The sequence below is a fragment of the Pangasianodon hypophthalmus genome, chromosome 21, assembly GCF_027358585.1.
Source record: "Pangasianodon hypophthalmus isolate fPanHyp1 chromosome 21, fPanHyp1.pri, whole genome shotgun sequence".
NCBI classification, from domain to species: Eukaryota; Metazoa; Chordata; class Actinopteri; order Siluriformes; family Pangasiidae; genus Pangasianodon; species Pangasianodon hypophthalmus.
This window is the reverse complement of record NC_069730.1, coordinates 13,641,676-13,853,443: the sequence shown is the minus strand read 5'-3', so window position 1 is coordinate 13,853,443 and position 211,768 is coordinate 13,641,676. Positions and strand designations below refer to the sequence as shown.

The window sequence follows — 211,768 nt, the reverse complement described above, 5'->3', positions numbered from 1 at the left end:
TAATTGTGCAAAATAATAAAAAGAATTTTAAAAAAAGAATATCACAGACTGTTATAAAAAAGAAGGTGTAGCGTGAGTTTTTTTTTTTTGGTCATTTTTTCAGTATAAAATCTAATGTAAATCCAAAATTATTTTACATTTATATAACATTTTAGGAACCTTCTCTGTAATATCCTTCTAAATAGATATGAAAAGGTAAAAATTCATGAATGCGGGTCATTTAGAAACAGGAGTTTTTGGTTTCTACCTGTAGTGTCTTGCCTTAAGTCAATACATTATTACTGGTTATATTCTATTAGTCTCTCATTACAAAATTCCTGTATGCACCCGGGTGATAAGACTTTATTATCTATAATTAATGTGACATGATGTAGCAAGCTACTGATATAAGGTTTACTATTATTTTTTTAAATGCATAAAACACTTTAGAACACCAGAAGATCGTGGGCCTAGCTCTTTCAGACCCTGTGTTCATCTTATATTCATAAATCATTATAAGTGTGCTTATAATTCTTTCTACGTTGGTAATGATTCCTTGTAAGCATTTTTATAAACTCTATTATAAAATGTTTCATAAAGTTTCGGAATGTTGTAATGCAAATGTCACCCTTCATTATAATGCTATGTGCTGTACTGAACAGCCTTTATAACCGAGAATGACCTGTGCATAATTCCAAGGCTTCTGTAACACAGAGATTTTTGTTAAGAGTTAATGTCTAATTGTTGATTTTTAATGGCCAACTCCGAGAATCCAAATTGTGCAGTTCTGTGTATTAACATGTTATGATCTTTGGGTTCTTTTGAAACTTTTTTATTATTTCTGTAATGATGCCAAAGGATACACTGTAAAAATAATCTAATAAAAAAAATTTACGATATCTTACTGGCAATAGAGCTGATTGAGAGCCAGGCGGTTTACTCTAATTAGTATTTTCAGCCTTCCTACAGCAATGTTTGTTTACTGTTATGACACATTTTCAAATAATATATACATATTGATAACAGTATAGTACTGTAAAAGTCACTGCTGCAATTAGTTGTAATGTTGTCTTAATACTGTCATTGTCAAATATACATGTCAAAACTTACAAAAAAAATTCAACAAAAGAATATCATGATGTTTTGGGGGCACATAGGAGCCAGTTGTCCAGTGTCCTGATGCCGCTTGCCATCAGAGGTGCCATAGGGTTGCAATCCTTCATCTCGAGAACACCAGTGGCACTAGACAGAGAAACTGAAAGGTAGAGCGTCGAATTGGAGTGCCTGTCCTTGGACAGCAAACCTCAAAAGCATTTGTGTTCTGGGGCAATGGGAACATGGAAATTCGCATCACACAGAACCACTGATATGAACCAGTCCTGTGGCTGAGTTTATTAAATATAATTAAAAAACAATCCAAAAACATTGTCGTTAAAACACAGTAATCGCATCAAACATCAAAATAACTAGTAGAATCCAAAGAAGTAGTCAAACAGATCATAGCAATATAGTCAGAGCATAGTAAATGTTAACAGCAAAACACAGCTCAGGACTTCCCTCATTCGAGAGAATGGCAAGACTTCGTTTTAAACAACTCAAAGACAGGAAGTGAGGCAGGAAGTGAGCAATCGACTAGAGCTTTTCAGAACATGTCCCCCAGGGTGAATGGGGAGCAATGAGGCACCTACTAGGGCGTGACTATGCCTGCAATCATTTGGACGTGCTGCTTTCGAGACTCTGAAGCCTATACTTTTTTCTTATGGACCATGGCATACAAGTCATACAAGACAGATTATCAGGGATTAATCTGCGCACATTTGGAAATCCAGTGTTCCCAGGATCCACCACAAACATGACTAGTATAAAAGTGGTTAACGAGATGAATGAAAGAAAGAAAGAATGAATGAATAATCATATTAGCAGGATATTGTTATTTACTTGTGTTCAGTTGCGTAAATTAATTACGTTTTTATGCAGTACTTTAACTGCTTGATATTTGAAGAGATCCTTAAAGAAAACAGCCTCATAAATCATCATGAGGTATTTTGGCATTTCTGCATATGCACCAAATAATGAAAAGGGAAAACGGGAGAACGGGATTAAGTGTATGTGATAAGGATATGCCTCTTAGAGTTAACAGTGTATGTGCGGTACATTTGACATATCCCTCAGGCAAAACCCATGTACTCACATGTTCAGAGAAGTAACTTCACAAATCCATCGTAAATAAAAGAAAAAGTGTGCAGTGATGGGTGCAGAGGTCCTGACTCTTTGCTAATCAACTGTAGCTATCTAGCTGTGAAAGCTTTCGATCTACTTAGATGGAAAAGATAGATACAGACAGAAGCCTTTCTATAAATATTTATGTTTTACTTCATTTAATTTTTATAATAATTATTTATATCTAAAAAAAAAACATTAGGAATTTGCAAAGCCATTTTACTTTGTAATTATTGTGTTCGTAAACACTTTTTACACAATCATTTCAAAACACATTTGTTCCAAGCTCGCTGTGGACCAGGGTTATAGATAGTTAATCCTTTTAAAACTGCTGCATGTTGCTTCTCTCTTTTTCCTCTTCATGTAATAATATGAAAATATTTATAGAATGCTAAATAGTGAAGATAAGTGAAGTTCACAGATGTCCATGTGAGTTACAATGCCAAAAAAAACAAAAAAAAACCTGTTTCCGAACTCAAAACTACTGGAGGCTTTTCCCGGATGTTTTTTTACCTAGATGATCCATATACGAATTAGAAGCTTGCAATTATTATTTAACTCATCTGTTCATTTTTTTTTTCATTCTGTTTTTACATAATTTCCTAAAATCCTAGTTTCACACACTGGTTAATTCTAGAAAATGATCTATTAAGATGGCTATTAGAGAACCACTAAAAGAAACAAAAGCATGTACTTGATCAGCAACCCATTTCAAAACATGGGGGTTGTTTCACTTCTTATCAGTTCTGCTTGGCAAAATCTGTGCTGTTAGTTTTTCAACAGATGCAACACCTGAGTTCTACAGTTTTTGTGATTTTGCCTTTATACAGCACCACAATGGATTTGAAATAAAACAATCAAATACCTTTGAGCCCCTCCATTTTCAGGGGCTCAAAGGTATTTGGACAAAGTGACATAATTGTAAACATAACAATAATTTTAATACTTGGATGAAAATCCTTTGCAGTCAATGATTGTCTGAAGTCTGGAGCCCATGTTCTCAAAACTTCAGTTGAAGTGAAAGTCTTCAAAGTCTTCAGTAAGTGAAAGTCTTCAGTAAGTAAGCATGCTCTATTGGGTTGAGATCAGGCGACTGACTTGGCCATTGAAAAATATTCCATTTCTTTGCCTTCAAAAAGTCTTGAGTTGCTTTCGCAGTATGTTTAGGGTCATTATCCACCTGCACTGTGAAGCGGCGTCCTATCAGTTTTGTAGCATTTGGCTGAATGTGAGCAGAGAGTATAGCCCTATACACCTCAGAATTCATCTTGCTACTTCTGTCAGCTGTCACATCATCAATAAACACCAGTGAGCCCATTCCATTGGCAGCCATACATGCCCATGCCATAACACTGCCTCCACCATGTTTGACACATGATGTGGTATACTTTGGATCATGAGCTGTTCCTTTCTTTCACCATACTTTTCTCTTCCCATCATTCTGGTACAAGTTAATCTTGGTTTCATCAGTCTAAAGAATTTTATTCCAGAACATGGGAGGCTTTTTTAGATGTTTTCTGGCAAAGACTAATCTGACTTTCGTCTTCTTGAATGTTACCAGTGGTTTGCATCTTGTTGTAAACCCTCTGTATTTACATTCATGAAGGCGTCTATTGATTGTAGATTTTGACAATGATACGCCTACCTTCTCAAGAGTATTCTTGATTTCTGTTGATGTTGTGAAGGGGTTTTTCTTCACCAAGGAAAGGATTCTGTGATCATCCACTTTAGTTGTCTTCTGTGGTCTTCCAGGTCTTTCGATGTTGTTGAGCTCACCATTGCTTTCTTTCTTTTTAAGAATGTACCCAACTGTTAATTTGGCCACACCTAAGGTTTTTGCTATCTCTCTTATAGATTTATATTGTTTTTTCAGCCTAATGATGGCCTCCTTCACTTGCATTGAGATCTCCTTTGACTTCATATTGGTAGCTCCAGTCGAACAGCTGCCAAATGCCAACTCAATACCTGATATCAACTCCAGACCTTTCATCTGCTTCATTTGTCTTGAAGTAACGAGGGAATGGACTGCACCTGGTCAATTAACTTCTTGTCAGTCAATTGTCCAAATACCTTTGAGCCCCTGAAAATGGAAGTACTTTGCTTAAAATGGCTGTGATTCCTAAATGGTAAATGCCATATTTTTTGTGGAACTTCTTCGATCACATCTTGATTGTTTTATTTCAAATCCATTGTGGTGGTGTATAAACTCCGTCATTGTCCAAATATTTCAAGATCTGACTGTGTATATATATATATATATATATATATATATATATATATATATTACTTTATGACTTCTACATTATTGATTCAGTACAAAAACCTTTTTAGATTTCCAAACATTAGTTTTCCAGCACAAAATTAAATGTTACAGAAAAATGTTTGGTATGTCAGTAAAGAAAGGAGCATATTACATAAGAGATCACTTTTCAGAAAAAAAGACATAATGAAGGCTGCTGGGTTTTGCTGCAAAAATAAGAAGCGAGTGCGACAGTCAAAGTCTCCGGAAGAACTGTGTCTGCTTCTGCAAGATGCTCAGTAACACTTACAGCTCATTTCCTTATAAAAGTGCACTAATTGTACCTGAGACTACTATTTTTTTTAAAAGCAAAGGATCGTCACACCAAATATTGGCTTTGTTTCATTTATTACTGTTTACTGCTCTAGTATTTTTTTAATGAAGAAATATTTAATTTCATTATTTCTGAAGGCATCTTTTCTCTCCAGCATTTCTTTGCATGTGACTAAGACTTTTGCACAGTATATGTGCACAGTATATCTAATGAAGGGCCAAACAGGAAATAATTATATGAGATATGAATATATATTTATAAATACTGAATATATAATAATTATAACTCTGAATATATAAATGTGAATCGGAATATATAGATTATACATTTACATATTCAGAATTATAACTATATATATTCATGTTTCATATAATTATTTCCTGTTTGGCCCTTCATTTTATATGTGTGTATATATATATATATATATATATATATATATATATATATATATATATATATAGCATAAACATATAAATGTCTTAACTCCAACGTTGCATAAAGGTATTTTATGGAGTAGGGATGCAACAGAATATGAATATGAACAAATAATGGTTTCCAAATAGATATAAATACAGATATGTATAGGTGGTGAACTATTTGTTTCCTTTTAGAAAGCTGGCAGAAAGGTTCACAGGGCATTTGGTCCTGTGGGATGCAACAAACACTTTCATGTGGGTGTTTTACAGCATCCTTACACTGTACAAAATTGACTGTAACTTCTACAGGGTTGTCAATAAAATACTGCAAAATTTTTTACCATAAACATATTTACAGTAATGTACTGTAATAGCTTACATACTATAAAATAACACATAATCCAGTACATCTGCTCATTTAAAAAAAAAAAAAAAATGCCACAGGATACAACTGAGCTGAAGGTTAAGGATCTTGCTCAAGGACCTAACTATGACAGTTCGGCAGTGCTGGGATTTGAACACAACCTTCTTATCTGTAACTGTAGGGCCTTAACCACTGAGCCACCACAACTAGCTCAACTAGCTTTGGTTCTTCTGCTTGAAGGCTACTAGTTTGTTTATATTAATAAAGAAATAGACCCAACTAAATTCATTCGTTTTAAAAGTAAACAAAATAATAACTGCTCAAGCTTGATCTCTATTTGAGACCAGTAAAGACCTTGAATGATGTAGCTGAGTAGAGTTGAAGAACTGTCACATCCAGCATTCACACACCATGCTGACAGTGGTGCCATTCTTTTCTGGTGTTTTCCAGCCTTTGCACTGTGTTAGTGTTAATACTAAAAAAAAACAACAAAAAAAAAACCTGCCCGTTTAAGCCATGTTCAGTTCTGGGTTAAGGTTTAAGTTTCTGGTGTATTGTGTTGAAGTACTGTGCAGTGATTGCAAAGTACAAATTCAGAGGAGGTGCCAAGGAACAAGCATGTTTTCAACAAAGGGATTGTTAACAAATCTTTTAGTGTACTACAAGGTTTTTTTTGCCAAGATCAATACAGTATATAAGCACTATATCGTATTAAAGCTCACTAGGAAGGAGCGTGGTTTCATCAAATCTTCATCATGTCATCGAGCTGCCATTGTGCATGTCTCTCATCTATGGCCAAATCTTCTTTTCATTTTAGTTTAATGCTTTTGTTTGAGGAGCTAATCAATCATTTCACTGACATGCATTAAAGGGCACTTATTAAAAAGGTACAAAAATACACAGCTCTCACCACCACACAAGCTGTTGGATTTATACATATGCCAAATCGCTGAGTCATATGACAGGTAAATAGGCCTGGAATACCAAAAACCTTCTATTTCAGGGGTCCTTCATATTACATATCATATTACACCACAACAAGCATTATTTTATACATTGATATTGCCCAGGGAGCATCAGATATGTTTACGTGTGGGACGGTAGCATAAAACGATCTGACCTCAGACTGAAAAGTGCTCTATTGTGTTGTTAATCTACACTGTGACCTTCATCTCTGATCTAAATGTTTATTCGTAAGCATTTCATAATGGAGGTAAATAATTTGACATTATTTTTCTTGATTTAAATGAAATCGTTTGTTGTGGCTTTATTTTGTACAAACCTAGCTTCATTTGACGGCCCTGGTGCAATGGTATGACAAAATATCAGTTAAAAATCACACAAAATACATCTCCTGTATTATGATGTCATGCAGCATTATGATGTCATGCAATAGACTTTATTTTAAAAGCTGTGCAGGAGTAAATATCAGGGACACACAATCTCTTCAGAACCCTGACACAGACTTTTCCTGGGAGGCTGAGGAGTTTGATTCCCCTATAATCGGAACACACTCTCTATTTACCTTTTTTTTTTTAAAAAAAAATAGGTACTATCATTCCAGTTTGCCAGTCCAAAGGCATTGCACTATCTCCACTCAACACTGAAGAGGTGTGCTAGCCATTCAACCCCAACCTTGTGCAGTGCCTTCAACACCTCCTGCCAAATCTCATCAACCCCTGCAGCCTTGCCACTGAAGGTACCCCTACAGCCTTGCCACTGAATGTACCCCTGCAGCCTTGCCACTGAAGGTGCTGCTGAAGGTAGCCCTTCAGCCTTGCCACTGAAGGCACTTCTGCAGCCTTGCCACTGAAGGCACCCCTGCAGCCTTGCCACTGAAGGTACCCCTGCAGCCTTGCCACTGAAGGTGTCACTGAAGGTACCCCTGCAGCCTTGCAACTGAAGGTGTCACTGAAGGTACCCCTGCAGCCTTGCCACTGAAGGTGTCACTGAAGGTACCCCTGCAGCCTTGCCACTGAAGGTGTCACTGAAGGTACCCCTGCAGCCTTGCCACTGAAGGTACCCCTGCAGCCTTGCCACTGAAGGTGTCACTGAAGGTACCCCTGCAGCCTTGCCACTGAAGGTACCCCTACAGCCTTGCCACTGAAGGTGCCACTGAAGGCACCCCTGCAGCCTTGCCACTGAAGGTGCCACTGAAGGCACCCCTGCAGCCTTGCCACTGAAGGTGTCACTGAAGGTACCCCTGCAGCCTTGCCACTGAAGGTGTCACTGAAGGTACCCCTGCAGCCTTGCCACTGAAGGTACCCCTACAGCCTTGCCACTGAAGGTGCCACTGAAGGTAGCCCTGCAGCCTTGCCACTGAAGGTACCCCTACAGCCTTGCCACTGAAGGTGCCACTGAAGGTAGCCCTGCAGCCTTGCCACTGAAGGTGCCACTGAAGGTAGCCCTGCAGCCTTGCCACTGAAAATGCCACTGACCACTATAGTCACTTCAACCACACTGATTGACTCTGAAAGTTCAGAAATCTCTGGCACTGTTTCCTAAAGGGAGGACCACTGTGTTAAGACGTTCCTCTAAGTGCTCCTTCCATTGCTCAAGAATGTCTCCAGTAAAGTTCAAGACTCCCCCACACTTGCTTACCACGTACAATTCAAACACTGTAAACAATTACCGGCAGTGAAAAATGTTTTGAGTTTATTTCTTGATCTGGAATTTCCTAAACAGTTTACCTCACTGTTTGTGAATAACAAGTAACAAGTACTATATGCCCAAACCATTCCTTTCAATTTATAATAAAAGTAGTGGCATACTGGGGATTATGTGCTTTTATTTTAGACTGCACTATTGGTGCACTATATTTTTAGGGCAATGTTTACCTCATTCATTCATTCATTCATTCATTCATTCATTTATCAGATGTTTCGAATTGAAACAGGATCTAGTCCAAGTATATAGCTCTCAAATTTCGACAATGTTTACTGAAGATGAATTAATAAATGAATGAAGTATAAGCTAGTTGTAGGAAGAACACACATGCACAAACACACACACACACACACACACACACACACACACACAAAGAGCACATTAATCCATGTTATTTTTTCTCCTTAATCCTCTTGTCAACCTATCTGTCAATTGGATATTTTATATTTGGCCAGGATCTCTATTATTTTTGTCATTAAATCTTTTGTTCTCATCTATTTGTCAATATATTTTTTATTTGTTCAGACTTACCGTCAAACATGGCTCATTCACACATCCTATGGAGAAAAGCGAGATGTTCATGGGGAGGGGCATCATTTTGAGTCTGTCTCAAACCCCAAAGCAGACCTGTTCACTGGCTGATCACTGGTTTTCTGCAGAAATACGTAACATTTAACTGATGCAGTGTGGAGGACAATACTCATGCATTTGTTTTTTTAGGCACCATCAGGTGTGCTTAGCAATAGACCATCATTTTTCAGAGATCTTTTGTGAGCTTTCACTGTCATTAAGGGTTCGTTGCATTTAATCCATCAAGACAGATGACCTGAGTGGGAAACAGAGTAGATGATGCCAACTTCAGATTCTTTGTTTTTTTTTTCCTATCTCCTACTCTTGCCAAATAATATGCAGTGATTTGGTGAAAAAAATTCCATTATTGTGGGCCTCCAGTGTAGTTGAAAAAGATAAAATATCTAATACATAGGGCATGAGTTGCGCTTTACTTGAATTAGTTTAGCTTGAACTAGGTCAATGTAATTGCAAATACATGCCAGGAATTATTGTCCATATCCAAAGGACACATACAAGGATTTACCTGCAACATGATTTGTACTGGGCAGCATAACACCAGAGTCTCCGGTTCGATTCTGAGCTCGGGTTATTGTTTGTGTGGGTTTTCACATGTTCGCCTTGTGTCCATGTGGCTTTCCATTGGGTGCTCCAATTTCCTTCCATCTCCAAAAACATGTTGGTAGATGGATTGGCTACTCTAAGTCACTCCTAGGTGTGAATGAGAGTGAAAATGTGTCCAGAGTGCCCTGTAATGGACTGGTTTCCCACCCAGGGTGTATCCTGCATTATGCCATGCATTCTCCAGACAGGCACCAGATCCAGGACCCTGAGTAGAATAAAGCCGTCACTGATTGTGCAGTGGGAACTCTTGCCCTTTTTTATATTATGTACTTTTAAGACTTTGTAATTTTGTTAAATCAAGGTTGTTGTTTTTTTCCAAGACCAATGCAAAATGCACAAAATTATAAGTAAATGATATTGGAATTACATATTGGAAATAAGTGACAGTAATGTTAATAGTCAGTCAGGTAGACTTTGTTAAAAGCTCTCAGTGTGCATTTGCATGCATACAAAAAGGTATCCAGGTGATTCTCACCGCCCCTGGCAGTTAGAAGGGGTGACATAGAACTATACTGACATGTTTTAAAATGGATGTTTGAGTAACAGAGCTTTAATTGGGTCTTCATAGTATGATCATAATTTATACATGAATGAAAGATAAAAATAAAGAGTTCCAGCTGGTGGTTAAGATTATACAGACACTATATCTTATCTTATCTTATCTCATCTCATCTTATCTCATCTTATCTTATCTTATCTTGCTACTGACCATGCTGCTTTAACACAAGAATTTCCCTCATGGGATCAATAAAGTATATCTATCTATCTATCTATCTATCTATCTATCTATCTACAATGTCTAATTATTGCAACTTTGGTCTGTGAAGCATAGCCAAGTTTCTCTGGTCACATGACTTAAATGTGTTTAATCCAAACTCAAAAACAAGTCGTCCTATAAATAAAGTCTGCTTGAACCTAATATGTTCTGTTGGTGGAAAATGCATTAATAATAAGCATTATTTATTCCAATAAATAGCCAAATTATTATTTTTACACATATGTATAATGAGCCTAATATTTGAATAGTCGGATTATGTTCAGAAAATAAATTTATATAGAGGGTTCTGAGGAATTAATTTTACAGTTAAAGGGGTCTCTGGGTGAAAAAAAAATTCCTGAATTAGACCACTTAAACATACAACTTAATAATTAAAGTTGTAGGTTTAAAAAAAAAAAGTTTTAAATAATATACTGCAAGAATCTATGTATAATAATTTCTCAAAGTATCTACCTTGAGATTTGATTACTGCCTACCAAATATCATTATATGATATTCACTCACTCTCCACTTTATTAGGAACTATACATCTGCTCATTCATGCAATTAATTACCCAATCAACCAAACAATTGGCAGTATCACAACGCATAAAATCATGAAGATACAGGTCTAGAGCATCATATCAAACATCAGAATGAGGGAAAAAGACTATAACTGTGGCATGGCTGCTGGGGCCAGATGGGCTGGTTTGAGTATTTCAGGAACTGCTGATCTCCTGGGATTTTCACACACAACAGTCTCTGGAGTTTACACAGAATGGTGAGGGGGAAAAGAAAACATCCACTGAGTGGAAGTTCTGCGGGTGGAAACACCTGCTGACTGGTTTAAGCTGACAGAGAGGCTCGAATAACTACTCTTTACAACCGTGGTGAGCAGAAATGCATCTCAGAAACCACAAAATGTCAAAACTTGAGGCAGATGGGCAGAAGAGCACATCAGGTTCCGTTCCTGTCAGTCAAGAACAAGAATCTGAGGCTACAGTGATCACTGGCTCCCTAAAATGGACAGTTGCAGATTGAAAAAAACACTGCCTGGTCTTTTTTCCAGTTTCAGTGAAACACTAGGCATCAAAAGTTTATATGAACATTTTGAATTATGCCCAAAAACTGTCAAAAACCACTGGTGACATGTTTTGATAAAACAGACAATAAATTATATCCATGACAATCGTTGAAGCATGAGCAAGAATAAGTTAAATATGTTTTAACATGGCACTCAACATGTTCAGAGTATGCACGTTTTCAGGATCTGGATCAACGTTTAAGAGGAAAGCACAACTAAAGTGTCAACATTAAAATTCCTGAAAATAGTTCTGGCAGTTACTTCATGCATTTTGCTTCACCGGTCTGCTGAAAGAAAATGTGAGGGTTTAAACTTCAGCAGCACTATCATATAGCCACTTCTTCAAACCCTGTCCTGAAGATGAATTGTTAAGTGTCATTCACAGTGATCACAGGGACACTAGGGGCTACATGAGCAAAACATTAGGCCTCATTGCAAGAACTGATGATGGAGAGACCTTGAAATCTGAGAAATATTAGCGACTGTCAGAACATGACCCAACCTGAGAGAGAAAATAGCCTGCGAGCACGAGATGCTGTGACTCCCGCTTGAAGAAGCGTATTTGAGATTAAAATGTGAAGAGAAATCCTTAAAGAAACCCTAAAACACAGAAATGAACAATCTGTTAGGGTACAAATTTTTGAAAAACAAAATATACTATCTGAGGTCTTGCTGAAAGCAGAAAAATAACAAGCAAAGAAAGACGTTTAGAAATTTGACACAAGACAGCGAATGAAACTTTAGAAAGTTGGGTTAAAAACAACGATGCTCAGTAATTAATGTAGTAATGACAGATTATTACTTTAATGTGAAGAATTATCAGATCCTGCTCATGTGGCACAAATCCTTATTTGCTTTTTTGTGGTCTTTAACAATAACGTAGACCTCCATTCTCTTCTTGTAGATATCTAATTTATTTGTTGCAATAAAAAATATCCAGTCAGTTTTACTGTTATGAATTATGGATTATCAGATCTGACAGCACCATAGATAAGTGTAGGAGGACAAATTACACTTACCGTCCACTTTAATAGGAACACCTGTTTGAACTGACAGGAAGTCTATAGTAACTCAAATAAGCACACTTTACAACTGTGATGAGCAGAAAAGCATCTCAGAATGCACAACACATCAAACCTTGAGGTGGATGACCTACAACAGCAGAAGACCACATCAGCTTCCACTCATGTCAGCCAAATCTGTAAGCCAAAATCTGATCCTATCATGAGCACAGACTCACTGAAATTGGACAGTTGAAGAATGGAAAAAGACCAGGTGATTTTTTTTTCTAATCTTCAACTGCCCAATTTCTGTGAGTCTATGCCCAAGATAGCTTCAGATTCCTGTTCTTGGCTGACAGGAGTGGAACCCGATGTGATCTTCTGCTGTTGTAGCCCATCCACCTCAAGGTTCGATGTTTTGTGCATGCTGAGGTGCTTTTCTGCTCACCACAGTTGTAAAGAGTGAACTAATCTTGAACCAATCTGCCCATCAACAAGGCATTTCCACCCACAGAACTGTTGCTCACTCAATGTTTTTTGTTTTTCGCACCATTCTGTGTAAACTCTAGAGACTGCTGTGTGTGAAGATCCCAGGAGATCAACAGTTTCTGAAATACTCAAACCAGCCCATCTGGCACCAACAACCATGCCACAGTTAACGTCACAGAGATCATATTTGTTCCCCATTCTGATGTCTGATGTGAACATTAACTGAAGCTCTTGACGTGTATCCACATGATTTTATGTACTGCCACATGATTGAATGATTGGATAACTGAATAAATACACAGGTGTACAGATGTTCCTATTAAAGTGAACAGTGGGTGTATATTATCAGCTTGATCTGCTTTATGATTCAGGTTTCCTGCATTGGGTTACAAAAAGCACACTAAGAAGCAGCAGTTCCTAATTTTCTTTAGGACAAGGTTGTTCAAATTTGTCAACTTATGCAAAATGAAAGTCCATATAATATCATTATAGCTGCTCTATAGTTATATATATAAAAAAGAGATTTGGCAATTAAATCAACATGACACAAATATAATTCATCTAATTTATCAGGATTAACCATGAATAAGACTATCAGAGATGTGATATGAGGTTAGAGCTCGAGTGGCAGGTATTATGGCAAGATTTATTTCAGTGCCACCGTTATACCACCTATGTGGCCATGCCCATCATCCTGAAACTCAGTTAGGCCTACACATGTTTGAAGATTGGATGTATGATAAAGAGGACATAGAGGAATGTTTGCATAAGCTTAATAACTTGACGAGACAGAATGTGATGATTCAGTGGATATCTATAGTATACGACTGTGAAGGGAAATCATGACAAAGTAGGAATGTTCCTGTGTGTTCTGTTTTACTGTATATTGGCAAATATAACTCACAAAAGGATGAGTTATGTTGTATATCAGATGTGAAACATCTCTAAGATAGGTTACATTTAATCCAGCTTAGAGATGTTTCACATCTGATATACAATATAACTCATCCATTTGTACGCAGAATCCTTGCTAATTAATATTATTTGTCTCCTTTTAATTTAATAATTTGCATTTTATTCTGTTAAAAGAAATAGAATTGCTTGCTGTATTGATGAAATAATAGAATCACTCCAGTTGAAAAAATAAATAAATAAATAATAATAATAAAACCTGTCGACCAGCAAAACTACATTCTCACAATTGATGTGTGTGTATAAATTTTTAGTCAATAATAAAGATCATGCTATCAAATTATCCACCGTGTCTCATGTAAAAACTTTAAACTGTACACAGCTAATAAAAGAAAGGCTAAAAAGGTTGATCCTGTGCTCAGGTTAATGTCTAGAGATTTGCATGTATCCGTATGGGTTTCCTCTTGGTTTTCTGGTTTCCTCCCCTCCAGTAAGTGGATTGGCTATGTTAAATTGTCCGTGTGTGCATGGGATGAACTGGCATCCCTGCTTCACACAAAGTGCTCCCAGGATAGACTCCAGATCCAGCACAGCCCTAACTATTTTAAAGCAGTTACAAGACGGGAGAGATGAATTAGTTAATGTTTACACTAAATATGAGGGAAACTAATGGTAGACTCTCACTTGTCAAAATGAGGTCAGGGTCAAACATTTATTCACGTCTTTCTTTGCTGCAAAAACAAAACCATAGCTTCAGGGCATGCTGACATTCAACAAAGCCAAAAGAAGCTAACATTACAGCCTTGGGATATGAAAATAAAATGTTAGACCATTCTTGTTTGCCTCAAAGCATGAGAAACCTGGAGGGACCACTCCTCTACAAGAGAGTGCATGTTCGAAAATGTGAACATGTGAAATGCTGACCTGGCTCGTCACATAATGGTGACACTCCTCACTTATACTCAAAGAGAAATTACAAATGAAAGCACTTCTCTTTCTGACAAGTTGAAACAGCACTGTTTGCTGGGATTGAGTTTCATAAAAACTCTATAAAGCTTAATTTTTTTAAGGCTCCTTAATGCCTTATATTACAGAGATGTCTGTTCTTATGTAAGATCTGGCAAGAGGTGAATGACTCTTAAGAAACTCTGCATGAATCTGAGTGCATTTAGCAAATTCTTACATATTGGTAACATATTACTTCACACTGTCACACTAGATAGGACTATTTTCAATAACCTAAAACCTTACTGCTCTGATCTGATATAAAGCAACAATACATTCCATTTTTTGATATCTAGACACTGATTTCTTTCCTTGAAACAGCATTGTGTTTGAGGACAGTAGGCCCTGATTGATAATAACTGAGGGAGATTTTAGCAAAATTGCTATAAATGACATAACGGACCCACTGCTAACCCACTCAGCTGCTTCAACACTTCATTTTTGTACAAGCTTTTTCATGCCAGTCCTGGCAAATTCGCAGTCCTGTGAACCTTTTTGCCATGTTGTTTGTTGCGAAGGCGCTGAAAGATAATAGAAAGGTATTACAGCCTCTGTGACTGAAAGGCAGTGTTTATGTCACTGAAAACAAGGATATCTGAATCAATCATGACTTGGATTACAAGGGGAAAAAACAGAAAAAGCACAGCAACCAGCCTATAAGCCAATAAAAAAAACACACAAAATTATACAATTGAATTGCAAAGATTTTTCACTTTTTCAGTGAAAAAATGAAAAAACGTACAATATATTCTATAAAACAGAATTTCATTTAATTAATTTTTTTCTTGCCATGTCATACAGCTTAAACATTGCCTGCAGTTTTCCTCAAAGTTAGATTCCTGTTGATATGCTCTAGTTAATTTCTTTGCATGTGCCTCATTGAAGTGGCTAATGACTGTAAAGTCTCCAACTCTCTGTAAATTCTGAGTCAAAAGAATCAGATATTTTGAAACCTAAAACTGAATATATTGACCTTTCACAGAGGTGGAAGAGGATATAAAATATCTTTAGTGGATATAGGGAGTCTTTAGTGATATTCTTACCAACAATGCAAACCATCACTCAGAAATAAAAAAGATACAAAGACACAACCAAAGTGTATAGTGAACTAAGATAAATATAAAATGCTAAATAAAGAAGTAAAATAACTGAATACATGCTGGAGATCCAAAATAAACAGCTGGAGGCCCTGAAAAACTGACGAAGAAAAAACAATCACAATCAAAAATGTCACTTTGATTGTTTTAATATCATAATGTACACTTTTTAACAACTTCTGTTACTCAAGAATTGAGAATCGTGAATTGTGTGTCCAATTTATTACACAATATTTCTATCAAGCCTTTTCTTTCCGTTTTATGGTACCATTTGATCATTGGTTACTTGATCAAATGGTACAATAGACATGGAGAAAGACAAACATTATGAAAGGAAAATATAAAATGAAAACCATTTATAACATAGGAATAATATACTTTGAAGAATACTTCACCGAATACTTTGATACACTACTTTGTGACAGTGGCTTTTGTTAAAAGTGCTATACAAATAATAATTGAATAATTGAATTGATTATATATCGTAGTTATATTTTACATCATTGTTATTATATTGTACACATTCTTTTCTGTTTGGAAGAACGTGGATTATCATGACAAGCAGTTTCATATACAGTGGGGTCCAAAAGTCTTAGACCATATTAAAAAAACCTTTTCATTTAAAACTGCAAATAAACCGAAGGTTTTAGAATTTTTAAAAATTAAAAACTCAGAAAGAAAATATTCATTATTTTCAGTACTATTTCTGGCTCACTATTTAAATTTGAGCAAATTTGTTATATTGACCCCTTTGTTCAAACGGTTGGAGTTTTATCCCTTCCACTGGAGCATGTGTTCAGACGACACACTGATGGATTTGATCTAGCATGGCTCATCAGGATTTCCTAAAACGTGTACAGCTCAAGTGCACACTGTCACTAAAGCAAAAGAGGGACACAACAAATACTAAGAAATTTAAAAATTCAAATATATATATATAATTCTAAGATTCTACTTTTCACTCAAGTTATTACTGCTAATATCATATGTCATGAACAAAAATTACATTTGCAAAGAATGTTAAATCAAAGCATTTTCACTAGTACTCCCAGACTTTTGGACCCTACTGTATTTCACATGTATTATGGTTTATATGGCTAAATGATATATGTGGACAATAATATGTACAATACTGTATATAAAACTTATTATTAAGTATTATAAGTAGACTGCTGTATACTGCAATGCATATGATCATAACTCATAACGTAAATGTAGAAGTACCCAGCTAAAAAGTGTACTCAAGTAAAGTCAAAAAGTGACTACTTTTAAATGTACTGAAATTTTAATGACATTAAGTTAATGTTATGTTTTCATGTGAAAAGTAACTTTTATTACTGTAAAATTATTAGACGATTAATGCAAAACATCATTTAATCTCATTTAGTCTCATGAATAACGCTACATAGTTTGTTAATGAATTAATCAGAAGTAAAATATCATGTAAATAACCAACATTTTCCATTAGCTAGAATCTGACTTATGTTAGCTCCTGGAATTGATGCTAGTCTAACCTGGAATTAGCAAAGAAAACATGTTAACTTAGTTAAATATAGCCAGTTAATATTTACAAATTAGAGAAACATGATTTTTCAGATTAGCTGTTCATGCTTTCTAGGGAGGAAAAGGAGACGCCTCATTTTAGACGAGTCTTTGCTCACTCTAACTCTGAAAAATCATGTTATGTAGGGCAGTTACATTGAGACAAAAACTCTCAAGATGGCATCAGAATAATTACCACAAACAATATTCAGACAGAGAATATAAAAATGAATAACTTATATTAATAACTTTGCACTTATAACTTATAACTGCAAAACAATAAAAAAAAAACAGGAGCAATCACATTGGAAGTATTCCCTTATAAATAGCTTAATGTCTGATATTATATATATTATATATTGTGTTTTATGGGTATGGTAGAAACCCATAAAATATGAAACAAGTGTAACATCCAAAACAATTGGCATATAACACAAAAAGATGAAATGACCAGAAAAAAAAAGCGTTTACTTGCAACAGGAAAGTGAAAGTATCACTTTTATGACTCTGGGGGTGTGTTCTCTACGAATGGCCTCTTTATAAAAGAGCAGAAATTGAAGAGGTGAGCAGACTCCTGGAGACCAGCTGTAATCTCGGTTATTTCCCTACCTGACTCAGGTAAGTATATCATGGATTGCTGCATTACAATTATAGCAGAATAGAATAACTTCCCATCGATGGTTTTATAATAGTTCATTGTGTTTGTGTTTATTCTTTTATTTATTGCATGTGAGTTTTTAGTGCTATCAGTTTGAACTCATGCAATTGTTTCATTTGCTTAAATTGTAAAAACAAATATGACGAACCTATTGAACAGTTCGATTTTGTAAAGTTTGTATTTAGCTAAATGGTGCTTTGATAGGAAATGCAAAGAGGGTTTGTTACACACTTGTTACTAAGAGTGAACTTTGGACTTTGAAATCACAAAATCTGTGTACTATGTATATATGTTGCTGTTGTGTTATTATGTACAGTGCATAAGCAAACATGTTATCGAAACTTGCCTTTCTAACACCACTTGACATTATAGATGTTTGTCAGAATCATTTACTGTATGATCCAAGGTTCCAGATATAAATGATAATGCATGTGGGAATTGCGGGATATGTTAGGGTTTAAGGAAGCACATGTAACTTAAGGAAGCACATATAAATGTGACTTTTCCATGTGTTCTTGCAGAGAGACGTCACCTTGAGCCATGAGATTCAGCCTGCTTTTTTTCCTCCTGCTCCTCAGTGTCCTTTACCTCAGCCTGGCACAAGGTAATTGCCATGTGTGCCTGTTTATTACGTAAATCATTTATGGCATTAACAAAAGGCTCAACTCTTCTTTATATGACTTTCATATGCATTTAAAAAAATATCTCTTGTGCACCTGGTTTATGTTTCTTTCCTTTGGTAAATATCTGCAGGATTTACTTTTTGGAGTTTACAAACTCCTTCTTGAGTTTACTAGATCTCTTGTTCATTCAGTCAACACAGCTGGAGTTGCAGGAAGTACTCTGAGGACAGATGTTCGATTTCATAGCTACTCGAGCGTGTTTGTAAATCAAACATTCCTACCCAGTGATAAGCAGCACCTGCTACAAGCCATGATTGCATTTTCATTCATCCCACTTCATTTCAATCTTTTTTCCCAAAAGTAAAAGAGATGATAACATACCTGATGTTCAGTTGTGATCTTTTATATTAATTTCTAATGAGTGAATAGAGTGGGAGTGTATTGTTTGTTTCTGATCGCATTCGTTTCGCTGTGTAAATGATATTTGTACTGTTCTACCGGGGCAGATCAAGATACAGAATGAGTGTTTTTATCTGAAAAAAAAAATCTGAAACTTGATCCTTGACATCTTCACCTTAACAAATCAACAGAACCACTGTGCTGTTCTTAACGTACTAGTAATTCTACTCTCATAATCCTACTCAACACTTACGTAACATGCTGTATGTGTGTGTGTCTTGCTATAGGCTCGTATGAAGACTGCTGCCTAACCTATGTACAGGAGGTGAAATTGTACGCCAAGAAAAGAGTGGTGAGTTACAGACGACAGGAGCAGGATGGAGGATGTAATCTTCGTGCGATAGTGTGAGTTACAGGGACTAATGTCATATACAGTAATGGAAAGATACCCAGACATGAGCATGCACAATTTGGGATTCAGGGTTATTAAAGCAATGTGATTAATGGGAAAAAAAGGAATAAATATAAGTACCTAAAATGGAGCATTAACAATAACAATGGTCTTTACTTGCTCCTCAGGTTCAAGCTGAGGCGAGGTCGGCAGTTTTGCGCTAGACCAGAGGAGAAATGGGTGCAGGACCTGATTAAACAGATTGACAAAGCCCTTCACCTGACGAAACCAAATCCACCAAAAAGAGGGTAATAGAATGGGTTTAGTGGCTCATGATAGGATTTAGGCTTGATATGTGATAATAAATTAACCTACATTTCAAAAGATACATGAATATATTCAGTAAAGGGTTTAATTTCAAATTCATTGCAACTTTTTCTTTCATTCGCTACAGCAGTAAACATGGTAAACACCGGCACTGAGAACCTAAAAGCTCTAAGAAGATGCCTGTGTCCAGTTTGTGATCCAAGCATCGTGGTGCCTCCCACAGTCTTAGATGAGCTTTTGTGTGCTGGCTACCCCACGTCCATTTCAGCCAGGAGGCAATGGTCTTTTCAGTACTTCCTGTATGTTGCTGCTATTACCACCCTATACTTATCTTCCATAATGGTTTTTTCCATTGTCTATGGCTCGGTGCACAGGTCCGGCCATGCATGTGCAAGCAAGAAGGATATATGACCTAGTTACTGAATGATAAAAAGCATCTATAAATGCTATTTTTATGGCTAGTGCTTTCACAAGAGTTTTGCAATCTAAGCAAATATTCTGCCATTTCCTTATAAGATTATAGAGTGTGTCTCACTTAAAGTAGCCGCCGAACTTATGTGTATATTGCGTATTGTGTGATGTGTAAATAAACAATCTACTTTTATTCATTTCATACAGTTTAAATTACTTTAAAGGTATTTTTGCCCATGATCAGTTATGTAATGCTTTACAATTTGTTTAATTTTCAAAGATTATCTATGGAAACGAGCTACTTCACGGTAATAAAGTAAAAAGGAAATTACTTTTCACTGTTTTAACTTACCTTTTGGAGTTTCTAAAACAGTTTGATTGTCACATTTATTATTTTCTTTTACTTTCACTTTTAACAATCTTTTGAATCTCTTTGAACCTTTTGAAAACTTTTTTTATCGCAACAATAATGCTGTAAATGTTTGACTATTGCTCTGTCACCTTCAATTTGATATGAGATATTCTTTTGTGGCTATAACTGCTGCTCATCTGATAAAGCATTTTATTATTGCTAGTCAGTAATTGTAATCATATTACTATCAGAGTGTGACTACTTTTTGTTGACATATGTCGTGTGGTTGAAGAAATATATCTTAGACGTGTTAGCTCTTTACCAGCCTTTTTATGAATTCTTGAGAGAGGCTAAGAGTATAGATCCACTGCATGTATATAATATATTGCACTGTGCTATATCATCTCATTACTGAAAATGTGATGTTTAAAGTGATGATTAAATAAATAGCTAAATGTACAAGCTTAGGTGATTATGGTTCTGTCTGATTCTGAGATGTTACACTAATGAATTGATTATCACCAAGGCTTACAGTATGTGCGAGCGGAAAAGAAAGTGTATCTTAACTGCATGTGTGGTGTGACTCAACATGTTGACTTATATGTCCTAAACAGCAGTAAATAAAAATATATCTCAAAGTCCATCTTAGAAGAAATGTTTATTGCTACAACTTCAAAGACCTAACGAGAAATTTACTGCTAGTCCTAAAGCATCAACCCAGTATGATGGTCATAGGTGTTATTTATTTCTTTTCCTTCAATGAGATGAAATAATCATTTTTAAGAGTTAAAATCAAATTAACAAGACATACATTCAGGGGTTAGCTGTATATCCAAAACAGACTAAGCTGATAAACGTACACTTACAAATAATCTACCAGGAAATTAAAATATAACCAGAGAAATTTAACTCCCTGAGCAAATAAAAAAAAATAAGAAAGAATAAACAAAGCAGCAGTCCTGCCTATCTACATCTAGGTCAGTTATTCAGCATGCATATCACTAATTACATATAGTTGAGGTCAAAAGTTTACAAAAGTTTTACCTAGGCTAAAGACATTCAAACTCAATCTTTCATAACTCCTAATATTTCATATGTTAAGTCAATTAGGGTATCTACTTTATTTCATTAAGAGGTTGTTTCAAAGTAATAGCTAAGAGAGAGATTTATTTCAGTTTTTATTTACTAGATCAGATTTTCAGTGGGTCAAAAGTTTACATGCACTTTGTACCACTTGATGGCATTGCCTTTTAATTGCTTGAATCAAATGCATGGGGTAGCTTTCCACAAGCTTCTCATAATACTTTGCCATTCCGCCTGAAAGAGCTAGCATAACTCAGTCAAGAAGTGAGCCTCCTTGCTCAGACATGTTTTTTCGGTTCGGTCCACAAATTTTCTATGGGATTTCGGTCAGGGCTTTGTGATGGCCTCTCCAATACTTTCGCTTTTGTCTTTAAGCCTTTTGGAAGACCCAGTTGTGAAAGTTTTAACTTTCTGGCTGATGTCTTAAGGAGTTGCTTTAGTATTTCTAGATAATCCTACTTCCTAATGATGCAATCTAATTTCTGAAGTGCACCAGCCCTTTTTTCCACCGAAATACTGCACAGCATGATGCTACCACCCCCATGCCTCACCTTTTTTTCCTCCATAGTGCTGATCACTGTGGCCAGACAGTTCAATTTTTCTTTTTAAATGTTTTGAATAGAGGCTTCTTCCTTGCACAACAGCCTTTCAAGGCATGGCCATGTAGGACTTAATGGGAGATGTACATACTTTGGTACCTGATGCCTCCAACTCCTTTACCAGTTCCTTTGTTGTTGTCTCAGGGTTCAAAGTTGGTTCAATGCTGGGAGTTAATTTGTGCCTCTTTCCTGAATGATACACTGTCTGTGTGGTCCCAAGCTTTTTATATTTGCATACAATTGTTTGTATAGATACTTGTGGTACCTTCAGGTGTTTGGAAAGAGCGCCTAAGGAGGAACCAGACATGTTGAGGTCCACAATTTTCTTCTCAGGTCTTGGCTGAGTTGCTTGGATTTTCCCATGTTATCGAGGGCAAAAAACACTGTCTCTAAAAGTAGGCCCTTTACGAGGCACATGTGCACTCCTCATTAACTCCTAATTATGACAATTGGTCAATCAGAAGCTTCATTACATTAACTTCTGGAATCTTCCACACTGTTTATAGAGACAGTCAACATGCTATATGTAAATGTCTGACCCACTGGAATTGTGATGTAGTGAATTAAAGCTGAAATAAGTCTGTCTCTAATCGATTGTTTAAAAATTACCTCTGATGTGAACAAAGTAGATACCTTAATTAAACTGCCAAAAGAAAAGCATGGTAACATGAAATGTGCAGAATTTTAAAAAACTGAGATGAACTGTATATCTTTAGTCTAGGTGTATGTAAACTTTTGGCCTCAACTGTATGTAACTGTGGTTCTTTGAACCACAGATAATCGCCAGGGGCAGTGATAATTACCTGGATACCTTCTTTTGTTCATGTACATGCATGCTGAGACCATCCAACAAAGTCAATAAGTGACATATGACGCAGTAATTGCAATAAATACTGTTTTTATTCAGCCATCTTTCCCAGGGCATTTCTCTCCAGGTCAACAGTGGTTTTGAAAGACAAGGAAGCCTGGTTGTTATCTTGGGTTCATAGGACCATAGTTATATAAGTAATTATCATTCTGTTTTTCCCCTACTAAATACCAAGGATACCGAGACCCGGATAACTGGAAAGGTATTTGGAGATGACCACCACACTGGGAGGGCCGATGTTAACATCCGTTTTAAATAATACCATGGAAGGTACCAAACCAACAGGGTTGCTATATCTCTCCATTCATTTGGGACAGCAGATCTGCTCAGGGAGGATGCCATCGGGGTGTTTTGATCACAAGCAACAGCATTAGTGGATGCCAAGGTCTTGCTGGCCATAAGGCCATGAACAGTATTCTGTGGCTTTGTTGCTGAATTCTGCGTATGAGAAGAATCATGTAGTAGAGGAGGATAGGCATATAATAGATGTTAAGGACAGTCATCGTCCAACGCATCCTGTCCTAGTGGACTGTCCAGCTCCTCAGGGAGGGTCCACAATTGGCAATGTGTTGTCTTGGATGGAGGTCCACCTCTGCTTTGCCAACCCTTTGCCAAATTTAAGATACCAATTCTAATACCAAATCAAAGCATGGTGGGGACACATCCGCACACACCTCTGATATCCTCACACAAGTCAGGGAAAGTATGGCAAAAAACATGTCTTTTCCATTCGCTGAATTTATGTACACCCAGTCTGTATTGGTCTAGTTTGATCTCCATTCCAAAAGTATTCCAAAGTGCAATCATGTGTCTCATGAAGTGTATGAGGCTAACATTATTATTATATACAAGTAAGCTTGTCTTCACGTGTAATGCAGTACAAAAGACATGCAATATAGTTTGTTTTAGAGGACATGGGAAATCAATACGTTACACATACCCAAGATTATACTGTCATTGCATTTGGACTTGATTCAAGGTTCAAGATCAAGGAATTGTTTACAACCAATCCCATGCTGAACGGCTATGTGGTTCTCATTTTCATGTTCAATTGAGTGTGTATTTATACACAGCCGACTTGTATTGCAGTTTTCAGCAAATTGCACGTCTGAGCATGGAGTTCATAGTTTTGGGGAGTAGGTAATTTGACAAGGTTCCATCTCTTTTTCACTTCCCGAATGGAGAGTGGCAGCAGCCAAGGCATGTTAGCTCAGATAGTATTTCAGCACGGCACACTTTCAGACTTCGCTTCCTCAGTGAATAATGCCTTCCAGTTCCTACCAGTTGCTCACCAAAATATCTTGGGGGCAAACATGATGATTCAACTGTGAAAATTACAGTTACTGCACCTGAATTGTAACCTGGTAGTCAAGATGCATGGTGTTTTAGCATTTGACTGAGTTTGTAAGGGCCAAGTTGAGGACATGGCCCTTTCCTGACAGCCTAATCACATTTGTACATTTGAGTGTTTACTTTGGGCCAAATGTCTATATATATATGCAATCAGTCAGTCTAGACCAATCAATTCCTTTTGCATTTGATTCCTCTAATAAAGCTATTGAAAACCTTTTCCATGGGTGTGATAAATGTTTTTAGCATTTTACTGCTTATTCATTCATCATCTAAATGATCTACACATAACAAAAGACTGACTTCCAATGTAAATTATGATTTCACTGTCAGAGACTGTGCATTCATGGAAAGATTTACAACTTTTTACTGACAACTGAATGAAAAGCTTCTGTAGGAGCTGACAACTAGTGATTCATCTATTATTTACAATGCAAATATATACTCTCATAAAGGTACCACCTAGTGTTACGGTTTACATGAAACATCAACATTTCTTTAATTTGTTCCCTGTATCCTATCATAGTTTTGTCCTATTAAACTATAACCCCTTTTGCGATACATATGCTCAGTCCACATACAGTATATTCACATTTTCACATTGAGGTCTGTTTTGGGTAGTGACCAATGATTGATGATTTTATGTCTGACATTACATCAGTCTGAGCAAAAAGATGTGTGTCTGTGTGATTGAATATTTTAAATTTAAGAGTTTTTATATTAAATTTCATCACTTTAAGTGAAGTTGACTTTAACCGTGCTGGTGAGTTAACTGCCCATATTCAGCTAACTGAACTTGTAATGATATACGTGATAATCTTACCTTTAATTATGATGTCCAGATTTGTTTATCAGATTACATGTAAATGTGGCTAGCAATAGCCTTACCTTACATATGCAATAATCTTAAATTTAATTAAGTAATCATCATGTCCAAATAGGTTTATCAGATTACATTTAAATGTAGCAAGCGTGTTGTCTTGGTCATTAACTAGCTAATTGGTCCATAGTGTAATCTGATCAGTACCCCTCTCCCTGCTCACAATCATTTTTGTGATGAAATTGATTTCCCATTCCAAATACAATTAAGTGATAGGTAAGAAATTGAAAAAAAAATTCTACGTTTCATGAGGCACAAGTACTACAGGTTTGAAGAAATAAAAATAAATCACATGCGCACACAAGCTTTGGAAAACCGACCATAGCTTGTTTATGCAGTGTGGTTTTTTCAGCTTATAACTAGAAGTATTAATAGCATTTGTGAAAATTCTTTCAGCAATTCTAGTGCAGAATTTATTTTAAATTTAAACATGAACTAACATATAGGAGTATTCACACTATAGCAAACATTCACATTGCAACAAACTGCAAAATTAAAACATAAATCTTCTTAAACTTCCAATCATAGGCCATCTTATTACTTACCTTAAAGCATATTATCAAATAAGTGCTTTCCTTGATGTTAAGTAACAATATTAAATCAATGGAAAGTAGTTGAAACAAATGTAAGTCTTGGGGTTTATGGTGTTATTTATGTATAATATTTACAGTCAGGTCCATAAATATTGGGACAGTGACACAGTTTTGGTAATTTTGGCTCTGTACACCACCACAGTGGATTTGAAATGAAGCAGTCAAGATGTGACTGAAGCGTAGACTTTCAGCTTTAATTCAAGGGGTTTAACAAAAATATTGCATTAACCGCTAAGGAATTACAGCCATTTTTTACAGAGTTCCTCCATTTTCACAGGCTCAAAAGTAATGGGACAATTGACTGATAAGCAGTTTCATGGCCAGCTGTGGCCTGTTTCCTCCTTATATCATGATAAATCAAGGAGATAAAAGGTCTGGAGCTGATTCCAAGTGTTGAATTTGCATTTGGTAGCTGTTCATGGGAAGTCTCAATATGCCGTCCAAAGAGGTGTTGATGCAAGTGAAGGAGGCCATCATTAGGCTGAAAAACCAAAACAGACCTATCAGAGAGATAGCAGAAACTTTAGGAGGGCCAAATCAACAATTTGCTACATTCTTAAAAAGAAGGAATGCACTGGAGAGCTCAGCAATACCAAAAGGCCTGGGAGACCACAGAAAACAACTAAAGTGGATGATTGCAGAATTCTTTTCTTATTGAAGAACAACCCCTTCACAACATCTAGCCAAGTCAGGAACACTCTGGAGGAGGTAGGCCTATCATTGTCAAAGTCTACAATCAAGAGCCACCTTCATGAATGTACAGACGGTTTACCTCAAGATGCAAACTGCTGGTAACACTCAAGAACACAAAGGCCAGATTAGACTTTGCTAAAAAACCTCTAAAAAAAGCCTGACCAGTTCTGATGCAAGATTAACTTGTACCAGAATGATGGGAAGAGAAAAGTATGGAGAAGGAAAGGAAGGGCTCATGATCCAAAGCATACCACATCATCCGTCAAACATGTGGAGGAAGTGTTATGGCATGGGCATGTTTGGCTGCCAATGGAACTGGGTCACTGGGGTTTATTGATAATGTGACTGTTGATAGAAGTAGCAGGATGAATTCTGAAGTGTACAGAGCTATACTTTCTGCTCAGATTCAGTCAAATGCTGCAAAACTGATAGGACAGTGCTTCACAGTACAGATGGATAACAACCCAAAACATACTGTGAAAGCAGCCCAAGAGCTTGGAAATTAAATGTTCTTAAATGGCCGAGTCAGTCACCTGACCTCAACCCAACTGAGCTGTTTTTCACTTACTGAAGACAAATCTGAAGGCAGAATGACCCACAAACAAGCAGCAACTGAAGATGGCTGCAGTAAAGACCTGGCAAATCATCTCAAGGGAGGAAACTCAGCATTTGGTGATGTCCATGGGGTCCAGACTTCAGGTAGTCATTGACTGCAAAGGATTTACCTCCAAGTAATAAAAATAATCCTAATATTTATGATTATATTAGTTTGTCCCATTACTTTCGAGCCTGTGAAAATGGAGGAATTCCAAATGGCTGTAATTCCTAAACGGTTAATGCAATATTTTTGTTAAACCCCTTGAATTAAAGCTGAAAGTCTACGCTTCAGTCACATCTTGACTGCTTCATTTCAAATCCACTGTGGTGGTGTACAGAGGCAAAATTACAAAAACTGTGTCACTGTCCCAATATTTATGGACCTGACTGTAAGTATTATACTACATTACATTTACACATTTATGTATTATGTGAATTATCTGTCACTGCACTGAGGCTTGATCTGCTGTGAGCAAATGGAAAAGTGTATTATTGCACATGCTAACTGCCTCACACAATCGTTTTGTAAATCCATTTCACTCCCTTCTTAACAGCCTAATAAATGTATATCTACCTTGTACTTGATCCTTGACAACTGGCCCCTGATAGAGACAGCAGGTTCATGTTGTATTTAGATGCCATTTAGTGATGCCTGAATCATGTCTGTCATATATACATGCAGTACAATACACATAATTTTCCATGCAGTAATTAGTTCTACTGCATTTATTACGCAACACTGGTACTAGTGTTTAAAGGTTTTTTTAATGGTAGTTTGTGAATATTGCAAAAGCTTGAGAAGAAATAAACTCAGGTGAATTATGGGCTTCAGTTCAGGCCCTCAGGTTCCCACTGTATAAGCATAAATAAAAGTAATAGTGAATTATGGCACACGTCGTGCCTTGTCAAAGCCTTGTTCATTCCAGAACTTTCTGGATTATGTTCAGAAATACATTCTCACAAAACCCAACAAGTTTGATAAGAGGTGCATGCTTTCCTAATAGCTCTGTATTGAAAGCCTGTCCGGACAGTGAGAGATCATTCAGCATCAGTGTAAGCAGGGGCTTAGGGCTATGCCAGATATGCAACATGAGAGAACACAAATTCAAGGGAAGCCAGGGTCTCAGTACATGACCCTGCACTCAGATCCCAGGGAGAGCTGTAAATCATCATGGCAGGAAGAGTAAACGTCAAAGAAGGCAGGGGGAGTTAAGCACCGCTCCTGGGTGTACTGCAAAATCTAGCCAGGGTCTAGAGTAATTTAGGGTTTTTAAGGTTACTTGTGATGTGCAGATTTTGTAATATATGATTAATCTAATAAAAATGAAATGTTATAACTGACTGAAATAAGGATTATTATACAAACCTATAATAAAACAAAATCTCTATTTACCTTTGTGCCATTTTTCCCTTAACATGTGTATAACTTTAGCTAAATATTGCAACACTTCGGCTCTTTCAGTTCTTCCAATAAAAGCACCAGTTTTTGTGGGAAAAAAAGCAATTTCCTGTTGAAGATCAACCAAATGACCCTAAATGGTCAAAAGTGTCACATATTCCTAAATTTATGGGGACATCTGCTCCTTACGAAGAGATAAACTTCCACTTACTTCACTTCATACCTCTTGAATTAACTATGTTGCCATCTGCTGGTAAGCTATGCACATATGCATGTATGTTATTCCAGGTACCTTCCAGATATTTCCAATAAAAGTACATATGTAAAGAAAGACATAATATTAAAGAATATAAATAGTGGCAGTCTAATTGTTTGTTAATGCTCTCATTCTCTCAGATACGTCCTAATAGCCTTGTATGTACATAGCCATCATGGCGCATCACTACTTATTTAATACTTTATTATTATTAATACTATCTTTATTATATACTATATTTATTATAAATGGCATATACAGTATCCCCAGCACCACATTACTGTTAAAATATCTCACTAGAAGTCTAAATAACCTCTTAGAGCCCTGGATTATTATTCTGTTATTCATCTTAAAGCATATTATTTAGTAACTACTATAGATTTTTCAGGTATTACAGTGTAAGTAATAAGAAAGGTTTGCCGTTTTGAGAGGGAGGACTGTAAATCTGGAGCCACTGACAGCTCCTGGGACTTTACGGGGGTCAATAAATTATTTGCTAGTCTTGTCTTCTTGTAAGTGAAAGACATGGGTTATTACCTGTGGAACTATAGAATATTAATAACCTGGATGACTAATGTTCATTATTGACATTATTGAACAGGCATAATTGGATGGTCATTTATTGCACTGCACTGTGCCTTTTTCTGTTTTATCTAGTAAGAACAACAAAATTGCACCATGAAAGTGTGCCTTAGACATTGACTAGTTCTACACTAATCTATAGAAATGCAAAAGAGCATATGATTTTTGGACAATTCAAGAAAGGAACACGCTGAAGTGGAGTTTTGTTTCCAGGATACCCCTTCAGCTGACATCCTCCTCTGAATATGGTGCAGAATGATTCAATACACTCTAGTTAATGGGCTTCTGCAGTCCAGCTGTGCACTATTATTCAAATTAACCTCTGTAATGCCCTGAATCTCTTAAGAACTCACTCATCTGTGCTGAGTTCCCTTGCTGGATCTGCCAGATGTGCTGGTATATTTGGAACTGGTGGGAATGGCTGTGGGGATTCAATGCCTCTCGGCCAGATGCTGGAAATGAACTGGGTGAGGGAGGAGCATACAGCGATCACTTGCCTCAAACACACTCTTGCATGGGTCGGGCACATATGTAGAGATGGTGTAGGTGACATGGAGGATGTCCAGCTTCAGCTTGCTCAGGCTGGAGCCATTAAAGGGGAACGTGGCAGTGTTCATAAAGGAGTCTCTGAAGAACTCACCTTGACAGTGTAGCCAATGTTGCAGAACACATTCTCAGCTGTCAGGTCCCATTGGATGATGCTGTTGTCATGCTGATTATGGAGAACACAAAGACTGCTTTTCAAAAAGAAATCTCTAATTGAACACAAAGTTTTGATCACCAAGGAACCGGAAACAATTAAACAATTTGCCAACAACAATTAAACGATTATGTTTTTCTTTTTTTTTTTTGATAAATAGCAACACAATATTATTATTATTATTATTATTATTAATAATAATAATAATAATAATAATAACAATTAATAATAATAATAATAATAATATTGTCCTTAGATTATGGAGAGATTATGGAGTGTCTGCCAAACAAGTCCCTGTGAATGAGTTGTAACTGTAGAAATGATATATTAACAATAAAGAGCACATTAATATATTCCTGTGATCTGAATTACTGCAGGGAATACTGTCAGGGCTGCTGTTATAGAAAATTAATCAACAGCATTTGACCAATCTGATGAAAGAATTCAACAGTGCTGTGGTAGAATAGCAATTTAAAAAAGTAAATAAGCAAAAAAAAAAAAAAAAAAAAAAAAAAAAAAAAACACTGCTATAACAGCTTCCACTAATCTGGGAAATCTTTCCACTAGACTTTGCAATGTGGCTGTGGGAATTTCTGCCCATTCAGCCACAACTGCATTATTGAGGTTGGCGCGAGAAGGCTTGGTATACAGGCAGCGTTCCAATTCATTCCAAAGGTGTCCAAAGTCTCCTCCTGCTGGAGATCCTGGAGTAAAGTTCTCCTCCAGAAGCTCATTCAATTACCAGGTACAATGCATAATGTTGGGATGGGACAGTTTCTCCATGCAGCCAGTTTCAGAAGAAAACAGAGTCTGTAACAGAGCACAAGAAAGGAATAGAGAGAAAATATGATGAATGCAGTAGAACTATCTAGGGTAGGAAATAATTTAAATTTTTGATAGAAAGTCTTAAGTATTGAACAGTGTATTTATTGTATTATTGTATCTTATGTGATATTGTCCATGTACTGTATTAGCCTAGTTCTGCTTCCCAAGATGCACAATGTCAGGACAGAAACAAATGTGACTGAGGGAAGAACCAGATCCTTGTGCAATGTTGTTCATAAGATCAGCTTCTACAGTGCAAGATGCACTCTCATATACTTGTACACACATACACTGAACTGGAATCCAGCAGACTGACTTTCTGTTTGACCTACAGACAAGGGTATGGTTCACACATGTAGGGCATTCAATCATTATTAAGACAGTAATGGGATTACGGATTCACTGACTACTACTGGGCCTTTGCATTCAGATGGGAAATGAAGATTAGCACGCACACACACACACACACACACAAAAAAAAAAAGCACAAAGCACACATCTTTGATCTGATCAGAGGACAAACAAAGCTGCGTTCAACTAAAACTTGTAACTAGGAAAAACCTCAGACTAGGAAAAACGTCCCCTCAGCTACGAATTCCTACTCGGAAACTTGGGATGATCTCCTCAAATCCGAGTTCAGCATGTGACGTCAAACCAGCGTGGCTGCTCACAACAACAACAGTAAACGAAGCAGCACATCTTTACTTTTAAATGAATTATACTGTATATACTCGTATATACTTTGCTTTAGATCAATCAACATACAGATACAGACATGTTAAATCTAGAAAACTTATGATACAGTTCATAGGTGTCCATATTTATTCCCACTTTGTAGCTCAAACATGACATAGTTTAGAGTTCCCACTTCCAAGTTAAGTCAAAGCATAATCTTGTGGTAGTCTTACTCCACATCCCATTACACATTTAATTCAGCATCACTCTACTATAGATCTTAAACACTATACACACTAAACAGTTGTCTCTATAAGTATTTAAAAAGTGTCTGTAGTGATGATTAGCATACTGGCTGTGTGATTAGTCCTGTATCACAACTTTTATTAAAAAAAAAAAAAAATGCAGGGATTCACTCTACACAATATACATTATTATGGGTTTCTCAGTCTTCTAAAAAAAAATCTAAAATGTTCTTTGGTTTGTCTCTCTGGGAGTGAGATCCAAGTAGAACCCTTCAGGAAGAACCTGAAATTATGCAAAACCTTTGAAAACAATGTAAAAGTTTCTGCAGATACACCTGGCACCTATTTTGGACTTTATTGTAAGTAGTCATAGATTTTAAATAAATAAATAAATAAAAACGCCATCTTTCATCTCTGGCGGAACCCTTACAGATTCTATGTAAAACCGCAATGGATTTCGTTTTAGATTAGGTTCCATGCAGGACTAGTTTAGAAAGAAACTATTAACCATTCACAGAATTCACAGAAAACTCTTTTATAATTGATTATTCATGTAATACTGTGATAAGGTCATATTATTCATAAAATACAAAAAAAAAAAAAAAAAAAAAAAACATACCTGGTAATGCACAGTTGTGATGATTTGAGATCAGATGATTCAGAGAGCTTCCTTCTCCATCTTGTTTGAACTTCCCACAGTTCCCACAGTTCAAATGCATATGCAGCCTCTAACACTGCCCTTTGTCCTATTATCATGGAAAAGTTGTGGATTTGAGAAAGAGAATGCACTACAAATAGCATTTCCTGATAGGAAGGAAAACTTTTAAGCTTTGACGGTACTTTTGGTTCATCTACTTACCATTATTATAATTAATGGTTCATAATATTTATCTCTAAGAGATTATGTTTCTAATAATCCTATCACGATTTATGGAAGGAAACAATTAGCTACAGTAATTGAGGCGTGATTCTGGTGGATGAGTGATTAGGTGTCATTTAGGCCTCCTTTTAACTGGATCAGACGCAGAAACTGAGCTGGTGTCAGTGTGATTAATGTGTGGGATGTGGTGAAGGTGTAACTGAAGATCACTGATTATGAGTGAGGTGGAAATTGGTCAGACAACAGATCAAAGAACGGAAACGCTTTAATTCAGTACTGGCTGAATACACTTACAAAGAAACAAGACTGAGCTTGGATACAAGCAATCCTAGCAAAACCTTTCTTTTAAAAAACAGATATTTAAATGTAAATATCACTAATAAAGTTACAGAGTAATCAAATGGTAATAACTGACCATTTTGTCTACATGAAATTGTGGACAAAATCTGATCCTCATCATTAATAGAATGAGGATATGAGTCAAACACATATTACATACCACTGCTGCATTATTTAAGCTAAATAAATACATCAGTGCTTTTGGGCTGAGTTTCCAAAGATCTGCTACATTAAATGGTAAAGCAAACATCACACTGAACACTCACTCTCTACTAATTAAAATCTTAACTTCATTATGCTTTTGGGAAACCAGATCTGTTGTAGATCTTACTCTAGGTTTGTGTGAAGGCTTTTTTTTAAGCCTCATTTGGGTTGTTTAATGCCCTAAAATGAATACATATCAAACCATAAACTCCCATATTGTGCGCATTTATATTCACAATTTTTCTTTAGAGAGAAAGAAAGTGGACATGTTATGTGTTGCTTTGACCTCGCTCTCATTCTCTCTCTCTCGTGCCATTTGGCTCATCCTGAATAAACGTGAAGGTGCTGCTGTCCTCAGCAGGGGGTGCTTTGCTGCCATGCACAGCCAGTTTACTTGTTGTGAGCCTCGTTTTGGTTTAAGTGGAGGTGCTAAACACCTTCCTCTCGAGATAAAAGGTGAATAATGCCTTTCAATGAGAGGTGCTTAGAGCCTCAAAGCCCCTTAAGCAGTTCATTAGAGAAAGAGTGGGCCTGGGCAACGCAGCGACCCGCTGAGATCTCACGGCAAAAACAAGGGGGCTCTGCCTTAAGAGGTGAAAACCTCTACAGGTACTTCCCTTTGATGTGGCCCCCGCCTAGGAACAGGCATTAGAGTGATGGAAATTTGATTATTCGTCACCCCTTTCATTTAGCCAGTGACATTTGTGGCCACATATAAATATCCCAAAGAGCTAGAACAAGAGGGCCAGTCAGGCAAGACTGAGTACGTGTTTAGGTTGAGTGTGTGTGACACTGAGGAATACTGCTATGGATATGGTGCTGCTGCACGTGTTCCTGCTTCTCTCTTTGTGTCATCAGAGCTGTAAGTACTGTCCTTACTGTCCTCTTTTGCCTTGCTCACACGACACTGACATCATGTGGGTACCTCATCATGTCAACATCTGTTTTGAACTTGGCTGTGACTGAGCATTTGTAAAAAGTGAATTAGTCTGTTTACACGTAAAGGGCTTTTATTATTAGGCCCAACGTTGAACTAGCTTAGATCTTAATACAGTTATATGAAGGACTCATTATGATTTGACAAAGGGGGGAAAAAGTGTTTCAAGGCACAGGCCTCTTAAGTAAGTAAATGCTCACTTGTGAATTAAATATAGCTCATTTGCACAAATCTTTCGGAAAAGATTTGCAGCAATACTGGTCATTCATACTCTAAGTGCGTGTTTTTCCTTGTCTTCCGCAGTGACAGCTGTATTGAACATGCACACAGATCCAAGAAATCTGTTTGCAGAGAGAGCTTGTTGCAGACGCCAGAGTCACTTCATCTACATAGGACAAGGTGAGGAAAAGGGTGCATGTGTGCCATAGCTCCCCCTACCAGACCTTAACAGAACTAACAGCTGTGACACACAAAAAAAAGAGTCCTGTAAGTTAAGATCAGTGTTTCCCAGCCCTGGTCCTTTCCCCAGCTCTCATAAAGTTAAAACAAAATTAAACACAGTGCAGTGGGACTAAACCAGAACTGGGAAACACTAGTCTAATGTATAATATTCTGTAATGTTTTAATATAAACAGTTTGGGAATAATCTTTTTGTCCATCTGTTGTTAAACAGATATCTTAGGCAGTCCAGTGAACGTGGATGTAGGCATGTGCCGAACAAACTGCGGCCAAGCACGGCCCTCATCCTTTGAGGCTGGGATGCAAGGCTACGCCTCCATGCTGGACTTCCTGAGAGACAAAAAGGTATTAAACAACTATAAATGGCAAAAAGGAATGACCATGAAAAATGGGTGATACTGACCGCATGATTTTGCTACTTCACTAACATGCAACCTTAAAGCTTAAACAAACAGATAAATTATATTTTATATCCAATAATATGTTTTTAAATGTAATTTAAATTTGGTACAATCCACATTATCCAATCCAATTACTGTCCATAATTTGAGTGAATGTATTTTAATTATTAGCATAATCAAGGGAACTCTAGACTACCCTGGCTGGGTGATATAATGATATAATATTGATATCATGATATTTATGTCACAATACTCTTTTCTGAGATATCATGGGCATTGTGATATTTCTTATACATTTATAACATTTTTTAAATAACCATTACAAACTCTAGAAGCAGATTTTATAGTTTTCTACTCTCTGAATCTAGAATTGTAAAATGTAAATCTTTTTTTTTTTTTAACAAATTTGACATTTCTTCCCCCTTTTGGTGTTAATCTATTTTGTATACTTTAAATAAAAGTATCATCAAAAAATTTTTTAAGTTTATTTTGAAATGCAAAACTACTGTTTTGCTGGCAGTTAGGAACCCTATATATTGTGTATCATAGAAATGTCTTGAAATATTGTGCTATGATATTTTTGTCACATTGCCCACCCCTACTGGACTCGTACCAATAGTAATACATAGTCCCCTTTGTCTGCAGATGCGAACTCCAGCAGCGTCCTCTCACGAGCTCTCGGGCTTTGGAGGAAACCTTCCGTCATGTGGCATGAGCATGACCTGTGAACCCACTGGACTGCGTGTGGACAAAGTGATGCTCATGGACGGCCTGCGTGAGGTGGAAATCATTGAGGACTGCCACTGCGAGGCCAAAGTGACTCGCTGTGTCCGAGCACCCTCTCTCAGAACATACTTCTTTGAAACACCTTACGAGACTGTTATCGATGTGGGCAAGTGCGTAGGATCGAAAGGTGAACTGGGTAAGCAAAAAAACGTTTACTCCCATGGACATGCTCCAAATTTATAGTCCGCTTTCCCATCTCTTGAAAACGCAAAGACTTTAGTCCAGGCCTTTTGAGCACCCCATTAACCTAACAGTCCTTAGTAGGTCATTTCCTCTAGTCCTCCCTCAGAGATCCCCTCTGTACCTCGATTAAGCATTCACATTTAAAGGTCAGTTGTGCTGTCAAAACAGATCACATGTCAGTTCAGGTACAAATATTTTTATATGACAAACCACTGCCATATTATATAACCTTCCCTACATCTTAAATGATTACCTTATACCTTCAGCACATGTTGGCTTCATCATAAAGTGGACTAATGTACACACTGTGGGGTTTTTTCACAGAGGGCTTTTCCTGTGTGCCTACCAAGTTTGATTCTGCTCTCGTGGACACTCCGAATAAAGTGGAGCTGATTCAGACGGTGGCCGGCTGCGATATGAAAGAAGGCTGCTACAGAATTCCTTATGTGGAATATCATTACGAGATCACATACAATGAAGACGGGCTCAAGGAAGAAAAACTTAAGGTAGGTTTTAAAAGATGAGTAAAGACATCCTGTTGACAATCAGGAAATTCTTGATATAAACAGAACACACTGCTGTGACTATAGTCATTTTGTCTGCGTTTCTAATTAAGTTGATGTCTAAAGCACATACAGTTTAAGAACGTCTTATTTTTTTAAGGCTTAGGTTTTGGGTAACGGCTTTCACTTAAAGAGGAAATTAGTCGTTTCCATTTGGTGTTAGCCGAGACTAATAAGTGAGCCCCATTTGCCAGACACAAAGGTAAAACCAATGATCCATTTCCCCCAACTGCAATCCACATCTTACTTTTGACACCTAAATTATCCACGCTTTGAGCCTAATCCTTTTTACATTAATTTATTTGTAATATATCTCTATTTCTATTTATGTTTGGAGACACAATGACACAGAAGTTAAACTGTTATGTAAATTGTTAAACCTAAGCATATGGTGTAAATGTTGTCATTGTGTTGTTACTATATTGTAATAGTACTACAGAATCCCTAATGATAAAACTCTTTGGGTCATTCGGGTCAGTTACATTAACTCGCAACATTTAAAAGCACATTTCAGATTTTACAAGACCAAACCTTTTTTCTTTGACTTGTTTGAGAAAACCTTTGGCCATCTGCCACAGCTCCTTGGAGGTGTGAAGGCAGAGGATCACAAATGGCCCCAGCAGGTGCCAAATCAAAGTGTTTATCATGTTAAGAGAACAGAACCCATTCGCCCCCTCTTGGTTTAGAGTGCACCGGTGAATATTAGCGGCTTGTGGTGAGCTGATTGCTTCTCTCTCTTGTCTTGCTAATTGTCTTGCAGGAAATAGATGTGGGGAGATGTTTGGGAAGCTGCACCTCAGGAAACCGCTGTCTTCTCAGGTATGCTTTAAAACAGCTGATACAACACAGCTAAATAACAAACCCTCAGCACATGAAAGGCCTGATCGACTTCGTTTGCTCTTGAACAAACTTATAATGAGATAAAACGTATATTATCATAATTAACAGTGATTCAATAATACATACTAGAACACCAGATGAGACTGAATATTAAAGTAACTGCTTGTCAGTGATTGAAAGTTTGAAAGCAATAGTTTCTAGCCTGCAAAACAGTAGCAGCAATTAAACAGTATTAACATTTTTACTACATTTACCATTCTTAAAATATGTATTAATCATGTACAGCAGATTAATCTGAACTCTATTCGGAACTGCATCTGCCAGAGCTAATGATTTTTTTTTTTTTTTACTGTTATTATAAATAATAAAGTTTAGGCTGTGAGAAAATGTCTCAATATGGAGGGAAAAAAATTCTAAATAAAATTTTTTAAAATTGAAAAAATAATAAATGTTATAACATTTTATATGTATAGATTCAAACATTTACACATTTTATATACAGTATTGTGCAAAAGTCTTAGGCACCCTTTTTTTTTAATTACAATCTTTGTACTGCATTATCAAGTCAGTACAAACACATTTTAGATTTCCAAACATTAGTTTTCCAGCACAAAATTAAATGTTACAGCAGAATGAAAGCAGCATATTACATAAGAGACCACTTTTCAGACAAAAAATGCTGCTGATTTTTGATGCAAAAATAAGAAGCGAGTGTGACAGTCAAAGTGGCTGTGGCTGCTTCTGCAAGATGCTCAGTAACACTTACAGCTCATTTCCTTATAAAACTGCACTAACTATACCTGATACTACTATTTTTTTAAAGTGAAGGTTCGTCACAGCAAATATTGACTTTGTTTCATTTATTACTGTTTACTGTTCTTTATAGTATTTCTTTATGTAGAAACATTTAATTTCATTAGTTTTTGCTCTACAGCATTCCTTTGTATGTGCCTAAGACTTTTGTGCAGTACTGTACACCACACACCAGTTATAAAGTAATGTGTATCAATCATGAACACGTTATCCACTCTAATTCCCGACTCTTTCTCTCGAACCCTTTTGTACAGGAGTGCCTCTAATTCTGCTGAGTGTCTGCTGTGGGCAGAGGGACAGGGCAGTGCGTGTGTTCCACAAGGGTATGAGAGCCACACGTTTCTCAATCAGCATGGACAAACCCGAACTGTGCTGGCCATCACTTCGTGCCTCTGCCAGTCTTAAACACAGTGACCTCTACTGAAAGTGCACACACGCTGCACTAACCAAGTGGACTTGCATTTACAAAAGTGTCTTGAGTTGACTAAATGCAGAAGCACGTTAAAGGCTGGGATCTATAACATATAATTATTATGTTAAAATAGCACATGCTATTATGGTATTCTGACATACTATTTAGTATTATAGTATAATAATAACCTTTATTTAACCAGGTAAGTCAAGTGAGAACCAGTTCTCATTTACAACGACGACCTGGCCAGTATGTGGTTTAGGACATGGGTTTTGGAATCTGTGTTTTTATAATGTTACAACATATGTGTCAAGGACATCTACTTCTCTTATGCAAAATTACAGCTGACCTGTTTCAGCTGTCCCTGTAATATATGTAAAATATGTAAATATAATTTTGTAAATAAATTTGATGCCATTAATTAAAGCCATGTACAGTCATGCTTGTTATTGTCCGATTTGGACTAATGAAAAGAAAACACCTTGTAGAAGGAGAATATCATGGTTGTTACAGCACAGCAAAACAATTAAACTAAGTATATTTGCAATACATTTGTTATTAAAATTAATTTTAACTATCTAATCTCAAATTTTTCTCAGTTGTGCAAGAACATGAATCTTACACTGTGGACATTACTATGGCACAAACTGTATGCCATAGCTGTGAAAAGATAGGCTACGTTTTATTTTCCGCCACAATTCAAACTATAGAGCTAAAATTTGTATCAGCTGAGAAAATAAATTTTAAACATTTCCGCAAAAAGTTTCAAAACCTGTGCAAACTAACAAGAAAAGAAATACACAAGCATAAATAAATAAATAAAGGTTCACCTAACATCATGTAACTTTACATGATTTCAAAGCAAATGAATGTGATAAACTGTGATCAAACAATAATAAAGCAAAAATTATGGTTTGATCACAGATGCTTTTATTTTATTTTGGAAACATTTGTGAAAATGTAAGTTTTATTTTTGGCCATAATTAAATCTAAGTTGAAAGTTGATAAATTAGATGTAATTAAAAAAAAAAAAAAAAAAGCTCAAAACCTGTGCAAAAACAATAATAAAGTACACATATAAATAAATAAATAAATAAATAAATGTTAGTTCACCACACAACTTTATTTTTATTGCTTTTAAAGTAAGCCAATGTAATCAAAAATGTAATAAAGTAAAAATACTAACGTAAAAATAATTTTAAAAAACAAAAGTATGTTTACCTCATGGAATGTTACTACTTTTTGTTGGTTTTAAAACTTTTTTTTAAGTTATGGCATGTGGATTTTTAATTCTTCTCAATAATAATGTGAGCTAAGTGTTTCATCAGTATCAGATTATCTATGTCAAATATGGTACTTCTTCCTATTTCATAACATTTGTACTTTATATTTTTTTATAGCTTCTATGCAGACATCTCAGGTTTATGCTTAAAATAAAGGTGGTCACGTGATCAATTATATTGTGTTTACAGGTTAACTTTTGCAAAACCAAAATTCTGATCTGTGGGATTAAATTGGTTAAGTCTTGCAAGAGACCTTCATGCAAGAGAACATGCACCATATTTATTATCATTTCTTTTTCTAAAGCTGTTTTTTTAATAGAGGGATGAGATTGGTCCTTGTATTGCCTTTCATGTTGTTTTTCAATGGCTTGTGCTTACACGTGCGCGTGCAAATAAAGACATCACCTCCTCACAAGTGTGTGTGATTTACCAGAGTCTGGTGAGAAAACATCGCACATCTAAAGGATCGATTATATTTACACACCCTTTTTTCTGTTTTGTTTTAGCTTTGAAGCCAGGTAAACACACTTTCTGTAGCTGTGGTTCATCTGAATGAACCACTTTTGAGCTCTTTAATGCCTTCAGTAAGACCTACTGGCCTAAAAACTGCCAAAATTTTAACAAATTTAGCATCCAGAATAATATCCAAGGCCATTTTGAATAAATCCAATCAAATAATAAACTGATCGAAATCAAGGAGACTGAGGAGAAAATACTGTCTAAAAGCACTTCATGTTACAGGCTAATAATCCTTCAGTATAAAAACAAGCTGATATTTCTAACTTCAGCATTAAGAAATAATGTCCTCCAGTGCAAAGCACAAACGAATAGGACACACATACTGCATTTTAAATGATTTTAAATAAGTTATCCCACAGGATATGTTTTCATTAACAACCGATGACTGTGGTCTTTTCAAACCAAGGGATTTGCGACTATTTATGCTAATGCTAATTAATGGCCTGATTAGCATAATGCTAATCCCAAGATTCAAGCTCATTTGCTCTTTTACAAAATATGTCGCTTTTAACCAGACTTATTTGGCTGTATTTGTGCAGGTGTCGCAAGCGTTTTCCGTTTTGTTTGTCAATGTAATTGTTGTTCCTGTATTAAATTATCCTCGTTTTGTCTAAATTAATGGATCCATTTTAAGGACGTTAGCCGCCTGTGGAGAGCAAACTTCCTCGCCCTGCCTTTAGGCTAGCTATTAGCCTGCTTCTGCAGTACCTTCTTCACCTGTGAGAGGTGGTATTAAACAAAACAAAAACCCAAAAATTAACATTTACTCCTATAAACAAGTCTCTTTACAATATCTTTACTATATTTTATGAGCATTTAGTCTAAAGGTACACTCTTATAATAAGATATTGTAGTGTTGTCTCACAGAGGAGGAGAGCTGCAGTGAGCTAATCACCCAGTCAGGTTCACACCTTGTTAACACCACCATTTAGCTTTGCGCTACATTTCGCCGATTATTGACTTACATTTGCGATCAAATAGCGCCTCTTTATCGCTGTTTACCGATGAGCTGAACGGCTCTAACGCTTTTCATATAAAACGCCGGCGATGTGGAGGTGTTCACTCAGTCGCTTCAGTGAACACGAAGTTTTCCTCTTCGTCCCAGAGAACTCGGTCGTGAAAACATGGTTTCTGCTGTCTTCGTCTTCTTCTTCCTCCTTGTCTCTATAGCTAGTCTGGGTAACTCCAGGCCTTCTCCTGACTACTCAGAAAACCGCTTTCCTGTGGAGAACGAGTCGGTGGAAGTTCGTTCGGCTGCTATTAAACGTCTTTTGGAGGTTTTTGGGATGGAAGACCCTCCTGCTTCTCTGAGTCGAGGACACAAGCAGCCTCCTCAGTACATGCTCGACTTGTACAACACGGTGGCGGATGTGGACGGGGTCACCAAAGACCCTACTTTACTGGAGGGAAACACAGTCCGCAGTTTCTTTGACAAATGTAAGTTAAAATTTATTCAAAGAGTTGTTTGTTTGTTTATTTTTCCACAGAATGACTAGCTGAATAAATGAAACAGGAATAGCCTAATTAGCTAACTTTTTCTTCCACACACATCTAGTGCACGTGACGCATAAACATAGGCTTCTACTACTGTAAAACCCCATGTCCTAAATTGTACACAGTTGTTCTCTTTGTCTTAAAGTTTTTTTTTTTTTCATTTGTTTTTGTTGAACAGTACACAGTCATCAGGTCGAGTTCATGTTCAACTTGTCCACTGTAGCCAGAAATGAGAAGGTGCTTACAGCAGAGCTGCATCTGTTCAAACTGAGACCTCAAGCATCACTCACTTTCAACAGATATCACTTTTGTCAGGTAAGATCCCCTTTTTTCCCCCCTAAGAAACTGACTCAAATGACAAACGAAACAGGTGTAAACATAGGCCTGGTAGTGCCTGCTCAGCAAGGCATAAGGTCCCTTTCCAGAACCTTCGAACCGATTTCTTCAGTTGAGGGATGAACTTCCAACTTCAATCCGGACAGCAGAATCCGTCACTGTTTTCAAAAAAAAAAAAAAAGCCTACCTCTTGCGTGAACTCTAAACTAACCCCTAACTTGTCCCCATAAAAAAAAAAAAAAAATCTGCATTTACACTGGCTCTTACACCTCTACTCTGTGCCCTTTGCTCCTCTAGCACTCACTTAAAAATCTTGTATGGTAGCACTACTTATGTTGTTCTCAGCTTGATATATCTCGCTTTGCTTGTATTTCCTCATTTGTAAGTCGCTTTGGATGAAAGCGTCTGCTAAATGAATAAATGTAAATGTAAAAAAAAACAAACAAAAAAAACTTCGGTCTTTATCCGCAGGTCAATGTCTATCAGCTTCTTGATAACACCAAAATGAATGTCTCACAAGGAAGGAAGCTTGTGTCTTCAAGACTCATTCCCATTCATTCCAACGGCTGGGAAGTTTTCACCATCACACAAGCGGTGAGTTAAAACCGGGATTTTAAATTCCTCCTTGATAACGTTGGTGATAACTAATAATTTAGCACACCTCTCTGTAGGTCCGCACATGGATGATGGATGAGCACAGTAACCTGGGTCTCCTGGTGACCGTGCGGACTCTGGCAGGTGTTCAGCTGGACATGAGGACTGTGCGGTTTGCCTCAGGGCAGAGCCACCATCACAGCAAGCAGCCCATGCTGGTCCTCTTTACTGACGATGGCAGACGTGTCACCTCTCCAGAGGGTGCTCTGAAAGGTAGAGAACAAAATTATGGTTGTGTCAGTGTCCTCCTCTTCAGCAGGGGAAAGTATCTTGATGTTCAGACAGGTTCCTCTAATCTGAACTCTTTATCTTCTCCAGGTTCTGATGATTCACTAGCTGGCCCCAAGCTCCTTCTGCCCAGCCTGACTCTCCCAGGGCCTGGGCATCGTAGTGCTCGCTCCCTTGACTATGACGAAGACCCAGATAGGAAGCCGTGCCAAAGACTGCCACTGTACGTCGACTTTGAGGAGATTGGCTGGTCTGGGTGGATCGTATCTCCCCGTGGCTACAATGCATACCACTGTAAAGGGTCCTGTCCCTTTCCTCTGGGCCAAAACATGAGACCCACAAACCACGCCACTGTGCAGTCCATCATCAACGCACTCAAGCTTACCAAAGGCATAGAGACACCATGTTGTGTGCCCGACAAGCTCTTCTCCATCAACCTCCTGTACTTCGATGATGATGAGAATGTAGTTCTAAAGCAGTACGATGACATGGTGGCAGGAAGCTGTGGTTGCCACTGAGATCATAAATCTGTATATATTGTGTATTTAAAGAACTCCAATTCAGATGTAGGAAGTAGCTGAAAAACAGATATCTGCCAAAGAAAGAATGTGGCTTGCTGATTATGAAAACCTTTTAGGGTTGGTTTCATGAGGTTTTGCTACTTTACTGCAAAATCAATAGCACTAATGAATGGTGTGTGGTATCCTGTAAAATCTGGACTGGAACCCAGCTGAAATGACAGATTGCTTCTTACAGCTTTGTACAATATGTAAATAGATATAAATACTAATATATGGAGGAGCTTGAGTGGGTCACTGTAAATTTGTATATTGCATGTTGTGAACTATTATAAAGTTTAAATAAATTGTAAAACAAAAAATTTTGTGAAATTATTATTTATTGACATAAATGCCATTTGCCAATGCTTGACTGAATAAAAGAAAAAAAGGGATGAATTGAAGTGGTCTTAAAACTGTAATATCTGCTAAAAGGTATCAGTAAGTGTTAATTAGGAGTAAATTTCAGTCCATCAGCCCACTGAACCGAAGGGACTGGACTTGCACTTCAGGCTTGTTTATGCAAAAGTAATGAGGTGTTAAGATTAATGTCAGTCATGATAATTGTCAATTATATTTAATATAATAAAATATCAAAGTAGCCTATTAAAGAGTAACTAACTACTGATACACTAATATACACCAATCAGCCATTAAACATTAAAACCACTGACAGGTGAAGTAAATAACACTGATTATGTCGTTACAATGGCACCTGCAAGGGGTAGGGTCTATTAGGCAGCAATCGAACAATCAGTTCTCAGAGGTGATGTGTTGGAAGCAGGAAAAATGGGCAAGCGTAAAGTTCTGATCAACTCTGACAAGGGCCTAATTGTGATAGCTAGACGACTGGGTCAGAGCATCTCCAAAACAGCAGGTCTTATGGGGTGTTCCCGGTATACTGTGGTTAGTACCTACCAAAAGTAGTCCAAAGAAGGAGAACCGGTGAACCGGCGAAGGCTAGCCCGGCTGATCCGATCCCACAGAAGAGCTACTGTAGCACAAATTGCTGAAAAAGTTAATCCTGGCCATGATAGAAACGTGTCAGAACACACAGTACATCACAGCTCACTGTGTATGGGGCTGTGTAGCCACAGACCAGTCACAGTGCCCATGCTGACCCCTGTCCACTCCCGAAAGCACCTACAATGGGCACGTGAGCATCAGAACTGGACCACGGAGCAATGGAAGAAGGTGGCCTGGTCTGATAAATCATGTTTTCTTTTACATCATGTGGATGGCTAGGTGTGTGTGCGTCTTTTACCTGGGGAAGAAGCACTAAGGGGAGAAGGCAAGCCGGCAGAGGCAGTGTGATGCCCCGGGCAATGTTCTGCTGGGAAACCTTGGGTCCTGGCATTCATGTGGATGTTACTTTGACACGTACCACCTACCTAAACATTACTGAAGAACAAGTACATCCCTTCATGGCAACGGTATTCACTAATGGCAGTGGCCTCTTTTAGCAGGATAATGCACTCTGCCTCACTGCAAATATAACAGAGTTCAAGGTGTTACTTGGCCTCCAAATTCCCCAAATCTCAGTCTGAATGAGTATCTCTGGGACGTGCTAGACAAACAACTTTGAGGTCTTGTGGAGTCGACACTGATCAGCCATCTATCTATCTATCTATCTATCTATCTATCTATCTATCTAGACAGAAGTAAAGAAAAATCTGTGTCCCATGTATTAGCCCTTTCTTTGCATTACTTTTCAAAAATTCCAGAATGTATTTTACATTAATCACTAATGTAACAAACCAGTAGATGGAGACACTTACAAGTTGTAAATTAATAGAACCTGAATAGAAACCATCAATATACATTATCAAGTGTCTGTGAAACATAGCCAGGGGTCTGTGATGTAATTACAGCACAACCAATCATTATGAAAGGTATTATATTTATTATTGAGTTCTTATTAGCCTGTTTGACTGGTCACATCCTCACTAACTCAAAAACAAGTATCTGAATAATTTCAGCTTGGATTCAGTTATTTTACAATTATTTACTTTGTTCTGTCAGTGTAAAGTTCAGCAGCAGAAAGCTCTATGGCTCTAATAAACAGACAACATTTTATTTAAATAACGTTCATGAAATTAATCTATACTGAGGGAGTCTGTGGAATTTATTTTACAATTTTACAAGAATCCCTGTCTGCAAAATGTCTGTGAACTCCTGGTCTAAAAGATTACTTTTCATGTAAATTCTAGCTTTAGTGGCATTTCTTAAGACATCATTGATAAACTCTCATTTTAAAAAATATATATTTTTATTTAATAATTTCTTAACATAGTACTTCAAATATAATTCTGTGTAATTTAAAGATACATGTAGCTATAGGTAATAAATCATTAGGCTGGAAGAACAAAGCACAAACATTTAATGAAGAACAGAACACAAACATTTAAACTTACAATTAGGTGTCCACTGAGAATCGGTGTACAACATGTGAAAAACAGAACTGAATATCAGAAAAATTTTTTCAAACCACAGTAGACAAACAGAAAGAGAAGCTCATGAAAATAAAAACAGATAACAGTGCAAGTACATTACAGACAGAGAACTGATGAAGCAGAATAATTCTGTTTATACAACCAGGTTGTTGAGTGCAAAAGGGAAAAAAAAAAAACTATTTCTGGCTCAGTACTGGTGTAGTGAATTTTCACACCATTAATGATATTTAGCTTACAGGCCTAAACAAGCTAGGCCAAGGGAAGTTAGGTATCTATACGTAGCAAAAAAAAAAAAAAAAAAGAAAGAAAAAAAAAATCAGCATGTCCCACGCATTAATTCATTCATTAATAGTAGGTCTAAAATATAAAACAAACAATATTCAAATAAAAAAATTAAGATTCTGTTTCAAAAAATATGTAATATAATTAAGTGGTCTACAGTGTCCCTAGTTGGAAGTATAAATATTAATGTACTACTAACAGTAAATTAACATTGTACTTATTTTTATTGTATAGACCAGTGTAGTCTCACTATCAAGCCATTGATGAGCTTCAGGTGTGTTAGAGTAATTTTTATTCTAACTTAAATTACTTAAATTTACTACTACTTAAATTTAATTACTCACCTACTTAAATTTAATTACTACTTAAATTACTAAAGCTTAAAATGTTTTAATTTGAACAAAAAAAAAAGAGCAATTTTATCCAGGACATGTCCAAAAGACTGTTGCTGGATAATGTGCATGTCTGTGGACAGTTGGTTTCAAAATTTAAATAAAAATTCAAACTTCTATGGAGAAATATATTCGGTGTGCGGAATATCTCTGACAATCAGGCATTCTGGATTGAGAGATTGGGATATGTATCAGGATCAGGGTTGCCAGGTCTCATCGAAATTTCTAGCCCAGCTACATTTCAAAAACCATAAGTATGTCCTGAAATTAGCCCCAAAAGTTCAGATACTGGAAAAGGGAAATGCATTATCCTTGTTTTTCTTACTCTTTGTATGGGTGTAATGGTGTACACACATTTCTGACTTGCAATATCTACAATACACCTTTTTATCATTTGGTATGGACATTAACCACATTAAAACAGAAATGAAAGATACACTGTCTGCACTAACACTTTCCCTTTTTTCGTCATATCCTGTGTTTGAAATTGATTAGAATTAATTCAGATTATTTGCTTTAAAACAAGATCTAATTTTACCTACAGACATGCTTTCCAACTGCAACTTTGCTTCAGACGTAGCCAAATTTGGCATAAAAACATGACTCTGGCAACCCTGATCAGAATAATGGTTTGTGTTACAGAATAGTAATGATCTAATGTCTTTGCCACCAAGTGCTGTAGAGGCATATTACATATATTTGTATCTAATACTTTCCTAAAAAAAATCCAATTCAATCCACTTTTAATTCAGCTGTACCTGAGGGTGGATGCCATGCATTAAAGAGTTAATTCTCTATTTGGTTACACCACCACCAAATGCAGTGCACTACTTGGGACATGGCTGGAACCAGAGTCTGAGCAGACCTCCAGGGAAATAAAGTCTGCTGTTTTCAGATTCATTCTCGGTCAGTTCACTGTGCCAGTGAAGACTTGTGTTGTGCTGCACGTTAAGAGATGGAAAGTTCTTTGTTTTGACTCCTCCAGGATGTTTCAGGCTCTTCATGCAGGCAAGGTGTTATGTTTCCTTATACCTGAGAGGAGGAAGCAGGTTTAATTATAGGGGAGACTTGTTTCAACACACACACACACACACACACACACACACACACACACACTGAAAGCTTACAACAGATGTGTATTTGATTGGAATAATTGTGAAACCTGACTTCTGAAGATATTTTTTTAGTTCTGGTTCAGTTTGAAATGATCATATCGTGAAAAGTGTACCACAGTGCCACAGTAACTCTGCCTGCAAGTCCGATGCTATCACAGACAAGAGCAGATGTGTTTCATTATTCAGATGCTCCAGCCCTTTTAATGTCACCCAGTCTGTTACTGAATGCACTGTAACCTTTATTCAAGTGAACTCCCTCCCACTCTCTGATGTAAAATGGGGTATGTGTGTCTATGCCTATTATATGAGAGGTGTTGCATGCTGGGTGTGTGCATCATGTGAATTATGCGTGAGTGTGTGCCTGGGTGTGTAGTTACTCACGATCTCTGTAGGCCAAACTCAGTCGTTGCTCCAAGTGTGCTCAGCTGCTCTTCCAAAGCGGCAATACGCAGACCAATGTAGCCAGATGACAGGACCAGGAGCAGAACTCTGTATATATATATAAACACACACACACACACACACACTCATTAGTCTTAATACTATAATCCTATAATTATTAATGCAGCTAAGTAATACTATGCCTACACCTAAATCTAACAGTAACCATAACATCAGTAACCAAAAGTAAACCCTCTAAGTTAAATACATTAAATACACACATAACATGCAACAATCTACGATGACCTTACAACCAATGACTGATCAGATTTTCCTGAGCTACTGCACTTATGCTGAACAGTTGGAGACTCCCTGAAAGCAACCACATACTGTATATCTCCATGTCTCCAACCCAACATCCACCCAACATGCTTTTTTCTCATAATTTATTCTTTTATTTTATTTAGTTATAGTTGCATGTCATATATTCAATACTTCAGGCCTATTCCCACCAAAAACATTTCTTCACATTACAAAAGGGCGCAGTAATATGTTAAAAAACACTTCTGTGACTGGCTTCACGTCAAAAGTGACACTTGCATACTGTGATCTTGTTTCATTTGCATGTGTTATTTTGATGTCTGTGATTTTTCACATGCAGTGAAAACCTTCTCAGCCAAAAAATTAGAGAGTTTTATTGATGTAATAGACAGAGCACTTGGAGAGGTTTCACCAATCTAGTCAACACACACAGTCGCTGAGCAATTGATAACTGCTGTGTCAGAACACAAAGCTGTATTACAAACAGCATAGTAGCTACTAAAACATGGACTTAAAGGAAGCTACCGTTCCTTAAAAGAATTCAGCAAAAACTGATGCATTTTGAAAGTCTATATTCAAAAAATAATTTTAGGAAAGTAGGATGTAAATTCTACATTACAAATGCACTGCCTTGTGACATTGTACACCATTGCAAATGAATTCTTAAGAAAAAAACTAAAAGTACAAAATACAAAAAGTTTTTTTCTTAAGATTTGCTGCTGTTGTCCCACTTGCTCAACCCTTGACACAGACTCCCACATCTCAGAAGTCACAAGTCTATCTGTTAATCCACTATCAAACTAAACTGACCCGCCACATCAGATATGTTCAAGATATGTTTCAGAGTCTGGCATCTAAGCCAACCTGAATTTCCTGGAAATGTCTGTGCTCCAGTCATATAGCAAATTCCAACCCCAAACTCATACAAATTATCAGATGAAATACAGTCATGTTTGTCATGTTCTTTCAAGATGTCGCAAATAGGTTACAGCAACCTTCAAATCTGGACAGTATTCCTTCATATACCCACAGCTCTGTTGAATGCTAGATTCTGATTGGTCATAAGTTAATTTTTAAGCTTAATTTAAGCTCATAAGCTTAATTTTTTGTAATAGCAGCTCTGACAGTAGTGCTGGCTGTAAGGTTTATATAAATACACTTGTTTTAATATACTGGTGTATTAGTGAAAGCTCACACAAACAGTAACAAACGAGGTTAAAAAAACTCAAACAAACTAATGAAAAAAAATGAAATGTTGATATGGTGAGGTTTTCTATGAGGAGACGTTTATTTAGCATTTTTGGAAGGAGTCTCCAGTGTCAGCACTTTGTGCTTTCTCTGTAACATGACAAGCTGCTTTTTTTGTCTTATTAACTTCAAGAAAGACGAAGAAAGACATTGGTGTGGGAAAGAAAAGCTAGCTTAAGTGATAACATTAATGTTAACGTGTATATATATATAATTGGCAAATTGCTGTTGTATAAGAGGAATAAAACATTTCAGGAATTATAGGAAGTGACGACTGCATCCATTCAATGCCCTCACAATATGAATATTGCATCAATATGAATTAGTTTTTATTATATGTAAAGCCACATATTACTCTGAATTTAATATAAAGAGATTATATACATTAAAAAACTTGCAACCAGGACATACTGTGACTATGCTTCTTACAATATAGGATATTATTAAGAGCTTACAGTATGAGATAGACAGTGACGAGTTTGTTGACGCTGGTCGTGCCTCCCACGGAGAGGAAAGATCTGATCTTCTCCGTTACCATGGCCACCCAGGAGACAGCTAATTATAGAACACATGGTGAGAAAATTGTAATATTAATGTCTGACCTAAGCAGGCTGAACGAACTGAACTCGGTGTGTGTTGATAAAACAGTTCAATTTGTGTCCTGATCTTTAGTAGTCTTTATACAGAATTTCATATTGCATGTGCTCATCTTTGGAACACTAAGCAATATTGTGTGGGTATGTGTTCAGCTTTTTACCTGTGTTCTCCTCTGAAGAGTGGCCATCTCTGTTGGTGCTGTTGCATGATGTGGAGTTGTTTCTTGCTTCGACTAAAAAAGTAGTCGAAGATAGTCACCAATAATCAAAGTATCAACACAGTGTTTTTATTTAAGTCTTTATTTATTAATTCTTTGTTTCACTACACATGATTACAAGAAATCCTGTCAGATTAGCGCATACTAGCTGGCTAGCATTGGCAGTAAACATTATAAACACTTGTGAATATCAGACTTTTCCTGTCAAAAATTCTTTTAGGTTAGCTTATGTTAGCTAGTAGGCTAGAATTATCAGTGAAGATTATAAACATTTGTGAATATCAAACTTTTCCTGTCAGAAATTCTGTTAGGTTAGCTTATGTTAGCTAGTAGGCTAGAATTATCAGTGAAGATAATAAACATGTCAGGCTTTTCCTGTCAGAAATTGTTAGGTTAGCTGATGTTAGCTAGTAGGCTAGAATTATCAGTGAAGATTGTAAACGTTTCTTTACAATAATAATTTTTCTGTTAACAATTCTGTTAGGTTAGCTAGGGTTATTATGTTAGCAAGTAGGCAATTATCAGTGAAGATAATGAACATTTACTGTTTGAGTCAGAGAAGTAGAAATGGGGTTAGTTTTAGGGATTAAGTTCTGATGTTCCTATTTATAGTTAGCACAGACTGTTTGTGAATTGTCTTCTATTCTGTTTCGTGCTTACAGAAGCAGCAGCAAAAATTTTAGGACGCCAAATAAAGAAAAATTTTCCTGCTGCTTTTTTCAGAAAGAAACAGAATGAAACAAAACTTTCCCAGTCTTTTCTGGTGTGAAATATTCAAGGAACTTTATTTCATGACTGACACAGAATGAGTGAGAGCGAGCTAATGTCCAGGACTGGATTGTGGATTTATGGCGGCTCCTGGATTGGCAGTGGATTCGGATGTGCCAGCTACATTCCTGATTATTTGAAAGTAATCAATTCCCACATCAGTATTATCATAAAAGGCAATCTACTCCTTATTATTACAGTAAAACTAATAGGAAATATACAGTATATGTAGTTTTAAGAGTAAGTCAAGACCAACCAATGAATGCAGTGGTTAACGATTGAGCTAAAATTATCCATCCATCCATTTTCTATACTGTTTATTCTACACCTGGTCACAGGGGGAGCCTGGAGCCTATTCCAGGGAACTCAGGGAGTGCCAACTCATCACAGGGCACAATCACACACTATGGACAATTTGGAAATGTCAATCAGTTAATACAATCAAATGCCAATACAATGCCTGTCTTTGGATTGGGGAAGGAAACCCCCAATGCACACAGAGAACATGCAAACTCCACGCACTCGGGGCAGAGGTGGGATTTGAACCCCCAACCCCCGGAGGTGTGAGGCAAACATGCTAACCAGAACTAAAATTGTGAAACTGCTAAACAATAGATTGCTTCTCTTTCTTTTAAAATTGTATCAAGTGTAAATATGGTGTGTGTATGAATTAAGTGGAGATCACTAACCGTGGGAAATGTTAGAGACTGACGACAAGGGAGGAACATTGCTGCTCGTCTTCCTGTCCTGCCCTGAGACAGAGAACCTGTGAGGGTCTGTACTGTCCTCCTGACTGGAGTGACTGGAAATCTGTGAACAGAAATCTTCTGAGTACTGCAGTACAACAACCAAAACGGTTTTATGTGGAACCCTTAAGGGTTCTTTGGTTTGTCCCTCTAGGGTAACCCTTAAAGGTTCTATGCAAAACCCTACAACAGATTGTTTTCCTATTACAGAGGGTTCCAAATAGAACCCATTTACTATTTAAAGGACCTCTGAGAAACTCCTTTCTCTTATCTAAGTGCATAAAATGTAGTATCAGGCTTCTGATTTGGTTATACTGTGCATGTGCCTTTATTTAAAGTAAAAAGGATGCAGTTTAGATGCATGCAGTTTAGACAATGTGAAATATTACCATGCATACACAGTTAAGCAACAATTAAGAGACAAATTCCTGTTGTTATTATTATCGGTTAACCCTTGTGTAGTCTTAACATTATGTATACTCCCCTTGTCCTAAGGGTCAAAAATGACCTGCCTTCACTAAACCCCTAAAATAAAGCAGGTTAATTATATTTTAAACCCCAAATCTATTTTTCATGAAGAAACAACCTGTCTTTCATCACAACCTTTGTGAATTTCTGTGTTCCCCTCTTCACAGTGCAGAAACACTGCATTTAACGACTGGAAACAACTCGTTTTCTCTGCTGTTAAACATAGAGGTGGATCATTTTTGACCTTTAAGACAACACAAGGGTTAAGGAATGAAGCTTAGTGTCCAGTCTAAACATGATTTACAAACATGGCCTAAATAATGCTGCATTCAGAAAGCTCTTCTTGTTCAAATAACCGAAAAAGTGGCTGCCAACCTAACAGGCAGCAGAACCATTTTTTTTTTTGGCAGACTTTGTAAAAGGAAAAGAGCAACAGGCTGTAGTAATTTATGTGATATGGCACACATAAGTGGCAAAACAATTATGAACTAATTCCTTTTCATTTTCTTTTTTTTTTTCAGTAGTATTCTTACTGCGTCGACTTCCAGTTCATGGCCGTTTTCTACAGGAGACATTTGAAGACTTGCATTCTGTGGAAAACAGGAAAACCAGTAAAACTTATTTAAATTCGACTAGATAAACCAATACATTTATCTGAACCTATTTACATTCAGTGAAAAGCCCTAATACCATCATCATATTTTAAAAACCCTCTTCTTTCAGTAACTACAGAGACTCTGAATTGGTGCAATTTTCTAAACTTTGGATCACTGATTCCATAGCCATCAGTGGATGGGACCCTAAATGAGCACAGCTGGATGTCCCAATCCTTTAGGTGGTAAAGATTATTACTCTGTCCTCATTACTCTGTCCCGTTTATCTGTTAACTAATGTTAACAGAATATGTTCCGCTGCACATTAGTAAGTATGTTAGCCCTGACATTCCCAAATTGGTAGCTAGCATTAATAAGGGAGAATTAGTTTATAGGTGGAAAATTTTATAGTTGGAATATAGCACATTTCTCTGCCTCCAATTTGGCAAAGTCATGTGATAAACAGTTCTTGCATTCTTCATTTCTCTGGAGCAATGGGAATTTGTGCCATTTAGGCACTGTTTGTTGGAGATCTCTTCAGTACCACTTTGTCACCCGTACAATAAAATAATAAATGCCATGTCATGTGAGGATTGTTTTAAATAGATGAAAGTATTTTTAACCATAAAATTGTCTGCAAATATGAGACAATGGTGCAGGCCCAATCAGAACTTCTAATGAGAAAACAGTCCAAAGAGCCCATTGCCTCCAGTGCTCCAATATGCAAATGTCTAAAGACCAAGTTTATCACATAATATCTAGGATAACACCTCTTGCTCTTTCTCTATATGGGCATTTATTGTTTACGCTGCATCAGTATCTATTCTTTTAAGTTAGGAATTTACGGTTTCTCCAAATACTTGCATGCTCATCGTATGTTTGGCTGTTTGCACTATTTGAAAACCATGCTGGATAAGAGTGTTTGCCAAATAATTCAATCTAAATGTAAGTAAAATGCTGAAGATTTTTCCACTACCAGTAGGTCAACACATTTTTAACCTATCTCTATGGTTATTACATCTCTCTGAGTACTTTGTCAGTGTTTCATATTTTAACATTCTACAAAGCACACTGAGGTGTAAAAACAATAAAAATAAATAATAAAGTAATATTACCAACCTGTAGCTGTGGACATATAGACCTCAGGACATTGAAACACACGTCTCGATTCCGTAACGACCCAAACAGATACTGAAACACACAAAGAGAGGGAAAAATTATAAGTAAGCAAGCCTCAGAACAGTAACAAAATGTATTCATTCTTTATACATTCTACATTCTACATTCTTTGACATGCAAAGCTCATACTTTGTCTCCAGTTTTGGTGATGATGGAGATTGCATTGGGTACAACCCGTGCTGTGTTCTTCTTCTTTATAATCTGGATTGTGGACATATGTATCTGAACCTGGTTGAAAAAAAAATGGAATAAAATATTAACATTATGCAGGATTCTGAAATAGAGCTGCTTGAATGGGGTTCCAGGAATCAGATCCTGATACTTAATATTTAAACATAATAATTTATAGTTCATATGACATTTAAAAACTGTACTATTAATTATTTAATATGCTGTCTCTTGGTATGCTTCATCAGACCATCAAGTAAGAAATAAAACACTATAGGGTATGCCTTCATAGGAAAATAATAAACCAGGTCCTAAAGTGTTTTATTCCCTTTATACCACAGCAATTTGCCAATGACAACAATTTTTTTATTTATTAAGGAATGACAAATCATGCTTTTTATTCGTTTATAGTTACATTTAATATTGTAGAATGTCTACAAAATGTTAATTCCTGTTATTACATTGCAGATACTGGAGACTCATTCCTAAAATGCTAAATTTTATGTATCCTCATATTAAAACTTCAACATGTAAACAATAGCAGACATTTTTAAATCCATTTTTGTGAAATGTCTGCCATACAAGTCCCTGTGTAAGATGTTATTATGGAAAACTTAGCATATAAGAAAGAATGCATTAACATTAATAATAAAATTGTTATTTGAATTACAGCAGGAACTACTGTCAGAGCTACTGTTATAGAAAATTAACCAATACCTTCTATCCAATCAGAATTGAGAAATCATCTGCACTGTTATGTAATGTTGGGTAAAATTATGTGTAATATACTGTATATGATGTTTAATCATACATACTGTATATCATCAGCACAATGGTGACAAATAAACAATTCACAAATAAAAAATCTATGAATTACAGGATCTCTGTTATTACACTGCACACTGAGGTAAGATTTCCTGGTCTTACCTTGGTCTCTTTCAGGAGAACAGAGGAGTAGAAACACACATGCTGGTGTGACACGTACATCTTGCCATGGTAGAGCACTTCCTTTTGGAGGGCACAGGTGAAAGCTGGGACAGTGAAAAGAACACATATTGTCAGCGCCAGTGTACATTTCAGTTCCAATGATTGTCATCAGAGGAACGTACAGATGATTTCCTTGATTTGAAAAAATGCAGTGAAAGTTTGTACATGGGAGATTTGGCAGCGCACAAATATGTTGTGATATTCTGTGCATATGTTTAAACATATATGGTTTACCTGAGAAATACAGGGAGAAGGTGACACTGAACTGAAACAATACTCACCATAAATCAGATCCTCCATCTCAGAGATTTCTGGGAAATGTTTGTGGAATGTTTTGCTATGGTTCTTGAAACTCTGTAAAAACATATATACATAAACACATACATTAAATGTTTAATTCGGTTTAAAATGTCAAAAAGTCTTGTAATCTCATTGCAAAATCATTATAGGTATTTTATGAATGTGTGAGGTTCAAAATCCCACATCTTCAGATTTTTTTTATCTATTAAAGAATGAAACATCATACTTTTTTTATGCATTTATATGTAACATTGAGTGCTGTGAAGTATCCAAGAAACAATTTTGTTCTTGTTATCACTTACATTATAGCAACAGTAAACAGTTGTTCCCTCACCAGCCTCGATTTTTTTTCTGTATCGTGAAGTTAGTAAGACCAAAAATGCAGCTTGACACTGAAAAACTGCAAAGCCCTCCATTCTGAAGACTTTCCCATTTCGGAAAATATTTATCTCTGACTGATACAAAGCGACAACAATGGAGACTCCATCCAAAAATAAGAAATAAATGTCCGCTCACAGAAAACCTCACTATAACAGCAATTACACATGCTTTATTTATTTATTTATTTTTTATAAAAAACTGTTTATGTGGGTAGATATGATAACATATTAGAACGAGCGCATTAATATAAATGTTGCAGCTGGAACTACTGTCAGAACTGTTGTTATAGAAAATTAATTATCACTTTCTGACCAGTCAGGATTGAGAAGTCAGCAGCGCTGTGGTGTAATTATGATAATAATGATAATAATAATAATAATAATAATAATAATAATAATAATAATACTCACTTATGTTACAGTCTTAAAATCATTGAATGGTTTAACAGATACATACTTCAAAAAAGAAACAAGGAAACTCACACTGCGATTAAGAGGTCCGTCTGAACGATCAGCCCCCTCCTCATCTATTGTGCTGGTGGTTCTGTTGAATACATTGTAATTTCTATAAGATATATTGTGGTATAGAAATGGGTGTTTTCAGTCTTGGAAAGTCACAGTACCAACCTGTTTATTGTTTTCTCACTCTCGTAGCTCTTATTTCATTTATCTTCTAATTGTCAAGCAAATCATGAGGTATTATAATAAGTCACTAAAATCATTAGGCCTAAGTGCTGTATAATTGCTCATTCCACATTTACGGGAGGTGAAAATAACTGCAGATCCAATAAAATATTTTATGCAAAGATGTACACTGATGTTCTAGATATAATATGTGTACCTAATAAAACAGCAACTAAGTGTAAATGTCCTGTCACACTGCAATAATACTAAATTTATCACATTTCGATGATACTCAGTAGACTCACTATGTGCTATTAAACAACAGTGAATTGTATTGAGTTTATAATTAGAACAAAGTGAAAGTTGAAACGTCTGAACATCATGCTAGCTGGCAGCTTTAATGCATTAAAATGATGTTTCAGCTATTCCTGCTGGCTAGCAATAATTAAAATTAAAAATTAACATGAAAAATATGCATACTGCTGTTTAACAAGCAAAAATGCAGTGACTGTGGTATGGCTTGCATGTACACCGTGTGCTAACCGTATGGAGCTGCTTCTCTGGAGGTTCTTGTTAAGGAGTTCAAAGTGTGATTCATCCAGGACACGACTCTTCATGCTCTCAGAACTCCTCCTCATTTTATACTCTTTGGACTTCCCCGGGGATCCTCCACAATCCAGGGAATAGCTACAGCAGGGAATACATAACATCACTGACACAACAATAAACTGAACAAAATGGATAGTAATTAAATAATAAACAGTAAATTAATTAATCTTTTCATTTACATTTCCGTTTTAACCTTTTTCACAACATATTATTCAGGTAATTTAATTTCATCTAGTGGATGAGACACAATTCAGGACTTATTAGCACATTTCTACAGAAGTTTGTATGTTTCTACAGAAATTTGTATGCATAAACGTTGACGTGAGATGCTTTTCTGCTCACCACAGTTGTAAAGAATGATTGAGTTACTGTCGTGTGTGAAAATCCCAAGAGACCAGCAATTTCTGAAATACTCAAGCCAGTAGCCAGTCTGGCACCAACAATCACTAACAGTCAAAGCCACTGATATTTCCTCATTCTAATGTTTGATGTGAACAATAATTGAAGCTGTATGATTTTATGCATTGCATTGCTGCCACATGATTGGCTGATAGTATAGTCGCATGAATGAGCGGGTGTACAGTTGCTCTTATTAAAGTGTCCAGTGAATGCAAATGTGTGACTTACACTAAATATAGCTTAATACCCAATATTGTAAAATCGCAGCATTATAATCCCAAGGTCAATGTTCTGATAATTTGATGTAACTGTTTCAACTAACTGTTTCCTTCATATATTTATTTATTAACGTTTAATAGCTAAACGAGTGATACCAACATGAACATCAAGTTTTTATCTGTTTAAAAATAGAGCCAGTAGAAACCAGATGCCTTCTCGTAATTTGAATCTTTGTTTCAAGAGCCACCATTGCTAAGGGAGCTGGTTGGCAGGTCAGCAGTTTTCAACAGAAAACTGAACACTGAAGTGAAAATTGATATGTTGAAGAAATCTTTATCTCATAATAGCAGGTGCCCAGAGGCTAAGTGTCACAATCAATTTAACTGCTAGTTGCAGACAGTCACAGTACACAGTTTAGTGTATATCAAATGTACAGTTTAAATAAAGATTCACATGTCACAGCAAGGTGGCATAATGCTTTTTTTTTTTTTTTTTGTATAGACTGATACACAAGGCATTTTTAACAACTGCTTTATCTGATTTTTAAGCACATTCCTGATCTACAGAGGTAATGAATATAGTAGAGCCAAAATAACTTCAAGCTATTCACACATTGAAGACCTTTACACCATTTTAACCCTTATGGCATTAACATTAAGTGAGGTTAATATTAACAGAATATATATTTCATGACCTGACTTCCTAACAATGTCACATTCTCCACATTATCATTACATGGCAACTTTAACAGCTCCAATGTAGTTTATCATATCAATTCATTTCTAAATTAAAATGTTACCTATGTAGAGTGATCATTTCAGTTTACCATCCAGAATCTTCATGCTCCATTTACTACAACAGACAGCACTCCTCACACTGACCGTGAGCAGATAATAAAATGTGCTACTCAAGGCTAAAAGAGTGCAACACTTCAATGCTTAACTGAGAACAGTCACCTCCCAAACTGGTCTGTGGCCAAATTGCACTCAATATGACATAATGCATGCTTATTCGGCGAGGTTCTCTGAATGCACTTTTGCTTTTGCCCTAGATTGTATACCCGTGCTGTACAGCTTGAATGAAACTTATTTTCTAAAGCTCTTGAAAAGCTGAGAAACCTGTTTCCTTTCAGCATTTTTTTTTTCCTGGTGAAAACCAGACCACTGAGACACAACAAAAATGAAGGAAGCGCAACGTACATAATGTGCTGTCACTTTCAGTTTTAAAGCCTGTCATTATCAGACCTGGAAGTCTCTTGCATGATCTTTTTCATTCTTTTTTTTTTTTTTAATAGTTTTGAGTGCATTAATAGCAGTATTGTAGAGTATAAGTATTCTTATAAAGAATAAAAATGGATTTAAATGATATTTTAACATGGTTTATAAACCACTAGACGCATTTATATACATACATACCATATGTACTGTACATGCAGTTTGGTTACATTCAGACCTAACCAATTCACAAAGAGACCATTTAAATCTATTACCTAACTATATAAAAAGTCTCTTTCATAACATTACTAATCATTGTGGCTTAACCCCACATGTCACGTATTTTATATTAGAAACTACACCATACACCAGTCGCTTTAACAGGAGCACCTGTACACTTGCTCATTCATGCAATTATCCAATCAGCCAATCATGTGGCAGCAGCTCAACACATAAAGTCCTTCAGATACAGGATTAGAGTTTCATTTAATATTCATATCATACATTAGAATGGGGAAAAATGTGATTTCCATGACTTGGCATGATTGGTTTGGCATGATTGGTATTTCAGAAACTGCTGATCTCCTGGGATTTTCACACACAACAGTCTCCAGGGTTTACACAGAATGGTGTGAAAACTAAAACATCCAGCATGTTCTGCAGGTGGAAATGTCTTGCTGATGAGCGAGGTCAGAAAAGAATGGTTAGACTGGTACGAGTTGATAAGAAAGCTATGATAACTCAAATAACCATTTTTTTTTTTTACAACCGTGGTGAGCAGAAAAGCATCCCAGAATACACAATATGCTGAACCTTGAGGTGGATGGGATACAACAGCAGAAGACCACTGTGGTATAAGAGGAATAATGCACTTCAGAACATGCTGTTATAGAAAAATAATTCACTTTTGCTTGGTAATAATAACTGCTTTGCGGCTGGCCACATCATGTCACTCTGCCTTTGATTATGTACCTATAACAGCACATTTTCTCATGTTTTATTCCTTGCTTAACCCTCAGTGCATTTAGTTGTAGGAGTGTTAAAAAGGTCAGACAAATCAAGTAGTATCTAAAAGTATAAAAAACATGCAGCAAACATTTTAAAATATAACTAAACATAGACTATATAATTAACCTGTTACGGAAACATATTACTGTATAGGCCTGAACTTCTCAAATAATGTATCATATGATGGTTCATTTTGAAATCTTGAGCAGGTTAGTTGTTTACATTCAATATTTTAGTGTATGGTATGTTGCCTTCTGCTGTGTCAACACAGCATGGCTAATTCAGTCTATAGTAACCTGAACACAGAACATGAGGGTAAAATAACTACATTTTCCACAGGCGCTGTGGATGGTTAGTTATTTGAGAAAATAAGCCCTAACATTAAAAATAATGTTAAAATTAAGAGATTCAAGAATGTTACTACAAGTTATTCATGTGACCTTCTGGGAAGTGAAGATAGTACGATATCGTTGTTATTGTACTTAAGGCTAGTTTAAAATATCTGTACTTTACTTTTTTCTTTCATTTAATGCTTTTGAGCTTTACTTACTACTTATTTCAAAAGAAAAATCTCTACCTTCTATTGACTACATTTTAGCAGGAAGTTTCAAGAGGTCAGTGTTAGTTAGCCATAGATAATGCTGGATCTTTGGTGAAAGAGGCACTAATTTAGCATCATAACAAAAATCACTGTGTGATCTGAGGCAGGCATCTTTTCCTTTTGCGAATCTTTCTTGTATTTCAAAATTTTTAAATCTTGTACATAAAGTTAAGTGTTGATCTTTGACCAGAGTACTTAATATTCAGTATTTTGATGAGTAACTGCACATTTACTTGAGTAAAGACTTTGGATACTAAGTCATAAAAGACTAATCTATGAAAATGAATTACAAATATGTATATAATTTAAACACTTACTAATAATTTATACCAATTACCACATAACTATAAATATATAACTATGTATTTTTGCACATGGTTGACTGCTGGTTGAATTTTCATAGATATTTATCATGTCTCTCTGTGTAATGTAACATATGAATATGTTCTGTTTTGTGTCAGACACAGCACACATTCCTCTTGTGTGTTTGCGTCCAACTTGAACTGTGTATTGTGCCGGACATGATCGACATTTTCATTACAGACCGAAATAAACGAATGTCTCGGACGCCACATGATATTTTCTTATTCAGTGGGTCCAACAGCCCAAGATGAAATCCACCGAGATTCAGAAATAAACATAGTAACTAAACCGTAAAGTGTAGTCTATACAATATTTGACTTTTAAAATATCTACTAGTAGTCTCTTTTACAAACCTCACCATCATTACAATAGGATTATCACTCCATCCCAACCACCATATTTAAATATATGATGCAGCAGTGGGTGACTCACCCCAAACTGTCCAGTGAAAATTTCCTGTTAATTTCTTTATCTCCATCCATGTTGCAAGCACAAATCGGCTTGATCAGAGCTCAGCTTCACTTACACTTTCTCTCTACACACTGATTCCCTCTTAATCATAAAGCTTTGCTTTCTGCAGCACAGACTACACGGCTGATAGTAACTATAGCCAGGAGCCATGCAGGCTCCTCCTCTTCATGCTCTATTAACCCCACCCACTCTGACCAAAACCCACTCCCCCTTACAACAGTTGCCATAGATGCATGGGTTCCATTTGCTCCACCCACTGGAGTAAGTTTGAATGGGGTTTTCTTTCAGGAAGCATGGTTACTGCACCAAGACTCATGCACATTATGCAAAGTTATGAGGGAACAGGTGAAGAGCAGTCACGTGTGTCCAGAACACCCTCTGCTCTAACGCTCAGATACACATCACGCAGGTGATTGTAATCAGTAGTCTTACAGGTATTTTTTAGGTTGTTGTGAACATAGAGCATGTAGGTGAAAGTGTGCAGAGTGAGAGAATGAGAAAGAAACATTGATATACTACATTAATACACAAAGAACCCACTCTGTAGAATGCACTTAGAATGTAGTACTAGTAATGAAGCTTACCAGTAATGAACACAACTGCCAGTATGCATTGCGACAGATCATATTACTGAGATGGAATCTCTTATCTGTACTACAACAGTGTGATCCACGTGTAAATATGGAACATACTTACTAACTCTTACTAAGCACAAACTATGGCTAAAATGTTCAGAATGACACAACAATTTGGCACAGACTCAACTCACCTCAGATTATAGATCATGAATAGTGACTATAATGGAATACATTGTAGTAGGGAGCATTCACTCCCTCCCATACCCTTAGGAAGCCACTGTACTTTTTCTTGCTGCTTTTCCTTGTACTTTTCCTTCTTGCTGTGTACCATCAAGGACACATGCTTTGTACATTTAGTGTGTAACTTTTATATGGGAAGGTGCATGTGGTATACCTTTAATTAGCTTTTAGAGTGAGCCTTACGGTCCAATTATTTACTTTAAAGGTGGAAGATACCTAATATTAACCAGCATGGGGCAACTTTCAACTCTGTATTAGAATCGACATGTTCAAAACTGTGAGTCACAGTATTATCAAGCAGTGGGGCTCACTACTTTCTCTAATTCAGGCTTCTGATAACAACCTGAAAAGTAGCTCCAAACCTCAGTCAGTACAGAACTGCTCAGGTCTGACCCTTTTCCCCAAGGCTGTGTTAATACTTACTTTTAACTAAGTGTACTCATGCACAAGATAGAGGCAATGCATATAAGATACAGAGTTCATTGGGCACTTCTGAGAAAATGTGATGTTTATGTCTGCAACAGAGAAATTAATCACAGCTGTCTGTAATGGAACATTCTGTCAATTATCTTTTAGGAGTGGGATTAAAAAAATTGAGAAAAAAAGATGTGTCCGGTCAGCTCAATAAACTTCGAAATATCACTGAGAAAAGGCTAGAAAAACTGTTTCTATGAGCAAAGTGCAATGCACAGACTGACTGACAGTCCATAGTAAGTGTAGCAATGGTTTCAATGTAAAGAAGTATTGGAATATTATGTACTGAACACAGGCAAGTAGAGTGATACAAACAGTAAAATGTACCAAAATACCAGCACTCGTGGAACAATGCTTATCCAATCAAATTAGTGAAACGTAACTAACTGTTGTATAATGTGTCATATGTTGGATGTTTCTGCTCTAATTTGCTTAATTAAATTTCTGTGTACCCCATGTTGGAATACTAATATAAGTAAAAAATATGTAAAAATATTGTATAAAATAAACATTACACAAAATAATTCCAAAATTTTCCACTCGAACAGTTTGGGACATTTTTGCAGAACACTCTGTGGATTAAGCAGGAATCTTAGTCTTTGGATTTGCATTATATTAAAAGTCTGTGGAGTGAATTGAAGAGGGCAGTCCAAACATGCAAACCTAACAACATAGAGGAGCATGAAAGATTCCTCTACAAGTGTCATTCAGTCTTTGACAGTACAGTCCTGAAGATGTTATTTGCTGCAGGGGAGATTTCAACAAATATTAATAGTGGGGGTGCCAATAATTTTGGAGACAAAATTGCCAGGAAAATGTGCTCAACTTAAGAAGTTATATATGAAAGTAAAAAAAAATAAACATTATCCTCCATGTGTTTAAGCTTGAAATCTCACTCATTGCATGATTTTTGTTTTATAGAGGCATTTATGAACAGTTTAATGAAGGGTGCCAATAATTTTGGAGTTGCCTGTATATCAGGTGTAAGACAAAATGAGAAGGCTTGGCAAAGGTAAATTAGCACCACTGGTGCAATGGCTTATTCCTCTGGTGGCACGAACAGCATTAAGTATGTCTCACATCCCTGTACACACCTGCCACCTACACACACACCCACATACACACACGCACATACACACACACACACAGTAAGCAGCACTAAAGCACTTGGGGTTTACATGTGTAGCACTTCAGTGATTTTCAGTAAACAAGTTAAATGTCTGAGTTCTAGCACAGCAGTATTGATTGCTCCTTCCTGTCTTGTTATATACAAAAAGAAAGCACAAGTCAGTAAGTAAGAAAATGTTCCGATGTGATCAACAGTGAAAATGATGATGAAAGGGGGGAAAAAAAGAAAGTGAAACAAGCATAGAAGAAGAGTGTAAATGTTAACAGAAGTAGCAGAGCTTCCAGAAGCTTCCCGTACTGTTGTGTTACAGCTTGCATCCATAGTGCATGTGTTCTCATAAGGCCCTGGGGCTGTCTGGCACCATTTGTTACAGGAACCATTATTAGAGATCATGACCAGCTCTACAGTCAGCATGGAGTGGAAAAATCCTGATTAGCTCCGTTTTTGTAAAGATTAGTGTGATAACTAGTCACGTTAAATAAAGCATGATGTGATAGTTAAAGAAAGATGCTAAATGACAACCAAGAACTAAGGAATTAAACACGAGGGGCATGCTGTTATAGGAAAATAATCCACAACAGGGTAGATTATTACTATAACAGCACAAGGACACTGAAGTGTTTTATTCCACTTATACCACAGCACTTTTTGGTTTATAGTAACATTTAATGTTGTGTTAGTTCCTGTTATCACTTACGCTATAGCAGCTTTATACAGTTGATATTCTCTTGAAGAGAACAAACAATGCAGCTTGTCATGTTGCATTTGCATTTGTCAAAATGCAAAGTTCTCTGTCCTGAAGACTCTCTCATGATGGAAAATTATTGTTTCAAAGCACTTACACCAGAGACTCCTTCCATAAATGTTACATAAATATGTCCTCATATGATAATGATAAATGTTAATGATTGATAACACATTTTTAATGTTTTTTAATAATTATTAACCATACAATAATTTAGTCACAGTCCCTGTGACTGAGCTGTTACTACAGAAAAGAAATGTATTCGAACAAACGCAATAAAATAAACATCTGATTTGCCTTGCAACTGGAACCACTGTCAGAGCTGCTGTTATAGAAAATTATACAACAGTTAGTTCCAGTCCATTAATTTGATTGGACAGGCGGCATTCCAAGAGTGCTGATATTTAGTGTAACAGCACCGGGACATTTCACTGTTTGTATCACTCTGCTTGTCTGTGTTTGCTACATAAAATTTCAATTCTAGCAATAGTTTGTTACATTAAAACCGTTATTACAATTACTATGTCAGTCAGTCTGTGCTTTGGACGTCAACACACAACGCTCTGTCCAGCTGTGGCTTCTTTGGGAACTATATTTCGCTGACAGAGCAAAAATAAAAAAAAAAAATTTGGCCATACTGTGTCGGACATGTCAGTTGCTTGATATTAATTTCTTGTTTATAGAACGGTTTGTGTAACAGCAGTATCACACACACAGTCTGCTGTTGTACTGAATATCAGCACAGCTGTGATTACCTGCAGCCTACAGCTGAATCACAGCTGTGCTGATTCAGTACAACAACGCTCTTGCTCATGTGAAATTGTTTAATAAATCGGCAAATTCTGACCAGATCAGATGTGAGAATTCAGCAGCACTATGGTATAATGTCTAATACATCAAAGAACATGCTTTTGCGCTCATTTTGACTGTGACATTTTGCTTTCTTAGACATGAAACAGGGCATAAACGTATGTTTTTGGCAGGTCATCCCACATCAGCAATACTGCTATCACGTGAGCTGATGAGAGAATGCAGATAAATATGTGATATAGAAAGACGTGATAACATTAACACTTGAGGTAACAAAAGCAACCAGTATAATCCAGCACACTATAGACATTTCAGCCCTGTCTGGTCTGGAAGGCTAAACATAATAGATCACTCAAAGATTATGGGTGTATTGTTTTCCATAAACGTATTTTTTCATATTAACAAAGTGACAACAAGTTTTCTGAAATACGGTAAAAACTGTGCAATACCAGGACCAGTATTCAGTGATATGGAAGCACACTGAAAGGACTCGTGTGGTTTCTTTGCATTGCTCATACACAAAGGCATCAAAACCATTAACCTTTTAAGTCACAAAACAGTACTTAGAAAAATTTGGTTGTAAATCACTAGAACTTCCTGCAATTTGTGTTTTAAAATCAGATTTAAATAAATGTTAAAAAAAGTGCTTTAAATCCCTTATTCTGGCTACATTATAAATTTAATTAATCTGTTTTTCACCTGCACATTTTTCTAACAAGTAACCACCCCTTACCAGGGTTTTAAAAATGATTAACCAAACTTTTTAACATTTAACATGAACACACCTCAGGCCTCTGTCAGAAACCATGTTGTCCTCTGAATGCTGTCGCTTCCACTTGCTCCACTTCTTTTCCATCTCAGTGATCTCTAATGCAACGGCTGAAAGATTCAGACTCACAATGTTCTCAACACACAACACAAAGAAAACAGGTATTCTCTACAAACCACTGAATTTCTTTAAAAAGATATATGTATATGATAGGAGCGTTTACCTATAGCTAAGGGTGTGAGTAGGATAACCTAGCCCTTCTTTGGACATGAGAAGGATTAGATTACCTCTGGTTTCCTGGACACAGGCCCTGTAGACAGTAATAAGATACAGTACAAGCTGAATGAGACCTTTCAACAAAAGAAAAAAATACACAAAGCCCCTGAGGTTAAACATGTAGGATATTTGTGAATGGGGAATAAAGAAAATAGGGACTTCGTTTTCATTTTTTCAGAAAAAAAAAATAAAACAATGAACAGCATCCAGGTGGTTAAATTAGGCAGAGCATTATTTAATATTTATTAATAGTAATTAGCAAATGAAATGTTGAGCCTCAGGAATTTTGTGTTTAACAAACTATTAAATCATTCTCAGTTTCTGCCCAGTAGATCCAACACAGTTTTGTGATTTACCTGCTCTGACCATGAGTTCAGTCAGGTGTATTATGAAATAAAGGCTGAACACCACTGCTGGATTACTGTAAATATTTCCTGCTGAGTTGTATCGCCATCTAGTGGAGACTGTAGTAGCACTATATGAAGACTGTCAATGATGGGGTAGGAAAGCCACTATCTGCATCTGTATCTGATTAATGCCGCAAATAACTGTATCTTTGTAAGTATCAGTGTATACGTCTGGATCTATGTGTATATCCATGTGTGTGTGTGTGCTGGAACAAAAAGTCCGATCCAAGTCCGATCTTCAGCAGCTCCACCTTGCAACTTACAGGACTTAAAGGATCTGCTGCTAAAGTCTTCGTGCCTAATACATCAGGGCACCTTCAGAGGTCTTGTGGAGTCCATGCTTCAGGGGTCAGAGCTGTTCTGCTGGCAACGTGGAGGACCAACAACATATTAGGCAGGTGGTCATAATGTTTTTGCTCATCGGTGTATATTAGTGCTGTTCCTTCCATTTGAAAACTCTGACTAGAACTGACCAGTATAAGAAACAACACAAAGATGAAGAACTTTCTTCACACTGACCCTTCTTTGCTTGTACATGTTTACACCAGCTGCTACTTACACCAAAAGGGTCTACAGCTCAAATTTGTTTTAGTAGTTATGTTAGTTAGTATTAGTTAGTAGCTAGCTTAGTTGGTGCTGTTACTAACAACTTTCCCTAGCTTAGGTTTTTCTTTTTCCCTAACATCCAACCTTCATTTTATACACAGAAGGACAGCAAGATGAAAGTGAAGAAAGAGGGCAGATGTGGAACTGCATCTCTGTCTACCTGCATTTAAAAAAACAAGCGATAGGTGTAGAGATGATGCTGTGAACAGCTTGCATTGAAAACGCGAAGGGAGAAAGAACAGAAACGGTGATATAGGAAAGAATTGAGGCACAGGGAGAGAAGTGAGAAACAAATCAGATGGGAAAAATTGAGAAAGACAGAAAAGCAAACAGAATTTTACAAGCTATTGTGATTTATGGCTTTGGACAGAAATTTAATATTAAATGTGAAGCACAGAAATGTTGAGATATTGACTCACTCATAGCTTTTAATTTGTTGGCTATGTGCTTGAAATTGTGAACAGAAATAATACACGGTACTGAGATGTGAGCTGATCACCTGCCTCTGACAAAATCTCTGTGCGTCCCTGGAAAAGAAAGTAGACTCATTGTAGATAAGTGTGTATCCAGTCTTTCTGTTTTTATTACAAAGTCAACATATCTACATATATGATTTCAAATAAATCAGCAGAGAGAAGTAAGAGGTTGAAAGTGTGAACACTTGTTAGCACTTGGCCTGAATATCTTGCAATGTATTAAAATCTTGGGGTCCATTTTTTATCCAAATTCTGTGAGTTATCCTGCTTTATTTTCCCTCTTTTACAGTGCCTTCAGGAAGTATTCACCCGCTAGTGATTAGTTCTCTTTTTGCTGTATTGCAACATCAAATATATCAGAATGCTTTTTTTTTCTGGTTCTTTTGAAGTAACTCTCTAAATAAATAACATTAAATAAATTATTTGGATGTTCTCAGAATAATTTTAAAAAAATTAATTGATAAGTATCCCCCCCCCCTTCTTTTAACAGTCTAAAGTATTTAATTTTCTTGAGCACTCACACTAAAAATGTTAAATAAGGTACACCTGCATTCATTTCAAATCCACCTGTGTCCAATTGTATGCTTGCACAGTAAACATCACTGACTTTGGGAGGTCTCACAGATAAAATGTCAGATCAGATCAGTCGTGCTCTCACAAGGACCAAAGAACTGCCCATGAAGCTTCAAGATATAGTAGTTAGTAGGAAAAAAAAAACTGGAGAGGGTTAGAAAAAGATCATCAAAGCTTTGAAACTCCCTAGGACTACTAAGAAATCCATTATAACAAAGTGGGAAAAATATGGCACAACCCAGACACTACCAAAATCAGGCCATTCTTCCAAACTGAGCACACGGGCATGCAGGGCATTTGTCAGAGAAGTGTCAAGAGGTTGACAACACTGAAGGAATTACACAGCTCACTGGCTTAAATAGAAGAACCTGTGCAGACCTCAACGATATCATCAGCTCTTCACAGATCTGGGATTTAGGACAATGGCCAGAAGGAAGCCACTTCTGAGAAAGGCTAACATTTTTTTAAAAAAAAACAATTCCTGGAGTTGTCTAGATGCCATGGGACAAAATCTGAGAGCTTTTGGAAAATGATTTTGAGACATTTGGTCTATAAGTATTATGTTTGGCACAGATCAAACACAGCCCAACACTCAAGTAACACCATTCCTATCACCAAGGATGGTGGTAGCAGCATCATGCTCTGGGGTTGCTTTCCAGCAGGAGGACCTGAAAATCTTGTTGCCATCAAGGGCAACATGGATGGACCTCAATATAGGCAGATTCTTGAGGAGAACCTGTTCCAGTCAGCCAGAAATCTGTGTCTAAGAGCAAAAACTACAAAAGAATGGCTTGAAAACAGAAGCTCTGTGTTTTAGAATGGCCGAGTCAAAGACTATACTTAAATCTAATTGAAAATCTGTGGCATGACCTGAAAATTGTTGTTAACTCCATCTAATTTGGGAGAGTTGGAGAAAAATTGCATTGAGGAATGGGAGAAAATGCCAAAATCAAAATGTGCAAAGCTCACAGAGGCATATCCGAGACGACTCAAAGCTGTACTTTCTGCAAAAGGACAACGCACTAAGTATTGTCTCTTAACTTTACACTTTTCAATTAAGCAGTGTTTAGATTTTTTATTTGTAAATATTTCTGAGGACATCTATATAATTCATTTAATTTTATTTCTGTAGAGAGTCACTTCTAAAGGAGCAAGGGAAAAATCCTATTCTAATATACTTAAATTTGATGTTACAACACAGCAAAAAGAGAAAGAATCACTAGGGGTGAATACTATCTGGGGCACTGTATGTGCTGTGACATTTGTAAGATATGTCAAAAGCTGGCTATATATACTGTATGTACTTTTAAGGTTGTTACATATTCAGTTGTAAGTCTTTCATATGTGCTTTACCTTGAGGGATGAGGAGAAAAGTTCATCTCCTCTATCACTTCAGCCCATGTTAAACTGCATTTGAACATATGCTCCATTGTTACAGAGCTATTTTGATCATAATGCTGTATATTGTGCAATTTCACCATAACCATTTCCATATATATCAACAAACATCAGCCGTAATCTAATATAAATAAGTAGATTGGATAATAAAGGGTAATAAATATAAGTTAAAATAACATCATCATCAACTCCATCAGTATGTGCTTTAAAGAATAGGCTCTAAAAGTCGCTGTGGTCATTTTAATGTTCCTTAATCTCTCTCGAATACTTTTAAGTAGTCGTCATTTGTTTTGGTGTAATTATTATTATCAGCAGGAGAATTATATTTATAGTACTGACACTCTGGAGAGCTGATCTTTCTGACGAGAAACAGGGTACATGGTCATTTTCACAAAAGTACGGAGGGTTGTTTGGCCCTTCTGGGAGATAATTCAATTTTTTTTTTTTTAGGAACAAGCTCATTCCAGGCCTTGTGCTGTTCTGTTCCTACAGGACACTCTAAGAGAGAATTGTACAGGAAATATCAAAAAACGTACAGAGGGACCATGTACAGTCACGTTAGCTTGCCAACTACACAACATCTCGTCGATTATATTCCAGCAAGTACTCCAAAATAATATAAATATTATTAAAAATACAAGCATAATATCAGCAAAACGAAATAAAAAATCATGTTGGTTAAATATTTGACGACGACAATAAGGCTCACTTTTAGTCTCTTGACGAGAAGAGTATCAGACCTACGAAAACTGTCCTCCATCCTCCTCCGTTTCAGACAGCTTGTGCTAAATCCTCTGTAACTATTCATATGAAACTCATTTGTGCTATGCCTACACACGACTCCTCCACTAAACAAAAACATAACATTTTCTTCTAGCTCAGTTTAATTAAGCGAGAGAACAACTGGAATAACTGACTTTTACTGGCTTCTGCAGTCAGTCTTCGCTTTTGGCAAGGGTTTTATTCAACTTTACGAAGCTTTTTAGTTTTTAGTAAGAACACTAGAATGCTTTGAAATTTACTTGTGAAAGGAGTCTTCTTGAGACCTTTAGAGTTGGCAGGACCATTAGAATTAGAAATACTTCAGCTTTATATTTTCTGCCAAGATATATACATGGTCATGTTATGGTCATTACTGCCCCTAGTGTTTATCTCAGAACAGAATAAGGGCGTATTGTATGTGTATGGTCTTTATACGGGCTCAAAAAAACCAGCTTCTTGATCTGCAGTCTTGGATCTTATAATAAAAAAAAAAGCTCCACTTTTCGACATTTTCAGGAGATGACTAAATTTAAGCCATTGCTAACTCATATTTTCTTCTCACACACAGGGTATAAGCAGCATATTTGTGGAGAGAGAAAGAGACAGAGAGAAAGAGAAAGAAAGAGAAAGAGTGACACACATCAGAATAACAGTATTCACAGGCGCTCTGTCGAAATCCGACAAAATCTATAGACGTATCTGACAGCTCTTCAAAGGCAAGGTTCAATCACAATAGCGCTCCAACTGACCAGGAGTAAAAGAGACACTGAAGCTGATTATATCACATTACTAATGTAGTGTAAGAAGAGTCAGTGATACAGCCGTTCGCCTCCGAAACCAAGAGAATCCATAACCTTTGACCCTCTGCTGTTGTTGCTCCGTTAGGCACAGAAGGTACGAGTTCTGCTTCCTTTACGGCACCGAAAACCTTCGTCATTCAGGAGCTGACTGGAGTTCACATCTGATCTTTTCATTGGCAAATACAGTTCGGGTTAAACTCCCAGTGAAGAGTGCAGCAATTTTCCAGGCGTTTGATTTCATTGTTTGTTTTTTTTTTTACATATCATATTTTTTTTTTGTTTTGAAAGAGGTTTCATTTATTTATCCACATTGTAATATTTCTAAAAAGGCGACCACGACATTAATATCAATAACTGAACACTGAGGTAATAAGCTTGCTGTGATACAGAACTTCCCTGGGAAGCTCTTGAGAGAAAACCTTTTCATTTGTCATTTTGTCGTATTTTTTCCTCCTCCAAATTTCTTTTCGATGTCATCGTACTTCAAAACGTTCCCCTTCGCAATGGCATCATGGAACAAGAGAATTTCTGTAGCGTTGTAAAACATCGAGACAGGTTGTTGGTGAGATGAGTGTGTTCTTCCTCCTTTTATGTTGCATAGTGATCGAAGCTTCCCAAGTACTCGAGGGCGGCCTGGTAACAGAACTGGTATTCATCCTGCAGAGACAAAGACCAAGACACACAGGGTTATATCCACCATTGCAGAAAATCTGGCAACATAAGAGGCTTCTTTGGGTTGGGAGAACTTAAGAGTTCTATGGAGAATCTCACAACAGAAGGTTTCCCTTTGGGAAAGATACCAAATAGAACTCATTTAGAAAGCTGGAATCATTAAAGATCCAAAGAACCCTTGAGAAACTTGCTTTGTTAGGTTTGTTTTTTCCTTATTGTAACACACTTAATCCAAATGAACAGCTAATCATTAAGCCCTTAACCAGCTGGGCTAGATGTGTTGAAGAAAGCACTGCAATTAGCGTAGATATGATTGAAATGATCAGAAAGTAACTGAGGGCTGTATTCAGAATTGTGTGCGTAATGAGGATTTAATACTGAAATTGTGCACATCAGTATTTACACAGCTGTAGTAAAGACTGCCACTGTCAAATCTAAGACCAGGACTAGTCAGAGTCAAAACCATCTCTAAAGGGGTCAACACCTAATCAATTTTAAATCAAAAAGAAACTGAGTCAGAGTCAAGATCAAGACTAAAACCCTCAAATCCTTTTCATGGCCATGGCATTACATCTACTAGGCTTTATTCATGTATTACCTGAATTCTTGTTTGTGCATGCAAAATGAAAGGACAAACAAAAACATTATTTTTTACCTTTACCATATTTATCGAGACCAATGCCCAAAACAGAGACAAGTCTAAGTCATTACAGAAAACGTCTCGAGACAGGACAGCCCTAGGTATACAGACCTCATATAGATAGAAGTTATGTGAGAATTGCGCACACCGGATAGAGTTTGTCTAAACCAGAGATGTGTCTTAGTTATGAAGGATTCTGAACTTAACCTTAAGGGCATTTTTCATGAGAGATATGAGCTCTCCCGAGGAGCAGTATTAAGTCCACTACCACTGTCTGACTGTTTCCCACAATATACAGTACAATGCTGAAATTTGTGTTCTGGGCTGTAAAAATACTCTGGAATGTCATTTGAGGCCAGTATTTAATACATAATACTTGTCTATAAAGACGATTGTCTAGACTCTATTGAAAATGCTTTTACTCAAGAATAATCCTGCAACCATGTAGGTGTGAACTGCATAATCTGATTATTGCATAATCTAAGTAAGTTATGAGTTAGAGCACAGTATATAGTTATTTATAATTAGGATTTTTAAAGAGACTTTGTTTTACCTCTGTCTGCACCATGGCTGGTCGTTGTGTGCGCAGCATTTTGACTGTTTGGAAGATGTCCACAGCTCCCTCGTAACGCATCCTCTCCAGCACGATACTGAGAGTGATGAACACACCCGTCCTACCCACGCCCGCACTGAGAGAGAGAGGGGGAGAGAGAGAGAGAGAGAGATCAACAGAGCGAAAAACACAGTGTGTGTAGAGTCAATAAGCAAACGAGACAGATGAGGTGTAAGGAAAAAAAGGAAGTGGAAGAGAAGGTTGACTCCTGCTTAATGAATCACTCTTATTTGATTAATTAATCAGTCTAATGTGAGGCAGCAGCTCATGTGGGCGTTATCATGACCTTTCTTCTACCTTTTTTAGAGGCCCTGTCATTTTTCTTCAGGATGTTACGCTGCTCTGTATTAAACGTTCACAGTAAAACTCTGGAGTAAATACAATAACCACCTAGATCAGAGGTGTCAAACTGAATTTTACTTAGACCACATTGGCATTTTTGTGTGCAATGGAATGTGAGGCTAATTCATTTTCTTAGCTTATGGTTATAAATGAATCTATTCTATTAACAGAGGCTACATCAATAATCCAGACTCATTAACAGAAAATGGTGGATTTCTAGGAAAAAAGAGGAGTTAATAAACACACTTTTAAAATGTATACACTAATTGGTGATAAAAATGTGTTATACTGATACATCTAATATATCTATTCTCAGTTGTGGCATTAGCAGAAACAAAACTTTCTCAAACTGCTTCATATTTTTATGTGGTAGCTACTGGAAACACACCATGCTGTGTGTGAAGGCCGGTTTTAATTCCAGCTTTAGGCTGTTTCTGGTCATTCATCAGGTTACCACATTTGGCTTTGTGTCATCCTGATGATGTAAACTGTCATAGTTTCTTTGCAAACAAATCACATTGGAAAACTCTCTTTGCTCTTTTTCAACATCTTTGTATGTAGCTGCACTGGTGATTTTGGGGGGAAAAGTGGAACTCTAGCTCTCTGGTGATGCATTTTGGGATTTCATTGCATTACACTAATGCAACTTTGAAGTGAATATGCTGAGTAGGAGTGTACTCCCAACCATTTTAATATTATTTTTTTATTTGTTCTTGATCATTGGTAACTTCTGAACCACTGACAGTACAACAGCACAGTTTGCAGAGGACAAATGAATTTCCCTGTGTCCTTGGAATAAGCACTGATAAGCAGTACAGAGTTGTGCACTACAGCTAGAATCCAGGTTTAAGTTTCAGATGTCACGTGACTATTGTGGTCTCCGAGGACACTTATATTTAACCAGCTCCTGCCCTGTATTCACATGAGGTCAAGTGCTTTTTTCCAAGGGCACAGCAGCGGTAACCATCAGCGGAGATTGTACCCGTGACCCCTTGAGTGAGAGCCGAGTTATATCCAAAAGGTAGAACAACGCTACATATCATATCTATCTAGTACTACAACAAACCTGCAGTGGACAGTGATTGGCCCGTCCTGCCCGAACTGCTCCTTGGTTTTGTGCACCTGCCCAATGAAATCGATGAAGCCCTCTCCTGATTTTGGCACTCCCTGCTCGGGCCAGTCAGTGAACTGGAACTGCCTGACTGTCCGTGACTGTCCGTCCTTCAGAGAGAAACATAGAGCAGAACATATGCACAATGAGAAAATGATAAAACAGTGGACAAAGCATGAACATGTATTGCTCAAAGGATCTGTAATTGGCTTAAGCTTTTTGTAGCATTTCTCAGCATTAAAATATAATTATCTTTATACCACAGTGCTGTTGAATTCTCAAATCTAATTGGTCAAAAGGTGTTGATTCATTTTCTACAACAGCAGCTCTGACGATTATACCATATTATCATTCATATGGTGAAGGTTTCTGTAAAGAAACATTCATTTAACATTTACGGAAGGAGTCTCCAGTGTCAGTGCTTGGTAAGTATGTTTTCCATCATGGGATAGTCTTCAAAACAGAGGACTTGTGATAACAGGAACTACCTTGTCTCCTGGATGAACTATAAATAGTTAAAAAAAAACTGGCATGCAGTTCAATAATAATTTGAATATTGTAGTTGTTGGCAAATTGCCGTCGTATAAGACGAATAAAACACTTGTTTTGATGAACTTTAGGTTGAAACAGTAACTCTGCCTCCATCGTTGTTTATTTTCCTGTAATACCATGCCCTGTTGTGTTTTATTCCTTACATAACATGAAGTTAAAATGTAACACAGCCTGAAGTCAGAGAAATGATATTTGGAACACAGTAGCTAAAAAGCACCTATATTTTATATTTTCTGTGGTAAAGCAAGCAAATTTAAAATACTCTACAATCAAAAAATCTATATAACAGAATAGGCATGTGTAAACTGAGAAAACTGAGAAACCTGTGAGAAAAGAGAAGTGGTTTTTATTTTATTGCAGGTCTAAACGGAAAATGCTGAGTTTCTGTTCATGCTAATTGGTCACTTGTAGCACACAACATGTATGGATCTTACAATGGATATCCATACTGTCTGAAGAGTTTATCTATAGGACTATAAGATTTTATCTACAGTTACTGCACCTTCCTTGATTAAAGCACTCATTTAGGCTTTTATTCAAGGTTTGTACAAAAAAGGTGTAGCAATGTTTACAAGGGATTGCATCTTTCAGATGAGCAAAATCTTATCTATTATGCACATTTGTCTTAATGACTACGCAATTTGGGCTTTGGACCTGAAACAGTGCAAAAATAGAAGGCAGAGTCAATGCAAATAGTTGAACTGACCACCCCCAGTCTGATTTAGGAACAACTACTCGGTGTGTAAATCAATACCACAGATTTTTTTTGGCAAAAAAAAACATATTTACATTGATGTTTCTCAGAATTATGAATCAGGACTTCATATTTCAGATGTCAAGTAATAACATTTTTCAACTTTATAACTTAATGTTATGCTGCGCTTTCCTCTGTGAGCAGCTTTACTTGACATGTGAACAGGGCATACACATGACTGGATGCTTACTTTGCTATAATTGAATAATTTGATAATAATTTGATGGATCTCACCACCTTTAATCTGCATTATAACTGACAAGCAATTAGGTATATGTGTGGCAAACCTGAATCTCAGTTTTATTCTTCCCAGAGCCTTTTTCTTATCTGAACTTGCCACGGCTATCAAGACCAATTAACACACTCAATAATCTCATTTACGTTACATCTCATTGCACAACACGCCTGCTAACTGCAATCTGTCAGATCATTGATTGAACACTTAATATTTTTTGATTGGCAGTGTAGATAAAAGTCATTATTCTGATTCAGAAATGTTTGTATATTCCTCTTGTTGTGTTGTGCAGTACTCACTCTTGCGTCTGTAACTTTGAATTCTCTCAGGATATACTGAGGCATGTTGTACTCGGCCATGGGGTCCACCACAAAGTACTGGTAGCGGGCAGAGCGTTCTGCAGGCCAGTACTGGTGACATTTTTCCTGTGTGTGCACACAGACATAAAGATCAATAAACACGGGATTTTGAAACGCTACAGACACACTTAACTCTCATACACTATGCTTAAATTATGACTCAAATTGGAAACTTGAAAAATAGTGAAAGATTCAATATACTTGCCTTCATTTCTCTAAAGAACAAGAAGTTATATTTTAATATAATATAATATAATGAATTATATTATATTATATTATATTATATTATATTATATTATATTATATTATATTATATTATATCATATTATATTATATTATATTATATTATAGTATATCATATTATAATAATTAGACAGTGAATATGTTTGTTAGTATGGCCCGAATACAACAAGGTGTAATAACCTCAACACATGCTAGATTAAAAGAGATTACTAAGTAATGAACAGAAATAGAGAACATTTCTCTATTTTATTCAAACAAAATTCCAAGCCTGAAAATAACAGGGTTTAATCATTATAATGAGATTTTTAATTTCAACACAGTTAAACCATCAGTGCATGCTAATGATTTTGGTTGTTTAATCTAAAGCACATTTTTCAGCTTCTAACTAAATTAAAACACTAAATTTCAGGCTAATTTCTTAAATTGTGCTGTGTTGCAGTTCGTCACCCACCCGCCCCATTTCTCTCAGTTTGGTAAGCATGACCACGATGGTGGAGTTGTGCTCCCACAGCATCCTCCAGAAATCCTCTGTGGTCTCCGCTAAAGGACCTTGTGTGGCGATGTATGCCTTCTGCTGCCTAAAAGAGGAAAACATGGAGATACACTATCAGAATACATTAAACCCTGGGGTAAATGCCAACGTGCTCAGAACACAGCAGATGTGGAATAAAAGAGAAGGGTGTGACCTAGTATACTAATGAGCAAGAACACTCTATACAATGTTATTTAACCTGTAATGCAGTTTATGATTAAATTTTATATTATGATTCAGTTTACAGATCATTTCTTGTTGTATTATTTGGCAGTATCTGAAATGATATTAAATATTCATTCATTAAATATGTCACATCAGTATATACAATTATGCTGCATTTTTTATCTTAACAATGTTGGTCAAACAAGCATGTCAAGTACTTTATAATTAGGAAATGGAAATAAGGATTTAGTATGTGTAAACTGAGAAATGCTCGTAGCTTTGTATTTTAATGGAAACAATGTTGTTTTAATTGGAAAAGGTTGATATCTGGATTGCTCTAATTAGGCCCTTGCAGCATATGTATATTTGTCTTAAAATTGTTTTTTTTGCAGTCTTTTATCTGTCAAATTAAACAGTTAACTATCAAATTGATTTATCTTTATTTAATAAAGCACATATTTAGAGTCCAATTAGGATCTATCAGTTGGCCAGTTCAAATTTAAATACAAAGATTTAAATCTTTAGCGAAACACTTGAATAGAAGGATTCTCAAACTTCTTAGGGAAAACGACCGCATACGGACATTATGAATTTTCTGTGACCCCAAAGCCTTGGTATTTTGGTTTCCATCATGCATGTAAATCCATATTCAGTTAATGATGCGGCATATTTTCATGCACATTTTCTTGACTTGACTTGACTTAACTAGAGGAGATAGATGGACAGAGAAATTTGTCCATTTTTATTGCTGAACTCCTATGCTAGTGCTAAAATAGCTAAAATAGCTCGTACACTTATAATTTTTATGTGGCTTTTTTTTTAAATGCGATTCCCAGTAACATTTCAAAATAATAGCACACAAAATCCATCATCATAGTTAGAGTGATATTTGCAGTATTAATTTGTAAAATAAATGAATAACTAACTACAGTATGAATAACTATAATAGGAGATTATGAGTTCTCTCAAGTTATAAATCAAGCAACACTACCCCTAGTTTGGGAATCTTTGCTTTAATATTTCTCTTATAAAAAAGAAATGACATTCTGTATGATTTATTTGGCACTAATAATGATTAAAATGCACAAAAATAGGTGTTTAAAAACTTTGGACTGGCAATGTAGGGTATTACGTACATCACATTTAGCCGCTTAAATTCTCAGGTTTAGCTATTCATTTCAAAGCATTAAAATTATCTACTTCACTAACTACAGTGAAACTAATAGAGTACATTTGCAGTTAGAGGAGTGAGGACTTTCTAATGGTCCCTAGAAGTCCTACTTTTTAAATGTACACAGATTAAGCAGACATCGCAAAAACGAGCCAATATAAAAAGTTAATTTAGATTGAAACAGTGTTATGTTCTACCTGTATCCATCAATAAAGCTGGCGTTGATGTAGTCAGAGCCATCGAGGCCTCTGATTGGCTGCAGGCACACGCGGGTGGTCTCATATGGCATGATGTTTACCAGCCTGTTCTTGAACTTGTTGCAGGGCAAGTTGGCCGTCACAAACCTGGAGGTGTGGGCTTTAGTGTTCGCCAGGCGCTATGAAAAGAAAAGAAAACATGTTTAGTGTTCAGCAAACTAGATTATACAGAACAAAGTCATAGATCAGGGAAGAAAAATAAAGGTGGATGGAGAAGACTGTGACTAAAAGTGGCTAAAATGAGGAAAACAAAATAGTTAAACAAGTACCATCTCATTAATTAGTATCAATATATTTTAAGCGGAAAGGTTTACCAATTTAAAGGGGCAGTTTGTAATTTTGCCTGAGGGGAGAACTGCACAGAAAACACAGACAAGCTTCTGCAATCTCCTGAACCAACCCTACTCCCTCTGTTAAAACTACTTATGCCTAGTGAATTGTCAGTTAGTGCTGAGCAGCTGTTAGTATTGGAGTCAGACCCGATTTCTGGGCCAGAAATATGGAAACAGGAGCCAGAAATGAACAAGTTAGATTCATTCAGAGCAATATTGCAAATTACAGTTTTTAGATATCTTTACAACGATTATGATTATTACAGGTTTAGAAGAATGTTTAAACATTACAAATGCCACCTTTAAAATGTTTGAGCAATAAAAAGTATAATAGTTATAAGAGATTTTTTTGTAAAAACATTTCATCTTAACATCCTGGAACTCAAGACACACAGTTGCTTAAACAATTTTTCACCTGCATATTGAAGAAGTTATTATACTTAATAATACGAAGATATTCTGTGAGTAAAGTGGTGTATGTTTTATCGGGATCTACCATTAACACTTCCTACCTCAAATGCAGCATCTGCAAGGCAACCAGAATTGTGAATGGCCCCTCCCACCCCTCTCAAGGACTCTTCACCTTTCTGCCATCTAGCAGCAGGATCCGTGCTACCACCACCAGACTTCAAAACTACTTCTTCCATGAGGTAGTCAGACTTCTCAACACACTGCTGCATCAATTCCATACTGCTCTGTTGTCCTGTCTAGTTAGTGTGCACTGTCCTGTGTATTTATTGTCCTGTGCATTTGTCGTATATTTATTATCATCATTTATACCACAGCACAGCTGAATGTTCGAATCTGATTGGTCAGAAAGTGTGCATTATTTTTCATATAACAGCACAGCTCAGAAAGTACTTCCAGCTGTACTCTGAATGATGAGTTATTATTAATGCGCCGAAACATTGTAATCATTGGCAAACCGCTGTGGTATAAGTGAAATAACACACTCCAGACCACAGAGAATAATGCTCCGCTTGCACGTCATGCTGCATCACATCCACTCTCCCCCCAGTGTGCATTATTTCTGTATAACAGTATGGTCTGTCGTGTGTTGTTCCTTAAGTATTTGCACTGTGTACCATGCTGCTGTATTATTATGTGGCACACCATGGTCCTGAAGAAATGACATTTCATTCTAATGTATATGAGTTATATATAGTTATATAGACTTGACATTTGACATGGTCTCTGTACCTTAAATTCCAGTGCCCTGCCTGTGACGTGCTCGCCGCTTTCCACCTGTGCCAGTTTCTGCATGTAGGAGTAGAGGCTGCGTGCTGCCACCTCAGTGTTGCCACAGGTGACAGCCTCCAGCAGGGCCTCATGGATGAAGCTGTACTGATCTTCCGTCTGCACCATGTAATTCCTCTGAGAGCGCATCAGCGTCACATGACCATAGATGTCCACGGTGCGCTCGTGACGGATACGCTCCAGCATGGCATCGATCACAATGAAGCAGCCTGTACGTCCCACGCCCGCACTGAGAGAGAGAGAGAGAGAGAGAGAGAGAGATCATTCTCAGGATCATTCTTACTTCTCATTTTGTGTGTGCATGTGTGTGTGTGTGTGTGGAGATGTATAATAAATTCTCCAAAGACACAATCCATGACCAGAGACAAGATCCAGCTGAGTTAATCAACCACACACTGTAAAGCTCAGAGAGACAAACAGAGCGAGACAGAGGAGGAGATTTTATAAGCTGCTGAAAGGGGAGAAGAAATCAACATCAAACGTTCTATTTAATCCGTATTAGAGGCCACATTACAGTTCTAGAGGTTGTCTATTCTTAAAATTACTTATGGGAAATACACTGAAAGATAATACGCCTTTTGTGGTATGGAGTCTGCAGTGGAGAGACACAAGTCCAAACCCAGACTGTATGTATATATGAGGCAGTCTGGAAAAACCCTTTGGATGTGTCTGTGGCTGAATTCTGGTAAACAGCCAAAAAGGTCAATACAATCAGGTTTTGACCAAAATTGCTTTTTAACAAATAGACTGATGTGGATGTAAGTAATGAAATAATTATATATTTTCCATTGTAATATATATATACTTATATAAATTGTAACTAATGTAATTTCATAAAGTAGATTAAGCAGATTGCAAATATAGAGATGGGCATGGCTATGGATAATATTAAACCCAATTCTTACTGAGATAATATAGCAATGACAACAGAATTATTTTTCAGAATTACATAAAAACTCTTATTTATGATATAAATGATATAAAATGGTTTCTACAAATATTATTTGCTATTTTTATATCTTTAGTTAAGATACTTTATATGGAGTATCTTTGGAGATACATACAAAAGAGAAACATATTTCAGTCCAGGAATGGCTGAATGAAAATGTCTAAATTTGACCATGTGAAGGATTTTCCTAGTACACATATATGTACATACATACATACATACAGTACATACATACCTATATACACATATACATGTGCAACTCTAGGACTATACAGCCTGAAGGTAATCACATCTATACTGAAAATATGAACAAAAGACTTACAAAACTAAATGAGAGAAACAAAGATGTTAACAAAGTTTACTTTATTCACTTTTATCCAAAGTGACTTACAATTTAGCTGAGCAGTTGAGGGTTAAGAGCCTGGCTCAAGGGCTCAACAGTGACAGCTTGGCAGGAACCAGGATTTAAACTCACAACCTTCCGAACAGTAGCCCAGAGCCATAACCACTGAGCCACCATCCCTAAATGCTCCATGACTAAAGCCAAATAATATTGAAACCCATAAAAATGGATGGAGTGTGTGTGTGTGTGTGTGTGTGTGTGCGCGCATGCACCCTGCATACTGACCTGCAGTGAACAATGATAGGCCCTGCATCTGGAGGATTACAGGCTTTGACTCTGCGCAGGAAAGCCAAGAATGGAGTGGGATACTCGGGTACACCATGATCAGGCCATGCCGTGAACTGGAACTGTCTCACCTCTCTCCTCTCATTACAGCCACTCTGTAAGAGAGACAGAGACACATTGGGAAAAAGAGTTTACAACTAATGCAATAACAGGGACAGTAAAATGAAAATAACGTTGCTCTTTATTTCCTGTCTATTTCCCCTCAGTAAAATGCAATATATGTAAATGCATATATATATGTAACCTAATGGATAGTATACAGTAATAACTTTATTATGGGAAAAGTAGTATTTATTAGTAGTTTCTCAATTCTAGTTTTACTCAGCTGGCCCTGTGCAGCCAAATGTACAGTCAAACTTTCATAAATTTGTAATTAATATTTGACAAAAATCTGGGTGTGAATTTCAATCATGTTGAATTTATTACTTTGAGTGTCATTAATTATCATTTATAAAGCAGGAATTTTGTATTTAGTCAGTCAGGTGGTTTTCATAATTCAGCTCAAACATTCATTATATTTCAAGTTCTCTCAATCAATGCCTAAATTCAACTAAATTTGAAAATTCAGCCACAAAAACCAAATGTGGGTGATTCCTTTGAGAGAGTGTGTGTGCGTACATGAGTGTGTGTGTGAGTGAGAGAGAAGCCTGATATGTGATACACTCTCCATGAGGGAGGAAGGTAATTATAGAGCCTGAGTCTCCAAGTCTCTGGAGGAAAGCGTCAGTAAGAAACACAGAGAATGTCAACTATTGAGATTAATTTAGACAGCGAGTCATGGAGAAAGAGCTACGAGCAGAGAATGTGAGACAGGCAGGGAGTAGAAAGAAATATCACCTGTTAGTGGAACTGAAAGCAGACAGTGTAAGAGAGATAGAGAGATCGAGAGATAGAGAAAAATGAAAGGGAGACTGATTGGTTGATGAGCTATCCAAGAAAACAACATGAAACCATGAAACTAATAGATATTTTGTAGGTATTTTTTAATACCTTATTACCTTATATGCATATTCTATTACCAATTGCATAATTATATTAAAAAGTATTATTTATTACATATTTTATAATATGTTCTGATCACCTTGTGCAATGAGAGGGTCCGCACACAGAACGTGGCAAGCTCCATGGTGTCCAGCAGAGTGACCTGCACCAAGCCGTACGTTTCTGTGCCTCTGCTGGGCCAGTACTGATCACACTTTATCTTCAAAGAGACACACAACAGCCATTAAACCACACATACACAATGTGTAAGACACAATTAGACACAATGCCTCATAAAGATAGACACAGTATACAAACATACAGTATATTATATTCTATACACACAGACACTTATCCACAAACGTAAAATTAAAACGTCTTAATCAAAGATAGATTCAAGAAATATATATCCTAAAGTACAATTTATTTATAGTCAAGCACTATAAAAATGCAATTTTTCTCTCTGACAATGTAAGCAACCAACTGACTGAGGTGTAAAAGAGTGCAGTAATGACAAACTAAAATGTTTCCACATATTTTTCTTTTTTTTTTTTTTGGTCTTACACATGTCAAAAAATGTCAAGGTTGACATATTTCTAGGTGCATTCTGCTCACCACAAGCATCAAAAATATGCTAAGATTGGGGTTTGTAACTGCAAAGACACTTCCAGCTAGTTTTACAAAGCTACGCTGATTAGCATAGCTTGGTATTGCTAACAAAAATAGTGAAATTTGCACCTCAGGTTTGAAAATGAGTTTTCTTTGTATTTTTTGTATTTCACTACATATTTTTACACTAACCATGTGGACTGAGGTAAAAAAAAAAAAATTGGGTAAACAAAATGCTAAAATGTTAACTAGATAAAAATGCTAGCTAGTCACATTCCCTCAGGCACAAAGATGCTTAATGAGTGACAGAGAGCTCACTTCACTTCACTTTTACTTAAAAAAAAAAAAAAAATTCATTATGTTAATAAACTGCTAATAAATTCACTACAGAAGCTACAGCTAATAGTAAGAAGCTAATTATGAAAATAAATTGACAAGGGCTTTAAACACATTGCTAACAAAAGCAGCTGTTTCATTTCACACCTCATCTCTCACTATCTTTTACACATTACAGTAAAACTCACTTTCATACACACACACACACACACACGAAGTTACACTTTCTGTTACACTAGCATAAATATGGGACTCTCTCACACTCACACGGCACACTTACACTTACAAACCCACCTAAAAGAATCTCTTACCCGTGATTTCTCCTCCAGTTTAGTCATCATAACTATCGACGCAGCTCTCTGCTCCCACACCATCCTCCAGAAGTCTCCGAATGTCTCAGGCAGCGGGCCCTGTGTGGCGATGTACGCATTCTGCTTCCTGTAGCCATCAATGTAGTTTGCGTTGATGTAGTCGCTACCTATAATGCCTGAAATGGACAAGCAAGAGACATTACTGGCGTGAATATTTGTATAGATATATATCTCATTACGTCATTATATATCTATATATATATAAATCTGAGTTGCTTTCTTGATATTAAATTAAAACCCCACTCTCTTCAGCAGCAATTCAAAATGGCTCCCTCTGTGACATCCTTGAGCATTTAAAAAAGTGGCTGGAGTCCAGGATTAGCTGTGAGATGGGTTATAGAGAACTCAGTCCTATAACAACCCAGTCCCATCTGAGTCTGTGTTCAGCCAGACAACCACTAAACAAAAGGTGGGAGCTTAAGATAAATACAGTGTCTCTTATCAGGCTTATGCACATGGACCTTCTCTTTCCAAAGCCAAAACCAGTTTATGCACAAAACTTTCAGAGCTAGTGGTTCTGTAATGTAATTTCACAGCACTCAAACTCAGTGCTAGTGCTTTAGAGAGGGGCCAGTAGTAGAGCAGTGAATGAGCAAGCAGTAATACTGTGGTTATCTGCGGTAATGGGGGCAAAATTAAAATTGTTCCCACTGGAGCAACGCAAATAAGGCATTCCGACAAGACTGGTAATAAAATGTGTATTAGCATCCGTAAATCCAAAATGTACAAATTAATGCTATGCAATGACCTAATATTTCACTGTGCAGATCAGTGAAGCAGAGTATAAAGTAGACCTATTTCTTTCCGAAATGATGCAATAACTTGCTTCAAACAATAATAGAGATGCTTCAAGTAAAACTCCACCCTGAAACACATTAAATGTGTTTATATTGAAATATTTCTGATGCTCCTAGTGATTCTGATGCTAATTTGCTAGTTTGTACTGTGTTCGTGTCTTTTCTGTGAGAAGTTAGCGCTGTGTGTCGCTCTGCTAGTTAGCAATGACAATGGCGTTTAATAGGAGAAGAAATTTCAACCACCTTAAACACAAGTCATAATGGTCAAATTTCACATTAGTTCTGAAAAACAAAACCCACCATTTTCCAACAAAGTTTAACGCTTAGATACGACAGAGACTCGACACGGCTCGGCTAGTTAGTACGAGATAACAAGCACAACATGACAGGATTGGACAGGCTAAAGGACTAAAGCACTGCTGCATCACTTTCTTTAGGTAGAGATGAAGCAGGGGCTAAATCTTATTGGAACCACTATCAGCAGGTAGTCAGATAGCATTGTGGGTAATGTACGAAACCGCTGAAAACCGTCATGTCGATGAAAGTAGTTAAAACTAAAAAAAAACCTAACCTCATTTATTTAATGAATACATCAAGATCACGTTTATTATAAAGATTAATAGGCAAGTTGTTTTCTTTTTTAAATAAAGAAAAAAGTAGAGTCTACATTAAATTTTGTTGCAATTCTTTTAGGAAATTCTTTGCATCAATGAATGACATTTTGAACGTTGTACTTTTGAATGTACTTTTGAACGTTACTAACACTGAACACCAGGTGGCAACCTCTTGAAGAAGCTGTACATTTTTTTTGTACTTTCTTTATTTAAACCACAAACCAAATTATGCATTCAAAACATTATACTATGGATTAAATGCTGAAAGCAATATTTAGATTTTTTTTAATGAGGTAATTAGGCATATTCACACACACACACACACACACACAGACCGATTTTTCCCACAAATGCAATTTTCTCAGTTCATTCACACTGGATAGGAACATTTGTCATCTTTTTTCTTTCAACTATCTTGCTAGCTTCCACTCTTGCTTTTTTCTGGCTGCACGATTTTGAAATGATCTAGCAATCTGAACAGAAACTGACCTTAATCAGTGATGCTGCTTAATGTTAATTAAGGTCTGTGCTGCAGAGAAGCTGATTAGTCCACATACATGCATAGTCACATGGCTTTTTGGTGAGCCAAAAGGAATCAGGAAAAAAATATGTGGTTCAGTAATCACGGCTTCCTGACCCTAGATTTAAATTTCCTGTATATATTGCAAGTTTTTTTGTACATAAAATACCTTCCAAAACAAAAAACAGTCATGAATAATTCCTTACACATTGTTACACCTATGGAGAACACAGTAGCTGATGGGGCATGCTTCTTTAGGAAAATAATCAACGAATAATCAATGATATGGTGCCACCGTGAAGTTATTTAAGTTATGAAGTTGAGTTCTCTACATGCGTGTTTTTTGGGTCCTGTCTCCGCCCCTGTCCTGTCATTGGTGTGTTTCCTGATTGTGTCCAGGTCTTCTGAGTTAAACCCTGAGATTAGTTTCTTTAAACATCCTGTTGTGTTTACGTCTCATTGCGAAGACTTACTGTGCATTTGCTTCATGAACTTTTGAGCCTTGTTTCTTGTTCACGCGTTCCCTGTGTTTACTAGTTGTACTGCTCGGTTTAAACCCTTCCTGTTTGTTTATGCACTTGTGTCATGCCTATAGCTGCTATAGCTGTTACAAAAAACATATTTGATGACAGCATGATTTAGGAAGATGTGGCTTTTCTTATGAAAAGACTGTAGAGCCAATATATTGACTGTGTGTGATATATGAAGAAAAATAAAGTGAGACTGCAGGTTACTACAGGTTACTACAATAACTGAAGAGGTAGTGAAAATTGCATTTCACCTGTATGAAAATTTGATTTCACCTCCTACAGTTTCAGAAGCACTTTGCTTGCACAGCTGATGAAGGACTTTTGTCCACAACTTTGTGTACTACACTGCAATTTTTTTACTACCTCTATTATATATACAGTACATAGCTGCGTATAGAGGAGAGAAAGCTGTTTCAGCTGTACCATTCACTGGTGAGAGGACGACCCTGGTATGATCATAGGCAATGACGTTAGCGTAGCGGTTCTTTGGCTTGTTCACTTCCAGGTTCGAGTGCTCCCATGTGAACTGCTGCCCGGGATCAATGGACTACAACACAGAAGTGGGAGATAACAAGAAGAATATGTTTATATTTTTATGATTTCAGCTTCAAAAGAGCAGAAATATTCACAAAGTCATACAGAACAGACAGCTCAGTCAGACAACACACAGAAGTCTGAATTATTGCTGTTTTTCCTCCCTGATGAACAAACGTGCTTCCAGCTAGTCCTCAATAAAACATCATCTGTATAACATGCGCCGTTTCCAGAGGCTCTCGCTGAGTAGCAGCATGACTGTATGGGCTGATGAGCTTCGCCAAAGTCACCTTGGATTTTACGACCACCTCTCTTTTTCTACTCCCTCTCTTTCTTCCCTTTTCCTGTTGAAGACTCACACCCTCGCTCACTCCTCTCTCTCATTTTTATTCCTCGTTTTTATCTTCATATCCTCTCTGTTTTCTCATTTCTTTTTCTCTCACACATATTCACTCTCTCTCTCTCTCTCTCTCTCTCTCTCTATTCTCAATAGGCCCCCCTCTCATCAGTCACCTCGTACTCCTGGGAGAGCCGGAGGTTGTCGTTAGCCTTCTGAAGCTCGGTGTGTTCTGCCAGGACGGAGATTGGGATAGGAGGGTGACACATCATACCTGCAGGGGGTCAAAGGTCAAAGTGGAAGATCAGAACAGCCTAAAATCGCCATTAGACCCAAGAAAACCTGTGCTAATGAGCCGGGTAAATGGATTAGTGTGTTGTACTGTGTGTAGGCTACAACATAGGTGTGGGTGGTTACATGTACATGTGTGTATGAAAAGGTGGTGGGTGGGCACTGGTGGAAAGATCCAGACTTTCACCTAGGTGTGATTTCACAGTTATGAATCATGAACGTCTGCATCTCTGCATCTCTGCAGACAATGGCCATTTTATTTTCAGAAACAGAAGAGGAAAAAAAATCATGAACAGAGGAGAATAAGATGGAGGGAAAATCCTGTTCATGATCAATGAAGTCATTTTTTGGCATCTTTTTTAGTAGGAGTTTTTGCCAACTGCAGCAGATTTGACACCAGTCTGAATTTTGTCTTTGGTGTGACTAAAGTGATTCACTCTTTCACAGTCAGAAGCATCCTCGTGTTGCAGTTGTAGTCTGACAGTACACTGTGAATAAACTAGATTTTAATAGAGTACTCTGTTTCTCAGCGCCGCTTAATCTCATGGTTTTTTTCTACTTAAACGCTTTTCTGACATCTGAAAAAAATGTATGCACACCTTTATTTATATTATTAATTTTATTATTAGTCTACACTCCTGGGCTAAAAAATGAGCCAAGCCCAAAATGGCAAATATTAAGCTTTTAATGGTCTTAACAACAAATCGTTGGTCAGAAAATTGCACTCCTGAGAGCTCCTGTGCCACCATTTGCTCATCTACTTTTGCTGCAGTGAAGTGTTTGGGGAAAAGCTGGAAACAGGGAAATTCACTTATACAGTCTTCTTATACGCAAAGAAAAAAATCTTGACAATGATTAAAATGGTTGATATAAAATTCACACTAACACATATCTGGGTGTACAAAATTTTCCAAAAATATCTTCTGGGATCTTTTTTTTTTCTTAAAAGATTAGTCATTATTTGGTTCTCTGCCACACCTCATGCAGCCCATCAAGGGCCTGATAACAAGCTCATAAATGGAACCAGGATTGATAGAGCAGGAAGAGATCTACAGTATTTGTTTAATTCTTGCTTTTTTTGATAAATAATTTTTCCTGACAAATCATTTGTTGTTAAGACCATTAAAAGCTTAATATTCTGCCATTTTGGGCTTGGACAATTCTTTTTTGCCCAGGAGTGTAGACACAACAAAACTTTAAAGAAAGCACTTAACTGGAATCATTTTTTTTACTGTATTGCTATAGTGTTTGAAAGAAGAAAACTACATACAATACAACTTTCTCATCCCAAATGTATGCTATCAATGGCAGCGATGTGTTGCCACAAAGTGGCCAGAAGTCATTTACTTTTAATGTGGGTACAGCAAACACTTTAAGGAGGTAAAACACTAATAGACAATGATACACTGCAGGGGCATAAGTAAACATACACAGTATGCAAGCACAGTAAACGAGACTGGGCTAATTTCTTTCTAGTCCAGGCTGTAGATCAGTGCCAATCGTTTCAGGTCATTACACGCAGTGAGACGCTCCCTAGATTTTGTGCGGGTGTAATTTTGTGATAAAAATGTTCATCTATGTGAAATGCGATGCACAATGTGAGCACAGCTTACGATCTTACTTAGGATTTTGCCTTAAAAAATAAACAGGTTTTCTGCATTTTTCCCAGGACAGAGAACAATGTCAGTGTCGGTGCTAATCACACATCACTCCACAGATGCGGAACATAAAGATTAGCTTGGAAAACTGTTTGAGAACTCTGTTCACTTTTTGTGAAAAACTGAACATCTAAATTATTTTAATTGCAAATAATTAATAATTTATTAATTATTCATTATGCAAACATTTAGGTGCAAAAAAGCAAATGGGAAAAAACAGCAGAAGCAGCTGTTAGTCGTGTCCTCAGTGAATCAGAGAATATTATCTCTTGCAAAGGAGAGGGATTATTACACCGTGGCAGAAATATCTATTTATGTCGAGTATCAATTAATGCTTATGTGCCAACTTTAAAGGTCATACTGAATTAAATGGTGAGGTTCTCTGCTCTTCATTTTCCATGCTCTTCATTTTTTGGCCATCTTTTCCCTATCTAGCCTTCTCTCTATCTCTCCCCTTTAGCTTTCTTTCCATCCTTTCTCATATATCTATCACAGATTCTCTGCTTCTCTGCTGTTTTTGCTCCTTGTTTTATCTTCTGGACGACCCTGCAGGGCATACTTCATTTTCACCAATACATCCACACAAAGATGCAATGTTCCCTCCACATATGTACAGGGTCAAAGAGAGAGAAAGAGAGAGAGAGAGAGAAAGAGAGAGAGAGGGTGTGTGTATTAAATGTGTGTGTGTTTACGAGCCTGGTGTCTGGAAATTGATGCGTCTCATCTCGACGGGGTCGGTGGGGTGATGAGCCATCATTTCAGCGTTGTTCAGTAAACACTTGGTGCCAGGCTCAGAGTCTTTGCGCTTGCTAATTAGCAGAAACAAATACACCCACACACACAAACAGATACACACACAAAACACCCGTGTACAAATTCAGGGGCTTAACTAGACTCAGGACACAGAAATCAATATGTCCAATCTACAAGTCTAAACCAGCACTTAATAGGGGTTCTAGCAGCCAATTGCTAAACGTTATATAACAGAAAGCCGATTCGGCTATTATTAGCCATAAAGTTCCCTCATTAGCAGGTTTCAGTATTTGCTATTTGAGATTTTTTCCCGTTAGAATAAATACTGTAATGTTCTACTGGGAATTAGAGGTCAGCACTGGCTTACCTGTCTGGTTTGCTGATGTCCCCGGAGAGTGCCGTGTGAAATACGAGAGGGAGAGAAAGACAGAGTCAGGAAAAGACAGGAAGAGGAAGAAGAGGAGGAGATAAAGAAGGAGAGAGAGGCAGACAATTCAGGAGGGCCAGAGGGTGAGATAGGAAGAGAAAGAACAAGGGAAAAAAAGACAAAAATAATCAATATTTTGCATTTGTATGCAAAGGCTACATAACACCTCCTCCAGATAACAGTGCATTTCATCGGGGAGTGTTTAACTCCTTTCCCCTCGGGGATGAGAACGCTTCCGGACTAAATGGAAGGGCTGTGATGGTTGTATGGCTCAGCGAGGGATATACCTGCCAAAAATGAGGTCTAATAAACCAAGGTCAGGGCGTGTCTGCAGATTGGCAGACTGTTTCTCCCTCTCTGAGCAAATGTTCTCCAACTAAGCAAATACAGAAAAATAATCCTCCCTGAGTGAATGTGACTGCTGAGATTCTTAGTAAGGATTGCTTAGAATTCCATCTAGCTTTATTGTTCACTTCTTTATAAGCCGCTCTCACTTGCGGCTTGCTGGATTTTTGGCACTCTGAATAGAAAAATCAGTTGGCAGCTATCCCATTATCTCCTGTTATCATTAAATCTCTTTTTTCCCTCTGATACTATTCTCTCCACTACCAAAATACCACCCTGTTACATATTTAATCACTGCTTTAACATTCTCCCTATTACACTGGCAGTGTGTAATAGTGGCCCTATTACTAGCCATCTTTTTCCTCTTTCCCTTTCTTTTCTTCATTCACTTAACCTTCTAAATATGCAAAGAAAGCCAATAAGATATTTTATACCATTTTCACATATTTTTGAGAGCTACATCATTTATAAATCTACTAATTCTGGAGAAGTCTGCATAAATAAGGATCTACTAGGGATGGCATTATCTGGAATGAACAGATAATGTGTTCTAAACAGATAGAAATAGAGAACTATTGTTCATTAACATAAAAAACATAAAAATACAGCATTCATCCTTAGTAACTGCCTGGTCAGGGTCACGGTGGTTTAAATCAGCGTACTAGTTTTTCAAAATTCACTAGAGAATATTGCGGGCAGGTAGAAACAAAAATAATGACTGTGCAAGCAGGAATAAAAAACAGTCCTGCGTACACCTCTAATTAAGGCCGGCTACTTGAGTGATGTAGCTGAGGTTGAGAAACTGTGAGAGCCAGAATTCACACATCATTTCTACCTCTGAGTTTTTCCCCAGTATTTTCTAGTGTCTCTGGAGGTACAGTGGTAGGATTTGTATTTAATGGATGATTAGAGCACTAAATAGTTACAGATACAAATACAGATAATGTCTTTGAGTTAGATCCCTAGTGTCTATACTGCTATCAAAGCATAACTATGTACACCTCATCAAATAAAGTACAGCTTTTTCCTAAATTGTATATGTGGAAATAGGTCTAAACTATTTTTACAGTATTGCAGTGAAACAGTAAACAATAAACCGATGCCTAAATTCTACAAATGATCGTCACTCACTTCTTGTACAGCAGGATAGCGATGACGATGCAGATGATGAAGACTACAGCCAGGACAGGTCCTACCACCCAGATGAGTCCATCTCCAGCATCCAGAGGCTGGGGGTCTGAGTCAGGTGCAATGACCGGGTCCGTGTAGGGGCTGGCAACGAACATCTTCTGAACACACAAACACAGCAGTGTTACACGGTGGATAAGGACACTTCTGTCTCTAGAGTATCGCTGCTGCCCTGTTCAGAGATTTTTTTTCCCCAGAGAAACTAGAGACATTAGGGTTTATGAATCAAAGTTGCACATAGTCAAAACTAATAGCAAAACAACAGTTTCCTTAGTCATCATTTACATTTTTGGGATATCTGTATGTGCAAACTCACGTCTAGTCGCAGTGAGTGTAACATTTTAACAACCTGAAAAAATGCTTGATTTGCAGTTAAAAAATTAAAACCAATGTCATCAATAATTACAGCAAGTAGAGTAGTATAAAGTTGATAATCACAACTGCGCAAATGGGAACATATCTTACATATATCTTATATCTTACAGCTTTGTATATTTGTTCAGGATGGAAACTTGGCTTGTCTACATTTATAAATAAAGTTTCAATTAAATCTGACCAGTTAAATGTGACCTATTCCAGGGCTTAAATGAAAGAAAGCCTTAGCCATAAGTTTTGCAGGTAACGCTGATGGCCAACAATTAACGCCTTAGACAGTTATATTAAAAAAAAGCACACTTCCATAACTGTCTTTGTATTTGCAGTAAGCTTGGACAAACGAACCTCAGCTTTATCTCAACCATTTTGTTTGTCTCTTTCTTTCCTCACATCTAGCCTGCTGAATGCTTTCCTTTTACAGGCTTCAACACCTGCATAAATTATGCATATAATTATGCAAATAACACACCAGTGGGTGGGGTCCATGCAGCTGATCAATGTCATGCAATGGTTTCATGAATCAGACTTGTTAATACATCGTTTCATGCTTTCAAATCTACACTTGTTCCTATGCAACTTTGATAAATAAATGCCACTGGGACAATTGTCAATGTTTCTTTCTATCAACAAACTAACATAAACTTGTCAGTGCACTGTGTGCATTATCGTATGTTATATAGACCAATTTTTTTTTGCCATCTTTGTTAGTAATGTAATGAATGACGATTTAGATATATCTCCGGTAGGCTGCACTACAGGCAATCACAGGATCTTATTAAGAAACATGAAAACCAGAGTCGTTTAAAGCAGAACCACTGAAAACTGAAACAGTTAATCATTAAAAAAAGTGTTTTATGACTGACAGGATAAACACAGTCTGGTTGGTTCTTTGGCACACAAAGTACAAAGCCATAATCACTGGCTTAAGTGGCTAACATCCAGAGTAGGACCTTATGCCAAATGGAAACCTATTCACTAAATATGCTTACTATATAGGGTGTAAAACAATGACACTGTAGACACTACACAGTGCACCCTACGTATATGCTCAGTAGAACGCTATTTGAGATTCAGCCAAAGAAAAGGAGTGACATTCTTATAGCAAGCCACATTTCACACAATATTATAGTGATGGAGAAACACAAGAGTGATGGTCAAGGAGGAATGTAGAGGGCACATTACCATAAACATCTCAAAAACTCGCTTGCTCAGCTGCAGGCTCTTACCCCAGTGGTGGAGTTGAGTTCAGCGAGGATAAAGAAGACATACTCCTGGCCAGACTCCAGAGCACGGTTATCAAAGCCACCATAGTCCAGCTGGTCCCCAAGCGTGAAGAACGCAGGCAGGGTGGACGGAGTGAAGCGGGCGGTGATGTAGGCGCGACGCAGGTCCACTTGCCTCTGCCGTGGGTCATGCTGCTTCTGGCTAATGTCCTTCAACAGCTAAAAGAGGACACTCAATTGAAAACAGTTTATCACTAACAAGGTAGAGAAAAAAAGCTAGGAAATAAACAAACAGGTAATGAATTTATAGTTGAATATTATGTAAATGCAGCTGAAACCATTAGGGGATTTGATGTTGCTGAAGTGCCTGTAATTTGGAGTCTATTTTAGTCATACACATACTGTAGACCTGCAGGTGTTTAGTGTCCTCTTCAACTGCATAATGCATTAAAATTAATTTGAACATAACCGTATATAAAAGGTAAGAAAAAAAAACTGAAAGGTGTCTCAAATCTGTGGTGTCATGTACTACCCTTCTCAGTGCGTGGTGCTGAGTGTGTTTAGTTCTCCATGTGCTTTTGTTTATGTTTTGCCAAGTGCATTTGTTTTGTTTTCAGTCCTGTCTCCACCCCTGTCTCATCATTGGCTTGTTACCCTAATGTGTGCACCTGTTCTGTGTTGAGCTCTTTTGTTTATTTACACCCTGTTGCCTCCAGTACTCTTCGCCTAGTTTTGTTGATTGTTCCTGTGCATTACTTAGTGACTACTGCCTGTTATCTTTGGTTATGGAAATTCCTTGTTTAACATCGACTGTTCTTTGAACCATGCTATGGACAGTGATTATGACTATTGGATTGCCTTTAACAAAACACATATTCACTATATGCACTTGCATCTTGCCTCTATCCAGAAGAAATTCTGTCATCATCCACAAATCTGTCTCTCTCCATCTCTCTCTAACTTGTGAATATGTTTTGGATGTACACACAGGCTAAAGTTCATATCTCTGCATTACAGCCTTTCACTTATCATGTGCTCCAGATTTAGACAACCAACAGCTCAAAGTCCCCTAGCTGCAGCTAATGCAAGCCCCACACTCAACTCTGCTGAGTGCCCTCATCACTCAGGCTCAATATACAGCCGCCCAGATGGAGGCTTTTCACCCGCAGGCCAAGTTCCATCAGACATGAAGTCAGTGTGGTAAAAGACTCGAGTGTGCCAAATGAGCATGGAGCAACAGCATGGTGGTTTGGTGAACTTGTTTTTCCAACAATGCCAGTTTGAATCCTATTCTGAGAAACACCAGTGGACCTAATTTTTTAGGCCATGACTGTGACTCAATCTGTACTTCAGCTCTACTGACTGTAATGTCACAAATGCCACACTACCTATAGTGAGAGCACAGAAAGTCAGAGGTGTTTACCCACCAGGAAAGCTGACGTGTTTCACCACTGACATTTGCTCAGAAGCTACAGGGTGTTGGCTTAATAAATTTTTCATAGAAATTCAGATTTTCATATTTATATTTAAGATCAGTGCAATGTGGAATGTGAACCTGATGATTATTAACAAGATGCAATAACTGATAAAATCAAGTTTTCATATTAAAGTAACACATGCAATTATTTAGCCTTTTCTATCACTGTGTAAATAACATTTCAATAAAGAAAAACAACCTGTACATATACATGAAGACTAAACTGATTATTTTAGTAAACCTGTATATAGAGCAATAACATAACTACAACTAGTAACAGTAATGACACTAATGTGGCACTACTATTAGTGACAGTACAGTAAAGCACAAAGCAATCTAAAGCATTTACAAAAACTACAAGCATTTACCCTAATGCTACCCTACCCTAAACTTCCCATAAACCTATTCTGAACCTCAGGACTACCAAACTACTATTTCTGCAGATTTTTCCAGGTGCTATAATACCATAAATGTTACCAATGTTTTAGTGACAGTACTCTAAGGCAGATTATTGTTTACCCACCAGGCAAGCCAACAGATTTTATTGGTGACATTTGCTCTGAAGCTACAGGGTGCTGGCTTAATGCATTTTTTATAGAAAGCCAGACTTTGCATAATAATGTAAGTTCAGTACAACCTAGAAAACTATTTATACAAAGAATACTGGTTGTTCATTCAATTCCACAGACATGCACTAATAAAATATAATACAAATATTTGCCTTCAGTTCTTGATGTATCTGTTTCAACTGCCAGATGTCATACACTGCCTCCTGCAAATAAGGTCGGGAGACCGAGACAGTCTAAACACTGACTTCTGCCCCATACACCCACCCATACTCCAACTTTCTGTTGGATTTGCCTTATGTATTGGATTGATGTCATGTTGTTGTGTACCCTCTCAGGAGTGGACAAATGATAAATGCATGATCTTGCCCAATGGACAAGTAAAAGCTCCAGTGTGCTTCCCAGTTCCATGTTTTAGTTGCCAAGAAACGAACTAGGCTAAAAGGTGCTAGCTAACTTAATGTAAAGTTTCTGCAAGTAAAGTGCATTAATACAGACTAAGGAAAACAACCAAGAATATGATTATGTAGCATATAGTGTTTGCATCCTTCACAAAAAAATCAAAACCTATGGGGGATGCAAACTTTTGCACTGGACTATAGATGTAGCATAATTTCTCCTGAGGGAGACAGTAAAGGCAGTCATGCAGCATACCTCTTCCAAGTCCATTTCATCTGGGCTCTTTAGATGCCGGTTCCCTCCTCGGCCTCTCTTCAGCGGAACCACCACCACATAGATATTCCTGTGTGTATGGAGAGACAGCAGTGTGAGCCGGCTTGTCAAGCCTCTCATTAACTAGGCTTACAGCAGAGCAATGGAGTCTGCTAATGAATGTTTTCAGCACCGAACTCCCTGAGGATCTGCTGATCGTAATGGCAGTTTCCACACCAGCAGTCGCACAAGCCATTGGCGCATACAGGTGAATTTAATACTACACTCAACACAGCAATTTATCACTGGTCAAGCTTGTGGGGGAAAACACGAACCCGTGCAATTCTGTGGCCTGAGAAACAGGAGTGCACTATGAATTGTGTGTGTGTGTATGTATGTATATACTGTATGAGATGGCCATACTGTGAGGTTTGGGTTGCAGATAGAAATGCTGGTAAGTGTGAGTGTGAGGTAGTGGGGTTTGGCTGGGATGGAAGTGTGTGGTTGATATATGTAAGTGGATGTGTGATTCAGTTTTGTGTAATGGAGATGTGTTTGTACACATGCAGTTATGCATGATTTATATGTAAATCATGCATAACTAGGTTGTAGTCATATTGTCATTTGATCTGTAGGTCAAATCTATGTAAACTGCATTCATTATATAAATTTATCTGGCCGGATACATGTGCTTTAATATAACTCACTTTACTACAAAAAATCTACTCTATAACACATTTGCCATGGTTTCCATGTTGCCCTGTGCTTGTGTTTGTTTTGGTTTCTGTTCTAGTCCTGTCTCCACCTTGTCTTGTCATTGATTTGTTGCCTGATTGTGTTCACCTGTTTCGTGTTTGTTCTTGATTAGTTTGCCTGTTTATATCCTCTGTGTTTCCTTGTTTGTTGCAAAGTCCAAGCCTAAATTTCCATGTTTCCTTGTTCTATAGTTTCTTAGTTTAGACCCTTGCCTATTTTCCTACTTTCTGATTATGGATACTTGCATAACTTTGTCCCGCTATGGACTTGTATTATGATTCCTGGATTTACTTCAATAAAACCTATACAGAGTTTATACACTTGCATCCTGTCTCTACTCACTGCATGATACAGTATTATAAAAACATTTAATGGTAACTCTATATTTTCCTCTAAGCTCATGGAACAGTGTGTGGCACAAAGTCCAAAATTACAAAATAGTCTAACTCAATTACAACGAAAATGCTTGACAGGTTTTAGGAATTAGGCAGGTGAGAATGTGGTCCAAGCTGTGTAATTCTGGGTATTTATTTTTGGTACAGAAAGGCAGTAAGTAGCCTGACAGTCAGTGACCTTGAGTGTAAGAAAGGTGCTAAATACTGCAAGGTGAAATTCTCCTTCTTAATATTATTGTCCAGTTTATGCCAGATGGGCGATGATGAAGTGATTAGAAGGATCTGATTTGAGCTAATATTAATGTTAGCTCTGTCATCAAGTTAAAGGCAGTCAATGCAATTGGTGCGTCTCTCTTCTCACACTGATTAAAATGGAAACCAAGTTTTTTGTTCCACAATTTTGTTCCAATTACGGGTGAGCAATATGGCAGCGATATCATCTTCAATATATATAGTATGTATCATGATATGACAAAATAGTGGGGCCATGTTAAAACAGTTGAAAAACTACAAATTCAATGTTTTAAAAATGGTACAAAAATGGATTTTAACATTTAATCAGTTACTTGTTACAGTAAGTGGGAATGCAGTTACAAAAGCATTGACACTTGTTGATACCTACTGTACTCAGAAATGTATCATGATGTTAATATATCACAATATTCTTATCATATTGTCACATGCTTCTATAATAATTTTGAGTATAAATATCAATTGATTTTAAATCATTTCATTAAATTAAATTACATTCAAATTACTGATATAAGTAAAATGATACAGCGTACTAAAAATACCTAGTGATTGGAAAATTAATTAAAGTAACAAGGTGTTAATTATTAACATATCCTCACAAAATGTGTGACCTACAAAAGACAGGAAACCACCATAAGTGAAAAGTATATTGGAGTAACAACATAGTGATATTATATCTAAATTAAATTTTTTATTATCTGGCACTTCCTCCTAATTAATTAATTGTCAAAACTATGTGTATTTACATATGCATGCTCAGAAAGGCATGTGTGTAGATTGTGTGTGTGTGTGTGTGTGTGTGTGTGTGTGTGTGTGTGCACACTCCACTCACCTAACGTTGTTCCTGGTGTCCAGTGAGGGCAGTATGATGGTGACGGTGGTCTCAGTGTCCCGGCTGTGGTCAATCTCGGGCCGATTGATGACCATGGGAGGTGAGGTTTTGGCATGGATGCGGTGTCTCAGGCCACCCAGGTTGCCCTCAGGACTGGTGATTTTAAAATCGTAGCTGGTGTCAGGCATCAGGTTGGGGATCACGGCCTTCCTTAAACGAGCATCCACCTCCATCTTCTGACGATTATACTCCACCTGAGGAGCCATTTAGATAACCTTCATATCACCTTTTTTTTTTTTTTTTTTACAATCATAGAGATGCTATAATAGTGTTAATGCAACACAAAACTGTAGCTCCATATTCATAACCACCAACCAGTGCAGTGATAATAAGATCAATCCCACACTTTGCTATACATTGCAATATATTAGTTTTTGCAATACTGATATAAAAGAAGCTAACAATATGCAATGACCCTTCAAACAAAGCATAATTTTTATAATGTGCTTTGTGAGCTTTCTGAAAATCATAGACGTTCCAGATAGATATTGTGTGTGTGTATGTGTGTGTGTGTGTTTTGTGGCATCACTGAAATGGTCAGGCTAAGGCCAGTCTTGACACATCAGTGTGTGTGTGTGTGTGTGTTTATTATGTGTGTACATATTATTAGCTGTTAAACTGCTAAACATCTCAGTGTGAATGCTTTCGTTTCTATACCATGCTGTGTGTTTGACATCTTGGTGACACTCACAGTAAAGCGGTAGGGGGAGCTGCTCTCCGGAAACTCCCATGTCAGCAACACACTCGTCTTGGTCGCCAGATTCACAGAAAAGTTCCTAGGCACATCTGTGGAAACACAAAAGAATAATCATCCCATTATTAAAAAAAATTCTGATTATTAATCAAAAGGCGATACATTTGTATTAAAGGCAGAGGCAATATCAAAGCACAGAGATCAGGGTGGTGTGTGGGCTCCTTCCTGCTGTTCCTTTAATCAGCGGAAGGCTGTGTAGGGAATTCTGGGAAAGAGAAGGTGTGAGCGTGACGATAACAGTTGGCCGGTTATGAAGGGCCGCATATGTCACCGTGGCAGTGTTCCACAGAGAGCTGGCCTAGATTCCTGTGTTCCTCATGAAGAGCAGAGAGATGGACATGGACATTCAGACAGTGAGAACTTATATGTAAGTGGAATGAACCAATTTTTGTGCCACATAACAAACTGGAGTGGGAATGGACGGGAGTTGAGAGGAATTAGCGAAATCAGAAAGCAAACTATTGAGTTAGCAAGGATGAATGAGTGCAAAAGCTTTCCGTGACTTACCGTGAGATGCTACGTTAACTATACGGCTGTTACATCCACTTACCTCTGCAATCAACACCCACACGACTTGCTGACTTTTACCTGCATGCCTGTGAGCATATCATTCTCACATTCGCTGCTCCATTCAAGTGAGGGCAACATTAATTGTGTTGCTGGGTAAGGGTTGAAAGTGGAGGAAGGCAGTGAAGGAGGTGGAGGTGATTCTTCCAGTCTAACAGTTTTCCATTTGCTTTTGTGAACGTGAAGCCTTACATCGTCCACCAATCAGCTTGTGGATGGCATCGCTGGTTCCCTGCATCTTTACTGCATTGGCTCCTGGATATTTCCTGCTTCTCCGTAATCCAGAGGCATCCAAGAGAAGTGCAGTAAACAATGGGTAGGAAGGTTCCCATGGCCCCCTTGCTGTACCCAGAGGGCCCCCTGGTGGATGGGATCAAAGAAAACAAAGAATCGCGTTTGCAATGAAAACAAGCTCTTCCCATTCCCCACATATAACCCTACCTCCTCTCTTAAAATGATGCATGCCAGAGAAGCGAGTTCCCTTTAAAAAGTTACAGGATGTAAGATTTTGGAATTTCGCCCTCTCTGCTATTGCGAGCGACTTGTGGGAGAACATTTCATGATGTGGGTTGTGCTGCGTCCTCCAGTGTGAAGATTAACCAGAAGGCTGTGAGTATGGAGAAGATTCCGTTTCAGTTTGAAAAGCAATCAGTGAAAAAAAAGGTGAAATGCAATACACACACGCAATTGCTTTTCATTAGAAACTTGCAGCCACACTGCGACGCAAACGTGCCACACTGAAAAGCAAAACGTTCAGTGCGTTACTCTTGTGTTGCTTGAGCACTTCAGTGAAAAACATTCAGCAGGGGATTGCTTTTTAAGCATTACATGTGAATGTAAGGTGAATGTGATCAAAATTTAAAAGCAATCCACACCATCTGCATTGTATTTCACTGTGTGATTCGACGGCTGACAAGCAATCACATCAGTAAAAGAACTGAGAAATGCAATACACAAATTGCATTGCTCTTCATAAGTCACATGCAGAAAACATGATCAGCTGTGGGAATATACTGTATATGCATATATTCAAACCCAACAGCTCTGACTGGGAATTACTGGTATTTCAAAAGCTGGAGTATTAATTTTAAAATATATTTTTCTCCCCTGACTTAATAATGCTTTAGTTTTCATTTCTTCATTCATTTTCAGTAAGACCTTTGTCCTCAGGGTTGCAGTGGATCCAGAGCCAGGGCATGAGGCGTAAATAAACCCTGGATGAGATGTCAATCCATCACAGGGTACCATGCACATCACACACTCATTCGCAATTTTAGAGTCCTATGTTATCAGTTTTACTAAAAAAAAAAAAAAAACCTACACACTATGGCTTTAAGGAAAAATGGCAGAGCTATTGGTTAGAGGTAAGTAAACAGCCAGATCCATTGCATAGCAATACTGTAAATTACAGTATATTTAAAATCATATGAATATTATATGTCTAGATATGACCATGATCTTCCTGTGGCTCTTGCAATCCAAGTATGAGCTAAAAAAAAAAAAAAGGAGCAGAGGAGCCTCCATCCATGCAAACCTTGAAGAGGATTATAGACATGTGTACAACAGTCTAGGAGTCCTTACAAAATAATCAAAAGCCAATTTCCTGTGTGCTCTTGCTCTAGTGCCTCTGGATGAGATTTCAGCATCTGTTCAGGTTGCGTACTCTATTTCATATTTTATTCTGCTGCCTTCTGAACTGGAGAAATGGCAAGCAACTTGCCTGCCGCACATACAAAATGTGTGAGGCACATACGACATGTGAAACACACACACTCTCAGTCACATTAACTCTCTCACACTCACACATTGATTTGTACAGAACTGTAGGTGATACATATATGCTCTAGGAGTCTGGACAGTCTGTGTTATATTAGTACGTAGGTGGTGACAGTCTCCAGGCTTCCTAAGACCATTTCCTGTAACACATATATAACACGTACATGCCTAGTGTCTGTATTAGAGCTCACTGAACAGAGCATCCTGTCACACTATTTTAACAATCGAATATCACTGGCTTATAACTGGTGCCTAGATTATGCTCCATAGTCAGAAATCAGTATTGTCCTAAATCTCAGCTTGGTGTTATTTTGTTAAAAGGTTTCATTTGACAGATATATGATTGATTTATTAATGTTTGTTTTAGGGGTGTACTGCAGTGACATTATCTATTGTCACTGTATCTATATCTGTATCCGTATTTGGATCTAAACCTGAAATGGGCATAGTCTAAACCTTTATTTTTTTAAAAATTTAATAAAACTGATACACTACACCCTCAGAAACACTGGAACATTCTGTGGGGGAAAAAAAAAAAACGGACGTAGAAATGCCAGCATTGTCAGCATGGTCTGTGAATTCTGGCTCTGACAGTTCTTCAACCTCAACTAGTGATGTATAGCAGTCTCAACTAGATATGTATGCAGGACTTTTTTTTTATATCCTGCTCACACAGTTATCATTTTTGTTTGTACCTGCCTGTGATATTTTCGTATGAATTACTTGCTTCTATTTCTCAAAATATCAACAAACTAATAGCCTAATTTAAATCACCACGACCCTGACCAGGCAGTTACTAAGGATGCAGTGCTGCTTCACGCAGCACCACGCGTGAGCACCGTACACACTTTCATGTTAATGAATGTGGTCTTTGTCCCACAACCTTCATATGTGACCGCTCGCTCGCTCATGCCCGCATGAAAGTAAAAACCTTCAGCTCGTGCGATTTTTTTTGTTGCATCCCACAGGATACCTCTAGTCTCAACCAGATGCCCTGCGAACCTTTCTGGTAAGCTTTCTAAAAAAATAAAAACAAAACAGAAGTGAATAATGTGCCTCATATTCATATCTGTACTTATATCTATTTAGAAAACTTATATCTATTTAGAAATCTGTTCTAAACTTACCTGTTCATTCAGAACAATGTATTTGTATTCTGTTTCATCCCAAGTTTGTTTGTAGATTTTGGTTCATTGCTGCGTTTTAGATATTTCCCATATTTAAAGGTTTCTCTCCCCTGGTCTATAGCATCAATTTGCCTCCAATATATGTGTGAAGTGAAGTGTAGTCATTATTTTTAATGTGACAGTACAGGACTTTTAGAACCCTCTGCAGCCAGTTGTAATAAAAACATTGTCAAGTCTTTGCTTTTCCTCCAGCTGATCCCAGCTGTAACTACCTAAGCCTTGTAAATAGCCTTTCAGAGAAAAAGATGCAGAAGCACTGTTCTGATTTCAAGGCCAGAAAACTGTAAATAAGGGCCTGAAACAAAGAAACTAACCTGATCCTTTGTACTGCATACTATGAATCATAGTTATAATAAGGCATGTTCAAAATTATATAGTGATTATATTAAAAAAATATATTTCATTAACACTATAGAAAACCTATATTAATGTTTTTCACAATCAAGTCATTTTTGATTGGTTTTTTAAATCCTATGAGTTTTTTTTATTTTTTATCTTCTTTCATTTGAGTTTCTGTGTGTCAGCTGGCAATCAGTGTTAGATTGGAGCAATGGGGTGCAGTGTACAGTGCAGACACTTGTGCAGATGGAGAACTTGCTCTAATGAGCTTCACACCAATGGTCTGAAGAGTCCCGGCTCAAGTTGATCTGTCTCAGCATTGAGACAGCAAATTCACAACCAAGTGCAGGGCAGTAAAGCCTCCGTGAGGAGAGTTCATAACCAGGTTTATGTAACACACACACGCACGTATGCACAAACATATATACACATGCACACACATACAGTCAGATGCAGAAGTTCTGGCTTATTGGTAAATGTTAGGAAGAAATGTTCTGGTGGTTAATTATCTTAATCTCACACTAAAAATATGAGACAAAACTAAAGTTTAATTAAAGTAAATTTATTCAACATTTTTTAACAAAGCTCATTCTGAGCGTTACTGGGATCAGCTCCAGATCCACCGTGAACCTGACCAGAATGAAGTGCCTGCTGATGATGAATAAATGAATGAAACATGTTCCCGTTTACATTTACATTTTAAAGTGTTAAGCAGTCACCCATGACTTCCTGTTTCACTGGGGTATGAATGTGATGTCGCCAAATCTCCTTAGTTATTCGTCAACGTGAGGAAGATTAAAGAATACACAAATGAAATGAGAACAAAGTGTGCTGTGAAAAAAGCTCCACTCCTGCAAATGCAGATATCTGCTGTTACTGCAATAATTAAGAAGTTGGAAATCAGAGCTGTAATGAAACTGCCTGGAAGAGGACGCAAGTGTATTTTGCCCCCACGCACAATAAGGAGGATTTTTAGAGAGGCAAAAAAGCATCATAATTCAATATTTGCAGAAGATGGTAGCATTTTACGGTCACCAAGTCTCTAAATCTACAATTACAGACCACTTCCATGTCAACAAATTACTCATAAGGCATGCCACGAGAAAGCCTTTTCTTTCACCTTACCACAAATGTAAGCACCTAGAGTTTGCTACATGCTGCTGAAACTTTTACTGGAACTGGGTTCTATGGTCAGATGCAACAAAAATAGAATTTTTTGGCATCACTTCATAATGTTACGTATGGTTGATCGGGACAGTTTTTCCTCCAAATGGCCTGGACCTTGGGCCCTGGAGGACGTAGAGAGATTGTGTCCTGAGGTCTGTATTCTCTCAGCATTATAAGAGAAGCAGGTTAAAAATGACTAGGGTCCCAGTAATTGTGACACATATGGTTTTGATAAAGATATATTTTTAATAACGGTTTTTCATTTTCTTACAATTAATCTACTTTAATTACAGGTTAGAGTTCACTCATATCTTCAGTGTGAACTTAAACTAATTAACCCCAGAGATTTTTTTCACAACCCTTTTCACCCATCTTTACCAAGGGCGCCAATAATTCTGAGCAGAGTCCTGAATCGCAGTTCCGCCTCCCCTTATGTGCCTGCCATACTCACATATTCTGCCGCATCATCCATTTTTCACTAACACAGTGCCAGCAGGAAGAGAGGAAAAAAATACACAGGGTGAAGGAGAGAAAACAGAGAGCGCAATAGAGAGAGAGAGAGAGGGAATGTGAAAAGTATGAGTCAGGAACAGGGGGAGCGTAGGAGTGAAGGGAAAAGGGAGTGAGGGAGCGAGCGAGCGAGTGAACGAGCAAGCAATTTTCTGAAAAGGGAGAATGGACAGCCTGCTGGAAGAGCAAGAACAGTTGAAGGCTAACAAGCGGAGAAAGAAAGTGACAGAAAGAACGAGCGTTTCATTCTCACTCTTACTTAAAATGTGTATTTCACTGGAATCTCACTTATGAAAGAGTGGATTTGGGGTTTGGGAGCATCTGTGGTTTTTGTCATTAGTGCATTCATTATGGCCAGGACTTAATGGACAAGGCACATCATGAAAAAACAAAATGACAAATATTTTCTAGAAACTCAGCTAATAGGCATTTGCTCAGGCATTTGGCTGATGCTTTTATCCAAAGCGACTCAGACAGGACCAGTTGAGGGTTAAGGGTTTGGCTCAAGGACCCAACTTTGGCAGAACCTTCCCAACATCCTGATGTTTAATGTGAACTTTAATTGAAGCTCTTGATTTGTATCTGCATGATTTTATGCATTCTCCTGCCTTATGATTGACTAACTGGATAACTACATGCATGCGCAGGAGTACAGATGTTCCTATTAAAGTGGCCGGTGAGTGTGTGTATGCATGTGAGTACAAAGTAAATCGGCGTTACTGAAACTTACGCAAATCTGACTGGAATTTTTTTCTGTAGAATTTGGCCTACGCAAACATTACACAAAGGAGTGATTTATTTAACACTATTTTTTCACCGTAATACTCTCAGATTTCAACAGTAATGCACATTTTCACATATTTTTGATATAGTATGATTAAGTATTTTGATTAAAACGTAGTCTTAATTTTCATCCATTTGCCTAAAATGCCATATACTGCATGTTCAATCTATAAAATACTTACCTTTTTCTCAACAAAAATGACTACACACATTGTTACTAACACTCTGCTGCACGCTGGAAAGTAAAACAGTGTTTTTTGTTTTTGTTTTTAAATACAGCCAGCACAGTTTGCCTTCAAAAACTGTCCATTCACCGCATATGACCAGAAAGCAATAACAGAGTTTCCATTAGTGCATAAAAATGAATAGATTTTGAAAAAAATAAATGTTACATTTAATGACCTGTGGTGCCACTCAACACTGCATCAAAGACCAAACCACTAACAAAACTGTCAAAGCTGTGAAGAGAACCATTTGGACTGTTTTATAGCTCAACCCGGTCAAGCACAAACAACACAAAACCAACACAAGTACTTTCATTTTCAGACAGTATACACGCTTCCGGTTTTTATAGAGCTGATAACGTCCTTACAATCTTATCGGCTGAAATGGACGTTGTTTTAAATTTTTTGACTCTCAATGGAAAACACTGAATTTCGGAAACACCAATTCTCTTCATACTCTTGCGTGTATGTTGATCGCCTGTAAAGAGCCAAGCACGTTCCCAACACACACAAAACTAGTTGTAGTGACACCCACAAAAGCTCAAGTACACAGACAGCTGGGAGCAAAAATGAACAATAAAGGCTGAAAGGCAGAAGTGAAAGTTATTTTGACTCACTACTATGCCAATAAAAATATTTTATAACACATAATATTAATAATAATAAGTGAGCTCTAAATCTTCTGTCAGCTGGGGCATTTATTTACAGCTTATGTCTACGCACAGACAGACCGGCCCATCCTCCGCTTATACGGCGCCATTTCTTTTTACTCGTCTTAATTTATGGGTTTGTGATGGCTTGCTTTCTCAATTTCATGCCAATGCCAATAATATAAAATGTCTGTTTTTTTTTGTTTTTTTTTTAATGGTCTTACAAAATTTTCCCGGACCTAGTGAACTAGCATAAAGATGTTTTTTTGACAGAGACTCCAAAGCACTTCTCTTTGTCGTTAAGAGATAAGAGCGTCTGCTAAATGCTATAAACGTAATAAAAATAACCAATTTATACTCGACAGTATATTCCATATGTAAAAGTTCATTAAGTCATTCAAGTCGAGGTTTACATTAGTTAGTCTTCTTAGCATAAATTTGCACAAACTCAGGAGCACAAGTAGGATATGAACGTTCTTCCAAATTTATGGGATTTTCAAGAAGACCAAATTTCCTGTGTAAATGCTCATATAAACGATTTACAAATAAAATCCGTTCATATCCACCTTGATGAATGAGGCACGCTGTACCTAAAACTCAGAAAAGGCATGGTGAGATGACTTCACCTGGCCATCGTCCAGCATCACAACTCTGATGCACACCAGCCTGTCAGACTCCCTGTTCTCCTACATCTGGTAACCATAGATCTGCCCTTTCTGTTGCCCTGGCAACACCACACAGCCACGCTGCCCTGATGGCGGTGGAGATGAGCATCCGTACCTCCACCTGTGAGGGCACTGCCCCAGACAAACAAACACACACACACATACACACACACACACACATCTGAGCTCAGTCACACAGAGGTCACAAAATAGCAAGTGATTTTCGACACCATACAGACACACAGGGCCTCTCTGCAGTACTGTGGTGAAAATCAACACCTAGATAAAGTGCACTACTTTGAAGTCTTGTATTACGGGTTTTCACCTCTGCACACACAACAGCTGCTGTGATGTATCTGGCTTTCTGACAGTACAAATTTAATCACTACAACTACAATAAAGCTGCAGAAGTGATCTCAAAACTTAACTTACAGTTAGGCCAATGGGATTTAGAAAAACTGCCACAGCAACACCAGTGGTTGTAAGAAAATACACAAAATGGATTGAAGGAGCGACGCTGGGGCTGAATTCTTTCTACACCAGAGTGTACATTAATGCAGCCTAACAGTGACTGCTGTGTTGGTGATTAACAGAGTGAAACACCCCTAGATTGGATCTTCATTTGAGCTGATATTTTTCAGGGTTATCGATGCCAGTGGCACAGAATTGGAGTGATAAACAGGTAACGGTTCAGGCGATCAACAAAAGGACGAGAAGGCAATGTCAATAAACTAAATAAACAGGGTCAAAATCAGAATAGAGTGTATAATATTCACTAAGAGCGACACTTTACAGTGAACTGTGGTGTGTATTTGTAGTGAACCAGTGACTGGATGAGGTGTGTGTGATTAGAAGTCTGGGGCTTGAGAGCAAGGTCATGTGATGGACCAGGTGACAAGTCTTGTAGTTTGTTATCTGGTGGAACATTCTGGGAAATGGAGTTTGTATTTACAGACACAGCGGCATTTAAAATACAAAACCAACAGAAACACACTTCAACAAATTTAACACAGTCCTTTTGGTTGTATTAATTTGCACACACAATCACCATTCCTAAAGTGACTTTCAGGTTTATTAAATCACATTGCGGGTGCTAAGTAAATTTATTTGCACTGGCTCCACCCTCTTAGTGGTTAGCACGTTTGCCTCGCACCTCCGGGGTTGGGGGTTGTGTGTGTGGAGTTTGCATGTTTTCCCTGTGCTTCGGGGGTGCAATTGTGCCCTGCAATGGGTTGGCACCCCATCCAAGGTGTCCCCCGAGTCCCCTGGGGTAGGCTCCAGGCTCCCCTGCTACCCTGTGTAGGATAATCGGTACAGAGAATGGATGGATGGATGGATGGTAGGCTCTACCCTGTATTGTACACTTTTTTATGTAAAAACACCCCAAATTGCATATTTATTAAGGCAAACATGCAAAACAGACAAAACAGACAAACAGACAAGGCAATCCTCCAGAGATCTTGTTAGTACCTTGCACGTTTTTGGGGGGAGTTATCAAGCTTGCACGTTGTAACCCATGTAAATCTTCAGAAAAACATGTAAACATTCATTTAAATATTTTAATTTACAGCTAATCTTTCTGACTAATTCTAAACCAGACCACAACATTCCTCACTAATATAAGTTAATGTTTGTTCTTATTGATCGAAAGTAATTAGAACAATTAGAGCACATAATACATAGAGGACAGTACCAATTAAGTTAAGTATATTAATATTTATATCAGGTGTTCGCCATTAGTACTAAATGACAGCAGTTAACACTGTGTGCTTGAAGTGAACATGTTGCTATTGTAGTAATAATATGGCATTTTAGATTTTTGAAAAAAAAAAAAAAAAGCAAATGGTGTGTGAACAGAATAATCTAAAAGTTTTCAATATCATAATGTTATTGCTGAAAAAGTTATTCTTTAATCACAAATAAAGTTTTGTTTTTTTATTTTTATTTTCAGTTTCTAAGCAAATGTTACTGGGAAATGACTCAAATGTTTTTTTTTCAAGTATTTATTACTACAATATTGTGTGGCATTATATAGTACACTAATCTCCAGAGTAATGTATATAATGCTAGGTTTTAAGTGTGATGAAATGGAAGTGATATATTGTATCTGCCACAGCTTTGTTTCAGGGTAAAAAAAAAACAAACAACAACCCTGCAGTGAAAGGCATTAACAGCCTTACGTCACTTTCACACATCTATTTATGTCGCACACTATTCCTCTTACAATGTGCCCCCCCACACACTCTTTCTCCTACACACTCATGCACACATAGTATCCTTGCAGAGGACCAGGCAAGGATCCTCTCTGTCTCTTAGCAATTAGCAGTTTGCGACTTGGGCTCCCATGATGCTCAGTCTCCATTGCTGGAGGAGATGGGATTGTCTCCACAGGGTACAGTACTCTGTATGCATGTCAACCACAGGCACAATATGATGAGTACTCAGGGCTCTTAACTCTCTTTTTACTCAGTAGCATATAGCAATGGAACTCCTATTATCTATGTCTTTTGATTGTACAGAAACATATATATATATATATGTATGTATGTATTTGTGAATCTCATACCAAAACCACCTGGACTTCATCTCTGTGTAATTTGTAATTTTAAATGATTTCTTAGGTTCATCAACATTTATGCTGCAAAATCACTTTTATTATTGTTCCCCTTTTTTGGAAAAATAAAAATTCATTTTATATCTATCATTCAGCATAAGTCATTATCAGAATAGATCATAGGGGCTGTTATTTTTTGTACTCTTGTCCTCTTTTTTGATTTTACATCAGTCCATTGATTTTACATCAGTCCATCAGTACATTGACTTTAAAAATATGTTAAACAACCTGAACTTTATCTCTATGTATTGTGATTTTAAATGACTGACCAGGTTCATTAGATTAAGACGAATTGAAGTATATACACATAATTTTTTTGTTTTCTTACATGTACTTAGATGTAAAAGTTATATTTCTCTCATATTTTTTGTTTGAGGTTAAGCTAAATAACCACAAAGACATTTTTAATAAGCTTTTCACCCTTCTTTACCAAGGGTGCCAATAATTCTGGAGCTGACTGTAAGGTTTAATGGTTCAAAAATCTTTTGTTCCACTTTTAGCTAAAACAGTAGTTTGACCCTAACAGAACAGAATTAATTTAGTAGTGTATTAAATTATGTATTAGAATGTATATGTTAGACAAGTTAGCCTTGTCTGTGGATATAATTGATATCCTTATTTTGTTTTGTGAATTCATCATGCTTAAGGCTGTGCTAGGGTATTAAAATAGGATTGAGTTTCTATATTAAGCGCATATTTAAAGGTTTATTGATGAGACATTTCAATGAGACGGCTTCTGGTTCTTCTGGATCGTACTATACTTATCCGTAAAAGTGGTGCTTTTAGGGCCCGAGCTCTGCTCTGTAATCACAGCCACAGTCAAGCAGTAACTTTCCCAGATTCCTCATCAACATCTGATTTGTTCTAAGCCACAAGATTCTGCAAGTCTGGTAACATGTCTTTAGCTGATCAAGACACTGCTCTGGTTTTCCGTGGTGAAGGAAGCACACTTACCAAGCATGAGATGGAGTTCAGGCTCATGCACAGTGCAACCAAGGGTCCTGATTGGGCAGACAGAATCGAAACCAAATATGGAGAGGGAGGAGTGATGCAAAAAAAGAGAAATTCAATGAATAAGAAAAACATGTCTCAGGAAATGTAATAATGTAATATCAGATGGCGGAGATGAGATACTGGAGAAGATTTCATGTCCCCAAGATGACAAACAAATCAATAAACCTAATTATGGGCCACCAAATTCAATTTGGGTCAGAACTTAATAGATAAATGAGTTGAGCGAAACAAACAATGAGGTGATGAAGCAAAATAATATTAATGGCATTTGTTAATGGATCTATGATGAATAATACAAAACACCAGCACTGTTTATCTGGGAAACCTGGGCAACGCTGAAACAGTCGATCGGTTGATGATGAGAGAAGCATATTGAACCAGAATGGACAACCTAATTAAAGGGAAAGTGAGTGTGTAATGGATAGCTGTCACCTGTCACCCCTCATTCTGTTGTAGCACAAAAAGAGATTGATGGATGGGTGGATGGGCATCTGGCCTGAGGGGAGAAACAGATCAGGCTTCTCATCCAGATGGTGACAGTTTATGGTGAGTGAAACTAAGCCTAGCGCCGCAGCCTGAGACCAATACATGTCATTTCATTTACAATCCATCAAGGGTTATTAAAAAGATGGTGCAGGGTTTTTTTTTTGAAGGATTATTAGATCCTCCTGAGCATATGCCACAAATCAACTCTAATTAGCTTTCTTGTTTAGTAAGATAATGAAGAGAACAAGAATACATATCATTTCTCATTGTGCTCCAGAAATGTTGGCCATAGGGCTAGTTGTGGCTCAGACAGACAGACAGATAGATGTGTCTGAGCATGACAGTAAAGTGCAAAATGAAAAAAAATGGAAATCTGACAATCTAAAATGGTAGAGTGAAAAATCGACTTTATCCTTCCTCAGGGAAAACCACACCGTAGGCAATATACAAAAATCACCGAGTTAATCTGTTCCATTCCATTCAAAAGCAACCGCGCTCTGATTACATCGACTGCACTGACAGCTATTAAAAATGTTAATGCGTTGTAATAGTGTAGTAGGTATAAACATGATTTACCAGAACACATCCATTTTAGAAGAGATGTGACTTGTCTGACAGTGTGTTGTTTGTATCTGGAGTGCTGTGCTTCAACCAGCCTTCTGGCAAAAGTTGATTAGGCAAAGAGTTGCGTAATCGGAAAGACTGTGACATCTCTTCCATGGGTTTCATCAAGGAATACAGAGTAACGTACACAGAGCCAATACACAGTAATTCTATAATATGATTATACACCTGGCATCACTCCAATGCAACACTATAATGAGTATAATGAATCCAAAAAGTACTGATATCCAACACGGAGAGAATGGTCCATTAAGTCTAAACATAGATACAAACCAAATGATCATTTGAAAGAGTAATACAGAGTAGGGTTTTCTTCTTTTAGGGTTGTTAAACATTCTCGTCTGCTGGACAATTATGAATTACATAGTCTGGACACCAAATCTGCATGTTCTAGGTGTCTGATTAGTCCACCCCTGGTTTTACACCTGTTAGTTAGCTGGCTAAAGCAATATAGTATGACCTTTTGTTGAACAAACTTTTGCATTTCAGAGACTGTATTCATTTTTAATATGCAATAACAATACTTGTCTTTTTCTGTGAAGGAAATCTGAAAAATCCCAAACTGTCCCCTACCTGTTCAACTTTAACATCTAAACGCACAGTGATTTAGAACCCAGAAGTAAGTAGTACTGATCCACTCCCCTCCTCCATTTTTCTTCAGTGAAATGCAAGACCTTCATTTACTTTTTCAATTTCTGCTTCTAGTGGACAAATTAGGAGCAAATATAAAGGCAGACGTATGTGACCACACATGCATGACACCCTCATGTGTTCACATTTGTGAACGCAGAAATATAAACCAACTTCCACATTAGTTTCCACATACACACAGAATGCTAAACTCATCTGCGATGCAAACTGTCCAGTCTGTAATATACATTAAACATGCTTTTTTAAATACTTGTGGCCATACACCAATTACACATCCCCTCTTTGAAATCTCAACATTTCAGTGTGCGAACTCTGTGCTGCCACACCACATAGAATGACACTAATAGATGGCATTAGTGTGAATGGCAGCAGGGTTAATTTGGATCTTTGGTCTCTGTGATTGAGGGTAATTGCGTGAAAGCTCCACAGCTGAAGGCTGTGCTGACGGGCGAAGGACCAGAAGCGAGGGAGTTATTAGAAATAATGGAATCCGCGCCAAGCCGTCATAATAATCAATAAAACTGATAACGCTCTTCCTATGAACTGCCTGAGCTCGCATACACTGCGATGTGCCATGGACAGCATGCCCAGTCATGTAACACAATAATTAGAACGTGGCAAAATAATTAAATTTAGGGTATCAGAGATGACACATGGAATTAAATAATGACAATGTGTAATTGCTTTTAAAATGGTTATCTCAGAGCAATGTCTAAAGCACACACACGGGCTAATTGGGCTAAGTTGGGCCCCCACTGTCCATATGTTACAGGTCAACACTCTGTGGGCAGCCGCCATGAGGGCAGTGTCAACAGTCGGCCTTCGGAGCTGACCTGAGCTCGACATTCAACCGTCTTTTAAAATGGCTTTATGAAAGGCAAAATCAGTTAGGGGACTGTGAGACTACATGATTTATGGGGTAATGATATGGATATTGGGATGTGCCGGTGAAAATTAAACCAGCATGCAAAAGGTCACCATCTTCTGAACTCTACCTGTGAATAGTATCAGTGGACTACTTAATAATTATGACTTCCTTAAATGAAAGGCAAGCGTCCCATTCTCCAGAATTGGCATTTCCTTTTTAGAATCCTATAGTCTCAACTTCAGCACCACTGAAATTCATGGTGATGTTTGCAGTCGTTGAATATGTACTGACTCATCTCAGGCAGATTCAGAAGAAAGATTATACATTCCTAGCCAAGGGCAACATTTTAAAGAGAGATAAATGAACAAGTGAAAAAAAAAGATTAAACTATGTACTGTGGAGTCTATTTTTGAATAGTCCTCCATAGAGGCGTAGCAGAAGGTTTGAATCACGACTCTAGACTGAGACTCTCGGACAAACATCAGCAGTGCGGATTCAATTCAACCATCTGAAGCTCTATGTGAAATAAAGGCTATTGGTAGATAGCAGTGACTGCAATTAAAACTGTGAAATATGCATTCACACGGGTTATTGGACAGCAGTCCAATCAGAACAACTGTGTCTCTGTCCTAGTCCTGATATAATGGCTTTGACAGCCGGCCGCAACAGAGAGTGGCTGCTGTGTTGTCACATGTCTGGCTTTTTAGGAACATGGTTTTGTAGACATTGATTGCAGAAAATTACAGATCACCAAACAACCTGATCTTGAAATCCATTGATATCTACGGAAGCAAATAAGTAAATATTTCTATATGACTAAATGGCAGTACACGCACATCTAACTTAACATTCACCCTGGAAAGCAACAAATGTCAAGTGACCATTCATTTTCAATGTCATATGTGTGGCACAGAGCCTCGATGTCAGCAACAAGTGACATCTGAATTGAGATTTCCTCAATTCTATGCAAATAGAGTGACAAATCCAGATGACTGACTGAAATAATTCCCCAGATCAATCCTTTGCCATGGGTGGTCCAACTTTGTTTCAATTCCCCACTCATAACTCTAGCTCCTACTTACAATTAGTTCCCATTTACTATTTGGAAGATAAAGAAAAACCCTTCTGAGTCTGTTCTTTAGACTATTTTCTCTATTGACTTGGACTTTGACTCTTTGACTTACTGGCATTCTTACTCAGACTTGTCTTGGTCTTGGCACTAGCCTCGGTAAATATTCTAGTATTTTTTTTCTACAAAACATAGCCTAATCACTGGCAAAATTCACAAATTAAGTTGAAGTAAAGGCTTGGCCTTGAAAAGGTTTTAATAGTGTTTGGTCTCAATCTTGATTCAGTCTTGCTTTCATTTTGACTTGATCGGGATATGGCCTTGAAGATAGTTCTTGTCAATTTAAGCCCACTCTTCCACTGACTGCACAAATCAGCTAGAGTTCATGCCTATTTTTGTGTTTTTGGTCTACTGATTTTGCAGGCCAATCAAAGTATTCTAGTGCTTATCAAGTCACATACATTGGTCACTATGCACTCTACAGTAGTCATCCCAGAACACGTGTGTGCCAGTGTTGTGTTGCGCTTGGACATGAAGCACAAAAGGTCATTTCAGAGTCTGAACAATGACTAAAAATCTGCCTTCATCTGCTTTCATCCAAGTCTGTAACATTGTACAATAAAGCCTGGTATTGGAGAACATGCCTAGTTCTTTCCATCCATCACCAGTGGAAATAAAAAAAGGAGGCTTACCGTGAGTGGTGGTACTGTCGTGCCATGCCAGTGCAGTTCTTCACTCGAGGTCTCAGTTCCCATCAGAGGCCAGACTGATTCTCACTTACCATTAACTGGCTCTTCGGATGCTGTTTTCTACTTACATTCAGTAAATGATCTTGGTGGTTTATATTGGTTTATGTTTGAAATGTGATCACATACCATCAAAATAGAAAAAAAAAGATTAATGATTTCAAGTCATTTGGTAAACCATGTAGAGCTAGTGGTTAAAGAATAGTAGGAGATTGAGATTAGGGACGAAAATAAATATAAAATGTAAACAAACACAAATCCCATCCAGTCTGTTTGTGGCTTTTTGTATGGCAGGTAAATGCCAGAAGAATTCACACAGTACATAACAAAGCTACATAACATTCAAATGGCAAAAAAGTTGACACATATGAATGGAGAAGCTGCTGAATGAATAATGATGGATGATGGATGATGGATGGATAGATAGTTGACAGACAGGTATGTGATATCTTGAAGACAGGCTAATTCTGCCAGGAGTTTGGTGGAGGAGTGAGGCATGCATGTGTCTCCATGTTTCAATTTCATGCAGATTGAGCAGAGCGACAAAATGGGGGTGAATGGGAAAAATCCATAGCACACTCCAGAAATTCCTCACCAACCCACTACCCCATGTCTCACTTCTGTCAAAGTACTCTTCATGACTAAACTGGTTTTGAGGTCAACAATATGCAAAAATCATCAAATAGCCATTTTGGAGGTCACATGCACAACTTGTCCATACTGAAACAGAGGTCATAGTGAAACATTTCTAGCTAAATCAGCCATTTTAAATCACAAAGAACAAAATGGGACACAAGGAGAAATGAGTATGTTAAAGGATGGGAATCATTCCAGTTGATTAGAGCAGTACAATACAGAAGTTCTGATGAGACATGGACATACTGGCTTGTGCAGTGCGCTGGATGATCTCATTGGTGAAGGCTCCGATGCCTTTGCTGGAAATGGCCGCCAGAGAGAAGGTGTACTCTGTGTTTGCTCGCAGACCCTCGACAACATACGAGGACCTGGGCTCAAAGCCCTTCTTCTCCTGTTGGTACAAAATAACTGGCTTATTAATTAGGATTCAGAGAGAGACGGGTAATAGAAGATAAAACAGAGAAAAGCAAAAATAAGGGGACAATATTAAATGTTGATTAACATTACCTAACATTAAGTAATGCATATGTTAACATGGAAAATTCATATGAGACATAAGGAATAAAACAGGGTGTGCTGTTAGGAAAATAATCAGTGTTTGGGTGGTGTGATGCAGTCCAAAGAGGAGTTACTGTTACCATCCCAAAGGTGATTATTTTCCTGTAACAGCACATCCCGAAGTGTTTTACTCCTCTTATACCACAGCAATAAGTGGTTTTTACTACTTCTATTAAAATCAAGTTTTAGTAAAAGTAGTACAAGATGCAAATGTGTAACTGTGCACCGTCATATTGTCGTCATATTTTCAGGTGTGTTTGTCTGAGAACTCAGGCAAGGTGGATGTTGCCCAAGTTCCCACCTTGGAATTCCGAGTTGAATGACCACTCCATTGCACTTTTCCCTGTTGGAGGTTGGAATTTTCCGAGTTCCAAGTACAACAGATTGCAGCATTAATTGAAACCTTCTGACCAATCAGACTTCAGAATTCAACGGTGTTGTTAGTTAATCAATATTTATAAAATGTTACAAGAATTGGAATAAGTTCTTATTCTAGGCATACATTTCTGACAATAGGAATAAACATTAAAACTTTTAGATGTCAAGAGTTTTGGAAACAACAAAATTTTTTATTTTTTTGCATTAATTGATATTACAAAGTGTCACACTGACAAGGATATATAGATACAATTAAGCAACCTGCCTTCAGCTAGCTTTGGAAACTTCTGCAGAGCCCATATCCCCCCATCCATAATAATTGCAATAATCAGATGTCTCACCTGCGTGCCATGTTTGGCAGCTCTGTAAATGAGCTCGTAGCTCTTGATGGGCTCTTTAGAGAACGGCGGATCCCACATCAGCTCGATGCTCGTATCTCTCACTTTGCCCACTCGGAACTTCCCTGGCTGGCCTGGGACTAAAACAGAGTTTATAAATAAATGATGTAAATTAATATGACATAAAAAATGATTGAATTACAAAACCACTTTTGATGAGCTCCAGTGGAACATTAAAAAGTGGCATACGTGCAACAACGTTAAAAGGTTTTCCAAGATAAAAAATTGTGCGTGGCTTGGCTTCATTTCTCTAATGAGCATAAAAAAAAAATCAAGTTTAAAAATCGCATTTCATTTGAGTAGAAGTTTAATTAAATGTGTTCAAAATGACAGATTTTTAAAAATATGACAGAAAAAAGTAATGCTAGTCCCTGTGACTTTCCCTCCATCTCCATCTATTCTCACTCACAGACACATACCTGCCATCAAAAGAATTCCCACACAGTGGGTTTTATGTGTCCACAAATCCAGTTTATGTCACTAATAATAAAGATAAAGGAACAGCATTACTCAAGGGTTCTTTGGAGATTTAGTGGATCTTCCCTTTCTAACTTTCAACTTGAAACCATTTAGTAAATCCCCCAAAGCGATAATAGTCATCTTAGAATAAATCTGTTCATTTTCTATCTAAAAATGCAAAAGACATTATTTGGGTCAATCTTTCGCTAACTAGGGAATAGAGCATGAGCGTTAAACTGGCATTCTTTAAAGAAAAACTCCACCATAAAACACATTAAATATGCTTATAGTGAAATATTTATGATGTGCTTAGCAATTTTGGTGTTAATTTGTTGGATGGTGCTGTATTTTTGTTATTTCGATGATAAATTGGTGGTTGTCAACAAGTAGTCAAATGGCATTATGGGTAAAGCAGAAAGCCAATAAACCAAAGTGAAAATACACCACCATGTCAATGAAAAAAATAAACAAAATAAATCTTGGCTGCCATTTCCATGTTAATTATAAATATTAATACGCACATTGCTCATTTTTCCTTTAAGACTTTTCCAAAAGCAGACTTTTAAAAATCAACAGTAAACCACAGTGAATTCCCAAACCCCTCAGAAGTCAGGTAGACTTAAAGAATTGTACTCACCCCCAGGCAGGACTTTAATATGCACTGAGTCAGAGAAGGGGCCATCTCCAACAGAGGTAAAAGCCAACACACGGATGGTATAGGTCTCAGATGGAGCCAGGCTCTGGATGGTAGTGATCACACTATCCTGAACATTATGGATCTTCCAGTTGCTCATTGGCTGGGACGGGTCCATGGTGTAGTAAACTCGATAGCCCTTTATCTGGCCATTGGGTTCTTCAGGCTCCTCCCACCTGACTGTTACTGCGCTGGGTGAGATGATTTGAGCCTGGACGTTCCGAGGCGGGCTGGCTGGTGCCTGCTCCCCTGTCCTAGCATCCACCTTGTTGCTAGGTGGGCCCTGGCCGATGGTGTTGAATGCGGAGACACGGATTTCGTACTCAGTGTTGGGGTAGAGGCCACCGATGCTGTAGCGCGTCGTTGTGATGCCATCCACCGTCTCAAACTTGCTGTCGGGTGATTTTGCCCGGTATTGGATGATATAATAGGACACGGGGTCTGGGTTGCCAGAGTCCCAGGTGATGGTGATGCTTGTGGCCGTTGTCTCTGTCACGATGGGGGTGCCGGGAGCTCTGGGTAATGCTGTGACAGAATGATAAGCAAAGAGTTTGTGAGATCTGAATTGATGTACAGTTTGAAGGTGAATGAGAACACAGACTTAAAACACAAATTGACAGAAAAAAAAACGTTAAAAGATTGGAAAGATAGTGATAAAAAAGAGATGTGAAGACACGTAAATATGCAACGTAAAATTTGCCACTTCTCAGAAAACCTGTGGAGTAAATATATACAACTGTCATCAAAACACCAAATAACAGATGGTATCTTTCAGTTTAACTAATTAAAAGAAAAGTTCTTGATTTCCAGACTCCCATCAAAATTTAAGTACTAGTCGTGACTTGTCAGAACTGCCTGACAACAACAGAAACCAGTCTGCGAATACATCTTGCTTACATTTAACGATGACCTGAGCCACAGCTTCTATAATCCCCAAGCTGCTCATGGCCACGCAGGTGTAGTTGGCTGACTCACGGACGCTATTCAGCTCCAGAACATTCCGGCCGACCGGCATCTCGTCTTCAGGCGTCAGGTCTTCAGAGTTCAGCATCCATTTCACGTAGGGCATGGGGGAACCCACTGCTACACATGTGATATTTACACTTCCTCCTGGCATGATCTCATGACTCGAGGGCAGGATGGTGAAACGGGGCGGCACTCGACGAACTGCAGCAGAGAAAAAGACAGAAGAAGAGACAGGGATAACAATAATGGCAAAAGAACATGTGGGGTTTACAGATATATTCAGGTAGATAGAACGGAGGAGCTGGACATCAGAATTGACAGGAAAAGCACATCTATAAGGTCATACTGCAAAAAATAAAAGGTATGGTATGAGACGACATGATATAGGAATGTAAAAAATACGCAATACTTATGAGTTCCGATTCTTAAGGCAAATGAAAGGTCACATAGTCAGTATAATAAACTGACTATCACAAACTAAATTCTAAACAAATGCAGGTCAGAGTGTTTCCATTTTAGGTAGTAGTGATAGGGCATTCATTAACATCATAACTGCAGGGTTTAATAAGACACTACGTGAGCTACGTCTACGAAATGTAAGAGGGGAAAAAATGTAAAACTCAAAAACACAAACATAAAATGCTAAAACTAGAGGTTTCCTTCTCGTTGCCAATTTTTTCACCCAGGCGACGTTTTAGAATAACACTGCACCGCCATTAGCAACTCAGCCAGGAGCAAGTGGGAATAATAATGCTGCATATTTCTTTTTAACAGTCACCCCGTTCCAGTGAGCTTTAATTTCACCGAGCAGCCTATTCGGCGTCAGCTTTTGCAGCCGATCTGAAATGTCCTCAGCTCCCCTACGGCTTCGCCGCACAATGACAAATTTAAATGGGATTTTTGTGCAGCTTCAGGGCCAGGCTCGATCCAACAGGGCCCTTTCAAGATCAGACATGGCTCGGATCGATACGTGCAGCTATTGAGCTCATGGGCAGTTCAGTTTGGGCTGCGCTCATTTATTGAGCATGTCAGATATGGATTTGCAAGAACTGCATGAGGGAGCAGGACAACGTGGGCTGCCTGGAATAATGGGAATGTTTGGGCTTTAGAGAGGAAAGAAACTCTAGGCAACTTGTGTAGGTTAGCATACTTGGCATATTTAACAACTAGCCTATATATTAACAGTCACTGCACATATTTTACTATGTTTCATTGCAAAAATATCAAGCCACATCCAAACAACATTATACTTAGTGTCAACTGGTTAAACTATTTCACTTTGATACTGAAGTTGATACTGAGGTTTCCTTTTAAAAATCTATCCTAATATGAAACTATTGATGCTGTGTCCTTATTGTTTTATCAACTAGAATGTTACCCTGAAAAATAAAATGTTAAAATAAAATAACTGCAGAAAAAAAAAGACAAAAAACCCTGCACAGAGCCGCCTATTTTCACTAGGACAAAAAAACAACAACAAAAAAAAACAGACACACATCGGTTACACTTTCAAGGTTTCATGTTACATTTCACGTGGATGAATTTGGAATGAAACGACGTTACCTGCTTTTTTGCTTTTTTTCTGCTGATCTATTAGCTTGATATAATCTAAAACGTTAAATTTCAGTGCAGTTTCTTTTGTTTTTTAAAAAGTTCAGTGCTATACAGTGCACAGAAATGACAGAAGCAGTGCTTCGCTTCCCCAATGCCTTCTATAGTGTATTATGTTCTATCCAAAAAATATTGGCCCCTTGCATTCTTATATTATATCATGTTTTTTGTTGTTAGTCAATTAAACAATGATTATAAAAGCGTCGATGACGTGGCTTGTTTCGTTGACTAGTAGTTGCAGCCCTACTTCTAGTTTATATTAGCAGCAGTAAAATAATGAGACCTTTACATTACGAAGTTCTTTATATTTAAAGTAACACTCTGTTTATGTATAATACACCTTGTCATGCTCTGTGTGTGTGTTAGACAGTAGATGCAAACGCACCACAAGGCAACAAAGCTCCTGCTGTCAACACTATTCAAAAGGAAAACTGCTGCTACTCTCTCCTGGCAGATCTAGCTCAGCCTGAATAAGTAAATAAATAAATAAACAGATTAAATAAATAAGTGAAGAGAGAACAAAAGAAGGAGAGAAAAAACTGAAAGTTATGGTAATGTACTATGTGCCAATTCCTCACACAAGGGAAGAGAGATGGAATGCAGTGAAAGGAGACGGATATTCAGAAATAGGGAAGAGGAGTGAAAGGTGTGTGCGTCTGATAAAGAGTGAGAGAGTGAGCTAGAGAGACGAGAAAGAGTAATGAAGAAGAAGGAATGCCAAGACACGATCTAAGCATTCAACACTGCTTAGTGAATTGATGAAACATCCAGGTAACTATCAGATTTATTTGGAGCATATCAAGCATCTAGAGCATCAAAGGATCCGTAATCCAAACTCATAGGACAGGGGACAGAAAGCAAACATGGATAGACTTCGTGAGAAAGGAGGGGAGGTATGGAGCAACAAAACCTGACAGAAAAAAGAAGGAAGTATGTAGCAAGAACTAGGGCATACAACTGAGAACTGTATTTAAGACTAAAATTTATTTACATATTCTCCGAAGCTCAGCGGTCACTTTAAAAGGAACGGCTGTAGAGCTGCTCATTCATAATGTGGCAGCAGCACAGTATATACCATCATGCAGATACAGGTCAAGCGCTTCCGCTAATGTTCACATCAAACAGCAGATAGGAGCAAAATGTGATCTCAGCATGAAAATTGGAAAAATGTCACTTGATCTTTTTCCAATTTTCAGCTGTATGCTTTTAGTGAGCCTGTGCCCACTGTAGCCTCAGATTTCTGATCTTGACGGACAGGAATGGAACCTGACATGGTCTCCTGCTGTTGTAGCCCATCCACCTCGAGGTTCAAACTTTTTGGGCTTTCTGAGACGCTTTTCTGCTCACCATGGGTGTAAAGAGTGGTTATTTGAGTTACTGTAGATTTCCTGTCAGCTCAAACCAGTCTGGCCATTCTCCTCTGATTTCTCTCATCAGTAAAGCATTTCTGCCTGTGGTGATGCCACTCTCAGAAGGTTTTTTTGTTTTTCGCACCATTCTGTGTAAACTCTAGAGACTGCTGTGTGTGAAAATCCCAGGAGATGAGCAGTTTTTGAATGTTAACTGAAGATTTTGACCTGCATCTACATGATTTTATGCATTGCACTGCTGCCACACTAATGGCTCATTGGATAATTGCATAAATATGTAGGTGTACTGGTGTTCTTATTAAAGTGGCTGCGTAGTGTATTACCATATTCAAGAAAATGTCTATAATTATATCTGTTAAGTAATAAGACCTTATTTAGCAATTCCACCACCATCCAGTATAATAGTTCCAGTGCAATTACATGACAAGATTTTGCCTAAAGATATTTCATAAAAAGCAGTTAAATCTCAAGAAGTGCCACTTAGAGCCATAACACACTACTGCTGTGTTTCGTGTACACATCCTACAAAAGAAGGATCATTAAATTTAATGAAGCAGTTCAAGCCCAGGTTCTTGTTTCTTGGGAGTAGGTTTTGCGAGAGTCGAGCCAGGTCTCTGAGCAAAGCACGTATTTGATTTCATGGCTTACGGGGGATTCACTGCTCAGGATCATGTTTTAAATGGCAGCTTTGGCCTTGGGGAGAATATAAGCCCGTAAGACTAGTGAGGAACACAAATATATCAGCTTCAGGTTAAGCTATTCAGCTTAGGCTATCCTGCTAGGTAATCAGGTCACCAGCTTTATGGAGATTAGAGATTTAAAAAGAGGGAATGTCAGTTACAGATGACGCTCATGAAGTAGCTACACTGGTGGGAATGTGAATGTACATGTGGCCGTCAACTATGAAACATTTCGGTCATTTTGGTGAACCGCATGTCATTATGAATGCTACAGTTCATAGATTATTCAAACGCTCACAATCATAAATACATTTCAGTTTTCATACACTTCAGTTTTTTGCATGCGCCAGAGGATACCCAGAATTGGACAACAAATTATGACATAAAACAAATGTTAAGCCTAAAACAGTCATTGCCTTGATTAAAGATGGGTGATCATAAAGAATTGGAGTGCATGCACAGCTATGAATCATCAGCAGAGGCATATTTAGACAGAGCTCACAGCACTGCGCCAAAAGCAAGCAGCATTCACAGCATGCAGCATTCAATCTAGACTCTTTCCAATTCAGTCTCACAAATGCAGCAAACACAGAGAAAACATTCCAAATAACTGTTTTTGAATATAGGCTAATGGTATGATTACCATATCTTCATAGCACACTGATGTATAAACACACACAAAAAAAAAAAAACAGCCAAAACTAGTATTTAGCAGATCTGATTAAAATGCCATTTTAAACTGTTTATAATAAAGAGCATGGGCTTGACTAGCCAGCCGTCTAGACATGACAAATATCCGCTTCTGGATTAGGAAAACATCTGAATCAATATTTTTTTTTATTGTTAAAGTATGATAATAGCCCTGCTGTCTGCTATTTGAACTATTTAGCTGAATGCGATTTGGCCTTGTAAATCAGACGCATTAAAACTGATTTCTCATCCTTGCTCTCATTAAGATCCATGTTGAGAACAAGAACGGGTTATTGGCTTATAATTTTACAGCACCCATAAGTGCAGCAATAAAGCACTAGCTTTCAAACAAGAGACGGGGTTAAGGCCAAAGGGCGGCCATTTTCTAGACAGCTGGAGGAGACGGCAGGAGACTGTCTGTGCCGCATTCAAATGGCTCTGTATCTCTGGCCTGTCATATCTGCCGTCATCACAAAGATGGTTTCTCGTCAATGATCTGAGATCAGTGTAGGGGTGGAGTGATAAGCTTGTAAAAATTTAGTAAAAAATTGCACTTTTTCAGCTAATATCTGTGGTATATCACAGTATCGTCTGACAACATCACATATTCAATGTTCAGTCAGTTATACAAAAAAAAGGCATAGTAATATTTTCTCTTATTTTTACCTGTTGTAGTTGATGTTTAAAACCTTGAATAGGTTTTTAAAACCTATTTAACACTGTTCATTGCCATGTCATCATTTCTACCAGCATTTCATAATATTACTTTCAATATTAATAATATTCAGCTATTCATACCAATTACTGTCTCAGCATTACATGAGGTGCATATTATTGTAATGATTGGCAGAGAAATAGCAGGATCTCCAGCAAATTCCGGATGTGTATAAGAAGGGCAACATCTAGCCCAAGCAGCTGAAACTAATCTTTAAAAAGACCGGCGAGCTAACAACACTCTTTCATCTGACTCAAAGGCGACAGACACACAGCATGCGTAACATCTTTTTTTTTTTTTTTTTTTTTTAACGCCTTACGCTCCCCATAGAATGATTATCAAGCCCAGCGGGTTGGCTGTGTCTCCTTTTGCATATCACTCTAAGCCACTTTAATGCTTGATTCAAATCACAGACCTGGAATGACTTAAGTAAGGAATAAAACACAATGTGGTGTGCTGTTACAGGAAAATAATCAACAATGGGGTGGTGTGATGGCACACAAGGCAAAGTGGACTATTACAATTTTTTCTTATTTATTAACGAACTATACTTCGCAGTTTTTATCCGTTTATAATTTCATTTAATATTGTGGAATATCCTGTTATCAGGAACCATAGCAGCAACTGTAGAAGAAACAGAAGTCATTCCTTCACCAGCCTCCCTTTATTCTATTTTGAAGTTTAAAAAAAATGCATCGTCACAACATCAATGTTCACACAACCGCACTTGTTACATATTACTTATTTTTTATTAGGATTAGCCATACTAGTCCCTGTGATAATATTATAAGAACCTCATTAGTATAAAACTGTGATTTGCCTTGCCACTGGAACTACTGTCTGAGCCGTGCTTTTCTACAAAATTAATCAACACTTTCTGAACAGTTAGAATTGAGAATTCAGCAGAGATCTGGTATATTTAATACTGTAATAATTGCATGAAACTAGAATTAAAAACCTGTTCCCTTCCAAAAAATCGAACAAACAATGAACATGTCCAAGCGTGCTCCACAAAATTATAAATATGTTGCAACTGTGGAGCTGTGAAGTCATGAAGTCATCTCACAGAAGACAGAAGAATTAACAAAGGACTGATGAAAATATGGAAATTCTAATTAGGCTTTATCAGAGGTTATAATTGTATTTGATCACTGGTTAATCCCTATTGATATCTTAATCCCTGCTGAATGCATAGTAATCCGATTTCATAATGCATCCTCAAGGTGAGAACATTTTAAGAAGCAATCGCTAGCAGTGATGACACGTTTCTGAAGATTCCTCACTGCTGTCACACCTAGAGGCTCGCGAGGAGGCTCATGAGGAGATCAGCATGGCAGATTAGCCAGAGTGAGATTATGGGGGTTGTCGACCACCTTAGCTGTTAGAAAACAGCCACTCATACACTGCAACCCAGTGTGCTGAAAAGGGTTGTTCGGATGGCTTGTTCTTAATAATAATTCATACTAACGTAATTAAACTGAATCGAACATTGTGAAAAAACAAATCAATGAGTTTGCTTTGCTTAAAGATATCATATCCAATTATAAACGTGAAAAACTGAAGAATCTAGCTAGGGATCATGAAATAAATTCCTCCTGCCTGTGCCTTGGAGTGATTTTCTTATTCCCAGCAATTCACTACAACTAGGATCACTAGAACATCATAATTACTGTACAAACTAATAGCTACACTATATTACCATATTATTATATACTAATGCACTTCATAATTTCCTTTAGCCAGTTACAGAGGGTTTGAGTTTGAGTCTGTAGTTTAGCTAGCTGTTCTCTACACTGTAGTTTAGCTAGCCGTTCTCTACACTGTAGTTTAGCTAGCCGTTCTCTACACTGTAGTTTAGCTAGCTGTTCTCTACACTGTAGTTTAACTAACTGTTCTCTGCATTGTAGTTTAACTAGCTGTTCTCTACACTGTAGTTTAGCTAACTGTTCTATTCACTGTAGTTTAACAAGTTTTTCTCTACACTTTACACTGTAGTTTAGCTAGCTGCTCTCTTCACTGTACTTTAGCTAGCTGTTCTCTACACTGTACTTTAGCTAGCTGTTCTCTACACTGTAGTTTAGCTAGCTGTTCTCTTCACTGTACTTTAGCTAGCTGTTCTCTACACTGTAGTTTAGCTAGCTGTTCTCTTCACTGTACTTTAGCTAGCTGTTCTCTACACTGTAGTTTAGCTAGCTGTTTTCTACACTGTACTTTAGCTAGCTGTTTTCTACACTGTAGTTTAGCTAGCTGTTCTATACACTGTAGTTTAGCTAACTGTTCTATACACTGTAGTTTAACTAGTTGTTCTCTACACTTTACACTGTAGTTTAGCTAGCTGCTCTCTACACTGTAGTTTAGCTATCTGTTCTCTTCACTGTACTTTAGCTAGCTGTTCTCTACACTGTAGTTTAGCTAGCTGTTCTCTTCACTGTAGTTTAGCTAGCTGTTCTCTACACTGTAGTTTAGCTAGCTGTTCTCTACATTGTACTTTAGTTAGCTGTTCTCTACATTGTACTTTAGCTAGCTGTTCTCTACACTGCTCTTTACACTGTACTTTAGCTAGCTGTTCTCTACACTGTAGTTTAGCTAACTGTTCTCTACACTGTACATTAGCTAGCTGCTCTCTACACTGTACTCTACACTGTAGTTTAGCTAGCTGTTCCCTACACTGCAGTTTAGCTAGCTGTTAAGCTACACTGTTGCTTATCTAGCTGTTCTCTACTAACAGGGTCCAACAGCCCCAACGATGTGCAAAACCTCTAGAAAAGCCACTACATTCAGTCCACTGTCCAGTGCATGCAGAAGTTACAGCAAGACAACCATTCTGCTGCATATTTTAGCTAGCTAACTAATTTAGGGGACTAGATTGTAGACAAACAATTGTTGAGAGGTTTTTCTCTTTCATCTGCTATTCAGTAACTGATAGAGTCCCACTGATGTGAACAATAATATTATTTTATTCTCATAACACTTCTATAATACTATAGAAGTTTTATTATTTATTATACAATATTATTATATTATTATACACTTCTATAATAATATAATAATGTCACTGCTATTTAGGCACACTACTTAGTGTGCACTGTGCAGTTTGGGACACAGCCTTGAATTCTATGTGAATGTGTGCACTCACAGACATGAGCAACACACAATTCATTTTTCTACCAGACACAAAATTCCAAATTCTTACAACCTGTAGTGTTCAATTACAGAGAATATATTCAAGTCCTTTTAATCTGAGAGCAATCTGAGGAAATAAAGATGTTATAGAACAGCTGGGTTTATTTTCATGTCACATTTCAAAAAACTCTTATTTGCCCCTCAACTCATGCCACCACATCCTATGCATGTGAACGTAGATGAAGATATAGTAGGCATTATGCAATAAATGTTATACTTGGATTATTGTAAAATTAATAGAAATGGCCTAAGTAAACAGAAGTTTAATGCTTTAAGCGCTGTAGTTATTGTACTTACGCTGTACAATAATAATACTTATAGTCATGAGCTACATGTATTATCAGACCATATGGGATTTCTCTTGATTGACAGAGCAAATCCGCTTATATGGATCGATATAGGTATGGAAAATATCAGACACCTGAGTGTTAATGATTAGTAAGCCATGTAGACTCACACTCAAACAACAAGGACACACAAAAGCCAGGCAACACACACAGACAAGCAAGCCCAATGATATAAATGGACCAAAAAAACAATTACATTTTGCAGAAGCAGACAAGACACGACACAAGCTCCAAAAATAACAAGCCATTATAGAAGGGCAGAGACATGTCATGGACAGCGTGAAGCAACGAGATGACACTCAAAGACTCATCAATAAGCTTCTTCTGTTCAGGCATGCAAGCATTCGCACATTCTCCCATCATGCACAAACTTCAGAATATTTCCAATTGCTGGGTTTCCATGGCAATGCGTGCAGCGAGAGAGAGAAAGAGAGAGAATGGGAAGAGGAGGTCTTCTGATAGGAAGGGCTTTTGCAAACAAGAAAAATATCCCACAATGCAATGCAAGAGGTTAACATAACCCTATATAAATGCTGGTGGCTATATTTACTATATTTGTTTGTATTTGAGGCACATGATCTGGCATTGACACACACTGTCACATATCTAGTGTTTAATATTCTGTCTTTAGGTCTTGTTTCATTTTGTCCGAATGTGAACGTAAAAAGCCAAAAAAGAGAGAAAAGAACCAAAAACACACCAACCTTCTCGCAGCTCTGAGGGGTGTAAGGGGGGTTGATGCAGAACACAATGACATGAGGAGCCGAGAAGAAAACCAGGAAACACAGAAAGAGAGTAAAAAAGGCCACCGCAAATCGACTTTCAACCTGCCACATTCCCGTCCTCCTCCAATCATCCCACTGCTTACCTGTTTCTCTCGTCATTTTCTTTTTTATTCTTTAAAAGCATTTTATCATTACATCTAAACCAATAACATCCAGAACTTATCTGGTACATTTTTGTGGCAGTGATATTGAAAATATCAATCCAAACTCAGCCCCGGCTTTTAAGGCCTTGCTCTGCTCTAAAAATAAATTAAAATTTAACTTTGTTAAGAAAAAAGAAATGAAAAGAAAATATAAAAAGCAAACCAAGGACACCAAGTCACAATGCAGAGAACTGTATTTTTTAGTGACAATTTAAGGCACATTTATTACACCATAATATTTATTATATTCATGCTTAACATAAGTGAAATCCAAAAAAGGTCAGTCGTTATGATTAGTTAGAAACAAAGAAGGACAAAAAAAACACCAAGACCTGCAAGTTATTAGAGTATTAGTTAGCATAGTTAATATTAATCATGCAAAACATCAGACTGCTTCAGCTTTACACGGAGCATTACGTCTCACTGTCTGCTTAATATATAGATAATGTTTAGTCAGATTTCACTCAGATGGGTGGTATATGGATCTATATGGGTCGTACTACAGGAGTGGTGCAAAACACTGTCCCCATATCATAATACGTCATTATATTTTTCACTGATTTCTCTCAATTCAGAGAGAGTGAGCCACATAAAGAGAGGCAACTAGCAGAGCACAAATACAGACGGCGGTTCAAAGAGGATCCGATAGAAGCCAATAAAATATAAACAATATCTACAAAAGAAAGGAAAGAAATGTAAGATGAAGGCAAAGGGAAGAAATTATACCAAAGTATATCAAAGCATATCAAAGACTTGTCTAAAAGAGAGCGAGTTTAGGTCACAATGAGAAATGGCACCAATCCGATAGCCTGGATCAATACCAGCACAAAATGGTGGCTCGGATATCAGAGAAAAAAACGAACAAAGTCGATCTGTATACTTGTAACACATATAGCATGAAATATCAGAGAAATGCTTGTAGCGCAACAACGTAAATTTATTTATAGATTAAAGTAGGTCCCATGATAACAACAGTACCTATGTGGCCTAACGTTAACAACAACAACAACCAGAGAACTATTCAACAAAGCAACATGTAGGAGTTGCTCTCATACTAGTTGTGTGTTAATATGACACACTAAAGGTTTTTCGAAAAGGACTTTTTCCACGTATAAAGAGACCCGATTGTATTTTTTTAGGATTGGTTTTATTATATTATACTTTATACTTAATATTTCTTTATATGTACAATGTGAGTGATTTTTGTGTTAATAAAAAGCTGCTGGTTTGCTTTACACTGTTGCACTTCAAGCGATTCTCTGACATTTCTGATATCTTTTTAGCTACATATTTTTTCCCTGTATTTTTAAGTGAAGTGCTTCAGTAAAACAACAAAAAAAACATATAAAGCTTAGTAGTTTTTAAAGAAATAAATGTCAGGTCGGTATCGATATCAGATGATACTGAAGGTTTCAGTATGAGTATCACTATTGGAAAAGAAAAAGTAGTATTGTGCCATCTCTGTTCACACCCAAAACTTTATGGTCACTACCAAAACACACACTTTTTTTCTAGAAAGGTTTAAAATAACTTGTTTAAATGTTTAGTTATAGTTATGATTATGGCATAACTAGGAATAAGAATGCCACATAGGAATGTGATATGTATAATTATATCACTACAAAATGTAAATTTAATATCGTCTCCATTTGACATTTAAAAAAGAAAAAAAATGCTAATATTAGTTATGTAAATTAAAGCTTATTAATGAATAATAAATATGATGAACTGAAGTGAAACAGCTAGAACTATCACACGAAATGGGAAAAAAAACGCTCTTTTGAGCTAAATAAAAACAGTATTTTAAAGATTAATTAACAAAGAAAAGTATTTGTTATTCCAAGTTTTCTGTCCTGTTTCAGTAGAGATAAAGTTCAGGCACTTTTCTGAAATAAAATCAGAAGATGTTATGGTGAAATTACATCACAAATAATCCATTTACACATTTTAGTTACTAAAAATCTTCACACTTCACATCACAGCAATCCTGTATTTGCACCACTTGCGTAGAACGACCCAAACACGTCACCTATACAGTCATGTAGATTGGATTTGTGGACAAAGATTAATCTTAGTCTTAGATTGTTAAAAGATTTTTCAACAGGGAATCTGAATAACTCTTAAAACCAGATTTAACTGGAGCTCCTCTCCGTGCTTGTGTAAATTTAGCATGTCTGCTGTTTGGGCTGTACACGTGTTTCACCGTAACCCACATGATAAAGGCTCTGCGAGGCATCGCACATTCGACACATGAGCGGAACTAATCTTACACGACAGGCCGTACAGAGGTCTGCCACGTTCACCTTCTTCTTAGCCAAATACGCACTCACCTTTTTCCCTCTCTCTGTTAAATTAACATAAGCACTTTCTGCACCGTTACGCCTCGAACAACTCGCAGTGTTTAGCCCAACAGCAAATATCAGTAATTAAGTTTAGGGGAGCAATTACACACCAACAAACCCAATTCATTTCTTATCAATTAGCTTCTTTTAATGATTTAAGCATCAGATTGGGAATTGACAGCAAGCTGCGCAAGCTCTATGAACGATGAGCCTGTGCTCAGAAAATGATAACTAAAATAATTACATATCAGTTTGCAAGTTCAATCTTTATTTATTTATGTATTTATTTATTTGACTGCATGTAATATTGCAGTGTTGTAGTTTTGGGGGGAAAAATAAACAAAATGCACAGTTATATTATATATGGTATTTTTCTTTTCTTTTCTTTTATTAAAAAGGGAAAAAAAAGGACAGCTCTCCTGCTGATCCTTGAATGAAAGTGGATTACCTATGTGGTACCTACTGTAATCCGTACCTCTCACGTAGAGATTGGCCGGGGAGGAGTAGCGTACTCCTTGCGAGTTCGATGCTACACACTCATATTTCCCCTGGTCTGTCTCCTCGCTCCGCTCGATCTGCAAGGCACCTGGAGACAGAGAGAGAGAGAGAGAGAGAGAGAGAAAGAGAGAGAGACAGATTGATTGAGAGAGAGATTGAGGGAGGGAGGGAGGGAGGGAGGGTGAGACAAAGAATGAGAGGGAGGTGGTGAAAAACAGAGAGAGTGAAAGAGACAAGGTGGGGGAGGAAGGATTGTGGGAGATTTGAAATGATAGGGGGGGAAGAAAAGCGGTCGAGAGAATGAGGAAGACAGGAAGAAATATGAGAAAACGATGGTTGGGATAAAATTAATAGGAGGAGTGAAGAGATGAACAGATGGAGTGGTGGAACAAGGGTGGGCAGGGACGGATAGATAAAGAGGTAGCCAGAGTGATGGTGGTGCAGGAAGAAAAAAGAGGAAGAAAAGAGAGAAGAGGTAAAATGTTAAATATATTAAATAAATGATTCATAAATAGCCTTATTTTAACTAAAAACACTGCATTTCATTAACATTTACACACCCTCCTCCTCCTCCTCCTCCTCCTCCTCTGGCTGCATATCTCTCAGAATAATATTAGCATAATAATTCCCTCACTGATCGCAAAATCCTCATCACACTTTTGGAATTTCATCTCCATTCCATTCCCCTGCTTATTTCCTCTGATTCTGACTGAAATATTTTTTCTTTTTGTACCGTTTGAAAACATTATGCAGAATTGCCAGGGGCATCTGAGTGAGAGCGAGTGAGAGGGTCAGACTAGCCAAATTGAGGTGGAAAACACTAAGAGAAGCACGGTGCAGGTTATTTTTTTTATTCGCTGGAGGGATTGAGCTCCACCTTTTTCCATTCTCTCACTTTGCGTGCAGAAAGGGGGGCATGACAAAGCATTATGCTGATGCAGAAGCTGAGGGATTTACTCTCAGCTCTCTTCTCCAGAACACCCTAGCAACTCCGAGCTAGGTTTCTCTGGAGATGCAACTTAGACTAAATTAAATATTTTTCACAACTTTTTACCCCCATGTTCTCCAAATTTAGTTTCTGTCAATTTTCATCCAGTAGCTAGTTCTCCAGTATTGATCAAGAGCTACCAGTCTGGGAGAGTGAAGGCTAATGCTGGAGTTACAATATTTGGGAGAACTGGGGAGGATGGAAAAACTTGCAATTATTTGAATCCCATCAATGCCAAGGAGCCAAGAAAGCAAAACTGGTCATGCTCTCTGGGTGGAAGGGATCACATGTATGCGAAAGAGGGCAGACAGCGTTTTCCTTTGAATGTACTGTGCTGCCCTGGGACACAGCATGAACAGCAGTCTGAAAAGATGTGGTTGGATGGTGTCACATGTCTCAGAGGATAGCTGTCATATGATAGGAGATATCTGGCTGGTGGGTGGAAATTGGCAGGTGACCAAATTGCGAAGAAAATGGGGAAAAAACTTCAAATTATTCCCAATGGTGGTGATAGTTTTGATCTAAAACTAATATTGTCTCAGGGCAGCGTGATGTAGCAGCAGCTGGAGGCTAGCATTGCCACCTCACACCTCCAGGGTCCCCTGTCTGATGTGGGTTTCCTCTGGCTTCTCCAGTTTTCTCCTACCTCCCAAAAACATGCTGGTAGGTGAATTGTATACTAAACTAAACACTAAACTGCCCCTAGGTGTGAATGAGTGTGTGAATGTGTGGCATCCAATCAAGGGTGTACCCCTGCCTTATACCCAGTGTTCCCAGGATAGGCTCTAGATCACAACCCTGACAAGGATAAAGCACTTACTGAAGAAGAACAAGTGAATTAATCAGTCAGGTTCAAGGTTATTATGTTATATTTACAGAAGTAGTCAGGCAGTCTTTAGAAACAGGCAATTCTGCTATTTAAGACACATCCATTGTTGACACAGATGTTAACTTTTGCTGGTATAAAAAAAATATTTGGAGAGCTCAGTAATTCATCTGAATTTAGGTTTCCAGGTCAAGATATACCACTGGAGTCCAAGAACATGACAGAGCTTGACCGAACCAGCCTAATCAGACAACTGTGGATAAATTGGAGCAAGCTAGAACTAATTGGTCAACATCACAGTCTGACCTCATAACACTCTTGGGGCTGAAGGGAATCAAATCTTTGAACTAGTATAACAACATCTAGAGGAAAGACAACCCAGAAGAATTTCCTATTACATACCCTTGATTTCAGAAGAAAGTTTGAAAATGCTGGGTTCATCTTAAATGGTTGCATATCTTTGTTTCTATAAGAACTTAAATAACTAAACTAACTACATTTATAACTCCAGCGTCCCAGGTTCAGGTTACTGCCTGTGTTGAGTTTCTGTGCACGTTCTAACTGAATTCACGTGGGTTTCCTCCAGGTTCAACGGTTTCATCCCATTTCCCAAAAACATGCCTGCTGGCAACTCTAAATTGCCCCTAGATATGAATGAGTGTGTGAATGAGTGTGTGCATGATGACCTGCAATAGACTGGCATCCCAATTAGATGTATTCCCACCTTGCCTCCTGGGATACACTCCGGATCCACCGCAACCCTGACCAGGATAATGTGGACACTGAACATGCATGAATGAAAGAATACGGTATACAGGATGGATAGATCATGTTGACTGTGCCAGTTGCTTTACTTCCAGGTTTGGTCAGAGAAATTGGGGATGTCAGAAAGCTTCTAAAATTCTGACTCTTCTGAGGTTGACATGAATGTTTTGTTTTTTTTTCCCCAATTGGAAGGTAGTAATTATGCTTTCACCTAAATTACCTGAATGTGGTTCCTCTGAGATGCCTGAAGTCATTCACCGCTCCTTTTCTAATTGCTACTCGCGTGTCATAGAAGAGCTTTCAGTCATGGATGGCTGTGGCCTCGTTGCTATTCAAACATGGGTGTCCACTGTACCACTTTGAACTCCAATCTTCTGCTATTTTTTCTTTGACCTTGTTTTTGACCTACACGTCAGTCGTTGATCTTCCCCCTGAAACACCTTTCCATTTAATAAAAGATGTGAAGGCAGAATAAATAGTGACCTGCCATTCCCTTAGCCTCAACCTGTCATGATGCATCTTGCACTACACCTTGCCCATCAAAAGGTTTCAGTGTTCCAGTGCACTGACTTCACTGCCCAACACACACACACACACACACACACACACACGGAGACTAGACCCATTCCTCCTGGGAGGTGCTGTGCTGATAATAAGAGCAGACGTATGCCTCAGTCTGTCTCTCGCAGAGTCTCTCTGTAGTTGAGAAGAGTCGATCCTGGCAACAAATTTACACCCACCAAACCACCCACCCACCCCCCGCACCCACCCACGCACACACACACACACACACACACACGCAGACCCTGGCAGCAGCAGACCCCAGATTGATCCAGAAGATTCAGGTGGAACAGACTAATGAGAGTACTGCGCATCCGAACAAACAAGCAACCGCCCGCAACGTAATAGCTTGTGTTTGTGTGTGTGTATGTGTGTGTGTCCATGGAAAATACAACAGTCTCATTTTCTTTCTCACTCACTAGGTGCTTTCCACCTACCTGCATAAAGCTTCTTAGACACACACACACACACACACACAGACGTCACACCTCTTGATGGGTGTTATATAAAACAACAGGGGTCTCAGGAATAAATGGCTTTTTTGGAGCAGTTTGAAGCAAAGTATTGTGTTGGAGCAATTTAAAGCAAAGTTTTCTCTTGTTAAACGCTGTTTCTCTACTGCATAATTAAATACATTATTGAATGCTTTCCTTCTCTCGATGTCTCTTTCTTTATTTCTCTTTCTTTAATTTCTCTTTCCATCATTTCGGGCCCAAAGCTTCATATGCAATATGATCAAATGTTACAGTCATGCCACAGCAATAAACATAAATTTAGCACAGAATATGCAATAGAAAAAGCAATAGAGAATCAGGGGCTTTATTTTCATGCAGGTGCAACCATAATGATTGCTAACTGGGTTGGGCATATTTTTTTTCTCTTATCACTATAGCAACAGGGGCTGTGACATTGGCTGCTGCTGGACCCACATTGGTCCAAACGTTGTAAGTCATGTCATGGCCAAAATAATATTTCTAAAAAGTCACCAATTGATGAGATTGGATAGTGGGAATATAAATCATTACAGTATACATTCACTAGCCACTTTAATAGGAACACATATACAGCTGTTAATTCCTGCTTTGCACACAATCACAATGCGCAATGCATAAAGTATATATACAGGTCAAGAGTGTCAGTTAAGGTTTACTCCATTTTTTCTCCATTTTTTTGTCTGATGTAAACATCAGAATAGAGCAAAATATGATCTTAGTGACTTTAACCATGGCATGGTTGTTGGTGCTGATCTCTTGGTATTTTCACACACAACAGTCTCTAGAGTTTACAAAAAACATCCAGATCTGCAGGACAAAACACCTTGTTGATGAGAGAGATCAGAGCAGAATGACTCCAGCTGACGTGAAGGCTACAGTGACTCAAATAATCACTCTTTACAACCGTGGTGAGCAGAAAAGCATCTCAGAACACACAACATGCCGAACTTGAGGTGGATGGATATCCAGGAGCTGATGAGTATATGGGTTCCCTTCGTGTCAGCCAAAAGCAGGAAACTAAGGCTACAATGAGCAAAGGTATATTAACCATTCTAACTCCATAACCTTTTTTACAAATATTGTCTGTGCTGATGGTCACAAAAAAAAATCAATAATATTTATGGCACACCCAAATGCTCTAATGTCATGATCTTGTGGCTTATTTTCGCATTTTCATGATTATGACAGTAAAGTCCCAAGAGCTTAAAAGTTCAGAAAGTTTAATGGAGTTTGGCACAGGTGTGCCCTAAAAACCCACTCCAATCACGCGAATGCTAATCTAAATTTGGCTAAGCAGCATCTCTATGCTTCCTCCACAAGAGCTCACGTGTGCTTGTCTAGTGAAGTCATATTTCTGTCAAAATCAGCCATTTATGGAAATAACTTTCCGGTGTTTTGCAGCACTTGTCAGAGATCCAAAAGGCAAACGGCAAGCCATTGATCAGATCCTGAAGCATAGGTAACTTCTCATTCAAACAGCTAGGAGTGTGAAAATACCTCAAAACAGCAGCCTGGGGGTTTTAACCAACATGGCACCAGTTGGGAAACTTGTTCAAACTGACTTCGTAATGAGTGTTTCTACCTTTTCTGCACTCGTACCCCCAACCTTGTCTCCCTCTCTATTTCTGTCAGTCTGCGCTTCTTAGACACGCGTTCGGTTCTCTTCAAAATCGCCTCCCTGCGGAATTTCTGAGCGGTGACTTCTCAGACTGCCTTGACATGACGAGGGCAAAACCAAAAAAGAAGCAAGAAATGAGCCTGTCTGCGGTAGCACGTTTCCCTGCACATGTCTGCTGCAGGGTAAAGACATTGAGAATATAGGGGAGACTGTGAATGTGTGTTTCAGTGTGTGTGCTTTCAAGCGTGTGCATCAGGTAAGGTAAGCTGTGTGTGTTCTGCTTGAGTGCGACCAATCACACTTGCCATCTGTCGTGCTCTAATGTATTCATACACACACAGAGCTCCACACACACACACACACACACACACACACACAGGTAACGCTGCATGCTGGGCCTCTGGCAGCTACCCTTCTCGTTCTGACACACAGTAACACTCGCAGGTGCAAAGTGCGATGTAAAATGGCTTTCAGGTAGAAGTAATTTGAGCACTTAGAGAAATCAAACTATGCTAAGTGTGAATATTGTCAATAAATACAACTTGAGTTGGAGTATACAAGAGTAAGTAGGGCTTTGAAAATGCTACAGATTCAAAATAATATTAGAATAAAAGATATTGTTTAATATTACGTTTGGAGTGTCCATCACACAATTACACAACCTGTATCACAAAACTTACTGTTATTGTGGCTATTTGTAGTAGATAGAACTTATGATGGGTTATATTAAACCGCATGCTCTTTAATGATTATTCTTGAGTGTTTTCTCTATCTATTTCTCACACACTACCTTCGGGCTGTATTGAAGGCTAGAGACTTAAATTCAAGGATACACCAATAGACACTGCAGAAAAATGACCCTAATTCAACCTTGTGCTATGTGAATGCAGTAAGATTATTGAAATTAACCAGCATTGAGTTCAGGCCTTCGATGTTGCCAAATTGTTTTGTGTGTGTAATTCTGTCAGAGTTTCGTCTTTCAACACAAGCACCAGCCTTTAATGCTACATTTATTCAGCCTTTACATCTAAGATGTCTTTGTATGCTGTAGAATTACAATTTCCTTTCACTCGAACCAAGGAGCCCAAACATTTTCCAGCAAGACAATGCTCTCGTGCACAAAGTGAGCTACATAAAGACATGGTTTTCCAAGGTTGATGTGGAAGAACTCGAGTGGCCCGCACAGAATCCTGACCTCATCAGCTCTGACCGGGTCAAATCCCCACAGCCACACTCCAAAATCAAGTGGAAAACCTTCCAAGAAGAGTGGAGGTCATTATAACAACAAAAGGGGGAACCAACTCCATGTTAATGCCCATGGATTTATAATAGGCACACTTGGGTGTGAGGGTTAGGTGTCCACATACTTTTGTCCGTATAGTGTATGTACTGATAAATCAAATCAGAAAATGTGGACTGAAAATGCAAGTGATATTTTATGGAACAAACTACGCAATACAAAGTAGCATTAAAGCAATAAATTTTAGAGAATACAGTAACACACAAACACCTGGACATACTAAGATGTGCCATGATTATTATAATTTGAGATGTTTTTCCTTTTTTTTTTATTTAAGCACCAATTCACCCACATTAATTGTCTGTCTGTGTATAAACCAGCACTTTAATGCCACTGTAATATAACAATGAAGAAGCAGGCTAACAAAGAAAATCACATTTTTTCACATGATGAAATAAAACTGCTCAGTACTAAGATCTGTTTGGTTAAGAAATGATTTCTTCCATAATTTAGTTCATATATCATATTTATATATGCTCTCAAATGTTTACCAGAGTTTTTGTGGGTATCTACATTTTCCAAAACATACTGAAATACTGTGGATATCACAAATACAGCTGGACGTAATATTGCTACAGGGTGGAGAGGTGTGGATAGCGGGTTAATGAACCACGTCTCTGTTTCGGGCAAAACAACTGTCTGAGCATGGCATAAATCCATAGTAATTCGTTGGTTGGTGCTGTATTTTCTTTGTTCACGTAAGAATGTGGTGCTTGTCTACCACACTGATGTCACAGGGTTACATTGCTAGCGTGGTTACAATGGCATTTAGCAGGATTTTAAACATAAATATACATAACGGTCAGATTTTGGTGTTAGCTCTTAAAATCAAAAGTGCTCAAGCTTCTTTTCTCACTCCTCAATTTCCACTGATGTTTAACGTCATATTAATGAGAAATCCAGTGCAGAAGTAGTGGACACGGTAAACACTGGACTCCAGAATGCAATGCAGCTATACGACGCAATTGCACTGAGTTACAGCAGAGACTCTGCTCGGCTAGTTAGCGATCGACGAGAAGACAAGCACGATGGTGTTGGTGGTATTAGTATGACAGCTGAAACTTCAGAAACTGATTTGTTTGAGCACAGCTCAAATGTGGAGGTGAATGAGGAGGTGAGAACTGGTCAGACTAAAAGACTAAAGCGCTGCTGCATCGCTCTTTAGGTAGACATGAATCAAGGGCATCACTATGAGCAGGTAGTTAAACAGCATTTTGGGTAATATAGAAAACTTTTACCCCTTAACTGCAGCTCATTCTAAAATAATCATTGGATGCCACTGAAGATCACATAAAGATTAACATGCATTTGGATTTTTTTTCTTTAATTCTGGTGTCATTTTTGATATTAACACTTCACTGTGTGTGCTTTAATCAACGCTGAATATGAAAACTACACATTTTTTATAGGAACAAACACATAATATCATAATGTCATAATATCCACTGCATATACTTCCCCATGTACTCGACAAAACATCAGAAAAACTGTGCTTAATGTACACCTTATATAACATGCTCTCACTTTCCCTCACATGCACACACACACACACAAAATCACACTCGTGTCCTTTTGAGGGATTTGAGTTGCACCCAAAAAGCTCCATTAGCTTATTGTTAATCTCGTCTTGCTGAGAACTGGAACCAGTGAAATGTCATTGAATTTAGAAGTAATCCTTCTTGCCTAGTGCCACAGGCAAAGTGGAATGGATGAGCACTGAAACACAAAAAGGGTAGGAAAGTGGAACGTTATGGGACTGCAAAAAAAAAAAAAAGCATGGTTAGCATAACATTTCCCCAAAGCAGCTCAGGACAAAGGAGACCAGGACAGGAAGAATGCTAAAACAGCAAAAAAAAAAAAATAAATAAATAAACAAATAAATAAAATCAAAAAGAAAGTGAAAACCACTGGAATTCTTACAGCACTGACATGTCATCTCTATGATAGCGAAACTGGCTTTTGAGATAAAATGCCATGATGGGTGTCGCGGCTCGATCTGAACCTAATAAGCTTGTTCTGAAGCTGACAGAGATGCGGCGGTCCTTGTCCGAGTGATTAGTAGTCCTGCTTCTTTTTATTATGCTCTTTTTATTACCCTGTTATCCTTATCCATAGCAATAATGAGCATGCCCTAATCAGAAGCTCAGGCTGAGTCACACACTGGAGCATATGCGTCATTATCCTGACCCTGAGAGAGACATGAGAGAGGGCAAGAGAGAAATATTGAAAAAAGGAAGGCAGAGATAATGAGAGGCAAACAAACAAATATAATACAGATGGAGAAATGAGAATGAAACAAGCAACACACTTGTATATTATTTCCGCTGCTGTTTATCAGTTTGTCGTTTCCCATTCTCCATCTCTCATTGTCTCTGTGGCCCTGATCGCTGTGTCTCACTATACATCACACTTTGTCCTCTTCAGTCTCTCTCTTTTAACAGCAGATCAGTGCACTTTTATGTGTTCTGACACCCTCATCTGCTCTCCCTCTCTCCCGTCTCGCTCTCTGTGACTCATATCGAGGATCATGAAAGTGGCTTTCTCAACATAACTCACAATTACACCATCCCCGGTGTACAGCTGTTACATGTGGCTTTGTTTTGATGAAAACAGCCTGGCATTTCTGTCGATGAACTCCTTCAGATTAGGAGAAATGGTAAATTAAAAAAAAAAAAAAAGAAAAAGAAAAGGAAAAAAGCAAACAAAAATGAGATCCTGACCTTCTTTTCTGTAGCAATGAATATGTGTGTGTCTGTGTGTGTGTGTGTGTGTGTGTGTGTGTGTGTGTGTATGTGTGCATGTGCATGTGCATGTGTGTGCGTGTGTGCATGTGTGTGTGTGTGTGTCATTATGAAACACATCAACAGTCCTCTTAAAGTAATCAAGCATTAGCCTATTTAGTGTGTCACTTTTCATCGTTAGCAAAAACACGGCGTTGATGCTTTCAGTTGACGAACAACACAACGGGTCGAGAGGGGTCTTGTTCTCATCAGGGAACAGGTGCAAGGAAACCGTGTCATGCTGCTTAGTGGGATCAGACAGGCAAGAATGATAATGCTAATAAGCAGGTATGGATTGCACTGAGGATGACATGATGTTCCAGCTAACAGTGGGACCATAACAGTGCAACTGTATACAATCATATGGACATCTTAAACAGTTCAATGTATAATCAACTAAACATAAATACATAATATATATCAAGGTTGTGATGTAAGCTATACATATATAAATATTTTTTCCATTTTTAACAATGTCCATGGGTTAAAGTTTTAAAATTGACACAATTTCTAATAGCATCCGTGCAAAATCTATTCAAGTATACTGTGTGGAAAAATTGCATTGACAGACAAGCCCTGGACAGCTACTAGCAAGCAAGTAAGCAAGCATAGTTCCTATTTTATAGTTCTTTCTGTTCCTTAGTATTTCAACTTGCTATCTAAATTAGCTAACAATGGCCTAAACTTGATTAGCATAAATTATTCTGTTGTTCAGTTTTTATCTGCTATATCATTATCCAAAACAAAGCATTACAGCTATATGTCTATATATATAGTAGGCTTATTTCATTTGAATACAAAAAGTTGGCAGTCTGCACAACTGTAATGGTTACTGTTTTACTAACAGGCTGTTGCTAAATGCACTCAAAAGGCACTTGTAATCTTGCTAGTTATTTAGCTAGCTATATAACAGCACTGATGAAACTTGCTAATCAGATCGTCTTTCCAACAGCTACAAGATGAGTGAGACATGGATGATCAGGAGCAAAGTAACTATTTTCAAAAGGGGATAGAAGATGTAACTGTTCATTGTGTTAAAAAATATTGCTTCGCTCTTGCCAGAAAAGAGGCAGAAGATATTATATTTAAGACAAAAATGACAAACAATACTGAAGCATTGTTAGCGATGTGCCTCTATCCAACCAACTGTAGTTTCTGTTCTAGCAGTTTGCCTATTTAAAATGTATAATACTTACACTGTGGCTTTAGCTTTTATTTATAGCAACCATCCCTTCATCATCATTTCTTGTATAAGAAATATTCACCAAAGAGTCACCTATAGTTGAAAATCAAGCATTGTGTGATATTGGAAGACACTGAAAGGCTGTCTTCTACTTTTGTTTGCCATATGCCACAACCAGCCAAAAATTTCTCTGTAAGTAACTACGTCAAGAAAATACAAGACATCTTTCTAGTGATCAATTAATTAATTAAACACTTCAGAAATATTTTAATGTAAATAAAAAATACAGGCACTGATACAAACCATGGCTATAGACAAAAAAAAAGTTTTAATCAAGTACTAAAATTTATAACTACATGTACGCAATACTCTCTCACTGGCACTGTGTGTATGTCTGTGCGTGTGTGTGTGTGTGTGCAGGTAGACTACCATTAGAGTAGGACTACAGAGTGAAAAACATACTTATGTGAACATCCAAAAATGTTCTCGTTAGCTATGAGACTGAAAAAAGATAAGCGCTGTTATTCTGAGTTTCTGGAAAAACAACAAGGAGCAAAGACACACTTCTAGTTGTGCAGTTCGCTTTTAAACAAGATCCATCTCAGTACCAACTTTTGTGTAAAACGTGTCACGCAGCAGTGTTTTTTTTTTATACTAATAACCAGTTTTAATAGGGATTTCATTGTAATCATATATACTAAATATAAAAGGACAGATGTAGGCCTACTTTTTCCATGTGACATTACAGATTTTGTTAACATTTTTACAGTGCCTGAATATCAAATAGTGGGTGAATGAAATGCAAGATCTAATAATGTTTTGAAAATTAAAAATTACAAGCAATGTAATGTAATAGCCTTCTATTGAATGTTGGTATCTGTTCTAAACACGTAGTGGACTGATAAAGCAAGGGCTGCTCTGGCCCAAACAGTACTTGGCCCCATGTCAAATCTAATTGATGACCCCTGGAGTTAATTCTCTAATCATAGCCTACTGTTCAGGCTCCAGTCGCAAATTACAGTCTCAAAAAAAAAAAAAAAAAAAAAAATGCAAGCTATATCTTTGCTTCCTTCCCGAGCTGAGCTGCAGTAAAAAGCAGTGATTTTAGAAATGACTGCCTTTCCCAAAGTACCCTTTCATTTGAACACTTTATCTCTGGGTCAACAAGCAGACAATCTAACCTCTGGACTAGCATCAGATGAAAACCTCTACAGCAAAATTGACCCAATTCACTGCCTATACAGATTTTATCACATGTGTAACATTAATACAGTATGATTATATTATAAAAACTGTACAAACACCTTTGGGAGGTAAGGTAATTTCCCTAATTATTATGATATTAGGCTTAGGCAGAAATATAAAACACTAGGTGACCACTACTGCACCGCTTTACTCTTCATGCACAGAAGTGCTTATTTAGCATTTTCCGCAAATCTAAACCCATAGATCATCAACCCGCACCACTATTCTATGGACAAATCAGTGATCCGAGTTGTTTTCTGTAACATACCTGATCGTAGCTGTTTAATACGACCCTGGCTGAGCGCTGGCTCCACAGGAAGGAAGTCTTTGAACCAGGAGATCTCTGGATCGGGGATGCCACTGGCAGCGCAGAGCATGGTGGCAGTGCGCGTTCTCTCCACCACCTTCAGCTGGGGACCCATGTCTATACTGGGGAAGCCAAATGGCAACAGGTCCTCTGCACAACGGCACAGAAAGAACACAGTCAGGGCACATAAAGAGAGGGTGAAGCGTTTATAGACCATGTTTGGTTAAACACTGAGCTCAGGTCATGTTAATCAGCATTAGTTTTTTTGGTCAAGTAATATAACCACACAGATTTTAACTTGGCAGTTACCCATATTGACATAGTCAGGGTATCAATCAAAAACGCAGAACAGCAGAATAATTTGAATGCAAATAAATATTCAGAGAATGTATGAAATACTGGAATATCTACTGATTTGATTCTCCAATACGTACAATCACAGTATTTGAAGTAAGTATACATGATACAATACAGATTGTACTGTACACATATTAAGCACTTTAACTGCAGTATATAAAACATACAGTATGTGCAAAATATAGCTGCATATCAAAAGGTATCTTACAATAACAATAAAGTATTTCTATTGTTCTAGGAGCAGTTAATTTCATTTATTTATTTATGATTTTATTTATTTATACTGAGGCAATTATGAATTCTCTAATCTGATTGGTCAGAAGATGTTGTCCCGTTATTTAACAAAGAATACATCTAATCACTGATATGAAGAAGTTTTCTGTAAGGAGATGTTTATTTAGCATTTATGGAAGGAGTCTCCAGCGTCAGTGTGCTGGCAGTCAGTAAGTTTTCCAGTTTTGCAGTTCCTTGGTAACAACAATGACAAGCTATGTTTTGTTTTTTAAATTAAATTCAAGAGTAAGAAAATTAAAGAGGCTGATAAGGGAACAACTGATAACAGGAATTCACTTGTTTCTTGGACATTCCACGAAATTAAAATGTTACTATAAACAAATAAAATTTGCAATGTTGTGTAATGTAATTGGTAATGTGCTGTGGTTTAAGAGTAAATAATTATTATTTTACTATAACAGCACACCCTGTCATGTTTTATTCCTTAATAAAACTACAGAAATATAAAACTGGGAAAAAATAATTATTGTCCAACGTCATGAGCAGCTATCTCAAAACTATACTTTTATCCCAGACACTCTTTTAATATATCACTTGTTTTCCTGTGACCACATCAAGGCCTTTTATCACTCATTCATCATGTGTATGGCTCTAGGTTCTAATTTAGAAACTTGAATAGCATGGCTATGATTTCTCTTGAACGTTGACCCTTTCATGAACATGAAATTGTAGAAAATTTGATTTGATCCTACATCCTGTACACTCTGAGCTGTGCTCGGGCATAGTTTTTCATTTTTATTAAAGATAGGAAATGTAAAATGTAAAATATTCAACTGCTACAGCAGTGAGACATTTCAGCGTGGTGAGTTTCGACTACAGTTCATCAGCAGAAGCCGACTCACTTGTTGGATAATTGGCTAATCGGATGCTGAAGGACAGGAGAAGCACTTTGCACGTTAATATTTTTAAATCAATGATTTGTAACTTGCTGCTGTGCACAAATGAGTATTAAGAGAGCAGAGAGCAGGATGGATCCGCGGAGTGTTTTCTGGAACAAATCGGTTTTTTTGCCATGTTGCAGCAGGAAAAACGTATTTCTCATCTCATTTTGAGTTAACTGTCAGTTCAATAGTGAACATTTGGTCACTACAAAGCTGTCTAACTTCACTTCAATCTCACAAGCTTAAACCTATTTTACAATCACAATCAGTACACAAACGTCTCTCTCACGTGATGTAAAGTCTGTGATTCTAAACGGCTTATTAAAACAAAATGCTTATTTCATTGCTGAACTGGAGAAACCACATTAGGTACAGATTTCACATTTTCTCCGTATTGCTATAATTCCATACAGCCTAAAAAAACCCACTGACACAATGTAACCACTTTACTGACAAAACAACAGAACTGCCATGAAGAATATTGTGGTATTTTAAGTACACTCTGCCTACAAAAATAGTCATCCTCCCACACTTGGCAAAGTGATGATAAAAAAATGCAAAAAAAATGATAATTCTCCAGCTGAAACTTTGAAACAGTATGCACTGCTTTGATTCTAACCTTCGCAAATGAGCATTTCAATCATTTGATAGGTGCTCATTACAATTTATTTCTATACTTGGTGCAGATTCGCTTGCAATGTATGATGAAGTTTCTGTGCAATGTGAAATGATGAGAAGAAGGACACACCACCCACATCCAGCACGCTGGTTATTGCTCATCGAGCCTCCAGCAGGCAGAATTCATTAACACCCAGCATAAATAAAGCAGTCAGCCACTCAGAACACAAAAAAATATATTCGGTGGAAAACTCAGGAACAACACGCTTTGGTTCTTAAATGGAAAAGAACGGTGTGTAATTATATACCTACATAATCACTATGCGTGAACGCACCTCAGCAAGGACTACGGCAATTACACAATGCACAGCAGGGAAAGAGGGATGGGCGCCGCATAGAAGCTAATAATTATTTGTTCGGTTTAATTGAAAAGGCAGGGAAGACATAAAAGTCCAAGTAAACACAAGGATGTGGGTCAGTGCTCAAACTGTGTCTGTGTTCGTGAAGAAATGAGAAGCAGTAGTGCTATAAATTCCTAGAAATTGTGTGCACCAGCATTACCACCATCACAGCCCAGAGTGTTTATTTCTCCTTTACCACAGCATGTTCCTTTACTTTATTAATGAATGAGACCTCATCATTTTCATCCATTTATAGATACATTTATTAACATAACTATAAAGTGTCAGTCTTTCACCAGCCTCTTTTTTTTCTCTTTCGTGATGTTAGTAATAGTTACCAAGAAACAGCAAAATGTCCTCTATCTCCTTCTATAAATGAGCCATAAATAAACATCTCCTTTTTTGTTAAATAACATGTTCTTTAATACGTTTTAATTAGTTTAATTTAATTAGTTACTCTAGAAAAGATAATGTTTTAAAATGATTGCATTAATTTTTCTTAATAATTTTTCTTGTAGCAGGAACTACTGTCCGAGCTCCTGTTATAGAAAATTAATCAATACTTTCTGACCAATCAGACAACTGCACTGTGGTATAAGTGTGTATAATATACAATATACTGTATGTAATTGTAGGCCATGTGTTAACTATCACAGCTAACACTCAAATCTTTGTCTCTGGTTGTCTAAATTTACATTCCTCACTCTCGTAACTATATACAGTCACTATCAAGTTTTATAGGAGGTGATGGATAATATATTTAAAGATCAATAACTGAATAAAAAGCCAGGGTTAAGGAAGGGGGGATCCCTGATAGATAACTTTACTATCAATTTGGCTTGACAGAGGCTACATCTAAACACAGACCAGCTGCATCCTCACACACACACACAAAAAAACATTCATTCAGTCATTCATCTTCATTAACTGATTTATCCTCATCAGTGTCATGGTGGAACTGGAGGAACAGTATCACAGGAACACTAGGTGCAAGGCAGGAATACACCCTGGAGTGGATGCCAGTCCATGCACACACACACACACACAGACACACACACAAGGGCATGTTTTTAGGAGGTAGGAGGAAACTGGAGAACCCAGACAAAACCCATTCAAGCCAGCATGGACTTCACATATTTATATAAAACCTGTCGACCCATCTTAGATCTAATCCATCTCAGTGTCCTCTAAACATGCACTTCAATGGAAGGGATAAGACTCAAGGAAAATCCAACCTTTTGTACAAAGGTACATGGTCAATATCAAAAATTTGTTTAACTTTAAATAATGACCTAGAAATACTGCAGAATCTCGAATCTTGAATATCTAAGATATTGAACAGTTTCCTTTCTTTGGTTAAAAATCTTTTAAATTCTTTACATTTAAAATCTTTTACATTTAAATACTGTTTATTTCCAGTTTTAAATTAAAAAACAGATTTTCAATGTGGTCTCAGATTTCTGGATCCCACTGTAAATTATTTACACTCTTCACTCTGATAACTGCATCATCAACGTTCACGGTAGCTAATGAATAATAAGCTTTAGGATGAATAACTGAACTTTAAAGGGGTTGAAATTCAAATTCTGACATATAATTACATTTTTTTATTATTTTATTTTTTTTACCTTTTAAAGTTTATTCTCGGAAATGCTTAGATATTTTCTTGGAATGGAAAATGTTCTTTGTGGCAGCCTTCATTTATGAAGAATTAAAGTCTACATGCCAGTGGAAGTTATATTTTTGCTGTCAAGAATCTTCACGCAGACCGTAGCACGTGTACGGATCGGTCTGCGTGAAGATGAGAGCTGTGTTAACCACGCTAAGATCAGTCTAACGCTGCTGCCTCTGAAGCCCAGTTAGACCAGGAGTTTATGTGGGATTGAGTGGAGAGGGTGGATCCACGACAGGGTGAGGAGGAGTTTTCCCCTGAGTCAAATTTCTGCCTTGTAGCTGAGCAAGAGTAAGACAGACAGAGACAGAGTCAGAGACAAGACAACTCTTCGTAAATCTATAGTTACTGATACAATTATACAAGCACCTGCTTTTTTTTAATGAGATTCTTCCACACAGAAGCAAGTTAATGTGTTCATCTTTCAAAGACGGATAAACATCCCAAATAAACTGCTGTCCAAACATTTCCGATCAGGAAACAGGAAGTAGTGTGCAGATGTGCTTCATTATCGGAATCGATAAGCAGTTAACAGCAGCTGAGCATGGAGAACAGGATGGAGTGAGCAGGAGGGTGGAGGAAACCCCAAGGGGGTCAGTCTGAAGAAGCTGCTTCAGTTTACATTAGGAAAATTATGCGTTGTACGGATTCCAGTGTGTTGAGCCAACAATGGCAAGGCACACATCCCATTTACTGTTCAAACAACAGACACACATGCAAGAAGGTCCATACGATGGGACCGAGACAGATACTGGAGGAGAAATGGACACTCACGGACACTCGAAGAAAGATAAAAGAGACACTGAGAGATTTCTGTAGAGATGCATATCACCCTTCTCCAGCCCTCTGCAGTGCATGCTGGTACAATTTCTGCCAGTATCCTTCAGCAGCCGAGCAGAATAATCAGTCCTACTCAACTTAGAACGCAGCGCTGCATGCCCCCAAGGCCTTTGGACATCCAGAAAGTGAAAGAGAGCAAGAGAAACCTCTTGGACTGTGTGAGAGAAAGCGCTTTAGTACACTTGACCTTAAAGAAGTTAAAGCATTATGGTCCCAAGCGCCCCAGACTTTATGTCTGTACTGTGGGTATGTGAGAGTGGGTTGTATGTTATGTAATTCTGCGTTCACAAGGAAAGAGTCCTGCTGAGTAGGAAGCCTGGACAGTGTGTTCGTGTCCCTGCGTTAGCATTAGCCAGATGGATTGTCTCCATTCTATAAAAAAAAAAAAAAAGAAAGAAAAGAAAAAAAACAACCACGTGCCCAGAGGAATGCCTGCGACTGAGGAGCCACTCGCCATGGCAACGACAAAAGTCTTCCCATGTCTCAGTTTGGACAGAAATAAAAAGTGTGAAAAAGCGTACACATCTCTTTTCTGCGTATCTTTTGGTGTGTCTGTTTCTCTCTGAGGAATGAGAAGCTAAATGTGAGATGAGCGGTGTGCCAAAAGCCAAGTGCGAGTATGGCACTCCTCAGTGTCTCCTCCTCATCCCCTCCTCCTCAGAACACAACAATGGCTTTTTAAACTCCTCCGGACGCAGCTGAAGGATCACGGACAGACTAACACGGGGCTTTCTTTACAAGCGGGGCAGCAGCTGCTCCCTGATTAGGGCTCTATAATAAGCTTGTTTAATAGAGTTTGGCCACATCAATAAAAATCTGAGTGACCCACGCATCTCCTTGAGGGAGAACCCGAGGAGGATCAGCTCCATATGCCCGGGTCCACTGGGAATACACAGCCGGGAAACACAGAGCTGCAGCTGTTCACACCAGCCTTGTTTTTTTTTTTTTGGGGTAATACACAAAGAATGACATTTTAATACTAATGAAATCAATACACCTTGCAGGGGGAAATAAATGCCCATTAAGTCACAATGGGTTTCAAATTGCTATTACACAGCATCAGCAGTTAGCCCACAAATGCTCCACGTCCTCAGAATTTTAGTACCTGCTCCTCTGTTTTGTTTTATTTTTGCGTTCAGTTATCCTGTCCTTGGCTTTCCCATTGGTTGTAGTGGTGGGAATCCAATTCTTTCTGAATTCCATAGACTAAATTAGACATTTCCCCCAAACTGACTACATGCTCTTTCTAAATTTAACATTATTATTTTTATTCATGAATAAACTTCAGGTTTTCTTCTAAGAAATTATATGCTTTTCTGAGAGAATCGAATGTATCATCAGTTTCCAGCTACTGGAACGTTGTTGCTCACAATATTTGACTGTAGCTTTCATTTACTTCACTTAGCATTATGTATATAGCTATGAATTGCATGTCTAAGATTCACCCTGTCTGATCACACCTTCCACTTCATTTATTTGTCGTGTTTTCCTGTGTTTTTTTAATGCAACACATAGGTTGTATAATATATTGTTCGCTACGGGTGCACAAATCAGTAGCCCAGATGCCCAGGACAGGTAGATTTCATGTCTGGGGTATTAGCAATTTCTATATCGTTTAACAACCAGAAAAAGAAATAACTCAACTATTTATTGACTTTCAGAAAAACAAAACCTTTCCTTTGGTGTGTAGCTATGTTCACACTATTGCGACACACCTCGATGCTGTAACTGAATCAGAGCTCCCCCACCTGCTGCACTACACACATCGGTCATGGTGAGATCTGGCTTTATTCGGATTTATTTGCATACGTAGATGACCGACGATCTTTGCTGGTGGAAATGCTGGTGAAATCGAGCAAAACATACAGAGCAAAACTATTATATAACTCTCCTGCTTACTACACACACTCATCTGGCAGTTAGACAAATCAAGAGTATATCTTTTATCTTTATTTTTACATGCGATGTGAGGACTAATGAATTTATGATTTGTTCACTCTTGTTGGTAATTGTTAATAACAGTCTTTGCAATTCTGATATTGTAGAAACCTGCAGTATGGAAATACATGCCGATAAACTATAATTTTGTAATTATTGTGTTTCGTGAGCATTCTGACCAATCACAGAGACTCCAGATAGAGTCTGGACAGACTTTGATCAATCACGGCATTAATGTGAGCCAAAAAAGAAAACATTTCATTAACGTCATGTAGCTATGCAGATTTCTAACTGTGAAACATCACAGCTTTACCAGTCTGTTTTAACGTACATGAGGTATGTCATCATCTCAACGTGTAGCAATATAATCACATTGTGTTAATTTATTCAAATTGTTCCAACTGACACTAACATTAGGTGTGTTGTAAACATCTTCCACATTCAACAATGGTTCCGTAAATCTGGTTCATCGCTGATTCAGGGCACATCCAAACACAGTGTGTGCAAAAGGAAATAAACATGCTACAGGGGATGTGTGCAAACAGTTAAAAGTCACCGTCCGAAAACTGAAAACAAAAAAAAAAAAAACAATACAAAGGGCACTGTGTCAGAATGTGAAAATATTCTGCTAAATTGGCAGCTCTCGGATGGATGGCGGCTAAAAGCTCGCCGTGATGCCGTGACACCACTAGGCCACTTTAGCGCCCCGTTGTGCAGCGGCCATGTAGGTTGAACGGAGATTGAAGTGACACGAGGGAAAGTGTTCATGAGCCTCACGTCTTTCCTGCCACACACACGGCAAGTGTAAACACATCCCGGTCTGCAAGATTAGCTTCATCTCACGGCAAATGAAAAAAGTACATGGAGACACACAGGCACACACACACACACACACATATACACACACATACCTCCAATCACACACAGAACCCAACACCACATTCACAGAGGCAGCTTAAATTTAAATTTGCCCCGGTGGGCAGTGAGACCTGGGGGGAGGGTGAGATATGTGAGCTGCAGTAATGGCAGTAGTAGACCAAGCAATTCCCCGAGGCTCTGAGCCTTATGCTGCGTCTGAAACCTGCCAAATCCCTCCATCACTCTCTCTCCCCTCTCCCCTCCCTTCTCCTGTCCTCCATCACTCTCTATTTCTGTCTCTACCTCTCTCCTGCTCTGACCTTCTCTCCAGACATACGCCCGCCAATAAGCAAGGTGTGAATGAGTTTCTGGTTGAGTGAGAATTAATTCCTAATATTTTAGTTACTAAAGTACCCAAGCTCTGGAATTCTGTATTTAAAAAATCAGCAGCTTTATTCAAAAAATTCAAATATTTTTCCAAATTGGGTTCAGTTATTATTATTTTTAAATATTATTCTTCTTTCTACACCACTTTCTTTTCTTTTTGCATTTTATAGTGTTTCTAATATAGTCCTTTTTTTGGCACAACATTGTTTTTTGTTACTTGCGAAAATGAAGACAGATCTGTGAAATCTAACACGCTACGACCCTGATTCATTAAGATCCAAAATAACAAGTATTAATTTGCATGTGCAGTTAGTGTGGATGTTGCAGGTGATTTACCAAAAAGAATTATAACCCTAAAGTAAAGGAATGTAGATATGATCATGTGCTCTGTTCAGGGATATGTGAATTAGTGGTGCAACGCAATGACATCATCTGTATCTGTTTCTGTTTAGCATGCTAAATATACAAATTTAAATCCAAAATGGGACTAAAATGGAAGGGTTTGTTTTTAAATCAAATATGAATCCTACCACTATGCCTCCAGAAACACTGGAAAAAACCCAGATGTAGAAATGCCAGTACTGTCAGCATGGTGTGTGAAGTCTGGCTCTGCCAATTCCTCAGCCTCAGCTACATCACTCGAGTTGATAATTGGTCTCAACTAGACACTGACATTTTTTGATCCAGTGTACACAGTTATTATTTTTGTTTGTACCTTCCCACAGTGTTTTCTAACAAATTTAGCTTGGTCTATTTCCCAAAATATAAACAGACTCGCAGCCTAATTTAAACTACCGCGACTCTGACCAGGCAGTTACTAAGGATGAAGGAATGAATGCTGTATCTTCACGTTAATGAATGTGCAATTTGTTTGTCCCTGACCTCTCGCTCACACTCACATGAAAGTAAGAACCTCAGATATTGCATGTGAATGTAAACCCTCTGAAAGACGCTCTTTAAATGCTGTTTAAAATAGAGGTGCATAGTTTCGACTTTACCTTGGTAACGATAAGTCATTTTCTTAATAAACTTTCTGATTATGTTACTTTTGGTAAACCTTATATTATAAGGGCATAATTTTGTCGTCAGCAGATGAAACCAGGTTTCTGATAGAAGTGCCTAAAATTTCGTCTTCATTCAGGCAAAGTCTCGAAGCAGACAGCATGTTATTTTTGCTCATTCGGAAGACATCATCCTCCGTAAATGCAGGTTTGCAGGTTTTTACACACCCAAAGCCTTCAGTAAATCACTTCCTAAATGTCTCAATATGTATCTCTTTGTCTCTTTTATTTTGTCCTAAGGGTGCAACCTACCAGACACACAGATTGTGTTATATCATTCATCCTGTAGAGAGTGGCTCTCTAGTCTTTACGTCATGTGATTCGAGCTCACAACCTTATGGTCACTAGCACAGAAAGTCAACAACATAAATATGACAAGCTTTCCAAAAAAGAATTGCGCACTTTCACCGCTTGCAGTTTATATATCTACTGTATATAAGCACTCAGTGCTGTCCAACTGGAAAAAAAAATAAAATAACCATTTTGAGACAGGTATTCTTACAGTGATTATAAAAGGAAAAACTATCTAGGTCTCGTTTGAGTCTGTTTCCTCCACCACCTCTTGTACTCTAGCTAACTTGACTAATTCCCTCATTGGAAGTTGTTGAGATCAAACAGAGTTCTTTCTCTTCCCCTGTGAAAATAAATGAACTCATTGGTTGCTGCGAAATGCTGAAAGACAGCGAGACAGTGCCGATACTCACTGGTTAAATACGCTGTGACTGCCAATGTGACGCACTTCATTACCAGACTAACAAATTCATTACTGCCTTCATGTCTGTCCTCCCACTCTGCTCTGCATGACGCTCCCCGTCTCTGCCTTCGGCCCGAGCCCGTTAACAAAGAGAAATGCAGGACCATTTGCTCATAACGCTCCACAGGATTCAAATCTCAATTTCTATTTTCTATGCTAAAGGTGGAAACCTTTATTTTAAAATGAAAAGGAAAAGACAGCATATTACATGCTGTCGATTCATAACTAAACTTCCTGTCTTAATAAGAAGAGCTCTAAGAAGTCTACAGCATTAGAAATAAAGGACAGTCACTTTCTGTGTGTCATGCTATATTTTTTTTTCTGCTTTATGTCTGAAGGAAACGTATCATTTGTAATTTACTATATTCACGATTTAAGGCAAGAAACCACAGGTGAACATGGTCATTTTTAGCGATATTCTACTTGATATTCTACTAAAATTGTTTTGTACTGGAATAATTTATCTTTGCAAATGAGGCACTGTTTTATTAAATTTGCATAAATCTGCATACTGAAATAAACCAAAAATCTATTTTTTTGATGTTGGTAGAATTGAAATATTTACTCCATGTGAAGATGCTTTCAAGAAAAAGATTTTTACAGAAATGTTCGTTGTGATATAATTTGTATCTGATTTATCTTTTTCACATTTTCAGAAATTCCTCCCTTATTCTTTGTACATAGGAATAGGAGTGATCATGTAAAATCTCATGTATGATGGTCATGTAGAAACTGGAATTTCTGTTTCCGAATATAGAACAAACTGATTTTGAGGAAAATTGTTTTAAAATATAATGTGACTTCACATGCTTGCAGCCTAGTTAGTGTGGTTTATAAGGTTTATAAAAGAAATTGACATGTATATCATAATGACATAAATTGACATACATATATATCAGGAAACAAGATTTTCAGGGATATGACATGACGTGTTTATACAAAGCGGGAGGAGCTTAAGCCTTCTTCAAATTTTTGTTGAGTTTTGATATTTTATGACTACAGTTGAAGAGAAAACATACCATATATGCCATTTAGCCAAATATCTTAAAAACAATTTACCAAAATTGTCATTTCTACCTGCTGGACGTATAGTACAGTATATGGCATATTGACTTATTATTATAAAAATTATTGTCTTTCACAACAATGAAATTTGGCATTTATTGAAAACATGGAATTTACCTCTGATAATGGACAGCTTGGAGGTGACTGCGATTTCGCCCTCACTGTTCCGGGCCACACACTCATAAACATTCTCATCTCGCGGAGCTCGCAGTGGCTGGATACGAAGCACCGCCCCCGCTCCTTCATCAAACTCTATGGTCTGGGCCAATAAGAGAAAAGCGGATTAATGCGGTATTTCAAATCAAAGCAGATCTGATCATTTGTTTTACACTCAAAGTTTACTCTAATTAACTTGGCATTAGTGTAGGGTGGGACAAAATTTTTAAATATTGTTATCAACAATATTTGAAATATATCAGTCATCTTTTAAACAAGTGGCCTAAAGCATTCCTTGCAATTCATACAGTCAACTACAGAATTATTAGCACCCTTCAAGAGAAAAACCTAAAAGCTTTCAACACAAAAGGGATTGCTCTTGATCTGTACAAGTCAGGTAATAGATACATAAATACAAACAAAAATTACTCAACAAAAGTAGTAAAGCAAAATCAGGACACAAATGCTGTACCTGAACTTTGCCAAGCGTCACAAGAACTATAATTGGAATCATACTGTATGATGTTGACTTGTTGCCATTCACATCACTGCATTTCTTTTTCAATCAGAAAATGTGGACTGCATGGGGGTAAGAGCATCTGATACGTGATCACTGATGCATAAGGGGCTTTTTTATAGCATCATGATATTTTAGCTCAAAACCTGATTGCTTCTGCTGGAAGGTTAAGTCTTGGAATCATTCAACAAAAAAATGACCATAAACATACATCCCAATCGAAACAGAAATGGTGGCAAAGACACTAAACCAGTGCTTTGCAATGAAATGTTAATGTTAAGATTAAAAACATCATGAAGATTCATGATTTTTGATGATGCAACCATTTTTTTATTCAGAAAGCAACTAGTTGGTGTTCAAATCCAAAAAGCCGATTTGCATATTAAGATGCAATACAGCGTTCAGATTTCAGTCTCATATTACCAGGTCTAAATGATCAGATTTTATTCCTTAAAGTGACGCAGAACTGATTTTCTCAGGACGCAAAAATCTCATCTTTTCAAATCAGACCTGAGCCACCGTTCTGTGTGGTCCTAGACTGGGTACATATCCAATAAGTGGCCATGAGATAAAAATGTGAACAATCAGTTCAGAGACTTTATTAGAATTTTTCCCAATGCACATATGTGTCAATTTCATCATCACCATCGACTGTCGGCAGAGTAGCAAAACAACAACGGAGGGTAGCAACAGCGGTGATTATATTCAGTGGTGAAATGGGGAGATTGGTGATTTATTTGATATTTGAGGATTCAATCAAAACTGCAAGGAACCTACAGAAACTGAGTAGCAATCAAAACAATTGGCCAAACAATCAATGTGTGTATGTGGCATGTTTCGGGGGACAAGTGTGTTCAAATTAAAGAGAAATCTGGATAACTTGCGGTTATGAATGTGTTGATTTGAGCAAAAAATCTGAATTGTGCAAAGAATCTTGTAATGTAAACAAAAAATCAGAACTGTGCGAAGGATCTGGTAATGAAACATATTCTCCGACACATGAATGACCTAGTGTAAACAAGGGTCCAAGATCCTTCTAGAAATTTCTCCACCTTTCTTATACATTATAGGAAAATGCTCAGTGCTGTTATTATCTCCAGACGAGGCTTCAGCATATATTAAACGTAGGGGTGCAAATAATTTTGAAACCAATGCTTTGCAGAACTAACTGCACAGCTCAAAAAAAAAATGTTGCGCTTACATAAAGCTATACAGCATCCGTATATGTTTCAGCTCAGCCTGCTTGTGTTAAAGGTTTATTTTTATGAAGGGTGCCAATAATTGTGGAGCTGACTGTAAACACTGTTTCTCCTTTTCAAATTCCACTTAACATGTCACTCATTTAAAATCCATTTAAATGTAAATTACTGTTTAGTGTAGGAGGTTCACATTGAATGCCTTCACATGAACTCCCGTTGTTTCTATTTTATTCTGGTTTGCATTTTAGATTTTCGGAGCGAGTGCAATAGTTTGTTCTCTGCTGCAGGCAATGGGGTGGGAGGAATATTCCGTTGTTTTGTGAGGATTTTAATATTATGTATATGCAGATGCATGATATTACCATGTATGGCCATGGCAAATAGTGTCTTTTTGTTGCTCACAACTGACTGACTTGGTTGCAAAGGGCTGATTTTGCATTATAAATAATATAATAAAAACTGCACACTTACATTAAACCCAGACAAAATGAGTGATTTGTTTACACTTTGTTTACACTTTTAAGCATTCTCATTGTCATCGCACAATCAGCATATATTTTGTGTTACTCTGGTTAGACAGAAATGACTAATGAAATTCAGCTCATAAACGACCCTCTGTTCATGTCAGACAAGTTCATAAAAATCGAAGTACTGCAACGGTGAGGACTGAGTGCGTAATCTGTTTATACTGTATAAAGTGACATATGTTAAATATTGTATACAAAAAGAGAGAGATCATATTAAACATGAGTTGAAAATGTGAAGAAATGGCATGCTTCTGGTTTAAGCTTTTGCTATCATTAAAGATTTATAGAATGTAAAATAAAGTTGGTGGAAAAAGGCAGAAAAGCATGCATACAGTGAGATGTAGTCACCCGCTTTTAGAAGCAAAAGCTACATCTTTATTTAAAAAAAAAAAAAAAAAAAAAACCTTTATAAAAAGGAATACAACAGTGGATGCAAGATAAAGATGAAATCCTTCAGGCACTCCAAAGCATGCAAGGTTGTATGAGCTGCTACACAATGCATCAATTGTGTGTGTGTGTGTGTGTGCGTGTGTGTGTGTGTGTAGGTGTGCATCTCACCTCTATCCTCTGAGAGTTGACCTTTTTGCCCTTTTTGTTCCAGATGACCTGTGGCTTCGGGTCGCCTGTGGCTTGACACACGAAGGACACCACACCACCGGACACTCCTATCTGATCTGTCGGGATCTTTGTGAACTTGGGGGAAGCTGGAGGGAACAAACATAACGTCATTAATAAGTCAGTAATGCATGAATAATCAAAAAAAGAAAAAAAAATGTATCCAGTTATGTACGATGTGAATTACTCATTAAGAAGAACACACAGAACTAAAATTTGTGAAGGTCTAGTTACACATCATTCCTTGCTTAAAAAAAAGACTGAACAGCTACAACAGTTACAATTAAACGCTGAGCCACTAATGATCCGTTTATGGTAAGGGGTATAACGCAATGCCACTATCTGTATCTTTGTCTGTTTAGTGGTCAAAGTATTCATATCTGTATCTGTATTCGTATTTAATTATAGAAATTAATAGCAATTTGCAGAAACTCTCCTGAACCTATACAGTCCTTCCATCTCAGCTACACGCGAGTTCATAATTGGTCTTAAACAGTGATGTTCGGTTATAGTTGACAATAATAACCACCTCAAAATATGATCAGATTTACTTTTTTTTGGGCTTGTTACAAAGTTTTGCAGGCCACGCTATCAGAATCTCCAACGAATTTTAATGAACGTGGTCTTTGTACCACAAGCTTAATACTCGTGCCCTTCAAGCGCGAACCCGCATCGCAGGATAGTAAAAACCTCCCAGTCCTGATGCACAACTCTATTCTCAACCACATGAACCTTCTGGAAAGCTTTCTGAAAAAAAGAAAAAAAAAACCAACCCAATAGTGTACCTCCTATTCATATCTGTATTAGTATGAGGTTAGAAGGATAAGTATCCAAGTAGCTATGTTTTGAATTTGACACAAGGAGAATACATGTAATTCTTTCCATTAGGCTTGACGATTGACAAAAGTTTCAGGAATCGCTTATGGATTCCAACGATCACGACAGCTCTCAAGTTGGATTTAAAGATTTAAATGTCTGTCGGAAAACGTGGTGCTTGCAGCTTTAAGATCGACGAAAATAAATTGTGTTGTATCTCATACTAAGCCTATCCGTTTTCGCCTGTTAGTCCTTTTGAGTGTTTTTGAACAGAACAACAAAACATCCTTCTCTGAAGCATCTTAGATTCCGTTGTCCGTCCTTGCCAAAGTCTCAAATTAAGAAAATGAAACAGTGTGTTGTTTCTCACGGCTACTTAACTATACAAGAATTCAGTAAGTATCTCCGTGAAGTATCTCTTCACCACAAAGTACATGCACGCACAGTTTATATGATTTTTCTTTCAATTTTATAATGAGCTTAGTTGCAGCTATAAACTCGGTAGGTTTATTTACAGTCCTGATTTCAGTTTTGTAAGCATTCCTAACATTGTTAACGGGTAATTGATTTAAAAAAAAACTGACGACATGCTAATGCTAGCGACAAGCAGCCTCAGCTGACTCGTAACCAGCTTCCGGCATTTTTTCGGTGTAATGATATAAACTGTACACGATACATGTTACAAATGTCTGGCCACGCCCCCTTCTTTTCCCTCCTCAGAGCCAGAGGCAATACTATCATCAATCTGTCTGGGGGCATGATAGGACGATGTTGTGTTGTACGATAGGATGATGGCATCTCACAAGCCTACTCTCCATCTGTCTTTTCTGTTTTCGTCATCGGGATTTTTTAAAAAAAAAAAAAATCAACTCATGGCATCAATTTGCTAATTAGACCAGAGAGGGTAAATTAAATGAAAATCTATGAAGATCTGAAAACTCTTCCCTTTCTGAAAAAATATCTCTAGCCCTGTAGCTAGTCTGATGAGCCGCCTCCAGCTAAATCATTTGTCCAATAAATGCATGTGATTGGATAAACCACAACACTGGATCTGCAAAGAAGCCGAGCTGGTTCATGATTACAAACCTAGAGTTGCTGAACTATGGCCAGTTTTTTATATGTTTATCAGTATTTCTCCAAGTACTTGGTTCAGTCCACTAAAATACTTTACTGGGTCCACATCTGGACTGCGGTCCACCAGTTAATGACCCCTGATGTAGATCATATCATGGGTTCTGCCTCTAAAAAGAAAACAATACAATAAATTTATGTAATACAAGTACATCCATTCTATCTAAAGACAACTGAAAGGCACTGGCGTGAACACACACTGCTCCATCCCTATTCTGTATAGTGATATTCAGCCCTTAATAGATGCTTTTAACATGTTCTCCAGCAAACAGTATTTCATAATTTGCCATAATAAGGCAAGAAGAAGGTGCATAAAGCCCAGAAACACAGCTGCTCTATTGACCTGCAGGAAGTTGCAATCAATATATGAATGCAGCTCAGTGCCCATATCATAAAAGCTTCAAACAGCAACAAACAGAGTAAACAAGATTATCCAAAACACAAAACTATGATTGCAGAGTGCACAATAAATTCAACAAGGTCATTCTTAGCCCTGTTACACCTGGTGACTTCTGCATAACAGAAAAGTTGTTATTACACACATGCTGGTGCGCTCAAGCCGGAGGGCAGATTTGTGTCAGAAAGCGACAAATGCTGTAATGAAATAAAAGGCTAATATTTCATGGTGGACAAAAAGTAGGGGCAGCGTGAGTGGCATTCGCCGGCCGATTTAGTGCTCTTCTGTCAATGTGCCGACGGGAAGCGATAAATACGACACCGCTGTAATTCCGCGGCCGAATCTAATAAAGAGCGGCTGCGCTTGGCCCCGTCCGCTTGACTCCGGATGCAAAGTGGATCGAATTCCCGCCGGACACTGAATTGCGTGTGTGTATGTGTGTGTGTGTGTGTGTGTGAAAAGGGGGTGGCTGGGGGGAGGTTGTAGTCATAGATACCAGCATTACCAAGCGGAGGATCATCGCCTCCGTGTCCTGTTGCCATAGCGTCGGTTCAAACAGAGCCGACAGCGGGCTCACACTCATCTGTCAGGGCTAAGCCAGGCCTGGTCCTCACCATGGCAACCAGATCCCACACCTCCTCTCTCCACCCACCCGCCTTCATCCCCGTTTTTCATTCAGAGATGAGTGTTTCTTCCCGTTTCTGCCTGCCTGGGTAAAGCTAGAGCAAATCAGCCTTTTATTACAAAGGGGGACCAGAAGTATTTAACGTTCTAATAGGTGAAGGATAGAAAGGAGACGACGTGTGATGGAGGCAGAAAAAAAGAGATGGAGAGAAGAAATAGATGAAGTGTGCTAATGTGAGTGAGGGAATATATATATATATATATATATATATATATATATATATATATATATATATATATATATATATATATATACACACACACATAGCTGACTAAAGTATTCCCAGGCAGCGCGATAGTGAGATAGCGACAGAGAGCAAACTATTGATGAGCCCTAGAGATAAGAAAACAAAAAGAAATCGCTGGAGACTGAGTGCTGCTGAGGGGCGTTGTCTCTGAACATCTCTCGTCCTACCGCTTCAGCCTCCACTATCACTGCACTATCACTGACTCGGCTTTTCAGTGTTCACTTCTGATCTCGCAGAATCTTCCAGAAGCGCTGGGACGTCTTCTGCTCCCTCAGCAACACAAGGCTTTATATCCAGACCTCTCCATAGGGAGCCGTTCCACTGATGTAACTTACACACACCCTTACACGCACACACATACACACACTCTACAGTCATTCGTTTGCCCAATGGCACTTTTTCAACCGTGAAAACAAAAGGACCGAACAACCTTGAGGGACGAAAGCGTCAGCTGATGCTATGTCTTAACCAATGATGTCACACGCTCCGGTGTGAGCGGAGCACACCATCCCCATGACAACTATCATTAAAAACCAATCGAGGAGAGAGGACGGCGGCGGAGGAAGAGGACGAGTAATCATCGTCGGGCATGCACGGGCCACGATCAGGTGAGGTGTGATAATCGGAAACAATTGCTTGACCAGAAATAACGGATGGTTGAAAGGTATCATAGGTATCTGGATTCTATTCTATAATAATAAATGAAAGCATTATTATGTTTAGTAGTGATTTTCATGAACACATTACATGAAAAAATTCAGATTCATCAATAAAACCAGTCCTGTGTGAATAATCATGGAGAGAGTAGTGTGATGCACCCTGATACGCATCGGAGTTACTGTTACTAACCCCACGTTTACTATTTTCCTATAGCAGCATGGACTATGTTTATTAAATGACACCATATCAAACTTTTTATCTGTTTATAGTTACATTTAATGTTGTGGAATGTCCATGAAACAAGATAATTCCACCTCCCGTTAATTAACTCCTGTTATGTTATAGCAGCTATAAACATTCTTTCCCTCACCAGCTTCCTTCCATGTCCTGATGACTCTCCCACGGAGAACATGAAAACTTCCTGACTGTTACAAAGCACTGAACCGGGAGACTCCTTCAGTAAATGTTAAATGTCACCATATCAAGATCAACCAGTTGTTACTATAGAAACGAAAACATATCTGAAGGAGCGCATTAATATGAACGTGTGATTTGAATTACAGCCGTCACTACTGTCAGAGCTGCTGTTATAGAAAACTAATCACCACCTTCGGACCAATACAGATATTCGAAGACCAGGATTTCTCCGAGAAGTTTAGCAAATATATATAAGAAATAAGAAATATATAAGAAAATAATTATAAGAAAGCAGCCTGATTAGCATCTAATATCTAGGATTTAACCCCTTGTTCTCCATATCACCCCATACTGCTTGTTAACAGCTTGTTATGAAACCCATCGTCGAAAACCCATATGTACAGGCACTATGAGACATTACATCACATTTTAATGATAAGAATTCGTTAATAAAGGCTTGGATACGTACATAAGGCATGGCAGGTGCTGGACAACGAGGAGAGCAGGAGGGCCAGCAGGAGCAAGAGAGAAGAGGGAAACACCTCCACCGAGCCAGGAGCCATGACGGGGAAGCACACACAATCGTTCAGGCACACTGCAGAGAGAAAGAGAAATAAACCTTAGCTTCACTTAGATTATCCTGGTGTCTACCCAGCCAGCCAGTCAGTCAGTGAGAGAAAAGGTCAAGCACCCACCCTGTCTAGTCCATTTCCTCTTACCTCAATTTACAGACAATTTATTTATGATATCAGATATTACAGTATCTAAGAGAGCTTGTTGATTTGTTGTATTCCCTATAGAAAAGCTACAGGAAATTTTCTCCTGACCATTCAGTTTTCAGACCAGATCACTCTCATCAATGACATACCAAGATTAACCTGAGACAAACAATTACACACACACAAACACACGCACAAAAAAATAGACCGCTGCATTTTTTTTGATGTTTTTCATTTTTAATGAACATTTTTTTTATGTGTTTCAAGTCCGTAATGCTCTACTGGGTTCATGCCATATTTCCTCCAAATACCAAACACAGTAAACAGAAAAACCCTTTTGTTCAAAAAAAAAAAAAAAAAAAAAAACAACCCTGAAATTATGCTTCTGTCTTCTGTCCTTTTGCGCAGTATGTACTTTGATTAGACAATGTGTGCTTACTTCGATTTTTATCTTCTCCTCCAGTTTTTCTTCTTCCATTTTGAGGAAAAAATGATGAGAGTACAGAGAGTAAATAATCCACTTTGCTTGCCTTCATTACACCCACGACTGTATTTCATATGCATGTTTTACTGATCTGTCACTATATGAATGCAGGGCTGATATGAACTGAAAAATATCACGATGCACGAAGTTTACGGGAGTTTTACTGTGTGTAATCACATGACGTGTGTCACTGATCTACAGTCTGGGCTAGAATGAAATCAGCCCTAGTGTCGCTTCTTCATACCATTCTGTGTGTGACCATTGGTGGTGCTGCTGCACTTATTAAAAAAAAAATAAAAAATGAGTATTCTCATTCTAGTCCTTCTGTCTTTCTCTCCTTTTCTCTCTTCTGTGTTGAGACCTTTTACAATATAAAGTGGGTTTGGTTTTATCTCATAGTGGACAAGCTGCAAAATGACTATTAATATCATGAATAGACTAAGCTAAATCAATCATTCAGGGATGTGCCATCTTTTTTTACAATCCTTGCTCAATCCATTGTTGCCCTGTATGCATAAAATCCTGAGAAGCAATGCATATATGAATAAAAGAAATCTAACTGCAAAGCTCCGTACTCCATCAGTAGCATCGGGGCTTAGAAGTGAAATTTCAAATGACTGCACACTGGATCTTTAACAAAAGCTTGAAAACCAGAAATTAATGTAGCTTATTATGTCATTACAAATCGGCGAGTTTCATGGGCGACAGGCCACAGTCCAGTGGGAAGATTATCACTGCTCAGGAAATGAGCTATTTCATGCTACAACTGCATTTTAAATGTGATCCCCAAAGATCATTTTATAACCATCATCATGCTATTAAAAGAATTAGGATACCTCATCTAATTGCAGATCAAAAAAAATGTGTAAAATGTGCAATTTAGCTTCACTATAAAAAAGAAGATGGGAGTTTAAAATACTGACTCTTTCTGAGTGGAAAATAAATGTGCTTCGAGAGAGAATCTTTCATAGCTGAAGCGGTTTGTGGAATTATATTTGCCTTGATTTGTTTTAGTTGTATTAATAAACACAGGAATCTGTGCTTCTTAATGGAGAAGCATCTCTACTTATGTATTATCAACAAAAAAAAAAACAAAAAAACAGAGTGATTCAGAATGAGGGAATTTAGGATAAATGTTAGTACTCAACACCGAAAATTCCAAAATCTACAGTTTATAATATACTACAGTTTTAAGTATTTATAAATACTGACTTTCACAACAAGCTGACACTGGAGACTCCTTCCATAAATGTTAAATAAACAGCCCCTTACAATTATGCATTTTTCTTTCTTAAATAACAATTTTTTTAAATCAATTTATTACTAAGTTTAAATTATCTGGCATTTGTGCGAATGAGTTGTGACTGTACAAATGATAACGTATTAGAATGAGCACATTAATATAAAACGGTGACCTGAATTACAGCAGGCACTACTGTCAGAGCTGCTGTTACTGAAAATGAATCAACACCTTCTGACCAATCAGAGTCAAGAATTCAACAGTGTGGTATACAGTGCCGTGCATAAGTATTCACCCCCCTTGTACTTTTCCACATTTTGTAATGTTACAACCTGGAACTGAAATAGAATGAACTATTTGAATTACACAGTACGTCTAACATTCAACTATTTGTGGGACCAGAACTAATTTACAGGTTTCACAGCAATACGGTCACAAGTTTTACTTCAATATTCAGGGCTATTTTGTGTAGATTCATGACATATAATCAAAATGAAGTCTGTTTCAGTTCTAGGTTGTAGCAGTACAAAATATGTAAAAGTTCAAGGGGGGCGAATACTTATGCAAAACATTGTAATATCAAATTAAAGAATGTTGCAATAAATTTAGCTTGTTTGGTTACAGTGAAAGTGTGTTTATGCGTGTGTGTGTGTGTGTGTGTCCCTCTCCTAAAATGATCTGTAATTTGCAAGCTGGGAGAAATTTGTCGAGTTGCTTCGTATCTTGCTTACTAATCGCTTTTTATATCCACAGTGCTTCACTGCTCTTACCAGTGAGCACAAGAATTTACATTCCGGGCACTTGAGATTTTTTTTTTTTTTATATCTACTAGTTTCTACAGCTAAAAATGAGCCTGTAGTTCATCAGGATCTGTCTTTGCCTCATTCCGCTGATGGCGTAGAGACATTTCTCTTTCAATGGTATACCTAATTTAGATTGTATGCGTGTGCAGGCAGTCCCACAGCTAATTTAGGCCGAAGATGAACTGACAAAGTATCTGTTTACATATAATAATTATTTTACTTACATTGATTAATCATTGTTTTTGCAATAAACGCATATTAGGTAACATGTCATAAGTCACATACTGTATACACGCTCAAAACATGCTGCAACTAAACACCAGTACTGCCAAACGAAGCACGCATTCTTTTCCATCATTCTGTAATTAATATCTTATACCATCATGAAAGAATTGCTTACTACCACAATGCAGCTTATAATGAACAGTCCACTCAGAAACAAATCTACACCTAAGTGCTCTGGAATGCTTCATCGTAGGTGTGTCGTAACATAATGCATCGTAGCACTCATGCTCCTGTCCAACTATAGCGGATATGGATTTTTTTACAAGGGCCCATTAATTATTGAAAAACTTCCCATTGCACCGTGTATTTTCCTGGCCAGCTTTCACATTAAGTGTGGTGAATGCCCGAGTCTGGTGGAACAGGCAATTTTTCAACCAAAGCCATAAGATTCACCTATCTAGTAGTCAATATCTGCAATAAGTAAAATCCATTTCTCTCATTCCTGTGTGTGTGCAGGTGTAAGCACCCAATATTACCTCCCTCCTCACTACCCATAGTTCTTTGCTGTGAGATAAACAACACTACGAGTGAGGTGTGATGCTTCCAATCGCATATTTTAATCACTGGAACACCCCTTCATAAACAAGTAAAACTAAAACTAGAACCAGGGTTATTTGAGTCGATCAACTTCTGATTGATTCTTTTTTCCTAGAAAAGGTTCCTGTGTGCGCTCTTCAATTTATAAAGAGGAAATGACATAGGCACAGAATGGGGAAGGGGTCAGATAGTGATCAATAAGAACATTTAAGTAACCATCTTGCATCTCCAGAAGGTAGAGTGTTCAAAGTAGGGGTGGGTCGGTATGAAATATTCACGGTATGATGAGTGTACAATCCAATATTATGATGTTTGTTATATTTACAACAATTTCAAAGGATATTAAATGACATGATAATTCAGTATTATATAATTTGGTTAGGAATTTGGCTTAGAAAAATTTCCCCCTGGAATTTTCCCCATTTTTTTTAATGTACTTTGTTTTTTTAAAAATATGCTTGTTGCATATTTCAAATAAGGATGGGTGATATGGTGATATATTATGAACATAATATTACGATACTTAAAGACAGTATTGCAATACACCATATGTTTCCATATATTCAGTTATGCTGGGCTTTTATTAAATACCCACACATCACTTTATAAAAAGTACAATGATGTTCAATCAGACCCCTTGTTACTTGGAGCTATTCAGGGTAATAAAAGTACCCACAATATCTCAAAAAAGTGTATCATAATATCATATTGTCAGTCTGGGTAATCACCTGACATGACTGTCACATGACTGTGCATGAATCTACAGTTTGAACTAGAAAGAAATCAGCCCCAGCCTTACTTCTTCATACCATTCTGTGTATTTTTCATACAACATAAATTCACCTAAATAAATTTCTATCTGTGCCTTGTGCCCTGAGTTCCCTGGGATCTGCTCCAGGCTCCCCGTGAACCTGCGTAGGATAAATGGAAAATCTGTATGTGTTTAGTGCTCCAAATATCTCTATCTGTATTCAGATTTGAACCAGAAGTGGGCGTGGTCTAGAAGGTACTCACTCGAGTTCATAATTGGTTTCAACCAGATGCCTTGTCCAATCTTTCAGGCAAGCTTTCTATCTAATGTGACTGAGTAAGCTAGCTAACTCTCAAAACAATGATGTCTTTCCCAAATCAGAGAATTATTAAATCCCAAATTATTTATAGTTGAAAGATTTACTTAAGTTTTTGGGTTTCACGGGATTCACTGGACACACTATCAGAATCGACAAGAGAACTGGGACGCCGTGCTGCTGCTGCGAGTCAAAATAGGGTCCTTTAAGCTTAATCTCAGTATAATGACTGCAAAATTTTCTGGGAAGAATTTCTTTTCTTTTACAGTGGAGAACATTCATTTAAGAATGATGAAAATACATGCAATGGATGTGCAAGTTAATATTTTTAAAATTAATTAAATTATTATTTCCTGGATACCGTAGAGAGATATGCAGGCCTGTGCAAACTGCATAGTGTGCATGGGCAATACACAGCAGCAGCTTTTTAAATGAAAGCACATTTCTTCAGGCCAGTTTGTATAGAAATAATGTAGAATTATGTTGTTTTTTTGGAGTTCAGTAAGGCAGTGGTTAGGCTGGGATAATAGTGTGCCTCCAATCTGTATTCGGACCTGTTGGAAATAAGAAAACATTATCCGTTCATTCTGAATCCCTACACTCATGATATCTCATGTTGCCTAGCCCTAATTTCAAGGGATGTACTACAACTGAAAATATTGCTTTATTGTAATATTATTGTCATAATAGTACTATACTACAATACATAATAGTACTATTGGTACTACAAAACTATTGGGACTGAAATAACTGTCAGCGTATCATATAGTCTGTTCAAATTGCTCGTGAAACATTTTATCTATAAAACATTCACACTCTCTGCCTCAAATTAACTCAGAATCAAACACAGCCACTCCTCATTCCCGGCTTTATTCCTGTTTTAACCTGCATGACCTCCACCAAATGTTGCAACATACTGTGCTCCACAAATACAGTTAAATAAAGGATCGTACCAGATGCACTCATGGCATGTTTTTCTGCGGGGGGGGATTAAACGATGCTATACCTCCGCTCCAGTTTTGCCAAGCAAATGCACAATTAGGGAAAACACAGCCTTCAATTGATAATTAGCAACATGGTGGGACTGTTTTGACAAAGGTAAAACATGTACTTGCTCTCATCATGGGGCAGAAAAAATGCAAAATTGGAACCTCGTGCCAAGGTTTTCTTTAACAAAAGCATAGCGGATGGCTTTTCCTCTCTCCCAATGCTGTCATTTCTTGTCAAGTGTCACTCAGCTTCTCCACAGCGACTACGACAGATTCACATACCCCAAGTTAAATAAATGGCAGCTTCAAAAAATAAAACTATTCCAATGGTAGCACAGGTGACAGAAGTGATCTTATTAACATGGCAGCTTATTAAAATGGCCAGTTCAGTAGCTAGCAAATAGCTTTGGAGGTAATAAGGTAGTTAGCAGTTAGCAAAGGAGTGCTCTATATAACCAACACACTCAGCTAAACCTCAACAGAGCCGCTAAACAAATACGACCTCTTGTTATGTCTTGAAGATATATTTAACGTTGTGTTTTACTTCATCACACAGTCTTTTATCTGTAACGTTAGCTAGCTTAACATTTCCATGTAAAAAAATCTAAACAACAATTAGCCAGTGCCTAATCACTGACTACTAAAAATAGTTACTTAGTAAATTGTTCACCATATAAAGCTGTCCTTTTCTCTGCTACAATCAGGGTTCGATGTAATCAAAGAAGCAAGTGTTAATAGAAAATGAGGAAATAACCCATCAGAAAGCTACCATCCTGCTTTTCTCTTTGGATTATTATTACGTGATATCACTCACACGGTCTATTATAGATCACCTTTAGATAGCAAACGCTACAGCGAGATCTGTTAACTGCCCTTCGTCATCTTAATACTGAATTATGATACGTCACATTCAATAGGTTACTGCAGTAGCAGGCTAGTTAGCAAACTGTTTAATGTATTTTATTTTACCAGAGATTTTTTCTTCATGTTATGAAAATATCTTATATTATATGATATTTTCCGCTTCTGTGGAACCAAAATTTATCATTATTTTAGGTAATTAATGTTAGTTAGTTATTAAACACTGAGAGAGTGTTCTACATAAACTGACACGAAAGAGAGCACAGGGATGCTAAACAACTACGAAAAAAAAAAACATTTAGGACAGTTCCAGAGCACGTTAATGAAATATTAGGGAGAAAAACTTTAAGTATTTAATTGGAGCTATGTATGTACCTCCAACCCTCATGTTGTTTGAACCCAACATCCAATCTGGAAATGTTTAACAAACTCTCTGTATTGAAATGGTAAAGTGTAATAAGTAGATAGTAATAAGTAATTAGGTATCAAAATTATACCTGCATATAAAAAGGCAGCATTAGTGAGACTAGACTGAGGCTACCTCCATATTAATCCAGATAAATCTGAAAACGCATCCTTTTCTCTATGTTTTGGCCTTGTGTCCACACTGAGACGGCATTTTTTTTGTCCAGTGACAACGGAGCTTTTTCGAAAAACACTCTCCCAAGTGGATAAATTTGAAAAAGCAATTTTCTCGCTGTAGTGTGGACTGAGAAAAAGGAGATATTCAAAAACAATGATGTACTTTTAGTCATGTGACACAGTCATGTGACCCATTCCACTCAAAAAAACACCAAGGTGGTGGACAATGTTGTACTGCAGTTGTTGTGCCTGCTATCCAGTTTGATATCATTGGTAAAGGTTAATATCACTTTGTACAACCTTCAGATTGCATTTTTCCAAAGGGGACGGAATGTTCACTTTATAATGTTGGGTTACTCACGGCAACAACTCCACCTCTTCGCCTGTCCGTTTAAAAAACTCGCTGCTTTTCCTTGACATCGATTCAAAGAGACGGAAAGTAAATAAACGTCTGAAGGAAGTGGCGCAGGCCAAAGCTTCCTATGTTTTTATGCATGCGTGGTATAGGGAGGTAATCCTTTTCAGACGTTTCAGTGCGGACAAGCAATTTTTGGAAAACATTTGAAACTCCAGTGTAGACGGAGAGCGTTTTAAAACGAAAATGCAGTTTTCGGGTCTATCCTGATTAACGTGGACGTAGTGTGCATGAACACATACAGTATAGTTACAATGCAACACATATTGTTAGAACGTAGTTTTGTATATTTCTTAAAATAACTGTAACTAGACACTACTACTTCATTTGGGACACTTCATTCATGAGACATATACAATAAAAAGACTACTAACCACACTGTCTTTTTAAACCCGTTTTGGCTTCATGTCCTGGTTTTGGTAATCCTCAGCAGTTTGAACCCGAATGCCTGAAAAAACACACAAACACATACAGGACATGAAATGTTAATGTGATTACGCAACACTGAATCTGATCACTGATTTAAAATATTTGAATTAAACCAGAAAAAATGCTTTAACAGGCAAATCTGATACAATGAAGTAAACTTCCTTCGTGGACATTTATTATATTCAGAGCCCCTGACTGAGCAGGTCAGTAAATCAGAGCCGTGCTGAGCTTGAACAGATGTTGCTGCTTTTCTTAATCACACATATTCAACAAGCGAACTCACTCACACTAACTTCATTAAGCAAAGTATACTGCGCTGCATCACCCATTACTGACTGTATTCAAAAAGACTTTAGAGAAATGTCAGGCACCCTTTGGAGAAATAGTTAGAGAGACGTGCTGGTATACGTGTGTGTGTCAGTGTGTGTGTGTGTGTGTGTGTGTGTGTGTGTGTATCCTCCCCCCTACATCCCAAGCTCTGTTCTTCATCTCTGGTGCAGTGAGGCGTGTCTTCCCTCATTGTTGCCTTGTCAACCACTTTTCCCTTGCCTCCTACATCTATCTATCTGTCTCTCTGTCTCTCTCTCTCTGACTCTCTCTCTCGCTCATCTTCATCAGCCAGCAATCTGTTTGTGCAGTCCAGTCCACGGGCTTAGTCCTGGGCCCTCTGGGAGCATCATTTCCATGACAACCGCACTGAAATCCATCCAGCCGGTGTGATCTTCCTGCCAGGCCTGTATGCGACCTTAAGCCTTAGAGCATCTGAGGTTAGCGGGACAGAACAGAACAGAATGGAAGCGGCGGTCTGGATCAATGTATAGGTTTTAGGGCAGGAGCAAGGTAGAGGATGGAATTATGGGATTTAAGAGATGGGAGAACTTTTCAAAGCACAATAGATCTATGTAATTGCAGGTGTATTGAAGAAGATCAATAACAGATTTCGGGTATGGAGGAGTAGTACGATAAGGATTCATGGAAGAATTCGTTCGAATGTATGACGTGTAATACAAAGCCACCAAAATGAAGGTCTACATGTTACTTTATTGTACTGTGTCCTTTTATCGCATAATCTTTTTTTCCATTTATGTCCTTTTTTTCATACTTTACACACCTTTCTTCAACTAAAGTGTATCTTTTTTCTTAAAGAAAAACAGCCATGATTCAATCTAATCTCTATCTGTAGTATAAAAAACTCACTTATAATGGAAGTCTAAGGACAGTTGATAATTCCATCAACAAACTTCTAAAATATGCAACTATGTAAGCTATAAAGTCATTCCGTTTAATTATGCCCATACTAATTCTTATGTATTTCTGTGTTTTAAGTGTCTACATAATCTCAATTTCTTCTCTCTGTATAACAAAACAAAAAACAAAAAAAAAAAAAAAAAAAAAAAAAAAAAACAGTCTCATCTCTGAAAAGACACATTGTACAGATTCATTAAAATGTTCTACAAAAGTATGTGTTTCACATAATTGGGGCTATTGACACTCCAGCAACTGTTCCTAGCTTCGGATAAACAGGTTTTCTGTTCTTTTCTCAGTACAGAGAAACATTTCGAAATTGTTGTGCATGATAATTAACCATATGTTTCAGATGCAGTAGATTGAAATTTGAGATTGAGTTGAAAAGCTGTTAGTTACTCTACTTTAAATTGAATTAATTAGATCTCATTGTCTAGCACGTTGGTCACTTTATGTCATTTTTACATCTTATTAATAAATGAACTTGACTTTAGATCTAGAGTAGTTCAAAAATCTTGAGAAATATTCAAAAGAAACGAAAAAAGTCCAGAATGAAAGTGAATCCCTTAGAAATCTATCTCAAGGTTTAACTGTGAATTACAACTGCATCCATTTCAAATAGATATGTTTTCTATATTTTGTTTCAGCACGGATAGCTTGATGATGCACGCAAACAAGTCGCTGGATGACCAGATTTGGATTGGTGTAATGGACAGAAAAACAAAACATACGACTGGTCAAAGGGTCTGGTTTGAAATCTGTTGGCAGACTTCATATTTACAGAAAAACTACCTTCTGCCTTGAAAATCGAACCGCAAATAAATGAAAACAGCAAACCTTGGCGGAGTGCTGGTTTATAATCCAAACAACAGAGCAAAAATCTTTTTTACTGCGTGTGTAATGTCTGAAGCTACGGGTGGTTTACAATCACAATTTTCCCCTTTTAAGCCATGAAACATAACAAGTGACAAGATGCAACTTAAAGTGAGTGTAAATTATTAAGTGATATTTAGTACATGATCTTTGGTGGTGTTTGAGTTCAAATGAGAGCAGCTGTGGGACGCTTGGACCTTGAACTATCCAGCTTTATGTTTGAATTGCAAAAGTTTTTATTTAACCACTTTATCCTAATCAGGGTCACTGCGGATCCAGAGCCTATCCCAGGAGCACTGGGTACAAGGTGGGAATACACCCTGGGTGGGATGCCAATCCATCTCAGCTCACCACACATACACAGTCACATTCTCGTTCACACTTAGAAGCAATTTTGAGTAGGGAATCCACACAGAAAGCCCACACTGATACAGGAGAACTGTACATTTCACAGACAGCACCAAACTCAGGATCAAACTGGGGACCCTGGAGCTGTGAATACCACCTGCTACACCATCGTGCTGCTCTTCTTGCATTATATTCTTCCTCAGCTGCAAGGCGCTCTGAATACAAACACCTGCCAAATGAATAAATGTAAGAGTTTATGTGTGTTATTATCAAAGCAGCTCAGATTATATGGCTTGAGCCTCAGTCAGAGTAGAGAGGCTTTCGTTAATGTTGGCAGTTGAAAGTCAGGGCATCTGAAATGTGCCGGAGGCAAGTCACACACTTGCTGGCTCACATGGACACAAAGACATTAAACAGACAGCTGCAAATTGTGTGGGTCTTCAGTATTAGCTTTGGTTCAGATGTGCATCAAAAAACATCATGCAACACATTAAATATTTTTATACTGAAATATATGTGATGTGCTTTGCGATTTTGGTGCCAATTTATTGGTTGAAGCTGTATATTTGTTATTCCCGTGAGATGTTAGGGGTTGTCTAATACTACACTGACATCAAATTTAAATGACCTCAAACATAAGGGATAACGGTCAGATTTTGCTGTTAGCTCCTAAAAACAAAAGAGCAAGAGCTTCTTTTCTTACTCACCATTTTCCAGTGATGTTTAATGTCTAATTTATGAGAAATCCAACACAGGAGTAATGGAGACCATAAACACTGCAGAAAATGATGCAGCTGCACTGAGTTACAGCAGAGACTCGGCTCAGCTAGTTAGTTATCTATGTGATGGCAAGCGCGATGGTGTTGATGGCGGTAATAGCATGAAAGCTTTGGAAGCTGATGTGTTTAAGCGGAATGTACAGCTGAGGAGGTCTGAGAGCGGGACGGAGTAAAAAAACTAAAGCACCGCCGCATCGCTCTCTCTTGAAGATGAAACAAAGGCTAAATTCCACTGCTGCCCCTATCAGCGGGCAGTCGAATGGCATTGTGGGTAATGCAGGAAACTGTTACCCAAAGTGAAAATAGACCAAAACGTATTAGTTTAAACTAAAACATCAGCTCAGAATTTCATTCTAAAATAAATCTTGGATGCCACTGAAGTGTTAATTATAAACTTTCTGGTGAGATACAGGAAATGTTGCATCCTTACACGATGAAAGAGTAAGGTTTGCATAATTTTCCTTTCCATATGCAATATACATTTGCATTGCCAATGTGTGTGCTTGGGAGAGATGTACGGACTCTGTTTAATGAGAAAATCACTGATGCTTTGTCGTACTGCCAACCCCAGGTGAAAACACCAAGCTGTCCAAGACTTATCAACAGACAAATTATCCAATCCTGCATTGTCACCCATGCTCTGGCTCACACACACACACACACACACACTAACACATACATAGGCACACACATTTAGTCACAATAACTTATTCTACCCGACTCAGTCTAATGAGCCTCTTTTTAGGTAATGTAAATGTCAAAACCCTCCTGTGCAAAATCCTCAGACAGGAATGTGCCATCGAGTCAAGATAATCTCCCAGACTTTCTACACCAATAGTGAGGGCTTTGAGGGCTCATTTAATACATTTTGTGGATATGAATTTAGTCTGCATAAAAACATTCATTCAAAAATTCTGTTTCACATCAACAGATAAGATCATACCTCCGCAGGGAACAAAAAAAAAAAACTTCTTATTATGTTCTGGTCTTGCAATGCTATGACACAAGCAAATTAATGTTAGATGATCAGATTTAGGAATATAACGCTATCTAAAATTTCATATACTACATATCTATATGACAAACAGAGCAGGTACAAAGGTTATTCCAGAGACAGGCTTTTAATTTAAATTAAAGTTGTATTTCTGCTGTCGCTCTGTCCCTGCATTTCAGGTCTAGACCTTCATTACATTCTATCCTGCTAAGAAAACAATTTTAAATTGGATAGCTCACCGTGTGGACCTCATATATTAAACTTAGAGATAACTTAGGAAATCCCAGTCAGTCAGTCAGTCAGTCGCCCACAGCAGATCATATCCTCTAAGAAAACCTGTAACATAAGGAATGTGAAAATACTGTAGCTCACCAATGAGTCAATGCTAGCAGCGGTGCAAATCCACCTTTCCCGATCTGTTCTTCATCAACAACAAATCCACAATCCAAATCCTTTTCTAGATCTCTATTGTAGTGGTATGGAAAATTACTATTTTCCATACTATTATTAAGATTACTAACTAACTGTGAACATAGCAGTTCAAATCTGAGAAAGAACAGATTGCCTGTATTAAGAAAATGGGGAAATGAAATTTATGATCTTAGGGAATTTTTGGATGAACGTACCAACATTTATGGAAGAAAGTACCAACTGTTCAGATAGTTTGGAGAATTGACTCAGACAGGCCCAGACAAGCAAGGGCAAGAAAAAGATAATTGAAATAGATAAGTGAAATGGACGAGGTAAGATGGGGATATGTTATGTGAAGAAGATGATGGTGAGGAAGATAGGAGGTGGCGGCTATGTTAAAATATGATAATATGATAATCGGTGTACTCTGTCATCCAATAGGATGTTGATTTCCTTGTTCTTTACTAAATGTATAAAAATAACTATGACATGAATAATTCCTGAACATAACCATATATACTCCAATCTTCTGTCTCAACCCTTGTAGGACGGTTGGTAAGGTAAGGGTGGCTACGCGGGCTCGTGAGCAATTGCTGATTGAGTAAAATCTTTACTTGAGCACATTCAGGCGTTGGTAGTGATTTCTCATTTTGCAGGTGAACTTCCACCACAGTGGACACAACCTAAAAAATACACACTATTACGTGTAAATAAAATGCAGACTTGCATAAATCAAGCCCAGCTATTGATTAGGCTACCATTTGTGCTTGTAGTCACACATTTCTCACAAAATGGTTGCACGTATTGACAAACATATGTATGGTTGGTTTCACTGTCACTTCTTAATTATGTAGGTGGTTAATTCGATTTGCATTCAGCTCTTTAAAGCCGTGACCAGCGCATGACCTGGTCAAATCAAAAACCAACAAACCTTTTTTTTTTTTTTGGGTGTTTCAAGATTTTAACGGTAACGCTCTCTATGAAGCCCATATTCCTAAATCATTCTAATTGTGCTTATAATTCTTTCTAATTTATTAACGAGACCCTGTAAGCATTTTTATAAACTCTGACAATGCCCCATAAAGCTCTAATAATAATTGTAAAAAGATGTAATAATAATTTTATTTTGATATTCCTATAATTAATCTGGAATTAAGTGTTTCCATATTACATAAATAATGTTAATAGTGTCTTACAACTTCCTTGTAACAGAATAATTTAATATATCATATTAAATTATCATATTCTTGTTAATAAATATTACTTTATAATTATACACAGGTCATTATTAGTTATAAAGGTTCTGCATGAAAACCACATTATTAGAGCTTTATGAGGCATCATTAGATCTTACAAAACACTTAGAAGGAGTCATTACCTATTTAAGAAAGAATTATGAGCACAATTAGAATGATTTATGAATGTGGGTTTCATTAACAGTGTTGCCAAAGCTAACAGTAAAAAGAGTGTACTTGAATAGATTAAATTATAACAATGCTGATGTTATGAAAGAAGCATTTTTTAAAGAATTTGTTCTGCTTTTCATTTTTTGATTCTCAGAATTCCTTAGGTCTAGAACGTCCTAAATATTCCCCTGGTTTACAGGAGTCATTGTTCTGGCTGCAGGCCCAGAAGTTATTAAATATATATTTTTTGTACTTTTCTCCCTTCAGTATTCATAAAACCATAAAATTCATTGACCAGGTGACCTCCCTCATGACTTGCCCTGGTAATCAGGAACTCTCTTTTTACTTCTCTTTAGTCCTCTGAGGAAGTTCTGGAGTAAAAAAAAAAAAAAATCAATTAACTTCAAGAAAAAAAGACTCACATTTAAGCTTGGCACAGTGGGATGGTTTTTAAACGTACTTTAAAGGTTCTTCTCTTTTTAGCAAGGTGGAAAGAACTGTATAACATCATCAAGCTAAGTCACCAGCATTTGATAGCTATTTTCAATCACACTGGTTAATGAAAGCTAGCTTGGAGGCCATATTGATTATTTCCACCATTATTTACAAACAAGTCTGATATGTGGTGTCTGACACAAAATGGCAGACAGGATATATTCCAGATAGGATATATTCAAGTTCCTTTTTGTCCCCTTTCTTTGCGATCTGTCACGGCGAGGCAGGGATACACCCTAAATGGGATGCCAGTCCATCGCAGGGCACCATGCGAGCAAGTGCACACACACACACATTTACACACTCATTCCTGTGACCTTCAGTTCTGGCTTTTCTTCATTGTAATATGGACTTTCTCTAAGACATTAACTGGCAAGCAAGTTTCCTCACTTCCACTGCTCTAATGACGTGGGAGGCTGATACTCACGCTGCCATCGTCAAATTAATGGTGCTAATTTATGTTACACTTAATGTTTCATCTCACTTTCACCCACACACACAAAGCAGAGGTGGAAAAATACAGAGTAGTTCCAGCACATATTAAACAATCTCCAACCTTCAAAATCAAAACTAGAAAAAGCTCACTACTGCTAGCAAGTAGTGATAACTGAAGCCTCTCTGTGTTTTTAATACCTCTGTGCCCAGCTGGCATGGCAGCCAAACCCATCGAGGGCAGATGGTGAGGCATCATGGGGGCATAACGCATACGCAGAACGATCCGGAAACATGATAAATAATACACAGTAAGAAGTGAGGTACACCGGCAGAGTTAAAAGCAGGACGTAATCATACAATATCCTAACACAGGAAGCTAAAAAGAAGCTAAAAAGCAAAAAATACAAATGAACGCTTTAACCGGGCTTTAAAAACATAAAAGAGCGATTTTTTTCGTACTCCTTTTGACTGATCAAAGTTCAATGAATATAAAGTCCTAATTTCTCATGATTGCTCATTTGCATAACTTGGATGAAGCTGTAATGGATTTGATCCAAGAGCAGATGTGGGTCACTTCTGTTTTCATTCCGAATTGGAAAAAAAGAAAGACTATGGTGATGTTTTTATGGTTATTAGGCTACATGGGCATCCATCCAATTCAAGTCAAATTTAGTAAAAATGAAATTGACCCTGAACCCATTTCACTTCCAATTTAAATGTGCTGTGTAATAGGCCTACATAAACAAGAACAAATCTGCTGAAATTTATTTCAATCTGCTGCTTTTACATAATAGTTTAGATAACCATGAATAATGGGTTTATTATTCATAGCAAAATGTAATACTGTAAGGTTTTTAGTACTTGACAACCTGAGAATGGACTATGGCACACATGAGTGAAGAAATGATTATATATAATCTACTATCTGCAGCCCAATTAATTTTAAAAAATATATGAACAGAGGTGGGAGGTAACAAATAACATTTACTTCTTGCTGTACTTAAGTACAAAAAAAGTGTAATCGCTAAGAGATATTCATTCACAACAACATGTAAATGATGCCCTGATATACAGCAGTTACTCATAAAATCTCATAATTATGAAGGGGAAAAAAGAAAAAAACATGAGCTTTCTGTGTTCAAAAATCTCTTAAATCTAAAAAACAAAGTAAATAAAGTACAAAAACTACAATTCTCTGTTATTAGCTATATATATATATTTTTTTCATATTTATTTAGCCAATTGACAGCTAGCTGACAGCAAGCTATCATTATTATTAACATATCGAAATAGAAAATGATTGGATTTCCAGAGTTATACTGCTAGCTAATGTTTGAGAAATGAGCAATTGAACTGTTCCTATTTCTTGGTGAATAATTTACAAAATCAATAAACGATTTGCCTTGGTACCCTTACACGATTTACCCTTACACGATCACTTTACCTTTCACACTTTAACTAAACTAAAATGTTTGTACTTTTGTACTTTAACGCTACTAGAATACATATTTCTGAGAATCACTCTCTTTTAGTAGTTTATACAGAAATATTCTCAAGAAAAAGTAAATAACTGAGGATACCAAACAGATTTCATGTTAATCACACCAGATGGTTATAATAATAATAATAGTTGAAATAATGGTTGAAATTAACACTTCTCATGTAAATAGTTTTGATTAACATAGCCTAAAACAAAACACTTTCACACTGCAAAAGATTACGCTAGCAGTGTGCAACTGTCAAATGACGTCAGAAAACTTTAGTAATTTAATATTACCGCTTGTTTAAATGTTTGCTAGCTACTCTGAGAAGACTAAAACTCTATGGCATAAGTGTACCACATAATATTACTACTTAATTTGTACGCCTAATAAACTAGCCTAATATGTGTATTAGCCTGTTACATTGTATTTTCATGGTTTGCATTTTAATGCTCTTTTGAACAGGGTAAGTCAACTGAGTTCGACATTATTAAAGCATGCAAGTGTGCAAGCAAAAAAGCAAGAAAAATGAAATAGTACTAGCACTTTTAATCTGCACTAGAAAAAAAAAAAGCAGTTCTCCCAAGCCGCTGTTTTGTATTCACTAATTTGAATTTTCCCAGCGGCCACTGAGACGTCTGCCTAGCGTTAATGGGACAAGTGTGCCACAGTACAGAAATGTTCTATAGTTATTGCACAGGTATGCTCGATTTGTTAGTTAGTCTGCAGGATCTGCCAGCTTTTTCCATTTCAAAAGGGGGTACAGGTGCATGTTCTATGCTAAAAATATAAGGATAAATGACTAATAAGTCTCCTCTTTGTGCTTTGCCTCCTGGATGTTACAACACTTTTAAACGACTGCTTTGTTTTGCACTGATGTTAATGTTGTTTGCGCTGCTTTGTTTGTATGCTGCTGTCAAAAGCCATCAGAAATGCATATTTAAATGCTGGTTTTCCAAAATGCACTTCCCAGAGGAGCATTTCCCCAAACACAATTAGCATTAAAACACCCCTCCAGTTGCCAAATTACTCCTACGCCCTTGTGTAGCATGGAGGACTCGGCAGAATTTATGTGCGGAGCTTATTAAATCCACAAGAGGTTAACAAAATCCACAGCAGTCGATAACAGAATAACAGTCCTATAATCACAGCCTGTAAAAGTTCAAACCAAACAGCACAGACAAACAGGTGCAAAGGGAAATCTGAACTCAGGGAGGAGAGAAGTCAACAACCCGGTAAAAATAAAGAATAGTGTAAGTAGCCACCAGCTTACGACTACTTACAAGACTTCGCAATAAACACTAGAAATTGTTATTTACAGTATATAAGCAATCAGTAACAAGTAACGTGAAAACAATCAATAACAATATCAACAAGATCAGAACTCTGTGAATGAGCCCTCTAGTGGCAGGGTATTATTTAACACCTTGGTATCACAGTACGCATATTCACAAACAGCTCAGCAGCTATAACTCACACGCACACTAGATAATAAGAGGATTGCTTGACATTTCATGTGTACTTGAAGTATTGTGCTGCTCTCAAACTGCTCTCAGATTCAAATGTCAGATGCAGTGGGCATTAAATTGATTCAACAATGTGTAAACGCTTTGAAAACATGAAAACATCAGAAGAGGTATAACACAGCACAATTATCTTTAATACAATGTTGTTGTTCTTCTTCTTTTTCTTTTGTCTGCTCCCGTTAGGGGTCGCCACAGAGGATCATCAGAGGATCATTGGTCCGCATATTTCATTTGGCACAGTGTTTTTAATGCCGGATGCCCTTCCTGACGTAACCCTCCGCGATTTTATCCGGGCTTGGGACTGGCACTGGGAGTGCATTGTCGTGTGCAGCCCCAGGAGCTGGGGTTGGGTCCCTGGCCAGTAATCAAACCCGGGCCGTGGCGGTGACAGCGCCGAGGCCCAACAACCCGTCCTCCAGGAACCCGTTGTTTATCTTTAATACAATACAATTTTTTAAAATATATTATTGTCCACAGGGCCAGTTAGTACATGTTGTCACTTATGCTATAACAGCTATAAGCACCTTACCAGCTTCTCTTTAGTTAACAAAAAAAAAAAAGAAGCTTGTCATATTTGCGAGAAACCACAAAGCACTTAAAACGCTCCTGTGACAGAAAAGTTACTAACAAAGCACTGACACTGGAGACTCCTTCCATAAATGTTAAATTTACAGAACGCTTCACTGTATCGACTAATAAAATATGGTTTTTGTTTGTTAAATAAAGACACATTTTATTATTATCCTTAGATTATGTAGTTTGTCTGCCATACAGCCAAGTCCCTGTGAATGAGCTGTTAATGTAGAAACGATAACATATTAGAACAACTGCATTAATATAAACTTATGATTTGAACTACTGCTGTTATAGAAAATTAATCCACACCTTGTGTAATTCTAAACAATCAGCATTTAACGGCACTGTTGTATAAAAATTGTCCATTCCTGTTTCTGTTTTATAACGTTCCCTTTCTCTGTCAAGTCACCATACGGTCTCTGCAAGTTTAATATTGCTCCAGTAATATTACTGCATCCCTACGATAAGTTTAACAGTCTTCATTGCACTCTCAGAGGCCCCCAAAATCCAAACAGATAATTACTAAACATATGGTTTTGCTATTTCCGGATATGGGAGCAGAGGAGAGACAGAGTGCGGCAAGGAAGACATTTAGCCCGAGATATGGATTATTGCAACAAAAAATGGAGAATCCAATAATTTGAGCATATTTATATTTAATTTTCTTCCTCCCTGATGCTTCTGGGATACAGGGTGCATACATACGGATGGTAATAATGGTCCGTCCCAAAGTCTCTTAGCCATAACAATGAAACCCAAAACGCTGCAGGAAATAAAGAAAAAGTCTGCCGACAATAAGTTGTACTAGAGTTTTAGAAGAAACAAGAGAAGACTATAAATAGGTTATTTGGCACATTGAGAGCTTGTTAGTGCATCTCATCTTAGTGCAAAGGTGTTGGAACTCTCCACAAGTAACAACACAGATTGTTGATGCCTCACACATTTTCACTGGTGTTTCTTCAGTTACTGATCTGCATTCGCTAACAGTGGAAACCCTACCTGACTGGTGTAAATATATAAGACAGGTCATCAACATAATGACACCAAAGCAATAAAATCCTCACAGTGAAGTCTCTTTTTAAGATTTATAATATTATTGACTTTTTGTATTATGACACTTCAGACATCGCAGTTTTAGCCTGTCATAGTGTGAACTTGATTTATGTGATCAATAAAGGTCTGTATATGTACATTCATATGGCATTAAATATGGCTGACATATGACAGTCAGTAGGTGTAGTCTAAAGATGTAACTAATTATGAACATATTATTCATAATAAACAGGTAATGTGCTCTAAACAGATACAAGAAATACACCATATGGCCAAAAGTTTATGGACACCTGACCATCACACCAATATGTGGTTCTTTCCCAAACTTTTGCCACAAAGTTGGAAGCACATAATTGTCTAGAGTGTCTTTGTATGCTGTAGCATTACAATTTCCCCTTACTGGAACTAAGGGACCCAAACCTGTTCCAGCAAGACAATGCTCCTGTACACAAAGCGAGATCCATGAGGACATGGTGTGCCAAACTTGTGTGGCCTGCACAGAACCCTGACCTCAAACCCCACTGAACACCTTTGGGATGAACTGGAACACTGACTGCACCCCAACATCAGCGTCTGACCTCACTAATTCTCTTCCAAAATCTAGTGGAAATGCTTCCCAGAAGTGTGAATGTTATTATGACAGCAAAGGGGAAAGAAATGTGGAATGGGATGTTCAAAAAGCACATGGGTGTGATGATCCACAAACTTTTTGCCTAGTGTATATAAGAAAGAAAGAAAGAACCTTCCAGTATAACCATACCCACTGCTCATTTAAATTTAAATATAGATACAAACGCTTGGTGCACAAACTTATAGTGGCACTGCTTTTCACCCCTAGTAAAGTGACACCTATAAATAAATAAATAAAAATAAAAGTCTGTATCCAGTCTGTAAAACAGTTCAGCTCTACAGTGGAACATGTGTGAATCAGTATGCAAAGTGCAGTTATTATTGTTTAAACAGGTCTTTCTGAGACCAGCAAAATGCATTTTCATTATTCAGTCCTTGAAACAATGACTAAAACCACAAGTTTAGTCATTGGCATAAATCACGACAATGACATTATCCAGTGCTTTTTCTACACTTCGTAATTATAAATCATAGAAGGCTACAAACTGGGGTTTTTCTAGCTGCTATTGGCTGCAGGTGAACTGGAGGCGGTCCAGCTACTGTTCTGCCATAAATAAGCCTAATAGACTATCAGCAATCTGAGATAAAAGCTTACTTCAACCTCATCTGCCCCAGAAATGGGTGTTGCAAAACTCATCCCTTTTAATCTAGTGTTATTATAGATGAGGAGTTCAGTGGCACCGCCCCAGTGAGTCTATTAAACGCTCTATAGTCCGCTTTTTTTTCCCCCATTTTTCAGAACACACTAATACCTCTTTTTAATCAGATAGATGAAACGCAAAAAACGAAATTCTTCCTGGTTCTCCTTCATATATTTAATGGTTCACCCATCATTACAGAACAACAGCAGGACAGACAGCTTACTTAGCCCAGGTGTTCTGTTTATTCACCTTTATTTTGCAACATAAGACCCTTAGGATGAAAAATGCTATTTTCAACAGCGACCTGCCGACCTCCAGGAATTCCCTCGCATCTCATTCATCTTGTCTTAATCACGGCTCTGTAATGAGCACCCCAATCTGAGAATAACCTCCACTGTGACTGACATCAATCAGAGCACCCCCACCTCGTCAACACATCCTGACATTAGCATAGCCTATCTCGGCTTGGCAGAATCCCTCGCTTCGGGTTGACACAATCTAATCACGCCCGGATGGCATACATATTCACGTACACGCCATCAAGTCAACCCCCAAACTATCTGTATTCTGAACCAGAGCTGCCTGGATAAAGCATATGCATGTCAATTTGGACAGTTTGGAAAGACTAATCAAAACACCCCTGTGCAGTCTAGTGGATAAAAAGAAAATGTCCTCCGGGTATAGGCCAAGTAATTAACAAAAAGGTTCATGCTCGCATGTGCTTTGAGCTTTAAACCCAGTCCTTCATCTTATCACTCACCATACAGTGACTTCCATTAGATAAATCAAAGACTTTGCTTCAGCTCTAGTCTAGATTCACACTTTTGAGTGGTTTATACTATATTCAATCATGTCACATGCTCCAAAAGCAAATTAAAGCTCTGCAGATTAGGGATGTAACCAAATACAAATACATTACTGAGAATGAACAGATACAAATAGAGATACAAACAGGAGGCACATCTTTTTTTTTTTATCTTGCCAGAAAGGTTCAGAGATGTGCTATCAAGACTGGGATTCTGTGTGACACAAGGAAAATGTTATGCTAGTGGGAGGTTTTTATTATCATGTAGGCATGAGCGAGCGGTCAGCTGTGACGCTCACAGGAAAAACAAAGACCATGTTCATTAACATGCGATACATTTACAGTGTTCATTGATTCATCCTTAGTAACTGCCTGGGCAAGGCCACAGTGGTTTCAGTTAGACTACTAATGTTTGTATTTTGGAAACCAGAACAAAGTAAATTTGTTATAAAATATAGCAGGTTCCAACAAAAATAATAACCACACATCTCTAGGTGAGACGTTATGAACTCGAGTGATGGAGCTGAGGGTTTTTTTTAGTGTTTTTTTAGCATTATTTTCAGGGAGTACAGAGGTAAGGTATATTTAATGTTAGGGTGGTATATTCAATTTTTTTAAAAAAAGGTCTTTGTTTCTAAATCCAAATACAAATAAAGATATGGATATTTGGAGCACTAAAGAGATACAGATACAGATAGTGTTACTTTATACAGATAAAGATAGAGCACAGAACAACTGCTTTTTAAAGTGGGAGATTTGAGATTTTAATATCTGTAATAGTTAATGAACAGATACTCGGGTTAGCCTCTAGGAAAGCGGGAATAACCTTTTTTTTCCTGTGCAGGTAAAAATGTCCTCCTTTATATGTCTGACACATAATATAGAGAAATAATGAACAGAAATATTAAATGCGCAGTCAAAGCTTAACTGAATGTCAACTCAATATTTCAGCCTGTAGCCCTACTGTAGCAGCACACACTCCGGAGATTTGAGATGTTTCAAATTCAAACTTCATTTATAACTTCAAGTTATAACTGGTACAGAGTTTAGGAGTAAAAAGCTCACTGGATTAACAGACTGGATATGATCCCAGTGACAGTGCAGGTTGATAATAATCTAGCAGTACAGATATTTGTGGTATATTCACTAAACCAGTGAATGAAAACCGAAATGAATGCTAAACTGAAAAGTGTGTGCAGCGTTGCTTCAGGTGGAAAATGGGCTTAAACTGCAAAACCTCTGACCACAATAATGTCACTCTCTGCATCAAAATACTGGCATACATGGCACTTCTTTTTCATATTTTGTCACCGAATTCATGTAGAATGTATGACGTAACAAATAGTGATTTCAGCATTCGATTACTGATACTTCAAATGGTTAACTAGGTACTCGAATATTGGTGCAACCTGAAGGCCTTAACCATGCTTATTAAGACCTTAATAGCTAATTTTACATTTTACAAATATGCAAATTGTTAATGGTTTACAGACAATTTAACATAAGCTGCAATATTTCTATAGAATTTATTTCAGAAGTGTGATATTTCCACCTCAGTTACTGTATCGAGAAAGAAGAAGAAGAAAATTTGTATTGTTAAAAATTAAAAGTACTACAACTAAAATATTTCACTGAGAGACGTTGATTAATGTTGATTATAGCAACCAAGTTTTGTCCATTATTACTCTTCTGACTAAAATGCTATAAAACAAATTTAGTTATCACTCCCATACGACCATTGTACTTGAGTAAATACGAAATTGTTCTAGACACAGTAAATGCATCACCTCTAGTTAAGGGTTCCATGTTGATATGATTAATGGTTTAAAATAGTGAAATGTTAGACGCAGATAGTGTACCCTAGGGAAGCCTTGCGGCTATAAATGAGATTTTTTTAGCTTGTGTATGGCTCTTAATTGAAGCGCAGCTTATTCTTTGCTGTAATAGTCAATATATCTTATATGCTAAAATAATTTAATCTCGTATAATCATTTTTGAGACACGCTAAGAAATTTTGGCCTAGATGAATCCCTGTGGAGTTCTCACATGTAAGTTCTCGCATGTAATTGGCTCTCATTCTGCTTTTTCGTCACATTTCTGTCTTCATCTTAGTCATCAGAAATAAAGTCGTCAATGAAATGAAACCCATCGAGTGCTTCACATCACCGGAGCATGTTGGCCACCAAATGAAAAAGCACACTGGTACCTCTGTTGGAGTGGAACACAAACAGATTGGGCTGTATTTTTAGATGGCCACAATGCACCATCCTCTTGATGTTGTATTACAGTAAGCGCAATTGCTTTAGGAGCTTGTATCAGGATCAGGTTGCACTGCAGAGACAGAGATCCTGAATCTCAAAGGGAATTAACAAGACTGCTAAGAGGCACAGATCTCATTTAGAATAGAAAATAGCTCCCTCAATTGTGCGCTGACATATATAAGTAATATTAGATGTTATTTCCTGTGTCCACATAAGTCTTGTTTAAGGTCTTTACTGGAGGGGTTGATCTGTGATGAGCAAATGCTGCGCAATGACAAATTATTGATCGCAATGATTGATTGTATGAGGGGGTATCTACATCACAAAAGAAAAATCAATACCGAAAAGGCTAAGAGGAAGGAAAAGTATAGAAACGCAGCTTGGACCATTCAGTCGTCATCATTTTGCCATTACTTATGACCCCAGAAAGTAGCCAAAGGTACCCAATCAGTTTCCCAGCTGCTCAAAGCTTGCCAAGAAGCTTTTAAATATGCCTCCTGATCATAGATTTTGCTGAAAATAATTCTGCTGCAAATTCACAAGTCACTGTTCATCTTTCAGATCTGAAAAAAGCTCACCATTGGTCCACTGACTTTTTTTTTTAGGAAACAATATAAAACATCAAGCTCTGAAGAAGAAAAATGCAAGTGAACAAAGCAATGGAGCACTGGCTAAGCACATTAACCTTACAGATGGACTTCTACACAATTATCCATGTGCCACTAGTGGAGACACGTATCTCCTTCTACATCTATAGGAGAAAATATGAAATCGAAGACTATAAAAAAAAAAACACAGATTAAAATGGCTTGGGAATTAGTTTATTTCAAACAAAATCAGTATTCATAAAATAACACTAATATATGAACAGAATGCTCAGCATCATTTTGCCATTACTTATGACCCCAGGAAGTAGCCAAAGGTACCCAATCAGTTTCCCAGCTGCTCAAAGCTTGACAAAAAGCTTTTAAATATGCCTCCTGATCATCAATTTTACTGAAAATCATTCTGCAGCAAATTCAAAAGTGACTATTCATCTTTCAGATCTGATAAGTTCACCACTGGCACATTGACTTTTTTAAAGGAAACAATATAAAACAGCAAGCTCTGGAGAAGATAAAATGCAAGTGATGAGAGCGACAGAGCATTGGCTAGGCACATTAACCTCTAAAAAAACACAGACTAAAATGGCTTGGGAATTAGTTTCTTTCAAACACAAGGTTTTTTTTTTCCTCGCCTTTTTCTTATTTCTTCCACAAAAAACTCCATTGAGAAAGATGCTTCAGTCATGACAAGGGAAACGCGGCATCCATTCTGTGCCTTTTATATGGTGAAGCGCCCTCCTGGGACTCCCTACGCTCATGTAGACTGTAAAGGGTTCTGACTGTAGGCTATGCGTCATTCTTTTAGAGTTCAGCCAGACGGAGCCAAGCCTCGCTCAAACATTAAGAGGAAATTCTAGTCACGGTGTGTAGCAGCAGCGTTCAGAATCCTGTTGTCCAAACAACTTAGATGAATTAGGGTATGAATGAAACTGTTTCTTTCTGCTTTCACTGAAAACCAGTTTTTATTGAGCTAGCTTGGCTGAAACTGATGGACTTCTACACAATTACCCATGTGCCACTAGTGGAGACATGTATCTCCTTCTAGATCTATAGGTGAAAATATGAAATAAACAGAACCCAAAAAACCCAGATTAAAATGGCTTGGGAATCAGTTTCTTTCAATCAGTATTGATAAAATATAACACTAATATATGACTATAATACATCTTTGACAGACTACACAGAAAGCTCAGAAGGTCAACCTTTATTATTAGTATTATAGAATTATTAGAAAACCCACTGCCGTTGGGAAGCACTAAAATAAGATCCCCATATTCAGCAGGTCTGCCTTTTCCTGACCGGTGCAGAATACTGGCAGCCATCTTATCACTATCTCTCACACCATCTCTCGGTGCTGTCAATCAAATTCCTCCAGACGCTTCAATCAGCCAATCAGATTCTCTGTATCCGGGCCAGGGTGGTGAAGTGCCAAGGCTGCGATCGTCAAGTGACATTTCAAGGTGCCATCTTGAGATTTGTTGAGATTTGATGGCATGTTCTTACGCTGATGTGTTCTGGCAGTGTGAGCATTAAGAAACAAATAGTATGATGCCTAATTTACAGGACAACTAAATTACACTCAGGCACCTGGAACAAAGGTATAAAGCACATTTTTATTCTCAGGCAGGAAACTCCTTGCCACAAATGAATGCACGAGCAAATTTAGTCATGATATTTGAAATCAGTATGAGAATGACAATGCTATATTAATAGCAAGAAATACAAGAAGGTAGCTGCTCGTCTATAAAATAATCTATTTCCATTTCCTTTCACAGAGAAAGCTGACTGCATTATTCATAAGTGTATGCTGTTTTTTTTTCCTCAGCACTTATAACATTCTAGCAGCTACAAATCATACAGTATATGTCTGTATGGGTGCGTTTCCTTTTGCTGTGCTGTTACCTGTTGTAGTGATTGATGAGATGTGTTGCTCGCAGTTTTGTTTATTAGGCTATCTGGCGTTTTGTCACAAGTTACTCTTATACAACTTGGTAAACTGCATCATTTGTATTACTGACTGCTTCATGGCTTGTGTTCACCAATCCCGGTGCTCTTCCTATCAACTATCTCACACTTCTAGTTACTGTTTTAATTATTGGAAATTTTGTCTAGTAGCACTGTCACCTCCTTTAACAACTCTGTGAGCTAGGATTGTAATTTGCCTTATTTGTTGCTGTCAAATAATTAAATGTAAATGCAAGTGTATACAAAGGGCATAACAAGATGACCAAACTGTTTACAAGGAGCTAATATCTCTAAAAATGCTAATGTTGCTAATAGTGAATAAGGCTAGGAGGCCTAAGTGCCAGTTAATGTCATGCTAATGGTCTCCATTAGCGCTCTTTCATTGGTTAATGAATAAGTCTATTCACTATTAGATCCCATTAGCTTTAGTCTTTTCTGGGCGTAGGATTTATTTTCTAACACTGCACAGTGTCACCAGTTAAATGGCTTGGTATATTTGTACTGTATTGTGTTCTTGTGTTATTAGTTTAGCTTCATATTTAGAAAGTGAAACACAAGACACCTGACATCACTCCGCTTCCAGATTTAAGTTCTCTGTATCTTTGTTCAGTAGCTTCTGTCCACAGACTGCAGACCACAGATGATGTGTACTTGAGTCCATACATGGAAGTGAGAGCAGCTCTGAGTGGTTGTGCCATTAGGGCCATATGGGTGTGGGAGTGTCTTTGAGTCCATATATGGAAGTCAATTTTTCTATATACACATGCATTTTTTAAAATCGCTCCTTCACACATTCACTATTTATGAATAGTGCACTGTACAGGTGTAGAAGGGCAGCAGTAACATACACTCTTACTAGTGAGTGCTCCGGAAACACATCATTGTGACCTGCTGTCACATAAACAACCCAAACAAATTATCTAGCAACTTGAAACCACAGAAATACAGAAGTATTAAAAATAATTTTCTGTATTAAATACATCACTAACAAGTTTGGTTTAGTCATCATTCAACAACATCTTTTATTCATATTTATATATGAGTGTGGAACTTTTGAGCTAAAAGAACTCACTTTGCTTTATTTAGTGTATTGTGGATCATTTACAAACTGGATTTATGCAACATTACAGGTAATAATAGTGTATAGTGAACTGTACAGAGAATATAATTTGTCCACTTTGAAGTCAAAATAGCTGCACATTAAATAGTGCACTATCTAGTGAAATCATGTCATCAGATTTTGTTAGCAAGCTAGCTAGCATGAGCTAACCTGATGAGACTTCTATGAGTTCATATTCATGGATGTTTATAAAGCTAGTCAAAGCTACATGAGCTAATCTGACAGGCTTTCTGAGTAGAATTTAAAGTCATATCTATGATGATCATCATTATTAAAGCTTGCCAACTAGCTACATAAGCTAACCTGACCAAATTTTCTGAGGGAGTTTTTAAGTCATATTTTTATAAGTTTATAATTTAAATTATAAGTTTATAATTTTCACGAAAGCTAGCCAATTAGCCAACATGAGCAAACCTGACAGGATTTCTGAGAGAATTATTAGATCATATTTTTTAAAAAATATATAATTTTGACTAAAGCTAGCTAACCACTACAGCTACATTAGCTAACCTAACTGAATTTCTAAGAACAATTTAAAGTCATATCCATAAATGTTTATGTTTTTACTAAATTTTAGTAAAGATACATTTTTACTAAAGCTGGCTAATCATCCACATAAGATAACTTGGCAAAAATTTCTAAGAGAATTAGACCATATTTATAAATGTTTATAATTTTAACTAAAGCTAGCCAACAAGCTACATGACGTAACCCGACAGGATTTCTAAGATCAGTTCGAAATCATATCCATATCCATGTTTATCATTTTTACTAAAGCTAGAAAACCATGTACTCGAGCTAACCTCCCCAGGATTTCTCAGAGGATTATTAGGTCTTCATTTTCACTAAAGGTATTCAGCTACTTTAGCTGCATGAACTTATCTGACAATATTTTCTAAAAATCATGTTCTTAAGTGTTCATAATCTTCACTGCTAGCTAGATGGGTAACTTAAGATCATCGTTCTGCTAGCGGGGCTAGGGGTCCACAAAAATTCCAGTGTTATATCTGGATACAATTAATGTATACAAAAGTGACACAACATAAAATTAAAGAGCATTTGGGGCACAGATCACAGATATTCTTTTTGGGGACCAGGGTTCGAGCAATTCCAGAAAAGTATGTTATTCAGAACAGTGTGTCTAATTTGACATCATCATCTCCTTCTTTTCTTTTCCTTTATTATGTACAACTGCAGAAAGCATTAGAACTTCCAGAGCTCTGTCCTATTTTAAGATGTGAAAGTATCTCTGCGCCATCCTACGGTATGTAAATATTGCCCTTGTGTTCTTAAGAGATGTTGGGGCCACTGCAGCAAAGATCTCAACTTTTCTCGGCTTTTCTTTCCTCCTAGGCGATCAGTAATGCGCTTCACAGCGCCCACCAACAGAAGATCAAAGACCGTGGAATAAATTATTCCTCACACTTCGCACGGTCACCACATTTAGAACGCTTGGATCAGAATCTGGAAAATGGATTAAGAAACCAGTGGTGTCTAATGCATATTTAAGGAAAACTTTAATATTGAATTTACAATAATTAGTGAGTGGGTTTTTTTCAGCATTTGTTAATTAGAAGCTTGAAATGTAAATGAAGTTTTAATTTTAATGCTGCCATGGTGAATAAGTTAGAAGGCCTCAGACTCATGCGTTTCAACTCATTGATTATTCACTCGACAGTGTTACAGTGGTAACGAAGAGTTAAGGAGGACCTGCAGGAAGAAGGTAATTAAACCTGACTGACTGCAGTGATGAGAGAGAGAGAGAGAGAGAGAGAGAGAGAGAGAGAAAGAGAGCAATTCCCAAATTCACATATAAGTCCAAAAGAAAAGCAACATTTCTGCGGCTATTTTTTCAACCAAGCTCCCAACTCGAGCCATGTCTCATTTATTTCATTTCAGCAGAGCTGAATCAATTGGTCTATGATCTATGGCTTCTCAATTCAGATAGTACGTCTGCTTCGTAAAACAGTTTATCCTGTAATGCCAGTTCAGTCCTTTTGTTCTCTCTGTGGACAGATGGCATCTACGGCTCTCGAGTTTTTGAACATGAGATGGCTTGATGACTTCTGCACTAGTAACCATAAATGAAAGCTAAGAGGGTAACTGCCCACAATGTCATCCATTTTTAACGACAATTGTCTTTTTGGTCAATAATGTTCGTTCTTTAATTTCACTATTAAGTCTTTACGAATGGATAGTACACGTTTTTTCTGGACATACACAAATGTAAACAGAATTGGTAAGAACTTGCCAATGCCAAAACTTATTATTAAAATATGAATAATAATATAATATTAAATATTATATATTTTAAATAGTAATAAGTACTATTATTTAAAAAATATATATATATATAAATTTACCAACTATTGTTAAACGTTTTTACACTTGGCTATAGTGGAAACGATGCTGCAAACAGTAATGGAGGCACTTGATTTGAAAAGATTATGTCGTCTCTCAATTAATTATCTTGGTTGGTGCTCATTTGATGATGTCATCCTGTCTTTGGTCATTCATTCATTCATTTTCAGTAACCCCATCATCAGGTCAAGGGCTTGGTAGATCCAGGACCTATATTGAGAACACCAGATAATATGGCAGGAGAATACACCCAAGGATACCAGTCCATCCTCGGACACTGTGCACACTCACACACACACACACACGCACATAGTCACGTTTCAGCCTAGCTAATCCACCTGCCAGCATGGTTCTGGGAGATGGGTGGAAACTGGAGGAAACCCAAGCGAAGGATTGAACCACAGACGCTGGAGCTGCGAGGTGACAACACTACCTGCTGATCTTCTCTGCCACCCTGTCTTTAATCTATTCACCAAACAATAGCTGATGAAAACAGAACGATAGGAACATACGTATTGAATTTGGACATTTGGCTAGAAATATACATAGTGAATCGTGATTAACCTCCTCTACTCAGAGACGGATTCATTCCTGCTCTAAAACATTAGTATCCAAGTGTCATATATTGGATTCATGTAACCTTATCATTACACCAACACTCATCTCATTATGGTGATTTGAAAATAGTTGCTACTCGTGATAGAAGCTTGTTGGGAGATTCTGACAGGATGCTCACCCACTCACATACCACAAATAGCCCACTGAAAACGTTATAAAAAAACCTAAAGGCCCACTCTCTGCTGATTTTCATCCATCCGGCCTCACACCACACCACTTAGAATGAGTAATCCACAAAAAGGTGAGTAGAGAAAAAAAGGACTGAGGAAGCCGGAAAGTGTCCACGCAGGCGTAGGACAGTGTGAGCTTCTCAAGACACAATGCGTTTGACTCCTAAGGGATTATTATTAGCACTGAGATATGCATGTCTGTGTCTGACCAACACACAAGAAAAAGCTCTGGAAAGGTGCCTGATCTTAAATTGCCACTTTCTCCAAGATCTAGGCTATAATGACGAACGTTTAAAAAAATAAAATAAAACCTCAGCACACACCCACTGACATAATAAAATGATGTTCATACAGAAAATACTAGCTGCATATAGTTTTAGGAGTGATCCGGTTGTTGAAAAATAGAGAGCAAAAACCTGAAGCGATCATTAAAACAATTCTGATTTAGCCTGGAGAGATTTCTAGAACTGTAGAGACTGGAAATGACAGGTATTAAAATAAAAATGTGATATTTTTTGTTTTGATTTTGTCAATATACCCTGTCATTTGTAATCAGTAAAGCAATTTGGTATTTCTAATAGATATATAGGTTTGATATGGAGCTTATTACTGTAATGAAGCAAACATCACCTCTGCATAAGCAGTGTACCTGTATATGTATAACTGGTACTGATGCATATCACATTGGCAGGTTTATTCTAAATGAATAAGCTTTCTATTTACTATTTCTTTGTACTTTTATTAAGCAAAACCTTTCAATCTTATTTGCTGTATGATCTGATATTTAATTTCTAAGGTAACTCCTCTGGCACCCATACGGTCTGGTATCATGCTCTAGAGATATCCCAGCCAAATTATAAATACAATTCTGAAATATTTTGTGTAATATTCATAACCTGACAGATTAGACGCAGTCCGGGCTAATCTGTATCAAGATCACCACCTTTATTTACATCTACGGTAAATCCGTGTAATCTGTGTATCCTTATATTCTGCTGGTTTGTAAAACCTAATAAATAATATTCATCACAAACAAACAAACGCAAGAAAATCACAAAACCTCTGTTTAGTTTTGCATAAACCACATTGCAGGTTCTTCTAAAATATTAGATATTATAATATTAAAATATTTTCTCTCCATGAAAAAAAAAAAAAGTGAGATTTTTTTTTCACAGATTTTACCACATCAGTGATAATATGCCTGATGAACCCCTGGGTTATGAGTTATAATTTCTGAATAAATAGTACTGAGCTCATGCAGCAGTGCATTAGGTTACTGATTACTAGCTACTACAGGCATGATCTTAAAGATATTCTCATTGTAAGGTAATCATAGTGCTTTATCCTGACCGCATGTAAACCCAAATTGCATGGAAGAAAAGCCAGCGAGGGCAGAAGTTAATGGAGTCTGAAATGAAGTGAAATTGGAACAAAAGGCCCCGCGTTGGTAAGCGCTCGTGAGTGAAGCTCCCCGGTGGATTATAACGCGAACAATGAGAGCGCGCGACTTGTGCTGCTGGGTGGCAAAAGCACCGGATGCGACTGACAACACCGAGAGCATCCCGTAGTGCACAGCCAATAAATATAAAGCACACTGGTGCACATCATAACCCTGAAACAAAGCTCACCCCTAATCATACGCATTAAATCGTACAAAGCATAAGGCTCGTGCATCATGTTTGCTTCCTGTAAACCTAGTCTTTGTGTAAAGGTGAATAAAATAAACGCTAAATTAGGGTGGGGTGCATGAACTAAAAATGCAAAACACACAAAAACAACCTGGTGGACAAAATAAGCTAAATATTGCATGCATTATTTTTATTATTTTTTTGTCTATGTGTAATGAAACATCACAGAAAGGCCGGCTACCTTTGTTGTTTGCAGCGTTGGGACAAATTCATGTGCGCTCGCGCTTCCTGTCCGTCCGCGCGAGCGGCTCTGGATGGTAATTCCGCGTATCCGGAGACAGAGACAGAGACTGAGACAGAAACTGAGACAGTGACTCAAAGCTGCTGGAGTCGCAGGTTCAACCTCTTTTCGACACCGTTATCTCCGCGCCCCCATTTTCCTGCACGAGCTTTGGTCGGCTGCGCGCTCGAGGAGAGAATAGGAGGTGGTTGATGTCATCGATATTCCGAGGTAAAAAAGCTTTCTCTCCTCCTTGATACCCTCCCTTACCTCCAAGCCCCGCCCCCTCTCTTCAGTCACGTGACGGAAGGCTCTCAGCATCCTCAGGAGAGGCTTGAGCAGACTGAGAAACAATTAGTGTGCTCATATTCGGTTTTTCTCCAGCCTGAAGACAGAGTTAAACAGAGACTAAACTAAACATAAACCTTTATCCCACTATCTAGTGTAGTGTTTTTTCTGGTTTGAACCCATTTTCATCCCAAACGTTTCCCAAATATGTGTGAATTTTACTCCATGGAAAGCCCTAGGGCGCAAACTGTAGCTTTTCAGAAAAGCTGTGGAAAGGTCAGTGAAAATATATTGAATAGGGGAAAAAAAGTTAATTACACTTGGTGGCTCAGTGGTTAGCATGTTTGCCTTCTGTGTGTGTGTGTGTGTGTGTGTGTGTGGAGTTTGCATGTTCTCCCAGTGCTTCGTTGGTTTCCTCCGGGTTCTCCAGTTTCCTCCCCCAGTCCAAAGACATGTTGTAGGCTGATTGGTGTTTCCAAATTGTCCATGGTGTTTGTGTGTGTGTGTGATTGTGCCCTGCGATGGGTTGGCACCCTGTCCAGGGTGTCCCCTGCCTTATGCCCCGAGGTCCCTGGGATAGGCTCCAGACTCCCCTGTGACTCTGTGTAGGATAAGTGCATGTGTGGACCATAATCTAAACGCTAATTAAAGGTACCAGACAGGTCCTTAAGGTTCAGTTATTTTAAAAGTATACTTACTATATTTACATTTAGGGTAAAAGGTACATACTGTACATACGCCTTGCAGAATCTGCAAAATATTAATAGTTAAAAAATAAGAGGGATCATTAAGATTGCATTTTGCTCTGAATAAGCTATTTCACATAGCAGATGTTTACATAGAGTCCACAAGACACAATAATAACTGAATTTACACAAATGAACCGGTTCAAAGGTTTACATATACGCTTGATTCTTAATACTGTATGTTGTCAATGACTGTTTTTTTATGTTTTGTGATAGTTGTTTATGAATCCCTTGTTTGTCCTGAGCAGTGAAACTGCCCACTGTTCTTCAGAAAAATCCTCCAGGTCCTGCACATTATTTGGTTTTCTTCTGCATACTTGACCACTTTCCAACAGTGGCTATATGGTATTGAGATCCATCTTTTCACACTTAGGACAACTGAGGGACTTGTACACAACTATTACAAAAGAAAGGTGCAAACATTCACTGATGCTCAAGAAGGCAACACGATACATTAAGAGCCAGGGAGGTGAACTTTTGAAGAGGATGACTGGTGTAAATTGTTATGTTGTCTTCTTAATTTTGTCTTATTATTAAACAAAAATAATAACAATTTACACCAATAAGACTCTGAAGGCACAGGTAAACTTATGATCCCAACAGTATATACTACTATTACTACTACAAAAGAGGGAACAATCCCATAGACAAGGAAAGGTTTTCTACCCTTTGTTCTGTGTCTAGAGTCATAGTTGTATCAGTTGATCACTTAGAACCACTGATTTATATTATTTTTTGTGTACAGCATAATAGTACAGTGAAGCCAATAAAAAGAATTCACCATGCATAATCTTGCTACATTTAAAGTAACAAAAATGTTAAGAATAGTTTGGATCATCAACAACGAATAATGTATTTACGCTAACCTGCTGACCCATTTACAACTGTGACCATTCACATGTTTACATCTTCTTTAAGAATGGTATAAATGTGGCAGTACAAACATACTGAAATATCAATAATAAACCCTTGAAAGATTGACGAAATATGATAACTTGCTTCCTTTTATGCACAGTTCTTATTTCTCAGGTGCATACATGAAGCAAATGGCTCTGGTCATGTGACCAGTTATCTTCAGTAACCACTTTATTTGGGTCAGGGTCAAGGTGGATCCAGAGTCCATCCTGGGGACACTGGGCACAAGACAGGGATGCGCCATAAATGAGATCCATCGCAGGGGATCTCACTCACTCACACTCATACTCTCTCTCACACACACACACACACACACACGGGAACACTTATTCACTTTGTGGTAGTGAGTGAATTTTAGGTTCACCGTTCAACGTACTGGCATGTCTTTGGGTGAAACTGTACAAACAGCTCAAGATCGAGCCCTGGAGCTGTGATGCGGCAACGCTAAGCTCTGTGCCTTCGAGCTGCCTCAGGTTGCAACAGTCACATAAAAAAAAATTATGACAACCTATAATTTCATTTGCACAGTCAGAATAAATGGGTTAAGACACCTAATGTAGCATAATGTGAACTGCATGATATCATCACAGTGGGCTCAGTGCAAATGAGTGACAGCAAAAGAGTGATCACTTTCATATCACATACTGCCATTGAATGATGACTAGAACACACACCTACAACTCAGCCTTGGTGGAACCATATCTCCAGCATGATATGGACCACAGCTTCAACCCAAAATTCTACAAAAACCTTAAATGGAGCTGCTTACAGTTGAGCCACCTTTGCCCACAATGTACTTTGCTTTGCCATTAATAATCATTATATGCCTAAAATCAACCATATGTGGCTGTAAACTATCCATTATCTGGGGTTATAAGTATTCAGCAATGAGCTTTTGTTCATTCATTTCATAGGTAATAGTAAGTAATAGGCAAGTCTTTTGGAGATTATAAACATATTACTTAACATTAACAAGTTAATAAAGTATGAGGGATTTGCACAATGCGTTCACTATTTATTAGCTATAATAGTCTGGTAACTTTGAAAACGTAATATGTCTTGGTCGATTGAAATACACTGAAATTGAAAATTTGTGCAAATTAGATATTTGCGTAAACAATTCCCTTAATAATCTCTCGGGTTCCTGATTGAGAACTAATGTACAAGAGTAAGCTTGCAGTATAAGTTCTCATTTCTTTCTACAACTATCATTCACCTTGTTTTAATCAGTCGATGGAAATGTAATCTTGCAGCACCCATGTCACTGTCTGCTATTTTAAAAGTAATGGGTTTGATTGTATTCTGCTTTACTTCACTAAGTTATATTAGACAAAACTTTCTGGCTAATGAATATATAAATGCAATTTAAGATGGAGGTGAACGCAGTGGTGCCGACTCCTGAGGATCTATGTCACCATCTATTTTAGTAAGCCTACTAATCCAACATAAGTCTCTAATATTTAGATGCTATTGAAAACCATATAATTAGGTTGCTCAGATGAGTCAGTCTGGAGCTGGATCTAAACCACACAGGGCGTCAGGTCTGCAATGAACAGGGCTGGGCAAAGACATGTCTATACATACAGACGCAGACTAAACTTGGTGTGTTACACATTGTACCAAAATTAAATGAAGTCCTGTTCAGTTTTGAAATCCTGCCATTGGTATGGCTTGTCTTTTAAGATATTTTGATTCTTTGGTTCAGACTAAGTTTAAATTTAAGATCACAGTTCCAGTGAGCGTTGAGCTGTGTGTATTTGACTTTTATAGATGCTGAACAGATACAAAACAACACATCCTTAGTGGAGTGGAGAACAAAGCTATTTGGGAACATGAACAATATTCTCAAGTTAACTTCTAGGATCTAACTGTAACGGTAGCACATTTTTTTCCTCATCACTAAATGAAGGGAATAATACTTACCCTACTAAGTAAGGAATGAAACAAGACGGGTGTGCTGTGTTAGGAAAAAAAAAATCAATGATGGAGTTATGCAATGCCTGGAACATAACATCCTGAAGTGTTTTATTTGGCAATTTGCTAGTTATTAAAGAACAATGTGTACTTTTTTTATTTGTTTATAGTTCTACATTTAATATTGTGGAACGCCCTCGAATCAAGTTATTTCCTGTTATCACTTACATGTTATTCACTCTTCTCTCTCTCTTTCTCTCTCTCTCCCTCTCAGTGACTTGTCATGTTCCCATGAAATTCATGGAGAGAGCTGACACTGGAGATTTCCAAAAAACTAATCCATATAACCAGACCAGTCAGAATCAAGAATTCTGTTATAAAATATATTAATGCTAAACAGATGAGATAATGTTACTGAATTTCATGCCAGATGTGAAAGAAAGAAAGTGAACAACCCCTGGGTTAAGTGCCCTGTTTCAGACAAGACAAAATGGACTGATGTCAGACAACTCGTGTTTCCCAGATACATTAGCAGATCCGGGACTCTTATGATCCGTTTAATTCTCTTTAGAAAAATCAAACAAAAACCAGGTTACGACTAATGCTGCAAAATAAAAGGTTTACATGCTCGTCTCGGAGCAGGTGAGGGAGTAAGGAACAGGAATTGAGCATAAGCTAAAAATAGAAAAAGGTGATTTTTCAGCTCAGGGAGATTATTGCAGAACAGGTTGTTCGTGTTGCAGAAAAGCCGTCAGAGCTGATCTCTGTCCTTTCAGATTGCATCACTTGATAAACACTTGCTCTCTGAGAGAACAGAAGCCTGGCACTGTCAAAGTCAGACACAAAGAAATCCATTTTGTCTCTTTTCTAGTAAATGACCAAATCTCACTTGGCTTGAAGCCTGTGGTAAAAATATCTATGGTCTACTGCCACCTTGTGGGGTCCTTGTAGACTGCTGGTGACATTTCAGAAGTTTTAAGTATGCGTAGTCTAGGGGGTGAACAGTAGACATAACAGCTTTAAAAATAATAAAAATGGAAAGGTTGATTTGATATTGGTCTTGTACAAGGGGTAGAAAATACTTGAATAACAGAATGTCATTACTATACTATAAATACCTTTACAAGAAAAAATGAACTTTTTACTACTTACTTTTTTACTTAGACCTTTAAAGTACTTGTTACAAATCTTGAAGGTCTCTTCTTCTCTCATTCACTGTACGCTGACTGTACGCTCTACATCAATCGAATGGGCTCGGGTTAACATCCAATCATTTCAGTTATCCAATCAAGTTCATCAATTAAAAAAAAAAAAACGATCAAGGATCATATCAATTCCACATTGGCCGTGGCCTTCTCATGATACACAATGTAGTCAGCACTATAGCTATATCTATGCATTTGAATATGGATAAGCCACTGGACTGTAGTGTGAAACTTGAGGATGAGGATGCCTGGCCCTACCTCAGTAAAATGTTTCAGTATACTGGAATAAGCAAAGTCTTGTATAAAATGAAGCGTCACCTTTGCCTCCATAGAAGGCATGAACTCCATCAAATTTGAAAAAGAATGTTGAGGTAAGTTTTGGTAATTTGCTGACATTAACTAGCTACATTAAACTGTTTTCTCTGCTAATGCCAAGTTAGATGATCATAAATCCCAGTAGTTGCTTTAAAACAAAAAATTCATTCAGTTTAAAAGTAGCAGCTGTTAGTTTCACTTGAGTATATTTTTAGCTGGATACTTCCACATTTTCTATACTTTCACTTACAGTAAGTATAATTTCTCAGTTCTCTTTTGAGTCCTGTACAGCAGACGAGCTAGCAGGGATGGGCAAATGTTCTCAGGCTTCTCAGGCTTCCTGGCTGAGACTCTCATCTGTACAGCTATGCTGCCTGGCCTACTCGTAAAAATGAAAAGATGTTATACTTTTTTTTAATGGAAGACAATCATATCAATTATACATGACAATTAAGATAGCAAGCCTAATTCATTCATTAGTTCATCTTCAGTAACATCTTTATTCTTGTGGATCTGGAGCCTATACCAGGAACGCTGGATGTGAGGTGGAAATACACCCTGGATGGTTACGCCAGTTCATCGCAAGGCACCATGCACACCCACATTCAGACACAGAGGCAATTTACTGTACCCAAGCCAACACTGGAATGTTTTTGGGAGATGGGAAGAAACCGGAGAACCCAAAGAAAACCCACACAGACATGGAGAGCACATATGAAACTCGAGCTCTGAGATCTTAATTCAGTTCAACCAAATTAATTTTACCTTCAAACCTCAGATACATTTTACAGGGAACGATCCCACCATCTGTTATCATATTGCTTATTAAAAATGAAAATCATTAGTGCTGCAATCGATTTCTCCATCATTTTATTCAGATGATAGATATTTAGACATAGATATTTATCACAACCTTGGAATAATGAAGCTCTGAGCTCCAGTTATAAACTTTTCTAACAGTAAACAGAAATCGTATGTGTTTACAATCCTGCCAACATCTGTTTGGTTCAAGCCAGTTCGATATACTGTATACTGCACGCACCTCTGTCAAAAGCCCCACAGCTGACAGAGAAAATCAATCCATGAGGGCAACAGAATAGTCTGTAAAGCTCTAGAGATAGATTTGGGAAAAGACACTAAAAAACATTATCTGTTTTTTTTTTTTTTTTACCAGACTATGACGTGATCAGACCTTTATGGTGGCGTGGCCAGACAGAAGCCCCTCATTAGAAAAAGGTCAAAATAGTGCTCATGCCTTGAGAACCAACATTCTGATGAAACCAAGATTGAACTCTTTCCTGAATGCCAGCGTTACATCTGGAGAAAACCAGGCACTTTTCATCACCAAGACAACTGCATATACACAAGTATGTGTGTGTGTGCACCATATACCCATCTAACCCCTCTGATGGAATAAATAACAGCGTATTGGCTAATGTAATTTTATACAGCAAAAACTGAACTGAACATCCTTCAGCACACTTAGCACTGTTTGACTTTATAGTATACAGTTGTAAAAGAATAATAATTCATAATTCCATTATCCAGTGTCAACCAAAAGAGGATGGCTTCTGGTCTGGTTCCTCTCAAGGTTTCTTCCTGACGTTACTCTGGTAGCTCAGTGGTTAAGACGTCGGACTTTTGATCAGAAGGTCTTCAATTCAAATCCCAGCACCACCAAGCTTCCACTGCTGGGCCCTTGAGCAAGGCCCGTAACCCTCAAATGCTCAGTTGTACATGAGATAATTGTAAGTTGCCCTGTATGAGGACATCTGCCAAATGTCTTATCTCAGAGTTCTTGCTTGCCACTGGCTTGCTCATGAGGGATCTAACTATAAATCTACACCCGGATTTCTATAAAGCTGCTTTGTGACAATTTCTATTTGTTAAAAATGCTATACAAATCAAACTGAATTTGATATTGAAAAATTAAGCTGATTTAGTTTTGAATGGATATGATACTCTGCAGTCAGGTGATCAGGTGTTAAGAGCAGTCAAGTAAAGCCAGTCCCTTGGAGAGAAAGAGAAGCCAGACATCAGAAGCGTTTGATCACTGACTCAACTGTATAGTGTTGCCTTACAGGAACAGACAGCATAGAGAGAGAAGGGTTACAGAACCCTAAAATAGCCAAGGAAACACCATCATTACCAGGGCAGACCACCTCCTGAACTCACACATTCCCTCTGACATTCACCACACACTATTTATACCTTAAGAGCTGATGTGGAAAGATCATCTTTCTACATCTAGTGTAACAAACGTTACGCAGGAGCCGCTCACATTCACTCTGAGAGATGGGGTGAAGTCAGAAGAAAGGTAAAGCTGATGTGGGTGTGGGTTGTGAGAAATTGTTCTTAGACAAGATATAGAGGGAAGACAGAAAACTGAAGGAAATACAAAGGAAGAGAGAGAGAGAGAGAGAGAGGGAAAAGAAAAGATCCGTGAAACATGGTTTGAATGGAATCTGTATGTTATGCAGTTTAGGCTGAATTAATTATTAAAAACTATTCATTCTTAAATACAAGTAGACAGAAAGATGAAGTGGAAAAAAAGCAAATAGGAAATGAAAGAAAGAAAAAAAAGAGAACAAAAGAGTGAAAGAGAAAGGGTGTGCCCTTCTGTGTACATCTGCAGTGTGTTTAGGGCAAAGCTGCTGATTGGTCAGCTTTGAAGCACACTGAAATCAGATAGCAGACAGGTATTTGTATGAGGAAAATCTGTATTTGAATGAGGAAAATCTCAAATTATAAATTTGATTAAAACCAAAGTATTCTTCATTCTTGCAGAAAAGAGTCTGTATGTTAGGCAGTTTATGCTGAATGAATTATTTAAAAAAGTATTATAACTAACAATATTGCACAAGCCTTGCAACCCCTCAAACTACACAGTTAAAAAAAAAAAAATAAGAGAGAGAAATAAACTCCATAAGGCAGGTTGGATAAATCTTCACACAGTGAGCTCACATACAATTAAACCCAGACAAGGAATGATACAAATTACTTTTTTGGTTTAGTCAGGTGTACTGCAGCCATCAAAGACCCACGGTTTAAAACTACAGAGTATGCTTTAACCTCGCTGATCATATAGACCTATGACCACTTTCTCATCTCAATGGTCCCAAAATCCAACAAGTACGTTCCTTTGGAGCCCCCATTTCCTGTCAGCATGCACAGTTACACGTATTACCTAGGAACATTCCCAACATTCTCATTCTCTAAGATCCTTAATCTTAAATATGCTGCAAGCAGTTCTAACCTCAGTTTCATCCCAAAACTGTCTTCCTCCTCTTTAAATCAAATATATTAAGGCCCTCTGGGAATAAAGGCACCATGCACTAATAAATCCAGCTGTCTACCCACATCACGCATCCTTAATTTCTAAAATAAACATCTGTCAGAAAGCCAGAAAAACTGTCAAAATCCTCCAAGCTGAAACGCAATAACGATTTATGGAACTTAATTAACCGAGTAGCTTCTCACACCAGTGTCTCCCAGTTCATACGCCCCTGCGGCTGTTTGACAGCATTTTCTGATTCTAATAACAGTTATGCAACTGCGCACAAAGAACAATAACCACTTATCAGCATTAATTAACCAAAAGAAAAGCCACCCACACCAGTATTTTCCCCGTTCTGCAGTTCCACAGCCTTGTACAGTTTCTTAGTTCCTCAGCCCTTAAAATAATAACAACAAGCTTTTCATGAATGTAAATCAAACGTATTAGTTAGTAAACTCTTAATGTTAAGACTAAAGGGATCTTTACTCTCAGAACCCAGAATGGAATAGGCAGGAAGGAGGGAATACACCCTGAATGAGATGCCAGTCCACGGCAGGGCACCATGCACACACACATTCATATACTTATTCACACCTAGCAGCAATTTAGAGTAACCTGTCCCCCTACCAGCATGTTCTTTGGGATTTGGGAGAAAAATGGAGAACTCAGAAGGAAAACACAGACAGAAAGAATATCCTGAGGCAGCAATGATATTATGCCCCCTAATGCATTTCACCTGCATTTAAATTTGTATTTATTACTTGATTTTAATCATTGTAGACTGCTCGTTTGATTAGTGTTTCCAATATTTTTTCTATTATTGTATTATTTATTTATTTACTATTCATTATTTCTGCATTACCCTGTGCTGTTCAAATATGTCCACATTACTACTGATTGATCAATTTCCAACTCTGTAGATCGACTATACAGGCACGATCCAACATGTATTAACAACCTCCTTTTAGTGAATCAGAACAATTGGCTCTGATCAACTCTTTTGGCTCATTCCCAGTTTTTTCAATACTTAGATTTAGCTCATTTGGCTGACACATATCCAGAGCAACTTAAAGCTCAGCTAGATGTAACTGAACAGCTCAAGGGTTTAAGGGTTCGAGTGTAGCCAGCTGTTTACAGGCCTAGACTACATAACTTTGAATCTGTGACATTTTTATGGAAAGTCAAGCCAATACCCTACCAAATCTGTGATATAGTTCAGACCATATTAATTCAGCTTAATTCAATTTTATTACGTGCTTTTAACAATAGGCATTATCACAAAGCAGCTTTACAGAAATCTGTAGGTTTATATTTAGGGGCCATTTACACGACAACATTTTCAGCCAAAAACGGGAAACTTTTTAGGCGTTTTGCCTGTTCGTTTAAACAACAACGGCGTTTTGGGGACTGAAAACGCATATTTTTGAAAACAGGTTCCAAAGTGCAAATTTTGAAAACGCCGCAGTTATCGTCTCCATGTAAACACCCAATACAATCTTAGAAAACGGTGACGTCATGCGCGTACGTAGTACGTGTTAGGTATGTAGACATGCGCAGTACGTGTCTATTGTAAAGGCAAGCGCAAACAAACAAACAACAATGGCGGAGTACATGGTAGTGTTGTTGCTGCTCAAGAGTTTGCTAACGCTTCTTCAGCAAAGTGTGGATTTACTTCGCCAATATTAAAACCAACTAACAAGGTGACAGCGCCAACTACTGGCCTCGCATACGTAATACAGCGTTTTTGGCCGTTATCACGGATATGTGTAAACGCGAATCGTTTTGAAAACGTTGTCGTATATACGTGAAACTTTTTGAAAACGCAAGAGAAAAACTTTTCCATTTTTGACTACATCGTTGTCGTGTAACCGTAGCCTTAGATCCCTAATGAGCAAGCTAGCTCAGAGGTCAGTAGTAGGTCATTTGCTACTTTAACCAGTGCTGTCTCAGTACTGTGATGATGCCTAAGTCCTGACTGAAGAAAATTATTCATGATTTCATGAATGATTCAAGTATCGGCTTAGCTGCTGAGCTACAACCTTTTCTAGGATCTTAGAGATAAAGGGTTTGATATTGACTTAGGATCAAGGCCAGGTTTCTGCTGCTGAATATTTCCCCCTTAATTTCCCTATATAGGCCTCCCTCACCGTTTGTCACTGTGAAGGCGATATACAGCATATGATTTAGACCATTTTAATATGCTATATATCGCTTTCAGAGGTGATGTTATATTATACCGCACCCATCAGTTTCATAAAAAGTGGCTAATCAGAAGCACCTTGTATTGATTTGCAGTCACTTCGTGTACATAAAGTGTAACCTAAACCATGTCACACCACAACAGAGCCACCAGTTCTCCCCTAATTTGTCACAATTTGTCATCTGTAGATTGTTATATAAGAGCACTGTACTGGGGCAGCAGTAAGAGATATACCAACCTGAATTCAGACACTTACTAGTGAGTGGGCCGTAAAAGTATCATTGTGACCTGCTGTCGCATAAACAACGCAAATGTTACCATTATATAGTGAATGCAGACACTACAGAATGGCTGTAAATAATGCACTATATGGTAAATAGGGAACAACTTTGGACATACTTTGCCAAATAGTAACACCGAACTGGTATTCACACATGCAATCAGTGCTGAAAAAACATGACAGATCTATTTCCGAATGGTTTTCTGAAATGATCTCAAAAGTGATTTAAAATTTACCACAGGAATGTAGTTTGTAACCTGCCTAACAGGATTCTCTCCTATGCATACATACCAAAGCAGCAACATACCAAAGCGGCGACATACAAATGACTGTTATTGAGCACACACACACGCACACACAATCCAGATGTGATACTTGAATTTTATTCAGGCATCTCCAAACCCATTTGAACTGTCTTAAATTAATCACACCTGTCACAAATCACTGAGACAGGATCTTTGCTTCTTTAGAGGCTAAGTAGTGTTAGCATGTTTCAAAGTGCTTTCATTAGAGTAGGATTTACAGTGAAACCAGCATGTTGACATAAAAAGAAAGGACAATCAGAAATAAGACTGCAAGAAGAGTCATACATGTTGAGTCGGCTGTCCTACTTTGAACGGACCCGGGTTGCCAGATCCGTTGATGTAAATCCACCTTTGCTGATAAAACTGCATAGATATCAATGGTTACCCCAGACGTCTCATACTGGGTAAAGTGCCAAGTCCTAAATGTTAGAATAATTGTACAAAGAAGGGAGAAGCCACAGAGGCCAATTTCTCTCCTGCTCTCGTGTGGTTAATGAAGTGCAAAGCATACCGCAGATGTTCCATGAGTCCGCCATCACCCACTTAGCTACGCTTATACAAGGGGTAATTCAACCAAAGCACGCCGATGTGGATAAGAATAAACGGATGTTAATGTCCACAGCTAGCATGACCTCATCAGCACAGCAACAGTGGCTTTCATTCATTGCTAGCCACATTAGTACTGCTTGTTCTGACAATTAAAGAACAAACAAGAAAAAAAAAATAAAAAATTGTACTTAGTGCTTTAGAAGCAAAATGCATCAAATCGAAAGAACACTGGAGGCTAATAACTGGCACAAGAGGCATCAGCCTACAGGCCTACGTCTTTGATATTACATCATGGGGAAGTTAAATAAAACCACATCATAGTATATGAGATTTGATGAAAGAAAATCATCAGATCAAAATGTCTGATTACCAATACTGATGTGAGTTTTGTTCTTGCATTACAAAATGAGCATGCAAAAACTGACTAAACTAACACTTCATTCTCTTACACACATACAGCCAGTCAGTCAGCGAAGTGCATCGCTGCTAAGTATAATGCGGATTTTCAACCTTGCCTTAATCCACCCTGTCACCATTTAAACTTTATACACAAATACAAACAGGCAAAAATTGTTCATTTCCTGCTCGCAGAGGAATATAAGGGAACGTAAAGGAAAAAAAAGGCAGAAAAGAGAAAAAGAGGCAGATTACAAATAAAGCCTGAATCAAACGCAAAGTCCGCTTTCCCCCTCAAACAGTATTCTAGAGCATCAAAGAGTCTGAGTTCTTGTAATTTTTTTTCTTCAACAAGCCCTTACAAGGCAGAGAGAAAAAGAGAAGATGTATATAAATGAGCACACATGGCTGAAAGTACAAATCTTTCCCTGTTTGTGATTATTGCTGTGATTCAGATGATGCCTGAGGAAGTGGTGAGGAGGCTTAAGATTTAGTCTGCTTGATAAAGAGAGGGACAAAGGTCAGATGGAGCAGGAAGACAGGGAGGATGGTGAGTTAATGCCAGTGCAACATGATGAAGGCCTCCATTTCATCAAGACGGTCCTCAGAAACAGGTGAGACCTGATGTAGAGACAAGAGGAGGGAGAGAAGAGACAAAGACAGGTTCAGGAGGTTGTTCAGAAACAGAGGACGTGATCTGAACCTGGAGTCAAATTAGGATTTTGAGGTAAGATCAGTGGAGCTCGATGAAGGCCTCCATTTCCTCTGAGACGAGCCCCTTGTAGGGGACTCTGTGTCTCTCGACAGCCCGGGCAGCCAGGCATTGCAGCGTGACATGGCTGAGAGGGTGCAGTGCATGCCTTGCTCCGCCCGCCTCCTCCAGCAGCTCGTAAGGCATCTTGCGTTGTGCATTGGTTGCGTCAAAGTGTGCTCCAGAGTGCACCAGCAGCGTCATCAGTTTGGGGCAGCCATTCCGGGCTGCCACGTGAAGCGGCGTGTTGTTGTCCGAGTCACGCGAGTCTACGTCAGCGCCACACTCCAGCAGCAGCGCAGCCACGGGCAGAGATGGGAAACGCCCCACTGGGTAACGGCCCACCGCCGTCGTGTCCTTATCCACAGCCATGTGCAGGGGCGTGAAGCCATTCCGGCCCCTCGGGTTCAGCTTGAGTAGCCGGTACACGCTCTGCTTCTTCTGGTGCTCCTGTGCCGAACTGCACTCCAGCTTCTCCAGCAAGAATATGAGGTGGAGGATGATGGAAAGGGCTTTAGTGAACTGCGCCGCATCAGGCTGATTATCCCGCTGTGCCACGGCCCGCTCCACCTCACGCACGCCCTTGGCCAGGACGCCCATCAGGTCATGGAAGGCAACGCGGGCAGCTGGCGCACCTTTCGCACGGTCTTGGAGGACAAAACTGAAAAGCTCGGCGAATGACAAAAAGCTGCTGGCTGTCATGGGGCTCAGTGGGTCCAGGTTGCTCTGCTGCATGTCTAGTGCATATTTCCACAGACTGACACAGCGCTCAAAGTCTCCCGAGTCAGCGTAGACAGCACCCCTGTAGCGAATGTAGTAAGATGTGTCTGGGTGTGAAGGGCCCAGGATGCGCTCTCGGACCAGGAGTGCCTGCATCCGCATTTCATCCGGGTCGGTGATCAGGGCCTCCAGCTCCTCCGCCGTGTTCACCTCTCGGGCGCAGTCGTACGCTGGAACGGGTGGGCCAGGGGGTGGCTTGGCCAGGAAGCCCGTTCTATCTCCTGCTTGTCGGAGCTCCATTGCTCGTCGCCAGTAGCGCATGGCGCCCAGCAGATCGCGCTTCTTGTCTACGTAAGTTGCGCCCAGGAGCTCCAGGGCATCGATGCACTCCTCTCTCGAAGCTCTGGGCTGGTGCACGAGGTACTCTACGATGTTGGTGTGACCGGTAACGCTGGCGGCCAGCAGTGGGGTCATACCGTATCCGTCTTTCTCCATCCTAGCTTTGCACTTAAGCAGCATCTTCATGATGTCCAGACTTCCAGACTCGGCGCAGTCATGCAGCGCAGTGTTGCCTTTCACGCTCTTGCGGTTCACGTCAGCGCCGCGCTCCAGCAGAAACTTGGCGATTTCTCGGTGCCCTTTATAGCAGGAGATCATCAGGCATGTGTGTCCGTGGCGGTTCGCGACCTCCATGTCGGCGTGATGTTCGACGAGATACCGCACGATTTCCAGGTGTCCATCGAAGCAGGCAGCCCTCAGGGGAGTGGAGTTGGTGAGGGTTGTGTTATTAACCGAGGCGCCGTGTTTTAAGAGAGTTTTCACAACCGGCAAATGCCCCGCGGCAGAAGCCGCCCAGAGCGGAGGAGCTCCTTCAATCGTCTCGCCATCAAAATTAACCGAACCCCCGAGCTCTACGTTCGCCTTACAATATTCAAGTAAATAATTCACCACCTCCAAGTGTCCGTACCGGGAGGCGACCAGGAGCGGCGTGCCCCCCTGCGTCTTCTCCTCAGCGAGCGCCTCTAACTCCTCCGGAGTTTTGTTGCTCAGCAACTTCTGGATAAGTTTCAGTTTCCCGTCTCTCGCCGCGTTAAACACCGCAGTCGTTATATCCATTTTCCCCGCATGTGTCTCGCTCAGTCTCTCTCAATGCTCAGTCTGCGTGGAAACAACAAAACAAAGTTTCCCCTTCACGTTTAAACACAAAAACCTTAGTGAACCTCCGCCTCTGCTCTGCATTTTCTGCCATTTTAAGGCTACAATCAAAATGGCGTCGGTGTTGTTTGACACACTTATGTTTACTGTGTGCGCTTGGGATTCTGGGTATTGTAGTTCACAACGGTTACCTTCATTGTTACCTTCATTGTTCTCCATCTGTTACCACTAGAAATACAATTCACATAATTCATTACACATATCAAACGTCTAACGTCACGTTTTATTCGCCGAGAATTAAAGGGATTGTAGTTTTATTAGCAGCCATTCAACATTTG

At 37.8% G+C, this 211,768-nt stretch overlaps 6 protein-coding genes across 12 annotated transcripts; 3 read left to right on the top strand and 3 right to left on the bottom strand.

Moving 5' to 3' along the window:
- The first annotated feature begins 17,856 nt into the window (after positions 1-17,856).
- ccl25a (chemokine (C-C motif) ligand 25a) lies at positions 17,857-21,102 on the top strand. Of its 2 annotated transcripts, none has more exons than XM_053227357.1 (5): positions 17,857-17,918; positions 18,480-18,562; positions 19,268-19,385; positions 19,560-19,679; positions 19,829-21,102. In XM_053227357.1, exons 2-5 carry the CDS (start codon positions 18,499-18,501, stop codon positions 19,851-19,853), a joined length of 327 nt encoding a protein of 108 aa, XP_053083332.1. In that variant the 5' UTR covers positions 17,857-17,918; positions 18,480-18,498; the 3' UTR covers positions 19,854-21,102. The 2 variants fall into 2 exon arrangements, with proteins under 2 accessions (XP_053083332.1, XP_053083331.1); XM_053227356.1 differs by having other exon boundaries at positions 19,826-21,102.
- A 12,869-nt stretch (positions 21,103-33,971) lies between these two features.
- On the top strand, positions 33,972-39,049 carry pnhd (pinhead). Its single transcript, XM_026925153.3, has 7 exons — positions 33,972-34,091; positions 34,470-34,565; positions 34,840-34,970; positions 35,672-35,948; positions 36,320-36,501; positions 37,319-37,377; positions 38,466-39,049. The coding sequence occupies exons 1-7, from the start codon at positions 34,037-34,039 to the stop codon at positions 38,614-38,616; spliced, it is 951 nt and encodes a 316-aa protein (XP_026780954.1). The 5' UTR covers positions 33,972-34,036; the 3' UTR covers positions 38,617-39,049.
- A 1,789-nt stretch (positions 39,050-40,838) lies between these two features.
- Positions 40,839-43,987, top strand: admp (anti-dorsalizing morphogenic protein). Its single transcript, XM_026925152.3, has 5 exons — positions 40,839-41,862; positions 42,098-42,234; positions 42,727-42,849; positions 42,927-43,122; positions 43,228-43,987. Exons 1-5 carry the CDS (start codon positions 41,550-41,552, stop codon positions 43,653-43,655), a joined length of 1,197 nt encoding a protein of 398 aa, XP_026780953.3. The 5' UTR covers positions 40,839-41,549; the 3' UTR covers positions 43,656-43,987.
- Positions 43,988-45,979: 1,992 nt separating this feature from the next.
- LOC113533215 (GRAM domain-containing protein 2B) lies at positions 45,980-68,249 on the bottom strand. 3 transcript variants are annotated; one of them, XM_053227343.1, is made up of 13 exons: positions 66,559-68,249; positions 57,457-57,600; positions 56,773-56,833; positions 55,891-55,963; positions 55,550-55,653; positions 54,584-54,682; positions 54,395-54,466; positions 53,216-53,272; positions 52,158-52,278; positions 50,644-50,715; positions 50,342-50,441; positions 48,318-48,425; positions 45,980-47,853 (listed from the first exon to the last, which is right to left on the bottom strand). In XM_053227343.1, the coding sequence occupies exons 1-13, from the start codon at positions 66,627-66,629 to the stop codon at positions 47,838-47,840; spliced, it is 1,098 nt and encodes a 365-aa protein (XP_053083318.1). In that variant the 5' UTR covers positions 66,630-68,249; the 3' UTR covers positions 45,980-47,837. The 3 variants fall into 3 exon arrangements, with proteins under 3 accessions (XP_053083318.1, XP_026780982.1, XP_026780980.1); XM_026925181.3 differs by lacking the exon at positions 66,559-68,249 and adding an exon at positions 58,940-59,606; XM_026925179.3 differs by lacking the exon at positions 66,559-68,249 and adding an exon at positions 61,759-61,940 and having other exon boundaries at positions 45,981-47,853.
- Positions 68,250-68,390: 141 nt separating this feature from the next.
- LOC113533157 (receptor-type tyrosine-protein phosphatase S) lies at positions 68,391-196,671 on the bottom strand. 4 transcript variants are annotated; one of them, XM_053227342.1, is made up of 31 exons: positions 196,376-196,671; positions 171,654-171,727; positions 163,767-163,892; positions 158,888-159,033; positions 156,048-156,189; positions 144,766-144,954; positions 132,715-132,825; positions 120,305-120,574; positions 119,351-119,932; positions 118,198-118,334; positions 117,167-117,311; positions 101,104-101,271; positions 100,282-100,376; positions 99,531-99,784; positions 97,299-97,386; positions 94,605-94,820; positions 92,947-93,104; positions 91,411-91,422; positions 90,987-91,099; positions 88,518-88,615; positions 87,894-88,017; positions 84,950-85,125; positions 83,794-83,913; positions 82,653-82,807; positions 81,019-81,304; positions 79,427-79,605; positions 77,813-77,939; positions 77,059-77,184; positions 75,174-75,328; positions 73,706-73,841; positions 68,391-72,497 (listed from the first exon to the last, which is right to left on the bottom strand). In XM_053227342.1, exons 3-31 carry the CDS (start codon positions 163,858-163,860, stop codon positions 72,429-72,431), a joined length of 4,671 nt encoding a protein of 1,556 aa, XP_053083317.1. In that variant the 5' UTR covers positions 163,861-163,892; positions 171,654-171,727; positions 196,376-196,671; the 3' UTR covers positions 68,391-72,428. The 4 variants fall into 4 exon arrangements, with proteins under 4 accessions (XP_053083317.1, XP_026780877.1, XP_026780881.1 ...); XM_026925076.3 differs by lacking the exon at positions 101,104-101,271 and having other exon boundaries at positions 132,703-132,825; positions 196,376-196,670; XM_026925080.3 differs by lacking the exon at positions 101,104-101,271 and having other exon boundaries at positions 92,947-93,101; positions 196,376-196,670.
- An 11,250-nt stretch (positions 196,672-207,921) lies between these two features.
- Positions 207,922-211,564, bottom strand: fem1a (fem-1 homolog a). The gene has a single exon (XM_026925726.3). The coding sequence runs from the start codon at positions 211,389-211,391 to the stop codon at positions 209,538-209,540; it is 1,854 nt and encodes a 617-aa protein (XP_026781527.1). The 5' UTR covers positions 211,392-211,564; the 3' UTR covers positions 207,922-209,537.
- Between the last annotated feature and the right edge of the window lie 204 nt (positions 211,565-211,768).

Coding starts and splice junctions, on each gene's coding strand:
- ccl25a (XM_053227356.1), top strand. CDS start 18,499: ATGAGATTCAGCCTGCTTTTTTTCCTCCTGCTCCTCAGTGTCCTTTAC. Junction 18,563..19,267: donor TTACCTCAGCCTGGCACAAG/GTAATTGCCATG, acceptor GTCTTGCTATAG/GCTCGTATGAAGACTGCTGC. Junction 19,386..19,559: donor TGTAATCTTCGTGCGATAGT/GTGAGTTACAGG, acceptor CTTGCTCCTCAG/GTTCAAGCTGAGGCGAGGTC.
- pnhd (XM_026925153.3), top strand. CDS start 34,037: ATGGATATGGTGCTGCTGCACGTGTTCCTGCTTCTCTCTTTGTGTCAT. Junction 34,566..34,839: donor CTTCATCTACATAGGACAAG/GTGAGGAAAAGG, acceptor GTTGTTAAACAG/ATATCTTAGGCAGTCCAGTG. Junction 34,971..35,671: donor ACTTCCTGAGAGACAAAAAG/GTATTAAACAAC, acceptor CTTTGTCTGCAG/ATGCGAACTCCAGCAGCGTC.
- admp (XM_026925152.3), top strand. CDS start 41,550: ATGGTTTCTGCTGTCTTCGTCTTCTTCTTCCTCCTTGTCTCTATAGCT. Junction 41,863..42,097: donor CCGCAGTTTCTTTGACAAAT/GTAAGTTAAAAT, acceptor TTTGTTGAACAG/TACACAGTCATCAGGTCGAG. Junction 42,235..42,726: donor ACAGATATCACTTTTGTCAG/GTAAGATCCCCT, acceptor CTTTATCCGCAG/GTCAATGTCTATCAGCTTCT.
- LOC113533215 (XM_053227343.1), bottom strand. CDS start 66,629: ATGGAAAAGAAGTGGAGCAAGTGGAAGCGACAGCATTCAGAGGACAAC. Junction 52,279..53,215: donor ATGAACTGGAAGTCGACGCA/GTAAGAATACTA, acceptor TTCTGTTCACAG/ATTTCCAGTCACTCCAGTCA. Junction 48,426..50,341: donor GTCACTGTCTATCTCATACT/GTAAGCTCTTAA, acceptor ATATATATACAG/AGTTCTGCTCCTGGTCCTGT.
- LOC113533157 (XM_053227342.1), bottom strand. CDS start 163,860: ATGGCTCCTGGCTCGGTGGAGGTGTTTCCCTCTTCTCTCTTGCTCCTG. Junction 144,955..156,047: donor CAAGCTGTCCATTATCAGAG/GTAAATTCCATG, acceptor GCCGTTGTGCAG/AGGACCTGTTGCCATTTGGC. Junction 93,105..94,604: donor AACTCAACTCCACCACTGGG/GTAAGAGCCTGC, acceptor TTGTGTGTTCAG/AAGATGTTCGTTGCCAGCCC.
- fem1a (XM_026925726.3), bottom strand. CDS start 211,391: ATGGATATAACGACTGCGGTGTTTAACGCGGCGAGAGACGGGAAACTG.